This window comes from Hemicordylus capensis, chromosome 2 (assembly GCF_027244095.1).
Source record: "Hemicordylus capensis ecotype Gifberg chromosome 2, rHemCap1.1.pri, whole genome shotgun sequence".
Lineage (NCBI taxonomy): Eukaryota > Metazoa > Chordata > Lepidosauria > Squamata > Cordylidae > Hemicordylus > Hemicordylus capensis.
The window spans coordinates 420682085-420970442 of record NC_069658.1 but is presented as its reverse complement, the minus strand read 5'-3'; the positions used below and the strand labels follow the sequence as shown (position 1 = coordinate 420970442).

General features: G+C 45.4%; 2 long non-coding RNA genes across 2 annotated transcripts; one reads left to right on the top strand and one right to left on the bottom strand.

Moving 5' to 3' along the window:
- Positions 1 to 62291: 62291 nt before the first annotated feature.
- Positions 62292 to 157910, bottom strand: LOC128341533 (uncharacterized). Its single transcript, XR_008314432.1, has 3 exons — positions 157824 to 157910; positions 117107 to 117306; positions 62292 to 64248 (listed from the first exon to the last, which is right to left on the bottom strand). It is a non-coding gene; the product is annotated as an uncharacterized LOC128341533 (long non-coding RNA).
- On the top strand, positions 121483 to 226831 carry LOC128341532 (uncharacterized). The gene is made up of 2 exons (XR_008314431.1): positions 121483 to 122195; positions 226346 to 226831. It is a non-coding gene; the product is annotated as an uncharacterized LOC128341532 (long non-coding RNA).
- Positions 226832 to 288358: the final 61527 nt, after the last annotated feature.

The following is a 288358-nucleotide window of genomic DNA, read 5'->3' as shown; positions in this document are numbered from 1 at the left end:
CTGAGCCCATATCTCACCAGATCTTCATGGCTTTGTTCTCCCTTCCTGGCTCCACACACTTCCGGGCTCCAACACACCCCTTTTCTGAGGACTGCTGATGCTGATGTAGAGACTTTCCATTCAATAGGTGTGCGCCATATGATTATCTCCTTACATATGCAGGCATCCAGAACTTTAGAACTATGGATGGGTTCAGATGACTGCCAGAAAGTAAGTTGCAAGGAACCAGAGGTTCTAGGGGAGGATATGCTCCCAGTCCGAGTTACAAATCCAGTGCATTTTCTGACATGTTAACCTGTCAATGTCAGGTTGCCAATGTTGGGTTCTTTCCACTGCTTTAGAGGTGTGCATAAACTGTGGCTCGAGCACCATTTGGGACCAGGGACTGAGAGCTTTAAGAAAGAGGAGAGTAGGTCCTTACCTGATCTCCACCGCCCCATGCAGCCTCCTGCTGGGGCAGCACACATCTCAAGTACCCCCATGTAGTGCCAGCATGCACATGGCATCTGTGCATGTGCAGGTGCCATTTGCATGGTCAGCATGGTGTTGCTGACCATGTGAATGGCACCCACACATGCACAGATTCCATGTGCGTGCCTGTGCCAAGCGGGGATACTTGGACTGAGCACCAGCATAACAGGAGGCTCCTAGGGGCGTAACTATAATAGGGCAAGGGGAGACAGTTGTCTGGGGGCCCACTGCCTTGGGGGCCCCCCCAGAGGCAAGTCACATGACTGACTCCCCCAGCCGCGCACCCGCCCGGGCTTCCTTCAGTTGTATTCATCCTCCGAAATTGATGTGAGTGTTAAGACCTGGAGCTACTAGAACAGCATGTCTTTCTCTAGTACCATTCAATGACTTGCATCATCCACAATTTACAAAACCTTTAAAAAAATAAGTTAGGATGATGTGTGCGTGTGTGTGAATAAATAAATAAATTTTGCTATCCTTTTTGTTAGCACTATTCAGCCTCATTTAAGATTTCTTTACTTCATGCACTGAGCTTCAGTGAGGGGGGGCCCATTTTAAAATCTTGTCTCTGGGCCCACTCCAACCTTGCTACGCCCCTGACAGGAGGCTTCATGAGGCAGTGGAGAACAGGTAAGGACTTAAAGCTCCCGGTCCCCACTCACAAATGGTACTTGAACCACAGTTCAAACCGCAGTTCATGCACACCCCTACACTGCTTGACATTCGCCTAATATTTGTAACTAAATTTGCAGTTCAGAAAATGTTTGGTGAGTTTGGAGAATGATATTGGTGAGAAAATGAGCGGAGCTAGCTGTTTACATCAGAAGTGCACACTCCCTGAATACCTCCAGTTCCCTCTGGCTTACTTTCCAGCAGCCATCTGGATCTGCCTTATGAGAGACTGGGGACTGAATGTCAATTTGAGAGACTGAATGTCAATTTGAGTGCCCTGCTGGGCAGTGTTGATGAGGGGGTCAGCACTGATGTTGTTTATGTTAATGTGTCCTCTCCATGTGTGAGGCCTGGGAAATGGCTCCCCATTCCCTTTCCGCTAAACAGGGCCTGCAGCCTTGGGGAGCCTCTCCTACATAAACATACTTCTTCACACAATGCATAACTAAATCATAGAATTTGCTGCAGAAGATGTGATGGCCATTAGCTTTGTGAAGTAGGGTAGCCAATGTTGGTTGCTACGCTGAGCAATCATGATTGAACTCTTGCACAAGATCACTTTCTGGTTGTTTTCAGCATGCAGACAACTGGGAATCAGGGACATGTGTGCATAGGAATATAGGAATATAGCAAGCTGCCTTATACCAAATCAAACTATTGATCAATCTAGCTGTTGGTCTATCAAACTATTAATCAGTCTTATACCAAATCAATCTAGCTCAGTATTGTCTACACAGACTGGTGGCAACTTCTTCAAGGTTGCAAGCAGGGGTCTCTCTCAGCCCTATCTTGGAGATGCCAGGGAGGGAACTTGGAATCTTCTGCGTACAAGCATGCAGGTGCTCTTCTCAGAGTGGCTCCATCCCCTAATGGGGATATCTTACAGAGCTGAGACATGTAGTATCCCATTCAATTCAAAGCAAGGCAGACCCTGCTTAGCAAAGGAGACAATTCATGCTTGCTACCACAAGACCAGCCTCCTCCTCCTCCCTCTGCCACCTGACTTTTATGGCATAACTACCCTGCATCATGAGTACCAGCCCACTATGACAAAGAAAGCTGCTCATCAACATCACATCCTTCAACCATAAGTGCAAGGGCACTTGAAGTAATGGCTCTAAGCCCCATGTTCTACTGTTTACAGTTATGATATCCCTATGCAGCCTTACCCACTTTTCGATAGGTCCCAATATAAGATACATTTCCCATCAGCTTTTCATCCCTAGAAAGAATAGGACTGTTTGACATTTCTGAAGGAGTTTGGCACCATAGACCCAAAAGAGAATCCAAATGAGATTGTGAGGAGCTCCAAAAGGATCTCTTCAAACTGAGTGAGTGGGCAACAAAATGACAAATGCAGTTCAATGTTAGCAAGTGTAAAGTGATGCATATTGGGGCAAAAAACCCCAAATCACATATACGCTGATGGGGTCTGAGATATCAGTGACTGACCACGTGAGGGATCTTGCGGTCATAGTGGAAAGCTTGTTAAAAGTGTTGACTCAATGAGGCTATTCACATGATGAGAGAAAATCAGGCTAGCGGTGGCTAGCCCAATTTTCTCCCATCATGAGAACCACCGGGCTCAGCTGAGAGCCCGGTGGTTCCTAAGCGGGTCACCCGCTTAAGTAGCCCGGTGCTAAAACCAGGTTTGTGGAGTGAGAGCTCCGCAAACCCATTTTTTCTGATCGTGAGTTGCTGTGGTGCAGCTCCGCACAACAGCAACTCACAAGGAGACCCCCGGAGGGGAGGGGGAAAGCCACCTCTCAATAGGCCCCTGCTCCCCCCAGTACCTGCTGGCTCCTTAATGGAGCAGGCAGTCATGTGGATGGCTGGTTCGGCCTCCCAGAGCAGACTGCTGGGTTGTCTGCAGGGAGAGCGGGCTAAGCCCACTCTCCCCGCTAACCCACTCCAGGCGGCGCCCACTGATCGTGGGAACTCCTTCAATGTGTGGCAGCTGTGAAAAGGGCCAATTCCATGCTTGGAATCACTAGGAAGGGGTTTGAAAATAAAACTGCTAATATTATGATGCCCTTATACAAAATGACGGTGTGGCCACATTTGGAGTACTGCGTACAGTTCTGGTCACCATATCTCAAGAAGGACATTGTAGAACTGGAAAAGGTGCAGAAGAGGGCAAACAAGATGATCAGGGGCCTGGAACACCTTCCTTACAAGGCAAGGCTACAACACCCAGGGCTTTTTCGTTTAGAAAAAAGATGGCTGCGGGGAGACATGATAGAGATCTATAAAACCATGCATGCTGTGGATAGAGCACTCTACCTCTCGCACAACACCAGAACCAGGGGTCATCCCGTGAAACTGATCACCAAGAAATTTAGGACCGACAAAAAGAAGTACTTTTTCACACAACACGTAATCAGTCCATTGAATTCTCTGCCACAGGATGTGGTGACAGCCAGTGGCCTGGATGGTTTTTAAAGGGGTTTAAATAAATTCGTGGAGGATGGTCTATCAATGGCTACTAGTCTGAGGGCTATAGACCACCTCCAGCCTCAGAGGCAAGATGCCTCTAAATATCATTTGCAGGGGAGTAACAGCAGGAGAGAGGGCATGTCCTGGGCTTCCCAGAGGCATCTGGTGGACCACTGTGTGAAACAAGATGCTGGACTAGAAAGGCCTTTGGCCTGATCCAGCAGGTCTTTTCTTATGTTCTTATGACCCACATATTAAAGAATGGGGGCACTGCAGGGTAATGAGGGACACTATACAATGTAGCCTCAAACCAGGAATGCACCTGGGAACTGGGGGCCCTTCAGAGGTATGGCAGGAGTAGTTGGCTGGAAGAGGAGGGCCAGTTCAAGAAAAGTGTTGCCATCAGACCAGGAAATGTGTTGAGTCAGGGGTGTTTCTACACCCCTAAAGGATCTGGGACTAGGTCCAGACTTTTTTTTTTAACCTTTAAGTTTCTGGGGCAGTCTTAATTGCGGCTGCCACTGCCACTTGCTGCCGCTGCCTCAGTGGTAGCAGTGAAACTAAACAGCATGCTGCTGCACAGGCAGAGATCTTTCCCAGCCCTGCTCCCTGAACTCCCTTAACTAGGGATTCTGGGGCTTGAACCTGAGATGGCCTGCAGGTGAAGCATCTCCTCTACTACTGAGGTATGACTGGTTGGGCTCTGTGCTGCTGTGCCACTTTAGCAGCCAAGCTCTGAAAATCTGCTGCTGCTGCTATCTGGATGTTGAAACAAACAGATTGTGAACAGACTCTGATTGAAAGATACATAGATCTTTGGTTTTTTTTTTGAGGGTTGGGGACCTGGTGGGTTTGCTTGTATACAAATAAATGAGTGCAGAGTAATGCCATAACCAAAGCACACCTACCTCTTAATTCTGCTATTTACATTTGATTCATATGTTTTAAAAAAATGTGCCTAGCATCACACAACAAAGAAGCTACAGAGGGTGCCAACATCAACCGTCCCCCAAGACTATTTCGGAGCATGGCTAAATAAATAAGTAAATCCTGCTACCCACAACTGTTTTTCGACGTCTTGCTTCTTTACCTATGTTCTTTCATCTTCAATGTGCTAATCCTAATGCTCCTCCACCTTTCGCTCCCCTGCAGTCCAGGGAATACTCATTGTTCATTCTTCTGAGGATTAAAGTGTGCTAGGAATCTGTAATGGGTTATATTCTTTGAATGGAACATGATCCCCTGCTTCTCAAGCTTGCATTGTCTTTCGGAAATGCTTATTTCCTCTTTGTGTCTCTCTGTATTATGAGAGCTAATGCAGTCCTGAGAACAGAATACGCTGTGCTTGGACCTCTGCTGCAATTCTTCCTCATTCATATTTCTCAGTGGGTGGCTTTGGATAAATCAGTTATCTCTCGATCTCTTTTTCCTAATCTATAAAATGAGAACATTGGAGCCAGTTCATATTGGTGCAATGTGGTTGCCACAAGGTCATGCCCCTATGGCTTTCTACCATGCTGCACTAGTAACCAAGAAATGTTGACATCTTGTGGGTAGGCGAGTTCACATGTGTTACCCTCACCACCAGTGATAGCATGGGAAGTACCCATATTATTAAATCTGTCCTGTTCTAACGAGGCTATGAGCTTGCAGAGTGCTGAGCCTGAAATAGTTGGGTCCTGGATACTCAGACCAGCTTCTCCCTTATATGCGCACCCACACATTAGGATCCTTGCTAGAGGCTTTGTTCCATGTGCCTGGTCCATTTGAAGTATAGTGGCTGCTTCAGGATGGGATCTTCTCAGCAGTGGTGCCAATACTGTGTAACTCTCTTTCTAGAGATCTGTACCTCACTTCTCTGCTGTCTTCAAGCAGCCGACTAAGGCAGCATTATTCCAGAAAGCTTTTAGAATGGTATTATGGCATCTGGTATGGATGGTATGGGATTTGTTGCTATAAATGGTTTTCTTGTTATGGAGCATTGCTGTTGAAAATGATTTTGCTGTTGTGCTTCTGTTATATTTGGTATTAGATGTTAATGACTGAAGAAATTAAAATGAAACAGAGGGATGGAGGTGTCTCAGTAAGCCAGAATTGGCAAGCACCTTCAGCTGGAAGCCACCAACCTGAAACAACACATTGCATGTGACATGAGTTGCCAACCCAAACCTCTTTATGAACTCCACATTTCATTAAATTTAAATCCCCACTTCATGACTGAAAAAGCCTTAGGGTGCAGACAATAATTAAAAATAGCAATAGAACCTCAGCAGTACAATAATATTCAACCTACCTTCCCCCAGATGAACATGTAAGTTGTGCGCCCACATGACCTGCACTGCCAAGAGCAGCACAGAGCAATGGAGACCATGACTCATTTTCCCAGCCTCCACATATCCCACATATCTCCACACATCCCGACAAACACAGTGCCTTGGGCGATTCCCCCATCAGACGAGCGCTCTAGGCGCCCATCTCTGTGTCTTCTCAGCTCTGTTGAGTTAAGCTTACATACTAGCCTGGCAGCCAGGTAAAGGAAGTGCTTGCTCCCTTAACCTCAGCTAAGAGCAATTAGCTTAGGAGTGAGGTTAGGCTGGGTAGGAGTGCCAGGATCTGTGCACATCCCAGCACTCCAAATGAGCAGCCTAGCCCAGGTGATGCTTCCCTAGCCTGGGCTAGGTGGCTCATGATAACAGCCTCATGATCTACAGGACATTGGAAAGCTCCCAGCAAGAATTGCCAGTGAAATCACTAACAGAGGCCTGGTTCAGACGTAATACAGAACTGAGGGTCCAGTGGGCCCATGGTTCTGCTCCCTGCACCCACATGCTTACCTGTCCAAATTCAGAGACTGCAGAGAGGAAGGGAACTGGCTGCTGGGCTTCCTCCTTTGATTGATGGACAGCCACGGCAGCCAATTAGAATGGAGACAGGGAGGAGCTTCCTTCCCTCAACTCTGGTCTTGGGGAAGGCTGCCTCCATTTCGGAATCTGGACATAATGTAGGCAGCCACAAACCGAAGGCTCGAGCAGCGAACCTTACTACATACAAAGCAAGGGTTCAAATTGGAGTTCGGTGAGTGAACCCTCAGGTTGAGTTAGGGTCCAAACTGCAGTTTCCCACATTTGGACATTCAGGTTTAGGGATCTCTGGCTGCTCTACCTCCAGTTTCCCATTACATCTGAACCTGGCAAGAGGGTTCTGGAGCCCAGGTACCATAGCAAGCTCCATTTACATGGCAGGATGTACATACTTCTTTGTTACCTCTGTAATAAGGAATCCAGTCATGGGGAGTGTCTATGTGGCAGCAACCATATTGAATAAATAATGAAATTAGCCCCTACAAATGCACCTTGCAAGAGAATTGTGAGGGGAAATGAATAACACAGAGTTTGTAACGTCATTTATTTGTTTGTTTGTTTGTTTGTTTTTGTTTGTTTGTTTGTTTATAAATTTGTACTGCCATTCATTTTAAAAAATCCCAACCTTGTAAACCCAAGGTGGTTTACAAACATTTAAAATAAAACCAGACTATCAAAATTACACAAGAAAAATATTAAAATGGAATAGAAAATGCAAATCTAATTAAAGTTTTAAAAACGTACACAATATAACCATAAAATACAAAGCAGCAGCAACAAAAAAGCCTGGGTAAAAAGCTAAATTTTCACTTGCTTTCTAAAAATTGTGATGAGACTGAGGAGTGGATGCCCACCAGGAAGCATTCCAAAGTCTGAGAGGGCCCTGTCCCGTGAGCATGACAACCAAGCTTCATAAGAACATAAGAACAGCCCTGCTGGATCAGGCCCAAGGCCCATCTAGTTCAGCATCCTATTTCACACAGTGGCCCACCAGATGCTGCCGGAAGCCTACAGGCAGGAGTTGAGGGCATGCCCTCTCTCCTGCTGTTACTCCCCCACAACTGGTACTCAGAGGCATCCTGCCTTTGAGGCTGGAGGTGGCCTGTAGCCCTCTGCCTAGTAGCTGATGATAGACCTCTCCTCCATGAAGTTATCCAAACCCTTCTTAAAGCCATCCAGGTTGTTGGCTGTCACCACATCTTGTGGCAGAGAATTCCACAAGTTGGTTACGCGTTGTGTGAAAAAGTAGTTCCATATTTTGGTCCTAGATTTCCTGGCAATCAATTTCATGGGATGACCCCTGGTTCTAGTATTAGGGGAGAAGAATTTATCTCTATCCACTTTCTCCACACCATGCATTATTTTATAGACCTCTATCATGTCTCCCCGCAGTCATCTTTTTTCTAAACTAAATAGCCCCAGGTTTTGTAGGCTTGCCTCATAAGGCGCTGTTCCATGCACCTCCCTCATTGTCGGCACACAGAACAGAGCCCCCTCCAATGACCTCATCAGGTGGGCAGGTGGTAGGGCCTAAACTGTTAAGGGCTTTAAAAGTCAAAAACAGCACCTTGAATTGGACCTGGAAACAAATTGGCAGCTCATGTAGCTTTTTCCAAATGGTTGTAATATTATCCCAGCAGGCAGCTCTGGATAAAATCCTAGCTGTCAAATTTTACACTAGCTGCAGTTCCTGAATATTCTTCAAGGGCAGCCCCACGTAGATCTTGTTACAGTTATCCAGCGATTACATGACTAAGGCATGGGTAATAGTGGCCAGATCTACCTTCTCAAGAAAGAGATGCAGCTGGAACAGTAGCCGAAGCCGTGCAAAGGCACCCCTAGCCTCTGCCCCCACTTGAGCTTCTAAAAGCAGAGCTGGGTCCAGTGATACCCCCATGCTGCACACCTGCTCTTTCAAGGGGAGTGCAACCCCATTCAGAACCAGTTGCATCCTCTCATTCTGATTGGCTCTCCTACTGACTAACAGCACCTCTGTCTTGCCCGGATTCAGTCTCAGTTTATTAGCCCACTTCCAACCCATCAGCCCCCGATTCAGAACACCCACTGGCTCCCTAGGATCAGGTGACAAGGAGAGATAGAGCTGAGTGTCATCTGTATATTGCTGATAACTCATTCCAAGTCCCTAGATGACCTCTCCCAGCGGCTTCATGTAGATGTTAAACAGCATGGGGTACAAAACCGAACACTGCGGGACCCCACAGGCCAAGGAGCCAAGCACCATCTTCTGGACCCCCCAAGGAGAGGAACAAAGTCACTCAAAAGAAGTGCCTCCAATCCCCAATTCTCCATTCTCGAGAGGCAGTCCAGAAGGATACCATGGTCGATATCAAACTTATATATGAAATGTGTCATAGACATTCAGAATAATTGGTGTAGTTCTGGGATTGTTATGGTCTTCTTTCCTTTTTCTGTTAACAACTCATTCTTCTTTAGCAGACTATTTCTGTTGAAATGGGAGGGAGAGAGAACTGAATTCTGGTTTTCCCTTCTGCCACTGTGGATAGTCACTTCTGCATATGCAGACATCATGTTTCTGTGCAACTTGCTTTCACAATTCATTGCATTGTGCTTTCGCATTGCATTATTGCTGAACATGAAGATGAATGGACACGTTTCTGAAAGCATGGAACAAGAGTACAGAGCCAGCCTCACCCACCCAATGCACAGAGCTGAATGACTAAGACTAGTGCTGTACTTGCCCATTAAAAAGGAAAATAATCTGGTTCACCGGAATTCTTGTGGACTAGATTGAAGAAAGTTCTGTATAAATGGCCACAGGGAAGAGAATGCGGATCCATTTTGACCATATCCTCTAACTACAAGAGCTCTTTGTTAACTATCTTCCAAACTGTATTGTTGATGAAGTTATGAGCTCTGTCCTTGAAGTCAAACAGGAGACAATCTGATTGCTTTTCAAGTTGCACACCTCGCCTGCTGTTTATAAATGTGTTCTCCTTTCATTTACTCGGTTGCAGAACAAACAGCCATTGATTTCCCTGCATTGTTTCCTTAAAGCAGCAAAATCCAAAGAACGTAGGATGCAAACAGGGGCCTGTTCCAGGTAGCAGAGGTTCTATCTTTCTTTATACTGCACCCCCCACCCCACACACAGACATGGAATGTAGAACTGTGTAGTTTATCCCTGTAATAGTTATTGATTTCTGACAATGAAGAAAAATCAACTTGATTGAAGAGATTGCACGGCTTTGACTATGGATCTGTTGGTATATAGCTGTAATGGAAAATCAGTTATTTAAGGATTATGATTGTCTTACATGGAGCCTGAATGCTGGGACATGATTTAAAAAACAAAACAAAAGACAAAACAAAAGCAAAAGCGAGAAGAAGTGCATTTGCTTGGGAAAACAAGAAAGATACATTTTCAGCTTGCATGATATACAGCTGCAGGTAGAATGAGGACTTCTCTTTGTTTGATTATCTATTTAAAACATTTTACACCACTCCTTTGTTCAACAAAAATATCGTAATGGCTTTATTATCATTATTTGTTTACACAGTCAGACAGGTGTTATTGACTGGTTTGTTTTATCCAGACATGGAGTCCTTCCCAAGGACCTGGGATGGCTGAATTTTATTGTCAGTTGTTATAGATATCGTCGCAGAATATAGGCTGTTCCCAGTAAAGCTGCTTTTTGTAATTGGCTGATAGTGATTTCTGTGGCCCCTATGGTGTTGAGGTGCTCTTCAAGGTCTTTTGGAACTGCACCCAGGGCGCCAATGACCACTGGGATTATTTGGGTCTTTTTCTGCCACAGCCTTTCAATTTCAATTTGTAGATCTTTGTATTTGGTGATTTTTTCTATTTCTTTTTCTTCTATTCTGCTATCCCCTGGTATGGCTATGTTGATTATTTTCACTTGTTTTTCTTTCTTCTCGACTACAGTTATATCTGGTGTATTGTGTGGCAGATGTTTGTCTGTTTGTAGTCGGAAGTCCCATAATATTTTTACATCTTCATTTTCTTCAACTTTTTCAATTTTATGGTCCCACCAATGTTTGGCTACAGGTAGCTTGCATTTTTTGCAGATGTTCCAGTGTATCATCCCTGCTACCTTGTCATGCCTTTGTTTGTAGTCAGTCTGTGCGATCTCTTTACAACAGCTGATTAGGTGGTCCACGGTTTCATCTACTTCTTTACAAAGGCGGCACTTGCTGTTTGTTGTGGATTTTTTGACTTTTGCTCTTATTGCATTAGTTCTTAGCGCCTGTTCTTGTGCAGCCAGTATTAAACCCTCTGTCTCTTTCTTCAAGTTGCCATTCTTAAGCCATTGCCAGGTCTTGGTGATGTCTGATTTTCCACTTATATTGTGCAAATATTGACCATGCAGTGGCTTATTTCTCCATTTTTCTGCTCAGTTCTTGACTTGTTCTTTCTTGTAGGCGTGCTTTGTTTCCTTGGTGTTGAATAGTTTTGCGTTATTGACCATTTTAAGTGCATCTTCTTCACTGTCCTTTATATATTCTTCAAGGCCTCTTTTCTCCTCCTCTAAGGTTTGATGGACTTGCAGCATTCCTCTTCCACCTGAGTTGTGAGGGATGTATAGCCTATCTAGATCGCTGCGGGGGTGCAGATCATGATTGATGGTCATTATTTTCCTGGTCTTCCGATCTAGCGTCTCTAGCTCTGCCTGGGTCCAGTCTATTATTCCTGCAGTGTATCTGATAACAGGTATAGCCCAGGTGTTTACGGCTTGTATGGTGTTCCCACCATTGAGTTTGGACTTGAGGATTTTTCTAACTCTCCTGATGTATTCACTTCCCATTTTTCTTCTAACTTCAGTGTGTGCGATGTTATCAGCCTGGAGAATGCCCAAGTATTTGTAATGTTCTTTCTCTTCCAGGTTCTTGATCTTGCTTCCATTGGGCAGTTCTATTCCTTCTGTTTTTCTTATTTTTCCTCTGTTCATTATTAATGCAGCACACTTGTCTAGTCCAAACTCCATTGCTATATCGCTACTGAATATACAGACAGTGTTTAGCAGTGATTCAATTTCTGACTGGGACTTTCCATACAACTTCAGATCGTCCATGTACAGCAGATGGTTTATTTTACTTTATATTTTAGATGTTTGGTATCCGAGGCCTGTTTTCTTTAGTATTTGTGAAAGTGGAGTCATGGCAATTACAAACAATAGAGGGGATAGTGAGTCCCCTTGGAAAATACCACTCCTAATGCTAACCTGTCCAATTGCCTCACCATTGATTCTTAACTGTGTACTCCACATGTTCATTGCTTTTTAAATAAATATCTGAATGTTTTTGCTGACACCAGTTGTTTCTAAACATTTTAGTATCCATGTGTGAGGCAGTGAGTCGAAGGCTTTCTCGTAAACAATCCATGCAACACTTAAAATTGTTTTTCTTCTCTTGCAATTTTCTAAAATCATCTTGTCAATCAGCAGCTGGTCTTTTGTGCCTCTGGTGTTTGGGCAATTTCCTTTCTGTTCAACTGGAAGCTTTTTGTTAGTTAATAAGTGTCGCATTACTTCATCTGCTATTATTCCAGTTAATACTTTGAACTAGGGGTGTGCATTTTGGAATTTTCTCATTATGATTTTCATCTTAATCAAAACACCCCCATTTTGTTTTGTACCCGAATTTTCTGAATCCGAATCACCCGTTTCATTTTGTAGCCGAATTTTCAGAATCCAAATCTGAATCGATTTTTTAAAAGGGTTCCAGGGCAAAAAGAGTGGGTGGTGGTGGTAGTGTCCAATGGGTGGAAGCTACCACCCAAATTTCAAAAGAATTGGGCAAAGGGCTGGTTTTTTTGTAAATTTTTTAAGTTTACGCATCTTTAAGAATTTTCCCATAGGGAATAATGGGGATTGCAGCAAATGTATCACTTCACATTGAGGGGAAAGGGGTGGCCCAGAGCAGAGTGTGGTGGGTGGTAGTGCCCAATGAGGGCAAGGAAACTACCAGAATTATTTCAAAAAGTTGGGACAATGGCTGATTTTTTGTGTGATTTGTTGAAGTTTACGTGTCATTAAGATTTCTCCCATAAGGAATAATGGAGATTACAACAGCCCCATGATTCCACTTGGGGGGCACTGGGGTTGCCCAGAGCAAGGGGTTGTGTAGTCCACACAGGGTACCAACCACCTCCATACCCACAAGCCTGTGGGGTACTGGGTTTTGTTGTTTCTGAGGTGTTCAGTGTAGATTCTCTGGTAGCATATGAGATTTTCAGTGAAAAACAAGAATCCACTCTCATATGCTTCCAGACAATCTACACTCAGAACACCACAGAAACAAAAGAACCCAGCACCTCATGGGTTAGCAACCCTTCCCCTGGCCAACGTGGGGTCAGTAAAGAGTGGCAAGAAGCAAAAGAGCCAATGGGAAACAAGGAGGGAATTGTCAGCAGGTCAGCCCATGCCTTAGGTCACCGATCGGAAGGCTGGAAGGGCAAGAAATTCAAAGAGATGTCAAACACAATGGAGACTGACTCAGAGATCACGACAAAATGGAGGTCCAAAACAACAAAACGTTTTGTAGCCGAAACAGGGATGTTTTGTTTTGTATACAAAACTTTTGTATCTGGGAAATGGGTGTCCCCGCCCCCCCCCAACACCTGAAATGGGCTGTTTTGGGTACAAAATGTTTTGTATCCGAAACGTTTCACACATCCCTAATTTGAACATGGTTGGTAGGCAGGTTATTGGTCTATAATTACTTGGAACTGCACCTTTTGCTGTCTTTCATTATGAGATGAGTTTTCCCAGTTGTTAGCCATTGTTCAATATCACCTCCTTGCAAAATATGATTGAACTGTTTTGATAGTTGTTTATGAAGGCTTGTTAGGTGTTCAAGCCAAAAGCTATGCATTTCATTGTCACCTAGTGCAGTCCAATTTTTAATTTTCTTTGCTCTTTCACTTATTAATTCTGGTGTTATTAGATCTTGCATTTGTTGGTTACATTTTTTGACCTCTTTCACCCAGCCTGCTTTTTTATTATAATCTATTAGATTGTCCCATAATTTTCCCCAGAATTTCACTGTTTCTTCTTTATTTGGTGTTTCTACGTTTCTTGCAGTTTCTCCTTCTATGCTTTGGTAGAAACGTCTCTGATTTGACTGGAATTGGAAATTCTGCCTGTGTTGTGTAATTCTGGCTTCGTATCTGTTAACCTTCTTTGTCACTGCTGTTATTTGCTGGAGTTCTCTAATAATAATTAATTCTCTGATGATGATGATGATGATGATGATGATAATAAAAATAATAATTATTATTATTATTTCCAGGAGTTCTCTAGTTTTCCTTGAATCTAGATGGTATTTTTGGATCAGATACTGTTTGGTGTTTTCATTCTTCAGCTTCTTGTCTTTCATATCTTTCAATTTACTAGCATCTGATCTAAGCCTGGAGATTTTATTTTCTAATCTAATCTTCCATTTAGGTGATGTACTGCTTTCTTTTTTTTACAGGTCCACTGATCTTATATCTGAGCTCTTGTGTTGTTATTGTTGCTGCACTGTACATTAGTTGGTTTGTTTCTTGCAAATTATTGGTTGTTATTTCTGCAAGTGCAGCACTGACATCTTTTAATGCCTGAGCAAGTTGTTTTTGGCAACTGTTTTTAGAGCTGGAAATTGAACCCTGGTGGTTGTTTGGTTCATGTGCTCAGTTATTTTTTGCTTCAGTTCTTGTTGCTTTTCTGTTAAATGGCCTTTGGGTTTTTGAGGTGAAGGCAACGGGGAGGTTGCCTGGTTTTTATTTTGAAACAGTTCAGCAACAGTGGCATCCTCTATTTCCAACACCTCCTCCATCTGAGCCTGAGCAACTTCTTCAGTTGGTGGTAATTCTTCTTCCATATCTTGAGCCTGTGTTGCTCTTTGCAGTTCTTCCAGCTCAACATCTGTGAATACTTTATTTCTTATTATGAATCTTTTCTGGTCTGCTAGCCTTTGTTCTGTTATTTCTGTATCTGGATGCTTCTCTTTCCAAATTTGGTACATTCTTTTTAAATAACCTCTTCTAGTTGGACTAGACTTGTAATAACAGATCATTATTTCCTTGTTGGCATTTTTCGTATATTTTTTTCCAGTTAAGCGACGTTTCTTCCAGTAACCCTGCAGTCTCCAGCCCTGGTTGCTCAACTGAAGATCCTGAGTCCTGTAGCCCACTTGCTACCAGATGTCCAGGGACTCCAGCACCTGGCACAGTCCTTGTTGACGGGTGATTAATGATCCGGTATAGATTTATTAAAGTTACATCTCACCATATTGTTGATGGGAGAGGCACTCTTCTTCTGGCTCCTCTGGTGAGACCTGTCCAGTATGGTTGGACCTCTGGCATAGCTCTCACCTTCCTCAGAGCACACAAGCCCCACAACCACGCCAAGGCAGTGCCTCACTGGGGGATGATGATGATGAATTCAATTTCTATATCGCCCTTCCAAAAATGGCTCAGGGTGGTTTAAACAGAGAAATAACAAATAAATAAGATGGATCCCTGTCCCCAAAGTGCTCACAATCTAAAAAGAAACACAAGATAGATATCAGCAACAGTCACTGGAGGTACTGTGCTGGGGGTGGATAGGGCCAGTTCCTTGCCCCCTGCTAAATAAAGAGAATCACCACATTAAAAGGTGCCTCTTTGCCAAGTTAGCAGGGACAATCATAAAATAAAATAAAATATTTTATATCATATAATATCATTATCCTATCTATCTATCTATCTATCTATCTATCTGCTTGGGCCTCACTGATTGACTAACTGACTCATTCACTGACATGGAACTCCCAGATGAAACCACAAAAGAGTGAAACATGCTGTTTTCACAGGTAGGTTTCAAACCTTGCCCAGACCAACAAAAAAAACCCCAAACCCTGAAAAAAAATGCATTAATGCCCTAGAAAATGCAGGAAAACTGAACTGAACCATGAAAATTGATTCTGCTCACCCCCCTATATTGGTGATATTCAATCAGCTATTTGGGATAAGGAGGGCTGTATTTGCATTCACTATCCCCTTCCTGCTGAACAGATGATGGGTGGTGGTAATCAGCAGAGGCATATCTAGGGAAAATAGCGCCTAAGGCAAGCACTGAAATTGCGCCCCCTGTCCAAACATCTGACACCCATATCTCAGATAACTTTACCATAATATCAGCTGAAAAATACAAGTCAGGCTTGTTAATCTTTTAATATTTCAAAAACTATTTAGCAGTGGATGTAGCCAGAACAAAAATGATGTAATACTATAAATTTCAGTATGCTGGGGCTCATGAAATACTCAAATACTATATGGAGGTGTACTTGGAAAACTAAACAGAAGTGCCTGTCTAATTCTCTACTATGCATTGTAGCATCACTATTACATAAGTTTTAAACATAAATGGAGAATTTGACTTTTCCCAGATACTCTGAAAATAATTAAAGGATATGCAGAGTAAACTGTGTCACTGCTTGGAATATATTCTAGTATTTCAGAAAGACAGTTAAAATGAGAGAAAGAGAGCAAGAAACTCCCAGTGGGCCTTAATACTAAGGATTTCACACTGATTCAAAGACAAACACCATTAATAGCCATATTATTAATACATCACATTTAACTCACTTATCACAAGAAGCAAAGTAAGAGCACATGAATACAATCCTAGCTCATAAGCTTCAGCTCAGTATTCACAAGCCCTGATTCTCTGTACATAGTGCCAAACTGAATATGTGTACAGTGACTTATATTATATTATTATTTTTTACCTGTAGCCCCTTTGGGCAGCTTCCGAAAGGCCATGGGGGGGGGGTCTGCAAAGGTTCCACCTCCCCCCGCTGGCCTCTAGGGCCTCACTGGGACCATTTGAGCATGTGCAGTGGCAATTTTTAAAATAGATATATTTTAAAAATAGCCACTGAAAACAAAATGGCCACCACACAAGCTCAAATGGCTCTGCAAGGCCTGGCATGGCCTAGTGCCTCACAGAGGCAATTTGAGCATGCATGGTGGCCAGTTTGTTTTTGGTGGCCATTAAAAAAATTTTTTTTAAATGGCGCCTCCCCCTTCGAGTGGCACCCGGGGCACATGCCCTGCCTGCTCTACCCTAGATATGCCCCAGGTAATCAGTGTATCTAATCCACATTACATGTGTTCATTTCTGCCTGGCCACTGGAGTAGGAAGAGGAATCCACCTGTAAGCAGCCATTTGAGCATGTGTCCCCATCCAGCTAGGAATATATGTGTAGAAGCCTGCTTCCTTGTGCTTTTGGTCCCTAGCAGGATTGGCGGATGCACATCTCCATCAGAGGCCAGGCAGAAGCCTGGAAGAGGATCTGAAGTGCTTAATGAGGATTAAGCACTTCAGAGTCCTGAGACTATGCATCTTGTAATTGTATAATATATGGAATATCTTTAAATAAAAGAAGTTATGGAAAAAAACAAACTTTTTAATATATATATTTAAAAAACATCATTACATCCAGGAAGCAAATATCTTACCCACAATAAATAAAGAGTGAAAACACGCCACAACAAATGCTTATTTGAGAGATGTCTGTACACGAAAGCAATTGTAGCCTTCTGTTTCCAAAGTTCTGCTGCTCTTCACAGGAATAATTTATTTCCATGTCTTTTTAGGAGTGTAGTAACCTTCTAGATGTGCCTCGAGAGATCCTTACATTAGCTTCATTCTGCGTCTTAAAGAATAAAGAATATTATAGCATTTTCAATTACTTGCCTGAGGCTGTAAGCCAAATTCATTTCTTTACAATAGAGCTACAGAGTGCAGCTGATGAAATAATGCATAATGAAGACTTATGGAGCTACAAGTTGTTTTACCAAAAAGGATACAGAATAGCATTGTGTAATTTTAGTTGAAGATTAATTGAATTTTCCCTCAGACAAATAACACAGCGAGACTAGCTGATTAATCAACTGAAGCTCAGAGTAAGACTCAGCACACATATTTGGTTCGGTCTGCTGATAGTAAGGGCCATATTACAGATTACACGGGAGAGCAGATCCCTGGACATTCCCCTTCCCTCCCACTTCAGAACAGCCACATGGAGGCTAGAGTTGGATGCTTTTAAAAAACTATTTTCCTCTGGGCTGTTTTCCCAGTCTAAATCATGTCCCCTATCTGAAGAAACTATTTACCCTGCTGAGGAAAACAAAGAGATGGCTAAGATGCACACAGGTCGGAACATGCTATGAAGATGGCGACATGCCCCAAAGGTGCCCATCCTGATGTCACAGCCAGATTTCCCAATGTGCTGTCAGGGCATCCTTTAATCTCATGAGTGGGGTGTTCATCTGAATCACCCCTCTACACATGCTCCAGTAGGGTCATTTATAGAGCCCTTGGGATCATATTTTTGAGTGGCACCGAGGGCTTCCTGGGGAAGGGGAGGGCGTACAAAATTGCTATAACAATACACTTGGTTGGGAAGTTCTGTTAGGCTGCTCTCTCGCTGCCCCAGTGCATCCTCACTCTGTCAGCCCCTAACAACAATTCAAGGTGGTAGACAGCATGTCAGGAGGTCATCCATTCAGGTACTGGCCAGAGTTAGACCTGCTTAGTTTCAGCAACATGGCTATATCATGTGCCTGGGCTTACATGGCTTGGTGGATCACACACCAAGCAGGTTTCTTCTGTCTAATACACCATATTGGCTAGAGATCCAGAGTGGAGTTTTGCGATATCCCATTGCAGATGTCTTGGTTCTTCTTACTTTTGGCCTTTCTTCTACTTCTGTTCATTACTGCTAATACGCATGTTAGTAGTGACACTCCCTCTGGTCCATGGAATTCAATAGAGTGGCTCAGGGAAAGGATGGGCCTGCTGATGAGACCTCTTGATGATGCATGCCTCTGGCCTCTCGAGCCACTCATTTAATTGAATCCAAAATCAATTTTCAATTAGTGGTGGTTGGGCAACTCATATTAGCCTATAAAGCTGTGGAGAAAGGTAAAAGAGGGGAAAAAAGAAGCATGCAAATCTGTAATTGCTTTCACCTAAATCAAATGAACAATAGCAACTCAACAGCAGAGGGATGTGCTGAGTTATCGAAAACGGGTAGCTGGAGGAACAACCTTCTGAATGGATATTAGGCAGCAAGGGGATGTTGATGCATTTTTAGGCACTTCAAAATTATTCTTGTATCAAAAGATATAGGCAGTTTGCTTTAAACTTTGCTGGCTTCTACCTAGAAATCTATATACTTACTTTCTATCAACCAGTAGTGTGACCCTACAATGTAATAGTTATGGGATAAAGTATTTTGCACTCCCAGCCCCAATGAAGACAGGACATGCTTAGCTGGAGTAAAATAGGGCCACTTTATTAATGTACAGCAGAATAAGACCGGCAACGAGGTACCTAACTAACCAGAGTGCAGGTACTCCTCCTGTGTGGGGCCATCTCCTAGGGGCCATCTCCACACCAGGGCGGAGGGCCGGGTACTGATTTGGTCAGGTGCCAGATCTTGACTTCCTCTCACCGCGACCCACCCCCAACTCAAGTCACAAAAGCTCTGATCTGGTGAGTTGAGCCACCCCTGAGCTGGGGCCATTCCCAACTCTCCAGGCCACATAGACCCTGATGGGCTGTTCCTTGGCACCCTCTCGCCCCAATGGCCCTCCAGCTGAACACCATTAATCCAACTACTTACCCAACACCTGTACTCTCCTGCCACAAAAGTGGGGCAAACCTCTGTGAGGAAGAGAGCTGGTCTTGTAGTAGCAGGCATGACTTGTCCCCTTAAGCTAAGCAGGAACCGCCCTGGTTGCATACAAAAGGGAGACTAGAAGTGTGAGCACTGTAAGATATTCCCCTTAGGGGATGGAGCTGCTCTGGGAAGGGCATCTAGGCTCCAAGTTCCTTCCCTGGCATCTCCAAGATAGGGCTGAGAGAGATTCCTGCCTGCAACCTTGGAGAAGCCGCTGCCAGTCTGTGTAGACTGAGCTAGATAGACCAATGGTCTGACTTGGTATATGGCAGCTTCCTATGATCCTATGAGTCCCACTTACCCCACTCCACTAGTGCTTCTTAAATACCTCGCTGCAGGTCATGGGGGAACAGCTCATTCCCCCGAACAGTAAAAGGCACTCTCCCCCCACACATACCATACAGCAAAGCGTCCTGAACCCAAATGCCAGGATGTAGGATCACCCATCTGCCCAAGGGGGTGCCCGCTCTATGAGTGTCCCTGTTCACTTACATGGGTCCTTCCAGGCCCTGCCCAACAGCAAGCCGATGTACTTACTTTCTATCATCGACCAGTAGTGATCCTACAGTATTCTAGTTATGGGATAAAGTATTTAAGAGTTTATTTTAGTTGTTGAACAGCAAGTAAAATGTATTTATTTATTACCTAGGAGGGAGGTGGACTCTGGGGTTGCAGTACAAAACAGACTTGTTGCTGCAAGCCTACAGTCCACTGGAAGTGGAGAAAATATTTGAGAACATTCTCCACCAAAGGCACTCTTACCCCTGGACTTCAGGGCTGAAGTCCAGGGACTCCACACTCCCTGAGGGCCCCCAGATGGTCTTTAGTCTGACCTGGGTGGGGTGGTTTGTGCCCTCAAGAACCTACATGATAGAAAATGATGCTTAACTTGCTGCGAGGGGGTGGTGGTGCTGGCTGCAAAGGTCTTTAGGTCCAGGCTCCAAAATTACCTCGGCGCACCTCTGTTCTCCAGTGTTTCTTTGTGGTATGAACTCGGCAATTCCTCTTCAAAATTTAGTTTCTCCTTGCCATTCATTGGCAGCAGAGATTGCAGAGACGGAAAATAGAACTCAGATCAGTCCATCTTACTCACCTATGGTAGTGAACCTGACTGATCAGGGGGAAAAGTGACATTCACAGGCTAGCCATGCAACCCAAACCATAAAATTACTTTCATGGAATGTCGGCGGTTGGCTACAAAAGAATCAGGACCCCGAGCTATTTGCCTTTATTGCTAAACACGAGGTGTTCCTCCTACAAGAGACCTGGAGGACTGACAACTTCGATGTTCCCAATTATAAAGTGTTTTTGGCTCCTGCTTCCCGGAGCACCAAAGGAGGCAGAAACATGGGGGGGCTTGCAATAGGTATCTCCTATGGGCTAAGAGCAGAAACCTTGGCTCTCCCTTGTTGCTCTAATATCGCGATGGCAGTCCTGCTTCGCACACATGAAACACAAATTATTATTGTCAATCTGTATATGCCTATTTCACGTCTCAGAATACATAGTAAGTCCCACTGGGGTGACTTGGAAAGATACCTCATGCAGCTGATGAAGGACTATCCGAGGGCAGCAATAATGATAGGGGGCGACTGTAATGCCAGAATCAATGCGCTTGAAGACTCAGGTATTGGGGATATGCCCCACTTGACACCAGAAGATTCACCTCTTGCATCAACGCGTATCCTGCTAGACCAGGGCAGTAACTTTACTGGCAGGCTGCTGATACAGCTGGCTAACAAACTAGATCTCCATATTCTTAATGGAGCTGTCAATGGAGACTGCCCTGGCCAATTTACCTTTTTTCTCAGTACAAAACGCTCGATAATAGATTATGTAATGGTATCTAGAGGGCTGATAGACAAAATAATAGAGCTGAAGGTTATCCCAAGACCAGAGAGTGACCATTTCCCTCTGAGGGTCACTTGCCGGCTAACCAATGAGGGGGTCATAGAACCCTCACTCAACCGCAGGGATGACCCAGAGACGAAACCCCCTGTTTTGGCCCAGAGAATTAAGTGGTCCCCAGAGTTGGAGGCTAGACTCACGAGCTGGTGTTATTCAGAAGTGGGGATGGAGGAGCACAAAAAAATAACCCTAGTTTGCACTAAACGGTGTGAAGAACCTGCCCCTGAAGGGGCGTTGGTGTCTCAGACTGAAGTGATTGTCAATTACGAAGCCTTGATTTCCCTACTTATCCCTTTTCTGGTCAGAGGCACTCAAGCCAGGGTCAGGGCCGCCTCACACATATCTTATAACAAACCCTGGTTTGACCAGGACTGTAAAAAGGCAAAAAAAGTACTGTTACAACTCTTGGCTGACCGCAAAATAAATAATACCTTATCTCTAGACACGAAATTCAAACAATATAAGGGAAGTTACAAGTCTCTGATTAAAGCCAAAAAGGAGGCCCTGGAAGAAAGACAATGGTCAGAACTTGTAACGGCCCTTAGTAAAAAGGATGAAGCCAGTTTTTGGCGCTTAGTATCCGGGGTTAATTCGTTCCCCAGACAAATTCCAGTGCCAGAGGAAAGATGGGTAAATCATTTCACCAAAATCTATGCTGCCCCACAAGCACACTTAACCTTTCCATCTCGGCCCAGCATGCCCCCAGAGGAATTGCCTGTATGGCCTCCAGTTACCACTGAAGAAGTGGAGAATCTGATTGGACAGCTAAAGAGAGGCAAATCTCCAGGTAAAGACTACATTCCCCCCGATTTCTTAAGGGCCAATGTTAGCTGGTGGGCTCCGCTCTTAGCCTCCATATTCACTCATATAGACCGAACAACAAATATGCCCAATGGCTGGGGACAGGCAATTGTCGTTCCAATTCACAAAAAAGGCCCGTCTGATGACCCGTCGAATTATAGACCCATAAGTCTATTGAGCGTAATTGGTAAGCTATACGCTAAACATCTAAACTCAAAATTGTTGGACTGGATGGAGAAAGAAAACATTCTAGAACAAGAACAAGCGGGGTTCAGAAAAGGAAGATCTGTGATGGATCACTGTTTGGCCCTCCAGAGTTTAATAGAGAAATACGTTGAGGGCAGAAAGGCGCCGTTATATGTCGCCTTTATAGACTTTAAGAGTGCCTTTGACTCAATATCCAGGGATGCTCTGTGGAGAAATTTGCAAACTCTTCTATCGACAAGAGATTGCTATCTCTAATATATAAACTCTACGAGAACACGAGTCTGAGAGTAAAATGTGACCACAATGGCCAATTATCCAGAGAGATCCCTGTAGAAAGGGGGGTCCGGCAGGGATGCATACTAGCCCCAGCTCTTTTCAATTTCTATGTAAACGGTCTAATCACCCGTCTACGGCAAGTTGAAACTCACGCGCCAAAGATAGGGGACAGGTGTTTACCTATCCTGATGTATGCAGATGACACAGCCTTATTGTCACAGACCAGAGTTGGTCTAAAAAGAGCGTTAGAATGCTTGAGTTTGTTCTGCAATGAGGAATTTCTGGAAATTAACTACACCAAAACTAAAATCGTGAGATTTGCAAAGAAGCAACGGGTTTTTAGATGGTCCATAGCTGGTGCCAGAGTGGAGCAGGTGAAGTCTTACAGATACCTGGGGGTGGTGTTTCAGTTTAATGGTGGTACCTCTACGCACACCAGTGCCGCTAAATTGAATGCCACTCGATCTTCCATGGCAATCAGGAAATTTTTCTGGGCACAAGGTGGTGGCTATATTCCGGCAGCTAATAAAGCCTTTCAGGCTAAAGTGATACCTCAGCTGCTATATGGGATTCAGGTTAGACCACCAAAAGACTTACAAGCTTTAGAAAAAGTACAATCGGGCTTTCTGAGATCACTATTGGGGGTACCAAAATGTGTCCCGAACTCCTTAATACGGCTGGAGATTGGGCTATGGAAATTGGAGACCAGGGCCTGGCTGCTCATAATCCTGTATTGGATTAAGACTCATCTTTACCCGGCAGGACTTATACCTCATCTCCTTGCCGCTACCCCACAACCCCGTTGGTGTATGATGGTTGAGGAAAGACTCCGGAAGATGGGCTTCTGCCCAGTACAATTGTTAGAACAGGGCGAGTCAACAGCAAGATCCCTAGTCAAACAAAGGCTTAGGGACATAAATTTCCAGGAGGAAAGGGCCTCCGTAAATAGGCCGCTACAATTCCTAAGCACTAAGAAAGACTGGGTCACAGCCTCTTATTTCTATACAATCTATTCACCAAAGCTGCGCTGGGCGTTTACAAGAGCTCGCTTGAATGCTTTACCCTCAGCGATGCTAGTAGGGAAATTTGAGAGAAAACCCTATGAGGAGAGACTATGCCTTTGCGGAGCTGCTCCCGAAACACTGACGCATTCACTGTTACATTGCCCACTTTATACAGATGAAAGAGATTTATTCTTATCTCAGTATCTGAAAGATCTCCAAAGCCACTCAGTGGAGACAATTCGTATATGCTTATTAGAAGACAGGGACCCAACAATATCCCTGGCGGTTGCTAAATTTTGTTATACATTGACCAAACTAAGAGAAGCTAGAGCACAGCAATCAGTTACTGTCAAAGATTCCTGATTTTATATATTTGATGACATTTTAGACTTTGTTTCCATTATTTTCTTTTTACTGTGTATATTCTGCGTATATTGATGTTTGATCTAAGATCGTAAATAAACAACAACAGCCATTCCTGCTATAGATTAGAAGAATACTGCCATCGGCATCAACCCCTAGCAAGTGGTGGTGCTGACTGTTCACTAGCAGTAGGCCTATATGATGCTGGGTGGGGGGGGGGAGCCACACGTTACCTCTGCTACCAACAGATACCTGTTGTTGGGCATGGCCCCTCCTCCTCCCTCTCCGTCATTGCTTAGTGGCAGTGGCTGTTTGCTGCTTTCCACCCAACCTCACTGCCTGCTGCTTGGCATTTGAATATTTGTTTTTACCCAATCTCTCTTATCTATCGACCTGCGCTGTGCTAGCATTAGGGGGGAAACTCAAGGTTGGAGACTTTCTTTCTCTCGCCATTCCTCTTTGTTTCTCAGTGCCTTCTTGTTCCAGAATAATGCCTGGAGCATGATATCCACACTTCACTGTAAAGCAGCCTCTCAGTTTGAAGAGGTACATTTTGACATTCAAAGCCCTGATGCACGGCATGAATCCAAGGGGGTTTCTTTCTTCCCCTGAAGCCTAGAGCATAGCCTGTCCACTAGATCTTACAGCTTGCCATCCACACACGTTAGGAAGCTTTTGTATGGGCTGTGTTAGCTGCTGTGGAATTGTGCATCTTCTCCAAGGTCTCTGCAGGCCAGTGATCTCTATGATCTATAGCTGTATCTAGCCTTGGTCTGATTTGTGCAGTCCTTTGAGACAGATGGCTATCATGAAAATGCCAGTGATTGATGCTTCCCAAAGCCATATCCCTTGGCCTTTTTGTTCGGAGTCATGCTTAAAGGTTTGCATCAAGATTTTCATTTTCTATAATGAAAATAAATCTATTTTTAATGGGTGTTACATTCAAATCAGAGTAAGCGGGGGTGGGGGGAATCTCCCTGTATTCTACAGGGACAGAATTTTAGGGCATTAAATTCAATGGCTGAGATCCTGACTAAATTTATTCGAGGAAGTTCCATTGTTTAAAGGACAAGTTAGGAATGTTAAAAGACAAGTTAGGAATGCCTAATGTGTCCTTTTAATTTCAATGGAATTTTCTCAAGGAAATTTAGACAGGATCTGTGTGCATATACATATTGCTTTAAAAAGGAGAAACAAAACACCCACATCATATGTAAAGCTTTAGTTAACCTATATTGATTTTTCACATGTTCTAGGTATAAGTTAGCATGCATTTTGAAAGCAAGGGAGGTATGAGATTGCATTAGGCTATGGAATCTAAAAGAAGAGTGTTTGTCCCATTATTCTAATTAAACTCTGCAGTTACATATTAAGCTCCTTGCCCCCTAATGTTACAGTTAGTGGAACTGCAAACATTCATACATGTTTTAAAAAGAGGAGTGCTAAACAGTGATTGGTATGCACTCAGCTTCAAATGTGGCCACTTAGATCTCTGGTCCAAAGCCTTGTGCGAGGCCCTGCCCTGCCCGGCCCCTGCTCAGGACAAACCCTCTTCACCTTACCTCCACTGCCAGACAGGGAAGGCAAGGAGGCAATGGGGACCCAATCGGTGGCAGGAGCTCTTGGCCCGATTGCCGAAAAGGCATCTCGGTTGGAAGGAACAAGTATGGCCAGTGGGCCTTGTTCATTCTCGTGAGAGTCGGAAGTCTCATGAGATGAGACTTTGGGCTCTCACAAGAACTGTGGTGAATGCTGAGGCTGATTTAATCCTCCAACTGAGGATGAGATGGGGCCTGAGGAGGAAGGAGGATGCTCTCCTGGACAAATGACCGGGCAGCCCAAGGTAGAGATGGCTATAGGGTGAGACGGGGATTGCAGTGTTGCACAACTGTGCTGCTTCCACCAGAGAGCCTCCTTCCTCCTGATGAGGCCACAAGGATTAAGTCCCCACCACCAGCCAGACAAGAAGGGAAGGATTCACACCTTGAAATGACAGGAGTTCAGAACATAGTTACCTTCCTTTCATATTTGGAAGCAGAACATAGGACCTTGTTTTATTTCAGATATCACAAACTGTAAGATTGGAGGCACATTCCTGTCATAAGCCAGTTATGTATTCCACACGGTTATCCTTGCACTATATCTGAACAACTTATAATACACATTGTATAACACTGTGTCTGGAACATTATGCAATTTTCATAATGTCATTTGTCATTATGTCAATTTGTCAATGGCAACCTACAGTGCATTCCCACAAGTTATAGTCCACAAGTATGAAACTTTAGCTATGAATTAATAAAAACATGCCACTTCACAAGGAGCTGTCAATCAGTGGTGGAATTCCACATGTTCACTCAAGACTCTTCTAAAAATAAGACAAGTTGACAATGTATCAACAGGAATCTAGATTCAGGACACACAAAGGATTGACGTCTCTGCTACCGCCTGCAGCCAAAGGTAAGGACTAAAGCTGTAATCTCACACAGGTAGATACAGGGTCCAAAACTCATCCCACAGAACTCCCCTGGCAAGTCACCACTGTCTGTCACTGCCATCCTGAACATGGCTCTAACACAGTCAGGCAATTCAAATCAAGAGAGGCCCTTCCATAACCCCCTAAGGAGTATCTGGCAGCTCATTCTTCTCTAGACTCTTGTACATAGTTTTGCTCCTCCATTTTTTGATAGTAGCCTCCAGAAGTTGCACAATTAATCATACCAAAGTGACAATCAGAAATTCATCTTGCATTAAGCAGGCCTAGCCTGCAGGATTGTGGCCCACTGAACACAAGATGAATGTCTGATGTGGAAGCTGCTTTTGTATCACTGATGATGTGCATCCTGCATATAATTTGTCACATATGATGGATACCTATTGTTTCTATGTGTGGTATTTCTTTTGTGTGAAATGGTCCCAACTCTGCATAATGTGATATTCAGAAACTTGGTGTTGCATTTCTTTATGGCCCTGTTGCAAAATATTGGTTAGGCACATGAATATCAACCTAGTGATACAATGCATTCCTCCCCCTTTTCACTTTTTTCTGGACACCTAAGCCTAAGAAAGAAGTCTATATGACTCCAAGATTTCAAGATGGGTCATCCAGCAGAATGTGTCATCTCAGTTGCGCTGTGTTCTCTCTGTTGACAGATTATTCTTTCTTCAAAGCTTGGCGAGGAGCTCACACAAGTGGTTCAAGTGCTTGCAGACCAGGTGTACATTTTAAAACCCCTCACCTTGCTCCCTTGTATAAGGTGGTTCACTGAGGTGATACAGAATCATCTGCGATAGATCAACTCTGAGATCAAGTTCACATGTTTGAGAATCCATGTGTCAGAAGCAGCATTCATGGGATAAACATAGAACACGTGCTCAAAGCTGGGATGGGCGTGGTGGCTCACTGCGCTAAGTTGCCTGCACGAGAGAGAGCTGCAGCTAACTCAAGTGAGCGGAGCCACATGTTAAAGCGAGAGGCAGCAATTCCAACTCCCACTCCCCTAAAAAAATTTGACTGGGGGAAAATTTACATCCTAAATCCAAACAAGGAGATCAGTTTTCCCTGAGCATGAAGAGAAAGCCATTCAGTGACTCTTCTTAAGGGTATAGTACCAGTCCTATGAACAACATCCTGGTTTATTGTTCCTGTTTTCTTCTTTCACACATTCTCCTTTCCATCTTCTACTAATCTACAATTCCCCCCTTTCCCATCAGCACAACCCTCTTCCCCCTAACTGCATGTCCAGATATCTCCTCAGTGGCTTTCATGGTCATCCACTATCCAGTGGAAGCTGAGACCATCGACCATGATTCTTCCCAGATGTATACTTCCCCTTGTAATTGCAGGATGGTGACTTGTGAGCTTGGACAATATATTATACCACAATTTTACACTGATTTCCCTCAAGCAACCAAGTCTTCTGTTATATATTGATTAGTGTCAGGGAGGGTTTCACTGTCTTATAGATTTCCCTCCCATAGCATTAAAAAAAATATGACAAGTTTAAGTAATAAGTTCTAGTTTAGTTTTTTATAATGTCATTTGGTGAACAAACTCTAAGAGTAGAGTCCAGCACCAATTAGGCTGCTTTCCGTATCTGGAGTCATGCTTTTTTAACACACAAATAGGACAGCCTAACCCTGTTGCGGGTTTGAATCCCCACTGGTATGTTTCCCAGACTATGGGAAACACCTATATTGGGCAGCAGCTATATAGGAAGATGCTGAAAAGCATCATCTCACACTTTGTGAGAGACTGCATTGGTAAAACCCTCCTGTATTCTACCAAAGACAACCACAGGGCTCTGTGGTTGCCAAGAGTCAACACCGACTCAATGACATTCTTTACTTTACTCCCAAGTAAGGATTCCCCCCAGCTTTTTCAGGCCACAGAAACCACAGTAATTTAATGTTTCACTCCAGAGGAGTGCAATGGTGACCCCCACATTCTAAGCATTGTGTCCTGTGCCATGCACAACTTGCTGAGAATGTGTCATTAGCATAGAAAAATAAACATCTCAAACCCCGCACTAAAGAGGATCCATACTTCAGTAGCTCAGTTCTCAGCCTTTCAGTTGGAAGGACACACTGTGACTGACCTAAAGGCATTTCTGGGAGCTGGTCAAGTGCATTCTGCAGGTCAGTCACCCACAATCAACACAACATTTACTTGAGGATTTTTTTGTCAGCTGTCCTGGGCACAGACTTCTTGGGTACACACAATACAATGTCCTTTGTCCACAGATGGCAGTGCTTCCCTTTGTGAATGTGGTTGCATATCTGGGGGTATGTCTGGCTTGTTGTGTCTCATAGTGCCTACGCAAGTCAACCCCTTGTTCAGGAAAGCCTCTGACAGTTATAAACTGGGGAAAACATTTCCACTCAACCACAATTCTCTGAGGGCAGTTTCAGATGAGCATTGCTCTGAACACACAAGAAGATAAGGTCTGTGGCAAAAACACACCTGTCCTGATGCCATTGGTGGATGTGCCAATGCGCTCTTGGCACATCCTTTAAGAGGGATGAGTGGATTTAAGAGGAATGATGGATTTAAGAGGGATGAGTGGATGAGAGGGATGCTCTTCTGAATCACCCCTCTACATGTGCTTCAACAAGGATTTAGAGTGCACATAGAGGGTCAATTCACCTGAAGAAGCCCCCAAGAGTTGTTCCATGGCTGCATACATTGCTGCACAACTTGCAGGCCTACTTGTTTTTGTTGCAGTCCTCCAGCTTGCTTCCCAAGGTCAACAACTCCTGAAAGTGGGTAGGAGAGTGGGTAGGTCTTTGCATCATAGCACCATCATATTTTCAATTCGTGCTTCTTTGGCTTGCTTGGCATGTGTTGCCAAAAGGGAGTGTGCCTTGGAAAACTAAAAGCTGCTCATCAACTACTGGTCAGACCTGGGAATTAAGCTGTGCTGCAGCTCCTGCACAAACAAGATTAGTCTAATGATTGCCAGCTTGGCAACCACTTTTCTCTCCTGTCATGTGGCTTTGTCATCGAACCTTAAATTACTTGTGATGTCCTCAAATAATCTCAGCTGCATCGTGGCACAGAAATAGGAGGGACCCAAATGTACTGCCCACAGTCCCTGCTGCACTTCATGATCGGCGTGAAACACACTAGCCAGGACTATCAGACTTTCAGTTCTCTTTCAGTTCTCTTAGGTCAAGGTGAAAGTTACATTTTCAGTTCTCTTATGTCAAGGTGCTTCCATCAGAACATAGGAAGCTGCTGCCTACTGAGTCAGACCATTGGCCCATCTAAAGCAGCATTGTCTACTCTGGCAGTGGCTCTCTGGGACTAGAGGCAGTATTTGAATTCCTCCCTCACGGTTTGTGGTGGTGCTCTCTCGCTCTCTCTCATTGCAGAGGCGGCCGTTGACTGCCTCCTCCTGCTGGACTAAACTTCTCTTGGCCGGACCTCTCACCACAGCACAACCCCACCTCACCACTGTGCAGTGGGCAAGTAATAGGCTGTCTGTAGACCACCTTTTGTCGTTTCTGCTTCTCATGTAACCCATTATCTCAGTATTTTCACTGGCAAGTGAGTGAGGTTCAGCAGACTGTTCGGTGCCACACATCCCACCTCTACATCTTCTTGCTTTCTCCACCTAGAACCAGGCTCTAACCCTGCCTGCCCCACCTTCCACTTCTGGGCTGTTTCCCAGTAGGAGAAATGGGAAAAGACCAGATACGGACTGTGGATAGTTGTTCCACTGATGCCAGACTTATTGAAGCTGACATGTTGTGGTGGTTGCTGCTGTTGTGATCCTTTTGGCTTTATTCTAGTGGCTAAAATCCCTGCTTCTGTGAGGTCAGATGCTTCCAAATGTTTTACTTGTTCCAAACACTGCTGTTTGTGCCATTGTGAGAGGGATTGGTTTCATCTGGCCTAACCTAAGAGCACAGAATTATACAGTGCCTCAGACTGGTTTTGAGAAATTATCATAATCAAGGAAAACAAAACTGAAGTTTCCAAAGAGAAACAGGTCCTTACGCCATGTTAATGGCTTTACGTGGGCATGGGATAGATATTTCTCCATCACAGAAAGCCCAACCATTTCTGGGGCAGTTTTCCTCCCAACTGACTTATTTATTATTTATTTATTATTAGATTTAGTAATGGGAACAGGATAGAAACTACCCCACCCTAGAAAGCCCATTCATTTTGTGGTAGCTTTTTGCCCTGCATTTTTATTAGCCTGCTTTCCAGTAGGTTTGTGAGATCACCCAGCATTTGTGTGTGTGTGTGTGTGTGTGTGTGTCCCCATCAACTTCACAATGCCTGGACCAATATGAACCAATATGAACCAAAATGGGTACAGTTATAGGGACACCTCAATGGCATACTTTGTGATGAAGTCATCCACCCAATTCAAGATGGCAGATGCAAAAACTTTTGAGGCAAAAGTGGGCTAACTTGTGAACTGCCTAACCAATTTGAACCAAATTTGCTACAGCTGTAGGGACACATAGGAATGTCCAAATAGCATGGTGTGTGATGATGTCATCCACCCTGATTCAAGATGGTGGACATGTGAACATTTGAGGTGCGTGGAACCAATTCGGGCCTAATTTGGTACAGTTGTAGAGACACATAGGGACACATCAAATGCAGTTTGTGATGATATCATCCACCCCAATTCAAAATGGCAGATGCATGAATGTTTGAGGCACAAGTGGACATACTTGTGAACTGCCTAACTGACTTGGAGAAAATTTAGTCCAGTTCTAGAGGTAGTGAAAGGAAAGTAGGCAGATTAGTTCTTACTAGAATAACTTGTTAATAACATAAATATAACTGGTGAGGGGTCATACTTGTGGATATATCATGTACCAGAGTGCGGGTAATCTTTTAACAACAAGAACATAGCTCGGAGAACAGTGGTTTGTTTGTTTGTTAATGCACCTTTACGCAACTGGGGGTGGAAATCCACCCCAATATCCAGATGAGGTTTAAATCTCATTGACTTCAATGGAATTTAAGCAACCTAACTCTGAACAGAATGGCAGCCCAAGGCACCATATTTCTGAGAAGAGGCAGTTCCAGCTAGGATAGCATTTGTGATATTTCCCTTGTGGTAGTTCATCATGTTAGGACAATGTGGTGATTAAATGTTGATTTAGTAAACCCTTGCTGTGCTCCTAAGACCATTTCTTACTCGATGGAACTAAAAATTGAACTCTACTGAGTTACATTAGGAGAGGGGGGGGGTATTTTTGGCTTTTCTCCCAAAAGGTTCTGTGAAACTGATGTATCTGTGGGTTACCCTGAGTCTGCCAGTACCTCCCTCTTGCTCAGAGGTGTCCCAGATATGCTTCCATAAGGATCATAACATTTTCCAGCTTTTTTGGAAATAGATATAAGATGTTGCCCACTGGCCCCAGGCATGCAAGCTGGGTATCATCTAGATTGGCCATAAGATGTGGACTATTCAGAACCTGGTTCAAACATTACCTCAGCAATAAACTCTCACTAGGTGGCCTTGAGCATGCCACTTCAGCAACCCATCTTCAATATGAGGATGGCAATGTGTACCTCACATACAGGGTGGTTGTAAGGAATTCTGGGACAATGTATATGAAGCACTTTAACAGCCATTTTCTTGCTTTTCACCAGGAGAATGCAGAGATCTCTGGGTATATTTTTGTGCTTTGAACTGGACACTAGGGGTGTACACAAAAGCTGTTTGCCTAGTTGAGTCCAAACAGAAATGGGCATGTTTGGTTTTGTGCCACTGAACAGCCCCCGCCCCCAGCTTGGCTTGAATTCAAGCCTGTTCGCAGGTTCTACCAGTTAGAAAGATAGATAGATGCACCAGAGGGTCCGGAACCCTCCGAGGGTGCTGGTGCAGCTGCAGGAGGGTATCCACAGCCTCCCCCCCACCTCCACAGCCTCTCCCCCCGCTGGCCAAGCTGGCTCCTAGCCAGCCTGAGGACAAGCCCTCAAGCTGGACCAGTTCAGTGGGGAATCAGCTCGACCTTGCGCTGGTTTGCACATCCCTATTGGACACCTGTGCTGTCAGAAATATTGCCTCATTTGGTGAACATGTCCTCTGATCCAGACTGTAGATGGTTCAGGTTATATAACAGACACCAGAAGAAGGGCTGACTTTTGATATTTTGATGCTTGTTTCACATTCTTTGGAAGATTATTATTCTAGCACATATAAGTTGTTAATTGTGAATGTCCAAGCTGCAGCAAAAATAGTATTAGCCAGATGTTGGAAGTCTGCATTTCTCTACCCATGGTGATGCTGTGACTATTGAAGGCATTTGAAACTGCACAAATTGACATCTGTGGCTGACCAAAGACATGGATAAACAACACTGATCGCTTTTCTTCAAGAATGGTGCTACTTCATAATGAATAGGAATCAATATCATGATACAGAAAGGCTGAATCTTTTTGTATATAATTAGTTGTCATATACAGGTATATGTCATATCTATATCTATATCTATATCTATATCTATATCTATATCTATATCTATATCTATATCTATATCTATATATCACAAATTAGTTGTGTAATTAGTTGTCATATATATGCAATACCTCACATATTACAACCACTTTAGTGAGGTGCTGCTTCTAACTCACCAGGCACACAGTGAGAAGTGACAAAACCTCAGCCTTATTCACAAGTTATGTTCAACACTTGAGGACCATCCACATGTTATATTCAACACTCGTACGATGAGTGTACCACGTACATAGGTACAGATCTTTACACAGGTACAGTCATTCACATGTTATGCTGAACACAGGTACAAAAGTACACTTCTTATCTGTACCATGCATTTAAAGGGTCTGTATCCAGGTTCAAAAAATGTACACTCATACAGCATAATGTCTGAAGCAGGCTTTGTATGTTGCACCCAGACCCAATGAAGCCACGAGACAAGTACTTGGAGTTAAAATGGGCCACAACTTTATTGTAACTGTGCAAGGCTGAATCAATAAGGAGGATTGGCTCTCCATCCTCTCCACCCCCTATAGTGCAGTAGCTAGGGACTTGCTGCCATCAGTGCAAGTCCAATCTAAATACATAGGGTGACACACCTTGGCTCCAGATAGCATCAACCCTAAGGCAGATGCTCTCCCTCTTTGCAGACCTAATGTCAAGGCACCTGCTTAATGAATCACCTCCCTCAAGCCCTGAATTAATGAATCACCTCCCTTAAGCCCTAGAGCCCTTAAGGCTGGTCACCCCACAGCAGGTTAGAGGAAGTCCAAGCCAGCACTCCCTGAGCTGTAGAGCATCTAGGGACTGACAAGGGTCCCTCATCACATCAGCTGCATGCTTTAATGTGCTCACCGACCCTACACTACCCACGTATGCCACACTGTACCTGCCACAGGGAAGGGCTAGCCTAGCTTGGCTTCTTGCACTTCCCACCACCACCTAGAACTGCAGCCAATCCTCTCTTTAAGTCAGCCAAAAAAATATCAGAGCCCAATGGGGTCAAATGAACCCCATCACCCCTGAATGATTCCGAATATGAAAAATGAAGGTCTGGATGAGGACTCAATCTCTGCCTAAGGCTGAAACAAATCTGCCAAGATTATGATTAATCTCAACATGGGCTCTATCCACCCTCCCCGGCTTACAAGCGCCATGCCAAATGCTGGAGCAAAACGGACCAGAAAAGCATCACACTCAGGATCCAGCCCCTCAAGACATCAAAATCCCTACATGCCTGGCAGGATATGGCCATCCCTGACTTATTACACAAGCCATTTTCACCCAAATGAACTAAGAGAATTTCTGGAGGCTGATTACACTCCAAAAATTCCCTTACAATTGGCAAGAGCTGATCGAAGAGCATACTCCTCCTTCCGATCCATGAGACCACAGCAAGATGGCCCAAGCCAAGCTGCATTCCACAGTTGGATTCCCATGCCCACTTGCTGGCCCAAAACACAATTGCGTGTCCCAGAATCAGCACCCTGGTTTGCTGAACTGGCAAAAAATAAAAGCACAAGTCATGCACCAAGAATTATTTACGCACATAATGCTTGTAACCCTTAGAACACCAATGCCCAATTTGCTTAATGCTTTCCTCAGAACACTCAAGCCTTTTGGCTGTAGATGCAGCCCCAATCTGAAAGGAATAGAGTGAAAAGGCAATTACAGGCAAACCCATCCCTTCAGTGACAATCCCAGAATGACCCAAAATTGATATTGGATAAGGGGGGACCCATCAAGCTGACAGAAGCTGCACCCCTGCGATGACCCTCCCAAAGACCCATAGTGCTCCAGCACCCTAACGGCACAAGGCAAAGCCTGGAGCTTTGCACAGAGTAACGAGCTGCCCCATACCCCATTGGTCATATTTAGAGAACCATAAGAATATGGTTATATGCTGTGCATAGAGTGACAAATCTTCCCTTTGCACAACCCTGGATTGAGGCCCATTACCTCCCTCTAGGGAAAAGCTCAGATGTCTGCAATGCACCAAAAAAAAAAAGGGGGGGGACCACTGTGGCCACATGAAAAAGTGACACCTCAAAGGGAGAGTGGCACAACAAAGGAAAGAGTCTGAGCAAGGACTCCACAATATCGGGCGTAAATGGATGTCACAAGTCCACCTGGGCTGGGCACTCACAGGACCAACCCTCCCACATCCCCAAATCTTGAGTAGTGTCAGTGAAACCCAACACCTTGCAATAAAAGTCAAGGGCTGCCAGGTGACCGGCCAACGTGGTGGGTAGGGATATGCAAACAGGATTGACAGTTCAGGGTCAAACCAAACCACCCGCTGTTCGGTCCAACCCCGGACCAAAACCACCACCCCTCCGGGCTGTTCAGGGGGTTCACGGGTCAATTTTTGGAAAAAAAAAATTTAGTCCCCTCTGGAGGGCTTTTAAAAATCCCCTCTGGAGGTCTTCTCTGAGGCTGGTGGGGGGGGGGAGCTGAGGTTCTTCCTCCTCTACCAACTTTCCTCGTGCCAAAAATCACCCATTCCATGCGTTTTTCAACCCTTTCTGGGCCTTTCCCCCATCACAGTGGCCATTTTGGAAGCTGCCACACATGCACAATGGGGCCTTATGTGGATGGGTCATTTTTTAAAAAAATGACTCCAACCCCCACACCAAACTAAACCTTGGGGGTTTGATGGGGGGCAAAACCGAACTGGCCCAGTCCAGTTTTGGTCCAGTTTGGACTTGGACCAAACTGGGCCAGCTGGTTTTGTGCACACCCTTAGTGGTGGGTGGCTGAAAGTCCCATGGGCTGCAGCTGCACCAAATACTGCATCAAGTGATCGGGAGTTGCTGGCCACACAGCCAAACCTATCTGAGCTCTGCAGGACCACAACACCATGACCTTCCTAACATAAGCCACTCTGCTACTTGGGACCAGCGACATTCACATTGCCCTGTGCTCCTCTACGTGCCAAGGTTCCAAAGCCAAAGGACCACCCTGTCAGTCAGGCTCCAGTCTTGCGCCTGGGGGCAGCTGATGAAAATGCTCCTCCTGTAAATAAGAGAGCACATCTGCAATACCATTCTACAACCCCAGAACATACCTGGCAAAAAACAAGATATTATTCCACAAACATTGCAACACAAATACACGGACAAGAACCACGACCCTCTGTGATTTAGAAGTCTGTGTGTTGATAACATGAACCATAGCCTGGTTATCACATCAAAAGTGAACCATGGAATCTGCAAAAAATTCCACCCAAATGCATATTGCTACTACAACAGGAAAAAAATCCAAAGAGATGAGGTCCCTAGTCAGAGCCCACTTCACCCAACCAACAAGCCAAGCCGCTGCACACCAGTGACCCTTAAAGTTAAACCCCAAAGTCAACTCCCCCAGCTGCATCTGAGTACACCTGAAGCTCAGCTTTGAGCAAGTGCATGGCACGCCAAAAGGATACCCCACTGAAGACCTCCCAACGGATGCCCAGATCATCAGAAAGATCCACCTTCATTTGCAGAGATCTGGAGCCTATGATGAGGTTCCTTCAGACCAAGCATTGTGTCACAAAAGATGCCGTAAAAGTGCCCTGCCTGGGGCAACAACCTTGCAAGTGACGTTCAGATACCTGAGCTGGACCTGTAACTACCAGAGGGTGACCTTCTTGGCAACAAGGCACCCCTGCAGCCTATCCTCAAGAGCCACCAGTTTATCCACCAGCAGCCTGGAACAGCCTGCCATAGTACTGAGCTCTATGCCCAGAAATGTGAGCTTAGCAACCGGGCCCTCCATCTTGTCCTGTGTAAGGAGCCCTCCTGACCCAAATCCATGAATGTGTGCAGCAGATGTGGACACTAGCCAGAATTGCTAGGGCATACAAAAAGAACGTCATCCAGCAACTGGGCAGTAGGGCAACCCCCAGCCCAATGCAGAACTGCTCACTCCAACATGGGACTGAATGTTTCAAAGGCAACACATGATATAGAGCAGATATAAACCCTTGCCAGAGCCCTGTCAATGTGGTATAAGCACGCAAAAGCAAAACCCAAGAGACAAAAGTCCAGGGAATGCACAGGTAAGAGCAAAAAGCCAGACTCTATATCACATTTTGCCATGGGTGGCATGCCCACAATTGCACCCGATGCACACCACCTGATCAAATGATATATACCTAATGGAGCAAAGCTCCGATGGTATGCCATCATTAACCAAAGAGCCCCTTGGGAAAGACAGGTGATTAATCCATCTATACTCCCCCACCCCTGGGCATGACGCCCAAAGGTGAAACACAAAGACTGGGCAACGGTAAGGCCTCATAAGGCCCCAGCATCTGGCCTAATGACACTTACTTCTGAATTTTTCAGAAGACATCTTCCAACCCCTGCACCAACTGCACGTTACCAGCCTCACCTTGAACCCAAGTGAATCCACACAGAATTCGAAAACCATAACTAAAACCTTGTAGGAGATACTCTGCCAAAGCCCTGGAAGGATAATCCAAGAGCAATTCATGCAGCATCTGCACTTTAATGAGGCTAAGTCCCTTTTCCAGAGGGGGTGGGTTAACCCTACCTCCACCCTTCTTTTCCTGACTGGGGTCCCTGTTACATCCACAAAATCCACACACCCTGGCACATGTGAAAACATTAGTCATAGCACTGCCATGAATTTCCCACAAAACTCATGCAGCCACCATAATTAATGTTGAAATGTCAACATATTTTACCAAAGCAACGCTAAACATGGGCTGGACCTGCATCACCACTCCCATGTATATGGTGAATGCAGAGTATAATTTGCCCAATTGCACTCAATGGGTTTCTGCTTGGTCTTCTCCTGATCCCTAGCTTGCTCACCTTCCTTAGGAACTGGCTATGCTTCCCTGAACAGAAACTGGAAGACATAAACATACCGACCCTCCATATGTGTTCCTTGGTAGCAGGAAGGAGATGATCACCAAAGGCAGGGAAGCTGCCATATACTGAGTCAGACCATTGGTCTGTCTAGCTCAGTATTGTCATCACAGACTGGCAGCAGCTTCTCCAAGGTTGTAGGCAGGAATCTCTCTCAGCCCTATCTTGGAGATGCCAGGGAGGGAACTTGGAATGTTCAGCTCTTCCCAGAGAGGCTCCATCCCCTAAGGGGAATATCTTTCAGTGCTTACACATCAAGTCTCCCATTCGTATGCAACCAGGGCAGACCCTGCTTAGCTTAAGGGGATCAGTCATGCTTGCTACCACAAGACCAGCTCTCCTCATCATAAGGGTAGTTCTCAGGAGAAGGGGCACTCGACAAGGCCTCAGTATTGGTGCCCACTGATCCTGCCCAGTTGCCCTGGCTAGGGGAGACCCTGCCCTGCCAAACCTGATTACAAGCCCCCCAACGGACAGACTGTTGCCCTGACAAGCCTGCAGGCCAGCCTTGAAACCTGGGGTAGGAACCAGACATTCTGATAAACGGTTGCTATTAGTAATTATTTGGGACCATGGGCCAAGGCAATACCCCCAAGGGTGCCTCATCTGGACCAGGATCCATAGGCACTCCTCCTGATGAAGGAGCAGGTGCTGGCACCATCGGGACCTCATTTGGAGTAAGGTCTACAGGAGAAGGAGCAGGAACTGTGACCTCAGCTGCCAACCTGGCAAGGCGATCCAACAAGGATTGCATTATTTTAGCCTGCTTAGCTGCCTTGGTGTCTGTTTGGGTCAAGAAGGACCCCCGATATCAGGATTCATGGGTGGATTTTTCTTGGCCTTCTCCAAAGCCTCCAGCCAGGCTATAAGGGCACTCACTGTGCAAAGGTCGTCTTCCTCATTTGAGGGAGAAGCTGCGGGAAGGGGCCTAGCAGGGCTGCCACCTTTTTTACTTGTTGCCATGACCACACCGATTGTCCGGCACCAACGGCACCCCCACAGAGAACAGACCAGCCCCCCACCAGATAAACCAGTGCTAGAGCGGTGCACTGGAAGCTTCTTAAGTGATTGGGCCTGGGGCCTTCTACATGCAAAACGAATACCCTATCACTTAGCTATGGACCCACAGCAACAGCACAGCAAAGCCACCAACTGCCCTGGAGAAACTGCAATAGGTGAAAAGTGTGTGGGGCGGGGGGCGTGAAGGCCACCCCAACAATTGCTGCAAATGTTGGGTTGGGCCAAGTGGCACTGCCTAGCAGGGACCCTCCTGTACTATAGGCCAACTGCAATCCTCGAAAGATGCTGCCAGGGAGAGAGCCCTGGTGACTTTTAGGAAAGCAGGGGCTCTTCCTCTAAGTTATGGGCCTTTCAACAACAGCCACTGGGGGATAGCTGCACACCCACTGGCCTATCTCCCATATGGAGGGGAGGGCAGAAACCCACTACCACCCTGATCCCTGAAGACACTCCCACACCTGACTCCAAAAGCAAAATAATGCCAGGCCCACAGGCCAACTTCACCCATCCATGGAGGTGAAAACACTGAAGCTCAGTGCCTGCAGACAGTGAGTCCAGGAGCCCAGAGCCTACCAGCCTGAAGAAGGAATGCCAGGAGTACAGCACATGCCAAATGCTCCCCAGATCCACAGAGAAGTGACAGGATGTGCCTGCCATGTTTGCTTCCAAAACGGGTCTGAGGGCTCTAGGAGGCAGGTGCCAAAATGGCTGAGCAATCCCCACCCTGAAACCTCCCAGAGCCAATCACAGCAGCACCAATGCCTCATGCTCCATTTGAGCGAGGCTGGGGCAAAGAAGCTTCTCCCCAGACAGGGCTGGGAGTGAGTGGCAGCAATCTGTGTACAACGTACACAGGTACTGATCTGCATGGTACAGGTATGTTATGTTGAATGCAGATACAAAAGTACAGTTCCTAGCTGTACAGCAAGAGGGACCCATATCCAGATTCACTTTTTTAAATAGTCTCAGGTACAGTCATTCACACAAAAACATATGCAAGTCTACAGACATCTGAATGCAAATCTATATATATAATTCTCTAAGGCATACCTACCTATGGTTAACCCCATGAGTGGCAGCTCTTGCGAGATTTGCTGACAGGACAGAACAGAGCAGAGCACAGCAGAGAAGCCTTTCCCCAAGCCAGCCTGCCTAGGAGGGAGGGCGGTTGAGGAGGAGGCACCACTGTGAGCCTCCCCACAAGGAGGATGGCCGAGCAGGTGGCAGCACGGGCAACAAAACCGGGGCTGAAGGGATGGGGGCGAGAACGAACTGGCTGAAGGGATAGGCGTGAGAATGAACTGGCTGAAGGAATGGGGACAAAATGAAGATGGGGCAGGGAGCCGGATCGGTTGCGGGGGGGGGGTAGAATTAGGGGCCCAGAGGCTCTGCGCCAGGTCAGCTAGTACATGTAAGTTCTTCACTCTGTAGGGCTGGATTCTCTCTGGCTGTGACAAGCAGGCTTGACTGTTAACCAGGAAGGAATTTCGCCCACCTCAGTTGAACTAGTTTGCCATCTCTGATCCAGATAATCTGGTTGTTAGGAAGCTACAGATTATCACCAATTGCTTGTGGTTTGACAAAGTTGTGTGGACTTCCAATTTTACTTCAGTCATGGTCTAGAAGGTTTGCTATTCTATTCTGTGGATAGTCAATTAGCAAGTAGATACTTCTTTCCTCCTTTCCCTTTTAAAATGGTGTTGCCAATTACAAAGAAGCAGGAGAAGCCAGATTCATATGATAGAGATTCAAAAGAAATTGTAGTTACATCTTTTTAAGTCTAAGAATGAAAAATATTATGTTATAGTCTTTTTTTAGCCTACTTTCCAGTAGGCTTATGAGATCACCCAACATTCTGTGTGTGTGTCCACTGTCTGTGTCCCCGCCCATTTGTGTGTCCCCCCCATCAACTACGCAATGCCTGGACCAATATGAACCAAATTGGGTACAGTTATAGGGATACATAGGGACACCTCAATGACACATTTTGTGATGAAGTCATCCATCACAATTCAAGATGGCAGACGCAAAAACTTTTGAGGCAAAAGTGGGTTCACTTGTGAACTGCCTAACTGATTTGAACCAAATTTGCTAGAGCTGTAGGAACACATAGGGCTGCCTCAATAGCATAGTCTGTGATGATGACATCCACCCTGATTCAAGATGGTGGATGCATAAACATTTGAGACACAAGTGGGCTAACTCGTGGACTGCCTAACCAATTTGAATCAAATTAGGTGCAGTTGCAGTGAGTGACACATAGGGACACCTCAACAGCATAGTTTGGGATGATGTCATCCACACCAATTCAAGATGGTGGACGTATAAACTTTTGAGGCGGAAGTGGGCTAACTTGTGACCTGCTTAACTGAGTTAAATCAAATTTGCTACAGCGGCAGGGACACATAGGGATGCCCAAATGGCATGGTGTGTGATGATGTCATCCCTACAATTCAAAATGGCAGCTGCATGAACATCTGAGGTGCAAGTGGGCTAATTTGTGGACTGCCTAACCCATTTGAACCAAATTGGGTTCAGTTGCAGTAAGTGACACACAGGGACACCTCAATGACATAGTTTGTGATCATGTCATCCAATTCAAGATGGCAGTCATGTAAACTTTTGACGCACAAGTGGGCTAACTTATAAACCACTTAACCGATTTGAACCAAAATTGCTGCAGTTGTAGGGACACACAGGGACACCTCAGTAGTGTAGTTTGTGATGATATCATCCACCCCAGTCCAAGATGGTGGATGTGTGAACTTCTGAGGTGAAAGCTGGCTAATTTGTTGACTGTCTAACTGATTTGAACCAAATTTGCTACAGTTGTAGTGAGTGACACACAGGGACACCTCAATGATGTAGTTTGTAATGATGTCATCTGCCCCGATCCAAGATGGTGGACACATGAACATTTGAGGTGCAAAAGATCTAACTTGTGGACCTTGATTTAAACCAAATTTAGTCCCATTGTAGAGACAGTGAAAGGAAAGTAGGCTGATTAATTCTTACTAGAACAACTTGTTTTAAAGCCAAAAATCAACAAAAAACATACTTGAAAGTACTTATTTCAAAGAGAAACTGTATACGTCGTCCCCCCGCCCCAAGGTGCATTATCTTTTCTACTTTTGCTTTGAGGATGTTGAACCCGTTTGTGTTGATGCTGTAAATCTTCAATAGTAGGAAGGAATACTAGTCAATAAATACTTAACAACAGTATAAATTATGTACACTAGAAAAAGTAAGTGTTACAGGGGAAAATGCAGAGACTAATGGGCTTTCGGCAAAGAATGCCATAAACCCCCCAAATACTCTGAATCTTTACAAGTGAAACAGCATTAGTGGTGATAAAATGGATGTTTGCGATTGTTCTTACAAATTTCTGGATGTTTATTGAAATGTTAAATAGCCTTATGTGTGAACAGCCACCAGCAACTGTAATTAAAATTTCCCTAAACATATATAATTTATGGGACACTTATTCTCTTTAATAAGTAAGAATTTAAAGGCTTAAGGAGCTTTAGATGAATTGCACCAGAAGCCTTAATGAGCTTCTACATCTTACTCAGTACTTGAACTCTCTTTAATGACTTTTTACTGTTGAGATGTCCTTAAAGTTTATTTACCAGCCGGTTAATGCTTAGAGTAAAGGCTGTGCAGAATACTTACTGCTTTCTCTTCTCTTTTCTCCACTCTGTCCCCTGTGTTTGGTTTCATGCCGTTCTTATAAAAGCAAAAACTCATGTGCAGCAGCAGATCAGAGAAGGAATTCATGGATGCTACTCTAATCTCCCCTAACAATATTTGTCAATATTTGTGATGTGTCAGAGAGAGAGAGAGAGATAGTCTGTATAATCAAATCCGAAAAAAACAAGTAACGAGATGAAGTGTCAAAATGGTAATCTGCACAGTGGCCCCTACTTGAAAAATAGTGAAGATCACCGATGCAGAGATCCTTTGGTATTTTATAACTGGTAATTTGCTTGATATACATCAATTCCACTTTCCAAAATTTCTTTATTTTATTGCACTTCCACTAGATATGCAAAAAAACCCCAAGTGTTTCTCCCTGATGCTAGTATCGAATGGTGATAATTTATATATTAATTTCAGGCATAGGAGGTAAAGTACTACTGATAATGGGCATTTCTTATGGACATTTTATTTCAATTTCTTAAAGCACATCCTCTTAGTAGGGACCCACTCTCACAATCTGTTGTCATTTCTGTTCCTAAATCCCTCCCACATTTGTGTCCAGCAAGAAATCTTTTCTCTGATCAGGAACACTGGCTGCTCAGCATTCTTAATAAGAATCTCTACCCATGTACAGCATTTCTCTCTGCAGGCAAAAGCTGTATCTGTGGAGAACAGGGGTCGGGGCGCACATTAGGTTGACACAGGGACACGGCTCACTGGCACACTTCTGTGGCCATTGTAACTGTGTATAGCAAACACTGTTACATAGCACCTGAAGAAGACAAGTAAAGAACTTGTAACAGCCTCAGTTTTAAAATAATGAGAAACTAGCTGGGACGGGCACAGAGCATCTATCTGCGCATCCGGCAGGCCAAAGCCACCGCCGCTGTTTCCCACCACCACCACCCATGCCGGCATGCCTGGCTTTCTGGCTGGCCACTCCCCCACCCGGTGCTTTCTGAGAGGCTGGCTGGCCAGCCCACTTCTTCTCCCCTCCACCCCATGCTTTTTGGCTTGCAGGCCAGCCAGAAACCCGGCCAGAAACCCAGCCCACCACCTGCTCCTGCCACCTCCTCCCGGGGGAGGGGGGCAGGCCAGGTCGGCCCGCTGCCACTGCCTCCGGCCTCCTCCTCCTCCTCCTCCTCCTCCTCCTCCTCCTCCTCCTCCTCCCGGCGGCCAGGCCAGGCACCCCCCCCCCGGCGCCTCCTCCAGCCAACTGGCTGGGCCAGGGCTAGGTCAGCCCACCACCGTAGCCGCCATTGTCTCCTGTCCCTGTCACTGTCTCTCAGGCTGCTGCTCTCACGAGAGCTGCCACGCATAAGATTAGCAAAGGGAACGTTTAGGAGAATTAAATATATAGAAGGCAGATGATCCCTGACAGCTTAGTAAGATTGACCGTTACTCCTTCCCTTGTGTACCTGGCTAAATTGAAAGCTTCCTATACGTCAAATCACAGCTTTCCATGACATCCAAATGAAGAAACTATTTACATGCTCCCCTGTCTGTTATCTGCCCCCCCAGGATTGGCTACTGTGCTGAGGTGAGGCCTCACAGGACTGGGGCCCGGGGAAGAGGGTGACTTGGCAGTTTCCTGGATTCCATCTGCCTAGAGCTGCCTGCTCAGGGCTATACAGGGTTCTTCCAGTGGCGGTGGGTCCGCCACCGGCGGGGGATCGCTTTGGGGGATCCACTTCAGGGGACAGTGAGGGCGAGGGCCAAGTCTCCTGGTCCAGGTATTTGTATGTGGGGGGGCATTTAATAGTGGGGCTTCTTTTTTAATTTGTCCTGGGTGAGATAGTCCTAGGATGTGTCTGGGCTTACCTGGAAATGAGGAGACAGGGGGCGTGTCCACTGACTGTGGGGCAGCCATTCCGGTGGTGGTGGGGAACAGAAGAAGTAACGTTGGCAGGTCAGTGGGCCATTACAGGGGAAGGGGACTTGGAAATCTAATAGCTGTTTCCCCTTCTGGCTGTCCTGCCAGCTCTTTGACCTTGGGGAGCAGTGCCGACCATGCTTGGAACCTGACCTTGCTCCTCTTAATGCCAGGTCGGTCCAGAACAAATCAGAAACCATCCATGATTTGATTCTGGATGAAGGTGCCGACCTGGTATGTATTACAGAGACATGGCTGGGGGAGGCTGGGGGCCCAATGTGGTCCCCGGTTCTCCCTCCAGGGTACTCTGTTGAGGAGCGGGTGAGGGACTGTGGGCGGGGAGCTAGAGTGGCTGTGGTCTAACCTTTCCCTTACCAGGATCCCTGTTAGAGTGGGACATAGGAACATAGGAAGCTGCCATATATTGAGTCAGACCATAGGTCCATCTAGCTCAGTATTGTTTACACAGACTGGCAGTGGCTTCTCCAAGGTTGCAGGCAGGAATCTCTCTCAGCCCTATCTTGGAGATGCCAGGGAGGGAACTTGGAACCTAGATGCTCTTCCCAGAGCGGCCCCATCCCCTAAGGAGAATATCTTACAGTGCTCACTCTTCTAGTCTCCCTTTCATATGCAACCAGGGCAGACCCTGCTTAGCTAAGGGGACAAGTCATGCTTGCTTAAGACTAGCTCTCCTCCCAGTGTCGGACCATATTGCATGTGTGTACTTAAGTCTGGGTACCAGGGATAGACTGGGGACTTCTGTTGGTATACTGATTGCCCCACTGCTCAACAGAGTCCCTAACTGAGCTGACAGACTTGGTCTCGGACTTGGTGTTGGAGTCCCCCAGGCTTGTGTTGCTGGGGGACTTCAGTGTTCACTTTGGGACTGATTTGTCCAGGGCAGCTCAGGAGTTCATAGTGGCTATGATGACTATGGGCCTATCCCAAGTGGTCTCAGGGCCAACACACATTGCTGGTCACACACTTGATTTGGTCTTTCACTATGATCACGGTGGTGTTCCGTGGGTGGGGAATCCTGTGATTTCCCCATTATCATGGACGGACCACCATCTGGTTAAGGCTGGACTCACAATCACTTCCCACCTTTGCAGGCCTGAAGTACCAATTAGGATGGTCCGCCTGAGAAGGTTATTGGATCCAATAGGATTTCAAGTAGCCTTAGAGAGATTGGCTCTGCTGGTGATCCTGTTGATGCCCTGGTGGAGAATTGGAACAGCAAACTCACTGGGGCAGTAGACATGATTGCTCCTAAGCGTCCTCTCCGACCTGCTTCAAAACTGGCCCCTTGGTATACGGAAGAACTACAGGGACTGAAGCAGCAAGGTAGATGATTGGAGCGCAAGTAGAGAAAGACTCGGCTTGAATTCGACAGATTGCAACATAGAGTTCATTTGAAGATCTATGCTCTGGCAATATGGGCGGCAAAGAAGCGATTCTTTTCTGCCCGTATTGCATCTGCAAGTTCACATCTGGCGGAGTTGTCCAGGGTAGTGAGAGGGCTAGTGAGTGCCCCTCCTCCCTTGAATCGGAATCATGAACCATTGATTACCCGCTGTGATGTATTTAATGAAATCTTTGTGGAAAAAATCTCTCGTATTCGGGCTGACTTAGACTCAGTCTCCACAATTACTTCAGTGTCTGATGTGGAGGTGTCCAGTGACTCCTCTTGTGTGGTTAGGTTGGATCAGTTCCAGTTTGTGACTTCTGAGGATGTGGACAAGCTGATTGGAACAGTGCAGCCTACCACCTGTTCTCTTGACCCTTGCCTGACGTGGCTTATACTGTCTGACAGGGCGGTTGTTGTAGAAGGCCTGGTAGAGATTATAAATGCGTCTCTGAGGGAAGGTAGGATGTCTCCTAGTCTTAAGGAGGCAATTATTAGACTGCTTCTGAAGAAGTCCACCTTGGATCCCTCAGAGCTGAGTAACTACAGGCCTGTGTCCAACCTTACGTGGCTGGGCAAGGTAATTGAGAGGGTGGTGGCCTCCCAGATCCAGACAGTCTTGGAGGAAACCGATTATCTAGACCCATTTCAAACTGGCTTCCGGGCTGGCTATGGGGTGGAGACTGCCTTGGTCGGCCTGATGGATGATCTCCAACTGGGAATTGACAGAAGAAGTGTGACTCTGTTGGTCATTTTGGACCTCTCGGCGGCTTTCGATACTATCAACCATAGTATCCTTCTGGAGCATCTGAGAGGGTTGGGAGTGAGAGGCACTGCTCTACAGTGGTTTTGCTCCTACCTCTTGGGCAGGTTCCAGATGGTGTCCCTTGGAGACCATAATCTGAACTTTGGTATGGTGTATCTCAGGGCTCCGTATTGTCTCTGATGTTGTTTAACATCTACATGAAACCGCTGGGAGAGATCATCAGGAGATTTGGCGCAGGGTGTTATCAGTATGCTGATTACACCTAAATCTATTTCTCCATGTCAACCTCATCGCGAAAAGGCATAACCTCCCTAAATGCCTGTTTGGAGTCAGTAATGGGCTGGATGAGGGATAACAAACTGAGACTGAATCCAGATAAGACAGAGGTATTCATTGTGCGGGGTCGAAACTCAGGAGACGATTTTGATCTGCCTGTTCTGGATGGGGTCACACTTCCCCAGAAGGAACAGGTACGCAGTCTGGGGGTGCTTCTGGGTCCGAGCCTCTCCCTGGTGTCCCAGGTTGAGGCAGTGGCCAGAGGTGCCTTCTATCAGCTTTGGCTGATACACCAGCTGCTTCCGTTTCTTGAGATAGATGACTTCAAAACAGTGGTACATCTGCTGGTAACCTCCAGACTGGATTACTGTAATGCGCTCTATGGGGGGCTGCCCTTGTATGTAGTCCGGGAACTACAGTTAGTTCAGAATGCGGCAGCCAGGCTGGTCTCTGGGTCATCTAGGAGAGGCCACATTACTGTATTGAAGGAGTTACACTGGCTGCCGATATGCTTCCAGGCAAAATACAAGGTGTTAGTTATAACCTACAAAGCCCTAAACATCTTGGGCCCTGGTATTTAAGAGAACACCTTCTTCGTTATGAACCCCACTGCCCATTGAGATCATCAAGAGAGGTCTGTCTGCATTTGCTACCAGCTCGTCTGGTGGCTACTCAGGAACTGGCCTTCTCCATTGCTGCCCCGAGGCTTTGTAACATGCTCCCTAGTGAAATAAGAGCCTCCTCACCTCTGACAATTTTAAAAAAGTCTTTAAAGACCCATCTGTTCACCCAGGCTTTTAACTGATACTGTTTTGATTGTTTTTAATGTTGTTTTAGAATATGATTTTAAAAATTTTAAATTGTTGTGTTTTAAATTTCTTGTTTTTGTTTTTAACTAATGCTTTAATGTTGTTTTAATCTTCTTGTAAACCGCCCAGAGACGTAAGTTTTGGGTGGTATAAAAATATGTAAAATAAATAAATAAATAAAGCCACCGAATGGTGCAGCGGGGAAGTAACTTGCCTAGGGAGCAAGAGGTTACTGGTTCGAATCCCTGCTGGTATATTTCCCAGACCATGGGAAACACCTATATCAGGCAGCAGTGATATAGGAAGATGCTGAAAGGCATCATCTCATTCTGTGTGAGCAATGATAAACCCCTCCTGTATTCTACCAAAGTAAGCCACATGGCTCCGTGGTCGCCAGGAGTTGACACCGATTCACAGCACAACTTTAACAAACCAAGATATTAGATCCAACCAGGCTAGCAGATCAGGTCATCAGAAATTCCGATCAAACCATGGTGCTTTCTGGTGCTTGAAAAAATAGCCATATGTGTTCTCTGCCCAGTACTGTCTATTCTAACTTGCAGTGGCTCTTCAATAGTCTGAGACCAAAACATCTGCTGTAACTATTAGTTGTCAAATCACCTGTACTGTACTATTGACTCCACAGAGTCAATGTCTGACAATCTAGCTATCAATCCTTGCAAGCTGGTCAATCATACACACGTTTGCAGAAATCAAAAGCATGCCAGTACATAGCTTGCATCCGTATGAATCCCACGAATGAGGCATAATGTATATACTTTTATTTGGGGGTGCATGTGGAGTCCCTTGGTGCTCTGTAGGACTGCGGGCGTCAGTTCGAATCCCACTGCAACCCCTGTGAAGAGGGCTGTACCTCAATAATGGTTTGGGCCCTGGATATCTGAGGGACTGCCTGCTCCCAAGGGTTGTTGCTTACTTGACGAGGTTGTTTGGGAGGGGGCTCTGCTCCGTGTGCTGACACTGAGGGAGGCTTAGCTGTCATGCATGCAGGACAGGGCCTTCTCAGTTGTTGCCCCCAGATTCTGGAATGTTCTCCCGGTGGGCATCAGTCTCCATTACCATTTTTAGAAAGTGAGTGAAATCCTGGTTTTTTTACCCAGGCTTTTATTTGATTGTTCCAATTGCTGCTGCTATGTATTTTTTATGGTTATATTGTGCTTGCTTTCAATCTTTTAATCAGATTTGTATTTTTATATTCTAGCTTAATATTTTAGTTGTGTAATTTTTATGGTCTTGTTTTAACTTTTGTTATGGACTGCCTTGAGATTGTTTTAATGGAATGTGGTATAGAAATTTAGCAATAAATAAATATAAATACAATAGTTCTGTGGCAGAGCATATGATTTGCAGATCCCAGCTTCAGTTCCTGGTATATTCAGTTAAAAGGAGCTCAGGTAACAGGTTGAGAAAGACTTCTTCTTGAGAACCTGGAGAGCTGCTGCCAGTCAGAGTAGAAAATGCTGGGCTAATTAGGAAACCTGTAGCCAGCAGGGTTAGTGAAGCTCTGCCCTGGCACATTTTCCTCTGCCCTTTACAATTTTTTTTTTAAACAAACAAATAATTTTTAAATAATGGAATGTTGCTTGTACTACGTTCCTATGCTCCTATGACTGATGGGGGCCAGATAATAAGCACTCCCCCCCACACACACACCCCTTTGTTCCCTCTAACAGGGATTCCCAGATAATGTTGACTACAACTCCCAGAATCCCCAAGCAAAAGCCATTGTAGCTAGGGATTCTGGGGGTTGTAGTCAACAACATCTGGGAATCCCAGTTAGAGGGAACACTGCCTCCCACTGTTTTTGGTGCCCCATCTAAACATTTAGACTGGCTAGGGCCTGCTAGTTAGAACAATACCTGATCCTTAGTATAAGGCTTCTTCCTTTCCCCATGATTTTCTTTGCAAATGTTTATTATTGCAAATGCCCTCAAGAAATCCATTCTGAATCATTAATTCAAAAGTTTTGAGTAGCATTAATACCTGTGCCATATTTTGAAGCTCCATTTGGTTTGCTTTTGTTCTTAATGGGGGAAAAATGGGCTGCAGCTGCTCACAAGGATGAGAATTCACAAAATCAAGAAAGCCACATTCTCCCCACTTCTCTTCTGTATTCTTCAAGTTCAGCCAACATGGCTATAGATATATTTCTGCAGCAGTCATTCAACACCACCACACACATACACAATGCAGTTAATAATGAGTAACGACAGTGGAGGAATTCTCATTACTTTCCCTGAAATTTTCCATGTTTGAAATTGTACATTCACCAGGGAACAGATTGATCTAGCATTGTCTAATTCTACATTTGAACCTGTCATTCCTTTTTCTAGCAGGTACTGCTCAGTAGTGAATATTAAATGGCAAAAAAATATGGGAGGGTTCTTTCAAAGGGCAGAATACATTGATAATGTCATATGTTAGAACCTATAAACTGTGCCAGAATAAATACTTGAAAGGCTGTCAGCATCTGTGGATCATATTTGATGTCTCCAGTCAATACATCTCTCTAAAAAGTTGACCCTCCTGGTTTGAAAGAAGCATTTTGATGGTTCAGCATCTTCCATCAAGCTGCTTTTTTTCAGCCCAAGTGGATGTTTTGCCAAAGTTGGAGCATTTTCTTAAAAAGCTAGACCTGTGAAAATGCATTGCTACTTCCAGCTGGACCCCAGTGATACATCCAACTTGGAAATACTTTTTGGTTATGGACAGTGACCTTCTCTCAGTGTTTCTGTATATTGTGTTAGCTAAAGATGCTTGCTTGATGCCTATGATGATCGCTGGCTACTGAATCTACCCCCATCTTGGGTCGGGGCTGGAGATAACAGTTCTGCAAGTTTCTTCTAAAAGGTAGCCTGCAAACAGTTAGAAGTCAAAGGCTGGGAAGGAGAAACCTGAACTGATGGGGAGCTCCAAAGACATGATGGTGGCTGACATCGTAACAGAGCACGTGCAATGTTCTTCATCATAAGACCCAGGACCAATAGTAGCCAGAGCGTGGGAGGAGCTCCCTCCCTCAACTCTGGTTGCCAGACAGCAAGACTACACAAATGGACGGTTCAAATTGGAGTCTGGGGGGCAGGGGACTGAGGATCCATTTTGGGGTGGAACTGAGGTTGCACACATTTGGACATACAAAAATTGAAACCGGAGGACTCTTTAACTCTGTTTTTGTGTTACGTCTGAATGTGGCCATTGTCTGTTGGGCCTATGTGAAGCTTCAGGCAGAGCTAAATACTCTGCACTGTCTCCCTGGCACCATGTGGAGATGACTATTCTCACCATGCAGTGCTGCACTTTGCCCAGTGCTTGTGAAGTTCCTTTAAGGGAAACAGAGCTCTCTTAAGATCCTGCATCATCTTGGAAAGTGCTGGGAAGTGTAGCCCTTCCCAGTGCATTCCTCCTAGAGCTCTTAAGGGAGGACTGTCTCTCAAAAAGGGCCATCCTAGCACTGAGAAAAGCACAGCGAGAAATGGCTCTCACATTAAAGGGTTTTTTGAGGGGTTTTTTTTTTTGGCCTAAGTCTTGCCTCCCCGCATGAAAACAGTGATCTAGCTGCTTGCACTAAATCTAGAGCTTGCACCCCAGACTAGTGTGGCACTACTGCAGGCATGTGGTGCAGCAGTGCACAACTGCAGCATGTCTCATTTGTTTTAAATGGAACTTTTATGCAGTTGTTCAATAACACAAATCCCTGGGGTGTGTTTTTTAAAAGTGTAACTATGCTATCCATTTAGCGCAACTTTACTTGATATGCAAGTGCTAACTTAGGATTGTCAGCCATTGTTTGCTTTTGGGGACTGCTGTTGCTTTTAAGACTGTATCCATGTAGCCGCCTAATTGTAATTCAACAGATGTTCCAAAAGTGCCATAAACTTTCAGTGCTCCTAACTGCTGCCCCTGGAAAGAAACACTTTTAAATTTTAAAGTTCTGCAGGTGCTGGCTGCAGCAGGGAATTGTAGTCTCAAAATAAATACACTTCCTAACGCTCAGGGGAGTAGGGAGCTGAAAAACAATACATTGATCTGAAAGGACGTACTTCAGACTTGGTTGATGTAACACTGAGATCTGGTGGGAAGGAACTATTAGCAATACTTTTCCAGAGCTGCAGCTTCAGAACAAAATGCTCCAACTTTGATTCACACATGCAAACTTTGCTTATTTTCCCCATGTGATTGTATAAGGTGGTGCATAATCACATGCTGAAAATACTGCTGTGAATAAACAATTAAATGAAGACAATTAGCAATCATTTCTCAGTTGTACGGGGATCCTATGGCTGCCTAACAACAACTGCTTCATCAACCCTTGCAGTGGTGAAAGTCGGTTACATGGAAATATGTGCCTGAGTCCGCAGACCCAGAGTATTGTCTGAAGCATATAAGAACATAAGAACAGCCCAGCTGGATCAGGCCCAACGCCCATCTAGTCCATCATCCTGTTGCACACAGTGGCCCACCAGATGCCGCTGGAAGCCTACAGGCAGGAGTTGAGGGCATGCCCTCTCTCCTGCTGTTACTCCCCTGCAACCTGGTACTCAGAGGCATCCTGCCTTGAGGCTGGAGGTGGCCTATAGCCCTCAGACTAGTAGCCGTTGATAGACCTCTCCTCCATGAAGTTATCCAAACCTCTCTTAAAGCCATCCAGGTTGTTGGCTGTCACCACATCTTGTGGCAAAGAATTCCACAAGTTGATTAATAATAATAATAATAATAATAATAATAATAATAATAATAATAATAATTTGATTTCTATACCGCCCTTCCAAAAATGGTTCAGGGCGGTTTACAAAGAGAAATAACAAACAAATGAAATGGCTCCCTGTCCCCAAAGGGCTCACATTCTAAAAAGAAACATAGAACACACACCAGCAACAGTCACTGGAAGTACTGTGCTGGGGGTGGATAGGGCCAGTTACTCTCCCCCTGCTAAATAAAAAGAATCACCAGGGTAAAAGGTGCCTCTTTGCCCAGTTAGCAGGGGAAATGCATTATGCGTTGTGTGAAAAAGTACTTCCATTTGTTGGTCCTAGATTTCATGGCAATCAATTTCATGGGATGACCCCTGGTTCTAGTGTTATGTGAGAGGGAGAAAAATTTCTCTCTGTCCACTTTCTCCATACCATGCATGATTTATAGACTTCTATCATGTCTCCCCGCAGTCATCTTTTTCTAAACTAAAAAGCCCCAGGTGTTGTAGCCTTGCCTCATAAGGAAGGTGTTCTAGGTTCCTGATCATCTTGGTCACCCTCTTCTGCATCTTTTCGAGTTCCACAAAGTTCTTTTTTAGATGTGGTGTCCAGAATTGTATGCAGTACGCCAGGTGTGGCCGTGCCATCATTTTATATAAGGGTATTATAATATTAGCCATTTTATTTTCAATCCCCTTCCTAATGATCCCTGGCATGGAATTGACCTTTTTCTCAGCTGCCGCACATTGAGTCGACACTTTCAATGAGCTATCCACCACGACCCCAAGATTCCTCTCCTGGTCCATCACCGACAGCGCAGATCCCATCAGCGTATACTTGAAGTTGAGGTTTTTCGTCCCAATGTGCATCTCTTTACACTTGCCAACACTGAACCACATTTGCCATTTTGTCGCCCACTCACCCAATGATGCTCTCACATTTATTTATTTATTTATTTATTACATTTATATCCTGCTCTTCCTCCAAGGTGCTCAGAGTGGTGTACATGCTTATTTTTATCCTCACAACAACCCTGCAAGGTAGGTTAGGCTGAGAAATATATGACTGGCCCAGAGTCACTCAGTGAATTTCATGGTTGAATGGGGATTCGAACCTGGACTTAGAGTCCAACATTTTAACCACTATGCTATGCTGGCTCTCACTGTTAATGCAAAGCAAGCTCAGTCTGGTCAGAGTCCCATGTCAGACCCATGTAAACCCTTCTGAAATCCCCCAAGGAAGGGTTTTGTAACTACTATATATTTCGACAAGTTTGTTTGTGCAAAATAAAGTCATACTTTCCGATGACCTACAGATACCAAATTAGGCATGCACAATCCTGCCACTGAAATTAGCTGAATGCACTACTTTTCTTTACAGCAGAATATGGTTGGGAACACTTTAGAATTTTTTTTGGTATTTTAAAGCAGAAATTCTGAATTAATCATATTTTAACTGTTATTGTTCTCCACAGGTTTTTAATACTCAATAATCAGATCAATAATTCCAAAACAACATAATTTATTTATTATTTATTTAGTTAGTTAGATATATATATGTCACCCTACTCCCATAGGACTCAGGGCGGCTTACAAGCAATAATATACACAGTAACACAATTTCATAAAAATATATCTTACATAACCGCATAAACCACAACCCCATACAATACTCATTCCACATGACATCATAACCATGGATTACAAGATCACTCTACGACCAGCTATCTCAGCGACCGAACACTCGGCGACCAGCTATCTCAGCAACAGAATGCCCAAGAAAATGCTCAGATTCAAATTTGCTATGATTCAAACTTATCACATTTGACCATTATTCAATAAAATGATGTTGAGGGTCTGCCACCCAGGTCAGGTGAGGACGAGGACGGTGACGGACTTGCCCTACCTGACTGGGTGAAGCCACCTCTCCTGGGCCCAGGGTGTGGCTTCCCTGCCTGCTGCTGCCGGGAACTGGAGCTGACCTTCCAGCTGCAGTGAGACTGCACCGTCTGGGGATGGCGCAGTCTTGTGAGAATGGGATTTGCTCTTGTGAGATTTGGGGCCGAGATCTCATGAGACATGATGATCTCATGCGAGCTGTCCCACATGTCAGGAGCTATATAAGGCTGGGCTGGCCAGTGATGAGGAGCCAGTCAAGGAGGAGGGCTGCCAGGCAAAGGAGCCCAGTGACTCCTGAAGAGACCGGCAGTAGTAGATGGCCACAGGTCTGCCTGTGAAGTAAGAGGCACGCCCAAGTGGCTCGCAAGTGCCGCCTGTCGAGGCCAAGCACCCTGAGGCCACCAAAGAAGTGCAGAGACGGCCACGGCCCACACAGAGCTCCACAAATGAATAATGTTTGAACTTATCCTGCAAATTTAAAACTGTTCCTTTAGTTCCCTTTTGTAAGAACATTATTAAAAAAATTATATTGCATCTATTTAATGCATTCAACTGTGCTAGAAATGTAATCTACACAAAATGACTTTGCCTGTCAACAAGGGGCCTCACCTACTAGTAAGTATAATGAATTAAGCAGCTGTTATCTGGGGAGAGGCTAGAGGGAAAGGAGGGAAAGGGAGGTCATGAGGAGACAGGAAAAGAGAGAATGTTAAATTAATTCGGCAGAAGCCAGCAGCAATGACTGAGCAGCAAAGACAAACAGGCACTCTTCTCTCCATCCTCCTTGCTAGGTTTCTTTCTCCTTTCCTCTCCATCCTGAAGCCCTTTCCCCTTCATCTGTGTATTACACGCCGAGAAACTATGCTTTGCCACACCACTCAAATAACATGACTCCTCCGCTCAAGGGCTTGAGCAAGGCATAGGGTTAGGTTGTAAACGCGATCAAGACTGCAGGCACAGCTGAAGAGACAATCGTAATAATTTAGAGGGAAAGAGCCCCTGGTGGCGCAGTGTTAAAACTGCCGCCCTGTAACCAGAAGGTTACAAGTTCGATCCTGACCAGGGGCTCAAGGTTGACTCAGCCTTCCATCCTTCCGAGGTCGGTAAATGAGTACCCAGAATGTTGGGGGGCAATATGCTAAATCATTGTAAACCGCTTAGAGAGCTTCCAGCTATAGAGCGGTATATAAATGTAAGTGCTATTGCTATTGTAAGTGCTATAAAGTAATAATTGAGATAAATGCTACCTATATCGGTAATCAGTGGTAGAAGTACAGCACCAAGCACCCTACTGGGGCATCATAAAAGAGTAATACTGGCAGTAGCTTTTCATTCCCAGGCGTTTGTGACACACAGGCGTCAGTTCCAAAATATGCTTATTTATTAAAGGGAAGGGTGGGGGAAGACGAGAGGCTGAGGAATGAAAACTAATCAGTTCCATTTCAAGATGACTCTCTTAAGCTGCCTGAGCAGATACATGTTGCAATTTTTGGCACTGAAAATTCAACAATGCAGATGATATCATTCAAAGCAAAATGTAGAACTAACTATAGCCAAACACTCACTTTGACTAGTATTAAATGGCAGGAGTTCTATTTTGCAGCTGCGTAGCGAACGCTTGAGGCAGGTGAAAACATTTGCTGTTTGCTTTCTCCAGGGTTGATTTTGTAACACCTGGGAAGTTCAGGGTTCTTGACCATTTGTGATGCAGAGCAGAATGCTTCCCAATGACTGGGCCTCTTGATTGTTCACAGCACTAATATGAAGGGACAGACTCCCTGGTTTGCTCCCATTGGCAGTGTTTTAAATGCAAAGAGAGCAGAAATTGCCTATTTGGCCTGCCTAAGAGAGTCCAAAGAGTAGGGCTGCCAGGTTTAGTGGAGGAGAGGCCTTTTAATAGTTGAGTAGAATAATACAGCTGCATGCTATGGATGCACTTACAGTAGCTGCAGGGGGTGAGGTCTGTTAATCCTGATCCAACACACACCCTGCCACCACCACCCTTTGTATGGTTCTCTGCTGCTCCCCATACCATGTGAGGGGTTTGCCAGTGGCATTGCTGCTGGGTTGTGAGGTGACCTGTTCTGAGATAATGTTATAGAATCTACAATAAGGCTACTGCTTCACGAACATCCATTGTAAAGCAAAAGAAAGATTGTACTTCCAAGGACAATCACTTTTATAGGGATGTGTGGATTGTTTCAACGATGAAACATTTCAACTTGGAACGGGCTGTGTTTCGAGCTTGAAACAAAACACCTTCTAAGTAAAGGGACTGTTTCAAGCTTGGAACGAAATAACCCTGTTTTGATCGAAATATTTTGACATTTCAAGTGCCATTTTGGAGGCCTGTTTTCCCCTTGCTGATTGGTTTTCTGGCACTGGCGTCCAATCGGGTTGCGATCTCCTTGCTTCTTGGTTGCGGGAGTTTCAAATTCAAAATGTATCCAAAGGGACTGAGCGGCAAAGAGAGCCCTTATAGTGTGCCTCTTTAGAAGAGGATACATCATGAGGAGAGGAGGAAGGAATCAAGGAAGGGTTCTGTGAGGGCAGGTTTTTCCAGCCATAGGGAACAATATGGAAACTCAAAACACCCCATTGCTCCCCATGGGTAGCTCCTAGAGACACCAAAGTTGGTGGTGTGGTAGGGCATGATGGGTGCAACCTACCACCCAACCCACAAATGAGATGAACAAGTGGGCAAATTTTAACAATATTTTAACCTTTCCCCAAACCATCATAGGATTTTATGGTGGGGGGAGGTTAAAGATGTGCTAAAAATTTCCCACTTGTCCTTTTCTTTTGTGGGTTGGGTGGCAGGGAGCACCTATCATGCCCTACCACAAACCTCACTTTGGTGTATCTAGGAGACAGTGGGGAACAATGGGGTGTTTCAAGTTTCCCCATTGTTCTCTATGGACGAAACACAAAACATTTTTAGTTGTTTCAGTGAAACTGCCGGCTTGACTGCTGTTTTCAATGTAATGTTTCAGCTGTTTGCATTTTGTTTCGAGCTCAAAACCAAACCCAAAATCTGTTTTATGCACATCCCTACACTTTTATCCTTGTACCATTGGTGCTGTCAAGGGAGGAGGGAAACACCATCAAGCCTCTTTCCATAAGGACTGACTGTACAGCGAGTCTTCATCCTTTACTATAACTAAGCTTCAATATATGAACAGGAAATAACAATGGGGAACAATTATTATTATTATTATTATTATTATTATTATTATTATTATTATTTTGATTTCTATACCGCCCTTCCAAAAATGGCTCAGGGCGGTTTACACAGAGAAATAATAAATAAATAAGATATATGCAGAAGGTCCCAGAGTCAATCCCTGCTATTTCTGGGCAGGGCTGGGAAAAACTACCACCTGAAATCTTAGAGGGTTGCTGCCAGTATTGATTGTAGACAATATTAAGCTAATTGGTCTGATTTGCTAGAAGGCAGCTTCCTATGTTTCTGTGTTCACTACAATAACATCAGGAAGGCTCTCTACACAAGCAGTGTGGAAAGCTGGAAGGGGAAAAGAGGGCTTAACCCACTCTACCCACACATGAGCATCCAGCCCTCCCTGGGTAGCCAGGTTGGCCGCCCACATCACAGAGCCAGTTGGGGTGGCAGGGATCGGGGTGCACCTGGCTCCCAGAAGTCCCAGAATGCTCCCAGAATCCCAGAATGAGTGTGTGTGGCATTCTGGGGAGCCCTCCAATGCTGGAAGGCTTGTTGCAGCCGCCCGGTTGGGGGGTCTCCTCATGAGTCACTGTGGTGCAGAGCTGTGCCGTGGTGACTCACAATCACAAAAACAGGGTTAGCAGAACGCTTGCTCCACGAACCTCATTTAAGTGGAGGAGAAATTAAGCGGGCTTACCGACGGAAGCCGCATGGCTCCTGGCAGTTCACATGTGTGCAGGAAACTGGGCTGGGCTCCCTTAGCTTGCTTTCCTGTGCGCATGGGAATAGCATCTGGGTGGTGTTTTCTGAGAAGGGACAAAAGCTTGTTTCATTGCTTTCCCCAGAAACAACCAGGTGATGCAAACATACTGTAGGAAGAGGTTTAAATTTGCCATCTTTCAGGTTTCACAAGAATAATCCTTTTCATTATACAGCCATGGTGGTATTTAAATATGCAGGTCTGGTGTCCTCTGATGAAAGAGTGCTCTCTTCTGATGAAAGAGTGCTCTCTTCTTTTTTGCATTTCAAACACTTTTCTTTTTTGTGCTTGTTTCCTAAGCAAAGCAAATGCCCAATCAGACACCTCCTGAAATTATTGATTTCCCCCCCCCCCTTCTTCTTCTCTTTGATGTCTGTCTCGCTAGGATATCATGCTTGGCAAAAGAATGCCGTGAAATTATTATTAAGTGGAAGCATGGCATTCTTATTTTACAAGCCTAGCAATATCTTGTAAAATTCTGGTTTCATTTATTTGACAATAAATCAGTGATGAGGCCAGTTTTATATGATTCCCGACAATCTCCCCACTAAGCAAGAGAGATTTTATAATTTTTTTGAGGGGGAGGTAATAATCTAATGACACCTGTAATAACTAGCTGCTATACACAGAGATTTTAAGAATTCTAGCAGCACCTGTTTGAGAAGCTGCTCTTTGGCATTCACAATAGAGAGTGTATGATATATATATATATAGTATAGACAGAGACCAATGTCTACCAGCTACCCTTATATCATTATAATTAGGTGTCATGCAGAACTACTGGAATTTGGTAACTTGATCTTCACACACTGATTCCAAGGTTATTGCTAATGGGAAAGTCTATTCTAAATAAAGTAATATGCTTTTTTTGCTCAGACCAAAGAAATACCAACTCCCTTTTTGGGGGGGTTAATTTATAGACAGGCAGAACATCAGGAACAAGCTTTTTACATGAGCATTTACCACAGGCTGTTAGCAAGAACTGAACTTCAGCACACCTCCAGAATTAAATGACACAGTAGATTAGCTGGAGTAGCAGAGTACTCCATGCTTATACTGTACACGTTTGCCATGGACAAATGCTTACATGGAAGAAAGACAGGTTACCCTTTCCAATAGATCAAAGGGACTTAAGGTGATTACTTATGCTGTCCTACTCCTTTCTCTGATAGAATGGCTTTGTTTTAATGTAATAAATACAAGCCAGGTTCTCTGTTCCATCTATGGAGTGGTCCCAGGCACTCCTGTGAATGAATACTATTGAATTCTCTTTAGGGACAAGAAGATTTTACCCATTCCATTCCTCTATTGTTCTTCTGCTTCACTCTCTCCTGCCTTCCATGCCTCCTGAAAGCTGATTTAACTAGGAGAAGTTGTAGAATTTATTATTGATTTAGTGCATGCTCAGTTTGTCACAGTGTTCAGACCACTTGTATCTTTCCCTCTCTTTCAGTTTTGGTACCAGGTTGTGGGGGACCTTGGGGCAAAGCTCTGCGCTTGTCCTCCCAATGGCACACTAGGCCCACACCTTCACATGGACACACATTTCTAAATGGTGTGGGGAGAGCAAATGGAGAGAAATTATTTTCCCTCTCTCAAAAGTTAGTTATAAGTTTATTCGGTCATTGACCAGCAAATCCCTCTCTCAAAACGTTAGAATCAGGGTCATCCCACGGTAGCTTCTGGGCCAGGAAACTTAGGGCCAGGAAACTTTTTCACACAACACATTATTAATTTATGTAATTCTCTAACAGGGGATATGGTGATAGCCACCAGTTTGGATGGCTTTAAGCCAGGGCTGCTCAACTTCAGCCCTCCTGCAAATTTTGGCCTACCACTCCCATAAACCCTGGCTATTGGCCACTGTGGCTGAGGATTATGGGAGTTGTAGTCCAAAAAAATATTTGGAGGGCATAAGTTGAGCAGGCCTGCTTTAAGCAGACCTTAGACAAATTCATGAAGGACAAATCTAACAATAGCTCCTAGTCCTGATGGCTATAGGCTACGTCCAGGTTCAGAGGCAGGATTCCTTTGAATAGCAATTGCAGGGGAGCAACAGCAAGAGAAGGGGTGTGCTTTCATCTTTTTCTTATGGGCGTCTCAGAAGGACTTCCTCCTCTAGATCCTGGCTCTGCTGCTCGTGTGCTGCATGAGCAGCAGAGCTTTGAGGGGAAGGGTGATCATGTGTAGGGAAGCAAGTAGGAGCATGCCTCCCCACCAATCCTCCCCAGCGCAGTTGTGTGAATGACTTTAAGGCCTGGTTTCTGGGAATCCTTTCTCACATCTGTTTGCTAAACTCTTGCTTCACTTATATTTAGGCATCAGGAGAAAATTGTTCATTTTGGCTGGTGGTGTTAGATCAATCTGAATGATATTTCTAGTGTATTATAATGGTTTTTCTTTTGAGCAAATGATTGTTTTCTTTTTTAAAAATGTGAATATTGTTTAATTTCCTGCATAAACTACATTGGGAACCAAATCTGAAAGGCAGCCCAGAAAAAGTTTCAAGCAAGCAAGCAAGCAAGCAAATAATACAAAGTCTTCATGGTTCTTCCCCCAACTCCACCCCCCCCCGCCTCTCTCAACATCTGCATCAACCCAGTGGTTTTTATTTTTGCATTCATCCTTTGCAAGGCTCCTTTCCTGGCCTGTCAGATAATTAAAGACTTTTATTTATTTGAAAGGGGGAAAGCAAGCAGAATTCCCCTGTAATATTTATCTTCACACAAGAAGGCTGGTCATGATTTGTGGTAAGTCCTTTCGTCTGGACAGATGATTAATACATTTGTTTTTCTTTCTGTGTGGAAAGGCCAGGGTGTCTCTAATACTTTAAAGTGAAACTAATTATTAGTAAACTGCATTTAATCTCTCTTATTTGACGGGGCCATGTCATTCACAAATTAAGGGTTTGCTAAATTGATTACCCATTTAGTCTTTGGGAGAGCTGATCTGATATCTTTTATTGCCTAAGACAATCCTTGAGACCTCTGTCTCAGAAGCAGGTTATGTAGCACTGGTATGCAAGAATATTGTTGCTGTCATTTATATAGTACTTAGATATGCCATTGATTTTTTAAAAAAGTTCTTAGTTCTTGATGTGCTCAGTGTTAATACATCCTCAGGCTTCATGTTGCTTAACTCCATGCTTGCTGCACCAAGACATTTAGCTCTCCCTGTTGTGTTGAGATAGTTCTGCAAAAACATTTTTTTTTAGGTGTCTTCTTATATCTTTGGATATATCATTTTCCTCCATAAGAAGAATGATTATCACATAGGAACATCCCTTGTAAATAAGCTTGAATCAGCCTGCATTCCTGACTGCCACTGGAAAATCTGGAAATATTCTAGAATATTATGTGAAGGAGGAAATGCCAACTATGTGCAGCTTGTCCCATTTTCAAACTTGTGATCCTGGCTGCCACTGCAGATCCCATTCCTCCAGTCTAAAACTGATTTAGTATTCCTGCATCCCCAAATTCTATCTCATTTGTGGGCCAGTTTGTATTACACTTTCTGATTGCCCCTGCTCCCCTGAGATTAAGTCATGAAGATGCCGTGGTGGTGGTGGATATCCCTTCATGCACCATTCCTTAATTGTGTGTATCTAGGGATGGTTTATCTGGGCTATCTTTCTACAAGCTTTTCAAACAGTCAGTAGTATTCCTACATCCTACCAGTAGCCCTGGTCCGGGCGGGGAGATCTTCTAGGAGCGGGGTAGGTAAGGGATGGAAGGGAAGCTGCACCACCTTACCTTCTGCCTCCAGCTGCCAGGGGAGTGAGCTGGAGATGCAGGGAGTGGAGGAGCGAATTGCAGAGCAAGGAGAGAAGGAAGAGATTATGCGGCTGCTAAAAACAGCTGCATGGAGGATTGCAGTTTTGTGTGTGCACAGGTGCACCTTAGAGATAACATAGCTGGCCATGTGAAGTGCTGTTTTTAAAGACTCTAATATAGCACCTGTGAAGGTGGAAGCAGCAGAGTGATAAGTGAGGCTCGGAGCTTGCTCTCTCCTGCACTGTGCATGTGCCTCATTGTCTCCTTTCTGGAAGAGGTCATGGAGGAGGGAGATGGCTCATGAGATTTGGGGCTCTGAGCAATTCATTGGGGGACCGTTCTCCATGGGCCACCCCCTAATGACACCCCTCGATGCATGTAGGATTGATTCACTTGTTATGCTAAATGTGTGGAGGCCAGAATGAGGTGCAGCATGCATGATCTTGCTCCCTCCTCCATGTGTTCAATGTAATGTTTGAAAAGTGCTTAGAAGACACAAAATGCTGAATTGCATTGAGCTTGCAGAGAGAGAGGCTGGGGTGGAGGGAGATGTTTTATTTTCTTGTTGATCTGCTACAGTTTATGCATCTGGAGAACACAATTGCTCTGAAATAGTCCATTTTCTTCAGCTCATCCTCATAATGCAAGCACTGAACAAGCCATTGAAATCGTGGTGGGTTTTTTAAAAAAAAGAAGTAGTGTTTAGCAACCAAATTGACAACAGGGGAAGAAGCCAAACGTGAACTATCTACGGTCGGGAATTCCTGCCAGCAAGAAAACACGAATTCTCTCTTGTAAACAGAGTTACCACTTAAATGGGCTACAGTAGTCATGCTGCTTGTCCATTAATTAGGAGCTCTGTATTGTGCTGATGCTTTTACTGGGCAATTGTTCCAAATCAGCAGGGGTGGAATTCACTAAGCTACTCATTAAAGGTTATTCCGCTGTGTTTGCAAGGGAAGAAGTTTCATGGGGATATTTGAGTTGCTTCATGCTTTATTTCCAATGAGAACAAATAGGAAGGGTGGAAACAGAGTGGCTAAAGAATTGTACTCACTAGACTGGCTGTTAAAATTCAAGCACAAAGGGATCCAGGTCAAATGTTGTGATTCTAGCTAGGGATGTGCGAACAGGTTTGACGTTCGATAAGTTCAATGTCAAACCTGTTCGGTTCGGTGGTCTGGGGTCAAACCAAACCATCCCGTTTAGTCTGACACCGGACCGAATACCCTCCGACTCTTTGAGGGGTTGTGAATGTTTTCGGTTAAAAAAAAAAAATTATTCCCTGATTTTCGCCTCCCCTCTGGGGTTTACTCGTGAGTAGCTGCAGTGTGGAGCCATCCTGCGGCTACTCACGATTGGGAAGCCCAAGTTTGCAGAGCGCTCACTCCGCAAACCCAGGCTTAGGGGATGGCTACAAAAATCGGGCTAGCCTCTTGTAAGCTCACGAGCTTAAGCCTGCGAGCCTGGTGGTTTACACGAGCAGCAAAAATCGGGCTAGTCTCTCCTAGTTCAATTTTTGCTGCTCGTGATAATAGCCCCTAAGAATTTTATTTGGATTTCTCACATTTGTAGGTCAAATGAAGAAGCAACATTGATCAGAATCTACTTTCAGGTTTAAAATGGCTTTCCTCTGCTTTCTATATAATGTAATCAATGTGCAGAAATGATGGGCTGGTTATTTTAAGGCATTCCATGCCCTTCAATCTATGAACATTGACAAGTTTTTTTAACCTGTAACCCCTTCGGGGGGCTTCCTAAAGGCCATGCGGGGGTCTGCAAAGGTCCCCCCCCTGCTGGCCTCTAGGGCCTCGTAGGGACCATTTTAGCATGTGCAGTGGCCATTTTTTAAAATAAATTTTGTTTTTAAAAAATGGTCACTGAAAACAAAATGGCCACTGCGCATGCTCAAATGGCCTCTGCGAGGCCTGGCATGGCCTAGGACCTCACAGAGGCCATTTGAGCATGCACGGTGGCCATTTTGTTTTCAGTGGCCATTTTAAAAAAATGATTTTAAAAAATGGCGCCCTCCCACTTCAAGTGGCGCCTGGGGCTTAGCCCACTCTCCCCGCAAAAGCGGCAAAAGTGGGTCTCACTGTTCATGAGACCTGCCTCATTAACTGCAAGTGATTAAAAGATAGGTACACCACAGGCACTTGGTGCCTTTTATCCCCTTGGAAAAAAGTCCCCTAGGGGCTAATAACAGTTTCTGGGAGAGTGATTTAAATTGAGGAAATGGCACTGGAGAAAGTGGTTGACATAGAGCCATTGTAAATGAGGTTTGGTTGAGGTAGGATCAATGGGTTTGCACACTTAATTTTATCCAAAGTGACTGCAGACTGTGTAAACACTCAAGTTTTTCCCAGCGGGAGTGCTTCCAAAGGCTTTTGAATTGTGAGCTGAAGAGCTTCAAAGTTCAACTGACATAATTGAGAAATGATTAGCTGGCTGCTGTGGTGGGAGACAGGACTGTGGTTGAATGCTGAGGTCCGGCAAGAGAAGCGGTGAAGCACTCTGCAAAGAAAAGAGGGGGAAAGACAAAAAAAGACAGATGGAGCACATTGCTGGTGACCAGAAAAGCTGGCAATCCAAGAGGAAGGAAAGATGCACACAAGAGTGAGAGGTGGAAATAGCTCCCCTATCCCTTCTCAGAAGGGGTATCATCCCACCTGTGCTCCCCACTGAAACCTGTCAAAACTGTATACACAGTACAATGTAATGCAAACAAAGCAGTCCTCACACATTCAACCCTGACAAAAAGTGGTGTTTCCCCCCTCCAGTTTTAACATGGGTTTGGGGGCCATTTGTGGCACAAAAATACAGACACATGCATTACTTATATGGGCAGCAACATCCTCTGTTGAAATCAGCAATGAAGCTGATTCAAATTGCCATTTAGAAAATCTTACACTGTACAACGTTGCATGTGCCCTGCAACATAATGTTCACACATTTGTGCAAGAGCACTGTTGCATGAAATGTAAGAATTGTGCAAACATGATTGCACAATTGGCAGCCATTTAAAATAATGGCTGTCAATTGTGCAACTGTGTTGGTGCAATTCTTGCATTTAATGCAACAGCACACTTGCACAACTGAGTGATTATTACATTGCCCGGCACACACAATATTGTGCAGTATATCAACCACTGTTAACCCTGATATCCTGAGCACTGTGGCCTCAATCCAAATCGGGGCTCGCTTACAGTTGTTTTTAACAACAAGGATTTCAAGAGAGCCAATAATGGGACTCCCATGTTATATCTGGTTTGGCCATCGGTCTGATTGAAATCTTGGGAAGGGGATTTCTTCATGACTATCTTAAGTCCCATCAATTTCACTAGAGTCTGTGACAGCTAACATTTGGTGGATTGTGCCCAGGGTTGTCAAAGGGAAGAGGCAACCATACCTAAGTAGGGCCCAAACTGGAAAGGATGTTAAATGAATAGTCATTGGGGGGAAAGGCTCTGTAACATTGTGCATTATATCAGCTAATGACCTTAGTCTGACCCTAATTGCGTGCAACTGATATAGAAGAAACAAGCCTTTTTCTCCATAAGCCTAGGTTTTTGGTTGGTATAAGTCTTGTTTAGGCTAAAAGGCAGAGTGTAGACCATTTCCTTTCTCTGCTCTTCCCTTCCTCCAAGATGTGATCTATGAAGCAGGCCAGGGGTGAAGATCCCACCCCCCACCAAGGATCTGAGGAGTTCCCCATTCATTATACTGAACTCCCCCCACCAAATCTAATAACTCTTATCTCTCCCCTCCATTTAAGTGAGGAGTCCTCAAACGTTCCCTCTGCATGCCTGAAGCTGACTGTATGTGTGCCTTTCCTCTTATATGATGTTGCGGATCGTATGGTGACTCCTATTTGAAGGATGGCAGTGCTTCACTTGCTTGGTTTATCATCCATTGGGTATCTTAAAACATGATATGGGCCCAAATGACCTCCTTCTACTACCCTTTTGCAGCCATTTGCCTCTCTCTTCTTAGAACAGAAATGAAATCAGATACGTAGCTTAGCTTGGCTTTTTGCTGATACCTGATGATTGTCCTTAGACAGCCCATAATCAAGATTTTTCAAAGCTGCAACTACTGAAATACCCTTTTGTTTGAAACTAATACAAGTGCAAGAGCTTTGACTTCTTTTGTGTCCAGTTATTTACATAATCAAGTGCAGTCACAGTTCCTCCATGCATGTGAACAACAGGGTTTGAAAGTGCATCATCAGATATATGTCTGAACTCTTTGGGAACCCTGTGCAAATGTGCATAAAGCCATATTTCAAGGGCTTTATGTTTCTTTATTTGCTCCTTGACTTGCAGTGAGAAGTACACAAGGGCAAAGCTTAAGAACCCTCTGCTTTACACAATGGAGCAACTACACAATGAAGCAAAATTGTAGGTGGTGGCAAAAAAATAATAATCAAGTGTACTTGTAGAACTCTTTTGCATTGCGGAATTTTCCTGCTGGCACATTTATAACCAAACCCTCTATGGTTCTCCTAAATAATTGAGTTAGAGGGATTGTTTTGAGTGTAAAAGGGTAATAGGATATCAGAGAGGTCAGCAGCAGATATAAACAAATCCTAGAGGCAGTGGCACCTTTATATTAGTGTTGACCAATATTGGTGGAAGAGAGATTTGTGGGGGTCAAGAACTCCATTATGAGGAGCATAAAATCCTCTTGCTCCCTAATGTTTGCCCTATGAAATATGGAAGGAAACATGAGTCATTGATTGATTGCTTAGGAAAATGGGAGGCACCTTGGTGTGCTTTCCAACAAAAGGAATAATTCATGATTATCTTGGCTGGAGACGGTGCAGGAACTAAAAATTTAGTAGGGGGGCTACTCAAGATGATCTGAAGAATGAAAGAAAATGAAGGCATGGTAGAACATGATGGTAATTGCTGTATCGGTCCTTTTCTCATTTCCCCTTGGCATTTCCCTTGGGATCTAAGATCTTCAGGAGAATAAAAGGTCATGTGCAAGGGAGTGGGTAATCTATCTATCTATCTATCTATCTATCTATCTATCTATCTATCTATCTATCTATCTATCTATCTAATTTGTAAACCTCCCCAAACTTCCATCTTTGGGCAGTCTTTGACTACAGAACATCAGAGCTGGATCTACACATGTATCAGGTAGGAATAAGATGGCAGAATGCTGCGATGGTAACATGGACTGCACCACTTTGGGCTACCGGTGGGGCAAGCCACTTCAGACCTCCGCCCATGTAAGAAAACCCTTATTAAAAAACCAACAGTGTGATTCCCTGTCTGCAGTCTGACATGAAATAGTCCATCTTCCTACCTCTGCATTTGATCCCCTCATTCTCTCTGCATGGGTATAAACCAAGCCTCAGTTTTACTTTGTCCTCTGGTGCTGTTCTCTGGATTCTTTAGTCAATGAACATCCAGACTAACTCTGCGCTGATGTGCCATGATTTTCCTTTGTGTGAGAGCGGCATGATTTTTGGTGATGCCCCTTCCCTCTGCAGCCCCCCGTGCCCCCCCCCAACTATGTCCCCGGGGGTTGGGGGATCCTTTGGAACATACACAGGCTGCAACTGAAAACTTTGGTGCATCAGTGCAGGGGTTGCTGTGACCATAGCATTTTAGGGTTACCAAGGTGCCCCTTAACTTGCCCACTTCACCATTTAACTCTTAACAACTGTGGGTGAAATATCAACCCCTGAAGCACATTACATTTAGTAGGGATGTGCAAACTGATTCAAGTACAAATCAATTTGTACCCAAATCTAGATGATTCAGGTGATTTGGAGACAAAACAAATCATCCCTGTGGTCCATTGGCTAGATTTGGGTACAAATTGAATCGTGCCTGATTCAATTTGAATCAATTCGAGATTCAGAACCCTCCTATTAATTCCCCCAGATTCCCAGCTTTCTTTAAAACCAAAAACCAAAACCTAAGCTCTAGCCCTTGTAGAAGTGGAGTTACAGAGCAAAATGCGTGGTCACTACTTTTCAAGTGTTTGGATTCTTTGTTGTATAATAACCTTTCCTCAATGAATCCCTATGAGGATTCATTACACACTCTAATTTCTTCTATTCATTTTGACTGTCTTTTTGACAGTGCCAAGTGTCAAATGCCATGTGCCAACTACACTCCACTTCCACCTGCAAAGCAGTGGGATACTACTCAGTTTATGTTCTAGGATTTTTTTTTCTCAAGTGTTTAGGCTCTTTGGTGTCTAATAACCTTTCCTCATAATGAATCCCTATGAGGATTCATTACACACCAAAGAGTCTACACACCTCAAAAATTCCTAAAATATAAACCTAGTACCCAGTGGTTGTGGGGTAGGGGGTGTCACTAATCCCCCACTATCATGGGATGGCACTAATTCCCCACCCCCACCTGCAAAGCAGTGGAGTCAAAATGAACAGAAGAAATGAAAGTGCGTAATGAAGACACCAAAGAATCTAAGCACTTCAAAAATACCTAGAAAAATAAACTGAGTACCCCAGTGTGTGTGTGTGTGTGTGTGTGTGTGTGTGTGTGTAGTTGACACATGGCAGTTGACAGTTGGTACTATCCAATGATAGTCAAAATGAAAAGAAAATAGGAACATAGGAAGCTGCCATATACTGAGTCAGACCATTGGTCCATCTAGCTCAGTATTGTCTTCACAGACTGGCAGCGGCTGCTCCAAGGTTGCAGGCAGGAATCTCTCTCAGCCCTATCTTGGAGAAGCCAGGGAGGGAACTTGAAACCTTTGAAATGAAGGCATATAATGAATCCTCATAGGGATTCATTATGAGGAAAAGTAAGTAGACACCAAAGAATTGAAACATTTCAATATTCCTAAAAATTAAAATGAGTACCCCACTGCCTTGCAGGTGTGTGTGGGGTTGGGTTGGGGTGGGGTGTAGTCGGCACATTGCAGCTGACAGTTGGCACAGCCCAGTGACAGTCAAAATGTACAGAAGAAATGAAGGTGTGCAATGAATCCTCATAGGGATTCATTATGAGGAAAGGTTATTATACACCAAAGAATTCAAACACTTGAAAAATAATGACTGCATATTTTACTCCATAATTCCACTTATACAAGGGCTAGAGCTTAGCTTTTTTTTTAAAAAATGAAAACCGCAGATCTGTTTTAGGGTTAGAATATGGCAACTTCGAATCCCCATTAATTCCTATGGCGGAAATGATCAAAATCAGAAAAAACTAAAAAAGTCATTAAATATAAACCAAGTGCTCCACTGCCTTGAAATCTGGGTGGTAGGTGGCATTCATGGGGACCTACCCACCACTAAATTTGGTGCCCCTAGGACCTTGTTAAGTGGCCCGAATCAGTCCAAATACAAATCAAATCAAAGCAAATACAAATCGAATCTGGGTGATTTGGAGGGGGTAGATTTGGATACAAAACAAATCAGGAGTGATTTGTTTCAGGCACAAATCGAATTTTAAAAATTGATTTGTGCACATCCCTAACATTTAGTATATTTTTACATAGCCTCTTAAATGTACATTGATGGTCCCTTTCCCTATAAGATTATAAGCTAGATTTCAACTGTGATTGGCACTCTCAACATATGGTGGAGTGTTTTGTGTTTTTGCTGTTCTGTGTTTTGCTTTTCCTCATAGAACATGTTTTTACTTGATTGTGGTGTTTGCTTGACTGATGCTGCCCCCTCCCCACCCTAGATCTGAGACCGTAAAAAGAAAGCAAAATCACCCAAATCTGAAGGAAAGGCAGGAATGTGCGCCAAAAATATAGTAATCTAACAGAGTAATGGAAGCCTCAACACATTTTGAACTATACTGTCCTTCCTCAGGAGAATATTTGTTGTTAAATGTTAGGGATGTGCAAAACATTTTTGAAGTTGAAACATTTTGACTCAGAACAGGCTGTTTCAAGTGTTTTGAGCTCAAAACAAAACACCCTTTAAATAAAGGGCCTGTTTCAAGCTTGGAACAAAATAACCCTGTTTTGATTCGAAGTGTTATGATGTTTCAAGCACCATTTTGGAGGCCTGTTCTTCCCTTGCAAACTGGTTTTCTGGCACTGACTTCTGATCCTATGGGGGTCTGTGGAAAAGGTTAAAAATTGTTTAAAATTGCCCTCTTCCCCATTTCTTTGGGTGGGTGGTAGGTAGCACCCATCATGCTCTACCACCCAAACAAATTTGGTGTCAATAGGACAACCGGGTCGATTGCTGTTTTGACAAAACGTTTCAGCTGTCTGCATCTTGTTTCAAGCTCCAAACAAAACACAAAATCCATTTTGTGCACATCCCTGGCTACATGAAAAAGGAGTTCAAATAGACGGGCTATTCTCACGTTTAACAAAAATTGGGCTAGGAGAGCCTAGCCCGATTTTTGTTAATCGTAAGAACCACCGGGCTCGCAAGCAAGCCCGGTGGTTCTCAAGTGGCTAACCCGCTCAAGTAGCCTGCCCCCTTAGCCCAGGTTTGTGGAGCGAGTGCTCCGCAAACCCAGGCTATCTGCTCATGAGTAGCTGTGGCGCAGCTCCGTGCCGTGGCTACTCACGAGTAGACCCCCAACCGGGAGGCAAAAAGGCGCCTCCTGGCTCTGGGGGTCTCCCCAGTATGCCCTGTGCGCTCGCGCAGGGCATACAGAGGCTTCCGGGGTGCGCACAGCCCCCGCTTCCCCCAGCCCCCGCCGGCTCCGTCTCAGAGCTGGCAACCGTGTGGGCAGCCAATCCGGCCGCCCAGGGCTCCCTGCTCGGTCGTCTGTGGGGAGAGCGGGCTTAGCCCACTCTCCCCGCAGTTTTGCAGAAAGCAGGTCTCACGCATCGTGAGACCCGCCTCAGACACTACTGTCTGCAAACCTATATGGCTCACTGTGACTCAGCTTCTGAGATTTCCCTGGCAATGCACCAGGATATCAATTATCCTTTCTATACATCACTTTGGGTTGTTGTGTTTAATTTTAAAAACAAACAAACCAAAAACACCTACTCTTTGGTTGTGGCACATTCTGCTCTGCATTGTAAATCTCCAAGAGGCTGGTGTCCGGAAGGCTCCACTTTAAGGGAGAAAGTTGCAGCAGTAGCACAGAGCTGGTGTAGAGGGACATTTGTTCCCTTTTGGTAGCCACGCAATCCTATGCACACTAGTTTCAGAGTTTACTTTGTTGAATTCAATGGAGTTTACTAGCGGGTAAACCTACAGATAGTTGTATGATAGGGATGTGCGAAACGTTCCGGATACAAAACGTTTTGTACCCAAAACAGCCCGTTTTGGGTGTTTTGTAGACAAAACGTCCCTGTTTCGGCAACAAAACGTTTTGTTGTTTCGGACCTCCATTTTGTCGTGATCTCTGAGTCAGTCTCCATTTTGTGTTTGACATCTCTTTGAATTTCCCGCCCTTCCTGCCTTCTGATCAGTGACCTAAAGCATGGGGTGACCTGCTGACAATTCCCTCCTTGTTCCCCATTGGCTCTTTTGCTTCTTGCCACTCTTTACTGACTCCACATTGGCTAGGGGAAGGGTTGCTAACCCATGGAGTGCTGGGTTCTGTTGTTTCTGTGGTGTTCTGAGTGTAGATTCTCTGGTAGCATATGAGAGTGGATTCTTGTTTTTCACTGAAAAGCGCATATGCTACCAGAGAATTTACACTGAACACCTCAGAAACAACAAAACCCAGTACCCCACGGGCTTTTGGGTATGGGGGTGGTTGGCACCCTATATGCACTACACAACCCCTCACTCTGGGCAACCCCAGTGCCCCCCAAGTGGAATTATGGGGCTGTTGAAATCTCCATTATTCCCCATGGGAGAAATATTAAAGACACATGAACTTCAGCAACACAAAAAATCAGCCCTTTGCCCAATTCCTTTGAAACTATTCTGGTAGTTTCCTTGCCTTCACTGGGCACTACTACCCACAACACTCCCCTCTGGGCCACCCCTTTCCCCTTGATGAGAAGTGATACATTTGCTGGAATTCCCATTATTCCCCATAGGAAAATTCTTAAAGATGCGTGAACTTAAAAAATTCACAAAAATATCAGCCCTTTGCCCAATTCCTTTGAAATTTGGGTGGTAGCTTCCACCCATTGGACACTACCACCACCCACTCTTTTTGCCCTGGGACCCATTTAAAAAATCCAAATTGATTAGGATTCTGAAAATTCGGCTACAAAACAAAACAGGGGTGATTCGGATTCTGAAAATTCAGGTACAAAACAAAATGGGGGTGTTTTGATTCGGATACAAATCAAAATTAGAAAATTCCAAAATGGACACCCCTATTGTATGATTCTAGTTTAACCAAATCCATGAAAGGAGCTTTTTTGCCAACTGGAGGATCTGCAGCAATTGCAACCATAGCAAACGAGTGATATATCATTTCTTGTATTAATTGCATTTGGATTTAACGGCTAGGGACCTGGGGAGGAAAAGACACAGTTTCTAGTCTGAATGTTTTTGCTCTGCAGACTGGGACGGTGTAATTAATTTTGTTTCTCAGAAGTTAGCAGATAACTTCCAAATTTGAAATTATTCCACTTCTGCAGAAATGAAAAAGGACAAAAGTTCTGCCTCAGCAGTTTCAATTGGGAGAGAGCCCAGCCTATCTTTCTGTGTGGCATTTTAGTGTCATCATATTTTGGCCTTTCTTTAAAGGAAACAGGTACGCAATCCTCAACTAGTATAAACTTCTTGGCCCTCCATCTGCTGTGTTCCATCTGCTGGTTCAGAATCTTGGTTTTTTTATTAGTTTGCTCAGACTGCTCAGAACTGCTTTTTGATACTAATAACCATGTGCGATTGTGACTTGCTTTTTGCTGTTTTGCTGCTTTTTGCTGTTTGGACCTAGTTGCTGAAGCTATTCAGACGAGCAGAAAATAGGGTTACCTCCTGAAAGCAGATAGAACCCTATTTTTACCTCATAGCAAACAGACGGGCACATGCCGCAAACCCGGCAGGGAGTGTGAGCGACAGACGGTTAACTTTCTAAGGTTCTCCAGCCACAGCTAGCATTGTTGGTCCTCCAGCTCCGCCCATGGCAACAGCAGCCCCGTGAGTGGACAGAGCAAGCAAATGATCCAAGGAGACCACTCAGAGGGCTCCAAGCTGCAGCCCCGCTTTGCTGCTCCCTGATTGGCAGCCTCAGTTAACCCTTTCCTGGCAACTGCAGCACTGTCAAAGGCACTGAACTCCGTCCCCATGCCCAAAACTCCCTGCTCACAACAAGGCAGGAGAGAGAAGAGAGCAGCTGCAGCTGCCACTGCCAGCAGAGGAAAAGCCAACATGAACACACACAAACCCCAACACACACCCCAGATCCAGGAGGGACACAGCAGATGCCCACTGGAGCAGTTGACAGATGCCCCACAACTAGCCCAGGCACTAAGCTGGTGGCAAGGGCAATGAGATGTGTCTCCTACCACCCCTGTCCAGTTGCCCCCCTGATCACAGTGGACGGGAAGACAATCAGGCAATGGGGAGTGTGCACCTGCCCTCCTTGCCACATGTGCCACCACCCCCTTCACTCTTGCTGTGGCAGCCCCCATCACCCCATCCCACCATACAACAGCATGGTTTGGGAAGGCAGAAGGGGGAACCTGCCCCACCCCCTCACCCTCCCCACAGCTGCGGCCTCCGTAGCACCTTGCCCCCCCACTGCCGCCGTAGTCAAGTGGCGACTCTGCCCTCTCATCAATCTGCCACTGCCACTCCCTGCCAGCCTCCCAAATGACAGGGAAGTCAATCTGCAACCCATTTTGGTCCTCTGTGCATGCACAGAGGCCACTCACGTTACCAGGCGAGTGGGCGTAGGAGCTCCTCTGCCCGCTGCTGATCTCCCTGCTGCCACCGCAAGCACCCCACCACCATTGCCATTGCTGCCATGAGGCTGAAACACTGTGCAAGTACCCCAGTGACCATATGTGCACCGCTCCCCTCCCCCACCGCAGGGGCAGTGGTGGGCAAAGCGGGAGCGGCTGCTGGGTTGACCCTCCGCATCTGTGACCCATGCGTTGACAGTCTGTCAGTCCAGCGGTCACTCCTGTTCCACCCTCGCCACCACAGGAGCCTGCACACATGCTCTACACACAGACCAATGGTCTGACTCAGTGGAAGGCAGCTTCCTATGTTCCTATTTTCCCTTGGGCTCATTTGCAAGGTGCCTGCCACTTTAAGGAAGCTCAGTGCTGTTTGCTGGACAGGCTTTCCCCAAACAAACTTCTGCTGTGCTTTGCAGCCCACTCTGTTCTCCAGGCTCTATGGCAGCTCCAAATAGGCAGCGTTCCGTGGCTTCACAGGAGTACTGGGAGAGGGTAGGCAACTTCCCCTGCTTGCTAAACCTGGTTTTAGAGGAGGGGCTGGGAACTGGGTGACCCTCTTTTGACAGAGCCCTGTTTGAGAGCTTGCCGAGGTTTCGCACGGGAGTGCTAACCCCGCCTTCAGAGCTCAAGCCCTGTTTTTGCTGGTTGTGAGAATAGCTTCGCTGTCTTTTGCCTTCATGTCCTCCAAACAGGATGCCTGTGGTACTTTTTATATGGGGCTACCCTTAGATCTGTTTTGGAAGCTGGTGCAGTATGCAGCTCATTGGCCCTATGGCAGGAATACCAACCTTTCCTCAGATTTCTCCTAAAGCAATTAGAGCAGTGATTTTTCTGTGCAATAGGCTCCTCAGAAATGTAACAGGGGTTCTCCTAGGAAAGTCATACTGGCAGAAAAAACATCTCAAAAAGATAGCTTCTTTACCATTAACCTGCATCTTGCCATGTGTAATCTCAGAGGACTGCCAGTTATGTCCCATGAAGCATTCTTAATTCATGAAGAACAATGAAAAGGCCCTATAAGCCTGGCTGCAACCCTCCAAGATGCTGGACACATTGCCCTGTGTCACCCCACCCCCCGGAGCTCCCATAATGCACCTCATGAGTGCATGGTGCATTATGAGGATCCCCCTCCCCTCCCCAAAGTGACCAGGAGTCCCGCAGTCAGCCAGCCACAGCTGGCAGACAATCGCCACGGCTGGCAGATGATCATAGAAACAGGGTTAGGAGAGCATTCGCTCTCCTAACCTCATTTTCGATGGTGGCTCTGTAGGTGGGTTTGCTGTTGAGGCACTGCAGGAATCAGGCCCAATCCCAGCAGTGTTCACACACACACACACACACGCAAAACCAGGCTGGGTTTCCGTAGCCTGGTTTTGCATGCACGTGTGAATAGTTCCACTGTTTTATTCTTCTTTTTACTGTTGTGGTTGTCTTGCAAAAATTCCATTTGTGTGAGATGCCAGAGTTCAGTGGCAGCCCAAGCCTCATTGGTGCCTGTGGTGGTGTAGTGGGTGGTCCCCTGCTGCCTTCCACCTGGGCACAGAAAGTGCACCAAGCAGCATTTTCTGCTGCTCTTTACCAGCCCACATTTCCCTACTCCAGATTTCCCAATCTATGAGAGGCTGAAACACAACTTGTAGTTGTTTGTCACCCTGCAAACCCAGAGTGTCCCCTACCCTGCTCTTCCCTGTCATCTCTATCTGGTGGGGGCCTATCTTTATTTATTTATTTAACATATTTGTATACCAAACAAAAATCACGTTTCCGGCCTTCTCAGGGAGTAGTACCAGTTGCTAACCTCCTCTTCCTATGCGCTCTCTCTCTAGCTTTGAAAAGGAGCAGAAGAGAGTACTTGAGGTCAGTAGAGCACTCGCCTAGAGCCTGGACCAATATAAACTGAATTTGGTACAGTTGTAGGGACACATAGGGACACCTCAACAGCATAGTTTGTGATGATGTCATCCACTCCAATTCAAGATAGCGGACACGTGGAGGCACAAGTGGGCTAACTTGTGAACTGCCTAACTGATTTAAACCAAATTTGCTACAGCTGTAGGGACACCTCAATAGTGCAGTTTGTAATGATATTATCCACCCCAATTAAGGATGGCAAACGCATGAACGTTTGTGGCAGAGGTGGGCTAACTTGTGGACAGTCTAACTGATTTGATCCAAATTTGGTACAGTTGTAGTGAACGACACATAGGTTCAACAGCACAGTCCTGGCATTGCTAAGTTGCGGCGGGGAGGGTGGACACATGGACAGAATGCTGGGTGATCTCATAAGCCCATTGGAAAGTAGGCTAAAAAATTAATACATACAAATATAAATACAGCAAATATTTATATACCGCTTTTCAACAAAAATTCCCAAAGCAGTTTACAAAGAGAAATTAAAAAAAGATGGCTCCCTGTCCCCAAAGGGCTCATCACCTAAAAAAGATACATAAGATAGACACCACCAACAGCTACTGGAGGGATGCTGTGCTGGAGCTGGATAGGGCCAGTTGCTCTCCCCCTGCTAAAGAAAGAGAATCACTAATTTTAAAACGTGCCTCTTTGCTCAGTTAGCAGGGGCTATACATAATTTAATAATAACAGCAACAACAACCAGAAGAGGTATACCTACTTTGGCAGTAGTACATGTGAAAAAGATCTTGGGACTGTAGTTGATCACAAGCAAAACATGAGTCAAAAGTGAAATACAGTTGCAAAAAAAAAGAAAAAAAGGGAGAATGAAATTTTAGTATACATTAATAGAACCATCTTGGGACTGTAGTTGATCACAAGCAAAACATGAGTCAAAACTGAAATGCAGTTGCAAAAAAAAGGAGAATGAAATTTTAGTATATATTAATAGAACCATAGTTTCCAAATCATAAGAGGTAATAGTTCCATGTTATTCACCACTAATCAGGCTTCATCTGTACTACTGTGTTCAGTTCCAGAAGTCACACTTTGAGAAAGATGCATTCAGATTGATTTAGAAGAGGGCAATGAAGATTATCAGGGATCTGGAAAACAAGCCCTATGAGAAAAGGCTGGATATGTTTAGAGTGGAGCAGAGAAGACTGCGGGGAGGCAGGGAATGATAGCCACTCTTCATAAACCTGAAGGATGGTCACACAGAAGAAGGCAGAGACTTCGTCCACTTTATTCACCACTAATCAGGCCTTACCTGTACTACTGGGTCCAGTTCTGCAAGTCACACTTTGAGAAGCCACACTTTGAGAAAGAAGTTAAACAGGAGCGAGGCAAGAATGTAGCCACTGTCGCATTGCCCTTACCATTAAGAAGTTTCTCCTAATTTTCAACCAATTTAATCTAATTTAAGACCTATCCTCTGGACTAAGATTTTGGTTGAACATTAGGAGAATCTTTTTAATGGTATAAGGGCTATGCAACAATGGTGTAGGGATGTGCTCCGGACCAGCCTCGAACCCAACTGGGCCAGTACCCCCTCGAACCCCCCCAGTTCAGTTCCGTTGGGCGGGGGTTCATGATCTTTAAATTCTTTTTTTTTTAAATTGGGCCACACAGAGGCCATGTGTGCAGGCGCCCAGCCCCCAACGTGGCCACTGGGCTGCAGGGTGAAGGCCCAAAACCAGCTGAAGAGCACCTGAACCGGGCAATTTAGAAGGCTGGCAGGGGGAGAGGGAACCTCCGCCCCCCCCCCGCTGTCTCCAGCAACTCCCCGAAGAGGAGCAAAAGGTTAATTTTTTTTAAAAAAGAATTTCAAGATCACAAACCCCCTGAACTTCGGGGGTGGGGGTTGGATTTGATCCCAAACCATTGATCCCTTGAACCAACCCCCCCAACTGGTTCACACATCCCTACAATGGAGCCAGTTGCTTACACGAGTCTATAAGCAGAGGCCGGACAGCGATTTGTTGGGGGTACTCTAGCTTGGGGTTCCCTGCATTGAGCAGAAGCTTGGACAAGATGGCCTACAGGAGGCTTTCTAGCTCTGTGATTCTATGAAATGAGGAAAAGAACCATCAGCCATCTATAACTGTGTGAGGGTGAGATGAAGCTGGCTTGTGAGTCTAGGAATGGGTTGTTTGCAAGCGTGTCCTCGTAGTTTTTAATGGTAAATTTTTATTTAAGTAAAAACAAACATACCCAAATATGAAAACCAAAACTATCAGCTTTTAATTATAGGAGAAGTTGTAGCTAGAGCCAGTTATATCATCTTGTGACAGAAATATTGGCAGTATAGAATTAAGGGGAGAAGAAATCATGATCACATCCATCCAGTTGTGACTTTCCAAAATGCACACCTACACTGAGGCGAAGCCTAATGCAAACAGCCTTACATTTTAGTTTTGCAATGGCTCCCAAATAGGAATTGATAGCCTACTGCATCTCTTGATGTAGGCAACAGAAAGGCTCACTCACAGTTGCCAGATCAGGCTCCCACTGAGGCAGTAAAACATAAATTTCCAGAAAACAAGCTTGACCCTCACCACTAGAGTACTTCTTAAATGTACTTGTGTAACTTATTTACTATCAGCTCTAAGTTACTTCTTTCTCATCATAAAAGGATCACTTGCAGAAACTTACCGGTGTTTTCAAAAGCACCCTGCTGTTCTTTTAGAGAACAAACATGTAAGACTGTGGAAAAAAATGTAAAGGGGAAAAAATAAGATGCTGTTAGGTTGCTGATCCAGTGGTGCCTAGAAGCTGTGGAAGGTACTCGCAAGAGAATGGTGGGTAGAGTTGAGGAATCATTTGTTTTCTTTCTGGTGACCGATTTTCTTAGATTAATTTCACATGCTTCCCTCCCTGAATCAAATGCCACCACCTTCTCCTATGGTCATGTCTGTTATATACTTTTATAAGGAGGTTTTTGGCTCTCTTTGGTCATAGAGCTTGTACCTCATTTGTCTGCTTCTTTGTGCTACCATATTAGGAAGCACATCCTGTGATCACTCTCCAGAGTTAAAACCATCAACAACAACAACAACAAATATTTATATACTGCTTTTCAACAAAAGTTTCCAAGGTGGTTTACATAGAGAAATAACAAATAAATAAATAAGATGGATCCCCGTCCCCAAAGGGCTTACAATCTAAAGAGAAATGTAAGATAGACCCCAGCAACAGTCACTGGAGGTACTGTGCTGGGGATGGATAGCGCCAGTTACTCTCCCCCTGCCAGATAAAGAGAATCACCATGTTGAAAGGGTGCCGCTTTGCCCAGTTACCAGCAGGGGTAACTGTGTTTTAAACGTGTTTTTTAAAGAGACTCTTCTCACGAAGAGCCATGAGGGGGTTCGCGAGGAGAGCGAGCTTAGCCCACTCACCCCGCAGACGAGCAGGGCGGTAAAATTCTGGCTCACCCTAAGCTACAAAAAATCAAGAAAATAAAGACTGGGGGTAAACATGTCCCTGTGACAATAACATGTGGATCCTATTCACATAGGTGGGCAGGGGGGAAGGCAGGGTTCCACCTACCTTCCACGCTCTTGATCCTTTCGGCATGCAATCTGCATGCCCACATGACCTGAACTACCAGGAGTAGCATGGATGGATATCCATGCTGCTCCCAGCAGTGTGGAGCAACAGAGGCTAGGACTCATTTTCCCAGCCTCCGCACATCCCACAAGGCACTGCACAAAGAGTGCAGTGCCTTGGCGGGATCAAACAGATACTCTAGGCACCCGTCTCTGTGTCTCTTCAGCTTGCTCCCTTAACCTCGGCTAAGAAACCGAGCTTAGGAGTGGGGTTAGGCTGAGCAGGAGTGCCAGGATTTGTGCAGATCCTGGAGCTCCACATGAGCAGCCTAGCCAAGGCTGGGCTGTTTGTGAGCACCACTTCGTTGTGTATCCCTGCTCTCACCAGTAGAAAGAAACTAATTAGGTCAGATGTGGTGCAGGGGTGGGGAAAGGGACTTTGTACTGACATCTGAGTAAAGGATAAGTTGAACCAGATGTGCTGAAGGGGTGGGATAGAGATATTTTAAATACATCAATTAAATTGGGAGGTGACTTGACATGGACATTTTTCTACCATCAAGCCCATGTTGTATGACTCTGCCCAAAGCTACCATAACAGTCCAATGTTCTCTTTAGAGGACATTTTGTCTCCAGTGAGTGCCTTGAATTTTCTCCTGCTTTGGGAAGGAAACAAAAATACAAAGTGAATGCACCTTATAATCAGAACCAAGAAGATCCATTCCAGACTGTTCAAAAATTGTGCAAGTTGGTTAATTAAAGCACTTGCAGGAAACAAAATAACATTTTATCCCTTTAAAATTAGCAATTTGAATTAAAAGAACACTTGAGCAGAGCATAAAAAGAAGAGTGTCTCCCTTCAGCTCTGTTAAGATGCAGTGTTTATAGTATGTGGTTATCCATATCAGCAGGCAGTTCATAATGAATGACCTATTAAGCAATTGTAATACATCAGCAACCAATATAATTGCATTTACTTTATTTGTAAACTGTCCTCCTTTAATTAGAAGTAGCTTCCTGAACATGCCCAGAAACTTATATCTCTTGTCCCTTTGCTATTAACAGTTTCTCAAACAGTAACAGCATAAGATTAGCAATCACCAGAAAACATTATGCATATTTTATGTGGCGTCTATAGTCGCCCATTTATAATTTATAATATGTTGCTAAAACATTTATTAAACATTGATAGCTGGCTTTATTCTGCTACTAGGGTGTATTAGAAATACAATACACTAACATTCTTCAGATGTGTCACCACTTTCTATCCAGATCCAGACATGTTTATTGTTAATATTTTTTCTTCAACAGTTGCAGTATAACAATGTCCATCATATACTATCCAAGATTGATGAGAGCATCTTTGTTTACCCCATTCATCATGTGTGGCGTGTGTCAGAAAAAATGGCAAAACATTTATCGGAAATGTTTCAGGCAGTATGATGCTCAGTTGCACATAAGACAACATTATTGGCGGTTTGGGTTGGTTTGTTTTTTTATCCAAAACCACTTGTTCAAAGTAAAGAGACTGCATTTGATATATGAGATAACTCCTAGAAGGATTCCCCTAGCTGAGCACAACTGAAAACATGTCATGCAGTAGATCCATACAACTTGCTTACAGAAGGCCATGTGATCCGTGGCTGGATTTGGGAACTGTGGTGGCTTATGGGATTGTTTGAGATCCAATTGCATGGATAGGTCCCATAGCAGGGACATTTCTCAGATATATGCAGATGTTTTTGGAAATCATACCTGGAATAATTTTGTCGCTGCAACACATTGAGGCGATTCTCATGAGCAACCGAAACCGGGATAAGCGAGCCCAGCCCAATTTCTGCTGCTCGTGTGCAGCAACAGTGGCTCCCAGCAGCGGCTTGGCAGCAAGCCCACTTATGAAGCCCACTGCTTAAACCAGATTTTGGGCATGAGTGGGTTTACGGATTGTGTGTCAGCCGCTGCATCAAGCAGCCATGGCGGGCACACTTGGGAAGGGGGAGAGAGAGGAGGGGGGACCCCAGGAAGTCCCAGAATGCCCCTGGGGAGCCCCGATGCCAGAAGGCTTGTTGCAGCCTCCCGGTTGGGGGACTACTCATGAGTTGCCATGCTGCAGAGCCGCAGCGCTGCAACACATGATCCAATAAATGGGGTTAGTGGAGCTCCGCTAACCTCGGTTAAGGGGAAGGGCATTTAGGGAGGCTTGCTGCCGGGAGCTGTGCGGCTCCCATTGCAGCACACGACCAGGAGAAACCGGGCTAGGCTCCCTTAGCCCGGTTTCTCCTGGTTGTGAGAATAGCCTCGTTATATTACACATACTTGAGTATTCGTCTCAGCTAGGTGAATAACCCAAAGGTTTCACAGAGAAGGTGGACTTTGAGGAGGGGTTTGAATGGAGAAAGAGATGGCTCCACATAGCTGCTGTTCTGGGAGAGAACTGGGAATAAGGGGCAGTAAAGGGAAATGAACAGAGTTGAGTAAGAAAGCAGGAGACTGGAAAGGCTGGAAGCAGTGTTGTTGGTGGAACAAAGGTTACGGCCAGGGGCACAATGATGGCAGTTTTCCTGCATTTTAAAAATCGGTCATCCCTCTCCTAACGAATGTTATATCCATTTTTGGAAGGGCAGTATAGAAATCGAATAAATTAATTAAATAAATAAATATACATAATGATTTATGAGTGGCTATTTGGAAATGGTGGCCGAGATCCTGACTAACGAAGTGCAAGGATAATGATGGATGGAGGGGGTGCGAGTGGGGCTTGCGTGCAGCTCCCTCAGCCCCTCCACGTGTGTGCTGTGGCGTAAGCGGGGGAAACGTCCCTCCTCTGCGTGTGCTCCGGAAGTGATGTGGAAGAGAGGAAACGCATTGCAGATGACTGAAGAGGAAGTTTTTCTTGTTCATTTCGATGTAAATGGTATAACCTATACTTATGTTGTTTATGTGTTTGGTTTTGGACCACAGTACATTGACTGGATTAAATTGCAGACCCTCAGAGACATGTTTCCTCTCTTCCAGAGTGCATCTGGAGTGTGGGCAAAGGGGGGACATTTCACCTACTTGCCCAACATCATGAATGTGTAGATTTACTGGGGAAGCTGCATGCTAGTCGCAGCCTTGTCCCCACAGTCCCTCATTAGCTGTGCGCTTCATTAGTCAGGAAGTCAGTCAGTATGAATTATGAAAAATATGTGAATGCCTTATGGATACCCCACCACATGTAATTAAGTCAAGGGATTAGGCCTATACACTGTATGCCAATGATGTCCTGGCACTGATAGACCAGGATAGACCATGGACAGGACCAAGGTGACATTTGGGCCTCTTCTGACAATGACCTATGTGTCCTTTGGGAAATCTACCTCATAGTAGTTTAGAGCACTGAAGTTCCACATGCCTTATGCCTCTTAAACATTTTATTATAGGATGCTCCCTGCAGAGAAGAGACAAGCCCTGGGTAAACACCAGAGAAGTCAAGTAGCAATCAATGGAATTAAAATGGAGTAAGCAATAGAACAACAGGATCAATTCTCATTAACTCTTTACTCAGTAATAATGCTAGCATGGCAAGAGGAGTTCCCAAAACAAGTTAATTTTTAATATGGTGCTGTTGCAGAGAAGTTTGAAAGTCTCTTAAAGTGAAATCTCAGAGTGTACATCTTAATTTTGCTTGGCACATTCCAAAAAGAAAAAGTATTAATATGGTCTACCATCCTGCAGACTGCTCGCTGACCACAAACCCCTGGTGACCCTAATCAAGGAGAAAGATTTGGATCAAACACTACTAAGATGCCAATGACTTTTGATAAGTTTTGAAAGTATGCCTGGCAAAGGATAGTGGCTAACGTACAGTGCAGTGCTCCACAATGGAAGATGGATGTACATGCCTTCTGCCTCTGTGGAGAACACGTCCTCACAGCAAACAGTGGTGGGGGCTGCTGTGTGCAAACTAAGATGTGTGTAATTGCTGTGTCATTACCACCATTATTCCCGATGGTGGTAGCAGTGCAACAGTGATTACACACAGCATAGTGTGTACACAACAGCCCCCACCCCCACTCGCTGTGAGGACAGGCTCTGGGCTGGGGCGGAAAGTGCATGTATGTATTTTCCAAGGGCAGGATGCTGCATTATATGTTAGCCAAGATCCAAAATGGGTTGGGCCTAACAAAGATACCAGTGAGGGTTCCTTCCCTCTTTTTTGTTACCTCCCCTGTGTATGTAAGAAATACATTCTCAAATGTCTGATGCTGTCTCAACAGTGGTAGAAACAACCTCGGCATATTGAATGCAATTCTGGGCAGTTCTTGAGATTTTTCCAACCTTTAAGGACTGTATCTTTTCATAGACAGAGAAGGGAATATTCTCCTCCCACTCCGGTCTTCACCACATAGATGAATGTGATTGGGATGAAGAGCTCCCCCCACCACACCTCAACTTCATCATCCCACTAATGGGATTCAGAAACCTACACAACTCGCTCACCAGGCACATGCAAGATTAACGATGTGTCGTATTTTTCATATTGCTCCAAATTTCTCTCTCTCCTTTTTTTAGATAGTGCAGTCTAGATTGATTTGTGGCCTTTGCCCGTTTCCATACATCTTGACTTTGACAGCCTTTTTTTTTTAATGAGCTTGGCTTTTATGGTGCCTCTGCCAGTTTAAGTTCTGTTGCTGTTAACTTTTGCCTCTGTGCCTATGGGCGACGGAAAGTGGTTTGACGGTTTGAGTATATAATTGGAACAGCTTGTAGAATGAGGATGGCTGAACTGTGATTCGAGAGCTGCAGGTCATTCCCAAGGAGTTCAAGGGTGGTTTCCAGGACACCTTAAGAAAAACTAGAATAGAAACTAATCAAAGAAACCCTGGTGCTTATAGTGGCTAGGAGTTTAATAGAGATTTGCCAGAATATCTTTCTTCCCTCAGCCACACATTGGGTCTGAGGAAGGCCAGGAGAAGGAAGAGTCAGAAGTAAGATCTGCTTAGTTCCAGAGGCACGAGTATGTGGGTGGCTTCGAGATGTCCCTGTTGAGAGGACAGAACATGCCCAGAATTTGGTCCACTGTGAGGTCCCATTGTGGGTTGGGTTCCTCTCTTTAATGGAAATATCCCTGACATGTTCAAAACCAAAATGGAGATGTCCTCCTAATAGAGTTTTTGGATGAATCACCCCCTGCCCCTTCCTAATACACATCCCACCCCACCCTGCTTATTTATTAGGGATGTGGATAAAACCGGTTCGCCCGGTTCGGTTCGGGTTCGAACCGGGTCCGAACCGGGAGGGGGTGGTTCAGTTTTGGTTTTGTCCGAACCACCCCCTGGTTCGGTTCGGATACGAACCAGTTCGGATCTGAACTGAACTGGTTTGGATCTCAAAAAGTAGCTAGGATGGTAGCTGGCACCCAGGGGTACCTGTCACCCAAACCCCAAAGCAATTGGACACTCGTACGATTTTTTATGAATTTTTGGAAATTATTTTTATTTTTTCTCATAGGATATAATGGTATTTGAACCAGACCATTATTCCTTATTGTGGAGCACCCATGGGTGCCAACAACCATGCAAACCCTGAAGCAATCAGACACCCCTATGATTTTTTATGAATATTTGAAATATTTTTAATTATTTTTCTCATAGAGTATAATGGGACCCGAACCAGTCCATATCCCCTATTGTGGAGCACCTAGGGGCACAAAAGCGGGGTGGGTGGTAGACAGGCAGGGGTGCCTACCACCTAAAAAATCCCAAGGCAATTGGACACTCCTCTGATTATTGGTGAATTGTTAAAGTATTTTTGAATTCCTCATCGAGAATAATGAGGATTGCAGCAAATGTATAGCTTCACGTCGGGGGGGAAAGGGGTGTCGTAGAGTGCAGTGTAGTGGCTGGTAGTTCCTAGGGTGGGCAAGGAAGCTACCTGAATTATTTGAAAGGAATTGGGCAAAAGGGTGATTTTTGGTTAATTGTTGAAGTTTACGTGTCTTTAAGGTTTCCCCCCATTAGATATAATGAAGGGTGTATCGCTTCACGTCGGGGGGAAAGGGGTGGCCTAGAGCGGTGTGGGGTTGGTGGTAGTGCCGGTTATGAGCAGGGAAGCTACCTGAATTTTTTCAAAGGATTTGGGCAGAGGGCTGATTTTTGGTTAATTGTTGAAGTTCACGCATCTTTAAGGTTTTTCCCCATAGAGAAGCATTGAGGTGTCAGCAGCCCCATAAGTGCACTTGGGGGGTGCTGGGGTGGCCCAGAGCGAGTGGTGGTGTAGTGCACATAGGGTGCCAACCACCCCCATGGGTTTCTAACCCATGGGGTACAGGGTTCTCTTGTTTCTGAGGTATTGAGTGTGGATTCTATGATAGCATATTAGAGTGGATTCATGGTGTCTCATTGAAAATCTCATTTGCTCTCATAGAATCCACACTCAGAATGGGAGCTCCTCTGAGGTAGCCCCGTGGAGAAAGCTAGGCAATTGAGGTGTTCAAGTGAAATTCTCCCCGCCCCCGGTAGTCCCAGTTGGCTATTCAGGACCTTAAAAAATGGCAGTGGAGGGTAAGCTCCATCTCTAATCAAGTCACTGACAGTCAGGAAATCCAAATGTGGGCTAGAATTGTTAGCATCTGGTCCAAGGCCAGCCTAGTTAATTTGCTTTTTTTTTAAAACAGCAGCTGTTTCTGTGATTAGCATGAGTCTGCCCAGTATTCAGTCCAAAACTTTCCAGTATTCAGTTTTCAGACATTGGGGTTTGGAGCTGCAGACTTCTCAGATTGGTCTATTGAGTTGGAGACTACATACCTCATCGTCCACTGTCATTCTAAGCTAGATGCACACACACTGCTCCATTCTACTCAGAACCATGTGGGTGTTGGTTGCAGAGGTTAGGGATGTGGGGTAGAATCAGAAAGGGAAAGGGAGGGGAAAAGGAAAGGGAAAGGGAAATGGGTAGTTGCTGAATAAATCTTTAGTTAAATCTACTTATGTTTTCTGTGTTTGTATGAGGGAGGCAGCTATAAAACACTTACCCTAATTGAAACTCTAAAAGACACATATGTTGCATTATCCTGTTTGTCACACTTGTTTGTAACATTTGAGGTAGAATCTACTTCTCTCCCTGCAATGAGATACATGGGCCCAGTGCACACAAGGGATGTGAGAAATGATTTTGGGTACAAAATGATTTGTACCAAAATCTGGTCAATTCGGGTAATTTGTAGACAAAACAAACCACCCCTGTCCTCAATTGCCCAGATTCGAGTACAAATCACAAATCACCCCCAATTCCAATCCAAAAAATCCAGGATTTCAGACTTCCGTTTTGTGGCCAAAGTGAGTTGGGGGTAGTGCCCAATGGGTGGAAGCTACCACCCAAATTTCAAAGAAATTGGGCAAAGGGGTGCCATTTAATTTTTTTTTTAAAGTTTATGTGTCTTTAAGCTTTTTCCCATAGGGAATAATGGAGATTTCAGCAACCTTATAGCTCCACGTGGGGTTACCAGAGTGGGTTGTGGTGGGTGGTAGTGCCCAATGGGTGCAAGGAAGCTGCCACCCAGATTTCAAAGAAATTGGGCAAAGGAGTGACTTTTAAATGATTTTTAAAATGTTTATGTCTTTAAGCTTTTCCCCATAGGTAATAATGGGGATTTCAGCAGCCTTAGTTATAGCTCCATGGGGGGTGGCACCAGGGTGGCCCAGAGTGGTTTGTTGTGGGTGATAATGCCCCAATGGGTACAAGGAAGCTAACACCCAGATTTCAAAGAAATTGAACAAAGGGGTGGTTTTTAAAGAATTTTTGAAGTTTGCATGTCTTTGGGGCATATTAGGGGCAGAAAAGGGGTTTGGGGGGCAGAAGAGTGGGTCAGGTGATAGTGCACCAATGGGTGCCTGCTACAAACCAGATCTCAAATAAATTGGTGAAAGGGGTGGTTTTTAAAGAATTTCTGAAGTTTGCGCGTCTTTAAGCTCCCCCCCCCCCAGGGAATAATGGGATTTCAGCAGTCCCATAACTCCAGCTAGGGGGAAACAGGGTGGCCCAGAGCGAGTGGTGGTGTAGTGCACATAGGCTGCCAAACACCCCAAAACCCACAAGTCCATGGGGCACTGAGTTTTGCTGTGTAGTGGTTAGAGTGCTGTACTAGGACCGGGGAGATCAGAGTTCAAATCCCCAATCAGCCATGATACTAGCTGGGTGACTCTGGGCCGGTCACTTCTCTCTCAGCCTAACCAAATTCACAGGGTTGTTATGAGGAGAAACTCAAGTATGTAGTACACCGCTCTGGGCTCCTTGGAGGAAGAGCAGGATATAAATGTTAATAATAATAATAATAATAATAATAATAATAAGAAGAAGAAGAAGAAGAAGAAGAAGAAGAAGAAGAAGAAGAAGAAGAAGAAGAAGAAGAAGAAGAAGAAGAAGAAGGTGGTTACTGGAAGAAACGTCACTTAACTGGAAAAAAATACAAAAAATTCCAACAAGGAAATAATGATCTGCTATTACAAGTCTAGTCCAATTAGAAGAGGTTATTTAAAAAGAATGTACCAAATTTGGAAAGAGAAGCATCCAGATACAGAAATAACAGAACAAAGGCTAGCAGACCAGAGAAGATTCATAAAAAGAAATAAAGTATTCACAGGAGTTGAGTTGGAAGAACTGCAAAGAGCAACACAGGCTCAAGATATGGAAGAAGAATTACCACCAGCTGAAGCAGTTGCTCAGGCTCAGATGGAGGAGGTGTTGGAAATAGAGGATGCCACTGTTGCTGAACTGTTTCAAAATCAAAACCAGGCAACCTCCCCGTTGCCTTCACCTCAAAAAACCAAATGCCATTTAAAAGAAAAGCAACAAGAACTAAAGCAAAAAATAACTGAGCACATGAACCAAACAACTGCCAGGGTTTGACTTCCAGCTCTAAAAACAGTTGCCAAAAAACAACTTGCTCAGGCATTAAAAGATGTCAGTGCTGCACTTGCAGAAATAAGAACCAATAATTTGCAAGAAACAAACCAGCTAATGTACAGTGCAGCAACAATAACGACACAAGAGCTGAGATATAAGATCAGTGGACCTGTAAAAAAAGAAAGTAGTACATCACCTAAATGGAAGATTAGATTAGAAAATAAAATCTCCAGGCTTAGATCAGATGCTAGTAAATTGAAAGATATGAAAGACAAGAAGCTGAAGAATGAAAACACCAAACAGTATCTGATCCAAAAATACCACCTAGATTCAAGGAAAACTAGAGAACTCCTGGAAATAATAAAGCAGCAAATAACATCAGTGTCAAAGAAGATTAGCAGATACGAAGCCAGAATTACACAACACAGGCAGAATTTCCAATTCCAGTCGAATCAGAGACGTTTCTACCAAAGCATAGAAGGAGAAACTGCAAGAAACATAGAAACACCAAATAAAGAAGAAACAGTGCAATTCTGGGGGAAATTATGGGACAATCCAATAGATTATAATAAAAAAGCAGGCTGGGTGAAAGAGGTCAAAAAATGTAACCAACAAATGCAAGATCTAATAATAACACCAGAATTAATAAGTGAAAGAGTAAAGAAAATTAAAAATTGGACTGTGCCAGGCGACAATGAATTGCATGGCTTTTGGCTTAAACACCTAACAAGCCTTCTTAAACAACTATCAGAACAGTTCAATCACATTTTGCAAGGAGGCGATATTGAACAATGGCTAACAACTGGGATAACTCATCTCATAATGAAAGACCCAGCAAAAGGTGCAGTTCCAAGTAATTATAGACCGATAACCTGGCTGTCAACCATGTTCAAATTATTAACTGGAATAATAGCAGATGAAGTGATGCAACACTTATTAACTAACAAACAGCTTCCAGTTGAACAGAAAGGAAATTGTTCAAACACCAGAGGCACAAAAGACCAGCGGCTGATTGACAAAATGATTTTGGAAAATAGCAAGAGAAGAAAAACAAATCTAAGTGTTGCATGGATTGACTACAAGAAAGCCTTCGACTCATTGCCTCACACATCCTATATAATAAAAGGCTAAGTGAGTTTCCGTGGCTTTGGAACGTTGGGGATCTGCGTCCCTGCCTCCCTGGGCTGTTCTGGGCCTGCGCGAAGCGCAGGCCCAGAAGAGCCCAAGGGACACAGGACCGCAGACACCAGTGTCCCACAGCCACGGGCGGCCATTAGCCGGTGTGTGGCGGCGAGGGAAAGTGGCCGAGGCGGCGGCAGAGCCGCCACCTCGGCCATGAGCTGCGGCACGGCGAGAGGAGGCCGAGGCAACCAGAAGCGGCCGCCCTGAAAAAGGTGAGGGCAATGGCGGCGGGGGAAGACCGAGACGGGGGACAGGGAAGCTGGGCGAGGTGGCGGCGAAGCCGCCAACGAGGCCCCCGCCCGCTCACAGCCGTCGCCCCCGCCTGCTCACCCGCCCTCCCAGCTGCCCAAAATGAAGCTGGGCGAGGTGGCGGCAAAACCGCCAACGAGGCCCCCACCCGCTCACAGCCACCCCCGCCTGCTCACCCGCCCTCCCAGCTGCCCAAAATCACCTTCCCCGCTCCCCCCCCAAAAAGATTAAGGGCCAAAATGGCCCATGAGAAGGTTGCCACCCCCGCCTATCGCCCTCCCGCCCACCCAGCTGCCGAAGACCACCTTACCCGCTCCAGCCCGAGGGAAAAGAGAGGAGCTCACGAGCAGAGCTCCTCTCTGTGCTAAGTCACTGCTCAAACTGCCGCTATGGATGCAAAGGACGCCTATTGCGTCCATTGCGACAGTATGGGCAGCAGCTTAACACAGAGAGTAGCTCTGTTCCCGAGTTCCTCTCTTCTCCTTCGGGCTGGAGCGGGTAAGGTGGGCTCCGGCAGCTAGGTGCGTGGGAGGGCGATAGGCGGGGCGGCCACCTTCTCATGGGCCATTTTGGCCGTTATTCATCCACACACACACACCCCAAAAAAGTAAAAGCAAAATAAGGAAGAACAAAAACAGAGACAACAACAAAAACAAAAAAAACAAAAAGAGAGAGGGGACAAGGGGGGAAAAAAAGACAGAAAGAGAGAGAGAGAGACAGAAAAGACGGGATAGAAAGCTAGCACCCGTTATCATAACGGGCTTAAAAATACTAGTGGATAATAAAATGTTTAGAAACAACTGGCGTCAGCAAAAACATTCAGATATTTATTTAAAAAGCAATGAGCACGTGGAGTACACAGTTAAGAATCAATGGTGAGGCAATTGGACAGGTTAGCATTAGGAGTGGTATTTTCCAAGGGGACTCACTATCCCCTCTGTTGTTTTTAATCACCATGACTCCACTTTCACAAATACTAAAGAAAACAGGCCTCGGATACCAAACATCTAAAACATCAAGTAAAATCAACCATCTGCTGTACATGGACGATCTGAAGTTGTATGGGAAGTCCCAGTCAGATATCGAATCACTGCTAAAACTGTCCATATATTCAGTAGCGATATAGCAATGGAGTTTGGACTAGACAAGTGTGCTGCATTAATAATGAACAGAGGAAAAATAAGAAAAACAGAAGGAATAGAACTGCCCAATGGAAGCAAGATCAAGAACCTGGAAGAGAAAGAACATTACAAATACTTGGGCATTCTCCAGGCTGATAACATTGCACACGCCGAAGTTAAAAGAAAAATGGGAAGTGAATACATCAGGAGAGTTAGAAAAATCCTCAAGTCCAAACTCAATGACGGGAACACCATACCAGCCATAAACACCTGGGCTATACCTGTTATCAGATACACTGCAGGAATAATAGTCTGGACCCAGGCAGAGCTAGAGACTCTAGATTGTAAGACCAGGAAAATCATGACCATCAATCATGCTCTGCACCCCCGCAGTGATGTAGATATTCTATACCTCCCTCACAGCTCAGGTGGAAGAGGAATGCTGCAAGTCTATCAAACAGTAGAGGAGGAGAAAAGAGGCCTTGAAGAATATATCAAGGACAGTAAAGAAGATGCACTTCAAATGGTCAATAATGAGAAACTATTCAACACCAATGAAAGAAAGCAGGCCTACAAGAAAGAACAAGTCAAGAACCGAGCAGAAAAATGGAAAAATAAGCCACTGCATGGTCAATATTTGCACAATATAAGGGGAAAATCAGACATCACCAAGACCTGGCAATGGCTTAAGAATGGCAACTTGAAGAAAGAAACAGAGGGTTTAATACTGGCTGCACAAGAACAGGCACTAAGAACAAATGCAATAAGAGCAAAAGTCAAAAAATCCACAACAAACAGCAAGTGCCGCCTTTGTAAAGAAGCAGATGAAACCGTGGACCACCTAATCAGCTGTTGTAAAAAGATCACACAGACTGACTACAAACAAAGGCATGACAAGGTAGCAGGGATGGTACACTGGAACATCTGCAAAAAATACAAGCTACCTGTAGCCAAGAATTGGTGGGAGCATAAAATTGAAAAAGTTGTCGAAAATGAAGATGCAAAAATATTATGGGACTTCCGACTACAAACAGACAAACATCTGCCACACAATACACCAGATATAACTGTAGTCAAGAAGATATTAAAACAAGTTAAAATAATCGACATAGCAATACCAGGGGATAGCAGAATAGAAGAAAAAGAAATAGAAACAAATCACAAAATACAATGATCTACAAAGATCTGAAATTGAAAGCTTGTGGCAGAAGTAGACTAAAATAATCCCAGTGGTAATTGGCGCCCTATTTGCAATTTCAAAACAACTTGAAGAGCACCTCAACACCATAGGGGCCACAGAAATCACCATCAGCCAATTACAAAATGCAACTTTACTGGGAACAGCCTATATTTTGCTACAATATCTATAATAACCAACAGTACTGATGATAAAATTCAGCCATTGCAGGTCTTTGGGAAGGGCTTGATGTCTGGATAAAAACAAACCAGTCAATAACACCTGTCTGACTGTCTAAACAAGAAATAATAATAGATTTTCTGGTAGCAAATGAAAGTGGATTCAATGTGGATTCCGTAGTGCACACCCAAGCTTGTTTGCTGGTGGGGGGCAGGGTGCTGCAGGGCAGAGAAGATGTCTGGATTCTGTTTGGACAATCAAGTATGGAGAACAGGAAGCACGGGTTATTTGCATTATCCTGCAAAGTGTAACATCCAAAGCCTCTCTCAGTGTCTGTTATACACACATATCATTCGGTGGGTGGATTAGGAAGATGTCTGGATTCTATTTGAACGCTACCAAAAAAAAAAAAAAAAAAAAGGTAGAGTATAAGAAATATGGGTTACTTTCATTTCCTGTTTTTCCCACAAGATGTAACATCCAAAGCCACTCCCAGGTCCTGTAACTTTTAGTAGTTGTATTAATGCAGAAGCAGAAGCGTTAATGATCCCTAAGGCAGAGGCCCAATGAAGCTGCAAAGCACATAAACAATTTTAGGTGTAAATGGAAAATAAACAACCTCAAGGCTACCTACATCTCCATTAAAGCCATATTGATATATGCTAGGAAAGCAAAGAAACAGAATCTGTATTTTTCCCAAGGATTTATTTGCTACAACAAATCACCCACAATATGCCAACATGCAGCTTCATTAAGTTCAGGTGCTTGAGCTTTGGCTGAATTAAATTCTACAGCACATTTAATAAATATAAGGCACAGAGACATTTGTGTGTTCACTAAATCCATGTTCGGGAATGAGGATAGTGGGATTGCCAAAAATATTTCAAATATAAGTGACACTTTGGATTTGTATGTTCTTTAAAAACTTTATTTAAACGTCAGTGAAATTTTATTTATCCACTCTGATAGTCCTTCTCATGAGTTGTGAGGGGGTGTCCCCATGGCCTGGGATTCTCGTTAGCAAGTGTTTTGTTTGCTCGGAATCAGCATCTGTCACTGATCCTGGCCCTTCTCATGAGTAAGCCTAGAGAGTGCAAACCCCCAAAGGGGAAGGGGCTGGGGCCCCCTTCCCCAACCTTTCTGTTAAAAATCAGAACGTTCCCCCCCCCTCCATACCCTCAGCTATGAGCACATGGGGATCCATGGGCCCACATACATCCACATTGAGCAAGAGCAAGCCTGCCCCCCATGCACCATCCATCCCCAGTGCAGCCTGTGCCATTCAGGCAGAGTCCTGGCTTGGAGTTGGGGATCCATCTCCCTTGCAGCCCTATTGAACTGCCAAAGCCTCCCGTTGCCCTCCCCTCCAATACCAATGGGGATCACATTGCATTCCCTGCCCCATCCAAATCATCAAATTGCTTGTCGCCCTCCCCACCACTCGCAAGGGGGGATCCCATGTCCTTACCTTCCCCATCCAACCACAAAACTGCTTGTTGCCCTATCCACCACTGGCCAAGTATAAGGGGGGAGTTCCACACTTGTATTTGGTCTCATAAAGAATGCTTTAACTTTATTATGCTTTAGTACACTGGAAGCCCTTTCATTAGTAAGACTGAGGCAGGTGGTGTTTGCAGTCCCCGATCCCCCCTGCTGCCACAGGTGTGGGCAATGGCCCTGTGCTACCACAAGTGGCTTAAAGGGTGGTGCGCCCTTCCAACACCACACACCTGCCTGCATTGGTGGAGGGCCAGAGAGAGATGCTCCCAGTTGTGTCTTGCAAAGACTGCTCTCACCACCTGCAGCTCCCTAATGCTGCAAGTGACCCTCAGGGGCTGCACCATTGGGCCTGCAGGCACAGCATCTCCATCTCCTCTGGATGTCCAGCTGGGTCCACAAGCTCCTCCAGAAGAATGTCTCCCCTGGTCTCGTATATGTTGTGGAGGATGCAGCAGGCTACAATCACATTGGGCACAAGATGCTCCTCCACATCCAGCAAGGTGTAGAGGGCATGCCACTGTGCCTTCAGCCTCCCGATTGCCTGCTCAACCACCATCCTGATGCTGCTGTGCCTATTGTTGAAGTTCTTCTCCAGGGCATCTCTGGGTCCACGATAGTGGGGTGACCACCCACTCCTACAGGCTGTATCCCTGGTCCCCAAATATCACCGGCTTCACCCTTCACCCACCCACCTCCATGGGTGCAACATTGCGGAGTTGGAGGCAAGAGGGAAGGTCCAGAATATGACTGCATCATGGCTTCTGTCCGACACCCCAGTGTAGATGACCATGAAGTGGCCTGTGGAGTCCACCGCACCTTGCAGTCATGGAGTAGTACTGCTTTGGCTCAAAGTACTCATCGTGCCATCTGGGCATCCCTAAAATTTCAACAGGCATCCCATATGTAAAGTCTAGGATGCCTGGGAACCCCTTCTCCTCAGACCCCAACATCCGCTCCTGCTGGTCACCCATGCGGATCACGTCCTCCATGAACATTTCCACCAGAGACTTCCCTGACTATCTTGCAAACAGGTTGCTGAGGGTAAGGTAGGCGAGTTGGAGACAAACTTGTGAATGGTTATGGCTACCCGTTTTTGTGCTGATATTGTGCAGCTCATCACAGAGTCCTGCCGGCAGAGCACAGACTCCATCTTGCTTGCTAGGTAATTGAAGGTGGCCTGGGACATCCTGAAGCTGCTCCAAAAGCACGCGTCATCCCACTTGACAACGTCCTACATTGACTTCCAGGTGCTGTCATACCTAGGCAGCTCCTACCGCCTTTCCTCCTTCAACATCTGTCCTTGAGCGTGCAATCAGCCCCTCAAATTTCCTGGAGACTGCAAAGAACCTTGCAGCCTCCACATGCACAGCTGGGGCCCCAAGTCTCCCAGAACCCACAGAAAGCATCTCTTGTGCTGAGTTCTATGTACTGCTTCCTCCTCCATGGTACTGAGAGTCACCTGAATGGCATTGTGGACCACGACGCTGGGTGTTAGGCCCGCCATAGCAAGTCTTTTCCTCTCTTGCTGTGGGGGAGGACGTGTGATGATGCACATCCTTGTGTGAGCTTGAATGGTGAACACCAGCTGCTCAGGGCATCTGAGGTAGTGGTGGTGGACAAAAGTGCCCACCCACTTAGCTCGCACATCAGTGGGAGCAAAGGGGCAGTGTTCCAGGGAGGGAGGGAGGGAGGGGGCAAACATTCTCTGTCCCCTGCCAGAGGTCTCATTCCAGAAAGCTGATTCCTGGCCCGGCACATCCTCCCTCCATCTTCATGCCCATTGGGGCACCTGGGAATGGCCAGTTTCTGGCCCCCTTCAAGAACACCCTCCTTGTTTGTTTGAGGACTGAAAGCCTATTGTTCCTGCCTGTGTGTGGGCCCTTGTTTCCCCCCATGAAAAAAGCACTATGCACTTTACTTTGCCTCCTTGCAAGTGGAGCCTTTTAGACAATTCTAGGTGGAAGGGGCAAGCCTGCCCCCAGCTGATTTGTTCCCCTTTAAATGCTTAAGGAAACTGTGGGCAGGTCCCTCCACACCCTCCCACTTCCTGGATACCTTCAGGGGCACCCTTAAGGACCTTGTATGCAGCTAGGGGGAGTGGGCCCCCTTGCTGCAGTGCTGCCCCCCTCCCAGCGCCCTTTCCTATTGGAACATAGGGGCTGAATTTGTTAGTTTGTTTAAAATATTTATACCCCACCCCTCCAGGACACTACTGCTCGGGGTGGCGCACAACAATAAAATAGATACAATGTAAAATAAAAGTAATAAAATTAACCAAATTAAGTAAACAAGTTAAAAGTCAGGCTAAAACCACAATCTGAATTTTCAAATTAAAAGTCATTTTAAAAGCTAAAAATTGAAAATTCTAAAAACTAAATACTAAAGAACCTACCAGATATAACCACAGATGGAATATTAAAAAGCCTTTTTAAATAGTTGTTTTTAGTTGTTTTTTAGAAACACTGAGGAAGGGAGCATGGTGAAGCTATTCAGGGAGGGCGTTCCAAAGATGAGGGGCGACAACCAAAAAGGCTGTGTTGAAGAGAATCAACAGCAGTTTTATGAACAAAGAAACCAGATTTATTCAAAGAAGCATGAAGACAACATCCTCTTTGCAAACCTTTTGGAGGAGGAAAGCAAACTTTCACGGGGGTTTCAAATGTGTGTGTGTGTTCATAGCAATGTGAGCTCAGTGCTGGCGTGTAAGCTTATGGTTTCTGGGTGTGCAAACTTGTGCAGGTGTGTATGGTGTGGGGTGAGGGATTCTAGAACTATTGCTCAACAAACAAGACAACAAAATGTAGGGTACAGCAATGCGCACCGTGGCTTGGAGCACTGACAAGCCTAGCTGGTGGGTGAGGATGGGGTGGTGGTTTGCTCTTAAGCTCCCCTCACCTGTCCTAGGGGAACAGCAGGGCTGGTGCTAGCGGTTCTGGTGCCCCCTCCTGCAACCTATAAATTGCCCCCCCCCATTTTTAAAAAAATACTGTGAGTAGAATGAGTTTTGTTCTAGGTGGCAGAATCAAGGCAGTGTGTGTGCATCTGCATTAGTGTGTGCCACTATAGATAATAGTGGGGTGCACGGAGGGAGCAGCGCCTCTAAGGGGGAAAGTACCTTTTCTAGGCAGGTGTGAGCTCTGGAATCTTTCTTCTTCCAGATTAATCCCTGACTGTGTTATCCAAATATTGGACTTGACCAACAACTAACAAGGAAATAAGGAACAAGAAAATCCCATTCATGTTTACTCGGAAGTAAGTTCTGCAACAGTGCGTGCTCTCCTGCGTATCTTTAGAGGCTATTCACACGATTGCAGAAAATCGGGCTAGCATCCGCTAGCCCGATTTTCTGCAATCGTGTGAACTACCGGGCTCAGCTGCGAGCTAGGTAGTTCTAGAGTGGGTAACCCGCTCAAGTACCCCTCCCCTAAAACCGGGTTAGCGGAGTGAGTGTTCCACAACCCCTTTTTAAAATCATGTGTAGCCACAGCGTGGCTCCACGCCATGGTTACTCACGAGGAGACCCCCGGAAGGGGTCTCACCAGCATTCCCTGCTTGCTCACGCAGGGCATGCTGTGGCTTCCGGGGGCCAATTGGCCCTTGCTCCCCACAGCCACCGCCGGCTCTGTCATGCCAGCAATCGTGTGGGTGGCCGAGGTCAAGCAGTTCTCTCTCCCCCACATACAGGGCATGACTACCACCATGCTCCACCTGCTTCTCTACCTGCAACTCCCCTGCCATCCACCCAGGATAGGAACATGCTCTGGTGGGAGGCAGATGGCGGAGCCTGCACACACACCCCTTTGCCCCACTCTGGTTCTGCCACTCACCGCTCCCCCCCCCAAGACTGGACAAGCATACCCACCCCACCACCATCTATGGGCACAGCAACACAGTGCATTGCCCACCCTGACACAGAATGCCCACCACCACTTCACCCCCCCCCAATGTACTGTCCACAGGATCCACACAACCTTACCCATCCGCCACCACCACAGACCACTGTAGCACCCACTGTAGGAAACAATTCTAGTCACCTGGGTGATCTGGCATGGTGTAACCTTGCTCCATGGCAGTGTGCTCATGGGGACCCGCACCTTCAGCCGGTACCCCACAGCCTGTTGGTACAGAGGCTGTAGTGTTGACTACCATCCCAGATGCAAAATCAGATGGTGTGTGGTGGAACATCTACCCCGAGAGGCCTACAAATTAGCCTTGGTCCCAGGGGTTTCCAAACCCAAGTACTGCCCCTTGAGGATCCCACGCCTGACCAAGGATGCCTGGCTGTCCTCCTTGAAGAGGTGGGCTGAGGACAGTTGTTGCAGATCACCTATCTTGGCCTCCTCCTCCTCCTCCTCCTCCTTCTCTCTCGATTCAATGGTGTATTGGCCAGTAGGGATGTGCCCATATCCATTTTTTCAATTCGATTTGTATCCAAATCGAATCACCCCCGATTTGTTTTGGGTCCAAATCTGGCCAGCTAGCACATGGGCGATTTGTTTTGTCCACAAATCTCCTCAAACAGGTAGATTTGGGTACAAATCATTTTGTACCCAAATCAGTTTTCACATACAGCAGGGATAGGCAGTTATTCTCTCAGCAGCAGGAAGGGGATAAAAAAAACCTCTTATCTTTTCTTCAATCAGGTAAGCAGGAACAAAAAAAACCAGAGAATCCACTCCAGGCAGCAGGCAGGCAAGGCAAAGCAAAGCTCCTCAAGCTCTCTCTCTTCTCCCACAAGGCAGAAAGGCAGAATGGTGGCTGGCTTCCTCCTTAAGTATATTTGAAAATCCCTCCTTCAAACTCCCCCTTTTGTCCCTCCTTTGACCCTTCCCCTAGCTAATGTGGGGTCAGTCACCCCCAGAGGCACACTTATCACTGAACTTCGGGTCTGAAGTCTGGTCCTCTGCAGCAGGGGGGGCCTCCAAACGACCCCTGGGGGGCTGTCCTCGATGGCAGCAGCATGCCATGTGTGCCACCGCTGCCACTCACCAAGACTCACTGGAGGGCCTCCAGAGGCCACATGCTTGAGTGGGAAACTGTGCAGCATTGCTTACTCTGGCACAGTGTATCAGTATAATGTATATTAACTGTGAGGTGGTGTGTACAGCTTTAATTACAAAGTGCAAGTCACCGTGTTACAGCAGGTGGTGTAACTGGCAACATGTGAAGCCTGTTAACAAGTGATAAGGCCCTGAGTAATGGCCTGTGGTGATTGGTCACTACTAGTATTAGGGTAAAGCTCAAACCAGAGCAACTTGTCCACAGTGGTAAATGCTGCACCACTGTGGTCCACCAGGCTGATGCTGTATCTATGTGCCTTCTCTGTGTACCTTATGTATGTGAACGTGTAACCGGACCTTACTGAGACAATACATCATGTGAGTGTCCTCAACGTCAATATATTCCTTTGTTGAACTTTTACCTGTGCGTGGAGTGTTCTTACTCAAGCAAGTGGGACACAGGTGAATTACTCTGCTATAGGGCGCAGCACCCAACACAGTGTGACTCAAGTTGAACAACCATGTGCTCATGGGGGCCCTCCAGCTGCCCAACAACTGGAGTAGAGCTGGCGGGTGGCCTCCTGCGGCAGCAACTCAGCGGAGGTTTCTGGTGGCAGCCATGTGCTCTGGGGGGTTTCCTCCAGAGCAGCATTCAACCATGTGCTTGAGCGGGGGGCCTCACGGCATGGTGGCCATGTGCTTGCAGGAGCCTCTGGCAGTGGCAGGGCCTCCGGTAGCGGCAACTTAAGCAGGCTCCAGCTGGAGCCTCCGGTGGCAGCCATGTGCTTGGGGGTGGGGGTCAGCAGGGTGCTCTAAAGGCCTTTACGTCCAGGATCCAAAATCACCTAGGTGCACCCTTGGTTACCCCTGGCAACATAAGATTTGAATGGAAATGAGCCAATCTGGAACCAGGTGGGAATCACCAGCCAATCATTGCACACTGCAAGTCACTAATCTGAAGCTTGAGAGGGCAGGATTTTTTTTTTTAAAAATCCCTGACACAAAATGGAGACAGTAAGAGAGATTGCCACAAAATGGAGGTCTGAAACTACAAATTTTTCAGGTCTGAAATCTGAGTGATTTGTTTTGGACCCACATTTGGCCAGCTAGCACAGGGGTGCTTTGTTTTGTCCACAAATCACCCCAAACAGGTAGATTTGGGTACAAATTGTTTTGTATCCAAATCGATTTGCCCATCCCTATTGGCCAGTTTGGATGCGCTGTCCATTGGGGTCCATGAACTGGACAAGCATGGGTTCTCCATGGCCCTCGGCATCCCTGGAGGTTTCCCCTGCACTTTGCACTCTTGCTAGTTGTTGGACGGCTGCAGGTAAATGTCAGAGAAAGAGTCAGAGAAAATGAGCTCATGGACTCTTCCACAGCCCTGAAGAATGCGGACAACCTGTGGGGCAGGCTGGTCATTGTGGTTGTTGCCACTAGACCACAAGGCTGGCCAGAGGTAGTTGGAGCCCCTACAGAAGGGGCAGCGTGCTGCTGCCCCATCCCCCAAGTGCAAGCAAGTACTTCCCTTGCAAGAACTTGCAGAGTGGGCACAGGCACATGGAGAAGAATGGATGTGGCCTCTGTTGTTGCTGGGGTGGCAGGAGCCAGTAGTGCTTCCCCACTGGCTGTGGTGGCAGATGGTACAGTGGGCCTGCTTACCCCCGGCATGGCTGTAAGGGTGGGCATCTGGCTTGCCCTTGGCTTCCTCCTGGCATCGGATGCTCAGTCCCCACTGTGGCCACCAGGGTGACATCTCTCCTTTCCAGCAGGACCGAGGCCATCATGTCATTGTGGGCCATTGTCCTGGGCTCCACTCTGGACATCTTACTGTGCGTGGTGATCTGTTTGATTTTTTTTTTCTTGAGGTCCTGCAGCCTCTCTTTGCACTGGCTGGCAGTGTAGCTAGACCTACAGTAGGCCATCTGGTCAGAGAGCCAACCAGTAAGTGGCCTCATTTTTAGGGTCAGTTTCTGAGCAGGCGTGCCAGAGCTTCCTCGCCATTCTCAAGGGCCACTGGGCTGAATGGTTGAGCCCAGAGGCTGCTCCTGCTCCGCCGATGCTGCCACCTCCACCATGGGGGTGCTCAGCTCACCCCCACGCACCCCACACTCCAGCTGCGCACATGATGTGGCTAGAATTCTTGGAGTTCTCAGCACTGTGATTTTGTGGGGCATGGTCGCAGTGGGGTGGGGTGGTGGCAGGAGCCCCCTCTGGGATTTGGAGGCCCCTCTGGACCTTGGAGGTGCCGCAGTTAAAAAAAAAAGTTTTAACTTATTTTTTACTTTTGAACTTTAACTTGCTGCGGGGCGGGGAGGGGGTGCTCCGAAGCTCTTCAGGTCCAGGCATCAACATTACTTAGGTGTGTCCCTGTCCCAGGGTGTTAGCTACTATGAACTAAGCATGCTAACAGTGTGGTCTTTAACATCTGTATTCATTTATACATTCCTTTAAGAAAGTGACCCTCAGAGTTCAGTGGAATTTTATCTCTAGGTGTCGAAATTGACTTGATGGCACATTTTACCTTTAAGGATGCTTAGGGTTATAGCCTTAGTTTTCAGAATGGTTTGCTTTTAATTTTCTAAAGCCATATCCTTTAGATATTTTTAATTTAGTGGCAGATTTTACTTTACTTAATTATCCTGTGTATTAAATCTCCTCTTTAACTGTCAGTAGCCACGGCTGAGGTTCTTAACAATCTAGGTCTCTCCTAGTGAGATACGTGCCTGTCATTTTATGTTGTACAATCTATTTCATCTAACCTTTTTTACATTACACTTAATCACCATGGTTTGTGAACATCAGTGTAAGGTACCCTCTGGGGGGGATGAAATAAGTGCTGTCTTCGTATGACCTTGACAAAGGCTTAAAATGAAGCGCCTGTGTTCAACCAATTTTTCTAATGTTCCACTAAGCTCCTTGCTGCCTTATTCTGTAGGTGTTTTAAGGCCATAATCCAACTCGTGCTTAGCTTTACACAAAGGGCTTGATCTCAGGATGGGGAGTTGCCAGTTGCTGGTGAAAAATACCGTGCAGAGAACTCACAACAGCACCCTGATACCTGCCTAGCCATGATGGAGAAAAGGTCCAGTCCACATCCCGTTAAAGATCCAGTCCACACATCCCATTACCATCAATTGTACACCTTACATTGATTTTAAGTTCTAGAGCACACCCATATCCAGTTGTTTCTTAGCTTTTCAAGAAGTAATAAATTCAGCAAAGGTCAGCATGTGCAGTAGCACATGTTCATGTCAAACATGTTTGGGGATTAGGATCGAGCCAGGGCTTTTATAGTGTTTGCAATCTCAGTAGTTCACGAGGCGCTTAGCACGATTAGTGTGAAGTGCCAGGAGGGTTAGTGCAGGGAGAGCAGGCTTAGCCCGCTCTCCCCGCACACGAGCAGAGCACTTGCCCTGGGCAACCCGCTCAGTCATGGTGCCAGTAGGGGCGGCAGGGATCAGGGGCTGCCCAGCCCATGGAAGGCTCAACCACCCCTCCCCAGGTGGGCAGATCACCTGCCCAGATGAGTGGTGGCTTCCTCCTACACTCGGCTGTGGCTCATCCAGTAGCTCCAGGGGTCGCGCAAAGGGAAGCACTGCCACGTGGTGCCCTGCTCCGCCCTGCCCCACCCCACCCCACCCCAGAGCCCCAGTAATGCACCGCACATGTGTGCGGTGCATTCCTGGGGTCCCCCCTCCTTAGTGTGTCCACCGCGGCTGAAAGCAGCTGCGGCAGACACACAACCCCCCCAAATGGGGTTAATGGAGTGCTTGCTCTGCTGACCTTGTCTAAGAGGGAGGTCATTTAGGTGGGCTTGCTGCCGGGAGCCACATGGCTCCCATTGCTGCACACAAGCAGCAGAAACCTGGCTGGGCTCCCTTAGCCTGGTTTCTGCTGCTTGTGAGAATCGCCTCCTTATGTATGACCACATGGAATTTAGCCAATGTGTTGCTGCCTGTATGGCAGCTCCTCTGTACTATAATTCTCAAGTGGCACTGTAAAGAGCTGGTCTTGTGGTAGCAAGCATGAATTGTTCCCTTTGCTAAGCGGAGTTTGCATTTGTATCCATGTGGGTGCTATGAGAGATTTCCCTTAGATGATGGGGCCATCGCTCAGTGGAAACGCTTTAGAGATCCCAGGTTCACTCCTTGGCATCTCCAGGTAAGCTGAGAAAGACTCCTGCCTGAAACCTTGGAGAGCCACTGCCCGTCAGCGTAAACAATACTGACCAAGATGGATAAGGCAACTTCCTATGTTCCAACACACCACCTAGAGATGTATATATCAGGTGGTATAACAATATGATAGACAGATAGATGTAAGCACCAAAACATTACGAGCCAACTCTTGAGGAAAAGAAATTATTGGTTTACGTTATTCATGAAGGTTGCTCATAAATTAGTGCCCAAACATAGTGTGTGTCTGTGTGTGCGTGCGTGTATAGACACTTGATCAACAGTTCCTAGGTCCAGTATTAGACTTGCCACCAAATCAGGCATATACAAATTGAGGTTCCTGCAAGGGGCCAATTTCAGAGGAATTTTGATGGAAGCAGTCAAAATACCTAAGAGTAATAACATCTCTCAGAGGAGCTTCTTGCATTTCTCGGCTTCTATTTCTCGGCTTCTTCTTGCATTTCTCGGCTTCCACCTAAAGCAAAATCTGAAGCGAATTTGGAGGTTTCTGCTTGGGCAAAACATTCAAAGGATTTCGAGGGAAGCAGAAAGGGTCTCAATAATATAGCAAGAGTTCTCTGGCTGATTGGCAGTGTACACATCTGAACTGGAATCTCTGCGGCTTTGAGCTGAGTGGGTTGTTAAGATTGAATTAGAATTGCCACAATTTCTGCTTGGGTGAAACAGCCACAGAATTTCAAGGAGAGTAAAATAATTGTTTGATAAGATAATTTTTTGATAAGGTAAGACTTTCTTGGGGGTGGAGGAGGGAATGGGCTTCACACATCTCTAAGGCCCTATTTGGACATTGTGTTGTACATGTGTACAGGTGTTTGCACACATATTCAGGTGTTTGAATGCATATTCACATTTTTGTGTGTGAATTGCTATATATGCATTAATTTTAGAAGTGAACTCATGTATAACAATTCATACAAGGCTTCTCAAATGCTGGATATGGATAGGATGTGTACTGCTCTGTGTGTGTGTTGAACATAATAAGGTCATTCACACAACCGTACTAGGGTAGGATGGGGCAGGGCGAGGAAGGCTCCTATCTGCCTCCTCCCAGATGACCAGAGGCTCTCTTTGCTCTACCGATGACCGGTGTGGCGGCAATTGGCAGAGCTGGGATCTGGAGGAGGGAGTTCTCCAGTATGCCACAATTCTCCTTCTGCCTGGCTCCTTCTGCTTGGCAGCCTGAGCTTCCACACAACCAGGCGGTGAGAGAGGCAGGTGTGCAGGCACCATCCTCCCTTACTTTTAGCCTGGGTACAAAGTCCAGGCTATCTGGCAGAGGAGGCTATCGGGGATCAGGGGTATCCCAGCAGTTCCCACAACCAGCCCTACCTGGGTTAGTGCTGCCCTAATGGCGCAGCGGGGAAATGACTTGACTATCAAGACAGAGGTTGCCAGTTTGAATCCCCGCTGGTATGTTTCCCAGACTATAGGAAACACCTATATCAGGCAGCAGTGTTATAGGAAGATGCTGAAAGGCACCATCTCATACTGCGCGGGAGATTGCAATGTATTGCCATCCTGTATTCTATCCCTCCTGTATTCTACCAAAGACAACCACAGGGCTCTGTGGTCACCAGGAGACGACACCGACTCAATGGCACAGTTTACTTTACTTTACCCAGGTAGAGCTGGTCATGGGAACGGCCTCAATGCATGAGCATACAAATCTGTATGTGCATATACTGTACACAGATCATGTGTGTGCCAAACATTATGTGTGAATAGGGCTTTAATTTCCACCTTAAGTAAAATCCTGAGCCCAATTTGTGGATGTTCTGCTTGGGCTAAAGTACTGAGTGTATCAAAAGTTTTGATAAAACTAGTACAAATTTAATCCCTGGGGATATTCTACACATATTTTTATTGGATATGTGAGCAAAGCTCACAGCAGGGTAGGCTGGTAGGGAGCAAAGTCCTGCAGAATTCTGGAATCCTAGTTTTAGTGAACTTGCTTCATTGCACTGAAGCTGTATAGAAACAAGGTATTTGCAAATCAGAAATGTTGCAATATAGAACTGTTTAGATCTAAACCGAAACAGAAGATAAATGGTAAGCTAAATGTGTATTCCAAATGTGTAGTTCAGATGTGCACTATATATATATATATATATATATATATATATGTGTGTGTGTGTGTGTGTGTGTGTGTGTGTGTGTGTGTGTGTGTGTGTATATATATATATATGCATTTTCATGGCAATTATTCAAATTCAAGATTTTTTATTTTACATAATTCCATAAGAGTCTGAGAATTTTCTCTCAGCGGTAATGTGTAGAAAATATATATTTCCCCCTTTGTCCTCACACCAGCTAAAAACGCAAATAATTGCATTTGAACAGAAGGCCTACAGGGTGTTTGGATACATTATGTGGATTTTTCTGGCATGTAAGTACAGTAATAAAAAAAATGAATCCATATGCAATGTAGCATTTCTTTAGCAATATTTGGCACTCATGTCATCCAAAGAGTAAACTTGGCATTTATCACTTTTGCTGCTGCTGTAGTGGAAAGCACTTTCAGTGTAAACCGACTACTTTAATGGTGCAGTAGCCAATTAAACCTTCCTGCATGGCCCTGTCTAGGCATAGGTAGTCATCTCTAACTTCTAAACAGCACTTCCCTCACTTCCTCTATTTCTGTCTCACCTGAGTAGCACAGGACAAAGCTACAGATAAACACTACAGATGAGCCTGGTGGCGCAGTGGTAAAACTGCCACCCTGTAACCAGAAGGTTACAAGTTCGATCCTGACCAAGGGGCTCAAGGTTGACTCAGCCTTCCATCCTTCCGAGGTCGGTAAAATGAGTACCCAGAATGTTGGGGGGCAATATGAGCAGCTATAGAGCAGTATATAAATGTAAGTGCTATTGCTATTGCTACAGAGACACATTAGCAATCATGATGTGAGCCTGGATCACAAATCCAACCTGTTCTGACATAAGAAAGGTTGTGGTCTAGCAACCAGAATGAGGCCCAGGTGCGGCCTATCATCTATGACAAGCCTTATGTGGATGCCCTGGCAAAAGAGCCAGTGGCTCGAGGGACAGAAGCTGAAAGATAGGTATGATAGGCAGATGGATCTAGTGAAGTGGGAACCAGAAGGAGGTAGAGAGGAAGGCTGAGGCATCTAGGTGGAAGTTTTTAGCCGTCTCTGGGGACTGGGCCACTGGTCCTGCCTCAAGAGCCTGGATAAACACATATCAATTTACACTAGGTGCCTTCGAGGAAGAAGACTGGAAAGAGAGATACCATAGAAATGCATTGACTTCTCCTTCCCAACATAATCACCACCAGGGTCCTGATCCAACCCTTGCAGACCTTAAAAGTGGGCCAAGAAGCAGCCTTTCCCCCCCCAATCCACTCCCCATCAAACTTTGCAGGAAGTGGGGCTGACCCTAATGGGAGGGGCAAGACGAGGCAGCATTTTGCTCCTCCCCTCAGGTGCTCCAATACCTTGGGCACAGAAATGTTTGCAAACATGTGTTTCATACTGATACAGTAACGAGGGAGCTGGGATCAGTTGCATCTCCCTATCACATTCACACCTGGCTCCTTTCAACGCCTGGGCATCAAACCCTCAAAGTTAAGTTCTTTGAAATTTCACTTATTTCAATGGAAAAGTTGAAGCACATGTTTAAATTTATCCCATTGAAATTAACGTCAAAAGTCCTTACCTTACTCTTGTTCTTGCCCAGTTGTAAAGACTGGGGAAGGGGTGATCGTTAAAGCAGAAAGTTTTGAGGTCCTAGCAACTGTACACTGTCATGCTTATTTACATCAAATATATTGGTTCCCTTCAACTGACATAAACCATCAAGAGAATTACACAAATTGCAGTATCGCACCCAACTCACCTCACCAAGATAAAGATGAGTGGGAGAAGCCTTTCTTCCTATAAATACATTTCAAGGCTCGGGGAGCTGCTGTTTCTAAGGCTACATGCCATCTTTTATAATAGCAGTGCAGCTGTCAATTTGCATCCACACTTTAACTAACAAATTCTAATGCTCATTGGCATTCATATATTGTTATTTCACCCATAATGTGAATGAATCCAATAGCAGAGACCTTCTGCAGTCTTTCATAGAAATGTACGTGTTCTTCATTTGTAAAGGGAAAATTAACACTTGTTACAAGCACTTATATTGAATTCAATGGAGCTGAAACGATTTCATATCACACACACACACAGAGCTGAAAAATGTACGTTTGTGAGAATCTTCGGGATGTCTTTGTACATCTGTATCTATTTCCAGGCTAAATTTTGGTACTTAGCTTTTTTAGCCAATGGTTCCTTCCTGTGTGAAGCCTATATGTGCACCTGTGGTGAGTGTACCTCTTTAGGGAGTGCCACATATGTACTGGAGTCCACCCCACTCACCAGGAATTCCTAGATAGGGGTCTGTGTTGAAATATTGTTAGTTACTTCCTAACAAACAGCGGTGGGGGGTGTTGTTGAAAGACATGTTTGAGCATGGTTTAATAGTTACCCCTGCTAACTCAGCAAAGAGACACCTTTTAAAGTGGCAATTCTCTTATATTTAGTAGGGAGGGAACAACTGGCCTTATCCAACCCCAGCACAGCACCCATCCAGTGGCTATTGCTGGTATCTGCCTTATGTTTCTTTTTAGATTATGCGCCCTTTGGGAACAGGAGACCATCTTATTTATGTATTATTTATTTTTCTATGTAAACCACTTTGAGAAATTTAGTTGAAGAGCGGAATATGAATATTTGTAGTAGTAGTAGTAACAAAAGAAACAAAAGAAGAGAGAACCACTGAAAACTTCAAATGAACAAAAGGTATATGTGTCTAAAACCCTGTCCCAGTGTTATATTATTGGGGATATTATTGTACCAATTATGATGCCCACAGGAGTGAGCCAGCAAGTAGGGGTGTGCACGGTCCACAGTCTGAGCTGCGGTCCAAATTCAGAAGAGTTTGCAGTCTGGCATACCAATCCGTTCCAGTTCTGCTGAACCATGGACTGGCCTGGTGGGTTCAAGATGGTTTACTTTTAAAGGTGCCATTTGCTACCACCCCCTACATGCTGCCTTAAATGGCCAGACCTTTTCTAGATTTGGTTGAACCAGTTCGAATTGGTTTGCAGGACCATATGGTCTGTGCACACCCCAACCAGCAAGCCTCTTTCTTGTGAATTCTTAAACCACAAGCCCCACCCTCCAAGGATACAGCACTGCATCTGAGGAGAGTAGAAAGGCATGGTTTAATAGAGCATTGATGCAGGTTGGGGCTTGTCAGAATATTCCAAAGGGCACTGTACCTGGGTATAACATCCCAAGTTTTAAGTATACTTGAATAGAGTTTTTATCTATTTACATGTCTATCCATCCATCTTCAACCTTCTAGTGTGACCAAGAAAGTAAAACATAATCCATAGTGCAGGTAAAAGCAAGCTTGATTCTTAATGGTCAAAGTCTAGAGATGCTGGTTAACCTCTTCAAGCTTGGACTTGGAGAAGAACTTCAGGAGTTCGAAAAAGCCGTGATTAGGGAGAACAAAGCTCTTAAAATGTTTAAGGTTCTTCTGCACAGAGAGAAGTTCCGTTTGTACTCTCCATCCTTGCATTCAGATTGTCAATTTGAATTTGATGCACAACCTAGGCACCATAGTAACTCAGAGGACAAATGGGCTTTTAAATCTATAGGAATCTTGGACAAGCCAAGATATTATTTTTGGACCGTAGGGAAGCAAAGCCTGTACAATTCCAGAACTTGTCTGTTTATTCCCTGGAAAGCCTCTCCTAGCCCCAATTCAGCATTCCAACTCAGTAACCTTGTAGGTCATGGTCAGATTTTCTGAGCTAATACTTTTTCTAAGATCCCTTGGCAGTTTAATGTGCATTCCTTACTCTCCCGGAGATCTTTGGAAGAAGCATTAGTGGCCAGTGAGGGCAGCACTGGGGGCGGGGGGGGGGGGTGAGAGGCACCTTTAAAAATAAATACAGGTGTCTACCAACATTAGGGCAGCACCTGAAAGCTGCCTCAAGCAGCAGCACTCCACCTGGAATCCTGTGTGGGGCGGCGGCACCCTGTCCGACATCTCTGAGGGGCAGCGGCATGGCCTTGGCCTCTGCATGTGCACAGAGGCTCCACACACATACACACACAGAGCTGAGCGCCCCACTGCCACCCCGCATGGGATCTCAGGCAGAGCACCACTGCTTGAGGCAGCTTGTAGATGCTGCTCTAATGCTAGTAAGTGCCTGTTAATTGATTCTTAAGGTTGGCTTTCTCCTCGCCGCCCCCACCTCCAGTACTACCCTCACCGGTTGCTACTGGGAAGAAGGTGTTCTTTGTCTCAAAAACACTTCCTCCCAGATCCCTTTGCAAGTTCAATTTGCAATGATTGCCAATGCAAAGCACATGCTTTTCATGTTCAAGGTTCAGTCTCTGGAATCTCCAGGTAAAGATACCAGATATCAGGATTGGGAAAGACCTCTTCCCAAGACTCTAGCTAAGTTCAATCATTCCCTTCTGTGTGTACAAAAAACATGGGCGGAGGGGAAGTGGAACTGTGCTTTCAGGTAGTGTCCCTGACATGGGCATATCCCCTGGCAATGCCCCTCAGCCTTGCACATTCAGTTGAACATGTGAAAACAGCCTCTTTGCACAGAGAAGCACTTTTCACATGTACAAGTGCAAAGATCAAAGACATGGCCAGTAGGCAGGGTTCCACTTCCCTCTCCACATTTATATGTATAATATAAAACTCCCCCCTCAAAAAAACCCTCACCCCTTCAAAAGCATCCTGAGGTGGTTTGCTTGCTCTAAAGTTCTCTTACGTAGAGTAATTTACGTTTTTCCGGAGCACTTTGGTGATGTATCTTTGTTGTCTTTTGCCAACTTGATAGCTTTTTGGCTGTTGAAAGTGCAATCTTTCCAGGAGGTTAAATTGTTAGAAATCTACCAACAACCTTTTCTTCTTCACTTATAAACTTCCTAATTCTGACTTGGAAAATGTAGAGCATAAATTTCTCAAATGACACAAACACACACACAACGCACGGGGGGGGGCACTATACATGAACCATCACTCAGAATAATCTAGTAATTTAGCCTGGCCCTAAAAGCGATGGGGAGGGGGGAGGGGGAAGCAGTTATAGAAAAAGTAGTTGAAACAACTTTGTAAGAAGCTGCAATTACTTTTAATAAAATATTGTTAACAAGTAGTTAAAAGCAGGGATGCAGAGGGAAAGCTTAAGAAGCAACTCCTCACTTAATTTTTTTTTTATTTTTTATTTTGGTGTGGGGAGGCAGAACATTTTTTAAAGGGGAAATATGGGTTACTAGGTTTGATAGGGGCAGTCGTCACTGGTACAACTGGAATGAAGGGGCGGTAAATGAGCCGAGCGTATGGCTCGTTCCCGCTCTCCCCTCCCCCACCCTGGCTGCCACACTCCGCCTTGTCTCACCCACTGCAATGTTAACCACCGCCACACAAGTTGATTTCCCCCCCCCAGTTGGGGAACTGGGTGAATAGTCAGTCCGTGTGCCAAGGGAGAGGAGAGTGGGAACATGTCACATCTGCATTTCGTTCACCGCTTTGCCTGTCCCGCCCCTACCAGCTACTACAGGTGGGAAGAGTTCAGTAAACTGAGAGTTTACTGAGAGTGGAGACTCCTCAAATGCTTAGGGGTGGATCTGCACTCGTGGTTAAAAGTACTGCTTACGTAACATTTAAACTACTTTTAGGCTTCAATCCTAAATGTACTTATTCATAAGCCCCACTGAAAAAACATGTATAGGATTGTGCTGTTAAAAGTATGTATTGCCCACCAATACAAAAGAGTCATCCTGGAATTGCTTTCCTAGGCTTTCACAAAAGATGCATTAGTGAGACTGTTAGCTTATAACTGTCAACATCTAAGGAAAAAACGACATGATTGACAATATGGACAATGAAAACTCACCAATTCTCCCATTTTGAGTTATAATCTTTTAAAAGCCATCCCAAATACTAATGTTTTACATGTGTTTCAAAAGATATTTAGAGGCAGACTTGATGGACCTCTAGGGAAGGAAATCTACCATTGTGGGTTAGTCAGAGCAAACACATGTATATGTACAATCAAGAAAGTGTTGGAGATTCAGTTCCTGATGGCATTGACTCTTAGCACCAGCAACCTAATTGACCACTAGGGGCCCTAGAAGTAGGGGTAGTGAGCAAGGGAATTCCCTATCTGACTATGCTTTCTCTACTCTACTTTAGGGGTGTGCGAACAGGTTCAGAACCGAACTGGTTCAACTTCAACCACTTCAACCACTTCAACAACTTCAACCACTTCAACCAGAGGGGAAGTTGGAAGGCTACTCTGGGAAGAGCAGACACAGCTGAGAAGGGAGGAAGCCTTTCCAAACATCTAGCCTTTTCCCCTTCAAACAAACTAACAAGGAGTTTTGCAGGGGCTGTTTCTCTTTAAGGGGTAGGTCTTAGTCTCTCTCTCTCTCTCTCTCTCTCTCTCTCTCTGTGTGTGTGTTTACATGTTAGGGTTACTTGTTAGGGTTAAGATATCACAGGGCTAGGAGTTCTTAGGGTTACCTAACTGCCGTGTTTACTTAATGGCTGTTTGGAGGGGGTGGAGTCAGCTAGGGCTGGGAGAGGCCCCACATTCCTTTCCTTTGACTCACATCCTGTGTGACAGTTGGAAGTCTACTCTACATATGAGGTGAAGGCCCGAGAGCATAGCAAACAGAGCACAGTGAACAGGGATAGCAAACAGGACATAGGAGTTTTGCAGGAGTTTAGTGGGAAGTGTGTGGGGGAGCCTGTAACAAGCCCCTGCGATCACAAGGATCACAAGGAGCCTGGTGGAGAAGAGAACGTAAGTACATATCCCTCCCTCGTATCCCTCATATTCTTGGGAAAGACTGTTTGGACAGTTAAATAGTTGACCATTACAGCTGAGACCTATCCTAATAAACTATCTAATAAACGGACAATAAGCTCCCTAAGTACTGTAAACAGCCAACTAAAACAGTATGAAGATAGAAGGTCAGCAGGGAAGGGGCACTTCCCAGTGTATTGCACAGAGTGCCACATGTATGACTATTTGCCCCATGCACAGAAGTCATGGGTGTGTTCTCGGTGCAAGGAGCTCCTGGCTCTTAGGGAACAAATCCGTTCCCGCGAGACCAAGGTGGCGGATCTGGAGAAGCTCAGGGAGACAGAGAGGCATGTGGACGAGACCTTCAGGGATGTGATAGAGGCATCCCACTCCAGGGCTGGTAGCTCCTCTGCTGTCAGGGAGAATGAAGGTCTTGGGCAAGGAGAACATTGGTCTGAGGAAGAGGGAAATGCTCCTTTAGAAGGGACCCCTTCCGTGGATGATGAGCCTATATCCTCTCGCAGAGGGGATACTCCTCTGGGGGGTGGGGGCCTCCTTGTAGTTGGTGATTCAATCATTAGAGGGATAGAGAGATGGGTTTGTGACCCGCATGTTGACCGCACGGTGACTTGCCTGCCTGGTGTGAAGGTTGCGGACATTACGCAGCATCTAGACAAGCTCCTAGGCAGTGTTGGGGAGGAGACAGCTGTCGTGGTGCACGTCGGTACCAACGATGTGGGGAAATGCAGTCGGGAGGTCCTGGAAGCCAAATTTAGGCTGATAGGTAGCATTTTGAAGTCCAGGACGCCCAAGGTAGCATTCTCAGAAATGCTACCTGTTCCATGCACAAGTACAGTGAGACAGGCAGAGCTGAGGGGTCTCAATGTGTGGATGAGACGTTGGTGCCGGGAGGAGGGGTTTAGATTTGTTAGGCACTGGGACACATTTTGGGACAAGCAAGGCCTGTACAAAAGGGATGGGCTGCACTTGAACCAAGATGGAACCAGACTGCTGGCGCTTAAAATCAAAAAGGTTGCAGAGCAGCTTTTAAAATGATACCTGGGGAACAGCCGATGGGAGCTGGGCAGTATCCCGTTTGGCAAAAGCCATCCTTTAAAGTGTGAGGGTGCAAAGAATTCAGATAAAACAGAAGGGGACAGAGCAGAACTGCATAAAGAGCAGACGGGAGCCTGTGCCAGCAGGTCAAAGAGTCAAAGGAATAGCATACATCAGGGGAGAGATTCAGTGTATAGGTGCTTATATGCCAATGCCAGAAGCCTCCGAGCCAAGATGGGTGAGCTGGAGTGCTTGGTTGCTAACGCAGAAATAGATATAGTGGGCATAACAGAAACATGGTGGAACAGTGAGAACCGGTGGGACACTTTTATCCCTGGGTATAAACTCTATAGGAAGGACAGGGAGGGGCGCCTTGGAGGAGGGGTAGCACTGTATGTTAAAGAAGGGATAGAATCTAACAAGGTAGAAAACCTAGGTGGACTGGAGTCCTCCACAGAAACCCTGTGGGTGACTATACAAGGACAGAAAGGGAACATGCTACTGGGGACGTGCTATCACCCACTCTGGATCAAAATGCCGACAGTGACTGGGAGTTGCAGGAGGAAATCAGGGAGGCATCAAGGAGAGGCAGGGCTATAATTATGGGTGATTTCAACTACCCACACATAGACTGGGTAAATTCACATTCAAGTCAGGACAAAGAGGTCAAATTTCTAGATACGCTAAATGACTGTGCCCTAGAACAGTTGGTCATGGAACTGACCAGAGAGAAGGTGAGCTTGGATCTAATTCTGAGTGACACCCAGGACCTGGTGTGTGATGTCAGTGTCATCGACCCGTTAGGGAACAGTGACCACAGTGCCATCAAATTCAGCATACATGCGGGCAGAGAATCACCAAGGATGTCTAACACAGACATTTTGAATTTCAGAAGAGGAAACTTCTCCAAAATGAGAAGTATGGTGAAAAGAAAGCTGAGGGGGGAAATCAGGAGAGTCACTTCACTCCAGAGTGCATGGAGTTTACTCAAAACCACAATACTAGAAGCCCCGTTAGATTGTATACACAAAAGGAGGAAAGGTACCACTAAGTCCAGGAGGATGCCAGCATGGCTAACGGGTACCGTCAAGGAAGCCATAAAAGGGAAGAAGACTTCCTTCCGAAATTACTAGGGCTGTCCAAATGAAGAGGACAGAAAGGAACACAAACTTTGGCAAAAGAAATGCAAGGTGACAATAAGGGAGGCAAAAAGAGAGTTTGAGGAACATTTAGCCAAAAGTATCAAGGGGAATAACAAAAACTTCTTTAAGTACATCAGAAGCAGGAAACCTGCCAGGGAGGCAGTTGGACCATTAGACAATGAGGGAGTGAAAGGGATTATTAAGGAGGATATGGAGGTTGCAGAGAAGCTGAATGAGTTCTTTGCATCTGTCTTCACGGCAGAGGATACTGAGCATATACCTGTTCCTGAACCAGGCTTTTTAGGGATGGAGGCTAGAGAGTGGAGTCAGATAGAAGTGACAAGGGATGATGTTCTAAACTGTCTGGAAAAACTGAAAGCTAACAAATCACCAGGGCCGGATGGCATCCATCCAAGAGTCCTCAAAGAACTCCAATGTGAAATTGCCGACCTCCTTGCTAAAATATTTAACTTATCCCTGAAATCGGGCTCTGTACCAGAGGACTGAAGAGTAGCAAATGTAACACCGATTTTCAAAAAGGGATCCAGGGGCGATCCAGGAAATTACAGGCCAGTTAGCCTAACGTCCATTCCAGGCAAATTGATGGAAAGCATCCTCAAGGATAAAATTGTAAAGCACCTAGAAGAACAGGCCCTGCTGGGAGTGAGCCAGCATGGCTTCCGCAAAGGTAAATCTTGCCTCACCAACCTTTTGGAGTTCTTTGAGAGTGTCAACAAGTGTGTGGATCAAGGTGATCCAGTTGACATAGTCTACCTGGACTTCCAAAAAGCTTTTGACAAAGTTCCTCATCAACGACTCCTGAGCAAACTTAGCTGTCATGGGATAAAGGGACAAGTACATGTGTGGATTGCTAACTGGTTGAAAGACAGGAAACAGAGGGTAGGTATAAATGGAGAGTTTTCACAATGGAGGGAAGTAAGAAGTGGATCTGTACTGGGACTGGTGCTTTTTAATTTATTCATAAATGATCTAGAAGCAAGGGTAAGCAGCGAGGTGGCCAAATTTGCAGATGATACCAAACTCTTCCGGGTAGTGAAATCCAAAACGGATTGTGAGGAGCTCCAAAAGGATCTCTCCAAACTGGGGGAGTGGGCGACAAAATGGCAAATGAGGTTCAATGTTAGCAAGTGTAAAGTAATGCACATTGGGACAAAAAACCCCAACTTCAAGTATATGCTGATGGGATCCGAGCTGTCGGTGACGGACCAGGAGAGGGATCTTGGTGTTGTGGTGGACAGCTCGTTGAAAGTGTCGACTCAATGTGCGGCAGCTGTGAAAAAGGCAAATTCCATGCTAGGGATCATTAGAAAGGGGATTGAAAATAAAATGGCTAACATTATAATGCCCTTATACAAAACTATGGTGCGACCACACTTGGAGTACTGCGTACAATTCTGGTCTTAAAACCACATCTTAAAAAGGACATTGTAGAACTGGAAAAGGTACAGAAGAAGGCAACCAAGATGATCGGGGCCTAGAGCATCTTTCTTATGAGGCAAGACTACAACACCTGGGGCTTTTTAGCTTAGAAAAAAGATGACTGTGGGGAGACATGAGGTCTATAAAATCATGCATGGTTTGGAGAAAGTGGAGAGAGAGAGATTCTTTTCCCTCTCACACAACACTAGAACCAGGGGTCACTCCATGAAATTGATTACCAGGAGGTCTAGGACCAACAAACAGAAGTACTTTTTCACACAATGCGTGATCCACTTGTGGAACTCTCAGCCACAGGATGTGGTGACAGCCAACAACCTGGATGGCTTTAAGAGGGGTTTGGATGACTTCATGGAGGATAGGTCTATCAATGGCTACTAGTCGGAGGGCTGTGGGCCACCTCCAGCCTCAAAGGCAGGATGCCTCTGAGTACCAGTTGCAGGGGAGTAATGGTAGGAGAGAGGGCACACCCTCAACTCCTGTCTGTGGCTTCCAGCAGCATCTGGTGGGCCACTGTGCGAAATATGATGCTGGACTAGATGGGCCTTGGGCATGATCCAGCAGGGCTGTTCTTATGTTATGTTCTTATGTTATGTTCAAGCTGGTTTGGTTTGACAGTTCAGGGTCGAGCCAAACCACCCACGGTTCGGCTCGAACCTGGACCACGCAAGAGTCATGACCTGGCCATGCAAGGGCCATTTGCGCAAGTGTGGTGGCCTCCAAAATGGCCACGCCAGGGAAAAGGCCCAGAAAGGACTGAAAACCACCCAAACTGCATGATGGGTGCATAACATAGGCCAGTAGGGGAAAGGGGAACCACCGCAGCCTCTCGTTGCCTTGGAGAAGCCCCCAGAGGGGGTAAGCTGAAATAATAATATTCCACCACCCCCAAGTTTTCGGTACACACATGCACAACGTGCGCATGCACACCGGCCTCTTCCAGTCACTTCTGGTCTGAGGAGGCATTGGGGCAGCAAGGAAGTATGCTGCCATCCCACTGGTCTGTTTTAAAAGACAGTGCATCGGGGGAAACACTGCGGGAGGGGTAGGAGCACCGTCCCCTGTCCTTAAATATATCCCCTCCACCTTTGAACCGGCAGAATCGCTGGACATTCAAACCAGTTCGGAGGCCCGTAAAAGGGCCTTTGAACTGGTTTGTGTATATTCCTATTCCCTGATGGATTTCCTCAATAAACTACTTTATTTAGAACTTTAACACCATGTCTCCAGAAGAAATTGCTTCTTACCTGTGTATACTTCTGCTGGAGCTGGGGTAGATAAAGAAATCTCCCCTCCAAGCTCTTTAACGGAGTTATGGGCTGAGTGAACCCAGAAAAAGCACTCACAGGCAAACAAAGCCAAGGGAAAGCAGACAAAGAGGCACAGTAAGTAAGTGGGAAAGCCTGCTTGACTGGAAAGGCAGAGGAAAAAGTCAGGGAAATTGTTTGCCATAGAGATAGCAGCAGACAGACAGCAATCCGAAGGCTAGATAGATTTAGTTATGAAATGCTGCGATTCAGAGATGGAGTCTTTTCTTATGGTTCAGGGACTGGAAAGTGTCTTGCAAGAGGACTCACCAGAAGCAGCCGGAGAACAAGCAGCATGGGTTGCTAAAAAATAGGAAAGTCTATGAACTCATCTGCTCACATGTGTGTGTCCCAATCATTGTGCATTTGAGAAAGAGCAGGATAGCTAAGGAAGCTTGGGAGACTTAAACACCTGTATGCTAGAAATACAACTCATACTGGCATTGATCTGATTGTCAGGCTCTGTAACCTGAAAGTCGGAGAAGGACAGAATTTAACTGAGCATGTTATTCAAATCCTAGACATTGCAAGAAGATGTGCACAAGAAAATGTACAACTCCCAGATGAAGCAGTTGTTGGATTTTTTTTTTAAGTTTGAGAGATTTCAAGTGATTGGAATCAAAAGAGGAGATTGATTTGGAATTTGTGATTTCTAGACTTCAGGATTTTGATATGTGATTAGATGCAGCCTCTATTAAAGTTTCTGACCAAAAGAATCAGGTTACAGCATTTCAAACAAACAAAAGAGCAAGGTCTGTTGGTTGTGGAGAAAGCTAGGCCATCTGCAGTGCTATTAATTAGCAGTGCTGTCCTTACCTGTGCACTTCTCCTGCAGCTGGGGTAGGGTTGCCATGTCCCCCAGAATTTAGGGTAGCCCCTGGATTTTGGCTCCTTCACCCGGCTGCTGAGTTCTACCCAGATTTACATGGATTTCAAATGCTCTGCCCGGATTACCTGGATTTTACTCTGGATCTGATCACATGGGAGGGCAGAGAAGGAGGAGGAAGTATACAAATCTGCCAAATAAATAAATTAAAGAATGCAAATTAGTTGCCACATATTTGGGAAGCTTGGATATGGCAACCATAAGGTGGAGTGCATAAAGAAATATCCCCTCCAAGCTCTCAACTAAAGGACAAATCGGAGTTGGAATTTCTGAAACTGGAACTCCTGACATAATTCCCTTTAAACACACACACACACACACACACACACACACCCCACCCTCACCCTACACACACAGATATAGGGGGTTTTGGATTGAGGCCACTGGGAATGCGGCAGCCAGATTGGTCTCTGGGTCATCTCGGAAAGACCATATCACTCCCATCTCAAAAGATCTAAACTGCTTGCCGATATGTTTCCAGGTGAAGTACAAGGTTTTGGTTATAACCTATAAAGCCCTAAACAGCTTGGGCCCTGGGTATTAAAGAGAACGCCTTCTTCGCTATGAACCACACTGCCCATTGAGATCATCTGGAGAGATCCATCTGCAGTTGCCACCGACTCGTCTGGTGGCTACTTAGGGACAGGCCTTCTCCGTTGCTGCCCCAAGGCTTTTGAATGCACTTCCTGCTGAAATAAGAGCCTCCCCATCTCTTACAACTTTTAAAAGCACAGTCAAGACACATCTGTTCACCCAGGCTTTTAATTAGACATTGTTTTAATTGTGTTTTAATAGTTTTAACTTTTTAAATTTTAATGTGTTAATCTTTTTATTGGTTTTTATTGTCTTGTAAACAGCCCAGAGAACTCGCATTTTTGATGGTACAACAATGTGATAAATAAATTAACAACAACAACAACACAAAATACAAAGATCTACAAATTGAAATTGAAAGGCTGTGACAGAAAAAGACCCAAATCATCCCAGTGGTAATTGGCGCCCTGGGTGCAGTTCCAAAAGACCCTGAAGAGCACCTCAACACCATAGGGGCCACAGACATCACCACCAGCCAATTACAAAAAGCAGCTTTACTGGGAACAGCCTATAGTCTGTGACGATATCTATAATAACAGCAACAACATTGATAATAAAATTCAGCCATCCCAGGTCCTTGGGAAGGACTCGATGTCTGGATAAAACAAACCAGTCAATAACACCTGTCTGACTGTGTAAATAAATTAATAAATAATAAATAAATAAACTCTTTTCTGTGTTACAGTCCTGATTGAAATTGACCCTGCTCTCAAAGATGCTAATAGCAGGGGAGAGGGACACTTAAATTTTCGATCCCATTGTTGTTTGATCAGTATTATTCATATTTGTGCTACAAGTAAGTCATGGTATTTGCCTGTGTTTCATTAGGGGATGTTGACGTGCTGCAGTGTAGCTCTACCAAACCGGAGAGAAAGAAACCAATTGCTATTAGGAATGCTGCTTTTCAGGCTAGAAAAAAGATCCACTATTGCAGTTCTAACAACACCCGCCAATTGCAGACTATCTGTCAATTCTGGTTCAGCCAAAATGATAGTTTCAGATGTACATCTCCAGTCATAACTCCATACCCTTGGATATTGCTTTCTTTTTGATGGAGGCTAGTTAAAGACGCCCCCCCCACCTCCATTTGCTCCCCCACCCCAAGATTTTTCTGTAAGCAGGACTCCCACCCTTGCAACTTGCCTGCCTTTTTTCTGAGGCAATAGTGATGATTCTTTTTCATCTGAGGTTGCATGACAGATGTGTGTGTTCATGAGTGCCAGTTCATAAACAAAGCCAGTAGCAATCACTTTGGGGAAGTAGCAGGGAGAAGCGGGTACATGAAAAGTGGCAATACTTCTTCAAAATCTATCTTTCATTGGGATTGGAGAAAATAATACAAAAGGGGAAAATCAGAAATTACAATCTGTGCCCCAAAACAAAAACAAAACAAAACCCAGTCATCGAGAATTTGGGACTTTACTTTTTGGGAAGGATACAAACTTGGAGAGGCAGCATCGCTTCAGAGCCAGTCCAGTAATGTAGTCCTTCTGTAACTCTTCAGGGTTGGTCCCTGGAGGAAACAGTCTATCTCTGACAGAGTTTCTCAGGCAGTGTTCAGGAGACCTGACAGGCATTCAGACTTGTAAGCTATGGACTTGGAAGAAGGGGCAGAGAAGAATCAGTGAGAGAGGAGAGAGCAGAAACTGAAAATTGCCAGATGCATTTTGTCTGCTCTTCCTGCTCTCAATGGAAAGTCAGGTTTCAAAAGAGATACTAAACTCCCTGCATAGCAGCCTCCTAAACTCTTAATATGGTAAATAAAACAAATCTCTTGTAGGCACCATTGATCTTGGTCTTGAAGTCTCACATTTCATTATTTAACCAGGTAAATTTAGAACCACTACCACCCATCTTTTATTGTATGCCCTCTTTAAACTCCAGTGTATTATTATTATACAACTACAGCAGCAGTATAGTCAAGGTCACTGCCTCTTTTCTTTTTGCTTTTTAGCCTACTTTCCTTAAGGAAAAAGTCAACTTTGCAATGCCTGGACCAATATGAACCAAATTGCATACAGTTTTAGGGATACATAGCAACACTTCAACAGCATAGTTTGTGATAATGTCAACCACCCTGATTCAAGAGGATGGTTGTGTAAATATTTGAGGTGCAAGTGGGCTAACTTGTGGACCGTCTAATCGATTTGTTACAGTTGTAGTGAGTGACACATAGGGACACCTCAATAGCACAGTTTGTGATGATGTCTTCCACCCTAATTAAAGATGGTGGATGTGTAGGAAGGCTAAGGCCTTTAGGGACATGATATATAATGAGTTAAAGAAAATTTTCAAAATGACATTTCCTAAGAAGCCAGAATCCTTCCTGCTGGGAATAATGCAAGGAGTGTTTGCTACAACCAACTTAACATTCTTTATGTACACTACCACGGCGGCCAGAATAGTATATGTGCAGAAATGGAAGAGTAATGAACTGCCCTCAAAAGAAGATTGGCTGATAAAATTTTTGGAATATGCGGAGATGGCAAAACTTACAGTACTGATAAGAGACCAAAATTTGGAATGCTTTAAAGAAGATTGGAAACCATTCTTATTATACTTAAAGAACTATTTTCCTAATATTGATTTTACAACAGGGTTTGAAATTTAGTAATATAGCAGGTTGGGTAGATCAAAATCAAGTTTGTAAGGTTTAAGATATATGTTTTGAATTATTATAGCAAGGGTTAATTCTATAGTTGGTGATTCACGAGGAGGTGTGAGCGGGAATTCATTATTTGTCTAATGTGATGTAAATGTTAAGATATTGTTAAAATAAATAAAAAATTTAAATGAAAAAAAAGGGGGGGAAAGATGGTGGATGTGTGAATATTTAAGACTGAAATGGGCTAACTTGTGAGGATAGTAAGTATTAATTAAGAAAGTACGCAGATTAGTTCTTACCAGAACAACTTCTTATTTTTTTTAACATTCCAGCATTATAAAACCTAAAATATTCACTAGGGGTGTGCGGGCTGGCACGGAATCAAGCTGGCTTGAGGTTGAGCTGGCTCGGCTTGAAAGCTCAACCTTGAACCGATCTGGTCCCATAAAGAATTTTTATTTTTATTTATTTGTATTTGTCAATATTGTACACCTCCCGAAACTTTAGTCTCTGGGTGGTTAACAATAACATAAAACAAGTTAAAACATGCACAAAAAATCTTAAATCAATTTAGACCATCTAAAAATCAAAAACAGATTAAAACAAAAATTTAACAAGCTGACAAAGCTTGGGTGGTGGGTTTTCAAATGCTTTTATAAAATTGTAAGAGATGGGGAGGGTCGTATTTCAATAGGGAGCACATTCCACAATCCTGGGGCAGCAACTGAGAAGGCCCGTCCCTGTGTGGCCACCAGTCAAGCTGGCAGCAAATGGAGATGGACCGCTCCTGATGACCTCAATGCATGGTGGCCAGAATGAGGCTGGTCTGGGTTTGGGCTGTGTGCAGTTCGAACTGAGCCAATTCCTAGGTGGCTTGATGGTTCTAGCTACTATTTTGTGCCAGGTGAGTGGCAGTGGCTATTGATTTGATGACACAATGTGTCACTTTCACAGATTGGCTGTCCTGCAACTGCCCTGATTGACCAGCTGTGTCTGCTGCGGTGGTTGGCTTGCCAATCATGCCACTCAGATTGTAATTGTGGCAACTGTGACCCCATTGGCCAGTGGAGAGGGACAAGGGAGTGGAGTGCAACAAAGGAGGGGGATTCCAGTTCTTTATAAGGCCACCCCACAGGCTAGGAAAATCACTCCTTTCCAAGCTGCCTAGATCCGAGAGAGCTGCTGCTGGCTGAGACAGTGTGTGATGTCTCTGGTCTTCAGCAAGGTTTGCCTTATTGGATTTTTAAAAACTGCTTGTTGGGTTTTTGTCTTCCCTGGCTGGCTGTTACAATTTTTTAAAAGCAGTGTGCCTTACTCCTGCCCTGTTGCTGCCCAGTCAGCCTGCCAGGCCCTGTGCCTGCCCTGCTGGGCCTAGTCTTAGGCCTTTGGCTATTTTTTAAAATTTCAATATAATTTTTCCCTAGTTGGCTGCTGCTTTTAATTTTTATTTTAAAAATGCAGCTGTGCCTGGCCCCTGCCTCCTGCTGCCAGTTCCCAGCTCCAGCAAGCCAGGCTCTCTGGGTCCTGCTGGGCCCACGCTTGGGCATTGGCCCTGCTGCTGCAGTTTATATTTTTTAATTTTTAACTGCAGCACTGGGTCTGAAAGTGAGAGAGAGGCTTTATTTTTTCTCTCTGATTTAAATTATCTTGCTTTTTTGCCTTTTGTTTTGTTTTATACTTTGGTTATTTTCTGTTTGGGTGGATGGCCCTGCTGGACCCCATCTGCCCTCCCTCTGGCTATGATCATGTGCCAGGAGCTACTCTGTTGGGCCTGCAGTCCCTGGCCTCCCATCCAGCCAAAGACTTATGGACAACGAAGGGTAAGTAGAATTAAAAAAATAAATAAATTCCCCTCCCCTCCTCAGATCTGGGATTTAAACAGGGCCTTCCTGATTTGGGAGGAGGGTTGCTGTTGCTTTTGCCTTTAAAAAAACCAGGTGTGTGTGGTATACTGTCGTTTGTGTAGTTGTTGTACTGTAGATGTAGAGCCGGGTCTCATGATCAGTGAGACCTGGTTTGGGGAGCCAAGTGGGGAGAGCGGGCTAAGCCTGCTCTCCCTGCAGATGATCAGGGCGGGACCCCTGGGCAGCCGGATCCGTCGCCCACACGATTGCCGGCTCTGTGACGGAGCTGGTGGGGGCTGGGGGGGGGATCGGGGGCCGATCAGCCCACGGAAGCTCCAACATGCCCTGTGCAATTGTGCAGGGCATGCTGGCGAGACCCCCAGAGACGGGAAGCAGGGGGTCTTCTCATGAGTAGCCGCAGCGCGGAGCCATGCCGCTGCTAAAAAATGGGTTTGCAGAGCACTTGCTCTGCAAACCTGGTTTTAGGGGTGGGCTACTTCAGCGGATTAGCCGCACAAGAACCACCGGGCTTGCAGCCGAGCCCGGTGGTTCTCATGGTTGCAGAAAATTGGGCTTGCAGAGGCTAGCCTGATTTTCTGCAGTCGTGTGAATAGCCTCGTAGTGTGTTAGGTGAGCAGTTGTAGTGGTATGTGTGAGTGGGTGCTAGTTTTCTTAATTATTATTTCAAAAGCAACAAGGGGAGGTCAGGGTGATGGCTGACATGTGCTATGTCCCAAGCAAGGCTCGGAGCCACAGTCAGAGGGAGGGGTGGACTTGATGCTGGTAGGGGTAGGGACCGGAGGCCGGGCGAGGAAGACTGGAGGGGTGGCTGCCCACTCCCCAGTTCTTCACACCACAGTGAGCAGGTTGCATGCAGGCTCTCCTACCCGGAGGAGCCTGCTGGCCCTGCTGTACCACCTCTGCAGGCGCTGCTGCTTGCGGCACCTGCTGGCAGTGCTGGGGGGGGGGGGAATGCTCCCCTGCCAGGGAAGCTGATGTTTCTGTTGTGGGGGTGGAGGGAGAGGCCTCAGCAGTGCTAGCTCAGTCAGACAGCCTCTCTCTGTAGTTGCCTCCCCCCCGATCTCATCAGTCAATGAGACCCCTGCTGCCAATGTAGAGACTGGGACTGGGTCCTCTGAGAGTGAGTCTGAGGGGGAGCCTGCTCAGGAGCCTCAGCCTCGCCCTTTTCCTATCCAGACAGAAGGCAGAGTGGGGGGGGGTGTTGGTGGTGAGCAGCCAGCAGCCCCAGTAGAGCTGCCAGCACACAAACGGTCCAAGACCATCGTTGAAAGTGCAAGCAATGTGTGGAAGTACTTTGAGGTCATTCAAAGTGCCCCCACACATGCTTCTTGTGACCACTGCAAGGCACAACTTGTCAGACGGGTGAAGAATGTCAAGCCTCTTGGCATGCTCTCAATGTGTTGACACATCTCGTGTTGTCACCCTGGCATCCTTACCACTGCTGACAGTGCTAGCATGCCTAGTTGTGTGCCTTTGAGTAGTGCTGGCCAGGGGCATGCACCAGCTTTTCTGAAGCAGGGGATGCTCCCTGTCAAGCAGTGGGCCAAGGCATCGGGGCGCAAGCATCCTGGCTGTCCAGACCCACATCTCGTAAGCCAGGCCATAGGTGAGATGATGGCTCTGCATGACCAGCCATTTCAGATGGTGGAGAATGCCAGCTTGCACCCGCACCCCAAGAAGACACGAGACACAGAAAGGTATGGTGAAAAGGGCCACAACATGTTAATTTTAACATAACTGAAACAGAAACGGGGATTGGCTCTCCACCCCGACAGTGTGTAACCTAATGGCATGCCACCTCCATGGCAGCTTTGACTAATTCACAAGGGTGAAAACACCTTAGTTCTAGGCAGCCTCATAGCTCTGAAGCAGAGGCTGCCCAACTTAGCCAACCTAGTCAGGTCTCTACCCTTGATGGCACCCCCCTCCCCTGAAGCCACCAAGATTTCCGTAGAATATCACCTGACAGAGTAGAATGGATTAGGTCAGAGTTCCCTGAGCCATCAAGCCTCTAGGGAGGTGACCTGCCACTCAAGCCAAATGCTTACCTAAAGGTGCTCACCAAAGCTTAGATGTTACGTCCCACTGCACTGTACCTGCAAAATTGTGACCAGGAAGGGAACTGATCTAACTCACTAGAAAGTACAGTCAGGGGCAGGTAAAAAAGGATGCGCACCAATGGCCAATCAGGTGAATGCCCAAAAAATTCTTGCCTGGCCCCGAACAGCAACCAGAAAGCCCAGACTATACCTAAGGGAAGGGCAGGAGGGTGCCTGTTGAGAACGGAGTGAGTGGGAGAGAACGCCAATGGTCGTTGAGGGCCGGAAGTCCCACCCCCTAGCAACTTGGATCCAATGGGCTCAAACCCCTTCCTCATAGCAATAGCAGCAATAGCACTTACATTTATATACCGCTCTATAGCCGGAGCTCTCTAAGCGGTTTACAATGATTTAGCATATTGCCCCCAACATTCTGGGTACTCATTTTACCAACCTCGGAAGGATGGAAGGCTGAGTCAACCTTGAGCCCCTGGTCAGGATTGAACTTGTAACCTTCTGGTTACAGGGCGGCAGTTTTACCACTGCGCCACCAGGGGCTCTTTGCAAGGGGCTGGGGCAAACAAGTCATGCCACCCATTTGGGCAGCGAGTGGCTAGATTTTGATGGCTACTACAGGTGCTCACCTCCGATTATAGGATCCCCTCAAGGACCACCTTCAGTCAGACAGTGGTCCCCTCCCTGTACGGGCAGTGCAAGGAGCTCATGTCAGACATGCTGGAGGCAGCAGGGCCTGACACCAGCATGCATTTCACAACTGACATGTGGAACAGTGTCAGTGGAATGCACTGCTTTCCTATCTCTCATTGCTCACTGGTGGGGGCCGGAGAGCGAACCCTAACCCTAACCCACTGTTGCTGCTGCCATGGCCACCCCCTCCTACCGTATGCAATATGGCACAGGTGGGCCGTGCTGCATGTGGAGGCAATGGATGTGGTGCACACAGTGGATGAACTGGTGAATGTGATTGGTTGCCAGACTGAGGAATGGCTAACCGGGAAGCCAAACCTCAGGTGAAGCTTCATTGTCACTGACAATGGAGCCAACATGACTAAGGTGGTAGAGCAGTTGAAGTGTGTGTCCATATTCTGTTTGGCTCATCTACTGCACCTGGCTGTGTCAAATGCCCTTGCACTCAAGGAGACTAGGGTGTCCAGAGCAGGGCTGTCTGCCAACAGGTGCTGCTGCTTCCATGGCTGCACTGGTGGAGAAGTGCTTCAAGATTGCAGCCTATTTCCATCGGAGCAAGAAGAGCAGGCACATGCTCCATAGGGATTCCATGTGAAGAACTGCTAACACCTTAGAATCTATGATATATAAAAATTCCTTTACAAAATCACCTGAGTGCCCTACTGCTTTGTGGGTTGGGTGGTAGTTGGCACCCATGGGACCCTGCCACCCAACCCATATTGGTGCAACAGGGTGCTACCCATGGTGAATAATGGGGCTGTTTTGAATCCCCATTATTCCCTATGATCACACCTTTTGGAACTGGCTTGAGCATGGTTCGAGCCAAACCATAGGTTGGCTTGACTGAACCAATGCTCGAGCTGAGGCACTTGGTTTGAGCCTGGTTTGAACTCAAACTGAATAGCTCAAACCAGTTTTGTGCATCTCTGACTTTCACCTCCTTGAGTAAATAGTACAAACAGTATCGACAAATAATTGTAGCAGAGCAGACTTTCCTGGCCCAAACTACACAAAATGGAATGAAGAAATTCACTGAGGCAATTTACACAACCCAAGTGGTGGGGGCTAGAGGGAAGGCAGGATCCTACCTGCCTTTCGCAAGATGACTGAAGCCTCCTCTGAGCTATGCTGCTTGTGTGTCCAGCATGGCAGCAGACTCCTGAAGTGGGATCGGGAGGAGGAAATCCTCCCATATCCCACAATGCAGTGTGTGAGCACTGGAGAGGCAGCCTGCAGAACTGCAGCAGCATTCCTCTCCCTGGCCTCGCTTTCCCCAGCAATCCATGGCAGCCATTTTTACCACTGTAGTGCTCCAAACAACCATGAAGTGAGGTAGGATGAGCTCTGTTTTCTTCCTACCTCATTTATAACCCAGATCGCTGATCTGGGCTGCTCAGGTTTGGAGCAGGTGGGTGGAAGGCCTCCCAATGGTTCAGACAACATGAGCTGCCTGGGTTAATTTTCTCCTACCCAGGTAGCTCATGTCATGAGAATGGGCTCACTATGTTATACCACCGGATCACCACTGGTATACCACCGGATCACCACAAGGTGGCTCACAATCAAATTAAAATCTAATTAGAGCAGCATAATAAAGCAACATAACTACAGGAACAATAAAAATGAGGCAAGAGATCACATGGAGGGTACTGCTATAAAACTGGGAGAGTTAGGCCAGCTTGTACCTCCCAGGCAAAGTAACATGAGACTGATTGTTAGGCTGCCATTCAAAGGGTTTACGGGATTGTCTCTACCAAGGATAGTCAGGCTTGCAATTTCTGCTTTGTTTTCTATTAGGGAACCCTGAGATCCATTTTGCATAGCCAGGTACAAAATAGTAGTTCAGGAGGGTGGGCATGGAATTAAGTAACAGAGTGCCTCTGGCCACATGCTCAGCCAAGGAATGTGTTTCTAGTAGTGGAACTGAACTCACTGACCTTCCCCCCGCAGTCTATGTCATTTGGGAGTTGTCATGGCTCAGACGTTGGACTCAGAAGAGTCAGAGCAGGAGGATTCACTTGCTAGTGAGAGCTCAGAGGCACAGCAACAGGATTTGGCAGGAAGACCAGACTCTGGAGCTGAGAATTCACAACAGCTGCCAGACATGATTTCTGATGGGGAGGAGCCTGGGATTTCACCTGGCTTGAGAAGGCGTCTCAAGAGGCAAGCTCAGTGGCAGTCACACAGGTGAAGGAGATCACAAGAGAGGAAGCCAAAGTGCTGACTCAGGGAAGCCTGATTGGCTGCTGGTTCTCTTGAGCCATATATATTTAGCAGTCTCACTTGCTCAGATGCTGTTTGCAACTTTTCACTGGCTGCAGACAGTGTGCTATTTGAATTCCAAAACTTTGTCCGAGTTCCAGTTTGCCTTGTTTATGCTTTCCTGCTTTGTTTTGTTAATTCCTTGCTTCTGTCGTCCTTCGCTATTTTCATTCCTTGCTCTGTGTTTTCTTTTCACTTATTACTCAGTTATTGTTAGAGGGGGGTACCTAGTTCAGTTCAGGGGACTTAATTCATTTACTGTTTTTCTTTGTGATCCTTTTATTTTTCATTCATGCAGTTACACTGCCACTTTCTGTTAACTCACCGGGGAGTGCTGAAGGGGGTTGTAAATCCTGTTGGGTTAGCCGAGCTAACAGATTTACGACAGGAGTCCAGGAGGTCTCCCAGACCTGCAGCTTCAGCCTCAGGTAGCCCAGATCCACTACCCGGGCAAAAAGTGTCCAGGAGTCTATCCTACCTCACGTTTTGGTTGTGTGTACCATGAGGGCTCTGAAAATGGCTTCCAGGAGTAGTGGCCATAGAGCCCTGACTGCAGTGTGGCCAGAAAGAGGAGGCTGCCTCTCCGCAGCCTATGTGGTGCATTGCAATATGCAGGAGAACTTCCTCCTCACAATCCCATGTCGGGCAACTGCTGTCATGCCAGTTGTGTGGGCACGCAGGTGGCGGCACCCCAAAGAGGAGCAGATTGTGTGGGGGAAGGTAGGAAGGATCCTCCCTTCCCCCCAGGTGGTGTGAATGACCTTATTGACTGGCCTAAGGTCATCCAAAAAACTTCATGGCTTATAGGGGACTTGAACCTAGGTCTCCATGCTCATAGTCCATCACTCTAACCACTAATGCCACACTGATTGCCAAGCAAGCAGACATAAGATGAATTCCAGCCATGACACTGCCTGTCCTATTCCTGGTTCCCGCTTGACAGGAGGACTTTAACCAAGAGATAAGATTGTATAGGTATGACCCCTGGAGCTACACAGCTATGTCCTCTATAGATGTGCAAATTCATGTTAAGGGAGAAAGAAAACATACTTGCCATTGTGGTATTTTGAAAGCATCTTAATGCAATCAAGAGTTTTGTTTTTTTGTTTCCATATACCTCTGCATATACAAGAAAATACTTGCTAGCTGACAGGGTAGAAGCATTTGCATATATGAAGGAATGCACATTATTACTTGTGCATTACTTTTTATATACTGATGGCAGAGCTGTTGATGGTTGATAATGTGCAGCCCTATAGCTTTGTGATGCAGCAGGCTAGTTCATGGCTTGAAATTTGATGAGCTGAAACCAGATGGATCTTGTAGCTTTGGGGACCTTCTAAAATAAGGCACTGCAGTATGTGTTCTCCAGAGATCTGAATCCCTGCTGTGTTGCTCCAGTTTCTTCTGCTGGCATTAACTCCCATCAAAGGGAGGAATCCCACTAGTGTAACCCAGAAAAATATTACAGAGGTGATGGGTGGGTGTGAGACAAGTTGGAGAAACAGAGATCCTTCCTCTTTGTCCCTGCAGTCCTGGCTAGAGAAGTGGAATGGTGAAGTAAGCAATCCACATATAATTAACCCACTGGCTCCTCATCTTCAGGGAACTTGAGTTGACAGCAACAAGAAGATGTGCAATTGTAAGCTTATTTACTATATTTGTCAACCATCTGGGATGCCAGGCCCCTAAAGTAGAGGAGCTGTCAGATTTAATTCTAGTTAACCCTGTGGTAGCAGTAGAGTTTATTTTAATTGCTTTGATCAGGCATGCAATTGAGTAACATCCATCTTGGACCAACTACATGGACTAATGCATTGTTTTTCTTGTACAGTCAGGCTGTTGTAGCATCTGGTTATTGACAGATACATTCAATAACCAATTGGATTCCTACTGGAGCCCAGGGGAAGATTCACCTTGAGTTAAAGGATTGCCCTCTAAAGTCAGCAAGCTAGGCGGACTTCAGTCTGGTGTACTCTACTTTAAAAAGAGAGAGAGAGAGAGAATTGTTGAGGTCCATTGCTGTCTGTTAAGTATACAAAGTCAGAGTGCATGCTTGGGGTCTCTTAAAGCATAGCTAACCTTTTCAGTGATGAATAAATGAATGAATGAATTTATTATTGCAGTCAGTGACCAGCAATCAAAAAATAAAATGGAAAATAAAATTAAAGTATAATAAAATAAAAAACAGGACTGGGTAATAGAGTATCAAAACATATGCATACAGAGGTCTCAATTACAATTAATCAAATGCTCTCATCTCAGTTTGTGTGCTGCGGTACAGAATCTTGCTACCCCAGCCGTAATTGCTGTATATTGGTCTGCCAGAAGAAAGGAAGTATAATCCTCTTCTGATTGTCCTGGCATGTTTTTTATAAGTGGTTTAATCCACGGAATGTGAATGTCCTTATAATATAAACAGTATAAGAGCACATGTGAGATGGACTTGATATTGCCTGAACCAGCTGGACATAGATGGTTCCTGGGTGGTATTCTTTTAAATCTGCCATCCAAAATGGCAGGAGGCAGAGCATTAAACCATGCCAGCAAGAACACTCTCCTCTGGTTTAGAGTGGTCAAATTTGTATGGTACGCCGCTGACTGAGGATATAATGAGAAGCCAACTAGACTATTCAGTGAAGAAGAAGAAGAAGCAGCAGCCAAGAAATGCCCCATTGGATCAGGCCAAGATCTACCTAGTCCAACATCTTCAGAAGACTCCCAGCAAGCAGCAGGGTCTTCAACTGGAAACTGCAAGTGCCCCATCATGGGTCTAGCTGTCCACCCGCAGTCTTATCTTTTCACCACTTCTATTCTAAAGGAATTAAATGAAGGCTTGGTCCACTCATGTAGCGGAATGAAAAAGGAATGAGGTGGTAGGGTTTTGAGGTAGTAGAATGGCTGGACCACTTTAAGCTGTAGATGGGAATGACATTTGTGGATGCACTGATACATCAAAACAAACAATTTTCAACCAGGAAATTAACACTGTAGAGAACAGGTTGAACATCTCTGTGTTCTGGTTTTCTCCATGTACAAAGGTTTTTCTTCATGAGGGAGCATTAAAAATAGCATATCCCCCATCGACTCTCTGATGTGGTACAGCTCACTCGGTCACCATAGGATTGTTTCTTTAATGGCTGAAAAATGGGGCATGTGGAGAAACCATCTGAGAATTCTCCATTGTTTCTCCTTGGAAGGGACCTTAACGTTTCTCTTTGAATTTCAGTTTCTCCTTGTAGGAACACTGACATTCTCCTTCAAATATCACTTAAGAGAAATTTCAGTCCTAATCCTAGTCAAACTTCGGCATGGGAGTTGTAGTCCAAATACAGCTTGGCGGGGGGGGGGGGGAGGCTATGTTGAGCAGGCCTCGGTTAAATCATGCATGAGTATTTATGCTTCCATCTTTTTTAAATTAAAAAAAGTTGCAAGGAGATCTGAACCGGATTCTATAGGCACCAACTGCCACTTCTCTCCTTGGGCTATTAACAGTTTTGAAGCGGCATTTTGGTTGCAACACTTAGGGAAGGGTTAAATGCCCTCTCCCCACATGCCACAATCCCAATCCTGATCCCCCTTTAAAAACCACAAAGACAGAAGTACAAACGATGCATTTAGTGCCAATGTGATTTGACCCTAAGGAAGGTCTTTCTCCAAGCTTCTCACTGCAGTGGGGGTATGGTTGTTTCTTAGGTGCTTTCCATTAAGGGGTCATTCTTTCCTTTCGTAGATGGTTGTTCACATAGAACTATCTGTGTGGTGGAGGTGCTGCTGCTGGGAGTTGGAGTCGTAACTTCTCACCAAACCTCTATGTGCTTGGAGATTACACCTGCATAAGGGTTTATGTGCATGGTAGGTTCTGTTCTTATATCTACTCTTAAGAAGTATGTATCTGGAGCTTACATGCATCATCTCCCCCCCGCCACCCCCACCATGTAGATAACATCTCCAGTGCATAGGCATGGCGAGGGGGCAGAAGCCATAGTCCTCGCAGCTCTCAGTCAAATGTCAGTCTGCCTAGGGCTCGTGGCATAGTGGTTAGAGTGTAGAACTAGGACCGGAAAGACCCAAGTTCAAATTTCCATTCAGCTATGAAGTTCACTGTGTGACTCTGGGCCAGTCATGTATCACTCAGCCTAAGGTACCTTCACAGGGTTGTTGTGAGGATAAACATAACCATGTAGTGAAGGAGGTGGTGGTTAGACCACTTCTTAATAAACCCATGCTGGATTTCCTGCTGATGGATAATTATAGGCCAGTCTCCAACTTTCCATGGTTGGGTAAGATGATTGAGAGGGTGGTGGCTGACCAGCTCCAAGTGGTTTTGGAGGAAACTGATTGAGGCAATTCTCAGAATCAGTGGAAAGCGGGCTAAGGGAGCTTAGCCCGCTTTCCACGGACTGTGGGAACCACTGGGCTCGCAAGCAAGCCCAGTTTCCCCAAAGCAGGTAGCCCGCTTAAATACCCCTCCCCTTAGCCCAGGTTAGCAAAGCAAGCGCTCTACTAACCCAGGTTTTCCGATCGTGTATTGCCACAGCGTGGCTCCGTGCCTTGGCAACACATGAGGTGACCCCTGTCGGGAGGCTGCAAGCAGCACTTTTTACCAGCCTCATGTTGAGGCTGTGGCCAGGAGTGCTTTTTACCAGCTGCCACTGATTCAACAACTCTGCCCATTTTTTGAGGAGAAAGACCTGAAAACAGTGGTGCACCAGCTGGTAACTTCCAAGTTGGACTACTGCAATACGCTCTGTGTAGGGCTACCTTTGTATGTAGTTCGGAGACATCAGTTAGTTCAAAATGTGGCAGCCAGATTGGTTTCTGGAGTCTCCTGGAGAGACCTGTTCTCAAACAGTTGCATTGGCTGCTCATTGAGATAATCAGGAGAGGTCCATCTTAAGGTGCCACCGGTTCATCTGGTGACCTGGGATAGGGCCTTCTCTGTTGTTGCTCCTAGATTGTGGAACACACTCTGCATGGATATAAGAGGAATGTCTTCATTGGAGGCCTTCAGGACAGCCTTGAAGACCCATCTTTTTAGCCTGGTTTTAAATGATATTTAGTTTTAATGTTATCTCATTTTAATTGTAATTTTAAGCTGTTTTTAATTGGTTTTTATTTTAATTGTTGTTTATTATTTATTTTAGTGTAACCCCACCCCCCCCAAGTCAATTTAGGAAGGGTGGTATATAAATCAAATAAATAAATAAATGTATACCACTCTGGGCTCCTTAGAGGAAGAGCGGGATATAAATGTAAAAACAGAATAAATAAAATTTAGGCCTGCTAGTGTGCACACAGTATGAAGATAAGAGGCAACTGATGACAGCAGATTGCAGACAACAATAATGTATAACGTTTTCATCTACTCTGTCAGATCATCCTAATAAGTATAGTCTACACCAGGGGTTCCCAACCAGTGGTACTCCAGATCTTGCTGAACTACACTCCCATTATGTGATGGGGTGATGGGAGTTGAAGTTTAGCAATGTCTGGAGTACCACAGGTTGGGAACCCCTGGTCTACCCTGACTGGTGGCAGTTTCCCAGTCTTTCAGATGGAGGTCTTTTTCAGCCCTACACAGAGATGCCAGGGGCTGAACCTGGGACGTTGTGCGTGCAAAGCATGTGCTCTCCTGCTGAGTTACTGTAATACGTTTGATGGAGTATATCACTATAAAAGTATGACTATAAATGGATATTGTTTGTTAATATAAGAACAGGACAAGTGTATATGTGTGGGATAGCTGGATAACTTCAAATGCAGTTAATGGAATTGCTCTAAGATTAGCAATTTGTTCTGTATTATACAATGTGGTGATTTTCAGATAAAATAAAAATGTAGTAAAAGTGGTTAATGTGAAAAATACAGTAACATACCAAATTCATTAGAAGAACATTTATCCCATCTAGAAAATGTCCATCCCAATAAACGAGGGTTGCATCATTCCAATAAAACAATCCAGGCTGGGCTTAGACAGGCTTCAGAAGCAAGAGAGTTCCAAAACTGGGGAGCAGCCACTAAGAATTCCTCTTTCCAAACCTTTGCATTTGGATGTGACACACAGAGGTCATTCTCACAACTGGGTGGGTGGGGGAGAGGCTTATTTTACTCACCTCCCCCCCCCCACCGATGACAGAGTTGTGTTGTTGGGATTGCAAACCACACTTCCAGGTGAGCAGTGCTGCATTCCTCCAGTGCTGAGCTCTAGAGGCCAAGACAATGTGTCCTGGTCCCTAGAGATCACACAATGCACCCTGCAAGTGCCTGGTGCATTGTGGGGATCTCCCCGGTGACAGCCGGGAGTCTGCTCCTGTGCCACCACTGCCTGGGAGTAGCCAGCGCTCGCACATGAGCAGTTGGCCCTCTTTAAGGGTGTGCTCATGTCAAGTGGAGCAGCGGGAAAATGCTTGACTAACAAGCAGAAGGTTGCCGGTTCAAATCTCCACTGGTATGTTTCCCAGACTATGGGAAACACCTATACAGGGCAGCAGCAATATAGGAAGATGCTGAAAGGCATCATCTCATACTGCGTGGGAGATGGCAATAGCCCCTCCTGTATTCTAGTAAAGAAAATCACAGGGCTCTGTGAGCACCAGGAGCTGAAATCTACTTGATGGCACACTTTACTTTACCATGTCCTTAACCTCAGCTATCTGGCAGGCTCTGTAGTTGGGTTTGCTGTGGCAGCACTGCCGGGATCTACGTGGATCCTAGCGGTTCTCATGGGCAGCCAAGCCTGGGCTTGGCTGCTTGTTAGAACAGCCTCACAGAGTGAATTACTAAGAGTTTGCTTTGTTGTACAGAGCACAAAGTGGCAGTTCCTATAGGTCATAGTTAAACACGGACAAAGGCAAATATACTGTTTAAAGAGAAGTCACAGTGGATTCTTCACTTGCAGTTGTGAGGCTGGCTTTCCCCTAGCGCCACAATCTGCATTCTATGGAAGCATCGGTAATGATCTGGCTTCCAAAGAAGCCTAGTTAGAGAGTTAGTGTTGCCATTGTCAGGGAATTTATTTACCAGGAGAGTAACTACACTTGTACAGAAACCTACACAAGCTATGCATCTCTTATCTTCTGTGAATGCAGATGAGCATCATATCTGCAGATATTTGAATATGGATCCCTCAGGGCATCCTGTCTGTAGCAAACTACACTTCCTGCATTCCTTGGAATTTTGAATATGAAAGAGAGGTTGTGCAGAGGTATGTGTTTTTCATAGAACAAAGACCTCTGGAGTTAATTCTGTCCCAAAATGAAAGGCACAAAGGAGTCAGGGTAAGCCCACTGACTGAGACTCTTGTGTTGGACGCAGCATGACGCTTGTGTGATACGCCCTGTAGAAATATAAAAGGAAATGGACTGACAGCACAGGAATGAATAACAAGAATGTTATATGAAATTATTGCACTTTCAATGCTCTGTTCAGTCTAAAGTTGTTCAGAGACTGTATGGCATTATGACTCATGTGGCCTTTCTTTCTTCTAATCATTCTTTCTTCTAAGTCATTATGGCCCTTCTTTCTTCTAATCAGCTTCTGTTTATTATATGGCTTTACATGCAGTATGCAGAAAGTTCTACAACAAACATTGACATCCGCACCCAGAGTCTCTCACCTATCCTCACCCAACCATGGGGCAAGACAAATACACAACACATGGAGGAAATACCCTAGCAGCACCAGAGCTAAGCAGCTGATAGCCACAGCCCAAAGTGATGTGAAGGCCAGCTGAGTACCCAGGAAGGAATGGTGAGAAGGCATAACGATGGGGACAGAAAGCAGGCAGGGAGGCAATTAGGTAGTATGGCAGCAACTTTGTCAGTGAAATTAGTTGCTCCAATAAAAAATAAACAAGTTTCTTCTGGTAAGAACTATTCTGCCTACTTTCCTTTCACTATAATCTTAATTGATAATTACTATCTTCACATTAGCCCACTTCAGCCTTAAGCATTCACATGTTTGCCATCTTGAATTGGGTGGATGACATCATCAGACAACACCATTGAGTAGTTTGTCCCTTTGTGTAACTTGCTACAACTGTACCAAATTTGGTCCAAATAGGTTAGGTAGTCCACATGTTAGCCCACTTGCCCCTCAGATGTTCACATGTCTGCCATCTAGAACTGAGATGGATGACATCATTACAAACCATTGAGGTGCCCCTATGTGTCACTCACTACAACTGTAGCAAATTTGTTTCAAATCAATTAGACAGTTCACAAGTTAGCCCTTAAACATTTGTGCATTTGCCATCTTGAATCAGGGTAGATGACATCATAACAAACTATGCTGTTGAGGTGTCCCTATGTGTCCGTACAACTGTACCCAATTTGGTTCATATTGGTCCATTGCAAAGTTGATGGGGGTGGGGGACACACAGAGACACACAGAGACACACACACAAACATAAGGACACTAGGGATGTGCATGGAACCGTTCTGAGCTGTTCGATCCAAATTCAACTGCATTTTAACCCAACTGGCCAGTGGTCTGGTTCATGCCCTCAAACCGGGTTGAACCAGTTTGACCCAGTTCAGGATGCTTTTAAAGGGGCATCCCAAGGAACTAAAAGGGATTAAGAAGGGTGGGTGGGAGGTCATCTTAGACATGGCAGTGTGGCTCCTCGGAGGCAGATGGGTGGCTCCTTGAGGCCCCCCATCAGTGCTCCCCCCATCAGCACGGGCCAGTGGGGGTCCTGTTTGGACCTCCGCGCATGGGCGGAGGCCATTTGCATCATCACACTGATGGGGGAGTGCCAGCGGGGCCTAAAGGAGCCATCACCGGACTGCCACTGCCGAGGAGCTGCAGCAGTGCCTAAGGTGACCTCCTGCCCATCCACCCACCCTTCTTAACCCCTTTTAGTTCCTAGTGACCCCCCTTTGCTTATAAAGGGGAATCCTTACTGTATTCCCCTTTACAAGCATCTTGAATTGGCCAAACTGGGCCAAACTGGTTCAAGCTCAAAATGGTCAAACGAGGCTGGTTTGAATTGAACTAGGTTTGAATCAAACCAGGTTTGAATTGAACCAGTTTTGCACATCCCTAACACACACACACACACACACACACACACACACACACACACAGAATGCCGGGTCATCTCATGCTTACTTTCCTTAAGGAAAGTAGGCTACAAACCACTCCAAACACATTTAATATACTTAACATTTACAACAGTGTTTATAGTCAACAATTGTAGGTGCTACTAGGGAGGGAAAATTTAATTTTGACCTACACCTGAAGCTGCTTTACATTGAGTCAGATTATTGGCCCATCTAGCTCTTTACTGTCTACATGGTCTGGTAACAACTCTTCTGCATCTCAGGCAGAAACATCTTTCTTAGCCCTGTTACTTAGTAGAGATATTTTGAACAGGAGATGCACTGAACCTTTTGCATGTAAAGCACATTGCTCAAGCTCTGCCCCTGAGTTACAGTCCTCCCCTCAAATCCATAGACCTTTGGGAACTTACAGGAGATCTGAGATCCTGTTTGGATCATAATAATTTCTTCTGTGCTCATAAAGAGGTGACCAGTGTGGTTGCCTGCAGCACACATGTACACAGGACCCTCCCACTGCTTCTGGTTTCTCCCCAGAAGCATGTTCCTTGAACAGCTGCCTGACCTTGTTGTTCACTTAGAAAGCCTGCAGAGTTAAATAAAGCACATTGTTCTCCTTCGGTCCTTCCTTCCTTATCTAGGGGTGATGAGAACCATTGTTCCACCTCCCACCACAGCAGACCCCACCCTACCTGCCTTCTGCCTCTCCTCTCTCTACCCCCGCACCTCACTTGGGTTTGCATCTTCTCTCTCTTGCTCCACCTGCTCATCTCTACTCTCCCCTTCCCCCATCCCCCTCTTCCCCCATGCACTTCCTTACCTAGCAGGACACCGGCCACCACTGCTACTGCCTCTTTCTTCTACTAGTTAAGGGAGCAGGAAGTGGTATGGGCCCCCACTGGCCAGAGCTGATGGGTGTGTGTGCTGGTGGAGCCTAGGGGAGCCACCACTACCCCACCCCCAAGGAGCCGAGCTGCCGCCATGGCGCATGAGGTAACCTCCCGCCTGCCGCTGCCCGCCCTCTTTCAACCCCTTACAGTTCCTCTAGTACTTGTAAAGGGGAATACTTACCAGATTACCTTTTACAGGAACTAGAACTGGTCAAACTGGGCCAAACCGGTTCAATCCGAGCCAAGCCCATTTTGGCTCAAGCTTGGACCAGCTCCCGTTTTTGGAAGGCTGGTCCAATTCAAGCTCAAACTGGTCAAGCCGGGCCAGTTCAACTCAAACCCAGTCCGAGCTTGAACCGGTTTGCACACCCCTGATGGAGGTGACACCTTTCTGAGTTGCCTCAGGAATGTGGGTGGGTGGGGGGTCTTCAGCTAGTCCTAGGAGAGTAACAAAGCTTAGTTTAGTTAATTACTTGTAGATTAACCCAAAGGTGTTGGCCGGCCTGGGCTCTATTAAAGAGAGGTCTCATTTGTCTGGGGGGAAATCTGCAAGCCATTTAAAACACACACACACACACACACACACACACACACACACACACACACTCCAAGGATGTCCTTGTGCAGGGAAAGAGAAGGGGAAAAACTAAAGTCCCATGAATATATGAGCCCTTTCTCACAAGCAGTGAGAAAGTGTTACCAGGTTTGAAGGGAGGGAGCCCTAAAGTGCTTACCTCCTCGTAGGCAAGCATTCTGCCATCCCTGGGCAGACGGATCGCCCACCCATGCTAAGGATATGCGAACAGATTCAAATCTGAACCAGTTCAACTTTGAACTGGTTCAGTTTGATGGCTTGATGTTGAGCCAAACACCTGGTTCGGCTCAACATCGGATGGAACCCTCCAGGCCATTTGCGGGGGGGTGGGGTTCACAGATAATTTTAAAAAATATTCACAACCCCCCGAGCTGAACCGAAGTGGAGGGTTGAGGGGGGCAAACCTGAACTGGCCTGGGTCAGCCAGTTTCCTGCACACCTCTAACCCACATGAGCACCAGCTGCTGCCAGCAGCTCCAAGAGTTGGGGTTCTGGGACCAGGACGCACTGTCCCGCCCCGCCCCACCCCCAGGAGCTCCAATAATGCACCACGCGAGTGCACTTGCTCCCTCAACCTCGTTTTGAAGAGTGGCTCTGTAGGCGGTTTGGGCACCATGGTGCCACCAGGATCAGGCCCGATCCTGGTGGTTCACAGGCACGTGCAAAACCAGGCTGGGCTTCCTTTGCCCGGTTTTGCACACACATGTGAATAGCCTCTAGATGTTTTTCCCTGTACCATTTAATCGTTTGTTTAAATATCTCCAAAAAAAAAAAAAAAAGCACTTGCTGCATTTATGAACTACAAAAACAGAAAAGGAGGAAAGCTGTAATACAGCCACTCCTGTTTGGAGATAAAATCCTTTTAGTAGGCAGGATGCAAAAGCTGGTCCCATAACCCATCAGGGTCTCCTCAGAAATCCCAGCAAGGCTAATCAATTTTCTTCCTAACTGCTGAGCTATCACAGACTTTCCCACAGTCACTAAATGCCTGTGACCTTCAGCAGTTATCCTGTCCTTGGTGCAAAAGGGTACACCTATGAGTCTTCACAGACACAGTCTGCCTTGATTACTGTTTCACAACACTTCTTGCCCATTGGTGGGGGGAGGTTTGTGTGACAGAGAAGTAATCTCTTCTTCCTCTTTGTATTCATGGTGGCTGATGCTGCTTTGAAATTTCTACCAATATCAGGAGTTAAATAGCAACAGAGGGGAAGGAAAAAACCCTCACTTATTACCATGCAAATTGCATATATTTGGAAACCAAATATATTTTTGCACTTGCAAAATGGATATTGGGGATTAACTTTCCACATATCCATTTAAAATTGGAGTGGGATTTTCCCAAACCATTTTGGGGCTCTAGGGCATCATGGGAGAGGTGCCATTTAGAGAGGCAGGATGGACATGCCCACCTCTACAGTTCCAGTTATAGGTGATCATTCCAGACCCTCCAATATTTCACAGGTGAAAATAGACATACACCTGTTAACATTTCTATTCTCAAACCAAGAATCACTGCCAATGCCTCCTTCTACCATCGCCACACCTTGCTCTGCTCTGCCTGCTGTGTTTATTAATTGTTCTTGGTGGTGGTGGTGGTGGTGGTGCTGCTGCTGCTGGAATTTCAATAGGAGCCTGCAGCAGCGCAGGTGAATTGTCACTGCCCAAGTGGGCAGCATGTGGGCCATTTTGTTTGGTGTTTAATCTTTAATATATCAAGGATATATGAACTTTGAACTTTGCTGTGAACGTTGCCCACCATGCAGAAATAATGTTTCCCCTCCCTTTCCACTGAAACCAAAAATAGTCACAGTGCCCAATGGCAGCCACCTCACTAACTTGGAGAAACCCCTAAGTGGTACACATGTGCCAAAGATGTGCATCTCCCTTCCCTCTTTTGTTCGAAGCTGATGGCTGCTGCTTTTTGTTAAAGGAAAGGGGTCTATTTTGTTATTGTGAGCCTCAAGCCTGATTTTATGAATAAGGCATCTAGTCAAGCATTTGAGTTTAGGGTCAAGCTCTTAAAGAACTAGCCAGAAGCATCAATACTGAGGCGAGTCTCATGATCAGTGAGACCCGCTTTAAGAGGGTTTGTGGGGAGAGTGGGCTTAGCCCACTCTCCCCACAGATGATCCCCAGACAGCCCTGGGCGGCCAGATCGGCCGCGCACACAGCTGCCGGCTCCATCACGGAGTCAGCGGGGGCTAAAGGGATCAGGGGCCGCATGGCCACTGGAAGTTCCAGGATGCCCCGTGTGGAGTGCGCGGGGCATTCTGGAGAGACCCCCAAGCCCAGTTGGGGGTCTCCTCGTGTGTTTCCGTGACACGGAGTCATGCCGTGGCAATACATGATCAAAACGCCGAGGTTAACAGAGCGCTTGCTCTGTTAACTTTGGCTAAGGGGAGGGGGAATGACCGAGGTTTGCTGCCAGGTGCCGCATGGCTCCCGTGGCAGCATACGACCGGCAAAGAGTGGGCTAGGCTCCCTTAGCCCGCTGTTTGCCGATTGTGAGAATCACCTCACTGCTTTGCTTCCATATTCGTGTTCTCCACTGTAATATCTTGCTTGCCGTCCACAAGGTGATTATTACAGGCTGTTAAATTATCACTCTGTGTCCCTATATGAGGTCTTTATGGCAAAACAGCTGATTCTCAAGCCTGGAAAGCCACAGCTCCAGGAAACCATATTCATTATTTTGGACATAGATGTTAAAGCATTTGTTATTTTTTAATGATAATTGGTGTGTGTGTGTGTGTGTGTTTAAGAAAAGAATAAAATACAGATTTGAACACAAATTACCTGCTTTTTGTTGTGCCCTCGTTCATTGCTGAATAATCAAGAGGTGGGATCACACTGCCACTATTACTGAATCCACTAATTTCATTTCAATGAGGCTGTTCTCACGACCAGGAGAAACTGGGCTAAGGGAGCCTAGCCCATTTTTTTCCTGGTTGTGTGCTGCATCGGGAGCCCCGCAGCTCCCAGGACCAAACCTCCCTAAGTGCCCCTCCCCTTAAAGGTGGCTAGCCTGCCTACAACACCCTCCCCTTAAATGAGGTTAACAAAGTGGGCGCTCCGTTAACCTCATTTTGTTGCATGTGTATTGCCGTGGTGCACGGCGACCCACAAGTAGACCCTCGGGCTCACAGCCTCCTGGGCTCTGGGGTCTCTCCAGGATGCCCCGCAATGGAGCCGGCAGTCGTGTGGGCGGCCGATCCAGCAGGCTAAGCCCACTGTCCCCATAGACCCGACTGAAGCTCTTCTCACGGAACATGAGAAGAGCGTCACTATCTCTTTCTTGCTGTATTCTCTACAAAGTAGGAGAGGAGGGATTACTGGCATTTTGTTTTAAATATACTAACAGATCTTATGCCTTGTGGGATGCTTTGGCAAATGTCAGATTCTTTGAGAACAATCTGTGCGCTGAGTGGGGTGCTGATGGGTTTACCCTCACAGGAGTTTTACATTGATTTCTACCCACATTTTGAAAAGGACCTTTCCATTATTCTCCCCTCCCCCAAGACCATTTTTCAGGGATTGTTTAACTGTTCCTTCATTATATGGAAGCAAGTCCCATGGACTTTAATGGAGTTTATTTCCTTCTAGGTGTGGAAATAGAATTTCAGGTTCAGTTATCAAAATATTGCTGGGAAAGACATATATATTCCAGCCCAGCATTCTCATTCTCACAGTCCTAAGCTACATGCTTCCAGAAAGCTCCAAAGAAGTGCAGCAAGGAAATCCCAGAAACCATTTCGACCCAGTGCCGCCAAACTATTATTGTGGTTTAGACTGCCCTTGAACATGGAGGTTTTACATGAGAGCCAAACCGCCTGTGAATATGGAGGCTTCATTTCTTAAGTACAGCCAAGTGAAGCTTCCATATACACTGGCAGTTTGGCTTTGATGTAGAACCTCCATGTTCAAGAGTAGTCTAAACCATGTTCAAGAGCAGTCGAAACCAAGAGCAGGTTTCTTGCTACTGGTTTTTAGGATTTCCTTGAAGTTCCTCCTTTGGAACTCCCCAGCATGGGGTCCTTGGTTCAAATCCTATATATTTTTACTTAGAAGTAAGCTCCAGAGAAATAAATGCCCCACCAGAGGATTTCCCTCTTCTATGCTTAGCTGAGAGGCTGGGAGGAAGGGGAAAAAAGAGAACCCGCATTCTTGCCTAGGATCTCCGCTGGTCCTGATTCCAATGTGTGTTTACTCAGATGTTAACTCCAATAAAATCAACTGACTTTCTTTTTAGTAATTTATTCCAAGTTTTGCTGAGGACCTCCTCCTTTGGTGGGGGTGAGAGAAATTGGGCAGAGGAGAAAACAAATGCCTATGAAAGGAAAGGGAGGGGGAGGAATGGTTTGGCACTATACAAGTGCCAAGTGCTCATAGACTGTCCTTATCAAGCACCTATGTTCAGAACCAGGAAGTCACTCCATAGATATTGCCAGGACTTGCCTCTCCCAACTTTGGCTTCAGAATTTTCAGTGGGCAGACTCAGTTATGCTCTTAGCTACCTTTCCCTTAGTTATTTCCCCCCTTTTTGTGGGGATTTTGAACAGTGATTTCTCAAAAATCACTAGATGGATATTTTTCAAACCAGCAAAAGTCACTAGTCCCGTATGGACCTGAATCTGGGGGGAATTCTAAAAAGACATCAAACATGTAAAAATATGCAATGTCCATCTAGGCAGCCACCCACTGGAGTGGCTCAACGAGCTTAAGAGAACAAGTGCTCCCTTAGTCCCGTTTTAAAAATCAGCTGACACTGTGACACTGATGGGCAGTCGCCCATCGCTGGGGGAATCCCCATAATGCACTGCATACTTGTGCAGTGCATCATGGGAATTCTGGGGATTGGGGCAACGTGTACTGGCCTGTGACCCTCTGCACTGCCAGAGGAGGCAGCTGCAAGTCTGGGAGTGCCATCTCTGTGCCCAGACCCAGGACAAGCATAGTCTACAGGGAAGTAAGCTTTTCAAGCCTTCTTTCCCACACACTGAGAAAGGGCTCAGTGTGTGAAAGCAGCAGATCCATGTCTTGTCAACCCATATTTGCTATATTAACACAGAAAACAGCGAAATACATACTTATTCTATGAATGTACAGTATGTATTTCAAAAATTGATATCCTGTCATTTGCCCTCCCAAAAGAGACTCAAAGGGGTTCACAATATTTTTAAAACACAATAAAAATACAGAAAACACATCAAAGCAGCTATCAAACCATCATTAAAGTGCAGCAATTATAACTAGCAGTTATAAAGGCATCCCACGCAGCAAAAGAACATTTACTTTGCTGCAGCAGAAGCCAATCAAGCATCATGGAAGGCCTCCTAGTAAAGAAAAGGCTTAATCTTCCACTTCAACCCCAGCAGAGGAATCAGGAGGCAGAGAGTTCCATAGGGCTAGATCCAACATAGAAAAAGCTCATTCATGTGTCAATGCCAAATGGTGGCAGGATGCTCAAGAGAGCACCTCTTGGAGATCTTATGGGCCAGGTAGGATTATGTGGGAGTAGGCAGACCCCCAGTGATCTTGGTCCTAAGCTGCTAAAGGAGGAAGAAGGGGTGAGAAGGTGAATACTCCTCCCTGCCTGCAGCCTCTTCCCAAGTGCTTTTCTATCCTTTGGACTCATTTCTGTAGCAGAGTCCCAGCTCGGAGAAAAGTGCTTTGGGAAAGGGATTGCAGGGAAGGTAGTTGTGTGTATGGGGTCTGCACTCCCCATTTGACTCCTCTTTTGTTCTTTGAATCAAATACTAGCCTCCCAGCTTTTTGAGCATCTGTGGCAAAATCTGAATTTCAGTATATGGGTCTGCAATTGTTACATCTAGTCTGACCCTTAGTTCAAGCATCACATTCTTAAAATTCTACCGAGGTGAGGTGGGGATCAGATTTGAGCAAATCCATTCCCCTCTCCAGTCAATTTCATCTACTATGGTTTTTTTTTTGGGGGGGGGGCGGGGAGATGTCTGAATCATAGATGCATCAATTAGGGATGCCAACTTTTTAACCAGCCCCTACTCTAGTGCCATTAATAGCAGTTTAATTTGCAGAAACTGACTAGCAGGTGAGAATGGTTAGTCGGTTACCTCATTCTGTCAAAGCTTCTTTTGCTGATTCTTTTATATCAAAAAGCTATTAAACACATAAGAACAGACCAGAACTCCCCCCCCCCCCGGTCATTTGGCAACAGTAACAGTATAAAGACTCCCCACACACACACACACTTTCCAGAAAATTCTTCTGCTCTCAGGAGACATTACTGACTGTCAACTACCTTGAGAAACTATTCAGATGACAGATTTAAAAAGTGACCCTTCATCTACTACCAATGAAATTCTCAAGCTGCCTTATACTGAGTCAAACCATTGGACCATTTAACTTTGTATTGTCTACACCAGGGGTCCCCAATAGGGGGTAGTAGTGCCCGTAGGGGTACTTGAAGGGCTCCCAGGGGGTACTTAGGGCTCTCCTGCCTCCCCAGACTGCAGCTGTGTGATTATTCCCAGTCTGTGGAATGCTGGCACATCCTCAGCAATGTGCACATTGAAGAAGGGGAGGGGGGAGGATAAAGACTCTGCTCCTGACTTGCTGGCTGAAACGCAGCATACCCCTTCCCTTGGCCTGACTGACAGGCTTCAGAAAATTAGCACTGAGTTCTCCCACTGAAATTGACATGTAAAATGTGTCTATTATGTGTCTATTGTGTCTATAGGCTATAAATCATGACTATTGTGTCACATGATGTCAGCATGTCATGTACGGACTACTGGGAGCAGCACCACAGCCACGTGGCACGGCATTGTGCAATTGACAGCACCACTGTAAAGGGGGAGGAAGCTTGCCCCCTCCCACAAAAAAAATTAGGCTGTGGCAGCAGGAATAGTTTCAGCACCTCTATAATGAGGCACCAAAATTATTATTACAGTCACCCAGCTAGTGTTATGGCTGAATGGGTCTCCCCGGTCCTAGTCCAGCACTCTAACCACTACACCACACTGGTTCAGGCACATCCCTACAGACCGTCCCTATAGATTGGTTTCAATGCGTGACATTGGTGACAGATTTTAGAAGCTTTTAAAGAGGTTATTTTCAAGCAGTCCCTGCACTGTAGTTTCCACAAGTACAAGTATCAATAAGGCTAGCCCTACCATCGGGTATGGTGAAGTGGCCTGCCTCATGAAGCAGATTGTAGGGTACTGTACCATCAAAGAGCAGCAAAAAGTCGACAATTTAGTTTGTTGTTTTATTTTTACCACTATGTGGTAAAAATATGAGACGTGAGTTTTGGGTGGTATAAAAATATGTTAAATAAATTTAGTTAGTTAGTTGTTTATTTACGATCTTAGATCAAACATAATGTTAAATAAATAAAATAAATGTGGAGGTTGCTATCAGGCCTCCGAATGACTTGGGCTTTCTCTGAGATAGCAATATTCTCATAGAACACTGAAGCTGACATATATAGGTCGAAATGTCTGCTCTTTCTTGCAATTCCCTCTTTTTATGTTTTGATTTACGCAATAAAAAAGGTCGGGAGAGAAGTATTGCAATATTCTTTTCATTATACGATTATATCATTTTACTGAAGATCTCTCTCTCTCTCTCTCTCTCTCTCTCTCTCTCTCTCTCTCTCTCTCTCTCCTATTAGCATTAAGTGTTTGGCTTTAAGTTCAGAGAACAGCAGGAACAGGAATAATTTCTTAGGGCTAATTTCCTTCAGAAGGGGACCATGGATTTAAATCCTCTCTCCCCTGGGAGTGGGGAGCAGGGCCCTGTGCCTTTAACATATTTGTAGAGATGTGGGATGGTACATGCCATGAACCCCTCAGACCCATACCTCCATGACTCCATGAGTAAAGGTAAAGTGTGCTGTTGAGTCGGTGTCTACTCCTGGCACCCACAGAGCCCTGTGGTTGTCTTTGGTAGAATACAGGAGGGGTTTACCATTTCCATCTCCCGTGCAGTATGAGACGATGCCTTTCAGCATCTTCCTATATCGCTGCTGCCCAATATAGGTGTCTGTCTGGGAAACATACCAGCGGGGATTCGAACTGGCAACCTCTGGCTTGCTAGTCAAGCCATCTCACCACTGCACCATTAATACCCACTTTCATTATTCAGAAGGCTTGAATCCTTAGAATTTTCAGGACTGGAGAAGTTAGTGTGTTCATTCATTCATTCGATTTCTATACCGCCCTTCCAAAAATGGCTCAGGGAAATTTACACAGAGAAATAATAAATAAATAAGATGGATCCCTGTCCCCAAAGGGCTCACAATCAAGTTGCTGCCAGTCAAGGTAAGCCAAGAGGACCTTATTCGTATTCATGTGACGCTATCTTATCCTGAGTCAGACCACTGGTCCATCTGGCTCAGTATTGCCAGATGGACGAGCGGTCCATTTTATGCCCTCTTTCTTACTTACTGACTGACTGACTGACTGATATCTATGTAAACCACTTTGGGAACTTTTATAAAAGTGTCGTATCCATATTGGTCCTCCCTACCTTGGTTGGAAGCAGCTCTCCAGAGTGATAGATAGGGATCTTTTTCAGCCCTACTTGGAAATACCAGAGATGGAACCTGGGACCTACTACTGCATGCAAAGCATGTGCTCTTTCACTCAGCCCCACCAGCTGCCTTCAGTATACAGCAGCTTCTCAATTTTATGCAATCTGCTTTTCTAGCTGGGTTCTCAGTGCTGGTAAAATGTGATATAAAGCAGAAAAACACATCACATAAAGCATTAACATATTATGGGATTACTAATATCGTGTCACAGAATAATGATTTATACAGTGCATGATTAGCAATGAAGTTCTTTGCTAACATTGATCTAAAAATCCTAATATGCATGAAGACAAATATAATCACCCACTTTCTGTTTCGCCCCCATGCAAATTGCTGTTGCATCGTGACTGCCTTCAGAATAGTACCAATAGGTGTCAGCCCAGTGCTGTTGAAGTGTGCTGTCAGGAGCAAAATCATATTCCCATCTCCTTGGAGAACCAGAGAGGAATTGTTTTGGGTAGCACAGAAAATGCCAGATGCTTGAATTCAGAATGTGGTTAGGTCACAAGGCTTAAAAAGAAGGGTTTAAACGGGGGGACAATCTGAAGAGAGGCGGTAAATGATATTAGGGGAGATGGCTGAGTTGGCAATGCTGAGATTAGAAGCCTGGATGATTTATATTGTTAAAATATTATTTTAACCACATTAAAATTGAATATAACTGGAAGCTTGTATTTTATCTTTTTAAATTAGACCCGTAAGGTGACTTTTGGAGTGATGAAACAGAATTTCCTTTTTTCTTTATCATTCCTGAAAGCAACACCCTTGATGGGGTGTTCCAGATGAGGGTGCCAATTCACTGTGCTAGCAAGGCCGTATTCCAAAGTAATTTGTGCTGGTATCAATCTCGAACTACTCAAGATCTTTTCCGTTCAGTGGAGTAAGAAAGGAAAACAACACAAGCTCATTTGTCTTCAATATTTTAGAATGTTTCTATCCTGTCACAGCAGAGACCAGCTCACTGAAAATCTGGTGCATGTCTCGGCATGAAAATTTGAGCAGCCACACCGTGGTCCTTAGAGAAAATGGCATTTGTTCTGTTAACTGCTTCTTCTGCAATTATTTTTCTGCTGTGTTCAATAAGGAGAGTTGACCGTACACAACAAAATTACCCATTCCTCTCTCTTTCCCCTGAATAGGAATTTTGCTAGCTTTAATGTTGTCATACTCCACAATCTTAAGATCTGACCTGGAGAGACTCACTTCAAGCTTCATCTTAAGTAAAATCCACTACCAACCTGAGCATTGGCAGTGCATTCCTTGAGAAAGTTTGTTACCCCTTTGAGAACTCTTTGTTTCCCTTGGAATTCAGTAGCGTTTAATCCAAATAGCGACCAGTCCCTCTTTTCTCTTTACATTACGTTTCATTGGCAACTCTATCCTTGAAACTTCACAAACAGTAGTTCTTTCAGGAGATAACAAGTTTGAAGCGGTCTGAGAAAAGAAGTGAAGATGAGCCCCTGAGCAGAGGCGTAACTATAGGGGGGGCAGGGGGGGCACGTGCCCCGGGCGCCATCTTTTCTGGTCACGTGGGGGGCGCCGCCATGACAAAAAAAAAATTAATTTTTTTAAAAATTTTTGTTAATACAAATGTTTCCTGCTCAGTGCAGTAGCACTGCAGCAGTCAAGGGAGCGCGTCGGCGCCCCCTCCCCCACGAGCGGTCCCTTCCACCCCCGCCCCCCCATTGCTTTGCTGGCGCCTGGCGGCCTGTCAGTGGCCTGGCTTCGCGGCGGCGGCGGGCGCTTGTGAGGAAAAACCTAAGTATAATATAGTATGGGGGGGGGGGGCGCCATTTCAGTGCTTGCCCCGGGCACCGTTTTCCCTAGTTACGCCTCTGCCCCTGAGCCCTCTGTGTTCTTCTTCTCCCCACTCTCCTGCCCCTGGTGTCTTTGCTGAAGAACTATACGGACATGGTGAAAAACAAAACATTCTCAGTATGCCCTTCTTTGTCCTATGCAAATAATATACACTCCACAGATCCCAATCAGGAACCAGCGACTTGACAGTGAGTCAGCGAGGCAGCTGTTAGAGAGTTCAGGAGGGGAGATTTCTTTATCTGCCCCCCACTACACCGGAAGTGCACAGGTAAGGGAGCACTGCTAATTTATATTACCTGGAGACATGGAGTTAAAGTTCCAAATAAAGTAGTTTGTTTAGAAAATCCTACATACAGGCAGAGGTGCACCTAGGTAGTTTTGGAGCCTGGACTTAAAGGCCTTTTGGGCCCCACCCCACCCCTACTGCAAGTTAACCTGCAATGCACTTTTTTTTTTTTTTTAACACCAGAACATGCTCTGGGGAAGCTGGAAACTTCTTCTTCTTCTTCTTCTTCTTCTTCTTCTTTTTTTGGGTATTTTTAGAAGCAGTTATGAATAAGATACTTCCCACTGACCTGCAGATACCACATTTTGCCTGGACATTCCTGCCATTTAAATTAGTTGAATACACTACTTTTTACAGTAGACCCTGCTCAGGGAAAGGGGGACACTTCCCCCCCACTGCGTTTTAGAAGAAATTCTGAATAATATGCTTCCCACTGACCTGCACATTTTTCATGGAAACAATCTTCTGTTGCTACTGCCACCCATGCCACAGAGCCTCTGAGTGGGAAGGCCAGGAGACAGATAGTCAAAGTGTCAGTGACTTCCTCATTGGCTGCTTTGCTGTGGCTGCCTGCCTGCCTCTGTCTCACCTCCCAGCTAGTGCTCCATCAGAGAGTTGCTGCACTCGCAGCACCACTGGTTCTCTCCCTCTGTTTCCTCTCATGTGCTACCACCATCTCCTGCCTCATGCAACACAGCCAGAGTCACTTCTCTGCACCTGTGTAGTGCAACTGATGAGCATTGCAAGTACTTGTCATATCAGGTGAGGAGCCAGACCCCCAGTAGCCTGTGTCCAGCCGTGGTAGCAGCCATGGTCACCCCACCCCCTGTTTCTGACTTCAGACACAGGGCTAGCCACACCCCCACATCTGATGTCAGACACAGGGGGCATGATCTGGCTCCCAAAGGGAGCCACACTGCTCCGTTCAGGAGTTTGAGTCCGGCCGGTGCTGCGTTCGCAGCATGGCCAGGAGCTGCTCCTGGCCATACCGCAAACACAGCGGCGATTTAACTCCCCAACAGGGGCCATGTGGCCCCTGCTCGGGAGCTAAACCAGCACTTCTGTGTCTGACGTCAGATGCTGGGGGCGTGTTGGGGCTGTGAGGCGTGGCTCCTGATTGGCGGCGGCCTGGGTTCTTTGAACCCATTCGCCCGATGGTGGCTCCGCCCCGTGTCACATGCTTGCAATGCTTGCAAGTCACACTGTGCAGGTGCAGGAAAGCAACTCAGGTGGCACACCTGCTCCAGGCTGCTCACCAGGCTCAGTCCGGGCCCACAACTTTAGCTGCTGCAGAGGCAGGCAGCCATGGGCTGACCACAGGCCAGTCCACTCAGCCCTCAGCCCCACCGGCTGTGCATGAGAGCAGATCAGTGGTTGGGTGGGCTGCGAGTGGGGCCGCAGCCATCCTCAGCTTTGTATGCTCAGCCTCCTGGTGCAGGTCAGTGGTGTGGCCACCCCAGCCCCCCGTGCCACATTAGGTCCCCCCTCCCAGTGTGGAGAACCAGACTTCTGCCTGGAAATCGAGTCCAAATGATGCCTCTACATACAGGAAGAGGTCTGATTTCAGGCAAGAGAATGAAACCTGAGAACAACAGTTTAACAGAGGGGAAGTAGAGTAGAGAAAGAATGGTCAGAGAGGAAATGCCCATACTAGCTGTCTCTACCCCAATGCCTCTAGTGATCAATAGGGTTGCTGGTGCTAAGAACGGATGAGCTCAAGAGCTGCATCTTCAACAGCCGGAGAGCCCCACCTTGTTCAACTATAGCAACACCTCTGTATTTTGCAATGGAGAGGATCCCAGGGGTGGAGCCACCATTGCGCGAACAGGTTCAAAGGACCCAGGCTGCCACCCCTCAGGGGCCACCCCTTGTGCCCCAGCAATGCTCCCTACAACTGATGCCAGATGTGGAGACCATGGCACTCTTGGGCAATTGGCTCTTCAAGTGGCGGAGGGAGGGCAGTGGCGGCCTGGGTTCAGCCTGCCGCCATGGCCCCCAAGCCCCACCCCCTGCTTCAGACATCAGCGTCTGATGTCAGACACAGGGGGGAAAGGTTAGCCAAGCCCCCTGGGTCTGACATCAGATTCAGGGTGCGTACTTTAGCTCACAAAGGGGGCCACAGGGCCCCATTTGTAGAAAAAATCGGCCAACGCTGCAATCACAGCATAGCCAGGAGTGGCTCTCCCTGACTTTTAAAGGCAGGGAGAGTGACTCCAGCCGTGCTGCGAACATGGTGCTGGCCGATTTTTCTCGCAAATGGGGCTGTGTGGCCCCGTTTGTGAGCTAAACTACACCGCCTGTGTCTGACGTCAGACCCAGGTGCTTGGCTAACCTTTGCCCCTGTGTCTGACATCAGACCCTGACGACTGATGCAGTAGGTGCGGTTTGGGGGCCATGGCGGCAGGCTGAACCCAGGCCGCCATTGGCCTCCCTCCGCCACTAGAAGAGCCAATTGCCCAAGAGTGCTAGATAGATACTTTGGATGATCTGTGAGCTCCAGACCACTAGATCGCATGTGGAATGAAAGAAGCTTAGTGATGATTTGTAGGAGGAAGGTGTCAAAAATCAGAACTGGCTCAATTTGGGAGACAGGAAGAAGTGTGGATTTGAGTCACATTGTAGAAGGGGATAAGTATTCTTGGATAAAAACCAAAGAAGTGGGTAAGAGGGAAGAATGGCATTTTAATCTGTACAATTAAGGATTGTGTTGCAAATGAAGAACATTCAAATGAGGATTCTTCCTTGAGTGAATCTAAAGAGCAGCTTCCTATGTGCTCTAACCAGCATTGAGAAGGAGGAGAAAGTGTATTACATAGACTGCACAGCTCCTGCTGGTCCTATAATTGGTGCCGATGTACAGAGAAGTGAGGAAAGGCAGGGCAGCAGAGCAGGATGAAATTATAGCCTTCTTCAGATGTTACAAGATCCCCGGGAGCTCATGGTTACAGGGGGCAAACGTGGGAAGGAAGCCCCTCCGCCCAGCTGTCCATCACCCCCTTGCGCAGGTGATCCAGGTCACAGATTTGCCACAATCACACTTATGGTGCCACCCCCTTAAGATAAATGGCAGCATAACTGATCATCGAGCAAGTGATTGACAGCGGGATGGCAGGACTTCCTTTCCATTTTTGCAACTGTGAGTGCCTGGGGAGCTCATAATGTTTGAAGAAGACTCATGAGTGTGTATGTGGATTGTTGTGACTGGATACACATCTGTGGAACATGGAGAAACCATTTAAGAAAATTCTCTGACATCCCTCCTTGGGAGGGATAGTGAAATTCTCTTTTGAATTTTGCTTTGGAAAATTTTCAGTTCCGACTCATCCCACTTCAGAACCTCACTGTATATAAAGCCTTTTTGAGAATCACAGGCATGGGTGGGAATAAGATTACATAGTTTAGAGTGAGCCAAAATTACAAGCAAGATTACAAGCAAGAGAGGACTGCTTCAGTCCTCTATTCATTTTCAGCCATTTTGAAGGGCGTGGCATTGCACCTGTGCTCAGTGATATCACCACTTCTGCGGTTGCTACATATTGGCATGATATCAAGTTGGCTGTGTTGACTCACATGAGTTACTGAAGTTCAGTAATGTCACTATGTCAACATTATCTCATTTGCAACAAGGTATCTGACTATATATCTAGAGCTACATAACCCAGGAATGGGGTTGTAGCTCAGTGATAGAGCATCTGCTTTGCATGTAGAAGGTTCTAGGTTCAACTCCCAGTATCTCCAGGAAGGGCTGAGAAATTCTCCGGTCTGAAAATTTGGAGAGCTGATTCCAGTCAGTGTGTAGATAATGAGGCTGTTCACACAACCAAAGTGGGGGAAGGCAGGATCCTAACTGCCATCCCCCAGGTGAGTGGAGCCTCTTCTGGGTTCTGCCACTCATGCACCCACACAACTGGCACAGCAGTAGACTCCTGATCTGAGATCGGGAGGAGAAAGTCCTTCCATATCCTACAATGGACCGTTTTGGCAGAGGAAAGGTAGCCCTCAGCAGTGCAGCCATGTGCCTCTCCCTGGCTCCACTTTCCTCTGGACTCTCTTATAAACATGGCTGCCAGCTCCTGGGAGCTGCAGAAGTGGTTCCAATCATCCACATGATCGGAAACTGAAGTAGAACAATGGTGCTTTCTGTCCTACCTTGGTTAAAGTGTGGTCCAAAGGTAGGCTACCCACTTAGGCTGCTGTTGGGTAGGGATGTGCGTTTCATTTCGGATACAAAATGTTTTGTGAACAAAACAGGCCATTTCGGCTGTTTTGTAGCCAAAACAAAACACCCAATGCTCAAAACAGAAAATTATGTAGCCAAAACAAAACATCCCTGTTTCGGATACAAAATGTTTTGTTGTTTCGGCTGTTTTGGAACTCCATTTTGCAATTGCAACAAGTCTTTCTCCTTCAGTCTCCATTTTGAGTTTTGACATCTGTTTGAATTTCCAGCCCTTCCAGCCCGCAGATTGGCCAGCGAAAGAATGGGCTGATCTGCTGGCAAGTGGCTCCTTATTCCTTTTAAGGAAATTTAAGGGTAAATTTTACCCTCATTGGCCAGTGGGGCAGTGTGCATTTACCCTCATTGGTCAGTGGGGCATTGTGCATTTCATTGTTGTTGTTTCACACTGTTGTGTGTAGATCAATTGCATTTCGGGTGGGGGGGGATGTGGATGTGCATGACCTTTGGAAATCTGCCTGATTTTTCCCCAAAGCTCTGTTGTTGTTGATGTGTGATGTTGATGTTATTTGGGGTGGATTGGGGGCAGAAAGGGGGCTTTAGGGGCAGAAGAGTGGTTCAGGTGGTAGTGCCCCACTGGGTGCCTGCTGCCACCCAGATTCCAAAGGAATTGGGAAAAGGGCTGATTTTTAAAGAATTTAAAGAAGTTGAAATGACTTTGGGGCAGATTTGGGGCAGAAAGGAGGCCTGAGGGGCAAAACAGCAGGTTGGGAGTCAGTGCCCCAAGGGGTGCCTGCCACAACCCAGATTCCAAAGGAATAGGACAAAGGGCTGATTTCTTAAGAATTGTTGAAAGTTTCCGCTTCTTTAAGGCCCCCCCCCCCAGGGAATAATGGAGGTTTCAGCAGACCCATAACTCCACCTGGGGGCACTGGGGTGGCCAGGAGTGAGTGGTGGTGTAGTGCACATAGGGTGCCAACCGCCCCCATGGGTTGCTAACCCATAGGGTGCTGAGTTCTGTTGTTTCTGAGGTGTTCTGAGTGTAGATTCTCTGGTAGCATATGAGATTTTCAATGACAAACCATGAATCCACTCTCATATGCTTCCAGAGAATCTGAATCTACACTCAAAACATCTCAGAAACAACAGAACCCAGTACCCCATGGGGTTAGCAACCCATGGAGGTGGTTGGCACCCTATGTGGTCTACACCACCACTCGCTCTGGGCCACCTGGTTCCCCCCAAGTGCAGTTATGGGGCAGGAATTATGGAAGTCCATCATTCCCTATGGGGAAGGACTTTACAGACACACAAACTCTATTACATCTTTAAAAATCAGCCTTCTGCCCAATTCCTTTGAAATAATTCTGGCAGCTTCTTTTGCCCCCACTGGGCACTACCACCCATCCTACTCTGCTCTGGGCCACCCCTTTCCCCTCAACATGAAGCTATACTTTTGCTAAAACCTCAATTCTTCCCTAAGGGAAAAATCCTATACTTCAAAAATTCACCAAAACCCAGCCCTTTGCCCAATTCCTCTGAAATTTGGGTGGAAACCAATGGTTTCCACCCATTGGGTACTACCGCCCCCACCCACTAGTTTTTCCCTGGGGCCATTTTTTAAAATCCAAAATGTTTCGGATTCGGATTTTGCAATTTCAAACAAAGAACAAAATTGAGGTGTTTCGGATTGGCTGGTTTCGAACAAAGAACAAAACGGGGGTGTTTCGGATTCAAGCCAAAAACCAAACAGAAAAAAAAACACGCACAACCCTACTGCTGGGTAGGAGAGGTTCTGATGGCTCCAGATGAGCCTCTATACCAGGCTTAACCCTTTCCTACTCATACAAGTCTGGTTATGAGAATGACCTCATTATTGAGTTTGATGGATTAATTGTCTGATTAGCGGGGCGTAACGATACGGGGGGCAGGCAGGGCACGTGCCCTGGGCACCACTCTGGTGGGTCACGTGGGGGGGTGCCAAAAAGTGGCATGCCCCCCTGACCCCCCCGGATAGCGTGTCGCGGTGGTGGGTGGCGGCGGGAGTGAGCACAGCGGTGGCGGGCGGTGGCGGATCACCGAGTGCGGCGGTGGTGGGCGGTAGCGGATTGCCGAGTGCGGCAGTGGCGGGCGGTGGCAGATTGCCCAGTGCAGCAGAGCGACGCCGAGGCCTGCCGCCTGGCCCGGCGTCCCTTTCGCAGTTCATAGAATGAACTGCGCAGGCGCACCTCGCAGTTGGGAAGCGATGCCGGGCCAGGCGGCAGGCCTCGGCGCCGCTCTGCTGCACTGGGCGATCTGCCATTGCCCGCCACCGCCACACTCGGCGATCCGCCGCTGTCCGCCACCGCTGCACTCACTCCCTCCGCCGCCCGCCACCGCCGTGCTATCTGCCGCCGCCCGCCACCGCCGCGCTCACTCCGGCCAGCCCAGGGGGGTGCAGGTATGTGGGGGGGGGCGCAATTTCAGGGGCAGAGCTTGCCCTGGGCACTGTTTCCCCCCATTATGTCTCTGCTGATTAGTCTGATAAAGTATCTTCCTATGTTCCAGATTTTGTCTTCTTATTATAGAAGACAAAAACTGCAGGTGGGGGGAAGGTGTAAAAGTTTAAAATGGTTTTCCTTTCCTTGACTACAGATTTGACATCGCAAAACTTCCACTCTGTTCAAAATACAAAACCATGGGCTGGTTCTCATGATTATGAAAGTAGGGTTTAAAGGCACTATACCCAGGCATTTCCGGTTGTGAAAACCCATGGGAATCCCACAAGCCCAGCCAGCTCGCTGACAGCAAGGTAGCCCAGAACCAAAACCCTGCTCTTAACCCAGGTTTGTTAAAAAGTGGAGCACTCCTACATGCTACTCATGTGTCGAATTTTTTGTTTAGGCAGCACCTAGCAGCTGCCAGCCCCCTGACCTCACCATGTTTGTGACAGAGCACTGCGGCTACGAGAGCTGCCATTTCTGAATTTGTCACTTTGCACAGCAAACTCTATGCTCCTTTGATCAAAATGGCTTGAATAAGGCTTGGCCTACCTCCTGCCCCTCATGGCCAATCAGAGGGCAGCTGATAATGTCAGGAGGTTTTTCTTTCTCCTGGCAGTGCAGAGCACAATTGGGAGGCTTCCCCAGTGCTTGGAGGCCCTTTCCTTCCTAGCTCCTGGCTTCAGCAATGGAGAACACGGTTGCAACGCTTGTCTGGGAGCGGGGCTTTCAGAGCCAAATGGAGGCTTTGCTCGTCTGTCTTAAATAGGGTAAGAGCCCTTCCCGGCCCTAAATCACACCTTCTGATCATGTGAAAGAGCCCCACAAATATTTAGCACAGCCCTAGTAATAATTAAATTATTCCAGCAAGCAAACTCATAGAAAAATGATCAGGAAGTGCATGTATGAAAACAACTTTACACATTCATTGCAACTTCTCTTGAAACCTTTTAAAGGCAAAAATCTAATTTTTACAAAAAGCAGACTAGCACATTAAATCCAGCTGTTGTCATGGTCGCTAGCTGATGCAGTAATATATGTGTTTATTGTTGATTCAGCCGCAACCTCCCTAGTTTTCTTCTCCTTAAATATTGCCCTATTTGACATGCTGCTAGAGGCAAATGCTCTGATGATAGGCTTATAGGTGCCCTGTAATGTTACTGTTCATGTAGTAAAGGAACTCTATTCTAGCACATTTTCTTCAAGTTATACCATAGTAACCCCCTGGTGCGTTAATAATATATGGGCATGTCGCTAGGGGTGTGTCTTTTCTGTGTGGGAGGGATGCCTTGTTTTTGTTTGAAAAGACCAGGCTGCATTACAGGGTTAGTTTCCTGAGCAGAATGAGAAGAACTCAGAACACAAACTGGACTACTTCAACCTGCATATACTAAGCAAGTTTGCTTACAAAGGGTTTCAGTGTATTTATTTATCTTTGCTGTGGAGGAATTCTTTGCCACATTGAGCCTTACAAATGTCTTGTGAAATTCACAGGACTAGCAAGATTTGACTCGTGCAAGTGCTTTGTTGGCAAAAACTATGTTGCGTGAGTCCACATTCATGGGTCTGATGCTTTTTAAAAACCATCCAAATGGCTGTTACTGTATATTGTAGCCACAATATAATCTTAAACTTGTAGAAATCCTCTCTCTCTCTCTCTCTCTCTCTCTCGTATTTATATAATGCCTGACGTGTATCTCTAGGTGATGCATACAATTTAAACAGAACAAATATAAAACAGAGTATAAACAATTAAAACCATTTCGCAAAATAAAATGTTAAAACAATTCATGGGATAAAAACAATTAAACAATTTAAAATTAATTTCACTTAAAAGCCTGAGGGAACAGGTCAGGGGCGTAGCAAGGTTGGAGTGGGCCCAGAGACAAGATTTTAAAATGGGCCCCCCCCACTCAAAGTCCAGGGCCTCCGCACACCCCAGGCCCCCAAGGATTTAAGTCTGATATTCCAAAATAAGTATGCTGCCTGGAAATACATTTCACTGAATACACACACGCACACGTCACAATATATAGTGATATACATTGAGTACTATACATTTGTTTTACTTTTAATGCCTAGAACACACTAGAAAGATGAATGATTAAAATGGGCCCCTCGCTGCAGATTAGCCAAGGAGACTTTCAACCATGCAGGGTGAGCCTATGTTTGTTTTCTCAGAATTCTGAACAAATTCAGTCAAGTTTGATTCCAGGAGGTTTTTCACAGGAGGCTTTTAAAGCCCTTTTACACACCTCTCCTCTGGAATGGTGGTGCTGCATTCACATGTTGGCCAGATTTACCCTGAAGTCCCTGCAAGTTATTGGGGAGCAGTTCACACACAAGAAAAATAAAATAAAATAAAAGCACAAGACATGCTTCACAGTTCTCACTCAGACCTTCTGGGTTGCAAAACAACTTGAACATAAGTGCATTTATAAATGAACGAATAAAATAAATATAATACTGTTTCTTCCAGAAGTTTTTGTAATTTTCTGCCATGAAACAAGCCACTTACAGGACTTTTTAGATAGTTTTTTTTAAGCCAGCAAATTTTCCAAGCTGTTTAAAAATAAATATTCAGAGACTTCTCAGTCCCCCCCATTTCAAAGCCCTATGGCAAGCAGATCCCTATATATCTGGGGGTGGGGGGGTGGGGAAGGTAACCACAAAAAGGAGTTCACACTCTACCTGGCAGCAAGGGGTCTTCTGCTGCAGAGAACAGTGGAGGCCTCTCTGGCTGCCTCCTCCTTCCTGGCTGGCTTGGGCCCTACTGGAGTTCAGGCTTCACTGCGGCCTACACGGAGGCCTCCGTGGAAGCCCCGCCCACCCGCCGATCAGCTGAGAGGCGGGAGAAAAGGAGCTCTTGGCAGCTGGCCTGCTGCTTCGATTGCGGCCAGCAGAACAAGCAGGAGAGCCGGCGAAGAGGGCAAGTGGCTGAGGGGCCTTGGGGCTGGGCAGGGGGCAATGGGGAGTCACGTGAGGTGCCCCTGGGGTGCCCCTCCAGGCAGTGGGGCCCCCAGACAACCGTCTCCCCTTGCCCGATCGTTGTTACGCGCCTGGAACAGGTGTGTCTTGAGGGTCTTCCTAAAAGTAAACAGAGATGGAGATGCTCTTATTTTGACAGGGAGCATATTCTAAAGCCCCAGGGCAGCCAAAGAAAAGGCCCAGTGCTGAGTTGCCACTAAACTCGCCGGTGGCAACCTTAACCAGAGTTCTCCAGATGAGGTCCGGTTACAAATATGAATGAAATATGAATGAAATACTTGGTCTTCCTCTATCCATGTCCCAACTCTCCATATTCTTCTCCCTTCAATTTGCATATACTTACTGTATTAAAAAATAACATATATAGCACAAATCAATGATCAGGCTTTAACCATTCAATGTGCCAACTGAAACCCATAGAAACAATAATCAAAACACTTTAAAAGTCATGTGCACGCATAGACACACCCCAAACAGCAAGACAGCAGCTAAAAACAATGCTAAAGGAGTATAAGATTAACTTCAAAATGCCTACTTAAGAACTGATCTTACAGGTCTTTTGAAAAGATTAATTATATCCTTTCCAGTCCAGCTTCTGGTTTGGGTGCAAGATGAAACTGTCTTGACTGCTCTGGTGAATGACGTATGCCAGGAGATAGATGTGGAGTATGACCCTGTTGATTCTCCTGGACTTCTTAGTAGCATTCAGTCCCATCAAATAGGGTATTGATCATTCTGTATTATAGCTCCAGATTGGGATATGGTGGCTATGATCCTGCCTGGAAGGTCACACCTAGAAGGTGGTACTGGTGGATACTTATTCTACCCCTTGGCCTTTGGAATACTATAGAATACTGCAGGGAACTATTCTGCCTCCCATTCTGTTTAATATATATGCTATACATAAAACTATTGTATACATGAAACCATTGGGAGAGGTAATCTGTGGACTGCGGTATCAACAGTATTCTGATGACACCCAGCTACACCTATCATTGGAGTCAACAGATTCCAGGGAGGAGTTGAGTGTCCGGAACAAGCTTTTGGAGGCTATTTTGCGTTGCATGGAGGCATACAAGCGGAAACTTAATCCAGAAAAGACAGAGGTGTTCTGAGTCAGCAAAACTGATTATTAGCAAATCAGGTCCTGGATGGGGTCATATTCCAAAGTTTGCAGCCTGGAGCTTCTCCTGGACCTGATGCTGTCTCTGGAAATACAGGAGGGCCTTTTACTGGCTAAGACTGCTACACATGCTGCAAACGTACTTGGAGAAATCCAACCTGACCTCAGTCACTCAAACATTGGTTATATTCAGATTGGATTATTGCAATGCCCTCTTCTTGGGGCTGCCCTTGAAGACAGTGTGGACCTTCAGCTGGTTCAGAATGCTGTCAAGGATCCTTATGGACACTAGTTGCTTCTTGAGTATTATACCCATCTCATGGCAGCTTCACTGGTTGCCAGTTTGCTTCAGCTAGATTCAAAGTGCTGATTTTGGTCCATAATGCCCACATGGTTTGCGATTTGGGTTTCTGTCAGATTACATTCGTCCATACGAATCTGCTTGAGCTCGCTGTTCTACACCACAGACTGTGCTCTTGGCCCAACCACTGACTCATATTTGGTTGACAGGGAGTAGGAATAGGGCCTTTTCAGTTGTGACCTGTTGACATTGAAATGCCCTCTTGGAGGAGCTTCACCAGGCTCCCTCTTGTAGAGTTTAAAATGTATTGAAAGCTTGTCTCTTTAGACAAGCTTTTAAGTATTTTTGTCTGTTGGTTTTCACATGTGGTTTTAATTAGGGCTCTAGGTTTTTTAGCAAGATTTTAGCCCATTTTTATACTGCCCTGTTGCCAGTTTACTTTTATTTTAATGTTTTTAATTGTGATCTATTCTTGTGAGCTGCTCTGAGCAGCATTGTGCTGGAGGGGCCGAATATACATATTTTAAATTAATAAAGGCAATTAATATAAAAGGCAATAAGGAGGTACAATGACAAATTGCAGCTTAATCCTGAGCACTGGTGGAGGAAGCCAGCCAGCAGCCTGTATTCATCCCGCCAGTGCCCCCACGCCTTGCCCCCGCATCTGACATCAGAGGCAGGGGGTATAGCTGGGGTGCCAAGTGTGGCCCCTGATTGGCTGTGACCTGGGTTCTTTGAACCCATCCACTCAATGGTGGGCCCGCTCCTGATCCTTTGGATTTGGACTATAAAATCATGCATGGTGTGGAGAAAGAGGGTAGAGAGAAATTCTTCTCCCTCTCACATAACACTAGAACCAGGGGTCATCCCATGAAATTGATTGCCGGGAAATCTAGGACCAACAAACGGAGGTACTTTTTCACACACGCATAATCAACTTTTGGAATTCTCTGCCACAAGATGTGGTGACAGCCAACAACCTGGATGGCTTTAAGAGGGGTTTGGATAACTTCATGGAGGAGAGGTCTATAAATGGCTACTAGTCGGAGGGCTATAGGCGGGCGCGGTTCGTGAATGTGCCTCCGGCGGGGTGGCGGGCAGCTTCTTTAAGGTAAACGGAGCCGGTGCTCCGTGCTGCCCAGCAGCCCCCGCGGTGGGGAATCGCCTCCGCCACTCACCTGGCTCCTGCGGAGGTGAGCCCCCGCCAGTGGCCAGGTGAGTGGTGGAGGCAATTCCCTGTCGTGGGGGCTGCTGAGCAGCACAGAGCACCAGCTCCGTTTACCTTAAAGAAGCCACCTGCCGCCCCCCACCCCCATAGGAGAGTTTACAAGCTGCGCCTGGCTATAGGCCATCTCCAGCCTCAAGGCAGGATGCTTCTGAATACTAGTTGCAGGGGAGTAACAGCAGTAGAGAGGATATGCCCTCAACTCCTGCCTGTAGGCTTCCAGCAGCATCTGGTGGGCCACTGTGTGAAACAGGATGCTGGACTAGATGGGCCTTGGGCCTGATCCAGCAGGGCTGTTCTTATGTTCTTAACAAGCAGAAGGTTGCCGGTTTGAATCCCCACTGCTACTATATCGGGCAGCAGCAATATAGGAAGATGTGAAAGGCATGATCTCATACTGTGCTGGAGGAGGAAATGGTAAACTCCTCCTGTATTCTACCAAAGAAAAACCCCAGGGCTCTGTGGGTGCCAGTAGTCAAAATCGACTTGACAGCACACTTTAAATTTAAATTTTAAACACAAAGATTACTTTGTGTTTTTAAGGGAAGCAGTTATAAAACCAGGTAGAATTATATATAATGGTTGAAACATCACTCAAATGCATTTGTGCAGTTTTTGTGCTGCGCATCAGCACTTTTACGCAACTGTGAAACATTGTGCAGTATGTCAGCCAGAGAGAAGAAAGTGGCTGAAATGAACATCCCGCCCCTTGGCCTCTCAGAGTCTTAAAAAGGCCCTGTATGGAAAGTGCTTTTTCTGCCCATTCTTCCTGTCCTGGACCAATCCTGCTTTTTCTCTTCAACCACATTCATATTCTATTGCTCCTAACATTGTCTGCCACTTCCCTGGGCTTCCTTAGGCCAATTGTGTCAAACTAAAGCTCTCCAGAGCTGACAACTCCCACCATCTCCAGTCACAATGGCCAGTAGCCAGGGATGATGGGAGCTGTAGGGCAACATTGGCAGGAGGGCCACGGTTTGATATCTTTGCCTTAAGCCTTGAGCTTTATAGCTGCTTCCCTCATACACACAGGGAAATCTTGGAGCTCCTCTCATGATTGATGAGAAGAGCTCCAGGCGGTCTGCGAGGAAGGCAGGTTTAACTTACCTTCCCCTCAGACAATCTCCTTTCCTCTCCTGCCCAGATGACTGGCAGCTTGCCTGGCAGCTCCAGGGGTTGGGGTCCCAGGATGTGCCACCATGCATTGCCCTGCCCCCCAGAACTCCAATAATGCTCCACATGAGTGTGTGGTGCATTATTGGGTTCCCCCCTCCGCCCCCGAGTGTGCCAGCTGCAGCTGCAAACAGCCACGGCTGACGCACGATAAAAAAAAGCTAAGAGAGTGCTCGCTCCCTTCACCTCAAATTAGAGGGAGGCTACTTAGGCAGGTTTGCTGCCATGTAGCCGCCGGGATCAGGCCCAATCCCAGCAGTTCACACGAATGGGCAAAACCGGGCTGGATTCCCTTAGCCCAGTTTTGCATGTGTGTGTGAATAGCCTCCTTATATGGATTTAAGTAAAGATTTATTCAGCAACAACTCCATTTTCTCCTTCTCCTTTCTCTCCCTTTTCCTTTCTGATTCCTTCCCTACACTCTCTACAGGATCCCCCTTAGGACAAATGCCCAAACAATAAAATACAAAGATTACTGGATAGAATACAACACCATCCCCTTTATGAGAACCAAAAATTGAATTGATTTAATTATCTAGTGATAAAGTCTTGAAGACATTTAGGTGGTCTCCTGTCATGAACACTCTGCCCAGTTCTAGGGTTGTCTGACAGAGGAGCTGTTAGTTTTGTCCTTTCTGGTAAAGAGGACTGTCCATCATGTTCATCAGCCCCATCTACAAGACCAAAACTGGAGGCAAGATCAAAGACTATTAACCATAACCTTCTTTTATGGTTAAGCTATGGAGAATCATCATAGGTAGAAATGCTTCCCTGAAAGCTTATCTAGGTGAAAAACCATTGTCTGTGGTGTTTTTCTACAATGGATAATGGAGGTTAGAGGTCTTAGTTGGTGACCTCTTCCTTGAATAGAACTACTTCTCTGGTATGTATCTTGTTTAAACAAATTGTGGTCATCTTTATTGACATTTTCATATATTAACCTTTAATGCATCAAGAATAAACAATATATCATTACTTGACCTTCTCCTTTTGCTACCATTTGTTTTACTCTACTGGGACTTCTTCAAATTGCTTTAACAGAGGCCCGAAATAACACATCCACCCCCATCCCCCACCCCTAGTGTGTTTTAGTGCCTTGGACTGTAGCAAGGTTGATTTGCTTTTGTTGTGTACACTTTATTTTTCCAGAAGAACTTACATGCACAAAATTCTTTAAAAGCAGCAGGGGATTTTTCTAAAGTTAATTGTGTGGTGAGTACAAGAAGGGTAGTGTGGAAGTTCCACAGCAATTATTTCCATTTGTAATCCTGACTTCTGAATTATGGATGCCTATGTACTTTTCATACCTTCCTCTGTACCTTTTAATAGGTTTGTTCATTCACAGTTAATTCTGTACATGGGGGAAAGAGAGAGAGAGAGAGAGATTGCAACTGTGTATTAAATCTGAAAGCATTTTGAAAAGAGGACGTGGTGTTCAGATCTGCAAATTGAAAGAGTGACCTTGGGCCATGAATGAAGTTGCTTTTGAAAATATGATCCTATTACATTTAACACTTTTACCCTAAAAAGTTTATCATCATACAATCAGATGAATGAACATCATTCTCAGAGGAACTAAAATGACAGTCTGCATTTCTCTCATCTACATTTGAAATGAGTGTTTGCTTCAATGGTATTTGTGATGGAAGAATGTTCTGAGGACTGCACCACTGTGGCATGGCATGGGAAGGAAGTTATTTATCACATTTTTATCCCAGACTTCTTCCAGGGTGTCATACATGGCATTTTAACCTCACAATAACCCTGTGAAGTGGGTTAGGGTGTGTGTGTGTGTGTGTGTGTGTGTGTGTGTGTGCAAAGGGGGGGGGAGACAGAGAGAGAGCGCGCAACTTGTCCAAAATTGCCCTGTGGGTTAATTAACCATGATGGATGTGGTCTTTATCCTTCCTCTAGACCTGGACAAAAGGCAGTGAGCCGGGTCTCGCAATAAGTGAGACCTGGTTTAGAAGGGTGAGTGGGGAGAGCGGGCTAAGCCCGCTCTCCCCGCACATGAGCAGGGAGGGAGCCCTGGGCAGCCAGATCGGCTGCTCACATGATTGCCAGCTCCGGGATGGAGCCAGTGGGGGCTGGGGAGCTCGGGGGGCACGCAGGGAATACTGGGGAGACCCTTGGAGCTGGGAAGCGGCATTTGCCTCCCCTCCGGGGGGTCTACACATGAGTAACTGTGGCACAGAGTCGTGCCGCGGCTACTCTCAATCTTTAAAACCCGGTATGCGGAGCGCTCGCTCTGCAAACCTGGTTTTAGGGCAGAGGTACTTAGGCGGGTTACCCGCCTAGGAACCACCAGGCTCGCAGCCAAGCCCGGTGGTTCACACAATGAGGCGAAATTGGGCTAGCCTCCGCTACCCCAATTTCACCCCATCGTGTGAATAGCCTCAGTGTATCATTTCTCTGAACCCCTTTTTTCAAACAGTAAAATCTGGTATGAATATCTAGCTGTAAAAGTTGGGGAATTCAAAAGACTATAGTCTGGGCTCTACTTTATGTGGGTACATTTTGACTTCATGTGAAATTAACAAAGGACTAAATCCTGGGTTATTCTTAGTAGGGTATGCAACACATCAACCCACTAATCGGGTCTGAGACAACAAAAGCTCTATTGGAGGATTTTTCACTGGAAATGATTCCAATGAATAATTCCTCTGCTATTAGTAAACCATTCAGTACAATACTGATCAACTCCTGGCAGTTTTGGAGGATACTGATTATCCAGATCCACTTCTGGATCCAAGTTTTTTCTGAGGTGTGAATTCTCATTCTATCATAGCAAATGAGATTTTTTTCAATTAAACAACTCTCATGACCCCACTTTCACTTTTTCACACTTTCCTTTACTATGAATAATATGAGGAAGTAATCAATTTAGCACACTTCACCTTATGAAGACAAACCTCATAAAAATAAATTCACCAAAATTCACCCCCTGCCCAATCACTCTTAAATTGGGCATGGGTGGTAGCCTCCACCCATTAGACACTATCTACCAGCCCACCCCACTCCTTTGGGGCAGATCCACTTTCTGCCCCCAATCTGCCCCAAAGACACCCAAAATTCAAAAATTCTCAAAAAATCAGCCCTCTGCCCAATCCCCCTGAAATGGGGGTGGTAGCCTCCACCCATGAGGCACTACCACCCCACCCCACTATTTTGGGGCAGATCCACTTTCTGCCCCCAAACTGCCCCCAAGTCACTAAAACTTCAAAAATTCTCAAAAAATCAGCCCTTTGTCCAAACACCCTGAAATTGGGGTGGTAGCCTCCACCCATGAGGCACTACCACCCCACCCCACTATTCTGCCCCAGGCCCCACTTTCTGCCCCAATATGCCCCAATCTGCCCCAAAGACATGAAAATTTCAGAAATTTACCAAAAATCAGCCCTTTACCCAATCCCCCTGAAATTGGGGTGGTAGCCTGCACCCATTAGGCACTACCACCCCACCCCACTCCTTTTGCCCAGATCCCATGCTATGCCCCCGAACTGCCCCAAAGTCACTAAAACTTTAAAAATTTACCAAAAATCAGGACTTTGCCCAATCCCCCTGAAATTGGGGTGGTAGACTCTACCCATTGGGCAATACCACCCCACCACAAAATTTTGCCCCTGGGCCCCTTTTTACCCCCCAAATCGATTCAGATTCGGATTCAGATTAAATCCAAATCCGAACCGAATCAAGGGTGATTCGGGTGACCCAGATTTGGGCACAAAACAGAACAGGGGTGATTCGGCTCGGGTCCGAGCCGAATCACCCGAAAATCCGAATTGCACACCCCTACCATGCACATCCCTAGTTTCTGTTCCAAAGCTGGGCCTGAAGCCTGATAAAATGGATCTAGATAGTCCATTTCCTCCAAGACTGTCTGGAGCTGGTCAGCCATGACACACTCAAGCACCTTGCCCAGGAAGGGAATATTGGCTACAGGCTTATAGTTGTTTACATCCTTTGGGTCTAGACTGGGTTTCTTTAGGAGTGGTTGAATAATAGCTTCCTTTAATAATGCTGGGACCACTCCCTCTCTCAATGAGGTGTTTAGAACCTGCTGGACCCAGGTAAAAACTCAGGCAGTGCTTGCTGCCTGGAAGCATCTATTCTTCCTCTCTCCCTCTCTGGAGGGAGAGAAATTGGAATAGATGCTTTCAGGCAGCAAAGGCTGGCTGAAATAAACGGCAAGTGCTTATAGCATTTGCAACTTATAGCATTCATCAGACTCCATGATAAGAGGGCCAGAAGGCTGTTTATAATAATAAACAAGAGATCCTTGATTACTGCTATGCAACAGGCAAATGATAATTCCATTATTTCCTTCGGGTTCTAGGGAAATGGGACTTAACTTTGTATGCAAAAGATATTCCGTACAAATGCTGCAAACCACAATTTCCAACAGAGGAATCCTTTCAGTTGCCAGACTTAAATGCTTAAATACCACAGAGTTCAAAGTCCTTTTGCACTGGAGACTGTCATTGTCATTGTGTTTTAATCAGGGTTGAGAAAAATGGATTTTAAAAATTTAAATCTGATTTTTAAAACATTGAATTGATTTTTTGATTTAAATTTTTTTTTAATTCATAAAAAAAGAACCTAGGTCAAAGATATCATCTTGCATAATAATCATAACCTCATTATATTATATGAACATGTTAAGAGCAGTATATGAGGATAAGAGTCAATAGTCCTGATCAATCCTATTCTGCAGGTGGTGTAGATGCAGCACACATACACAGTCAAGCCCTTCCCTGCTGCCTCCAAAGTGCAGCGACAAAGATGGTCAACAAATTAATTGAGGATTTGGGATGATGAAGCAGACCTGAGTGAGAAGAAGTTATAGATTATTATAAATGCAAGAGACTGGGGTGGGGAATAGAAAGGGCAAACAAAAGTGAACAAATTAGTCATACAATCCCGAGGAAATGATTATGGAGTGTATCCTCCACTGTAGAAGGGAAACACCTAACATGGCAGCAGGCTGTGAAAGAGACCCCATTTGGGAACCTTTTAATGACGTTTTTATGGGTAAGACGGGCATGTGCATGAAATGCAAACAGTGCAACAAAGAAATGCAAGGCCCAGTTGCCCGAATGAAACAGCATTATGAGAAGTGTGTACCTACTACAGTGTGTACCTATTTTCTATAAAGAAACCCACATCTATCTCTGAATATGCATTAAGGTTATATTAGACAACAAGAATATACTTTTACTAGAAAATGATGATTTTCCTGACTAGTGATTTAAATCATTAAAATCGAGCCTTTCTGTGAAGTGATTTAAATCATGAATTAAATAGTGATTTAAATCCATTTGGTTTAAATCAAATCAACCCTGGCTTTAATGGTACGCTAAAAAGAATCTTATTCATAATGGTATGACCTTTGATATATGGCCCTTTAAGGAGGAGAAGAGGAGAACAGGTCTTGCAGTAGTGAATATGAACTGTCCCCTTTGCTAAGCAGGGTCTGCCCTGGTTAGTATTTAAATGGGTCACTGCATGTAAGATATTCCCCTTATAAGATGGGGCCACCGCTCAGTGACAGAGCATCTGCTTGCATGTAGAAGGTCCCAGATTCGCTCCCTAGCATCTCCAGGTAGGACCAGGAAAGACTATGGAGGGAGTGAAAGGGGAATAGATGCTTTCAGGCAGCAAAGGCTGGCTGAAATAAACGGCAAGTGCTCGCTGGGGGTGGGGGGAAGCACAAGGGGTTGACTGTATGTCTTAACTGTTAAGGCATGCTGAGTATGTGTGCGCTCTTGCTTTGTTTAAAGCCTGTTAGTGGACCAAAGGGATTTAGGGATGTGCGAACCAGTTCGAATTTGAACCAGTTCAAATTCAAACCAGGGTGGTTCGAAGGTTCGAATTCGAACCGAACCAGCCATCAGGTTCGAGCTGCAGGTTCAAATTCGAACCAAACCAGGGGGTGGTTCGATTCAAACCGGTTCAAACTGGTTCAAACCTGTTTGGACATGCAAAAATTGGTAGGATGGTAGCTGGCACCCAGGGGTACCTGTCGCCCCAACCCCAAAGCAATCGGACACTCGTACGATTTTTTTATGAATTTTTGAAAATTATTTATATTTTTTTCTCATAGGGTATAATGGGACTCGAACCAGGCCATTATACCTTATTGTGGAGGATCCATGGGTGCCAACAATCATGCAAACCCTGAAGCAATAAGACACCCCTATGATTTTTTATGAATATTTGAAATATTTTTAATTATTTTTCTCATAGAGTATATGGGACCCGAACCAGTCCATATCCCCTATTGTGGAGCACCTAGGGGCACAAAAGCGGGGTGGGTGGGTGGTAGACAGACAGGGGTGCCTACCACCCACAAAACCCCAAGGCAATTGGACACTCCTCTGAATATTGATGAATTGTTAAAGTATTTTTGAATTCCTCATAGAGAATAATGAGGATTGCCGCAAATGTATAGCTTCACGTCGGGGGGAAAGGGGTGTCATAGAGTGGAGTGTGGTGGGTGGTAGTTCCTAGGGTGGGCAAGGAAGCTATCAGAATCATTTAAAAGGAATTGGGCAAAGGGCTGATTTTTAAGTGATTTTTGAAGTTTACGCGTCTTTAAAGTTTTCCCCCATTAGGTATAATGGAGGGTGTATCACTTCACGTCAGGGGGAAAGGGGTGGCCTAGAGCAGTGTGGGGTTGGTGGTACTGCCAGGTAGGGGCAAGGAAGCTACCTGAATTTTTTCAAAGGATTTGGGCAGAGGGCTGATTTTTGGTGAATTGTTGAAGTTTACGCGTCTTTAAGGTTTTTCCTCATAATAAGTTATAATGGAGCTTCCAGCAGCCCCATAAGTGCACTTGGGGGGTGCTGGGGTGGCCCAGAGCGAGTGGTGGTGTAGTGCACATAGCGTGCCAACCACCCCCATGGGTTTCTAACCTATGGGGTACAGGGTTCTGTTGTTTCTGAGGTATTCTGAGTGTGGATTCTATGATAGCAAATTAGAATGGATTCATGGTGTCTCATTGAAAATCTCATTGAAATCTTGCTCAGTCCCACCTCTTATTCTAGGAGCAAAGAGTTCAAAATACAGCATGTGAGCTTTTGAGTTACACAGAGCTCTTCTTCAGGCTACATGGGGAAGAACATTTATTCCAAAAAGGGACAGTATAGATATTTCTGTTTATCATGTCCACACTCAGAAATACCTTGTTTTCTTTTAAATTTGTTGACCATTCAATCTGAAAAAGAGTTCTGTGTCACTCGAAAACTCACATACCTCATTTGGTATGTGACGGGTGGTTCACTGGCTGGCTGCATGCTATTTTTCTGACTGACTTTGTTCTCCTGGACCAACAGGGGTAATCTGATTTTAAAATGCAACGTATTATTCTTGCACCATAAACAATTATACAGTCTGCTTCCCACACAAAAACAAACACTCAAAGTACCCTGCTTACAGACAGACATCCATGTTCTATAATTAACAGATACAACTGGATAAACAGACACAAGGCTTTAGATAAATTTTTGTGACTAGAGCCTGGTTTACTTAATTTTTCTAATTTAGGTTTCATGTGCATTACCAACATTATTATGATTGTGTGAATCCATGCCAAGGTGGTTGATGGCTCAAGATGAATCTGAGAATCCTTGATGTGTGTTTGCATATTCATGCTAATTATTATTTATTTATTATTTTTATTTTTCACAGTTATATCCCGCTCTTCCTCCACGGAGCTCAGAGGAACATAACAAGGTTATTTTTATCCTCACAACAACTCTGTGAGGTAGGTTAGGCTGAGAGATACATGACTGGCCCAGAATCACCCAGTGAGTTTCATGGTTGAATGAGGATTTGAACTCAGGTCTTCCCGGTTTCATGTAGTGCCATAATTTGTTAATTAAAAGATTAACAAGCTTGACTTGTATTTTTGAGCTGATATTATGGTAAAGTTATCTGAAAGATGGGCATCAGATGTTTAGACAGGGGCGCAATTTCAGTGCTTGCCCTAGGCGCTGTTTTCCCTAGATAGACCTCTGGGCTTGACTACTGCAATGCGCTCTACATGGGGCTGCCTTTATATATAGTTTGAAAACTTCAGTTGGTTCAGAATGCAGCAGCTAGAGTGGTCTTCAGGGCATCTCAGAGAGACCATATTATGCCTGTTTTAAAGCAATTGCACTGGCTATCCATATGTTTCTGGGCAAAATACAAAGTGCTGGTGATCACCTTTAAAGCCCTAAATGGCTTAGGACTGGGTTACCCGGGAGAGCGCCTTCTTCTGCATGATTCCCACCGCACACTGAGATCACCGAGAGCCGTCTGTCTGCGTTTGCCGCCAGCTCATCTGGCGGTGACTCATGAGAAGGCCTTCTCTGGAGTCACTCCTGGGCTGTGGAATGCGCTCCCTATAGACGTTCGTGGTTTAACATCTTTGCCAGCCTTTAAAAGAGCCCTTTAGACACATTTTAACTGTTTTAACAGTGTTGTTTTTCTTGTGTTTATTTTTGTGAACTGCCTAGAGTTTTTGGAGTTTAAATAAATACATTTTAATATATATATAAAAATGCGTCATATTAATATTGAATCAAATGGTATTGGGCTGAGGTGTGTGTGTGTGTGTGGGCGGGGGTTTACTATTACTGAAGATCCAGCTTCTATGAAAAAATCAGTGGCCTGAAGAAATTTTAAATCATCACCTTTACTTTCCTGGTCTTGTCCAATAATGCACCAGAAAAGGAAACAATGTAATGATATGGTCTCCTTTTCCTGGTCTATTACTGGGGGCAAGAAATCGATGCATCCTGGAACTATAGATACAGACATTCCTTTCCCTAGTACTGCACCAGGAAATGGATATAACATCATAACATTGCTTCCTTTCCTGGTGCATTGTAGGGTGGTACCAGAAAAGGAAATGCAGCGATTTTAAACCTGTTGCTATAGGCTGACAAATTTGTCACTGAAGCTGGATCATCATTTAAGTTAAGCCTGCTACCCGCACCCCAATGTATTGACACTGATTATTGGCTCAATGCGATCCAGGCCACTCCCTGCATTGTAAGCATAATGCAAGAATGGCCTGAATCAGGACTGGCTCAATAATCCAGGCCATGCACAGACCTAGTGCTTAGGAGCTGTGGCTGATTGTAATAGGTCTGTGTGGCTATAGAGCAGGGGTTCTCAACCTTGGGTCCCCAGATGTTGATGGACTTCAATTCCCATAATCCCCAGCCAAAGGCCATTGGGGCTGGGGATTATGGGAGTTGAAGTCCATCAACATCTGGGGACCCAAGGTTGAGAACCCCTGCTGTAGAGGGAGCAGGTTCTAGCTTAAGCATAAGGGCTTCTGCCCTGTCCTCTTCCAGCTAGGTTTTAATCTGTTGCAACATGTGTTGCCAGACACTCAAGCCCTAATAATGGATCTTTTCAGCAAGGGCTAAACCTATGTGTAGATATGGGAATGACACAAATGGAGAAGGCAAGCTTCAAATGCAAAACTTTCAATGTTCATTGAAAAGCAATAAAAATATACTAATATCATTCACACAACTGAAATCCCTGGTGACTAGTGAGGGCTGGAGGGAAGGCAGGAGTATACTTACCTTCCCCTAAATGATCCTCTTATTCCTGCAAGCCTGGCCTCCAGGAATCCCGCAACGCAACATACGAGGAGCGCGGTACATTGGGGGGATTCCCCTGTGAGTCAGGCACTCTAGGCACCTGGCTCTGTGTCTGCTTGGACTGCATGCAGTCTGAGCATTCGCATGGCCATTTACCTGGGTAGAAAGGCATGCGTTCACCCTTCTACCCAGATAAACGGTCAGGTAAAAATCCCGGGCTACCCAGGAGGTAGGGATGTGCATGCAACCCATTTGGCTTGTTCGGTTTGAACCTGAACCAGATTTGAACTGACCCAGCCTGGTCTGGGTCCAGGTGCAGCCAAACTGGGTCCAGTCTGGTTGAACTGGACTGAACCGGTTCTGGGGATATACTTGTAAATACCAGTGAGGATTCCCCTTTACAAGTACAGGGGTGGAGGACTGTGTAAGGGGCAGCCACGTGAGGGTGGCAAGACAGGGAAAAAGCTGCTTATCTGGCTCGCCCTGGCTACCACCACTCGATGCACACTCCCCACTCTTTTACCAAGCCGCTGGCTCAGTGGCAGCTCGGTTCTGGCCTGTGCGAATGCATCAGCAACAGCCCCATTCACATCTGCATCATAGAATCATTGTCCAAAATGGTATAGAATTGGCTCAAGCAGGGATGAAGTTGGGGATGCATCCAGCCTTATGGCCATCACAGGGTCAGTCATGCTGGTGTAGCCTTATGCCCCAAAATTAGAAGTGTAAGAAAATAATTATTATTATTTCTTGTTTACCCAGTAAGACAGGTGTTATCGACTGGTTTGTTTTATCCAGACATTGAGTCCTTCCCAAGGACCTGGGATGGCTGAATTTTATTGTCAGTTGTTATAGATATCGTCGCAGAATATAGGCTGTTCCCAGTAAAGCTGCTTTTTGTAATTGGCTGATGGTGATTTCTGTGGCCCCTATGGTGTTGAGGTGCTCTTCAAGGTCTTTTGGGACTGCACCCAGGGCGCCAATGACCACTGGGATGATTTGGGTCTTTTTCTGCCACAGCCTTTCAATTTCAATTTGTAGATCTTTGTATTTGGTGATTTTTTCTATTTCTTTTTCTTCTATTCTGCTATCCCCTGGTATTGCTATGTCGATTATTTTGACTTGTTTTTCTTTCTTCTCGACTACAGTTATATCTGGTGTATTGTGTGGCAGATGTTTGTCTGTTTGTAGTCGGAAGTCCCATAATATTTTCACATCTTCATTTTCTTCAACTTTTTCAATTTATTGTCCCACCAATTCTTGGCTACAGGTAGCTTGTATTTTTTGCAGATGTTCCAGTGTATCATCCCTGCTACCTTGTCATGCCTTTGTTTGTAGTCAGTCTGTGCGATCTTCTTACAACAGCTGATCAGGTGGTCCACGGTTTCATCTGCTTCTTTACAAAGGCGGCACTTGCTGTTTGTTGTGGATTTTTCGACTTTTGCTCTTATTGCATTTGTTCTTAGTGCCTGTTCTTGTGCAGCCAGTATTAAACCCTCTGTTCCTTATTTATAATAATAATAATAATAATAATAATAATAATAATAATAATAATTATTATTATTATTATTATTATTATTATTAAGCACTGAAATTCCTCTACTGGAATTCTACTGGGGCATGACAGATCTCCGCAGCAGAAAAGCAGTGGAATTATAACTGGGTTCTCCAGAAATAATTGTCTTATTGACCCACAGAAAAATGTCCAGTCACAATTATTCCATTAATGAGATAAAAGTACTTATGCTTACCACCGGTCAAGATCAATACAGTACTTTTCAGCTAGCTGAGGTGACCAGTCCTTGCAGGGCTGCTCAACTTTGGCCGTCTTGCAGATGTTGGCCTACAACTCCCACAGTCCCTGGCTACTGGCCACTGTGACTGGGGATTATGGGAGTTGTAGTCCAAAAACAGCTGGAGGGCCTAAATTGAGCAGGCCTGCAGGCTTAGAAAAGAGTCAGTGCGGAGCCGTCTCGGAAGAAGTGGGAACACCTCCCCTTCCTACTGAGCAATGCTTATATCCATTTTCCCACAACGAAACTTAGTGGAACATGTTTCTCTTGATCTTTTCATGTTTGTTGAAACATTAATTGGTTATTCCTTAACCTTTCACATCACCTGACATTGTATGCCAGCCAAGGAGCTATGTCAATGTGTGTGTTTGTTTTCTGTACCTGAGTAGAGAACATCTTCTGCTGTAAATGAATATAGCTTTTGTGGTGGGCTACATGCTTCCTGAACACACTTATCATGATTAGGGATGTGCAAAAAATTTCGGGCACAGAACGATCTGTGCCTGAAACGAACAATTTTGGGTGATTCGGGGCTGAAACGAATCACCCCCGATGTCCCCCGATATTTTTCAGGCACGAGCCGAATCACCCGAATTTCGGGCATGAAAAATTCGGGTGATTCGGTTTACGGTTGATTTTTGGTGAATTTTTAAAGTTTTAGTGACTTTGGGGCAGTTCGGGGGCAAAGCATGGGATCTGGGCAAAAGGAGTGGGGTGGGGTGGTAGTGCCTAATGGGTGCAGGCTACCACCCCAATTTCAGGGGGATTGGGCCAAGGGCTGATTTTTGGTAAATTTCTGAAAATTTCATGTCTTTGGGGCAGATTGGGGCATATTGGGGCAGAAAGTGGGGCCTGGGGCAGAATAGTGGGGTGGGGTGGTAGTGCCTGATGGGTGGAGGCTACCACCCCAATTTCAGGGGGTTTGGACAAAGGGGTGATTTTTTGAGAATTTTTGAAGTTTTAGTGACTTTGGGGCAGTTTGGGGGCAGAAAGTGGATCTGCCCCAAAATAGTGGGGTGGGATGGTAGTGCCTAATGGGTGGAGGCTACCACCCCCATTTCAGGGGGATTGGGCAGAGGGCTGATTTTTTGAGAATTTTTGAAGTTTGGGTGTCTTTGGGGCAGATTGGGGGCAGAAAGTGGATCTGCCCCAAAGGAGTGGGGTGGGCTGGTAGATAGTGTCTAATGGCTGGAGGCTACCACCCATCCCCAATTTAAGAGTGATTGGGCAGAGGGGGGAATTTTGGTGAATTTATTTTTATGAGGTTTGTCTTCATAAGGTGAAGTGTGCTAAATTGATTACTTCCTCATATTATTCATAGTAAAGGAAAGTGTGAAAAAGTGAAAGTGGGGTCATGAGAGTTGTTTAATTGAAAAATATCTCATTTGCTATGATAGAATGAGAATTCACACCTCAGAAGTTTTTTCTGCTACTACTGCTACTACTACTACTATTACTTATATACTGCTCTTCAATGAAAAGGGTATCAAAGCAGTTGAGAACACAAAGCTATGGTATGCTTAGCTAAATCATAGTTTTGTGTTATGTCTAAAATGGAGCCTGCCAATGAGCTGTTTCTTTGGCCAGGATCAGTTGTAGCACAGAACTGCAGATCCAATGGACCCATGGTTCCACGTCCCCTCCCCCCCACTCTCCCATCCACATTTGGATGTTGGAGAGAGGGGCCTCTCTGTAGTCAGTAAGATTCTAGAGAGATGGGGGAGCTGGATGTGCGGGCTTCCTTCTCAACAGAAGGGCAGCCCACACAGCCAATTGGGCCAGAGTGAGGGAGGAGCTTGCTCCCTCGATCCCATTAGGCCCAAACTATTGTGCCAGTGTTCAAACATAGCACTGGCACTGCAGAAATTGAGTTTGCGGTGGCAAAACTCCACTCTCTGACCAAAGGTTCTGATCATTCTGATTTGTCACACATTTAGGCCGAGTTCAGACGAAATAGGAAACTGGTCCCTTCATCCCCATTTTCCTAACCCAAATGTCCAGTAGGGGAAATGGTGAGGGAAACTGTGGGTTGCTTTCCCCCACAAACTCCATTTCCTCATTGGACATTTGGGTTAGGAAAATGGAGGTGAAGGGACCAGTTTCCTATTTCGTCTGAACTCGGTCTAAATGTGTGACAAATCAGAATCTAAAATCACAGTTTGCTTACAAACCACTGTTTCTACCAACTGTGGTTTCCTGTTATGTCTGAATTCAGAAATGATTGGTAAATCACAGCTAGGGCCATTTCTCCAACACAAGAGGCTGCTGCACCATGAAGTGAACTCATAAAGCTGAGTCCTGAGTAAATGAAAAGCAAAAGCAGACAAGCACCTTTAAACTGTGGTTTGCCTGTCATAAATCTAGAAGCTCAACCATACTGCAAGCTCTTAGCTACGTAGGGATGTCTGAGCCAGTTTGAAATTGAGCCAGCTTGCCTTTGAAACACTTCACTTCAAAGGCTCAACCTTGAACTGGACCAGACCCAGTTCGGTTCGGGGTCAAGCAGAACTGGGCTGGGCGGTTTGGCACTTGAAGCCCTACCAACAAAGGGGAATACAGCAAAGATTCCCCTTTAATGGTAAAAGGTCAGGGAGGATTTCTCTAGTTGTGATGGCTGTAGCAGCCATGGGCGGGGTGAAATCCTCCCCCACTGGCCTCCCCCAGAGTCTCCAGACCCAGTTCAGTTTTTATTGTTTTTATTGCATGTTTTAATCCTCTGCTGTGAGATACCCAGAGAAAAATTTGTTATGGTGCGGCTAACAAACAGGGGCATATCTAGGGTGGGGCAGGCAGGGCACGTGCCCCGGGCACCACTTGAAGGGAGGCGCCATTTTTCTAAAATCAAAAAATTAAAAAAATGGCTGCTGAAAACAAAATGGTCACTGTGCATGCTCAAATGGCCTCTGTGAGGCCCTAGGCCATGCCAAGCCATGCAGAGGACATTTGAGCATGCACAGTAGCCATTTTGTTTTCAGCGGCCATTTTTTTAAAAAAAAAATTTGAAAAATGGCCATCGCACATGCTCAAATGGTCCCTGTGAGGCCCTAGAGGCCAACAGGGGGAGTGGGAACCTTTGCATGCCCCCACAGCCTTTAGGAAGCCCCCAGAAGGGGCTACAAGTAATTTTTTTAAAAAAATTAATATAATATGTCATTGTACACGTATTCAGTTTGGCACTATGTACAGAGAGTCAGGGCTTGTTAATAATGAGCTGAAGCTTATGTGCTAGAATTGTATTCATTTGCTCTTACTTTGCTTCTTGTGAGAAGTGAGTTAAATGTGATGTCTTAATAATATGGCTATTAATGGTTAGTTTGTCTTTGAATTGGTGTGAAATCCTTAGTATTAAGGCCCACTGGAAGTTTCTGGCTCTCTTTCTCTCATTTTAACTGTATTTCTGAAATACAGTACTAGAATATATTTCAAGCAGAGACACAGTTTACTCTGCATATCCTTTAATTATTTCCAGAGTATCTGGGGAGAGTCAAAATCTCCATTTATTTTTAAAACTTATGTAATTGTGATGCTACAATGCATAGTAGAGAATTAGACAGGCACTTCTGTTTAGTTTTCCAAGTACACCTCCACATAGTATTTCGGTATTTCATGAGCTCCAGCATACTGACATTTGTAGTTTCCCAGCATTTTTTTGGTTTGGCTACATCCACTGCTAAATAGTTTTTGAAATATTAAAAGATTAGCGAGCTTGACTTGTATTTTTCAGCTGATATTATGGTAAAGTTATCTGAAAGATGAGTGTCAGATGTTTGGACAGGGGGGCGCAATTTCAGTGCTTGCCCTAGGCGCTATTTTCCCTAGATACGCCTCTGCTAACAAATAAAGTTTTATTATTGTTGTCGTGGTGGTGGTGGTTGCTGTTGCTGTTATTTATTATCATTATCATTATCATTATCATTATTTTATTTGTTGGACCTCTGCACAGGCATGGAGGCCATTTTTTAACCTTTGTGCATGCTCATGAATCATTTGCATCACCACCACGGCAATGTGCATGCTTGGAGGTAAAAGAAAATGGCCTCCACTCCTGTGCAGAAGCCCAGCTAATAATAATTATTATCATCAGCAACAACAATAATAGACTCAGGGGGGCAGGGAGACTAATAATAATAATAATACTAGACCCGGGGGGCAGCAGGCATTGTGGGAGCCTCCGCCATCCCCACCCACCGCTGTCACCACAGTTGCCACTAGCATGACTTGTGAGTACTTATTTTTACTGCCATAAAAAAGGAAGCCCCCTTAGGGAAGCACCCCCCCCCCCATTTACTGGTAAAGGGGAATCTTCACCAGATCCCCCCTTTCCAGGATGTCTTCTAGCCAGTTTCAAACCAGTTCAAGCTTGAACCGATCTTGGGGCCAGTCTGGAGGGACCAAAACTGAGGCTTCCCAAATTCTGATTTGAATCTAGCCCAGATTTGAACCGAGCCTCGAAACTCGGTTTATTGCACATCCCTATTGCTATGGTTAGCAAACAAATCCTGGTTTCTCATTACGTCACAATGCAGCTTGGTCTGACGTTTTTTAAAGAGAGCCAGTGTGGTGCAGTGGTTAGAGTGTTGGATTTGAACAGAAGTGACCTGGATTCATGTCCTGGCTCAGCCATGAAGCTCACTGGGTAACTTTGGGCTGGTCATTGTCTCTCAGCCTAACCTATCTCATGAAGTTGCTGGGAGAATTAAAAACAACACATCTTGTCTGTTGCCTTGAGCTCCAAGTCCTTGCAGGAAGGGTGGGATGCAAGTGCAATGAACAAATACACCAAAAGGAACACATGGGTGAAGGGAGTTAAGCCCACCTCCCCACCCTTTGTGTCAGACACTTCTACCCGGCTGTGTCCTTTCCAGTCTTGCAGCTGAGGTTGAAGAGAAAAAATACCTGCTGGGGAGGAAGGTAAAGTGAGGACGAATATGACTTCCCCCACCTAAGTATCCCTTTTGGTGTATAGAGTAGAGCTTTCATTTAATGGGGCTGTTCACATCATTATTATCAAGGTAGGAGAAGCCTCCTACCCTATTTGGGGAGCTGAGCTCATTCCTGATCATTGACTGTGTGTTAAAGAAACATTGGAGGCAGGGAGGTTGCTCATCTGTCAAGCCTCAGCTGGGTAGGAGATATTTTTCTCCTCCTACCTTGTTCTGAAGCTGGGCATGGAATTTCGGTAGGGCACAGTGGGGAAGTAACCTGCCTAGAGATCAGGAAGCTGTTGGTTCGAATCCCCGCTGGTGTGTTTCCCAGAATGTGGGAAACTTCTATATCGAGCAGCAGTGATATAGGAAGGTGCTGAGGCATCATCTGCAAGGGAGGAGGCAATGGTAAACCCCTCCTGTATTCTGCCAAGAAAACCACATGGCTCTGTGGTCGCTAGGAGTCAACACTGACTCAGTGGCACAACCTGTCCTTTCCTTATGCTTGTCCTATTCAATTAGGGTTTGATAAATGAGCAAGCTTTCCACCTCCAATCTTGCTTTCATCTAACACACAATAAAATATCAGGAGTGTGCTCAGCTCCCGAACTAGGATAGGAGCTTGCGATCCTAATAATAATCATGAGAACGTTGGAATAGGGCAGACCTATGAACGAGGGGACAAAAAAAGGAGCTGCCTTGTCACATCTGATTTGACTCCGATAACAAAAATATAGCAACAATCTTGGCTAATGTTTTGAATGCTCTCAACACTTTCATACTCTGCACTGTCATCTTTTCCCTTTCAAACTGCATCCAACCACTTCAAGCAGTGATCACTCACATCAGCCTTTACAACACACAACTTTGTGCCTTGAGCTTCTATTTACTATTTAACACCCTCAAACACATTGGTTGCATTTATCCATTACATATTCAGTTTTTGAATACAGTCCAGCTCCATTAAAATCAATGGGAGTTCTGCCGTAGACTTCAGTTGAAGGTGAATTGCAATCAAGGTCTTAAAAAAAAAAAGGTTTAAAAAGATCTCTGGGGATCCAATCAAAGATCTGTTCAGTCTAGCACTGATTTATTCTTCTGTGTGGTTAGCTTATAGTACTTTAAATTCTTTTAAGGTTATGCCACACATTCTGGCTTGATATTTTATCTGTTCATTCCATTTTCCTGTCTGCTTATATCCTACTGTGATTCATAGCACTGCGTGATATTTTGGCATTTTGTGCTCTTGGTTAATTTTTCCAAGAGCACTCGGTCTCCTCTTGACTTTTCTTTTGATTTCCTTAAGAGTCATTTCTACTGTATGAAATTCTCTCATTTCCTTTTTCAAACTTTTTTTCACATCATGGCCCCAAATTTGCATTAATGTGCATATGTCCTCATGGGCATAGATATGACATCAATATTATATTGATAGATGAGTCTTATAGCTGCCTCCTCCTCACCCTTGGTTTGCTGGCCGGAACAACTCAGACCAGCACAGTCCTGCTGGCTGACTGGAAAGGAACCTCCAAGTGCCTGAACTCCAAGTGCCTGAACTTTACCACCTGCAGGCTTAGGCCCTGGGTATTTAAGAGAACATCTTCTTCATTATGAGTCCCACCTCCCATTGAGGTCGTCTGGAGAGGTCCAGCTCCAGCTCCCGCCAGCTCGGCTGGTGGCCACATGGGGACAGGCCTTTTCGGTTGCTGCCCCGAGATTGTGGAATGCGCTTCCTACTGAGATACGATCCTCCCCATCTCTGACAATTTTTTAAAAGCATTTGAAAACCCACCTCTTCTCCCAAGCTTTTTCAGCTTTTTAAAATTTTTAGGTTTTAATCTGCAGTTGATTTTTAAATTGTTAAATTGTTTTAAGTTTTTGTATATGTTTTAAACTTGTTTTATGCTATTGTTAACTGCCCAGAGATGAAAGTTTGGGGCAGTGTACAAATTTGATAAACAAACAAACAAACAAACAAATAATGGATGGCATGACATTCATGATTTCATGCACAAAAGTCTTCCTGTTCTTGGAAGTAATGGCAGAATGAACAAGTGGGAACATATATTTGCCCTACCCTCATTTCCCTTTCCTTCTTCTGTGGTCCCCTGTAAGGTGCCAGGGGGCTTGAGTCAGAGAACATGGAGGCAGGGCCCATGCATCTTCTTTCTTTGCTACAGGAACAGTTCTTGGCCAGAAAGAGCTATTGGCCTGACCCTTGCTGTGTTGCAGCGCCACCCAGATAATGATCAGAGAGAGTACTGCAGATCACCTGTTCAGCTTGACCAGGTGATCTGGAGAGTCAGTAGGAGAATGATTTGCCTTGTATCAGTATTGCTTCAGGCTTGCTTCCTCAGTACAAGCAACTTGTTTGAAGAAGTGGGTGCTCTAGAGACTGCCTTTTGGAAACTAGTTCTCCCACCTATTTTCACCAAATTGTGTCTCTTACCTGTTGCCTTTTGTACTTGTGGCCTTCGGGACTTCTGCCCCCAGGACCATTTTTTTTTTGTTAGAAGTGAGAATTCTAAAGCATTGCTCTTAGCACCGGAGTAACCTCTTCTGGCCACTAGAGGCATGATGAGATGTTAATAGGTCTCTCTTGGTCAGTAAAGAGTCAGTTAGAATAGTTCAGTTGTTGGAGGTTAGTGCCTGTTTGGCCATGTTGTTCAATTACTCTATCAGTATGTAATGTTTTAGTTTCTTAATAAATCTTTATTTGTTTTTTGAACTCAACCTAATATTTCCAGATAATCTCTCCTAGCTTGCTATCTGTACTCCCAATGCCCCTAGTGGGATTGCAGGTGCAGAGACTGGATGCTTTCTGGAGCTTGCATCTTCAACATGATTTAGAGCTGCCCCTTAAATATTCTCATCAACCTTGTAATCTGTATAAAAATTCACTGTTTCAAAATGTTGGTGCCATTCCTAACTGAAACCAAGCTAGTCAAGCAAATTACAACAGCTAATGTGGATTGCACAAGTACACCAGCAGCAATGCGATTCCTGTTAATGATGCTTTGTGCAACTTGGTGTCTCTTCACAATCCACCAAACACATTAGCACAGGCATCAGGTGTGTCAGTTGCCTCTTTCTGGCTTGGCATCATATCTCTCCACTGCAGTAAATGCAATGAAGAGGTACAATGTGCAGAGCAAACACTGTAAATGAAGGCAGGCAAATGTTTGTTCTTTCCCATTTCTCTAGTCAAAAAGTCTTAACTGGAATGGAGATGCAATTTGGTTTAATATTGCACAGCTTGCAGACTTTGGTGTCCCTAGGAGCTATCCATGGGGAACAATGGGGTGTTTTGAGTTTCCCCATTGTTTCCTATGGCCAAAACACTCGAAAATGTTTGAGTTTTGTTCTGTCGAAACAGCCGTCTGACCGCTCTTTCAATGAAACATTTTGGCCATCTGCATTTTGTTATGAGCTTGAAACAAAATGCAAAATCCATTATGTACACATGCCTATTAAAAAAAGTTAAAACAATTTCATAGGATAAAAACAATTAAACAATTTAAAATTAAGTTCAGTTAAAAGCCTGAGAAAACAGGTGTGTCTTAAGGGTCTTCCTAAATGCAATTAGATGGAGATGCTCTTATTTTGACAGGGAGCATATTCCAAAGCCCCAGGGCAGCCATAGAGAAGGCCCAGTCCTGAGTCGCCACCAAACGAGCCAGTGGCAACCATAACTGGACCTCCACAGACGATCATAATAGGCGGCAGGGTCAGAGGTGCTCTTATCCCTAGACTTCAGGGCTGAAGTCCAGGGCCTCCACACACCCCGCGTTGGGGATAATGTAGTCATATAGGTAATAATCAGCACTTTGTATTTCGTTCGGAAACATATTGGCAGCCAGTGCAGTTTTTTAGAATCAGTGTTATATGGTCCCTTCAGGTAAACCCAGAGACCAATCTGGCTGCTGCATTCTATACCAATTGTAGTTTCTTCTGAACTATGTATAAAGGCAGCCCCACGTAGACTGCATTACAGTAGTCAAACCTAGAGGTTACCAGCATATGTACCACTGTTTTAAGGTCATTTGTTTCCAGAAATGGATGTATCTGGCATATCAGTCAAAGCTGATAAAAAGCACTCCTGACCAAAGCCTCAAAGAAAACCAGGGAGAGTTGGGGATCCAAGAGCACTCCCAGACTATGAACCTGATCTTTTAGGGGGAGTGTAACCCCATTCACAACAGGGAGATCTTAACCATCTCTCAGATCCTGACCTCCTTCAGATAGTACCTCTGTCTTGTTAGGATTCAACTTTAGCTTGTTATCTCTCATCCAGCCCAATATCACCTCCAGGCAGGCACTTAGGGGCGTCATGCCATTTCCTGATGAAGTATGGTATGGAGAAATAGATCTGGGTGTCATCAGTATATTGATAACATCCCAGACCAAACCTCTTGACAATCTTTCCCAGCAGTTTCATGTAGATGTTAAAAAGCATTGGAGACAGTATGGAGGAACGACCAGAATGCAGCAAGGCCTTGTGGCTAAGAAACAAAATTTTGCTAGTTGATGTGTAACATTGGGATATTTATCAGCTAAAAGATGCATGACATAAAATTCATCTGGATGGCCTGGGAAATTTTTTAATAAGGGTTGAATCAATCTTAACTGTAAGTCAGAATAAAATATGCACTGTAAAAGGACACGGACAATTGTCTCAACATCACTGGAGCCACATGGACATAAGCACTAGGGATGTGTGAAATGTTTGGGGTACAAAATGATTTGTACCCAAAACGGGCCATTTTGGGTGATTTGTCAACAAAACAAATCACCCCTTTGCAGTTTCTGAAAGTTCAGTTGACACACACACACACAAATCATCCCTGTTTTGGCTCTGGAAGATTTGTTGTTTCGGACCTCCATTTTGTGGCGATCTCTGAGTCAGTCTCCATTTTGTGTTTGAAAGCTATTTGTATTTCCCGCCCTTCCAGCCTTCATATTGGTATAGCAAAGCATGAGCTGATCTGCTGAGAATTGTCTCTTCATTCCTGATTGGCTGTTTTGGCTCTGCAAAGTGTAAAATGACCCCATATTGGCCGGGGGGGGCGTGTAAAAAAGGGGCAGTGGTGAGGGCCAGTTCACGGAGCGGTTTTAGGGTATTATTTAAAGGGGCAGCAGGCAGCCATTCTTTCTTTCTGCCTCGTGGGAGAAGAGAAAGAGTGAGCGCTCTGCTTTTTGCTTTGCATTGCTGCCTATTGTTCTGCCTTTCTGCCATTGTTCAGCCTTGCTGCCAGCCTGACTTGTGCCACCCAGACTGTCTGCCCTGTGCCATCTTGGGGTGGATTCTCTCCTGCATTAATTCCTTTGGGGGGGGGGGAAAGAGAATTGGAAGAAAAGAGATTTTTATTTTTATTTTTTCTGATTTCCCCCCACCCTTCTTCCTGCTGCTGAGAGAATCACTGCCTGCCTGTGCCCAGCAGCAGCCACCACCAGCCCCAGAGTGCCTGTAGCCACTGGCCACCTGGCCAGCCAGCAGCCACCCCCCCCCCGAGATTTTCCAGATTTTTGAGGCTTTTGTCCAATCTAAAGACTGAAGAAGAAAGACTCTCAGAAACCAGACCACAGAAATGAAATACTAAACCCAGTGTTGGCGAAGACCTAGACTGAGTGAGTACGCATTTATTTTAACACACCACACCAAATGCACACACATCTCTTGAATTGTGTACTCTTGGGGTTTTTTTTCCTGTTTGGGGGGAGGTTTTGGTTTGCAACTGAATTTAAAAAGTTGTGTGCTATTTAGAATAAGTTTAAATAGGAGTTCTGTTTAGCTTTAGAGTTTAAATAGGGATCTCCATTAGCTCGCTAGGTGGTTAGAGGGTAGCGTAGCCTTGTGGTTTTTTTTTTTTTTTTTAAAATCTCTTTTTTCCCCTTCCAAATTTTTTTTTTTGCATTTTTTTTTTAAAAGAAGCCTGTCCTGATTCTGGTTACAAATAAATTCCCTGAATCCCTAGCCTGTATATCTATCTCTGTTCTACTGCCCAGCAGCCCCTACAGGCAGGCACCACTGACTGTGAATGGGCATTCCAGCGCTACCCACCTCAACTGCAGCTTTAAAGAAAGCAGCAGCAGCACCATCACCACCACCTATTGGCACTGTGTTTGTGTGTGTGTGTGGGGGGGGGGGCACACTCTGCTGAAGTCAGCCCAGCCCTTCTCCCAACTGAGTGTCCCCTGCCCTGAGACACTCACCCCACCCAACTACACTAACACCACTTCTGCCCCTTGCCACCAATCCTTTCCAAAAAAAGTTTTATTTAAAGTCAGGGTTTTTAAAAGAGGCCCCAAAAGAGATGGCTGGGAGGGGTGGAAGAGTGCCAGGTAGAGGGATGCCAGGTAGGGGGTAACTTTTTCTTGCTGGTTATGGTAGGGGGCAGCGATAGGGGCCTATTCCCCAAGTCATCCAACCCCTGCTTCGGCACACAGGCTGGACTTCTCTAGTCTGCCTGGTCCTTCTCCATGGCCTGCGAATGGGTAGCAGTTAGTGGGGAGGGCCTCCCCTGCCAGGGAAGAAGAAGTTCTTCACGTGGCAGATGTGGAGGTGGTGCAGATGCAGCTGGCTGCCAGTCCAGCCATATCCACCCTGCCGCCCTCCCCACTGGTCCCTGTGGGGAGGGGTGGAGGCCCCAAGGATGCATCTGAGGAGGCCCAGGAGGAAGCCCCTGTGTTTCCTATCCCTGGGACTTCCCAGGCCAGCTCTGAGGGCAGTGGTGGTGGCATGCCTCAGAAAGAACCAGCACAAGCGCCACCAGCCAAGTGACCATGTGTCGCAGGAGAGTCCAACAGTGTGGTCTGGGATCACTTCAAGCTTTGCCCTTGTGATCCCAGCCATGATGCCTGCACCCACTGCAAGGCACTTACCTGAAGCACTTCAGAACATCGGGTCTGCTGCTGCACCTGCGGTGGCGGCACCCAGGTGTACAGACCTCTGCAGGCAGTGGCGCTAGGCCAAGTGCCTCCTCTAGCGGCAAGCAGCCATCGGCTCCTGCTGCTCCTAGGCAGGAAAAGCTGACTGAGCGGTGGGTGCAGCCTCTGGGGAAGCGGTCTGATCACCCCAAACCATATCTCATAACCCGGGTCATTGGGGAGATGATGGATTTGGACGATCAGCCTTTTAATATCATGGAGAATGTTGGCTTCCGCTGTCTGCTCCAGCTGCTCGCCTCAGAGTACAAAATCCCCTCACTCACCACGTTCAGTACAAGGGTGGTGCCTTCCCTGTACCGTGCATTCAAGGAGGTTCTGTTGGCCAGGTTGCATACACCCAGGCCCAACACCAGTGTGCACTTCACTGCAGATCTCCGGATGAGCCACAGTGGGCTACACACCACCTTCATGTCCCTGACAGCCCACTGGTGGGGGCATGAAGGTAAGGGGACATCTGGCTCCGCTGGCACTGTATCCATCTCCTCCCATCCATGCACACCTTCTTGGGCAGTGTTGCATGTGGAGGCAATGGACACAGTCCACAGGTTCAATGAGTTGGTGGCGGTCATGGACCGATGGGTGGAGAGTTGCCTGGCTGGGGAGCCAAATCTCTGCCTAGGCTTCATGATCACTGACAATGCAGCCAACATTAGTAAGGCGGCTAGGCAGGTTCACAGTGTGCACATCTCTGAGTATATGAGATTTTCAATGACAAACCATGAATCCACTCTCATTTGCAACCAGAGAAACTACACTCAGAACACCTCAGAAATAACAAAAGCCAGCAACCCATCAGGGTGGTTGGCACCCTATGTGCACTACACTACCACTCACTCTGGGCCACGTCAGTTCCCCCCAAGTGGAGTTATGAGGCTGCTGAAACCTCCATTATTCCCTTTGGGGAAAATCTTAAAGATGCGTCAACTTCAAAAATAATTTAAAAATCAATCCTTTGCCCAATTCCTTTGAAATATGGGTGGTAGCTTCCTTGCACCCACTGGGCACTACCACTCACCACACTCCACTCTAGGCCACCCCGTGCCCCTGACATGAAGCTATACATTTGCTGGAATCCCCATTATTCCCTATGGGAAAAATCTTAAGGACGCATAAACTTCAAAAATGAATAAAAAAGCAGCCCTTTGCCCAATTTCTTTGAAATTTGAGTGGTATCTCCCACTCATTGGGCACTACCACCTCCCCACTTTTTTTTTTTTTTTGGTCCTGGGATCCTTTTTTAAAAAATCCAAATCGATTCAGATTCAAATAAATTTGGATACAAATCGAATCAGGGGTGATGCGGGGGGGGGGGGTCAGATTTGGACCCAAAACAAATAGGGGGTGTTTCAATTTGGGTACAAATCAAAATGGAATAATAAATTTGTGCACATCTCTAATAAGCACTGAGTAGCTGGAATTTTGCAGGACCTGCCCTCTAAAAATGCCAAGGGGAGAGTATTAAAACAGACTCTAGAGAAGGCCTATTGATACTTAGAACATTCATTCATTCATTCATTCAATCGCTTTTTATACTGCCCTTCCAAAAATGGCTCAGGTGGTTTACACAGAGAAATAACAAACAAATAAGATGGAACCCTGTCCCCAAAGGGCTCACAATCTGAAAAGAAACATAAGATAGACACCAGCAACAGTCACTGGAGGGGTACTGTGCTGGGGTTGGATAGGGCCAGTTACTCCCCCCTGCTAAATAAACAGAATCACCACATTAAAAAGTGCCTCTTTGCCAAGTTAGCAGGGGTGAGAATACGTAAGCTGCTGAGAGAGATCTTAAGGACTCGCTATTTGTGAATGATTGTACATGCATTCACTTTAAAAAGAACTTGGGTACAGGTTCCTCTAATATAGGAAGTGCACTGTGTTCAACATAACATATGAAGAACTGAACTTGCATACAGATCTGTACCTGAGTGCACAGAATGTGTGTGTGTTGAACATAATGTGTTAATAGGACACATGTGATGTAATAATGAGGGCTAGATCCTGTTACTTCCGGTGGCAATGATAGTGAAGCCGAGCACAATGGGAAGAAACCACGACAAATTCCTTAGGGTCAACATTCACTGGAGTTCAATAGTGTGATATTAGCTGAGAACAGGGGACATGTTCCTTTTGCAAGGAGAGCACATAATTCCACAAAAGTGTTCATGTGCATTAAACTTTATTTCCACTCTCATTCTGAGCCAGTTGTTCCTTCATTTCATATCAGTGATGTTAGAGTAAGAAGCAGTTGTGTACTTGGAAGTGAACCAAGTGGTAAATATGAAATACTTTTCAAAGAGCATTTGAAGGGGATGAGATCAGGAGAATATTAATGGCTAAACTGGTTCATACGCTAGGCAAGCCCTTCAGAAGTAACTTGTATTGAAAGCAAAGATGTAGGTAAACCTTAAATTGGTCTCGGGAGACAAATGCATAAGACCATCCTATCAAACAGAGCATTCAAATGAAAGTAGCCTGGGTTTTAAATAAAATTATTTAAATTGACTGTGACTGGGGAAGTTGAACTCTTTGTGCTGAATGCTGGAGTGAGAATCTTCAAAAACTGTTTTTTCATAAGCAGAAATGCTGAATATCCAACTTCAGTGCCTCACAATGTGCACTCATTACTCATTGATAGCAAAAGTGGCTGGATATCAGATGATACCTCATCCCAATCTGTCCTATGTGTTTAGAGGGGTGTGAGAACTTGCCTGCCCCCTTTCGCTACCCAGTGTGCTGGCTCTGCCTTTGATGTCCTCAAACATCCACGCAGTGCTGTAACATTCAAAAATACCCTATGCATGTAAAATCCAATGCATGTCAGACAAAATCACATGGCCAGTTTGGGAATTTTATTAGGAACATAGGAACACAGGAAGCTGCCATATACTGAAAGACCATAGGTCCATCTAGCTCTGTATGGTCTACACGGACTGGCAGTGGCTCCTCCAAGGATGCAGGCAGGAGTCTCTCTCAGCCCTATCTTGCAGATGCTCTTTCCAGAGCTACCCCATCCCCTAAGGGGAATATTTTACATTACTTACACATGTAGTCACCCATCATTCAAATGCAAACCAGGGCAGACTCTACTTAGCAAAGGGGACAATTCATGCTTGCTACCAGAGGACCAGCTCTTAGTTATGAGATTAAGTGCCTTGCTACTTCCATTTGTGTTCTCCGTGTTGGCTTGTCAAACTGAACTTAAGACCCTTTGTTTACTTGACAGCTATCTGCTCTGACTCATTGCATTCTAGACTGGGTGTTTTAAATGTGGAACATACTGATTTTGATAGACCTTTCAAGAAATTGTAAGCTTTAAAAAGCCAGTGTTGAAGGGAATATAAATTATTCTCACAACAGAAACATATGACTAGAATCGAAGAGGACTGCGGAATGCAGCCGCTCACTCCCGACAACTCTGGAGTGCGGCTCGCTTGCCCCGCCTCCTTTCAAAAAGGCACAAGGCTTCCTCCATCATCCATTGACTGAAGAGCTTTAGGGGAGGGGCTTAGGCTGGGCAAATTTGTCAGGGGCATGGAACAGGTCATTCTCAGAAAAATCCAGAAGGAAGGACAAGGCAGGATAGTGGGCCCCTTCCAGGCCCTCCCTCTCCCGAATCTGCACATTTTGTCTTTGGGTGTGGTGCCGAAGAAGTGTCCTGGGGAATTCAGGTTCATTCATCATCTCTCCTTCCCCAGGGGCTCTTTGGTCAACGATGGCATCCCGACCACAGTGCCCTTATGGCCATATGCGACATTGAATCGACGTTTAGGCTCCTTCCAGTTCACCCTGAAGACTTTAGCCTCCTGGGATTCTCCTTTCAAGATCTTTTTAATGTTGATAGGCCCCTCCCCATGGGGTGTTCAGTTTCGTGTGCTGTCTTTGAGGCATTTAGTTCCTTTTTAGAATGGTGTTTGCGGAAGCAGACCGGCGCCTGGTCTACCGCACATTCCTAGATGACTTTCTTTTTTTTGGCCCGCCTGAGTCCAGCCAGTGTGCACACTTACTGCAGACATTTTCTGACATGTGAGCAGAACTGAGAATTCCATTGGCTGGGGACAAAACTGAGGGCCCTGCCTGTAGATTTGTGTTCCTGGGGATTGAGTTAGATACTGTGGCCAGCTGCTCCCGGCTGCCGGGTGCAAAACTGGCCATTTTGAAAGGGTTGCTTGACCAGGGTATCAGAGCCAGGAAACTTACCCTTCACCAGCAGAAGGTCCTCTTGGGACATTTGAATTTCGCTTGCAAGGTGGTAGCACCAGGCAGGGCCTTCCTGAGGCACCTGTGTGATGTGTTATAAGGCATTCGTGAGCCTCATCACAGGGTGCGAGTCACCGCAGCCATGAGAGCAGACTTGCAAGTTTGGGCGTCCTTCCTTGACTCCTTCAATGGTGTCTCCTTTTGGAGGACAGAACAGCTCTTGGAGGCGGAGTTGCAAGTGCACTCTGATGCAGCCAGGAGACATGGTTTGGGGGTCTATTTCAGGGGGCGGTGGTGTGCAGCCCCCTGGCCTACTGACTGGGAAGCCCAGGGAATTACCAAAGACCTTACCTTTTTGGAGTTTTTTTCTGATCCTAGTAGCTATTCACATATGGGCACATGAGTTTGCAAACTCAGCAGTGCATTTTTGGTGCGACAATATGGCCGTGGTACATGTCATTAACTCCCAAACATCCAGGTCGCCGCATGTGATGCACCTGGTTAGGCCTTTCATGCTGCAGTGTCTCTGCCAGAATATTATGTTTATGGCTTGCCACGTCCCGGGTTTGGAAAATGGCATAGCAGATTTGTTCTCTCTTTTGCAGGGGGAGTGTTTCCGTCAGTTAGCACCAAGGGTGAATCAGGATCCCATGCCACCAGGGCTCTGGAGCCTTGGTGGGTCAAGGCTGACAAAGCCATCTGATCCTCCTTAGCTCTCAGCACCAGGGTGGCATACGATAGGAAGGTCAGGTTTTTCCTGTGCTTCAGGTCCCAGGTAGGGCTGGATGATTGTTGGCCTGCCCCACCGGAGCACATTATGCAATGCTTGGTTCACCTTAGAGCCTCTGGTTTGTCTGCTACCACCATGGCTGGTTATTTGGCAGTTCTTGCTTTCTTTTCAAAGGCCCAAGGTCTGGCTGATTTTCGAGTATGCTGCATGCTCGAAGGGTGGTTGTGGGCCTGCCCGCCCTTGCCTGATGCTTGGCAACCTTTCACACCTGACACCATGGAGGCCCTGGTAAGCCTTCTTCCATCAGTATGAGGATCAGATTTTGAATTCTCCCATTTCCACATTGCCATTGCAGTGGCCTTTTGTGGGGCTTCCTGGGCTTCTGAGCTTTTCATCAGGGGCAGGTGGTTCAGCAGTGCTATTTGAACATTTGCACACAGGATGTGACCTTAAAGCTGCATTATTTCAAAACCGATCAGAAGGGCAGGGGGCAGCTGATCACTCTGCTCCAGGCTGTGGGCTCTGCAATTTGCCTGGTGGCAGCCTTGGAATGTTATGTCTCGTTGGCCAGGTCTGCACCAGGAAGTCTGTTCTGGCACAAGGATGGCTTGCCTTTGACTCAGTTTCAGCTTTGGACGATATTACAGCACATCCTGAAGAAAGGGGCTGGCCCGTACGGGTTTTTTTCTTTACACTCACTTTGTATAGGTGCGGCATCCACTGCGGCCAGGTTGGAGTTCACTGAGCCTATGGTAGAGAGGATTGGGCGGTGGCGTTCCAATGCCTACCAGCGTTATGTACACCAGATTGATGTTTGAAGTTTATCTGTTTTTTCTCTTGGCAGGTCCTGCTACGGCTCGGCGGACTGCCAAAGTGCTGATAGTAGGACACTGTATTGTATTTTGGGCCCACAAGCAGGTCCAGGAATCCAGATGGGGCACACAGCTGCGCCTGGGCAGCTGAATGTCGATCTCGTGGATTGGTAGGAGGGGCATGGTTTTTTCTCAGCTCTTGCCTATCATCCAGGAGTTCCTTGTGACTTCTTCATCTCTTGACATTATCCTGCTGCACCTCGGGGAGAATGATTTGGTAGACAGGTCAGGGAAGGCCATGTCCCAGCAGGCTGTTAGTGACATGATTACTATTAGGTCCTGGATCCCAGGGGTTTGGGTGCTATGGTCTGATTTTGTTGGTGTTGCGTCCTACTCGCAGAGTCACGTTCCAGTACCCCAGTGGAAATGTAAGAAGGCTCCAACACACAGGCAAGGGTTTAAACTGAAGAATATATTGTAGAAAAGGCACTCACATGATATTGCAGCTCAGTAAGTCCATTACACGTAAATAGGTATATACATCAGGCACATGGATAAAGCGTTCACATAGTTCAGCCGGGTGGACCACAGTGTAGCAGCATCTGCCACTGTGGACACTTTGCTCTTCTCTGAGCCTCCTTCTTATACTGGCCTTGGCCAATCACTGCAGATCATTACTCAGCAGCTTGTAATTGGCCTCACATGTTGCTAGTCACTAATCACAGTAAATACAGTGACTTGCGGTTTTCACCTGAAGGCATGTTACTACAACACCTAACAGAGATATATCCTGACAGATTTGTTACAGTGTAGGGTCTGGTGTGGGGCTTTTCAGCCCGACAAGGTGGACAAGGCTCATAAGAAGTTTGTTCAAGCTTTGGGTGGTTTTGTTTCTTTGATAGGGGGTACACCTTGGTATTATTTCCCCCCGTCCCAAATTGTTCCATGGGAATGGAGTGCATCTGTCACCCATCGGGTTTGATATGTTCTTGGAGGACGTACAGGGAGGATTGGCCGAGTTTCTGGATGGTTGGTAGGCAGCAGAGGTGCCAAGCTAGGCTGGTCCTCTCAGTGGCAGGCACAGTCTGGTAAATGGGGGCGGTGCAATTTCCGGTGAACCCCTAAAGCAAAGCGTTTGGTATCCGGAGGAGTCCTTGGCAGTCCTTAGAGGCTTCACGGCTGAAGGAGCGCTGGCCCTGGGGTTACTCCTGCCTACCAGGGTTTCACCCTCATTAAAGGACCTCACAGCTTGAGGGGGGTGAGCTCTTGACAGGCTGCTTTGACATAGGTTGGGTAAGATGGCAGCATTAACCTTCAGAGATGATGCTGGCCGGAGCCAAGGTGTATTGCCCGTTCTCTGTAGGTGAATTCACTGGGAGCATCAGTGAATAGTTAGCTTCCACACTGGAGGTGGTGGTGGAGTGCCAATCCTCCCATTCTTCCATTGTGATTTGATAATAATGTTGTGGCCCATGTTTAATTCCATTCAGGTGTCTCGTGTCTTTATTGGTCTGGGTGCAATACTTTCCAGGCTTTTACAGGAACCTCAGTGGAATGTCAAACACTTCTTCTTGGACTAAGGTCATGTGATCACCGCTGAGCTCAGATTAGCCCTGTAAAATCCGTAGGAATATAATGAAGATTTGTGTTGCCTCAATCTAATGATAAAAAATGGTTCTTTGATATAAGTGAAGTTGCCTTCTCCTCACTGGATAAAGAATCATAACTGCACCTCTCATATGCTGCCAACATGCACACATGGAGCAGAACTGCATACACAGCTGGAGATGTCTTTATGGGTTCCAGTGCAGGATCTTGAAGAGCTGAAGAGGTAGGCTGTATCTTAAAACAGTGTGTGCCTTGCCTCTTCAGCAGTAATTCGTGAAACCCAGAGGTGCCCGAAGTTTGTTTTCCTGAGCTAGAATGGAGGTTTCTATAGGAAATTATCTGGCTTTTGATTCTCTCTCTCTCTCTCTCTCTCTCTCTCTCTCTCTCTCTCTCTCTCATATTGCTCAGTATTAGCAGTACTCAGTACTGCTAATTAGCAATTGCTCACAAATTATAGCACTGCATCTTTCAAATCAAGGAACAATTAGGGAATATTGTATATTACATTGAATGAGTGTTTTTTTTTTTTTAAATTAACGCTACAATATACATTTATATTTCAGAATTGTAAATAAATTGAAGCAGCCAGTAAGTTGCCTCTCCTCACCCCAAAGCCTTCCAGATTTATTTTGGTCCCTGAGACTGGTTCTGCATACACCAGCTAAGAAAATGAAGATAGGGGCTTTAAAGACTAAACACATGGACAAAAATATCATGGGTTGAAGGAAAGGTAGAAGTCTTCCCTCTCAACTAATACGATGTGAACAAACCAAGGTTTCAGCACCGCAGGGAACGGAGCGGCAAGCAGGATCTTTAAAAAATGAGATCAGGTCCTTACCTGCTCTCTACCACGGCATGCACCTTCCTCCTGTGATGGTGTTGCCCCCAAGAACCTGTGCATGGTGCCGGCACACACGGTGTTTGTTCCACCGCAGGTGCCATTTACGTGGTCAGCATGGTGTTGCTTAGGGATGTGCAAAATGTTTCGGGCACAGATCGATCTGTGCCCGAAACGAGCAATTTTGGGTGATTTGGGGCCGAACTGAATCACCTCCGATGCCCCCTGATATTTTTCAGGCACGAGCCGAATCACCCCTGATTCGTGCCCGAAAAATTCGGGTGATTCGGGATGACGTCTCTTTGAATTTCCCGCCTTTTTGCCTCCATTGATTTCAGTGCAAAAAGGTCTGGTGTGACGTCTGCTCGAATTTTGGGTCCCAGGGGCAAAATAGTGGGGTGGGGTGGTAGTGCCTAATGGGTGGAGGCTACCACCCAAATTTCAGGGGAATTGGGCAAAGGGCTGATTTTGGGGGAATTTTTGAAGTTTTAGTGTCTTTGGGGCAGATAGGGGGCATAGCGTGGGATCTGGGCAAAAAGAGTCAGGTGGGGTGGTAGTGCCTAATGGGTGGAGGCTACCACCCCAATTTCAGAGTGATTGGGCAGAGGGCTGATTTTTGGGGAATTGTTGAAGTTTACACGTCTTTAAGGTTTTTCTCCATAAAGAAGCATTGAGGTGTCAGCAAATGTATAGCTTCACGTGGGGGGCAAAGGGGTGGCCTAGAGCAGTGTGGGGTTGGTGGTTGTGCCAGGTAGGAGTGAGCACTCCATTAATCTCATCCTTTTGATCATGTGTCAGCCGCGGCTGCCTGCAGCAGGGCTGACACACTCAGGGCAGGGGGAGAGTGGAGGGAGGACCCCAGAAAAGCACCACGCACTAACGCGGTGCTTTCCTGGGGTTCGGGGGTCCAGGGCACTGTGTGGCAGCGCTCCCCTTCCCCCAACCTACAGAGCTCCCCAATGGAGCCGCGGCCAGGCGCAGCAGTGCCTGACAAGAGCAGCCGCTCGTCTGGGCGGCCAATCCGGCCACCCAGCAACGAGTGACGGCTCGTGTTTGAGGAGAGTGGGCTAAGCCTGCTCTCTCCCCACCAAACCCCGTCCGGCACTTCACATAGGTTGTGTGAAGTGCCTCACTGTTTTAATCGTTTGATGATTTTTAGTAGTTTTAACATTTTAAGTTTTAAATTGTTGTAATGTTTTAACCTTTTTATTTGGTTTTAAAAAATAGTTTTGTTGTAAACTGCCCTGGGGCTTGAGTTTTGGGTGGTATACAAATATGTTAAATAAATAAATAAATAAACATACTTCCCCTACAGTAACAATGATGTTAAACCTGCCTTCTGGCTCCTCCCCACCCACCCCCAACAATTCTGAGCTTCTAGGCTTCTCTTCTGAGGGCTTGTTTTATAGGGATAGGGCCCTTCCCATGGGCTGCTCAGCTTCTTGCATGGCCTTTCAGTTCTATATAGGCCATTAGGGGCTGTTCTGGTTGTGAATCATCCATTACCTGCCAAGTCTTTTAAGTGGGGGAAAAGGAGGGTCTTCCTTCCAACCCTCCTTGGCTATACAGCCCCTATTTCCCCTCCAGTTGCTAAAAAGTATAATTTTAATACATGGTTTTCCTCCTCTTTGAAGTTTCATTGTCCCATCAGGGTGGAACTGTAAAGGTTCACAGGGGTGTAATGGGTTCAAAAACCCCATGTGCAGCTGCGTTGGGGCTGCTGTGCTTGCCGCAATGGGCGCCTACCAGAGGCCCTCCAGTGCCCTTTTCTTCTCACACCACATGTGGTGGCAGTAGCTACCTCACTGAGGGAGTAGCCCGCTACTCAGCTACCAGCACTGCTGCCGGGCAGCAGGGAGAGAAATGGTGCCCCACACGCATGGTGGAAAGAAAAGGGGTGCCGCTGGGATGTGTGTGCTGTGACTGGGTTCCACCAGGTTGGGAGTGCAGGCAGCCCGAAGATGGGCCACCTGTGCTCTCCCCATGCTACTATGTCCCATGCTAGGTCTCTCTTTGTCTTCTTCTGAGCATTTAGAATAAGCCTCTAGTGATTACAGTCTCTAGTCTCTCCATGCAAGGACCTCTCCAGCTGTACCTTAGAACAGGGATTCTCAATGTTGGGTCCCCAGATGTTATTGGACTTCAGCTCCCATAATCCCCAGTCTCAGTGGCCTTTGGTTGGGGATTATGGGAGTTGAAGTCCAGCAACATCTGGGGACCCAACATTGAGAATCCCTGCCTTAGAATGTCACAAAGTCCCCTTTCTATGGGGTGGCGTCTGCATTCATCTTTGCTGATCCAAGACTGACCTGAGGCCTTCATATTTGTATTTCCTTGTCCTTCCATTTCTCTTTGTCTGGTCTCAGCTCTGTTGAGGTATTTGCAAGTTAATGATTGTGCCCCCTTTCTTCCATCATGTTGATGCCATCCCTTTAACTAGGTTCCAGCTTTGATCTATAATTATGTCTATCATCCGCCAGGAGGGTTTGTCTCTAGACTTCTTTAAAACTCATTCTTTCAGTAAAGGTGCTTCCTTGACTGTGCTGTGTTCCTGGGGGTTTTTGACCTCATATTCAACAGATCAGGAGACGGCACTCCACTGCTTTTCGCAGTTACATGCAGCATCTGTCTTCTTATATTGGCCCTTGTTAATCCTTCCCTTTCATCCGCCATTTCCTTTTAACCAGCTTTTCTTTTCAGGCTGTCCTCAGTGACAGCCTCTTCTTCAGGTCCTCATTTGTGGTCACAACTTTATTTTCTGGGCCAGTCATTGTGCTCATTTATTTCATTCCAGTTCCCAGCTGTGTTGTAGGGAGTTTGCTGTTGCTGAATGTCTCGGCAGGTGAGAAATGACATGGAGCTGCCTTCTGCCTTTGCTGTATGAGCATTGTCATGACTGCCAGCCACCTCATGTTTTGGTTGTGCACTTGGGCAGGTGTGTGTGTGTGTGTGTGTGTGTGTGTGTGTGTGTGTAACCTGGCTTTTGTTGGAGCAATGTTTTGGTTTTACAAACTCTAGCTGACTTAGGGGAACAACATGCCCTTTGGCCTGAGATGCTGATTCTTTGGTCTGAGCTTATTCCAAGACTATCTCAGAAGCGTGTGGGTGATCCCAGGCAATTGGATCAAGTTCAAAGAAAGGGCAGTCATGAAATCCATATTAGATTGTCCATCTTGCAAGAAGACCTATTCCACACCCAAGTATTATATTTCCCCCACCTCCATAAAATGATTTTTTTTTTTTTTTTTTTTTTGGCTTTTCAGGATACTGTACCTGATCAGCTCCTTGATAAATTAGACTATCAGGTTTATTCTTCAACCAGCCATTTTACAGAGAGCTGTTGACAGGCAAAAACATGAAAAGACTGCGTGCACTCTCTCTTTCTCTCTCTCTCTCTCCATCTCCCTCACACACACACACACACTTGGAGGGAGCAAAGTTGGATAGAAATGGAGACTGTAATATTATTATTATTTCTTGTTTACACAGTTAGACGGGTGTTATTGACTGGTTTGTTTTATCCAGACATCGAGTCCTTCTCAAGGACCTGGGATGGCTGGATTTTATTTTCAATGTTGTTGCTGTTATTATAGATATTGTTGCAGAATATAGGCTGTTCCCAGTAAAGTTGCTTTTTGTAATTGGCCGATAGTGATTTCTGTGGCCCCTATGGTGTTGAGGTGCTCTTCAAGTTGTTTTGGAATTGCACCTAGGGCACCAATTACCACTGGGATTATTTTGGTCTTCTTCTGCCACAGCCTTTCAATTTCAATTTGTGGATCTTTGTATTTTGTGATTTTTTTCTATTTCTTTTCCTTCTATTCTGCTATCCCCTGGTATTGCTATGTCGATTATTTTAACTTGTTTTTCTTTCTTTGTGACTACATTGCTTCTCGGCCTTTTGGCTAAGATCAAGTATGTGTAGCGTTTGTAGTCAGAAGTCCCATAATATTTTTGCATCTTCATTTTCTACAACTTTTTCAGTTGTATGGTCCCACCCATTTTTGGCTACAGCTAGCTTGTATTTTTTGCAGATGTTCCAGTGTATCATCCCTGCTACCTTGTCATGCCTTTGTTTGTAGTCAGTCTGTGCGATCTTTTTACAACAGCTGATCAGGTGGTCCACTGTTTCATCTGCTTCTTTGCAAAGGTGGCACTTGCTGTTTGTTGTTGATTTTTCTACTTTTGCTCTTATTGCATTTGTTCTTAGTGCCTGTTCTTTTGCAGCCAGTATTAAACCCTCTGTTTCTTTCTTCAAGTTGCCATTCTTAAGCCATTGCCAGGTCTTGGTGATGTCTGATTTCCCACTTATATTGTGCAAATATTGACCATGCAGTGGCTTATTTTTCCATTTTTCTGCTCGGTTCTTGACTTGTTCTTTCTTGTAGGCCTGCTTTGTTTCATTGGTGTTGAATAGTTTCTCATTATTGACCATTTCAAGTGCATCTTCTTCACTGTCCTTTATATATTCTTCAAGGCCTCTTTTCTCCTCCTCTACTGTTTGATGGACTTGCAGCATTCCTCTTCCACCTGAGCTGCGTGGGAGGTATAGCCTATCTACATCACTGCGGGAGTGCAGAGCATGATTGATGGTTGTTGTTGTTGTTGTTATTTAACATATTGTATACTGCCCAAAACGTACGTCTCTGGGAGGATTACAAGAAGATAAAACATTAAAACATTAGTTAAAAACCATAACAAGAAATTTAAAACACAATTTAATTTTTTTTAAAAACAATATTCTAAAACAACATTAAAAATAATCAAAACAGTATCAGTTAAAAGCCTGGGTGAACAGATGCATCTTGAAAGACTTTTTAAAAATTGTCAGAGATGAGGAGGCTCTTATTTCACTAGGGAGAGGATTCCAAAGCCTCGGGGCAGCAACAGAGAAGGCCCGTCCCTGAGTAGCCACCAGACGAGCCGGTGGCAAATGCAGACAGACCTCTCCTGATGATCTCAATGGGCAGACCTCTCCTGATGATCTCAATATATATGTATGAATCTATGCTGCTGCTTTACATGAAGCCAGACCATTTACCAGTCTAGCGTAATGCTGTCTCTGTGGTCTCAGGCAGGAGTTCCCCCACCCCACCCCCATCCTTAATGCCTGAGATCCTTTCCATAAATGGCGATGCCATGGCTTTGGAGATGCTATGGCCATCTGCCTGCAGAACATGTGCTTTAACACTTTATCCATGAGCCCCACCCCACCCCAAATGATGAATTATAACCATCTGCAATGAGCAATTCACAGAGTGAATTTTGCCAAGATGTATTGTCTCAGGAGAGTTTAACAAGGTGCTAGAACAACTGCATTGCATCACTCATGTGGTTTAGTGCATAAACGAATGGAATAATAATTCCTTTTACATGTATTTCAGTGGAGACCTTCCTCATCTTCTGGTGCCTCTAACTGTAGTGTTTTCCAACCAAATTGCATGAAATTATCAGGCCTTGTCTTACTACTCAAAAGCATAATATCTGCCAAATGTTAGAGAGATTGGTTGCTTTAAAAGAAACCCATTTTATAGGCAATTTTAAAAGGAGCCCGACAATATAAGGTTTCTATTGATTTCAATTAGATACCCAGCAGTTTTTCTGCTGCGTGTAACTTTTGTGTTTTACATCTTGTTGACATGAAATTTCCAGGTATTCTACTACTACTATAAGGCATAGGATTTTTATTTTTTTATTTTTTTAAAAAAAAAATCAGGTACATGGGGTGAAAGCTTTTTGATTTTTAAATTTTATTAATGTTTATTGTTCTACATTGAATCTATTTTATTAATGTTATAAGCTGCCCCAAGCAGTAGTGTACTGGAGGAGTGGGGTATAGATAATTTTAAATAAATAAGTAATAAAATAAATTTATAAAGCTTCTCATTTTATAGGTAATTCAGGTTGCATGTTAGTATGAAAACTGCATTGATTTCAGTGAAAGAAAGCCAGCAGTTTTCCTGCTGCTTGTAATTTCTGCATTTTCCACATTGGGACATTTTTAAAGTATTCTGCTACTCCATTACAGTATCATATCTGGGGGGAAATGCAGCTATATGGTAGATTTCCCCATTTTATAGGCAATTAAAAAGGTATAAAACTAGAACAAACTCTACATTGATTTCAGTGGGAAAAACCCAACAGCTTTTTTGCCTCTTCTAACTTATTGCATGCAATTTCTAGGCATTCTCTAATTCCTCTAGTACCCCAGTGTGTGCCTAGTGCTGTCCTTCGTTTGGAAGCAGGATTGCTTAATGTGAAGATCAGAGAATGGATTAACATCGTTGAATTCTCTCTAAAGCTGGTTTTCCATCTCGTAGGTTTAGTTCCATCTGTGCAATTAGAAACCTACCCCTCGAAACTGTTATGGTTTCTCTCCTCCTGTATTGAGATCTATGGGGTATGAAAATGCCAGAACAAACCTCAGACAATGAATAAATGATATGGAGTGACAAACTGATCAGAGCTCCATTCCTGCTGGTAAGGATGTGCACAAAACTGGTTTTCCAGTTCAGTTTGAATCCAAACCAGATTCGAACCGGACCAGACTGGTTCAATTTTGCCCCCCAGCTCAGCTTGAAGTCAAGCAGGTTCAGACCTGGTTAAAGGAGGGGGGGGCTTCCCAAAATGAGATATCAATAAGAAAAATTGAAATAATTGCTGCTAGTGGCGGCTGCTGGGACCATAGCAGGGAGGGGTGCTATGGCAGCTCCCCCTAACCCTGTTTGCCTCCCCCCAGTCTCTCGGGCCCAGTTTAGCACATTCTGGCCCTCTGCACATGCATGGTGGTCATGTTTTTTTGCCTCCATGCATGCACATGGGCCATCTGCATGATAACCAGGAGTAAGTACTTCAATCTTTCTGACCAATATATCACTTTGGGAACCCCCTCAAGCAGCTTGGCTCAACCTTGGATTGAACCAGACTTGATCTGGTCCAAGGTTAAGCCTCCAAACCAAACCAGTTTGAGTGGTTTTGAGCCGGCATGCACATCCCTAGGGTGTCTATTTGGGTAACCAAGTTTTGAGTTTTAACGCTCCTAGATATCTTAACTTGATTATGGTGCCAAAATACCACAGAGCTTTGACACACAGAGCTTTGGCAGTTGCAATATTTTACAAACAGCAGTTCTGGAAGGGAGGTATTTTTAAAATCCCCTATAAATAACGTTTTTAGCATTGTAATTTGGGAGATATCGAAATTAGAGGGCTCATGTGCTCCTCTATTGTCAATTTTATTGAGATCTATGGCACACATATATAATTCCAGGTCCAAGTTGTCATCCAGGTCATATGGACTCTTCATATCTTGATTATCTTCTAGTGGACAAGAACGATTTAATACCTTATAATGTGGCTAGGTTTTCTTTGGCAGCCAGCAAGATTTGCCAGGAGCTCATTATGAATTCAATTTAGCTGTACTGTTTTGAGGTTTAACTTGTCAGTAGTACCATTATGGTTTACTCTGTTGTAAGCAGTATAGGAACACTGACGAAATGAATGGGGGTTATGGTTAGACTTGTGATTACTTGCTCACTTACTTTTCTACCATTATGCCAGTCTGCTGCCTCTGATATCTTAGGTCTGCCCCTTCTTTTCACTCATTCATCCACTTCATTATCAATCTGCGGCAGCTGCTGGCAGATTGTCACCCCATACTCTGTTAGTGACAACTGATCTGCTGCTTTGTATGTGTCATGGTTCTGTTGAGGTTCAATTGGCTAGGTGTTGCCTGTGTGCATCCTTCAGTCACCTCCAAAATAGTGGACTACTTCTTTGAAAGCAAGTAGCACTATAGGAACATAAGAAGCTGCCATTTACTGAGTCAGACCAATGGTCTATCTAGCTCAGTATTGTCTACACAGACTGGCAGCAGCTTCTCCAAGGTTGCAAGCAGAAATCTCTCTCAGCCCTATCTTGGAGAAGCCAGCAAGGGAACTTGAAACCTTCTGCTCTTCCCAGAGTAGCTCCATCCCCTGAGAGGAATATCAGAATTCCCCTGAGTGCTCACATGTGGTCTCCCATTCAAATGCAACCAGGGTGGACCCTGCTTAGCTAGGGGGACAACAGGGGCATATCTAGGGTAGGGCAGGCAGGGAACGTGCCCCGGGCACCACTTGAAGGGGGCGCAATTTTGTAAAAAAAAATAAAAAATAAAAATGGCTGCCGAAAACAAAATGGACACCGTGCATGCTCAAATGGCCTCTGTGAGGCCCTAGGTCATGCCAGGCATTGCAGAGGCCATTTGAGCATGCGCAGTGGCCATTTTGTGTTCAGTGGCCATATTTTTAAAAAAAGAAGATTATTTTTAAAAATGGCCACTGCACATGCTCTAATAATAATAATAATAATAATAATTATTATTATTATTCAATTTCTATACCGCCCTTCCAAAAATGGCCCAGGGTGGTTCACAAAGAGAAATAACAAATAAGATGGCTTCCTGTCCCCAAAGGGCTCACATTCTAAAAAGAAACATAAGACACACACCAGCATCAGTCACTGGAAGTACTGTGCTGGGGTTGAATAGGGCCAGTTACTCTCCCCCTGCTAAATAAAGAGAATCACCACGGTAAAAGGTGCCTCTTTGCCCAGTTAGCAGGGGAAATGGGAAATGGTACTTGTGAGGCCCTTGAGGCCAGTGGTGGGAGGGGGAACCTTTGCAACTGCCCTCCACAGCCTTTAGGAAGTCCCCCAAAGGGGCTACAGGTTAAAAAAAATAAAAAAATAATATAATATAAGACACTGTACACATATTCAGATTGGCACTAGGGCTTGTGAATACTGAGCTGACGCTTAAGAGCTAGGATTGTATTCATTTGCTCTTACTTTGCTTCTTGTGATAAGTGAGTTAAATGTGATGTCTTGCTAATATTTATTTATTTATTTATTTATTTATTTATTTATTTATTTATTTTTGCATTTTTATACCGCCTTTCATTAAAAAATAACCCCAAGGCGGTTTACAAAAGTTAAAAACATACAATAAAAACACAATAAAAATATCATGCTAAAAGTATAAAAACAGGCATAAAACAAGACAACAGATAAAAGCACCCACAGCAGCAGTAAAAACGATTATGTAAAAGCCTGGGTAAAAAGCCAAGTCTTTACAAGCTTTCTAAAAGCTGTGATGGAGTCTGAGGAACGAATGGCCACTGGGAGAGCATTCCAGAGTCTGGGGGCAGCAACAGAGAAGGCCCTGTCCTGAGTACACGACAGCCGGGCCTCTCTCATTGTCGGCACCCAGAGCAGGGCCCCCTCAGATGTCCTTGGTTATTAATGGTGAGTTTGTCTTTGAATCAGTGTGAAATCCTTAATATTAAGGCCCACTGGGAGTTTCTTGCTCTCTTTCTCTCATTTTAACTCTCTTTCTGAAGTACTAGAATATATTCCAAGCAGTGACACAGTTTACTCTGCATATCCTTTAATTATTTACAGAGTAAATAGGGAAAAGTCAAATTCTCCATTTATTTTTAAAACTTATGTAATGGTGATGCTACAATGCATAGCAGAGAATTAGACAGGCACTTCTGTTTAGTTTTCCAAGTACACCTCCACATAGTATTTGGGTATTTCATGAGCCCCAGCATACTGAAACTTGTAGTTTTCCATCATTTTTTGGTCTGGCTAAGTCCACTGCTAAATAGTTTTTGAAATATTAAAAGATTAACGAGCCTGACTTGTATTTTTCAGCTGATATTATGGCAAAGTTATCTGAAAGATGGGTGTCAGATGCTTGGACAGGGGGGCGCAATTTCAGTGCTTGCCCTAGGCGCTATTTTCCCTAGATATGCCTCTGGGGGACAAGTCATGCTTGCATGCTACCACAAGACCAGCTCTCCTCTCCTCTCACTATCTGTTTTACTACCTTCCTAGCTTATTGAAAGCAGGCAGTCTGACTCCTGCTTTGGTCCACCCCTCTGAAACGGGAGACTCTTCCCCTTTCCTATCTGAAAGTGGGCGTGTTTGTTCTATGCCACTGCTGTGCTTACTACTCTGTTGCTTTTGGCACAACACTCTCCAGCAACTGGCTGGAATCTCCAGCTTCACAGCCCTGGCACAAGCACCCTTCCTCCTCTTCCTCCTCCTCTAGATAAACTACTGATGTGATGTGTAGCATTACAGAACCGTAACACTGTGCCCCGGGCTGACTGCAGATTCTTAAGGCAGACCGGTGCTGTTAAGAATGGGTAGTAGCAGAAGCAGCCCTATTGTATTTTCCCCCATTCACAACAATTGGGGATATTGTGGTAGCACTCCTCAAGCTACTGCCTGTTCTTAGCAGCACTGGGTGGCCTTAGGAGTCTGTAGCAGCCCCAGGGTACAGCACTATGGTTACACAATGCTGCATGTCGTGTCAGCCACTCTGCCTAGTGGCTACTGTTGTTTAAGGTCAATGCAAAGCTTGCGCTAGTTCTGTGCCTTTTTGAATTCAGTGGTAAAATGAAACCCCTCTGTCCCCTGTGTTTAAAATCTGGAAGTCTGCCTTGGGATTTTGCCACGGACATTGTTTCAGTTCTTTATACTGGACATGACTGTATATATTTTAATGTGTCTGTGTGCTGGCTTGCGGGTGGAGTCATTGTTTTTGTTTGTTTCCTCTTTACTTGTTGTCCTGGATTCAAACTGAATGGTTTTCCCTCTCACTGCCTAAGAGATTGTTAGCCTGTTTATTGTTTTCTCAGCCAGTGAGCCCTTTCTCATGAGCAAGAGGGTTAGCGGGGACGAAGCCTTTTTTTTTTTTTTTAAACATTTATATCCCGCTCTTCCTCCAAGGCGCCCAGAGTGGTGTACTACATACTTGAGTTTCTCCTCACAACAACCCTGTGAAGTAGGTTAGGCGGAGAGAGAAGTGACTGGCCCAGAGTCACCCAGCTAGTATCATGGCTGAATGGGGATTGGAACTCGGGTCTCCCCGGTCCTAGTCCAGCACTCTAACCACTACACCCCGCTGGCTCCCATAAAAAGTCTTAAAAAGTTTACCTCCCTGTAGATGATCCAGGACTTCCACTCTGGTGGGCGGAGTACCCGCCCAGACGATTACCAGTTGTTGCTGGCAGTTTGGGGTGTTGGGGTGCGGGGACGCATCATCCCGCCCCATCTTGCCCCACCCCTTGGAGCACCCATAATGCACTGCACGAGTGCGAGTGCTGGCAGACAGTGCAGGATCCCCACTGTCTGCCAGCCGTGGCTGCAAGCAGCCGCAGCTGGCAGATGATCTCAGAAAAGGGGTTAGGAGAGAGCTCCAGAGGTGGGTTTGTCGCCAAGGCGCCACTGGGATTGGGCCCAATCCCGGCAGTGTACACACGCAGGCAAATCTGGGCTGGGCTTCCTTAGTGCAGTTTTGCCTCTGTGTGTTTCACGCTTCTATGTTTCAGTTAGGAACAAATATCAAACCCTTGTTTCTCAGTTAAAGTTGCTTCCTGTACAAATACTTATAGAGGATAAGTAATTTCTCTGCAACAGTCTGATCATTTAGAAAGGTTGTTTATCCTTCTTCAGTTAAATATCTGATAATTTTAAGGACATCCAAAAGAGACTCTGATAACACCAATAATGACTGGTGTGGTTTTTTTTACAAATAAAAATGAGAGTGTATTTGGAGGTTTCTCCTCAGGGGAAACATCCAAGGAATTTCGAGAGAAACGAAAAGAAGTCTGAGAAGACTTTAGAAATTTATTGGGTTTTACACATCCGTCCAATAGACATACTGTGAGGTCATTCTCACAATCAACAGAACTTGGGATAAGGGAGCTTAGCCTGCTTTCTGTTGATTGTGGGAACCGCCGGGCTCGCAAGTGAGCCTGGTGCTCCTAAGGCGGCTAGCCCGCCTAAAACACCCTCCCCTTAAATGAGGTTAATGGAGCGAGTGCTCCGTTAACCTCATTTTGTTGCTCGTGTGTCGCTGCAGTGTGCGGCGACACATGAGTAGACCCCTGACAGGAAGGCTGCAAGCAGCCTCCCAGCCTCAGGGGTCTCTCCAGGATGCCCCACACGCATCCTGGAACTTCTGGGGGCCAGCCGGCCCCCAAACCCCACCACCCCTGCCAGATCCATGACGGAGCCGGTAGTCATGTGGGGGGCCGATTTGGCCGCCCAGGACTCTGGGCAGGATTGTATGCGGGGAGAGCAGCCTAAGCCCGCTCTCCTTGCAGACCCAACAGAAGCTCTTCTCGCAGACCGTGAGAAGAGCTCCTGCATCTACAACAAGGCCCATTTGTATCAGATCAGCCTTTGTCCTGAAGGCAGCATTTTTTTTATTGTCGCTATTTTGGAGTGTATTCAGTATGCATACTATAGGATCCATGTTAAATATAAAATATTTACTCTCTCAGCCCCACAATCTCTCACTGCTTAAAGGCACCCAATTGATTTTTCTTTTAATTAGACCACATTTTGAGTCTGCAGAAGGTCATTACATTTGTCAGAAGCAGAAGGCTCTGGGATGGATGGAAAGTGTGAGGCCAACTCCATTTGTCAGCTTGAAGAAAGCAGAGAGAGCCAAATGCTGCCGTCAACTGTTACACGTTTAGAAATCCAGATTAGTTCTATTAAGCAGAAAAGCAGCTGATTCATACAAAGAAATGTGACCCTCAGTTTGCACTTGCCATGGGAGCAGTGAATGTGTGCATTACATAATGGTCAGTTGATTGCCTCTTTACATACCCAGATCCCTGAAGTGAGGAAATACTTTGACTTATTGTGCATAGAACTGTGACCTGGGGCACATGATAGAGGGAGACCACTTCACTGTGCAAGCAGCTGTAATGCACATTCACATCCATCAAGGTCACTGCATGATGAGGGTGATGTTTTATAATGGTCCATCCTTATAATGGTGATTGCTGTTATCTTCACAGTGGCCGGTATGATGCACAGCTTAATGCCTGCATTTTCCTTTCACCAGGGCTGATGTGCATGCCACATCTAGCCCTAGATGAGTTGCGCAAGAGTGCAGTTGTACAATGACTTGGAAAGTCACACTTGCATTTGTGCAATAGCAGCTCCTGGGTAAGGGGACCACCGAGGTGAGGTGTATATACACCTCTAAATTTACCTCTAAATAAATGGCAAGTATATTTAGAACTCCCTGGAACAATTTTTTTTTTTCTGAGCATGGTCCAATGTGATCTGCTGTTAACAGTTCAATTTGTTTTATTTGTCCCAATCAAAACTTAGCCCAGGGGAGGTATGCTCATCACTAATCTTTAGCAGTCAGTTGCAATATGAAGATCTGCCAATATGAAGATCTGCCAATAAGCATACCCAAAGCAGTGGGGCTTCTCTGGAACAAATCCTGGGGATCTGGGATACTTAGTTATCCTGATTTTTCGAAGCTGTGACAACAGTATGTGTGCAAAAGCTTCACAATTTAGGGTTGGCATTGCTATTCCTTCCAATCAATAACTGAGCAGATGAGTTCAAAGAACCCATGCCCCCCAAGCTCCTGAGTGCCCCCCCAAGCTCCACCCCTCCCTATTTTCTTCATCATATCCTTCAATCTGAGGGGCCACCAGGGATAGGGGTGAACATGAGTCACCTCTCCCCTAGCTATGTCCCTGCTTCCAATGGCCATTTCTTGAATACTTGGGCCTTATCCAGGCATTATATTGTATTATTCAGGCATCTGAATAATACATGTACATGTTTTTGTGTGAATGACTGTAGCCCCATTCAGATGTTGTAAAAAAAGGAGGTTGTACTTGGGTACAGCCTCTGAAAGCATACCGGAAGTCCCTGGCATGTCAGTCATTAAACTCTCCTGATGTACCCCTCACACTAATAGCATTCATCTGAATTGCTGAATAGTCTAAAGTGTAATGGTGTTTGCTTCCATGATCAGGAGGCTCCAGTGCTGGAGCCTCAGCAGAGCTGAATGATTGATGTGTCAGGTGGGACTTAGGTAACTCAAGTACAGCCTTCTTTTTTTAGAAAGTCTGAATGGGACATGTACATGCCTTCATTTTAAAGGAGAACTTGGGTACAGCCCCTCTCAAATGCATGGTACAGATAGGAAGTGTAATACTGTATGTGTGTTCAACTTACCATGTGAATAACTGTATATGTATACAGATCTATATGTGCATATACTGTACAGAGATAGTACTTGGTGTTGAAAGTAACCTGAAAAGGCCTCAAGTTATCCTTCATTATACACTCACAACAACACTGTGAGGTAGGTTAAGCTGAAAGGTACCGGCTTGTCCAAGGCTACTATGTTATAAGAGAGGAACAATGGCTCATTTTTCTAACAGTCTGTCTCTTAGAACAAAAGTTACTTTAAGTACCATGAAGTATTTTCTACTATGCGTTCTCTACTCTGAGTATTTAATTATTATGAAGTATACTTTGCTGCTGCTTTCTACTACCAACAACAACAACAACTAGGGAGGTACGAATTGATTGGGGTACAAAACGATTTGTACCCAAATCTACCTGTTTTGGGCAATTTGTGGACAAAACAAATTGCCCCTGTGTTAGCTGGCCAGATACAGGTCCAAAACAGATCACCCAGATTTCGGACCTGAAAAATTCCTAAATTCAGACTTCCGTTTTGTGTCAATTTCTCTTACAGTCTCCATTTTGTGTCAGGATTTTAAAAAAACAACAAAAACCCACCCTCTCAAGCTTTAGACTGATGACTTACCGTGTGCAATGATTGGCTGATGATTCCCCCCAGTTCTAGATTGGCTCATTTAAATTCAAATCTTGTGTTGCCAGGGGTGACTCACCCTGCATTGGCTGGGGGAAGGGTCAAAGAAGGGACAAGAGTGGGGGGGGAGTTCAAAGGAGGGATTTTCAAATGTACTTGAGGAGGCAGCCAGCCACCATTCTTCCCTGTGCTAGCTGGCCAGATTCAGACCCAAAACAAATGGGGGGTGATTCAATTTGGGTACAGATCGAATTGAAAAAAATCTATTTGTGCACATCCAGCCCTCACACTTCTGCTTATGGCTTTGCAATGCAATGAGCTAATTGCCAAATGCAGGCTCTCATACATTTTACATTGCCAGTGATTTGGACAAATCCCAATGGGCTGGCAATATATTCATGAATTCATTCAAAGGCACATACCTAACAGCCAGCGTACATATTATTTTGAACTATTCAACCAGTTATTTTTAACAAAGCTGAGTAGCAGGCTTCATATTAATGTAAGATTAGAATTAGAAAAACAAAATGCAGGCATTGCAATATTTATGCATGGAGACAGAAAGCTTAGTATTAAAGAATTAATGTGAGGATTTGTTCATGGGGATTCCCTCCCTCTATCGGAAAAGACTAGTCTTGCTAGTAGATATATGATAAAGTACATAGAAATGTATACAGAAATATTGGCATGGCATCTATAAAACACAATGACAACAGCACCCTCCTAAAACCAGCTGTTTTCTGAGGAAAACTGGGTATTATTTGCTGGATCAAAAAATAAGCACAACATAAAGCTACATAAAATGGTTGTTACTCTCTCCTGAGAGCTGAAATAATGAGAATGACTTCCCCCGCACAGATTCTTAGCAATTCGGTCTGGAAGGGAATAAATACCACCATTTTCTGTTTGAAACGGAAACTGCCAAAATAATGTCTCATTGACCTGATCACATACAGTATGGATGTGTATGTGTTTGTGTATTTAAAAAATGGAGTATAGTGTGAGTATTTTGGGAGGCTTGTAGGCTATGTGAACCATTGCTGCTTGGACAGTTGTGAAGTCTGCTTTCAGTTTTAAGAGTCTTTGCCAGAGTGTATGCAGCATAGCTAGCTCAGAGGGCTGAGAGATAAATCTGAGCAGGAACAGAACCATGAACCAATGGAACATGGGCAGGGAGCAGGCCTGGGCATCTTTGAGGGCAGATGAGGCTTTAAAGAACAAGCCACCAAATTAGTCCTGAATTGGCTTTGACAAGAGTAGGGGTTGACAATTTTTAAAAATATATTGATTTATAAAGTGTTTTTCCAGAAACAATATACCAGTCCATATCAGAAAACATATCCACAAATGATACACTTGAAATTTTAAAGAGTGCTGGTACCTGAGCAGAACCCTTATGTGGGGTCAGGGATGGGGCCCAGTGCAAACACATACCTATTAGAGCTTCTTACTTATCCTGTGTCATCAAACAGTAAGGTCATCTATATGACCAAAATGACTGGGGAGGGTTGGGGGGAAGACAGGAGCCTACCTTCATTCCCCTACATTATCCAAGCACACACCGACAAGCAGCCTGGTGAGTGGGGGGAAGGAAGCCAGGCTGCCATATATCCCACAATGCACTGCACAAGCAGCACGGTGCATTGGGAAATCTGCCTGATGCCACGACACTCCTCCATTTGGCCTCTATGGTTAAGGTGACTTCCAGCAGCTCAGAAGTAGTTGCCAGCAGCCCGAGAACCCACACAACCAGGGAGTGAGGTAGGACGTGTGCTCATCCTTCAACCTCAGTTGTAGCCTGGGTTTCAAAGTAGGGCTACCTGGGGGAGGAGCAGTGGGATTGGGAGTGATCCTGGCATTGCACACTACCAGCCCTACCTGGGGTCACCCTGTCCTACCCGCATAGGACTAGTTATGTGAATGATCTTAACATCATCTACACATAATGCCAGATCTAACACATATGACAACACAAGATAGAAACCCTTTCACATGATCATCTGGGGGTGGGAAGAGTCCACATCCAGATCCTCACACATGAGCAGAGGCTCTGTGTATCTCTGCAGACTCACCCCACAGACAAGTGAGGGTGCCTGTCCTCCAGGAAGGGAAGACAAAGCTGGTCTACTGGTGGCCATCTTTATCATAGAGTTCCGAGACTAGAGGGATCAGGCTGAGAAGATTGCTGCTGTACCTCAGTACAGAAGCAAGTCTCCTCTGACAGGCCCCTCTAGACCTGAAATGCCATGCATATAATTGACAAACCCAGGTGCAGGTATTATTTTTTAAAAATTAATCAATGCAAATTAAGTGTAAAGTGATGGATATTGGGACAAAAATCCCCAACTTCAAGTATACGCTGATGGGATCTGAGCTGTCGGTGACTGACCAGGAGAGGGATCTTGGGGTCGTGGTGGACAGCTAATTGAAAGTGTCGACTCAATGTGCAGAAGCTGTGAAAAAGTCCAATTACATGCTAAGGATAATTAGGAAGGGGATTGAAAATAAAATGGCTAATATTATAATGCCCTTACACAAAACTATGGTGCGACCACACTTGAGTACTGTGTACAATTCTGGTCACCACATCTAAAAAAGAACTTTGTGGAACTGGAAAAGGTGCAGAGGAGGGCAACCAAGATGATCAGGGGCCAGGAGCACCTTTCTTATGAGGCAGAACTACAACACCTGGGGCTTTTTAGTTTAGAAAAAAGATGACTGCAGGGAGACATGATAGTGGTCTATAAAATCATGCATGGCGTGGAGAAAGTGGATAGAAAGAAATTCTTCTCCCTCTCCCATAACACTAGAACCAGGGGTCATCCCACGAAATTGATTGCCAGGAAATCTAGGACCAACAAATGGAAGTACTTTTTCACACAACATACAATCTGCTTGTGGAATTCTCTGCCACAAGATGTGGTGACGGCCAACAACCTGGATGGCTTTAAGAAGGGTTTGGATAACTTCATGGAGGAGAGGTCTATCAACGGCTACTAGTCGGAGGGCTGTGGGCCACCCAGCCTCAAAGGCAGGATACCTCTGAGTATCAGTTGCAGGAGAGTAACAGCAGGAGAGAGGGCATGCCCTCAACTCTTGCCTGTGGCTTCCAGCGGCATCTGGTGGGCCACTGTGTGAAACAGGATGCTGGACTAGATGGGCTTTGGGCCTGGTCCAGAAGGGCTGTTCTTAGGTTCTTATGTTCTTATAAGACCTGGGGAGAAAAGTGTGTGCACACTGTTGTGAGCAAGCTAGGTTAGGAACATAGGAAGCTGCCATATACTGAGTCAGACCATTGGTCGGTCTAGTTCAGTATTGTCTTCAGAGACTGGCAGTGGCTTCTCCAAGGTTGCAGACAGGAATCTCTCTCAGCCCTATCTTGGAGATGCCAAGGAGGGAACTTGAAAACTTTCTGCTCTTCCCAGAGTGGATCCATCTCCTGAGGGGAATATCTTACAGTGCTTACACTTCTAGTCTCCATTCATATGCATCCAGGGCAGACCCTGCTTAGCTAAGGGGACAAATCATGCTTGCTACCACAAGACCAGCTCTCCTCTCAAAGAGACTGGTTTGCAGTCTCTCCTCTTCAATGACTGGTTTGCAGGCATTGCAAGGGTTCACATGAGCCTGCAAGCCTGGGCTACATGCCTGTTAGTCCCTTGTTGCTTCTAGTGTGTATGACCTTATAATATACTACAGTTGTGCCACAATTAGGAAGCAGGAAATAACCTACATGTAAACAGAAATAACCCAGGGTCTCCATGGGTGCCACCAACCTCCCAAATTTCAAAGCAGTGGGACACATGGTTGATTTTTAATGAGGGGTTTTTTTTTTAGTTTTTACTGATTTTGTATATTTCTGCCATAGGAAATAATGGGGATCCAAAATCACCCTATCCTAATCCTAACATAGATCCCCAGCTTCAATTTTAAGAAATCGAAGCTCTAGCCCTTGTAGAAGTGGAGTTAGGGAGCAAAATGTGCAGTCACTATTTTTCAACTGTTTGAATTCTTTGGTGTAAATTAACTTTTCCTCATAATGAATCTATGTGAGGATTCATTGCACACTTTCATTTCTTTTGTTCATTTTGACTGTCATTGGACAGTGGCAACTGTCAACTGTCATGTGCCATCTACACACACACACACACACACACACACACACACACACACCCCTACCTGCAAGGCAGTGGGGTACTCAGATTATTTTTAGGAATATTGAAGTCTTTAGATTCTTTGTTGTCTAATAACCTCTCCTCATAATGAATCCCAATGAGGATTCATTATATGCCTTCATTTCTTCTGTTCATTTTGACTGTCATTGGACAGTGCCAACTGTCAACTGCCATGAGTCACCTGCACCACCAACACACACACACACACACACACACACACACACACACACACACACACACGTACTCAGTTTATTTTTGAAGTGTTTAGCTTCATTACACACCTTCATTTCTTCTGTTTATTTTGACCCAACTGCTTTGCGGTTGGGGGTGAAGAATTAGTGCATTCCATGTGCCAAGTACCCCCCAACCCACAAGCCACTGCCAACTACTCCACCAACCTGCAAGGGTACTCAGTTTATATTTTAGGAATTTTTGATGTGTTTAGACTCTTTGGTGTGTAATGAATCCTCATAGGGATTCATTATGAGGAAAGGTTATTAGACACCAAAGAGTCTAAACACTTGAAAAATTCTTAGAACATAAACTGAGAAGTACCCCACTGCCTTGCGGGTGAGATAGGGGTGTAGTTGAAACATGGCAGTTGACAGTTGACACTGTCCAAAGATAGTCAAAATGAATAGAAGACATGAAGGTGTGTAATGAATTCTCATAGGGATTCAGTGAGGAAAGTTTATTATACATCAAAGAATCCAAACACTTGAAAAATAGTGACCACACATTTTGCTCCATAACTCAACTTCTACAAGGGCTAGAGCTTAGCCTCTTCTTCTTCTTTTTTTAATGAAAGCTGGGAATCTGAGGGGATTAATAGGAGGACTCCAAATCCCAAATTGATTCAAATTGAATCTGTTGCAATTCGATTTGGATCTGAATCTAGCCAATGGACCACAGGGGTGATTTGTTCTGTCTCCAAATTGCTCGAATCAGCTAGATTTGGGTACAAATCAATTTGTACCCCGATCGATTCGCACATTCCTAATAATAAGCCCACTGAGAAGCAAGGAGATTGCAAGCCAATCGGAAACCAGTGCTAAAAACAGTCAGCAAGGGAAAAACAGGCCTCCCAGATTGTGTTCAGAACACTTAAAACATTCTAAGCTCATTCCATTGGAACATTCTGAGCATTTGCGTTCGGTTCCAAGCTCGGAATGGAACATAAATCCCATTCCATGCACATCCCTAATAGATATACATTTTTGTATGTGCTTTCATTTTGTGTCTGGGTCTGCCTCCTCAAGCCCCTATTTTGTGTTGATCATTCTCAAGGCTCTTGCAAACCAAAACCAGAAGCCTTAAGTCTGTACACCACTGCTCTAACCAACCAGTGCATACTGAGACAGCTCCTGGATGTATCTGTTCTAAACAGATTCCACTCTAATTATAAGGAAATGTTATTCTTGGGACTAGGGCACAGGCAGGCTGTATGCAGTCTCTATTCTACAATTATCTGACAAGATGCCAGATTTTGAATGAGCGGTAACAATTGCATAGGGATTTTTCATGCTACTCTTACTTTTCCACATCCAACAATCACATGCACATGTATGTGTGAGCACACACACACACACACACACACACACACACACACACACACACACTGCAGTGATAGCTCTGGTTGGCTGACTAGTTAGGACCAATCACATTTGAGGAACACATGAAGAGTCAAGACCCTGCAGAATCAGGTCTGAAATACCTGCCTCTTGGTCCGGTTGAGAAGTCATGCCATTTGGATACAAGTAGGGCATGGATCCCCTTTAGATATCACCACCTACATCTCTGCTCAGTGCTTGAAAAAGACTGGAGGGTAATGCGACCTACTGCATTAGCAAACCATTACAACCTAGATTCATTATACAGAGCACATTTTCCTTTGCAGGAGTAGGCGTTTGCCTTATTATTCAATCAAGCTTATTTTTAAACAGAGGGAAACTATGTTATGAATTGGTATTTGCAGGCTGTTAACATTTGCATGTAATTGACAGGCAAATGTGAGGCTGTCGAAAGCAAAATAATCATTTAGTCAAGCTGTATTCTTAAAACATTCCCCACCATTACCATTTAATGTAAAAGCAACTATTTGAATACACTGCCTGACACATCCCTTTCAGCAGCTTGTTCAGCATCACCATAGACAAAACACAGGCAACGCCAAGCCACTCTTTTGCCATTTTTCATCATTGACAATGTCGCTATACCTTCCACGAAGGCTTTCTCTCTGGAAGAGCAGGTGCCTGACAGAGAAATCTGCTCCTAACTGAAATGAGCAGAATTGCTTTCTCCAATATGCAGGCTTTTGATTTGGACAAAAATTCAATTTCCAATCGTTTGCCCAGGCGAGCATCTTTCATAGGCTTTCTGCTGCTCACTGGCCATAAAGGAACATACAGTAGACAAGTAAAACAATGCTTATTATTTAGAATCCACAAGGATGCTATACAGATGCTGACAGCTGGCTTTTTAGGGTCTTACATGTGGCTTTAATTTGCAAGAAATAGATCTCCGTCTTGTAATGCCTTATATCCTCAGAGTGGCAAAGAAAAGCAACATGACTATGTCTAATCCAACTTTTGCTTCATTGGATGCCTGTAGGGCTTGCTCCTTGCCCTTCTATATGCTTTGCTTTCTCCTTTTATGGCCCCAGGGTAGGTTAAAGGGGAATGGGGAGATACCATTCCCTGTGCATCAGTTGTTATATGGGGGAGACCCAAACAATGTGTGGGTATGGCTGAGCACAGCTGCCTGCTGAGGCAGAGCCACTTGATCCTCAACTATTACCTATTGTATTATTTGTTATGGTGGCTACACAATGGGGCTTCTAAGCGCCCTTGGTCCAGCCCAAAGGTCCTGAGGAAGTCCTATTGTATCCACCCTATTAGTGCTGAAACTGAAATTTCTCCAAATTTAGAAAAATAATTTCAGGGTTCTCCAAGGGGAAAAAGAAATTCAAAGAGAATTTCAGGGCTCCTCCCAAGGAGAAATATCAGAGAATCTTCTTAGATTATTTATCTGCATCACAAGATTTAATATACCTCTAGTCCTCATTGTCTTGTGCTGTTTCTTCTTTTCCAAAACAAGGACAAATCAGGATGAATTTCCTAGGGGTTCCCATGCCATGAGATACAGAACTGCTCATTCAAAACAAATAAAACAAACATTGAAACCATCACTCCACACTTCTGATGCTCAGATGCTCTGCTCCTTGACCTCTCAGCCCTCAGCAATGGCTTCTTCTCTCCCTGACGTGATACTCATATCTATCCCCTGATCTTAATGCTGAGGGCTGCTATGGTGGACATACAACATTGTGTGTCTTTGCTGGGCCATTATTTTTTCAAGCAGAGACTTCCGCATTGGCACATACTTATGTGCCTATGATGGCAATCTGTTGCAACAATATTGAAGCAGACGCACCGCATAGCAAGCAGGATGTTTCACTAAATTGGCTTTCTAGAAGCCCTACAAGCCAGCATCTCATACCTATATATCATCTCATTCTCCACTTTGGAGGGGAAAGAAAATGATGTATCATTGGCTTGTGCTATGCTTATGAGTAAGCAGAAATTGCTGAAAGCCTATATCTCACACCTGGAGCACACCTGTCTCTCTGGGCCAGGTGTAAGAAAATAGCATAGCTTCAAGCTCTATGTGCCAGCAAGCCTGTTCTGCATGTATCATCTAGTTCTCCATGTCAGAGAAAGGGAAATGATGTACCAACTGTTTGTGCCAATCTTATGGGACACTAGAAATTGCAGGGAGCTCAGATTTCATAACAGGAACACTATCAGCCTCTTCAGGCCAGGTACAGAAAATAGGATTTTAAAAAAAATCCCTACATGCCACTATCCCAAACCCATATATCATCTTCTTCCCCACATTAGGATTAAAAAAAACCAATTTGCAATTTCCTAGGAAGGTTATTTCTAGTTTCCTAGGAACGTTATACAAACGGATACTGTGGCTGGCATCCTGACTAACAAGGTACTACTGGAAGGATGTCACACTAGAACAAAGCTGTTGCCCTAGCTAATTGAATGAAGTCTGGAGAGTGCCTTCCAGACTTGGGTTGTACAAAGTTGTGTGGAACTGCGGCACATCTCTTTCATTTAAAATACTCATATCAGTTGCACAAATCCCTGAGTTTTTTTAGTACCACTACTGTCTGATGTAGGAAGATGCCAAAAGATATCATCTCATATTGCATGGGAGGAAGCAGTGGTAAAACCCCTCCTGTATTCTACCAAAGACAACCACAGTGCTCTGTGGTTGCCAGGAGTCGAAACCGACTTGAGGGGACACTTTACTTTACTTTATGCAATCTTGTATTGATACAACTTTGCTCACTATGCAGAGGTGCAGCTAAGTAATTTTGGAGCCTGTGCCCTATTTGTTTGTTTGTTTGATTTATATACCCCCCTTCCAAAAATGGCTCAATGAGCTCCCCACACACAAAATAAGCATCCTTTCTGTCGATATACATTTCACCACAAACCCACAGGGCTAGGCCAGAGTGAATTTGCCCCCCCCCCAAAAAAAAAAGGCGAGGGGGGAGGCCTATGCAAGTCCCAATGGATTCACACAGCATCTTGACCATTCATAAACTAATTGGGCCAAAACATGTTTGCCTTGCTCCACAGTTCAAACACAAAATCAAGTTGGACATTAGGAATGTGTGAAATGTTTCCGGTACAGAACGATCTGTACCCGAATGTGCATGTTTCGGGCATTTTGTGCACAAAACCAATCGCCCATCTTCAAGTCCTGAAAGATTCAGCTCCAAAACAAATCGCCCGAATTTTGTAGCCGAAGGTTTTGTTGTTTCGGATCTCCATTTTGTGGCTATCTCCGTGTAGTCTCCATTTTGTGTTAGATGTCTATTTGAATTTCCCGCCCTTCCAAGCTTCAGATCAGTGAATGAAAGCGTGGGCTGATCTGCTGATGATTCCCTCCTGGTTCCAGATTGGCTCTTTTGGCTCTTGCCACCCCTGACTGACCCCACATTGGGCAGGGAAGGGGTTGAAGAAGGGGCAAGGGTGGGGGGGAGTTCAAGGAGGGATTTTCAATTAGATTTATTATTAGATTTATTGTTATTTATTGTTAAATTTATATACCGCCTTTCATTAAAAACAATCACAAGGCGGTTCACATAGAAAAAATTAAAACAGGACTATAAAAATTACACAATTAAAATATGATGCTAAAATATAAAAACAGAACTAATTAAAAAATAATATATATACATAAAAATCATGGGAGAAGAGAGGGAGAGAGAGAGAGCGCTTTGCTTTGCTACTCCTTTCCATGTCATGCCTATTGCCTTCTGCCTTGCCAGCCTGAGCCCAGTCTCCCTGCCCTTGCTGTTGCATGCCAGCCTGGGAATGGATTATATCTGCTGCATTGCTTATTTTTTCTTCATGAGAAGGAGAGAATTATTTTTTCACCTCTTTCCTGCTGCTGAGAGAATCACTGCCTGCCTGTGCCTGCTGTGTCTGTGCCAGACACCAGCCCCAGCCCCTGTGGCCACTGGCCACATGGCCAATCACCACATTTCCCACAAGATTTTCCAGGGTTTTGCCCCAGCGCGCCCCACCCCCCAAATCTGAAGACTGAAGAAGGAGAAGAAGATTGGAGTAGACTAGACCACAGAAGTCGATAACTGGACACAATGTGGGTGAAGCTGCAGACTGAGTGAGTGCCCATTTTAACACACACACACACACACACACACACACACACATCTCTGGAATTGTGTATTCTTGGGGTTTTTTCCTGTTTGGAGGGAGGTTTGGGGTTGCAATTGAATTTAAAAAGTTGAGTGTTGTTTAGTTTAGAAGAATTTTAAACAGGGGCTCTGTGTGGGAAGCATACCCGTTAACTAGTACTAGTAGGTGGTTAGAAGGGTAGCATAGCCTCGTGGTTTTAAAAAAACAATTCTGTCTTTTTTCACATTCCAATGGTTTTTTTGGCATTTTAAAAAAACCAGAAGCCTGTCCTCCAGCCCTCTGTTCCCATAATATATCAGGATTAATATTCTCTGCCCAGCAGCCTACAGGCTTTGAGTGGGCAGGAAGGCACAGACTCTAGCCTCCCTCAACCCTCAATCCCCACCTCCAACTGCAGCATTCTGAGGCCATGGAAAAATTAACCCCAAACCCACTAATTCTTTCGCAGAGCACACACACACAGGAAAACTATGCTTCCCCCCTACGTGTGTGTGTGTGTGAAATAATAATAGTAATATTATTATTATTATTAATTTAATTTCTATACCGCCCTTCCAAAAATGGCTCAGAGCAGTTTACAAAGAGAAATAACAAACAAATAAGATGGAATCCTGTCCCCAAAGGGCTCACAATCTAAAAAGAAATGTAAGATAGACACCAGCAACCATCACTGGAGGTACTGTGCTGGGGGTGGATAGGGCCAGTTACTCTCCCCCTGCTAAATATTGAAGCTATTCAGATGAGCAGAAAACAAGGTTATCTCCTGAAAGCAGATAGAACTCTATTTTTACCTCATAGCAAACAGACGGGCACATGCGGCAAACCCAGTAGGGAGTGTGAGTGACAGACAAGTAACTTTTTAAGGTTCTCCAGCCCTTGCTAGCATTGTTGGTCCTCCAGCCCCACCCAGGGCAACGGCACTCTGTGAGTGGACAGAGCAAGCACGTGACTCAAGGACACCAGAGGGCTCCAAGCTGCAGCCCCGCTTTGCTGCTCCCTGATTAGTAGCCTCAGTTAACCCTTTCCTGGCAGCTGCAGCACTGTCAAAGGCACTGAACTCCGTCCCCATGCCCAAAACTCCCTGCTCACAACAAGGCAGGAGAGAGAAGAGAGCAGCTGCAGCTGCCACTGCCAGCAGAGGAAAAGCCAACATGAACACACACAAACCCCAACACACACCCCAGATCCAGGAGGGACACAGCAGATGCCCCCCTGGAGCAGTTGCCAGATGCCGGTGAGAGCAGCTGCCAGATGCCCCACAACTAGACCAGGCACTAAGCTGGTGGCAAGGGCGATGAGATGTGTCTCCTGCCACCCCTGTCCAGTTGCCCCCCTGATCACAGTGGACGGGAAGACAAGCAGGCAATGGGGAGTGTGCACCTGCCCTCCTTGCCACATGTGCCACCACCCCCTTCACTCTTGCTGTGGCAGCCCCCATCGCCCCATCCCACAGTACAACAGCATGGCTTGGGAAGGCAGAAGGGGGAACTTGCCCCGCTCCCTCCCCCTCCCCGCAGCTGTGGCCTCCGTGCCACCCCACCATCCCACTGTATAGTGTGTGTAGACGGTAAGAACCCCCCTCCCCCCCCCCCGCCGTAGCCAAGTGGCGACTCTGCCTCCTCATCAATCTGCCACTGCCACTCCCTGGCAGCCTCCCAGCCTGGAAGCGAGCGCGACAGCGGGCCGAACCTCTGGGAGTCTCTGGAGGTGAGATGTGCGGCTGACCCGTCGTGCTTCAAGAAGGGGCTCCCCTGCCTGCAGGAAGGTCAGCCGGCCGGCCATCCCACCCGCTCCCTGCCTGTTGGAGACATTGTCGGACCCACCCAGAGCAGCTGCCGTCTGCTTGGGAAGGAGGAGAGTGTTGGCAAGACTGCTGCTGCTCCCTACCCTGCCTTTCCCTGGATTCTGAGCGGGGCAGGGACTTGATTCTTGGGCTGCTCCCTCAGCACCTCTGCTGAGCATATCTCTAGCCTGATTCCCTTTGAATTGGCTCCCAGCAGCAGCAGCTACAGCAGCAACACTCTCCCCCCCCCAGGCACCAGGAAGGGGAGAGCAGCAGCCCCATCACCTGTGCAGTTTCCGCCTGGGTAGAGCAAGGGTACTGGGGATCTGAACTTGGGTCTCCCCAGTCTTAGTCCAGCATTCTAACCACTACACCACGCTGCAGGCAAGGGCAGCTGCAGGCAAGGGCAGGGACACTCCTGCTCTTGTCCAGTGACTTTCAGGGGACAGGAAGGAGCACAAAAATCCCCATTCAGCCATGATACTTGCTGGGTGACTCTGGGCCAGTCACTTCATTCCCAGCCTGACCTACTTCACAGGGTTGTTGTGAGGAGGAACTTGAGTATGTAGTACACTGCTCTGGGCTTCTTGGAGGAAGAGTGGGATATTCTATATTATTAATTCTTCTAGATGGGCCATGCACCCTGCGGGGCGGCTGGAAAGCAGTTTCACATTTGGATTGGGCGGGGGGGGGGGGGGCTGTGAAGCAGCAGGGAGCTCAGAGGCTGTCAGGCGAGCAGGCGACAATCCCTGGCAGTGGCAGGGGGAAGCAAGGACTGCGAGACAGAGATAGAAAGACAGAGGACAGAGAGCACGAGCATGAGACTTGTGCGGGAGGTGAGCGGGGGTGGCGAGAGCGAGCGAGAGCATTGCGGAAGTGGTGAGAGACTTGCGGGGGATGAGCGGGAGTGGCGCGAGTGAGCGAGAGCATTGCGGGAGTGGCGAGAGACTTGCGGGAGGAGAGCGGGGTGGCAAGAGCGAGCGAGAGCATTGCGGGAGTGGCGAGAGACTTGCGGGGGGGAGAGCGGGGGTGGCGAGAGTGAACGAGAGCGTTGTGGGGGTGCAATGCCACATGCTCAGTGCAAGACCACACAGATGCTCTGTGCAGGGTCAGCTAGTAAAATGTAAAATGAATGAATTGTATGACATGTGTCTGTGCAACTATTCCCCTTAGGGGATAGGGCTGCTATAGGAAGAAGGATTTGAGCTCCCTGCCTGGCATCTCCAGGTCGGGCTGAGCGGGAATCCCGCCTGAGAGCCTCGGGAAGCCACTGCCAGTCTGTGTCGACAGTACTAAGACAGTATTAAGGTGGATGGACTAATGGTCTGACTCAGTGGAAGGCAGCTTCCTATGTTCCTATTTTCCCTTGGGCTCATTTGCAAGGTGCCTGCCACTTTAAGGAAGCTCAGTGCTGTTTTCTGGACAGGCTTTCCCCAAACAAACTTCTGCTGTGCTTTGCAGCCCACTCTGTTCTCCAGGCTCTATGGTATCCTGGGGGAGGGAGCCTCAAGCAGCGTTCCACAGCGTTCTGTGGCTCCACACGGGCACTGGGAGGGGGTAGGCAACCTCCCCTGCTTGCTGAACCTGGTTTTAGAGGAGGGGCTGGGAGCTGGGTGACCCTCTTTTGACAGAGCCCTGTTTGGGAGTTTGCCAAGGCTCCACACAGTAGTGCTAACCCCGCCTTCAGACCTCAAGCCCTGTTTTTGCTGGTCCTGAGAATAGCTTCAAAGAGAATCACCATGTTAAAAGGTGCCTCTTTGCCAAGTTGGCAGGGGTTATGCAGTTCAAATGCCTTGGATGGTTTGTTGTGCTTGTATTTTGGGGACCTAATGGTTGGGCACAGGACAGGTTCTCTCTCTCTCTGTGGATTTCTTTGCAATAAAGATTGGGTCATATTGTGACTTCTATCATCATCATCATTTTTATTCAAACTAGATTGCTTGCATCTACAATAGGTTGTGCTGGTGCCACAGGCTCCAATCCATTGCAGAAATGTCAAACAAATGTGCAAAAAAATTATGTGCCATTGTTATCATCATCTCTCTTCTACTTGTGTAGGGGCGGGGGCAAACCTCACTGTTCCACTGGCAGAATCTTGATTTGCACCCTTCCTTAACCCGCTTTTCGGGCCGGGTGCCACAGATGTAGCTGTGTCTGTTGCTTGATGATGAAATGCTTGGGGGAGGGAAGGCAGGACACATTTGAGGCTGTTGTTGGCCCTAGTCTGCTGCATCTGTGATATCACACTTGCCTGTTTGTTTGCTTGCTTGCTTGCTTGTTTCTGGCTGCTGCTGTTACGCTGCATTGGGAGGGGGTGCATGAGGTAGTGCATTTCATTGTTGCTGTTTCACACTGTTGTGTGTGATCAATTTCTGTTGGGGGGTTGACACAGTGGATGTGCATGACCTTTGGAAACCTTCGGAACATAGGAACATAGGAATCTTCCATATACTGAGTCAGACCATAGGTCCATCTTGCTCAGTATCATCTACACAGACTGGCAGCGGCTTCTCCAAGGTTGCAGGCAGGAATCTCTCTCAGTCCTATCTTGGAGAAGCCAGGGAGGGATCTTGGAACCTTCTGCTCTTCCCAGAGTGGCTCCATCCCCCGAGGGGAATATCTTGCAGTGCTCACACATGTAGTCTCCCATTCATATGCAACCAGGACAGACCTGGCTTAGCTAAGTGGACAAGTCATGCTTGCTACCACAAGACCTTTTCAAAGACATGCAAACTTCAGAAATTCTTTAAAAATCACCCCTTTGCCCAATTCCTTTGAAATCTGGATGATAGCAGCCTCCCATTGGGGCACTACCTCCTGACCCACTCTTCTGCCCCCCAAACCCTCTTTCTGCCCTGAATCTGCCCCAAAGACATGCCAACTTAGGAAACATAGGAAACTGCCATATACTGAGTCAGACCAATGGTCTATCTAGCTCAGTATTGTCTTCACAGACTGGCAGCAGCTTCTCCAAGGTTGCAGGCAGGAATCTCTTTCAGCCCTATCTTGGAGAAGCCAGGGAGGGAACTTGAAACCTTCTGCTCTTCCCAGAGCAGCTTCACCCCTGAGGGGAATATCTTGCAGTGCTCACACATCAAGTCTCCCATTCAGCTGCAACCAGGGCAGACCCTGCTTAGCTATGGGGACAAGTCATGCTTGCTACCACAAGACCAGCTCTCCTCTCCTGAACTTCAGAACTTCTTTAAAAATCAGCCCTTTGCCCAATTTCTTTGAAATCTGGGTGGTAGCTTCTTTGCACCTATTGGGAACTACCACCCACCACAACCCACTCTTGGCCATCCTGGTGACACCCCCCCAGTAATTTATAACTAGGGCTGCTGAAATCCCCATTATTCCCTATGGGGAAAAGCTTAAAGACACGTAAACTTCAAAAATTCTTTAAAAAATCACCCCTTTGCCCAATTCCTTTGAAATATGGGTGGTAGCTTCCTTGCACCCATTGGGCACTACAACCCACCACATCCCACTCTGGGCCACCCCGGTGCCCCCCACGTGGAGCTATAAGGTTGCTGGAACTCCCATTATTCCCTATGAGAAAAATCTTAAAGGCATGTAAACTTCAAAAATTCTTTAAAAATCACCCCTTTGCCCAATTTCTTTGAAATTTGGGTGGCATCTTCCACTCATTGCGCACTACCCCCCACTTTGGCCCTGGGACCCTTTTTAAAAATCAGAATCAATTCTGATTCAGATTTTGAAAATTGGAGTACAAATCGAATCTGGGGTGATTCGGGGGAGGGGTGGTCAGAATCGGACCCAAAACCAATCAGGGGTGTTTCAATTTGAGTACAAATCAAAACAAAAAAAAATCGATTTGTGTACATCCCTATTGGACATATAGTGCATTCATAAGGAAAATGAATTAAAACCACAACACATACCCCTTGCTAAACGGTTCTCAAACAGACCTTTTGGGTCGCAAACTAAGTTGAGCATAGAGCATTTGTCAAAAAACGTTGTTTGTTTATTCGGATAACAGTTAGTTTCACTTTCACTAGATGTGAAGTACTCTATGGATAGAGATGATTCTTTCTGGCAGCTCTACTGCTGTAGGGAAAAATTCATTAAAAATCATAGGATTGACCAATTGCCTTGAAATAAAATAAAATATATAGAGTCCTGCCACCTTGGACTACATGTTTGCCCAACTACAGAAGTCTAAGCCCAGCCATTCTGCAAATGTAAAGGTCTGGGCAAAGTGTGGGGGCATGTTTCACTTTTTATGAAGACAAAGGGCAGATTCCTTCACATGGGAGTGGTATGATGCTTTGGTGGTGTGTGTGTGTTCAGTTTCAGCAGTTTTTGTAATTTTCTGCCATGAAAAAAGCTGCTTATAGGATATTGACTTTTTAAAGGTGTTTAAAAAAATTTTTAATCATTAAAATAAATAGATTGACCAATCCACTTCAAGAATCAATACACAGAGTCCTGCTAACCTGCCCTACATCTGAGCCAATTTTCAGAGCTCTAGGCAAATCCATTCCAGAAATCTAAAAGGGGTGAAAAGGTGGTGATGCATGCCCTTTTTTATGAAGGCAATGGGTAGATTCTAGAGATGTGCTGAAACACGATTCATCTGTCTGAATCATGGACACCTCCCTTTAAATATGAGGGCTTACACAGCCCCTTTAAAGCAGAGAAGAGCAGGTCTGTACCTGTTCCTCTTCCATTCCCCCCAGCTATGCCCTCACCCTGGCAGGGTGTCTCCCAGCAACCCCTGTGGGGCACCGACATGCACATGGTCAGCATGTCTGGTGACCATACAAATGGCCTCTGCACATGCACTCCCCTGCTAACGGAGCAAAGAGGCACCTTTTAAAAGTGATGATTCTCTTTATTTATCAGGGGGAGAACAACTGGTTGTATCCATCCCCAGCACAGCATCCCTCCAGTGGCTGTTGCTGGTGTCTATCTTATGTTTCTTTTTTAGATTGTGAGCCCTTTGGGGACAAGGTGCCATTTTATTTATTTATTTATTTATTTATTTATTTATTTATTTATATCTATGTAAACTGCTTTGGGAACTTCTGTTGAAAAGTGGTATATAACTATTCATCGTCATCATCATATGTGCGTGCCAGCACTGCGCAAGGGCAGCTGGGAGATGCCCCACTGGCATGTGGGCATAGCTGGGGGGAGCTCCAAGATGGCGGCAATGGCACTGAGTGGAGGAGGAGCAGGTACGGACCTGCTGTCCTCCACTATAAAGGGGCTGTGTAGACCATTTTTGAAAGTTCTTGCTTTAAATTCAATAAATCATTAAGAATCAAAGGATTGACTGATCTGTTTCAAAATCAAAACACAGAGTCCTATGACCTGTCCTATATCTGTGCCAAACTTCAGAACTCTGGGCTAATCCATTCCAGATATATTAAAAGGGACCCTCTTTTCCTTTGGGGAAAATCATGGGGCCCTATAGGAGAGTAGGCACATGGACCTAAAGGTGCCCCTGTGGTGCGATGCAAACACTTGATTAGGATGTCAGCGAGTTTGAGGCTCCCCTCAACATTCCTTGGATATTTTGACTGAGGAGGAATCTTCACATTCTCTGGCAGTTTCATCACTGGGCGTGTCTTTCAGCCTTAGCTGTCTTGTGTGGATCAAGAGGACAAATGGGATAAAACCATGAATGGTACCTTGAGGTGCTTGGTGGAGGAAGGATGATTCAAAACTGATATATGAAATACAAAATCCACCATGTAACTTCTTCCAGTCCAGATCTATACATTAATGGCAAGCTTTGGGTATCTTCACTGGAAATGTGTGTAATCCCCACCTATAAATGATATGTGAATGATGAGTGAGCTTTTCATGTTTCCCTCATTTTGCCTAATTTATTCTGGTCTTGCAAATCATAGGGGGGAAAGAGTTATACAGGTGCTAGTCCATCCCCAACTACTAGAAATCTTGTACATCCATACCTCTGGTTTCTGTGGCCGACACCTATTTAAAACTCTTGTGCGTGCAGCAATAATATCCCTGCTTTTGAAGTTCAGGGGCTCATACAGGAAGGGGGGATTTTTTGCCAATCTTCCCTTCCCCTGTATGTGCTCTGTGAAGTGTTAAAATATGTCCCTGAGAGTTGTACAACACTCAGAAACATAATTTCGTGCTGCTCAGGATGCTTCCAGGGGAAAGGGAGATGGGCAACTCACTGAGGTTAGGATACTGGCCAGTGATTTCAGCAGGTTTTGTTCTCATGCTTCCAGGCAGAACTTTACAACCATAAAGGCAAGAAACAAAAACAGAGATTTATAGGAAGGTGACTCTTGTGCTTAGAAAGTGATTCTGCACTTCTATAGAATCATGCCATATACACAACCCTGAATGTATCATACCTAGCATAAGTAGTAGTTCCTTATAGGCTTACAATTAATGTTCACTTCTTTAATAACTTCTTTGATAACTACATTTACTTTTCAAATTTTAGGATTGACTTCCCCTCCGCCCTGAACATTATTAATGTTCACCTATTTTGGGGTCTGTTAGTGTCTGTTCACTACAATTGTTTCTTTTCTTTGGTGCTGTTTTGACACCTTTTTTTACTGCCTCTTCCTTCTCTCCCTTCCTAGAGTGATCCCAGCCAATCAGGGATCATGTGATGAACCTTATGCCATCGTTGCACTTCCCTAAAGACAAATGGGAGAAAGGGCAGTGTTTCCTACATCAGTCACATGGAAGATCCTTCACAATCAGATCAGTGATTGTTCATCAATCAGCATGGATGAGTGGTGGTGCCCATTTATGAAACAATCCTGAAAAATATCGTGGAAAGGGAGTGGCTGTTCTGTGATACCAAAAACATCCATAAAAAGCACCATCTATATTCAGCTCAGCCCTGGTTTCATCCACTACCCTTTATATGACCCTTGCTTGGAGTTCTTAATGGGATTGGTGCTGAACTTGATAGGAGCTGAACTCCTGATATGCTAAAACACTGCTGAAAAATGTGCAGCTGGCTTGTATAATTCCCTGAATTACATTTCTGTTCTTGTGCGGTGTATGTGATTTGAAGCGCTGCATATCTGTTATTAAAAATACTCCCATTGTTGCCTGTTGCTATGTTTTTCTTTGTCTTATTATTCCTCACCTTCTACCCAAGCCTAACACTTCCAGTGAGTGATAAACACTTGCATTCACCACTCAGGGTTTTAATTTGAATAATATGGTGGCCTTTGGTACTTTGATAAACATTTAATTGTATGCATGTAACTGGGAGCTACAAACATGCTGACCTCTTAAGATTACATACTGGGAAGTCTGTGCCTTTTCCCTAGCTCTGTGCATTATCGGCTGATTGCTGAAAGATTGTAACACAAAGAGAAAGGAGGGGCAAGTGCTGGATTTTGCTAGCGAGAACCCCCCCCCCTTTCTTTTTTGGCATGTTTTTTCCATCTGAAGTTCAGTAATTTGGCCATTTGTTTCCTGTTGTGTTCAGAAACCCATCTAGACTTGTAATTCCCAAACTGTTTGTGCTGTGAGAGAACAGTGCTGCAGGAAGTCCAAAATATCCACCCCAGAGGAGGAGGTGGCAGCTACCTACTATGTGTGCTCTTTCAGGCTTCCAGACACACTCTACCAGGGATAGACAATTATGCCATGTCTCTACATTGCTGGGGATACAACTATTCAATGCACAGAACTGCCTACAGCTTCAGAGAAGAGTGCAGTCTCTCTCCACCCTCTCTATGATTAGGGTTACAGAAACAGCACAAAACTGTTTGGTGGCATCTGCGTTCGGATGCCACACTACCTCCAAAAAACCACAGGTTGTGGTGGTGAAACTCACTACAAACTGAAGGTTCCAATTGGAGATTGTTAAGGCAAACCGCAGGTCACTTTTGCTGTGAAATTGCAGTTCCACACGTTCGGATGTTCACAAATTCCAACTTCTGCCCCATTTAACTGCGGTTTTGCATTACATGTGAATGCAGCCAGAGTAGCAAGCAAAGGTGGTGGCTGCAGTTGCTGAAACCAGCCACCACTGCCTGCCAATCATGTGTGCTCTCTCTCCCTCTCTCCCTCCCCCCCCCACCATGGCCCTGCTGGGTCCAATCCTCCCCGGTGCTCAAAGAGAGGGCAAGTGTATAAGAATATGTATTTCTACTGGAATTTGACTGGAATTTGACAGAAATTAACAGCATGTCAGTGGATGAAGAAGAACAGCTCACTTGGAACAGAAAGCCTCCTGAACATTCACCCTTCTAAGGGGCTAGGATTTTGTAGAGGTGGTCCAGAGAGAAACCTCCTTCCTTCCAGTCTATCATGAGCCTATTTAAGATGGTTGAGAGACCTCTGCCTATTGCCTACATTTCTCACAGGTAGCAGTGATCTGAAATGGTCCTTTCCCTTTGTTTTGTTTTGTTTTATTTATTACATTTTCATACCTCCCATTCTACATATCTCTAGGCAGTTTACCTTTTCACCCCTCTTTCCGCAGGTGTTTTTTTTGTGTGGGTGAGTGTAGGGAGGAAATTCTTCAATTGCGGCAGGGGGGAAATGAGACAAAGTAAAGCAAACTGCTTACTGAGTTTTACAGGTGGTAGCAACAGGTCTCCTGTATGTTTTCTTTATATTTTATATCACAGCCATGGTAGCAGGAGAAGCACTTGATGAGGTGAACATTCTTCCAATGGCCTGGTGCTATTTTGCTCCCTAGAATGCACCAGGGAACAACGCTACATTGTGACACAGGGTATTTTCCATGCATTTCAGTTTTTAAAAATCACTGAATGACGACACAGTTGGTTGACATTCTAAACTAAATTCTGCACATCACCTGAATTTGCTTGAAATGATATATTTCATATAATCCTGAAAGGGGACATACGCCATCATTTTTTCAAAAGGTCACTTCTTGCACTCAATAATTTAGTCACTGAAATAATTTAATTAATTTCAACTAAACAAACAGAGGATTCGCTTCTCTTTGAGAAACATAAACTCCATGCAATTGATGTTCATGAAATTGAGCAATTTCCGATGTACTGTTTTGTGGCTAAAAGCTCATTGAAGTGAGTGGCTGTGATATCACCCACTTTCCACAGATGTGTCCTTTGGGTTTATGTCCTTTGGGTTTCTTCAGAAACTGTTTTATCAACATAGAGTGCTCTCCAGCTCCCTTAAAATCAATAGCATTTTTGCCATAGATTTAAATAAAAAGAGGACTGCACTCATAATCTTTAAGATCTATGTTAATATCAGTTGAATGGGCCTGCCATTGTTCAGCGGTTCTACTCTTTTACCTTGATCTAGTCAATGACATATGATACAAAAAACCGCTGCTAAATAAGCCACTTTTTAAAAAGTAAAAAATGATAATGCAATCTTCCTGCTATAGAAGTTTCTTTTTATATAGTACAATATCCTTATTTTAATGTGTATATGCTTTAAATCTTTGGATTTGTATCATGGGTCATGATATATGATAACACATATCTACATTAATATGGATTAATTCACTTTTTTCTCCCCCAAACAATGAAGTTGCTTTCAAGTGTTCAACCACAGTATTCAGACACAATGTTGGACTCATCTTGGATGGCAGGGCAGCCCTTCTACCAAACTGGTCACGTTTTAGGGCATTATTAAGGGACATACAGTGGTCAATTATTTAGTTTATTATTATACATTTACTACCACAGGAGTACTATTTACACTTTCAGCCCAAGGTGCTAAAATGTGGTGAGGGTTTCTATTACCTAGTAGTATGGCAAAGAGTTAATATTTCTCATCCAATGTAAGGGGTTCTTTATACCATACATAGAACCCTTTCTCACTATCCCATGAGAGGGCTTGAGGGCAGGCAGTAGGGAAGGCTGCAGGGGCTTACCTTCCCCATAGATAATCCTGCTGCTGCTCCTGGGCATGCAGATTGTGCCCAGATGTTCCTCTGCCACCTCTGGCAGTACGGAGGTGTGGGGGGTCAGGATGCATCCCAGCCACCAGAAATCCTACAATGCATCACACGAGTACTTGCAATATACACACTGCATGAGTGGGGATCTCTCTATTGTTTGTTTGTTTGTTTGTTTGTTTAGTCAATTTCTATACCGCCCTTCCAAAAATGGCTCAGGGCAGTTTACACAGAGAAATAATAAATGGATCCCTGTCCTCAAAGGGCTCATAATATAAAAGGAACCTCAGACAGACACCAGCAACAGTCTGGAGGTACTGTGCTGGGGGTGGATAGGGCCAGTTACTCTCCCCTTGCTAAATAAAGAGAATCACCACATCAAAAGGTGCCTCTTTGCCAAGTTAGCAGGGGTTGGCTGGGAGCCCCACGGTGTCTCAGTGCCAGCTGTGAGCAGCCAGTGCCAATACACAGGCAGTTGGGCACAGTGAAGGGCACTAGTGTACATTTAACTAGGGGTGTGCAATTCGGGATTTCGGGTGATTCGGCTCGGACCCGAACCGAATCACCCCTGTTCTGTTTTGTGCCCGAATCTGGGTCACCTGAATCACCCTTGATTCGGTTCGGATTCGGATTTAATCCAAATCCGAATCGATTCGGGGGGTAAAAAGGGGCCCAGGGGCAAAATTTTGGGGTGGGGTGGTAGTGCCCAATGGGTAGAGTCTACCACCCCAATTCAGGGGGATTGGGCAAAATCCTGATTTTTGGTGAATTTTTAAAGTTTTAGTGACTTTGGGGCAGTTCGGGGGCATAGCATGGGATATGGGCAAAAGGAGTGGGGTGGGGTGGTAGTACCTAATGGGTGCAGGCTACCACCCCAATTTCAGGGGGATTGGGCAAAGGGCTGATTTTTGGTAAATTTCTGAAAATTTCATGTCTTTGGGGCAGATTGTGGCATATTGGGGCAGAAAGTGGGGCCTGGGGCAGAATAGTGGGGTGGAGTGGTAGTGCCTAATGGGTGGAGGCTACCACCCCAATTTCAGGGGGTTTGGACAAAGGGCTGATTTTTTGAGAATTTTTGAAGTTTTAGTAACTTTGGGGCAGTTTGGGGTCAGAAAGTGGATCTGCCCCAAAATAGTGGGGTGGGGTGGTAGTGCCTAATGGATGGAGGCTACCACCCCAATTTCAGGGGGATTGGGCAGAGGGCTGATTTTTTGAGAATTTTTGAAGTTTGGGTGTCTTTGGGGCAGATTGGGGGCAGAAAGTGGATCTGCCCCAAAGGAGTGGGGTGGGCTGGTAGATAGTGCCTGATGGGTGGAGGCTACCACCCATCCTCAATTTAAGAGTGATTGGGCAGAGGGGTGAATTATGGTGAATTTATTTGTATGAGGTTTGTCTTCATAAGGTGAAGTGTGCTAAATTGATTACTTCCTCATATTATTCATAGTAAAGGAAAGTGTGAAAAAGTGAAAGTGGGGTCATGAGAGTTGTTTAATTGAAAAATAGCTCATTTGCTATGATAGAATGAGAATTCACACCTCAGAAAAAACTTCTAAGGTGTGAATTCTCATTCTATCATAGCAAATGAGATTTTTTTCAATTAAACAGCTCTCATGACCCCACTTTCACTTTTTCACACTTTCCTTTACTATGAATAATATGAGGAAGTAATCAATTTAGCACACTTCACCTTATGAAGACAAACCTCATACAAATAAATTCACCATAATTCACCCCTCTGCCCAATCACTCTTAAATTGGGGATGGGTGGTAGCCTCCAGCCATTAGGCACTATCTACCAGCCCACCCCACTCCTTTGGGGCAGATCCACTTTCTGCCCCCAATCTGCCCCAAAGACACCCAAACTTCAAAAATTCTCAAAAAATCAGCCCTCTGCCCAATCCCCCTGAAATTGGGGTGGTAGCCTCCACCCATTAAGCACTACCACCCCACCCCACTCCACTATTTTGGTGCAGATCCACTTTCTGCCCCCAAACTGCCCCAAAGTCACTAAAACTTCAAAAATTCTCAAAAAATCACCCCTTTGTCCAAACCCCCTGAAATTGGGGTGGTAGCCTCCACCCATTAGGCACTACCACCCCACCCCACTATTCTGCCCCAGGCCCCACTTTCTGCCCCAATAGGCCCCAATCTGCCTCAAAGACATGAAATTTTCAGAAATTTACCAAAAATCAGCCCTTTGCCCAATCCCCCTGAAATTGGGGTGGTAGCCTGCACCCATTAGGCACTACCACCCCACCCCACTCCTTTTGCCCAGATCCCATGCTATGCCCCCGAACTGCCCCAAAGTCACTAAAACTTTAAAAAATCGCCAAAAATCAACCGTGAACCGAATCACCCGAATTTTTCATGCCCGAAATTCGGGTGATTCGGCTCGTGCCTGAAAAATATCGGGGGACATCGGGGGTGATTCGGTTCGGCCCCGAATCACCCGAAATTGTTCATTTCGGGCACAGATCGTTCTGTGCCCGAAATTTTTTGCACATCCCTACATTTAACCCCAGCTAACTGGTTAGCTGCTTTGGCGGGTTTGCCACCAAGGTGCCGTTGGGGTCCATGCTGATCCCAGTGGTTCCTATACTCTGCCTAACCTGGGCTGGGCATCCCTAGCTTGGGTTAGGCTGTGCATGAGAACAGCTTCATAGTTTAAATGGCAATGCATCTTAGGACAAATAAAGATGGACTCCCCCCGCCCAATAGCTGTTTTTGAATATTTGCTTGCATGATTATGGCAATGGAATCTCTTTCTGGGTGGTGATGACTTTTATCTAATTTTATTAGGCAAAACAGACACACAGGCTCAATGCAGAGTTATCAACAAGGAGGTGGTTTCCCCTAACTCTCCTAAAATACAGCCCCATCCCAAATTCTGTACCTTTATAGGCTTTTTGTACTCTCCAGCTCCAGAACCTTGTGTAACATGTTTATTCTCCCTCCTCCCATCGCCCAAAGCATAGTAGGACCTCTAGAGAAAATATATGAGAAACTAATGAATGAAAGTTCACTTTCACAAAAGGGTTTACAGTATGCAAGCCAGGAAGGACAGGAAGTGAGGAGAGGCAATTAGTGTGTAAAGAAGGATAAAGGCAAAACATAGATCTTGTCCCTGTTTTAGTTACTGAATGAACAGCTACAGCTGACTCACTTGCACATAGCATAGGGCGAAGAGACCGAACTGTGAATCAGGAAGCTCCTAGTTTAAATGTCACCTCCTTCTTGAACTCTCTAGAAAGTCTTGGGCAAACTGTGCTCTTTCAGACTCATCCCCATTTGCAACATGTAATTGTAAGTCACTTTGGGGCTGTGGAATGAAAGGTGGCTCATAAATCAAAAAATAAATATGGACCTGCCTTACAGGGTTTTAGTAAGGATAATGGAGATAGTGGCTGACATGATCCTCAGCCTTCTGGCAATGCCCTCAGCAGTCTTGTGCCGAGGCTTTTTCCCACAGCAGGGAGTGATTTTTGTGTCTCTCCCCTCCCTCCAAAAGCCCTTTCTACATACATACGTCTGTTCTGGAGGGTCACACCCCGCCCCCTCTGTGCCTGGTCCACTGCATAAAGAAGGCTTCCTGCAGACACACAGCCCTCCTGTCATCATCATTGGCTACAGATCATGTCAGCTACTGTAAATGAAATGCTTTGAACACCAAGCCTCAAGACATGTTCTGCTAATGTAGAACCACTCCCATTCTTAATGTCCATTCTCTCTGGTCACAACACTAGAGTAATATCCTCACAATGCAAGCATGTCAATAGCCCTACTCACATCTTATCTAAAAGAAATGGTGTACTCACATATGCCACCCAAAGTGGGAATGCAAGCCCCATCCCTGACATGTCAGTCATTCCCCTCGCTCCCCATCCTGCACCATTCGCACTTACAGCCTTCACGAACCTGCTCATCACAGAAGCACTGGCCATCATGCTCACAGCCTTTATCGCTTCACACAAAGGCTGTTTGCCTGAGCAGTGCAGGAAGTGAAGGGAAGAGAATGATCAATGGATTGGGGAAGGGACTTCTGTTCCTGCTTTGGATACTGGACATGAATACACCTTTTTAGATAATGTGTGATTAGGGCTTCCAATGTGATATTGGCAGGGGAGTTCACGGCGATTCTAAGCACCTATTTTTGCAAGTACAGCTACCCTTAGAATCAGGCTGCTCCTAACTTCTCAGGTGTAGATAAAGGTAAAGTGTGCTGTTGAGTCGGTGTCGACTTCTAGTGACCACAGAGCCCCGTGGTTGTCTTTGGTAGAATACAGGAGGGATTTACCATTGCCACCTCCCATGCAGTATGAGATGATGCCTGTCAGCATCTTCCTATATCACTGCTGCCCGATATAGGTATTTCCCATAGTCTGGGAAACATACCAGCGAGGATTTGAACCGGCAACATCCGGCTTGCTGGTCGAGTCATTTCCCACTGTGCCATTAGGTGGCTCAGGTGTAGATACATAACCATTTATTTTAGCCACATAGTGGATGCCTTTTTCTCTCCCTAGGAAAGAAAATGTGTCCTCTGTGTGAAATAGAGAGCTCTTCATCTGATATGAAATGGGATCATTTAAGATATAATTAATTTGCAGAGTGTCTGTTGGCACCCTAAATGAATTTGCTTTAAAAATGTGGCCATTCTAAATCATGGCCCCATTTACCCCTGCTAACTTGGCAAAGAGATACCTTTTAATGTGGTGATTCTCTCTGTTTAGCAGGGGGAGAGTAACTGGCTCTATTCACCCCCAGCACAGTACTTCCAGTGACTCTTGCTGGTATCTATCTTATGTTTCTTTTTAGATTGTGAGCCATTTGGGGACAGGGGGCCATCTTATTTATTTGTTATTTCTCTGTATAATACACCCTGAGCCATTTTTTGAAGGGCAGTATAGAAATCGAATAAATAATAAAATAATAATAATAAACCAAATAACCCTTGATGTGATTATATACAATACAACATCCCCATCCCTTTGTGCACAGTCAATATGCATCATCATCAATGTGCAGCAACATTACACGTATTGATGACTGGGGGGGGGGGTGATACATGAACAGTTGAATGGAACAAAAAGTTGCTGCATTCTGTGCATGCACAGGAGTTTGTAAAAAATCCAGAAATTTAAGACAAAATAAGATAAAGTCCAAATGCTAAGGACTATTAATGAAGCTTTGCAAAGAAGAACAGGAAATCTGGACCCTCCAAAACCAGGTAGAAATACAGATGAGCTGATTTTTGGAAGCATCCTTAGCCCAGCTTAGGATAGGACACTGACCAGCTTGCATTGATACAACAGCAGCCCCTTGGATACATCATTCGAGATGGGTTTCAGAAAGTCGGAAAAGTCATTCATCATCAGAAACTGCAGACTGTACATTGACAAGCTTAGGGTAAAAGAATAATATGTTTACCTTTATATAATACTATTACTTGCCCTTGGACTTGGTGATTGACTGGGTCGCTCACATAAATAAATAAAAGGTGATCTCCTGGCACATTTTTGGAGAGAGAATGAATTTTCATAGACCATTAGCTTCTGGTTATTCATAGCAATTCTCAAGCTGTTTGCAGATATTGGGCTGTAATGGGGGTATCTTCTAGGGATGTGCGAACCGGTTCGGATCCGAACCGGTTCGGGTCCGAACCGGTTCCGGTTCGGAGGTTCGGATCGAACCGAACCACCCCTGGTTCGGTTCGAATCCGAACCGAACTGGGGGTGGTTCGTTTCGAACCGGTTCGGACCGGTTCGGATCGGTTCGGAAAGCTGAAAATTGGTCAGATGGTAGCTGGCACCCAGGGGTACCTGTCACCCAAACCCCAAAGCAATTGGACACTCGTACGATTTTTTATGAATTTTTGAAAAATATTTTTATTTTTCTCTCATAGGATATAATGGGACCCGAACCAGGCCATTATTTCTTATTGTGGAGCACTCATGGGTGCCAACAACCATGCAAACCCTGAAGCAATCAGACACCCCTATGATTTTTTATGAATATTTGAAATATTTTTAATTATTTTTCTCATTGAGTATAATGGGACCCGAACCAGTCCATATCCCCTGTTGTGGAGGACCTAGGAGCACAAAAGCAGGGTGGGTGGTAGACAGGCATGGGTGCCTACCACCCAAAAAATCTCAAGGCAATTGGACACTCCTCTGATTATTGGTGAATTGTTAAGTGTTTTTGAATTCCTCATAGAGAATAATTAGGATTGCAGCAAATGTATAGCTTCACGTCGGGGGGAAAGGGGTGTCGTAGAGTGCAGTGTGGTGGGTGGTAGTTCCTAGGGTGGGCAAGGAAGCTATCAGAATTATTTGAAAGGAATTGGGCAAAGAGGTGATTTTTAAGTGATTTTTGAAGTTTACGCGTCTTTAAGGTTTTTCCTCATAATAAGTTATAATGGAGCTTTCAGCAGCCCTATAAGTGTACATGGGGGTGCTGGGGTGGCCCAGAGCAAGTGGTGGTGTAGTGCACATAGGGTCCCAACCACCCCCATGGGTTTCTAACCCATGGGGTACAGGGATCTCTGGTAGGGGCACCCCCATGGGTACAGGGTTCTCTTGTTTCTGAGGTATTGAGTGTGGATTCTATGATAGCAAATGAGATTTTCAATGAGACACCATCAATCCACTCTAATATGCTATCATAGAATCCACACTCCGCCTCCTGCTTCTTCTCTGTGTGTGTGCTTAGTAGGGGTGTGCGATTTGGGATTTCAGGTGATTTGGCTCGGACCTGAACCGAATCACCCCTGTTCTGTTTTGTGCCCGAATCTGGGTCACCCGAATCACCCTTGATTTGGTTTGGATTCGGATTTAATCCAAATCTGAATCCGAATCGATTCGGGGGGGTAAAAAGGGGCCCAGGGGCAAAATTTGGGGTGGGGTGGTAGTGCCCAATGGTTAGAGTCTACCACCCCAATTTCAGGGGGATTGGGCAAAGGGCTGATTTTTGGTGAATTTTTAAAGTTTTAGTGACTTTGGGGCAGTTTGGGGGCATAGCATGGGATCTGGGCAAAAGGAGTGGGGTGGGGTGGTAGTGCCTAATGGGTGCAGGCTACCACCCCAATTTCAGGGGGATTGGGCAAAGGGCTGATTTTTGGTAAATTTCTGAAAATTTCATATCTTTGGGGCATATTGGGGCAGAAAGTGGGGCCTGGGGCAGAATAGTGGGGTGTGATGGTAGTGCCTAATGGGTGGAGGCTACCACCCCAATTTCAGGGGGTTTGGACAAAGGGGTGATTTTTTGAGAATTTTTGAAGTTTTAGTGACTTTGGGGCAGTTTGGGGGCAGAAAGTGGATCTGCCCCAAAAGAGTGGGGTGGGGTGGTAGTGCCTAATGGGTGGAGGCTACCACCCCAATTTCAGGGGGATTGGGCAGAGGGCTGATTTTTTGAGAATTTTTGAAGTTTGGGTGTCTTTGGGGCAGATTGGGGGCAGAAAGTGGATCTGCCCCAAAGGAGTGGGGTGGGCTGGTAGATAGTGCCTAATGGGTGGAGGCTACCACCCATCCCCAATTTAAGAGTGATTGGGCAGAGGGGTGAATTATGGTGAATTTATTTGTATGAGGTTTGTCTTCATAAGGTGAAGTGTGCTAAATTGATTACTTCCTCATATTATTCATAGTAAAGGAAAGTGTGAAAAAGTGAAAGTGGGGTCATGAGAGTTGTTTAATTGAAAAATATCTCATTTGCTATGATAGAATGAGAATTCACACCTTTTCTATTCACCATAATTCACCCCTCTGCCCAATCACTCTTAAATTGGGGATGGGTGGTAGCCTCCACCCATTAGGCACTATCTACCAGCCCACCCCACTCCTTTGGGGCAGATCCACTTTCTGCCCCCAATCTGCCCCAAAGACACCCAAACTTCAAAAATTCTCAAAAAATCAGCCCTCTGCCCAATCCCCCTGAAATTGGGGTGGTAGCCTCCATCCATTAGGCACTACCACCCCACCCCACTATTTTGGGGCAGATCCACTTTCTGCCCCCAAACTGCCCCAAAGTCACTAAAACTTCAAAAATTCTCAAAAAATCACCCCTTTGTCCAAACCCCCTGAAATTGGGGTGGTAGCCTCCACCCATGAGGCACTACCACCACACCCCACTATTCTGCCCCAGCCCCCACTTTCTGCCCCAATATGCCCCAATCTGCCCCAAAGACATGAAATTTTCAGAAATTTACCAAAAATCAGCCCTTTGCCCAATCCCCCTGAAATTGGGGTGGTAGCCTGCACCCATTAGGCACTACCAACCCACCCCACTCCTTTTGCCCAGATCCCATGCTATGCCCCCGAACTGCCCCAAAGTCACTAAAACTTTAAAAAATCGCCAAAAATCAGAGGAAGGTCCAATCGACTTGAAATTTGGGTGGCAGGTAGAACACAAGGTCCCCTTTCAAACCAGCTATTTTTTGAGATCCGAACCGGTTCGGTTCGGATCCGAACCGAACCGGGGGGGGTGGTTCGGCAAAACCAAAACCGAACCACCCTGGTCCGGTTCGGACCCGGTTCGGATCCGAACCGAACCGGGAGAACCGGTTTTATGCACATCCCTAGTATCTTCCATCTAAGCATTATTATCCTGGGTCTTCCTAGAAATATGACTTCCCATTAGCCTCTATCAACAAAGGGAAGAATTATCTCTGCAAAGATTAAATGCTTGACATTTCTGTGAAAACGTCAGCAAGGAAGAACCAGGCTTCAGCATCTTAGTTCTTTAGAGTGCTTTTTGTTGTTGTTGTTGTTGTTGTTGTTCTGCTGTGGTGGCCTCCTAAGATATAACACAAATATTACTCCATTCTCTCTTTCTATACATCATTCATCCAGAACATTTCCCTTTGGCTAAGTACATGCAATCACTATGCCCAAATATGAAATGAAGTTTGTTTGTTGGCTTGTTTTAAAAAGTGGCTCTTCAAGTGGGATTACCAGTTAGGGAAAGAGCGTTTGGCACAGCCCTGGAAGTGGCTCATCATTGTCCCTGTTCTCCAATCCTTTCTCTGCAGGAGGTGATCTTGCCAGTGATACAGAACTATGGCTTCCTTGATCCAGACTGAAATTACATTAAAAGTCTAACTGCAAAATCAATATATTTCAGTCTCTGACATTTTAAGCTTGCCTTGATAGCAAATGTTCTTCCTGTAATAAACTGGGTTATCTTTTTCAAGATTTGATGGAGCTGAAGCTTGGGAAGAAGATAAGCAATATTAATGTAGTGAGCCGTTTAAACAAATCAATGTAGCCGTCAGCTCCAAAGCCAGGAGAGTAAACAGTTGATTCTCACTTGACACAGAGCAGGCCTGCCATTTGCACAATATGTTTTCGTTTATGTTGAATCAGTAAAGTCCTTTTGCTGCCATTAGGACTTTGGCAGCATTAAGAGAAGGCAGGCAAGATGGATTCAAATCTATTGAAGCACAGAAGCAAACTAATCTCCTTTGTAGTCCAAAGTGAAGCCAGACACACTTGGAATCCTTCAAAGTCCCCTCCCCCACCAACACATTCATTGTGAGAAATCATCAAAGCTCTGGCAGGAGGTCTTTCTCTCTCTTGCTTTATAGAAGTCTGCAAAGAGAAACTTTATCTTTCTGACAAAGACACATACTTTACATTCCTTATTTTATATTCCAAAATATAAAATAAAAATTTGCCCCCATATGCAAAACGGAGAGAAGCGCAACTCATTCCTCATTACTCCATATGGGGACAAATATTTAAACACTGACAAAATAATACAAACATTGGCCATGGGCCACGGCCAACCCAAGACCCAAAGCAAACAAGTCTTTTCTGATGTCAGCAGGATGCAACTCTCAAATTGCACGCAAGAGTTGTGAACCAGCATCAGCTTTTACCAATTCAGTGTCTGAAGATGCAAGCTCCAGAAGGCATCCCTGCTTTGCACCTTCAGCCCTACTGACCACTCGGGGCATTAGGGAAAAGAGCTAGGATGTAAGGGGATCCTCTTCTGTCCACTCTCTGTCTCTGTTCGAATTCCCCTTTGTTAGACTGATAGGCACAGGTTTCAGTCTCTCACCTGAGAGATAGACTGCCATGCTCTCCCTTCTCTCCCCACCCCCTCCATCTTACCTTATGTAGTTAGTATGCATCTATCAAGTATGCATTTTATGAATAAATCTTTTTACAGGTCACCAGATACTCTTGATTAGCTGTGCTCCTCTCACCTGTGCACAACTCACTGCAGTCAGAGTACACTAAATAAGCTCTCCCTACGACATGCAGCAGCCACCTAATGGCACAGCAGGGAAATGACTTGATTAGCAAGCCAGAGGTTGCCGGTTCGAATCCCCACTGGTATGTTTCAGACCTATATAGGGCAGCAGTGATTTAGGAAGATGCTGAAAGGCATCATCTCATTCTGCGTGGCAAATGGCAATGGTCAACCCCTCCTGTATTCTACCAAAGACAACCACAGGGCTCTGTGGGCGCCAGGAGTCAACACTGACTCGACGGCACACTTTAACTTTACAACATTTAGCAGATCAATGGTCTTCCCCGAGACAATGCCCAGTTCTGCACCTTTCCCCCTGGAAGCTGGCACCAGGATGAACTATGAATGGCTGTGGATCTTTAGAGGAATTGGTACTGAAACTGGCAGTTCAAACTACTTTTGTCCATTATTTATGTATTTATTGTTATTGTTTTTGTTATTGTTATTATATTACAACACAATTAATATGCTTGCCACTTAAAGGGTAAAAGAAGACAAGACCATGCCCTGTTGTGCTTAGAGTCTAAAATTAAACACAGAGAGACAAAAGAGGGAGGGAAGGGAGATAGAGGTAGCAGTAAACAAGGGAAACTAGGTGTCCCGTTACAGATATGTAGCTATTGTCCAACAGTCTGAAGCTGTTCAGTTTCCCTTGCCTCTGATCGATATTCCCCTGTGCCACCAGCAGTCTTCAATGGCTGAATGTGCTTTGTTATGTTAGGGGACCTGCAAATGGCCAAGGAGAAGCAGCACCAACAGAATGCCTGTGCCTGGCCTACGAAGAGGCTCACACTAAGGCTGCAGTTCAATTCCACCTAGATATCAGTGGAACTTACTTTTGAGTAAACATGGATAGAAGAAAGACTTTCAAGAAAGACAGGCTTACATAGTTCAATGTTAATTCCCCACATTCCATTCCATTCCATTTATTCAATTCTATACCGCCCTTCCAAAAATGGCTCAGGGCAGTTTACACAGAGAAATAATAAATACATAAGATGGCTCTCTGTCTCCAAAGGGCTCACAATCTAAAAAGAAACATCAGATAGACACCAGCAACAGTCACTGCCGGTACTGTGCTGGAAGTGGATAGGGCCAGTTACTCTCCCCCTGTTAAATAAAGAGAATCACCACATTGCAGGATAGTTGATGCCCTTTCTGCAGTTTTGCCTAGGACTGGTGCCCCTATCGCCAAATCCTAGGTACATTATTGACTGTGTCGTGGTAAAGGGGACAAGAATGTGTCTTTCAGATTGTATGCTGCTTCAATGCCGCCGTTCAGAATAAATATGTATTTCCCCATCCATTCTCCTGCACATTTTATCCTCACAGCAACCCTGTGGGGCAGGCAAAGCTGAGTGTGAGAGAATTAATGCCCCACAGTCACCCAGTGAATTTCATGGCTAAGGTGGGGATTTGAACACAGGTCTCTCTATATCTAGTCCAAGACTCCACTTGCAGGCTGCAAGGCTGCTTATGATGCTGGACTGACCCTGTTTGCTGGGACAATACATGGGCAAACAGAAGAGAACAAAGAAAACAATGGTTTTTCAATTCTCTGGGATAAATCAGTTAAATGTGGTTCCTTTTAAAAAGATAAGTGTTTTCCAAGTGGGGGAAAAATAAACAGCTGAGTTCTCAATATTCTCTATTTTACTTTCAGTCTGTGTTGTCAGGCTTGGTAAATTTTTAAGCAGCTGTCAGAGTGAATTTATTACAGAAGAGCCCTACATGCTTGCGTAATCCAGAAGGGAAAAGCCCCACTGACTGATTTTACTTCATCCTTTGTCTTTACAACACTTTAAAAGCCTCACCTACTTAAGATTCAAGAACAGCATTAGTCAAAAATTTCAGCTCTGGAAATTATATATAGATATAGGAAAAAATGGTCCTGACAGCTTAACTTCTGGGTTACCTTAAGTGACTTTCTGAAATGATAGAGGCTTTCTCACTATGGCTATATGAGACAGGATGAAATGCATTGGTTTAGGAGAAACTTATTTGGCTCATGTCTAAGTATGTGGCAAAGGGTACGAACTTGCATATTTTTGGAAGGCAGACTTGCTGTCAGATTCTGCACATAGTGATTCAAAGGTGGATTTGAGGTTCTGGTTGTGCAGATTTGAGGATGGTATGTGGAAGGGGTCCCAATGTCATGTTCCCTTTGAGTTCTGCCCTGGTAAAATAGCTTGAGCGAGCTCACAATTTGCCTCTATATGGGATGTGCCATCTTAAACGCTGCCTGTACAGAGGATATTCTGGGGGTGTAACTTCATAAACTAAGTCTCTCTTCCTTCTGTCATCATTATTGCTGCCATCATTGCTGCTATGTCCGGAGGCTGGTTTTTAATGGCAGATTTCTGAGAGAAAAATATGCCTGTGGAGGGAGCTCTCATGACAGAGTGGTAAGGAGTGTCCAAGCTTTTCTGCAATGTCCAGCTTATGAAGGACATGTTCTGGGATACTCCTACATGTCCTAGATGATGCTACCCATACACAGATGATTAGTTCCAGTTTCATCTTGATGCTCCAGATGTGGGACATGGACTCCCACAGGAGCATAGATTCTCACAGTGGGATTCTTTCAGAAGGTTCTTCATATCCTCAATGATCTATAAGGAACAACCTCAGACTCACCTAAGCTCAAGTTGTCCTTATTAGGAGATAGTCCCTTCTTGCAAATGCTATCTTATTCTTAGTAAATCCCCTTATGCACATTCTGTGCAGACGTTCCAGCACTGCCCGCACTGCTGCATGTGTCTCAAATGCTGCCTGTGCTGTTGTGGATCAGGGCTGTTCCGCTGCCACTTAAAGCTGTGCAGTCACAGCTGCATGACGCGACATCTGTTGGAAACAATGCACATAGCATTGCGCGACTTTGATCACACAGTTTAAAGTGGCAGTGAAACAGCCCTGTTCTGTAACAGCTTTGGCGATGTTTGAGATGCATGCAGCAGTGTGGGCGGTGTGAGGATACAGGCGGCGCTCAACCATCCGTGTTTCACTGTGCAGAATGTGAGCCATGGTTTCTATTTCATCTTTGGGGGAGACTTTGTAAATGGCTTTAAACATTGCTTTTAGCATGATCATATGCAGTAGAGTCCAATCACTTCTACAAGGGAAATTCCAATAAGATTTTTTTCCTCCTTCTCCCTCTCTCTCTCCTCCTCCATCATCATCATCATCATCATCATCAATGTTGCCGCCACCGCCACCATGCTTTTAAAAGTTTCAAAGTAGTTTAGGAATGAGAAAGTTGGTTCCCTGTCCCAGAGGGGTTCACAGTCTAAAACGAAACACAATGAAAATATCACCAAGAGCCACTGGAAAGGATGCTATGTTAACCTCAATAGGGACAAGTGTTATCCCCAACTAAATATAAACCACCACTTTAAAACATGCCTCTTTGTACAGCTAGTAAGGATGACAGTAGTACACACATGTATCCAGGCACTGGTTCTTGGTGGGAGAATTAAGGGTTTTTTAAACCAGTCAGAGTGTCTCTGTTTTCATCTGTGGAGAGCATGCACTCAGTCAGATCATCAGGCATAGCACTATCTGCTGTGCTTGGTCAGTGGTTTTCCAAGGTTGCCGGACTGGTCGCCTGCCCACAGTCAGCCTAGTGGGCCATACCAGTCTGGAAACAAACTGAGATCCTTGGCCATTTTACTACTCAAAGGTCAACAGTGGGTACTTGGCTGGACTCTGAGGTGAGTATCTTTTCTGGAATTGAGAGAGAGCCAGGCTGCCTATGGCTGAGCTTTTGTTTACTCCACTACTAGTGCGGAGATGGAGGCTGATTTGATAGGTTCTCTCAGAGGCCCAGTGAAATGTGCAACACCACCAAACTATTTTATTTGATAAATGGAAGAGCAGCATGTTACTCTGTCCCAAGCGCTCTATTCTGCCTAACTTCCAACTGTGCAAGGGAAAAACAAAACAAAACAAAACAAAACAAAACAACAACAACAACAACAACACACGGAGAAATTAGCTGATTTCAGCAGTTTTGTTCTGGCCTTTCAATTTGGAGAAATCTCTAACTTTCTGCCATCAGAAACGAGATGAAATGCTCTCTGCAGACAGGGAGGAATTGGAGATCAATGACTGAGACTTTCTCTGTGTGCCAAAAATGTGGCAAAAAACATCTCCTGTGGGATTTGTGTGTCCATGGATTCTAAAGGCAACCTATGGATTGATAAGTGGGCAGCTACATGAGCAAAACATGATACCATCTAATGCACTGTGGTCCTTTTTAGAAAGCATAAAATAATGGTCGTGGTCTTAATATTTTAATCTTAAGGAGTAACCTGTGATATTCTTGGATAAACCTTTTTTAAGGCTCATGTAAATGCCTGCACGCAATAATGTTAGATGGATCCATGAATAGCATCCTGGATTCCTGCTACTTACTGACTGAACTCCCAATATGGAGGACTATCCATATATAATGTCAAAACGTTAGCCTTTAGGTAATCTGATATGTCAGTGTGAAATGTTATATCAGAAGTGACTTAAGGATATAGATAGCAACAGATAGGTTTCTGTATTCTGTTGTGTGACACAAAGATATCAGCTAAAATACAATATCCTAAATCTATAAACCTCAGAAGAAAGCCCCAGTTCTCTCTCTCTCTCTCTCTCTCTCTCTCTCTCTCTCTCTCTCTTAAAAGATGGCATCATTGTTTTTAATGATGACTTTCCCCATCCTCTTTCCCTATTTCCTGAGCACAATTTTCCTTTCAGCCTCCAGAGATCTGTCACTTATAGCCCCTGCTATTCTAGATTTGTTTCCTGCTCATAACAAACTCTACAGAAACACTAACTTTACCAGGCCGCCCAGGAGACCTACAAAATGTTTTTTTCCCCATTCAGAAGTTCATTCCATGTAGAAAATTGTTCAAAGTCAGTAGGTATTCCCAAATGGACGGTGCACTTGTGTACACATTACAATTGGTCAGAAATGGAGGAAGCAACTCGAATGAATACACACCTGGTGAAATCAGATTTACAGGATTTCCTACAGGGAAGTGAGTGTGAGAAATATTCCTGTTAGTTCTGCAGAAACTTAGGCACAGCCAAATGTTTGGACAGCTAAACCAGTAGCAAATATACCCACACATCCCTCCCTTTTATCTGCCAGGCTCTGGGCGTGTTAGAAGTTAAAAATTTTTTACTGGATCAGCAATATGGCCTTGAATTTTCATTTCCATATTTCCATATAGTGGACCTAGCCGGAAGAGAAGAACCAAGTACCATGGAAGTTGCTTCAGTGGGTTGCCAAGGCTTATTTAGGCACTGAATTTCTTGACCTTCTACTGGCAAACATTATTTAAATTTTTGATCAAGTTCATCTCAGATGTGGGAATAATCTCTGCCATTCACGTTTGGCTCCCCATCTATCTGGGTTCATCATAGGCTGGCAGCTTGAAATTTGCTGGTTTATTTGAGCACAAGTTGAATCTCAATAAAATCAGGTCAGTACAATCTACCTCCAACTGCATTTTTCTTTTTAATTCAGCAGGTGGTATAAATAAACAGGCAAAAGAAGACTGATTTATCACAGAAGGGAGCATAATTTGATATGTAGCTCTGCTAATGACTGTACAAAAACGCCTTATGCTGAGTCAGTCCATTGGGCCACATGTTCCAAAGTTGTCTGTCCCTGGCTGGCAGCAGCTCTCCAAGGTCATTCCCAGCACTGCAGTCTGATATCCTTTAACTGGAGATGCCAGAAATTGAATCTGGGATAGGAGTGGCCAGTGAGGGCAGCACCAGGGGGCAGGGGTAGCAAGAGGCACCTTTAAGGAGATAATAAGCATGGCATGGCCCTGATCTCTGCACATGTGTGGAGGTTCCATGTACTGGGTACTGGGCAACAAAATGGCAAATGCGGTTCAATGTAAGCAAGTGTAAAGTGATGCACACTGGGGCAAAAAACACCAGCTTCACATATATGCAGATGGGATCTGAGCTGTCAGTGACTGACCAGGAGAGAGATCTTGGACTCATGGTGAACAACTCATTGAAAGTGTCGTCTCAGTGCATGGCAGCTGTGAAAAAAGCTAATCTCATGCTAGGAATCATTAGGAAGGGGACTGAAAATAAAAATGCTAATATTAGAATGCCTTTATACAAATCTATGGTGTGGCCACATCTGGAGTACTGTGTACAGCTCTGGCCACCGTATCTTAAGAAGGTTATTGTAGAACTGGAAAGGTGCAGAAGAGGGCAACCAAAATGATCAGGGGCCTAGAGCACCTCCCTTATGAGGCTAGGCTACAGCATCTGGGGCTCTTTACCTTGGAAATGATGAGACTAAGGAGACACATGATCAAAGTGTATAACAGTATGCATGGATTGGAGAGGGTAGACAGAGAGAAATCTTTCTCCCTCTCTCACAACACTAGAACTAGGGGTCACCCCATGAAACTGAAGGTTGGGAAATTTAGGACCGACAAGTGGAAGTATTTTTTCACACAGTGCATAATTAATCTATGGAATTCCTTGCCATGGGATGTGGTGATGGCCACGAGTTTGGATGGCTTTAAAAGGGGCTTAGACAGATTCATGGTGGACATGTCTATCAATGGCTACTAGTCTGGTGGCTGTGGACCATCTCCAGGCTCAGAAGCACAATGCTTCTCAATACCAGTTGCAGGGGAGCAACAGCAGGAGAGAGGGCATGCATATACTTCTTGCCTGTGGGCTTCCCTGAGGCATCTGGTGGGCCACTGTGTGAAACAGGATGCTGGACTAGATGAGCCTTGTGCCTGATCCAGCAGGGCTGTTGTTAAGTTCTTATGTTCATGTGCAGAGGCTAGGACTATGCTACAACCCTGCTGGATAAGAACATAAGAACAGCCCTGCTGGATCAGGCCCAAGGCCCATCTAGTCCAGCATCCTGTTTCACACAGTAGCCCACCAGATGCCGCTGGAAGCCTACAGGCAGGAGTTGAGGGCATGCCCTCTCTTCTGCTGTTACACCCCTGCAACTGGTACTCAGAGGCATCCTGACTTTGAGGCTGGAGGTGGCCTACAGCCCTCTGACTAGTAGCCATTGATAGACCTCTCCTCCATGAAGTTATCCAAACCCCTCTTAAAGCCATCCAGGTTGTTGGCTGTCACCACATCTTGTGGCAGAGAATTCCACAAGTTGATTATGCATTGTGTGAAAAAGTAGGATGCCGGGTGGAGCGTCACCACTCCATGTGGGATTGTCCCTCCCCACCGCCCACCCACCGGTGCTGACCTCACCGGCTGCTCCTAACATGGGATCGCCCGCAAAACACAAACCCAGTATGTGTTCTGCTACTGAGCAGTGAGACTATTTTGTCAATATACTTTTTTATTTGGCTGTTTACCACTGTAGCAGAATGAAACCCCCATGAAAACTGGACTCTTGTTTCTTGAGAATTCCAACATTTCTTTATGCTGGTTGGCCAAACCTTAGGTTGCAAAACTATCCACTATTTGTATGATCCTGCTGCATTGTTCAAGGCATTTCCTTTTATAATCCTCTGTTAGTGAATTATCACTGAGGATTATCACTGAGTTTCTCTTGTTCTTCTAACTCCATCCATATAGGGTTGCTTGCTTCAGACATTTCAGCAACTGAACCATGACATCTAAAAAGAACCTTCCATATGCCATAATATTAGGGCTGCCAACTCTGGCTGAAGCTATTCCTGGAGTTTCCCCTCAATATTTTTTGACAGTATCAAGCCATTCAAAACTCCAAGATTGCTTCCAGTAGTCACCTGGAGACTGGTGCCAGTTCCTGAAGGCTCCAGACCGATCCTGGGGAATTGGAAACCCAACATAAGATATGTCAGGGGCTTAATGTGTTGTTTGGCACTATCATGTGGAGAGCTGGTGTGAAACTCATCATTTCCAGATGAGAGTGAGGATCCCCATGAGTGACTATGTTGTGTCTCTTGAGCCACTGGTCATTATTATGGCTGGGACCCAGAGACCCACGGAGATAATTTCATGGGCCCAACAAGTGGCATTCGTTCTTGTGGTTCTCAGGAAGCAGCAGTCACCCATGCTGCCTGGCAAAATGCTTTGGAGACTAGGGAGCTTTTAAAAGCACTTTGTGGCATGACATGAGGGTATATGGGTGGGCAAAAAGAGAGCGACAACCATCTAACTTACTGGGCCCCTCCAAGCCCAAATGCCTAAAGCACTTCTTGGGATCCTGGTCTATATTTTAATGCAGTTCCTGAATGTGCTGCAATGGATGAGGCTTTAGTCTGCCATCTAGTGGACGAGCGAATGCTTGCTGAGCCTCAGGAAAAAGAAGCCCAGTAAGGCTGATGGGAACTAACCTGCATATCTTGGATGAAGTGTCCTTGTTCTGAAAAGGCACACATGGAACTGTATTATGTGAATGGTTTGAATTTTAAACCATAAATCGCATTGCAGATGTTCACCCAACTGTGGTCCGGCAACCTCCAGTTTCAGGAGAGGGGAGCCCTTCCCTCTTCCTGGTTTGCTGAGGCTGATCCCAGTAAGCTCCATAGCACTTAGGTCACCAGACTGTGGGCAAAGTGTCAGCATGTCACTAGAGCAGCTGCAATTGGCCACGATCTTGAAGGGGGAATGCCGAGTTCAATCATCATCATCATCATCATCATCATCATCATCATCATCATCATCATCATTATTTTACACAGTCAGACAGGTGTTATAGACTGGTTTGTTTTATCCAGACATTGAGTCCTTCCCAAGGACCTGGGATGCCAGAATTTTATTGTCAATTGTTATAGATATCGTCGCAGAATATAGGCTGTTCCCAGTAAAGCTGCTTTTTGTAATTGGCTGATGGTGATTTCTGTGGCCCCTATGGTGTTGAGGTGCTCTTCAAGGTCTTTTGGAACTGCACCCAGGGCGCCAATTACCACTGGGATTATTCGGGTCTTTTTCTGCCACAGCCTTTCAATTTCAATTTGTAGGTCTTTGTATTTGGTGATTTTTTCTATTTCTTTTTCTTCTATTCTGCTATCCCCTGGTATTGCTATGTCGATTATTTTGACTTGTTTTTCTTTCTTCTCAACTACAGTGATATCTGGTGTATTGTGTGGCAGATGTTTGTCTGTTTGTAGTCGGAAGTCCCATAATATTTTTACATCTTCATTTTCTTCAACTTTTTCAATTTTATGGTCCCATCAATTTTTGGCTACAGGTAGCTTGTATTTTTTGCAGATGTTCCAGTGTATCATCCCTGCTACTTTGTCATGCCTTTGTTTGTCATTATTATTATTATTAATTTCTTGTTTACACAGTCAGGCAGGTGTTATTGACTGGTTTGTTTTGTCCAGACATCGAGTCCTTCCCAAGGACCTGGGATGGCTGGATTTTATTATCAGTATCGTTGTTGTTATTATTATAGATATCGTCGCAGAATATAGGCTGTTCCCAGTAAAGTTGCTTTTTGTAATTGGCTGATGGTGATTTCTGTGGCCCCTATGGTGTTGAGGTGCTCTTCAAGGTCTTTTGGAACTGCACCTAGGGTGCCAGTTACCACTGGGATTATTTTGGTCTTCTTCTGCCATAGCCTTTCAATTTCAATTTGTAGATCTTTGTATTTTGTTATGTTTTCTATTTCTTTTTCTTCTATTCTGCTATCCCCTGGTATTGCCATGTCGATTATTTTAACTTGTTTTTCTTTCTTCTCGACTATAGTTAGCTACAGTTATATCTGGTGTATTGTCTGGCAGATGTTTGTCTAGTAGTAGTAGTTGTTGTCATTATTAATAATAATAATAATAATAATAATAATAATAGTAGTAGTAGTAATAATTCGATTTCTATATCGCCCTTCCAAAAATAGCTCAGGGCGGTTTACACAGAGAAGTAATAAATAAATAAATAAATAAATAAATAAATAAATAAATAAATAAATAAGATAAACAAAATGGATCCCTGTCCCTAAAGGGCTCACAATCTAAAAAGAAACATAAGATAGAAACCAGCAACAGTCACTGGAGGTACTGTGCTGGAGGTGGATAGGGCCAGTTACTCTCCCCCTGCTAAATAAAGGGAATCACCACTGTAAAAGGTTCCTCTTTGCCCAGTTAGCAGGGGTAATCATGCCTCTTTGGAACGGTCCTCCTGCCTTCAGTAGCGAAAGGGCATTTAAATCCCTTTTAAAAACGCCATGCCATGCCAGTGCTTTCACTCACAGTGATTGCACTGCCTGCCTCCAAAGAGCCTCACAACAAAACTGTTCCACTGAAGCACGATTAATGGGGGGGATGAAGGGGGCAGTATTTTCCTGTTACTCAAGGGAGGGAATAGAACATGATGACTTCCTAGAAGGGGATATGTATATGAGGGAGGGCAAGATCATGGAGGGTCTGTCCCGCTGTGACCTAGGATGCTCTTGTGAGGGCTCATCCCAGCAAAGCAGTCCACGCAGACCAAACCACACTCCTGCTCCCCTGGCAGCTTGCTGCCAGCGGGCTAGCATTCGCGTGAGAGGGCCAGTCTCCTGGGGAGCACCATTGGGTTAAATGGCCTCGGTCTTCTGTCGGACTGTACGCTCATGAGTTGAGCTAACCCAATAAAGGGGCTCCCGCTTGCATGGGCCCCCCACTCTCTCTGGTTAATGACAGAAGTTTTGAACTGCAACTCCCTCTTCCCCTGGGAAGCCTTTCACAGACCCAAAGGATATTGTGATGCTTCATGTGTCAGAGCCTAGCCGTGTGTGCTGGCAGGGGAAACACCGGGTGCAGGATCAGATTTTTACTCCCATTCAAAATTCCTGGGTTCAGGCTGGTGTTGTGCTGGATGCAGATCTGCTGCCAGGGGGAACTGCGGGAGAGGTGGGCCCTGATTTCCAGTGACCCCAGGAAAGCAGTGTTACCATTTGGGGGCAAAGCAAGGGTGCACATGTCCACATGGGTGGATGGGCTGGCAGGGGGCACGCTGTGACGGCTACTTGGTGGCTGTTGCCAAGACAGGGAAAGCAGTTGCCGAGGTGGATAGAGCAATCTGGCTTTCTCTTTCCTGGATAGAGCAATCTGGCTTGATATAGAGCTCCCATGGCCTGACTCGTGAGAGAGCGGTCCGTGGGAGAAGGGTTTGTTTTGTCATCACACATTATTAGCAATTCTGCCTGACACCCCTTTCCTCACAGACAGTTTTTCTCATGAGTTGTGAGGGGGTGTCCTCATGGCTGTACAGTGAGTGATCCGCTCGGGATCAGCATCTGTCGCCTCCATACATGGGGGATCTCCCCTCTCAGAGTTGGCAGTGCTGTTCTTGTTGCCCAGCCCTTCTCATGATTAAGCTTAGGGAATACATAGGTGCCCCAAGGTGCCCCCTTCACCAGATGTGCAAAAAAGTAGACATTGGCTGTTCAAGAATCCATGATTGGAGCTGCCTTTTAAACCCAGTCCTGAGTACCCCCCCTCCCTGCCATGTGTTTCTGTCTCAGTGCTCTAATGGTATGTTCGGCTTATGTTGCCACCTAGTGTGTTTGTGCTTGTGAACATACATCACTGTCACTTTATTTTTGGGGAGCAAAGCACTTGGTGCCTGCCCTTTCACCCCATCCCCTTTCCCTCCAGGAAACTGCATTGCTGCATCAGAGACAGGAGGGGCAAGGTTGGTACTCAGAGAGGCAGCCAGTGAGAAGTGCCACAGGCATGGAGTGGCACAATCCTGGGAAGGTCTGTGCTGCCGTCTCTATGATTGCAGTTTCAGAGCCCACATGGACCTGCGATTATGGTGCCATCTACTTTCAGATGTAACACTTTGGCAACCAAACCTCAGGTCTTGGTGGGGAAACAAACTGCAAACCAAAGGTTCAAACTGCAGTTTGGCGAGGCAAGCCACAGGTCGCTTTCACCGTGAAACCGAGGTTGCACACATGCGGACGTAATGGAGTTCCAACCTCTGCCCCATGTAACTCCGCTTTTGTGTTGCATCTGAATTTAGCCTAAGAGAAACAGCACATCCTTTGAGCTCTGTTCAGATATTATGTTCAACATTCATACAATCTGAGCCTACACAGGTACAAAACTGTATGAAAGAACAGTTATTCACACATTATGTTGAACACATACAGTTAGTGTACAGGCTTGTACCCAGGTTCACTTTTAAAATGAACAAACATACTGTAATGCACACAAAATATGTACATGCATACAGGTACCTGTACACACATACAGCACAATGTCAGAATAGGGCTTTGAAGCTGATAAGATCTGGCTTAGTCATATGCCTGATCCATTTTGGAGGGGCGGTAGACAAATAAAATAAATAAATAAATAAATGGATGAATGAAATATGTAGCGGATCAGACTGTAGACCACTAAGGAACTCTGCCAAGACAGTCAGATAACGAAGATCAGCTACCCAGCCAGGGACTTACTAAGCCTGCCTCTTAAAAATACTTCATTGTATTTTTAAAAAAACAGTTATACATTGTATTCATACACCTATGGTGTATATCAATAAATCTTCTTTTTGTTGACCCAAACTTGTTTAGATGTGTGAGCAGGGAAATTATACCTCAAGTAGGGCCAGATGCTTGGTTATAAGTAGTGAGGCCTGGGTTACATATGCTGAGATTGTATTTGCTCTGTGTCATTATAGTGACTGAACAACATCCTGGTCAACTAACACAGCATATAGTTATTCTTAGTTATTTAGTCAGTCATAGTTATTGGCTGACTAGGATATCTCTAGGTTGTTGAGAGCTTCCCCACTACAGTTGCCCCTGTGTACACAATGCAGGTGTGGAAAAGCAAATTTCAATGACCTGCACTGCCCCTGTAAGTGCCTTGTGTCACTGAAAAAAATGTCTCTGAGGGCTATGCATTGTAACCTTCAGGGACTATTTCCAGGTGGCACAGGGTAATTCTGAAGGCACAGTAGATAACTGAAATCCATCACCACCACCACACACACACACACACACACCGCTTGCTGTATACCCAGTGCTGCACAGTTAGGAAAGCTCTCCACCGCACAGACACAGTTTCCTGGCACATCCATGCTGCATTAATTAGGTCATTAGCCATTATTTTTTCCTGCAGCAGTAGTTTTATAAAAACTTTTCAGTTTTGTTTCAGTTCTTTTCAGTTACAAAATCCAAACCACACAGAAGTTGGGGCAGCATCTCTTCCATCAGGAAATGAGATGTTGCTTCAGAGGCCTCTGGAAAACATCTCAAAGGCCTCTTACCTCAAAAGAAGTGGGAAATAACCAGTAACTTTTCATCTCCCCTGTGAGATGAGGACACAGAACCTGGTATGGCATCTTATACTGAATCAGACCATTGGTCCAACCAGCTCAGTTTTGTCCACATTGATTGGTAGCAGTGTTCTAGGGAACAAATATCTTACTCACCCCAACCTGGAGACACAATTACTCACTTTATCCATAGGTATGCATATGGGGCATGGGAAAGGGAGAATCTACACAACACTCTAAATAGGGGAGGGATGCCATTTAGTGTTTTGCTTCAGGTAGCAGAATGTCTTGGCTGGGCTCTAGACAATTTCAAAGGCCACTGTCAGGAAGAACAGATAGTACTGGGCTAGCTGGGGCATTGATCCAATCTGTTATATAACAGTTCCATTGGCACTTTTGTAGATGGTTGCTGGAAACCAGATAGAATGATGGCAAGCACAAATGGGTCATGCAGGCCACTAAATGATTACCTCTGTCAAACTAGAGTGGCACTAGAATACATCAAATGTTTGACTCATTCCGATAATCTGGATGCTTCACGAAGTGGGTGGGGCCTCTGCAAAGCACAGAATCTGTAGAAGTTTGTGTGGTGTAGGAGCATCCCCCATGGGGAAACTCGATGGATGGATTTTGTTCACTCTCAGGGATGACTCTCACTACCAAATTCCAAATTGAAGTTGTATACACAGGTACAGAAACATCTACAGAAAGGCTATTGTGAATTAAACTGAACATCTGAGGAACGAATGACCACCTTCACAAGAATGGATGTTGGGGGAAAGTGCTACGATTAGTAGAGAAATGGCAGATGGCTCCCCTTATGTGTCATATGTTTCAGTGTGTATTGCAGAATATAGTTGAGTGAGTTGTTTTAGAATAAGACCCTTTGACCCTCAGGAAGTCCTTTGGTTTAACTCTGTTGAGCAATCCTCACATATATCACAATTTTCAAGCACCAGTCTGAGATCTGCCTTGCTGCTGTATTCTATCTAGTAATCTTTTTTTTTTTTTAAAGTTGTTTGGATGTTTGTCCCAGTGGGGATCTTGTAGAGGGTGTGGTAGGGTGGGGGGGGGGAGGAAGGGAAAGGGAGGGAAAGGAGAAGGCAAAAATGGAGTTGCTGAATAAACCTTTCTTTAAATCTGCATAAGATGTCTTTGTGTGAATGAGAGAAGCAGCTATAAAACAGTTTCCCCTTTGCTCCTCTGGTTTTTAAGTGCTTCTGCCCTCATCCATTTACAACTTGGAGCATGCTAGCCTTTCTCTTTGTGTTTCCCAAGGCTGTATTGAGGAATTTAAAAGCAGGAGCCTTCAATGCCTTACTGATAATCATATCTGTAGTTAGAAAAGAATTCCAGTCTTTAAAAAAGTGAACATACTTGGTTAAGGGAAGGGAGAATGGAGAAGCTTGAGGAAAAGACTAAATATGCACAACTAAACAAGAACTAGGGGAAAGAACAAGAAAACAAATGCATCTTGAGACATGTCTTGAAGAGAGGCAGATATTTGATAGAGATTTTTATTTTATTTACTTGCTTATTTGCCTTATTCTGTAGTATACAACTTAGCTTACTTGTTTGAGTCAGACAAAGCTATTTGCTGGGCATGTTAATGCATTTGCTGCAACTGCTTTCTACTTTTGCTTGTGGATTTTGTGAGTTGATCTGGGCTGGTAATGGGATATTGCGGGGAGGGTCTGTTGTGCAGATAGTCCCAGCCATGTAGTGATGTCTGACCACAACACCTTTTTGCTGACATTAAATGAATTGCCTTCCTCTCTTGCAATAATTAAAAGAACTCGCTGGACTTGGATTTCATCCGATGCTATCCTGGCCACATCTCTGCAACCTTGGCACAGTCAGGAAATTATGGGAGGATGAATATTGTCTCTCAGCTAGCTGCAGCGTTCATCCCAGCCTACTGCTGAAAATAGATTCTGTAAGGAATACATACTCACAGAGGCTTGAATAGTCTCAGGCTAGTTTTTAGATAATCAATTTGTGTCATTTAGACCAATACAAAGAAAGAATGAAAAAGAAAATGCTGGAGGGGGGAAACATTTTTAATCAGGCACGCCATTATGAAAGAAATGCCACATCCTTTTTTTATCTTTTTGATTGGCAAATCTGTAAAAGTTATTAATGCTAAGAAAACAAATCAGAAACCTTCATGTCAGAATATCTCACTTGCTCCTGAGAGGATTGCTAGGCAATAAATATTAAATGCATTCACTGTTTTAAAAAAGGATATATTACTTCATCCTTCTGTGGTTCACCGCTCCTGAAGCAAATTCAATAAATCAAGAGATGACAAAAGAACCTGAACTGCACTATGCAGATTAGGAGAATAATATAGTGAAATTCAGAAATTCACTCCCATGTAATAAATATATAGTAATCTTTAAATAGTTACTATTCTCCATGTTGTTATTCATCCCACATCACTTAGCTTTGACACTACAGGTAGTCCTCATTATTCGCGGGAGTTCTTTTCTGGCCTGCAACCTTGGATAAAAAAACTGTGAATAATGAAAGCTTAAGTCAATGGAAATTGTGGGGATTAGGTTCTGGAGCCCAGGAAAATGACCAAAAAAAATCAATGAAAAGACAGGGTAAAAGCAGAAATGATGGAACAGAGCACTGTATCGTGGCTACCTCAGATCTTCTTTAATCCCACCTTCTAAAATTTCCAGCAATGCCCCTCAGCATCTCCAGCAATGTGTAATAATGATGTTTTAATTTGAATTTTTAAATTAAAAAAAATCAGCAAAATTAAAATTAAATCCATAGAAGTGACCATTAGCATCTTAGAAGGGCAGCACAATGCTGCAAGAGGCTCCAGAAAATTCCTCCAAGAAGCTCCATAGGAATGGCTCAAAAAGGGTTCCTAAAGGACCAAAATGGCTCCATAAGGATATCCAGGGCCACCCAAGGCTGTCAAATGCTATCCAAAATAGCTTTAAGCACAAAAACACTTGAAACATGAAGACCAAAGCACTTCACCGTCCTCCTCCAGATACCTCTCACAACCCATGAGCACATGCAACAGCAAGAGCATGGCCACGTAAAGGCAGAACTGTGCAGCCAAAAACCGTGGATATGTGAAACCCAGATAATGTGGTTGGCTATATATCGCCAACCGGGGATATGCAAAACCACGATATTCCCAGTCATGTTGGGAACAAAAACGTGAGTGCCAAAACCATGGATAGTAAGGGCCTCCTCTACTCTTTATTTCAAATATAGAGAACATGCTAGCATGAAAGACTGCACTAGCTCTGAGTTGTGAGTAGGGATATGCATGAACCAAGGTTTGTGCACAGGTTTGGTACCGAACTGGTTAGGTTGTTTACCTCAGCAAACATGAACTTCTTGAGGCAGCATGTTGTTCCACCCCAAGTGCCTAAAAATGTTCTACAAACCAATCCTTTAATTCAGGATTACACTGATTTAGTTCAGGATTAAATCAGTGTAACTAGCCCTAACCATAACCGCTTTGGAAACGTTTGTTGAAAAGCGGTATATAAATATTTGTTGCTGTTGTTGATTGAAGGTTGGCAAGCAATTAACATTTTTACTCTTCCAGTGTAAGACCACCTATTCCCCTGTTTGTTTGTTTATTATATGGATTGATATCTCAACTTTCCTGACACATGTCACCCCAAGGTGGCTAATGAGTCAAACACCACAATAAAATGCAATCTAAAAATCAATGAAAACAACAGGTAAAAACCATTAATCATTTAGCTGATAAAACACATTTATTTTGCCTGGCCTTTTGAAAAGGGATTCCATTTAAAAACAGAGAAGTTGGGAGCCAGGTGAACATCTCTGGGAGGGAGTTCCAAAGCCACTGTCAAAAAGGTGTTGTCCCCCGGTTCCTTCCAACCAGACCAAACCCTCAGGCGGTTTGCTTCCTCAAGAGGAAGCCATCCAAAGTTGAGCCCAAGGCTCTGGAAAGTTCATGTGGGAGCAGGTAATTCTCGAGATAATGTGCTTTCAGAATGTAGGCTTTAACAGTCAAAAACAGCATTTAAAATTGAGCTTGGAAGTGAAGTGACAGCCAATACAGCTGATGCAGGATCCGAGTTAAATGGCATACCCCCATCTGTTTCAGTGGCAGCAGCTAACATTTCCAGACCATCTTTCAGACCAGACCATCCACTCAGAGAGCACTGCAGTAGTTTAGTCTGGATCAGGGGAAGCCCAAGGTCTTTGGACATGTGAGGCAAGAAGCCAAATGCTCCCTCATCCTGGCCTAAATGAAGAGGGGAGCCCCGTAATAATGATGACCCATGCTTCTGTGAGCGGCAGCCTAGAGTGGTCTAGGTTGCTGTTCATGGAAGTGCCAGCCATAATTGTTACTGGGCTTCCCTCTTCACACAAATAGCACCATAACCATGAGTGCTTGGCAGGAGGGGATGAGTGACAGCTCTGGGGTGGGACTTCCTCCCCACTTTTGGAGTTGTAACTGTGAGTGCCACTTCACTCAAGAACATCTGGATGGGGCTAGACTGTTTATGTGTGAATATCTCATAACAGTATTTTCATATGAAATGGTGATAAATATGTACTGGAATTCTAAAAGCTAACTGAGGTCTGTCAAATAATGAGAGTGATGGTGTTTGGGAGGGGCAGAATACATCTCACCCACTGAATGTATGTTTATCCACACCTGCTGTGTAAGAGAGGGTTGAATGTAAATATAAGAAAGAATAAATATTTCACTGGTTGGGGAGAGTTTCTACACAGTCTCACTGATTTATTGCCTTTAAATTCTTACAGCTCCTTCATTCAAAGATACACTTATAAAGAACATGCAAATAGGAAACAAATTCAAATTTATCCAATAAATTATTCAATAGGAATTATTCACTTGGCACTAGTATTTTCATTAAGCCAAACTCAAACCTGTCAAATTGGTGTGTGTTGTTAAAAAGCCTGGGGAAAAACCCCCAAGCATCTGATTAAAAGAAGCTCTTTAGGACAAAATGTTTTAAACAAGAAACAATTCATTTGTCAGGTAACAGGAAAAAATTGACAGGATAGAAAAGGGTCCCCCCCCGCCCCCGCTCCTTTCAAAAAGGGAAGTTTGGTATGCCTAAATTACAACAACGTTATTTGGAGTGATATGTCTGATTAGGATGCTTTCTTTACATTTAGTGCTGCTGAGGATATAGTCTTCTGTGGTGGTTCTTTACCAATGATGCTTTCACATGAATTTATGCCCCAGCCAAGGGAGGACTCCTGGAGCCATTTCTAGGGGCCACCAAATCAGCCCAGAGTGATGAAAAAGTGTGTGGGACACAGAGTAGGTATCAGATAAAGTATATTGCTGTGTCTTTTTAAGACAAAGTAAATCTTGTACTTCAGTTTTGAAGCATGAGGAGAAGTACATCAAAGTGTTTTAAAATTCACAGGTAGCTTTCTGCCTCATATCCCAGAGGCAGGTAACACTGGAATTTCTCACGCATGGAGTTTTTGACCTTTTTTTTTTTTTTGCTATCAGTAAGTGCTTAACTGTTATTGCTGCATGGAGGGAGAAATACTGAAGTAATTTACTAGCATTTCACTTTGCCTGAGGGTTACTTCAGCATGTTCACTCAGTAACCTGTTTTGTTTATTGCTGCTGCCATATTCTGAAGCAGTTCCCCTCCCCACCCTTCCCCTCCTTCCAAATTACTTGCACATCAAATTTTTATGCATATGGAGTATCCATGCAAGTTGCAGTCTGTGAAGACACATGCCTTCCAGTACATCGTGAATAAATTACCAGTGGTGTTCATGCACACTCACAGGAACATTAAACTAAGATGGAAATGTATTCTAAAGAATTGGGCAAATGCACAGGCCATAATGCTAAAGACATAGGTTAGCATAAAATGATGTTTAATTTATTGACTGTGCAGCTGCACATACGTTATAAGGGAACTCTTCAGTCAGAATTGTAATATCACACAGTCTACAGATGTCATTATACAAAGTCAAACATTTATATTTCTAAACTAGACTGTCTGGCATTTAGAACTGTGTTGATGTAGGAGAAGAGCTGGCATCCCATATGTCTGGTTGATGTTCCTTTTCATTTTTTATAAGCTGGCCCAAATTTTCACTGTACCAAGGGCTGATTCAACCACTTTTTACTATGTGCTGTGCAACCTCAGTACAGTGACTTCTGTGGACTAAAAGAATGAGAAGCTATCATGTATCTCTTCCCTTTTAGCTCCATTGGGGCTAAACTGACATCACCTGGTATTGTTCTCACAATAATTAAATAAGACCCATATAAAGGGAGATGATGAAGCAAGCATCTTTGCACTCTGCACTATGTGATTCTGCTTTGGTTATCCCAATAAAATATTCTGCTGATACACATATAAAATTCTCTTACACTTCTACCCAATGAGATAATGATGCCTGTGGAGTACTGTTCATTGCAGTGGGGAGATCCAGGGCCTCAGCATCTTGCAACAAATGTGCATGAAGTTTGACAATCTAATTTATCTAACTTGGCAGGAATTACAATGGCAGCGAGTTAGCTCTTCTTCAGAGTTCTCTACACGCAGCCGCTTACCTCAGTGGACTGCAAGAACTGCTGCCAACAGACGTGAGGATGTAGAATAGTTAAAGGCATGCACAAAAAGTTGGTTAGCCCTGAGGCAAAACAAAATACTTTCCTAGCAACACGCTGGGCTCAACTAATAGCCCACGCTGCTGCCAGGAAGCACTGGCTCCTAGGATCAGAGAGAGGGATCCCTACACTGCCACAAGGAGTCCATGTAAAATCTGGCAAGGGAACCTTTTAAGATGGTGGGCAAAAAGATTGCAGGGTGTCAGAGAGAGGCCGTCAGTGTCAACAAAATGTAAAGGCCTGTTCTGGGATCTATTCAAGACTGCTCAGCAAAAAAGCAACCCAGTATGTTTTATTACTTTTTATACCTCATAATAAGCTACCAAACACAGGTCAAAGTAACTTTTAGAATACGTGAAATAATAATATTTTTAAAAAAATAGCAAAGGGATTTGTACCTTTGGCATACATATCGAGTACAGGGGTTTCCCATCTTTTTTTAACCCCTCCTGTCACAAACTTTCAGCTCAGGTACCCCATAGAGATATGCACACGCACACATGCATGCATGCGCACATGCACACAGAAATGTAAATGTAACACTAAATTTGTGGTTTTATGTATATATGTGTATACATACACAAAACTAAATGCTACAGTTACGCCACTCCAGTCATGGACTTACATCCAGATGAAGTTATTCATGAGTAATCCCACTGAAATCAATAAGACAAGAAAACCTGTCCCATTAATTTCAATGAGACAGCTTACTCAATCTGGATATAAGCCAGTGACTGGAGTGGCCCATCTCCTAACTGTAACATTTACATTTGTGTACGTCTATATATGTATACACATATTTATTTATTGTTCAGTTTTTATACCAGCTTTCATTAAGCATCTCAAGGTGGTTTACAAAAGTTAAAATACAATAAAATTCCATAAAAGATACATTTAAAACCTTTAAAATCACCTTTGCTGGGGTAGAGGGCCTCCCACCGCCGTCACTGGAGGTCTGCCGGTGAGAACACGGGCCGCCCATGCCCTCTTTATGTCACTGCTCCACACATATCTTTCTTTGCTTTTCTTTGAAAATGAATTTGCTGCTTTTAAAGTGATTCACTGGGGCTATTCTGATGATCAGCAAAAATCGGGCTAGCCTCTGCTCGCCCAATTTTTGCTGATCATCAGAACCATTGGGCTTGCAGCCAAGCCCGGTGGTTTTGGAGCGGCTAACCTGCTCTGGAACCCCTGGTAAAAAACAGGTTTGCGGAGTGAGCACTCTGCAAACCTGCTTTTTACAACTGTGAGTAGCCGCGGCACGCTTTCACGGCGCACCTACTCACAAGTAGACCCCGCCTGGGGGGGTCTCCCCAGTATGCCCTGTGCGCTTGTGCAGGGCATACTGGGGCTTGCGGGGGCCATGAGGCCCCCGCTCCCCCACCCCCTGCGGGCTCCGTCACAGAGCCGGCAACCGTGTGGGTGGCCGATCCGGCCACCCAGGGCTCCCTGCCCGCTCGTCTGTGGGGAGAGTGTGCTTAGCCCGCGCTCCCTGCAGTTTCTAAAAAAAGCGGGTCTCACGGATCGTGAGACCCGCCTCACTGACTTCTAGTCTTAAGAAAAACTAAAATGAATAAAGGTACAGATCATGATGTATGGTTTTGTGTTTTGATTTCTCCTAAACAAACTTTAGATTTATGTCTCTAATTTTCAACTGAAGTAAAGTTGTGCCATCGAGTCAGTGTTGACTCCTGGCAATTACAGAGCCCTGTGGTTGTCTTTGGTAGAATTCAGGAGGGGTTGACCATTGCCATCTCCTGCACAGTATCATATGATGCCTTTCAGCATCTTCCTATATCACTACTGCCCAATATAGGTGTTTCCCATAGGTGTTCATTTATTACCTTAATGAAATGAGTGTAAATGCAGGCAATGGATCACCTATAGCATTACTGATTTGAGACAAGGGAAGAACAGTGAGACTATATTCACAATGAAAAATTAGCTATGTGACCTGTTTATTTCCTGCCTCATTGAATGAACAATATATTATGACTCTTGGGATTCCAGTGGCAGTATTAGCCTATAATCCTGAAATTGCTGCAAGATTAGCAAGTGCATACAGCATGTCTTAAAACCTTGGAATGCTGTCACTTTATTCTGTTTCTTTCTCTTGAGGATATAAGCCAGCATGCCATGCTTAAGTACAGAGTTGTCTATCCACTATTTCTTAGCTATTGCTCCGAGGGAAAGTGGTCCTTCAGATATGAACTCGCTTGTCAACAGCGCAAGAAAGGCAAGGCAATCTCTCTTCTTTGCTTTAGGATGATGGTTTGAGTTTTAATGGTGCTTGAATTTTAGCAGGTCAAATGCTGATATTTATACCAAAAGAAGATCAGGTAATACAAACTCTGGATAACCAGACTGGGAAAGACTGATTTGCACAGTGTTCGTTGCTGACTGATCAACTGCTATTCTGAGCAAATGATACCTTAGATAAAAGTCAACCTTGCAGAAGCTGCTGCCAGTCTGTGAAGACAATACTGAGCTAGATAGACCAATGGTCTGACTCAGTATATGGCAGTTTCCTATGTTCCTATGTTCCTAAAAGACAACCACCAACTGAATTCATTCAGTTCTGGTAAGCAATCCTGATGAGCAGGATTTGGAAATTTGAAGTCCCGAAATACATGCCATTGTATCACACTTCTAGTTTTTACATAAAAGGGGGAGATGGATATATCGATAGATCGATATAATAAAATAATTATCCATACCACATGTATATCACCATATCACTAGTTGGACTGAACAACATATTATGTATTTTAGGATTCCAGTGGCAGTATTAGCCTATAATCCTGAAATTGCTGCAAGACTAGCAAGTGCATACAGCATGTCTTAAATCATGTAAGAAATCTTTACCATTCCTAACTAGTGTAGCACAATATTCAAGACTACATTACATGTGTGCGTGCATTTTTTCCCCCTTTGAAAATGGGCAGCGGAGGCCAAGCTGTGGTTCACACTTGAAACACTGAATTGCTATCTAAGCATGCACACCAACTTTCATTCTGATATACCAGTGAATGTGTTATGTTCAACACATATATAACCATACAATTTTTGCACATACTGATCTGTATGCATGTACTCTCATTCACATGTTATGCTGAATGCAGGTACAGAAGTATGCTTCCTATCTGTACCCTGCATTTAAGGGGCCTGTATCCAGGTTCACTTTTAAACTGAACACATGTAGAGTCATTCACACAAAAACATATATGTGTGTCTGTATGCTTAATTTGTATGCCATATACTCAGCTCAATGTCTGAATAAGGCTAGCTTTCAAAGATATATTGAGGTCATTCTCATGACGAGCTCTACCTGGGCTAGAGCAGCCCTACCTAACATAAGAACAGCCCTGCTGGATCAGGTGCAAGGCCTAGCTAGTCCAGCATCTTGTTTCACACAGTGGCCCACCAGATACTGCTGGAAACCTACAGGCAGGAGTCAAGGGCATGCCCTCCCTCCTGCTGTCACTCCCCTGCAAATGGGACTCAGAGGCATCCTGCCTTTGAGGCTGGAGGTGACCTATAGGCTATAGAGCTGGGCATGAGAAGTGCCAGGATTGGTCCTGATCCTGGTGTTCCCCAACTGGGCAGCCTGTGTTTGAACCCAGGCTAAAAGGGAGGGAGGAGGGTGCACTCATGCTCTCCTCCCTCACCCCAAGCCATGTGGACACTTAAGCTGCTGGCAGCCTGAACGTCCATAGTGCCAGGTGGAAGGACTACCCGGCAGTGGGGAAATCCCCCAGTGTACAGTGATCCTAGCACAGAGCATTGTGGGATGCAGGATAGCCCAGCCTGCTTTTCCCGCTCACCCTTGTTGCTCCTGGAGCAGTTGTGGACATGTGGCACTGCAGAGCACGGGAGCAGCTCTGATCATGTGGGTGAAGGCAGGCAGGCTTCTGCCTTCCCCCCAGCCCTCCCTGCCCCCAGTGTTTTTGGTCATGTGAATGACCTTAGTGTGTCTACGATGTTTCTCATATTTTGAACCTATCACACATGTTAAAACCTTCTCCTATTGATTCTCCCATCCAATCACTTTTAAATGTAAATATAGTGTGATTCTTTAATGACACTAGTAAACCAGCTTTCCTCCAACACATTAGCTCTGTTCACAGGCTATAGTTCAGCGTACATACAATCTGTGCACATTGTATGTAAGTTCAGGTCCGTATGCACGTACAGTTAGTCACATGTTAGACTGAATGCACGTACAACAGTACACTTCCTTATCTATACCTTTGTAGCATTTGTGAGGGTCTGTACCCAGATTCGCTTTAAAATGAATGCATGTATAGTCATTTGCACAAAATAATGTATATGTGAAGATACCTGAATGCATGTTCAACATAATGAGGCTGTTCATATGAGCATCCCTAGCTGGGTAGGGCTGCTAGTGTGAAGTGCCAGGATTGAGGTCAATCCCGGTGCTTCCTCTCTGGGTAGCCCAGGAATTTCCCTGTGCTTTTACCTGGATAAAAGGGTGCAAGTACACACTTCCACCCAGATACAGGGTCATGTGTGTGCTTGGGCTGCAGACAGCCTGAGCAGACACTGAGCCAGGCACCTAGAGCACCCATCTTGAGGGGAAATCCCTCATTCACCACACTCCTTGTGCAGTTCATTTAGGGATATCTGGAGGATGTGCTTCATTTTCCTGGCCTCCAGCACGGATGGCATGGGTGTGCGAGCTACATGACACGTAGAAGAGTAGAAACAATGTGTGGGGAAGGTAGATTTGACCCTGCTTCCCCCACCCCCCAGTAATGGTCATGGGAATGACCTTAATGTCTGTATAGGGCAAAAACCTGTCTATGTGTATGGACATGTCCATGCAGGGAGGTTAAGTACAGAAATATGAAACACGCCCATGGTTAAACACAAAAATATGTAACAACCACACACATACTCCTGCTACCTGAGGTGGTACAGTCCACAAAGGACTTCCCCACTTGATTTTTTTGAATGTATAAACTACCCCTTAGTATAGCCCCCCCCCCTTCTCCTGAAATGGAGAACATACAGGATCTTTTACAGTATTTGGAAAAACAGGATTTTTAATTCAGGAACTTTTATAGTACAGATGGCCCTTGTTTTTCATGCGGGTTCTATGCTCACCTAAAGGCATGAATATGGAAACTGAATAATAAAACTTTACTCTTCTGGGAATCAAGGGGTTCCATAAGTTAAGAAAAAGACCAAAAATAAAAAGCAGACATAAAGGGAATAAAGTAGAGTATCTTGCTCTCCTGGCCTCCAGCTATCCAGCAAGCTCCCTCTCAAACCAACAAATCCTCCAAATGTTTGTGAATTTTTCCCAAACATCTTGGGATTTTTTTTAAAGAGCTACAAAATGGCTCCATGCTGCAAAATGGCAGCCGGAAATAGATTCGGAAGTCATTTCCAGCCACCCTGGAACCGCAGATATGTGTAAAAACTGTAAATAAAGAAACTGGGTCTCTTAGACCCAACTGCAGATATGTGAAACCGTGATCCGTGAGACCGTGGATAACGAGGGCCAGCAGTATTTGAAAATTTGCTGAGTAGAAGTTTAGCTGCTTACAAGTAAAAGCCCATCAGTTTGCTTGCTTTAAAGACAAAAGGAAGGTTATCTGCAGCGTGTATAAAAACAGATACATCTGGACCATGCTGTCAGGATGAGGTATTAGGCTTACTTTGACCTGGTATGTCTAGGAGCAGAATGATGAATTACAATCACCAGCAGACCTTTTAAAGGCTAAAATCAACATCCAGACCTCGGTGATATTCACTAGACAGAAAGCAGGAGGACTTTGGAGTGGACAGGAGTAGCAACATGCCTCTCTATGACTCCTTATGCTTTCCCTGTCTTTATCTTCCAGCAAAGAGGCATTCTGACAGAACTGTCATCCAGCCCTCCCTAGGCTAGTAGTTTAATTTTTTGTATCATGGCTCTGGTTTTAATTTGCTTTCTTTTCCCAGTTCTGTTAGGATATTAGACAGTTAGCACTTTCTACTTTGTATATGAAGCAACATTAATAAACCAAAAATGAATACTAGCAACTCATCGGGGCTGTGTGTACATATGCTGTCATTTTGCATGAGTGCAGAAAGAAGCACAGAACATATCAAAACATATCTGAATATATCAGCTAGGGGTGTGCAAGCCGGCTCGAAGTGGAGCCATCTCGAGCTCAAACCAGCTTGGCTTGAAGATTCAAACTCAAGCTGAATCAGGCCGAGTTCAGATGAAGATTGAGCCAAACCGGCTGAGCCAGTTCGGACCCGGTTCAAGGGTGGTGTGGGCATGAAATTGTGGGTTTTTTCCAAAAATGGCAACTTTCCACTGCTGAGAGCTGTGGCAGCCTCAGGGATTATGCAGTAGCCACGAAGGGGTATGTGACTCCGGCAGCTCCCCCTCCCCTTGTATAGTGCACTGAGGGATTTCTGAATCTGGGCTGCGTTCTCCCAGCCTCCAGATGGCTAAGCTCCAGATTTTCAATGACAAACCATGAATCCACTCTCATTTGCTACCAGAGAATCTACACTCAGAACACCACAGAAACAACAAAACCCAGTACCCCATGGGTTAGCAACCCATCGGGGTGGTTGGCACCCTCTGTGCACTACACCACCACTCGCTCTGGGCCATCCCAGCACCCTCCAAGTGCAGTTATGGGGCTGCTGAAACCTCAATTCTTCCTTGTGGAGAAAAACCTTAAAAACTCGTAAACTTAAAAAATCACTTAAAAATCAGCCCTTCGCCTAATTCCTTTGAAATAATTCTGGTAGCTTCCTTGTCTCCCTTGGGAACTACCACCCACCACACTCTGCTCTAGGCCACCCCTTTCCCCCTGACGTGAAGCAATACATTTGCTGGAATCCTCATAATTCCCTATGAGGAATTCAAAAATACTTTTAAAATTCACCAATAATTGGAGTGTCCAGTTGCCATGGAGTTTGGTGGATGGTAGGCACCCCTGGGTGCCTACCACCTACCCCACCTCTGTGCCCCTAGGTGCTCCACAATAGGGTATAATGGGCTGGTTCGTGTCCCATTATACCCTATGAGGAAAAAATATTTCAAAAATTAATTTTAAAAATGTACGAGCGTCTGATTGCTCTGGGGTTGGGTGGTAGGCACCCATGGGTGCCAACTACCACCCCACCCACTTTTGGAAGTTTGAACCAGTTCAAACTGGTTTGAAACGGTTTGAACCAGTTCGAATCGAACCACTATCCCCAGTTTGGTTTGAATTCAAACCTGCAGCTCAAACCTGATTGCTGGTTCAGTTTGAATTTGAACCATCAAACCAAAACGATTCAGATTTGAACTGGTTCGAATTTGAACCAGTTTGCACATCCCTAATCTAGATGGACCAGTGGGCTAACTCAGCATAGGGCAGTTTTTTATGATAACATTGGATAGGGAGGTGACAGTAGGTGCATGATCATTGAGGATGGATGGGAAAGGACTGAATCCTTTGCCTAAGAACTCTTGGAGGTTTACTTCTTGATCTCATCCTTTGACATGAATACCACCTTCAATTGCTTGATATCCCTTATCTGAAGAAATACTGCTTCCATAGGAGGCTCTTTTTAAAGAATATCCTTCCTGTATGACATACATGGAGAATAGATAACCGAGCTCTGAAATGCTCATAACCTCTGAAATTTAGAAGGGAGTGGTTTATGTTAAATTCTGTTTTTGGCCGAAGCCCCCTTGCAAACTCACTAGTGAGTCTTAGCCACCATTAGCAACTCACTTTCCAAAGACACAATCATCCTCCATTCTTGCCCTTTACCCTCCATATCAGTGACACAAAGCAGGAAAGCAAAAAGACTCAATTTCTGACTCCATTTCTTCCTTCAACAAGGAGAAAATAGCAATAGCATCTGAATTAAATAGCTGTCTGAAAGCCTCCATCTAATTTCCTTCAGCCAAAGTAATGAAATGTCCTTTAGCCAGCTGTTCAAGCTGCTGAATAGCTAGTGTATTATGGTCTAAAATGGGGCTTATGGCCCCACAAAACATTAACACCGAAACCACAATCCTTACTTTAACATACTCCAGAGTAGTTCCATTGCATTTAGGAGAAATTTGGATAGAAAGAGGTTTGAGGAGTGCAGCCTTGCAGTGTTCAGGAAGGAAAAATAAAATAAAATAACCGAGTTCAATACATCAGCATCTGCTAATTCTGACTATCTCTTGTAGTAGTGAAGTTTGTTACTGATCATTTAAGGGAGCCATACAAAACAGATAATGAGGTTCTGGAGGTCATTTCTTATGAACGTAGTTTATAAATGGCTGTATATAGGCAAGTGAGATGATAGAAATCTGATTTAGGATGAAACATGGAAAACAAGTCTCCTTTAAAAGGGTCCTGTATCTGCTTCTATGTGCACAAAAGATAAAGTCTGCAGTTTGTTTTATTCATCAGAAACTTTAGGAATTTATGATAGGGAATGCAGAGCTTTGACCATAACAAGACACTTTTCTAAGGATCTTAGGAGTTAATATGGTGTTGGGCTTGGTCCTGTTGGGTCACCTTGGACAACTCATCAGCCTAAGTTCTTCTTATGTTGTGAGGATAAGCAGAATAAGAATTTAAAGGCCTTTGAACATTATAAAGCTGTTCTCACAACCAGCCTAAGCCAGGCTAGGGCAGCCCAGTCTGGGTTAGGTTGGTTGTGTGCAGTGCTGAGATCCACATGGATCCCAGTGCTGCCCGCCTGCCTAACCCTGCTTTCAAGCCCAGCTTTTAGCCAAGGTTAAAGGTGCAAGCAAGCCAGCCCTTAACTCAGCTGCTGGGATCGTGTGTCTCCTCGGGCTGCACGCAGCCTGAGGAGACATAGGGACGGGTGCCTTGATTACCTGTCTCATGGGGGGGGGGATCTCCCAATGCATTGCACTCATTGTGAGGTGCATTGTGGGATACTTGGAGGCCTGGACGAATCCTCGCCTCAAACAATCTGTGCTGCAGGGCAGCATGGATGATCTGGGTGGGGCAAAGACTTCTAAAATGATCATCTGTGGGGAAAGTAAGTGAAGCACAGCCTTCCCTCTGCTTCCCCCCCACCCCAGCCTTATCAAATGATTCATCATACTGACTCACTTCCTATGTTCTGTTAAGTACCAACATTACTTAGCAGAAAAGAAACTGGGCCACCACCTCAGTCCTTTTGGCAGGGAGTCTGTGTCTCTGTTAGGTCTTTGTTAATCCAAGGGTCAGACCTTGCAACAGACCCAGATGTCAATTTTTCCCCTATATCCACTCAGGAAACACTATTATTAGACCTAATTACATCAGCCATGCTGCCAGGAGCACATTCACATGCTTATCACCTGATGTTAATGCCATCACTTGCCAACAGTGATTTTCTGCCGAATGCACAAGATGAACAGATCAGTGCTGTGCAAAAGGATAAGCAGAAATAAATAAGCAGGCATAACCCCCCACCCCCACCCCTAAAGGCCTGCCTGGAGGTGGTGATGGTCTGGATGAGGGAAAACAAACTGAGATTGAATCCAGATAAGACAGAGATACTTATTGTGCGGGGTTGGTACTCGGGAAACAATTTTGATTTGCCAGTTCTGGATGGGGTCACACTTCCCCAGAAGGAACAGGTATGCAGTCTGGGGGTGTCATGCCCTCACCCACAGACAGTGAAGAGGAGGGGGAAGTTGGCAACCCTCCAGCAGAGGAAGAGACACCCAAAGGGGAGAGCTCAACAGTCGGGCTGCAGGAGACGGCTGAGACAGGCCAAGATAAAACTTCAGCTCCAGAGGGGCCATCAGAAGCAGAAGAGATGGTGTGTGTGTGTGTGTGTGTGTGTGTGTGTGTGTGTGTGTGTGTGTGTGTGTGTCTGTGAAAAATCAGATCCTGAGCTGGAACAACCATTTACCCCTCAAGAGCAAAGGTATGCCAAATGCTGGCAGCAGCTGCAGCCATTGAGGCAAAGTCAGCATCTTTTTAACAGATGAGATAAACACTGAAATCTCCAACAGCTGGCTGGAGGAGGAGAGCCTTTAGCCAAGCACTATAAATTAGCCAGCAGTTAACATCCAAGGTGCTGGAAAGCAATGCATCACTTGGGCTTGTTGCAGATCAGCCTTTGGCTGCATGGATTTCCCAGCTCCTTGTTCAGACCTTTGAGACCCTGACTCCTGTTACTTGAGGCCTGATTCCTGATCCAGAATTCAGGCTGCTTCACCTTGCCTTAAGACCTCCCTTGGACATGTCATGGACCTTGGGCGCAGGACTCTTGGAATCTGGTGAGCGACCTAGGTGCAGGGGAGACAGGGTGAACTTGATACTTGCTAGTGAGTTGTTACTCTTGTGCTTTGTTTCAGATGCAGGAGGATCCATGAGCTACCGGCTTCTTCGACGATTACCTTGGACCAAGCCTTGGATGGACGAGCTCAGGACAGGGGGTGTTTCTAGAACCAAACCTCTCCCTGGAGTCCTGGGTTGAGGTGGTGTCCAGAGATGCTTTCTATCAGCTTTGGCTGATATGCTGACTGCATCCATTTCCTGAGATAAACAACCTTAAAACAGTGGTACATATGCTGGTAACCTCTAGACTTGACTAATGCAATGCACTCTACGTGTGGCTGTCCTTTGTACATAGTCTGGAAACTGCAGTTGGTACAGAATGTGACACCAGGTTGGTCTCTGGGTCATCTTGGAGACACCATATTACTCCTATACTAGAAGAGCTACATTGACTGCCAATATGTTTCTGGGCAAAATTGTCCTAAACAGCTTAGGCCCAGGGTATTTAAGAAAACATCGTCGTCACTATGAGCCCCATTGCCCATTGACATCATCTGGAGAGGTTTGTCTGCAGTTGCCACCAGCTCATCTGGTGGCTACGCAGAGACAGGGCTTCTCTGTTGCTAACTTCGGTATGCACTCCCTGCTGAAATAAGAGCCTCCCAATCTCTGGCAACTTCTAAAAATATGCTAAAGACTTTTTTTTTCACCCAACCTTGTTAACTGTACTGTAGTTTAAAACTGTTTTAAGTGGTTTTCATTTTAATTTGTGTTGTGTTGCTGTAAACCACCCAAAGATGGAGGTTTGGGACAGTGTACAAATATGAAAAAAAATGATATATTCAATAAATAAATTTGACATAAAGAATTTCAACATTCAGCTTGAAACTCGATATAACTGTGGAACCAATGGCAGTCTCTATTCCAGTGCAAATAGCAGCCATGGGTGCCACAATCTGGGGTGAGACCCTTGTGGTGGCAAAGCATTAAATTATCCCTATATATGTATGTGTATACATACACACACACACACACTAGATAAAATGCCATGATTATGGATGTGCATAGGGAAGAAGGCCTAAGGTTGCATCTCCCCCGGATTTCCAGGTAGTGCCCAGATTTTAAGCAAGTTGCCAAGATTGCTTAGCCTGCCCGTATTTGCCTGGATTCCCAGGTTTCGTTTTTTCAAGCTAAGCTCTCGCCCTTGTAGAAATGGAGTTATGGAGCAAAATGTGTGGTCACTATTCTCCTCCTGGTTTTCAAGTAAGGCAGGTAAAACACAGGAGGCTGGCTGGGAGAGATTCACAATAAGTAATCAATCCCCTGAGGAATGCTGCCATTTTTTATTTTTTCTCCCCCCCCCAAAAAAAATCAGCAAGGGATCTCTATAGGGCAGCTGAGAGGATAGCTTGGTTTTGATGTAAATCACTGGCTATCTGTGTATTGTAATATTTAAGGTGCTTGGCTTTATAGTGCAATCCATTTTATGCATGCCTACTTAGAAGTAAGTATCATGGGTTTCAATCAGATTTTCTCCTAAGTATATGGGTATAAGATTGCACCTTAACTGAAAAGCTCAGGGTATTTTTGTTGTTGTTGTTGTTGTTCTATTGCTGATATTGAAATATTTCTATACTGCCCAGACACATGAGTTGGGGGTGCTATAGAATTTTTTTTACATAAACAAACAAATAATATCTCAAACTTTGTGTAATCTTCATTTATTTTGTATAGAAATTATTTTGTTCTTGTGTTTTTTTAAATTAGTATGGGAACACTATTGGAAATGAAAATTTTGCCTTAACCTTTCTCTTTGTTCAGACTGCAGTCTGTTAATTTTTGAATATATTGGTAACAGTGTTTCCTGTAGCAGGGATTCCCAGATGTTGTTGACCACAACTCATGTAATCCCCAGACAGAAGCCATTGCAGCTGGGGATGATGGGAGTTGTAGTCAACAACATCTGAGAATCCTTGTTAAAGAGAACACTGGTTGCTGTGTGCTATATTTCAGCACAGTAAATAACCTGTGGCCTTAAGTACAGTCCAGCCTTCAGACCCTGCCGTCCACCTCTTTTCCTCTGCCCTAGGAGAAACCCTGCTGTCAGCCTCTATTAAGAACACTGCCAAGGAGCTGTATATAACTCCGCTAATAAACTAGTTCAGTTACCAGCACCTGTTCAGAGCCTGAATTCCATACTATCCATAGTCAGGTTTCAACAGATAAATCAGTTTGTTTGCATCTTACCATGGGCAGAACTACCACCGGGCAAGGGGGGGCAGTTGTCTGGGGCCCCCACTGCCTCTAGGGGCCCTCCAGAGACATGTCACATGACTCTCCACTGCCCTCTTGCCCAGCCCCAAGGCCTCTCAGCCACTTGCCCTATTCGCCCTCTCTCCTCCATGTCCTCCTGGTCAGCAATCTAAGCAGCCTGAATGGGGCTCCAGCTCCTTCCCTCTTCACCTCTCAGCTGATCGGCGGGTGGGCGGGCTTCCAGAGAGGCCTCCCTGAAGCCTGAACTTGTGTGCCGAAAGAAGGAAGGAGGCAGGCAGAGTGGCCACCACAGTTCTCTGCAGACCCTCTGCCCAGGCCAGCCAGCCCAGCCTTTGCAAGCCCAGCCTTTGCCAGGTAGAATGTGAATTCCTTTTTGTGCCCCGCTCCCGCTGGATATATAGGGATCTGCTTGCCATAGGGCTTTGATATGGTGGAGGGGAGACTGAGAAGTCTCTGAATATGTAATTTAAAACAGATTGGAAAATTTGCTGGCTTAAAAAAAAACTATCTAAAAATTCCTATGAGGCTTGTTTCATGGCAGAAAATTACAAAAACTTCTGGAACAAACAATATTATATTTATATTTATTCATTCATTCATTCATTCAGAAATGCACTTATGTTCAAGTTGTTTTGCAACCCAGAAGGTCTGAGTGAGAACTGTGAAGCATGTGTTGTGCTTTTATATATATATTGTGAAGTGTGTATTCAGTGAAATGTATTTCCAGGCAACATACTTATCTTGAAATATCATACTTAAATCCTTGGGGGCCTGGGGTGTGCGGAGGCCCTGGACTTTGAGGGGGTGCGTTTTAAAATCTCATCTCTGGGCCCAATCCAACCTTGCTACGCCCCTGCATCTTACCCTCACTTCTCTTATGACAAGGAGCTTCCAGAAATCAAACATGAACATTATCCAGATTCTCTCTGAAGGGAAATTATGAAATTGCATAAAAGCCTGTCCTTGCTCGTTTTTCAAGTTGATGGGCACTGAGGATGTAAAGCTATTCAATGGAATCATTTAATGGATGTTCTCATGGTTATGCCTCTCTGTTTACCAAGTTTAATTATGTAGAAATTTGCCCTTGTGTTCTTCCGATTTGAATGGCCTCACGTCAGTGGAAGCAGGTGACAGACAGGAAAGGAAAACTGACACATAAGGTAGCCCCCAGGGTCAATTTACAGCAGCAGGAAGGAATCGCATTGTATTTCACTCAAAATCGGATAGTCAGAGTCCTTGGGCAGCCTGCCCTAAGGAGCACTGAATGAATAAAGATTTGAAGCTGCTGGTGAAGAAACGTCTTATTTATAGATCAGTTATTCTTGTTTTTGAAAATCCTACTAAGCAGTGGGCTGCTGTGTGTTCTGCAAATAATGGTTCATAAAAGAGAAAGCTAACTGAGCAAAAAGTCATCATTTGAGGTGGCGGGGGGATGGTGGGAGGAGGAGAGTCAGTCAGAGATGCAGAATACAAGAGATACAATGGGAGAAAAGTGTGATATCAGGAGAAGCCTGTGGATGAAGAAGGCATACAGCATACTGGCACTGAGCTGTTTTTCTCGCTTTCTCCATAGGTTCTATTTGATGCACTGTATATTCCTCAGCAATAAGTCCAAGCTGCACAGCTGAGTTCACTGGCTGCATTGTTCACTCACAAATAGTACTGGAAAGTGTTCCACTTGTGTCACAAAGCTGTAGGGCTTTTTTAAAAGAAAAAAACCTGGAAGCATTTTATGGAGAGCAATTTAGATCAACGAAGTCAGCACTATCACTATGTCTCACTCCTTTTCTCAAGCTTTGGAAAAGAAGAGATTTGTTTGCAATCAAGGTCATCCAAAATGAGGAAGGTGGCCTCTACTGTTTCCTTTGCCATGTATGGGAAGAAGCTTCAGCTACTGCTGTGCAAACTGGCATCATGACCCGGTAGGCATGCTTGATCTCAGTAGGAAGGGGGTTTCTCCTACCCTTTATTATGAATAGCGGTAGGGATGTGCAGAACCTTTTGAGCTCAAAGGTTCTGACTCAGAATGAAAGGACCCAGTTTCAAGTCAGAATGTTTTGAGTGTTCGAAGCGCCATTTTGGAGGCATGTTTTCCCCTTGCTGACTGGTTTTTGCACTGGCTTCCGATCTCCTTGCGATCTCCTTGCTTCTTGACTGGCTTGTTATTGTACAAATCAACTTGATTTGTATGATAACAATTTAACCGAGAAACAAGGAGATCATAAGCCAGTCTTAAGCCAGTGCAAAAGGCAGTAAGCAAGGGGAAAACATGCCTCCAAACTGGTGCTTGGAATGCTTGGAAGACTCAAAATGTTCCAAAGTCATCCCCTCAGAACAACTCGCTTAACCAGTTCCAATGGAACATTCCAGGAATTCGCATTCCATTCCAAGCTCGGAATGGAACGCAAATCTTGTTCCATGCACATCCTTAAATAGCGGTTCTTTGGCTCCAGAAAATGAATTAGTGTATGGGACTATGTGCCAGGTACAGCAGGAGACATTTTAAATGTTCTGAATTTACATTTTATGCAAATGCATAATTAAAATGGGAACCAAAATCTAAAGCTCATGAACAAGCCTCTATTTTTGAATTATTGGATGACATGATTTCCTCCACCCCACAAATGATTAGAACTGAAGTGATAGGAACATTTTTATCTATGTCTTTGAACCAGCTTTCCCCCTTTCTCATCTCCATTTTTGCCAAGATAACAATCTCATTGACATTCAGGAGGGAAGTTATGACTTGCTGAATTCTAAAAGAGGTTCCTCCTAATGATGTGAATATGGTCAATCTGGCTTCCTCTCAGATATTGGATAATGTCAAGAAATGTCATTAGATTAAAATAATGCAAAGATTTAAACCTTTAAGAGTATTTCTGCATGCGTGCATGCTAAGAGGGCATTGCCCATTTTTACTTTAACTTGATCTGACAACCCGAAGATGGAAAACTATTAGGAAGTTGGGAACTGAAACTTAACCTGGCACAGTAAGTAGCAATAGTTTCTGCTAGGCAGTAAGGAAGTTCTAGAAAGCCAGCCTGTTGATCAGCTGCTGAAGCTCATGGAGCTGACAGATTCTTTGCTTCAAAGAAGCTCAGCTCTCTTGGAGGAGTGATTCGAGCTTTCCAAAATGTAATGCCACAAGCTTACTGAATTAATAGAGTTCATTCCACCACATTTTCCTCTCAAGGTTTCTAAATCATGTTGAAAATGAGAAAAATTCCCTTTGACTGATGTGTTTCCATGTCTCTCACCAACTTTTGAATGGCAGATTTTCCTCCCCCTCGCCGCCCCCACACTCAGTAAGGTTTTGAGGTAGGGGTGTGCACGAACAGTTCGTGCTGAACTGGTTAGCCTCAAACCGGAGCCATTTCAGGGGTTTGGTGTGTGATCAAACTGGACCAGACCCAGTTCTGGCGGACCAGTTTGGCATGATAAGGGGGCGGGAGAGTGAATAAGGTTCTTACCTGGCCACTGGCACCACTGCTCACCCTCCCTGAGGCCTCCCTCAAGCACAGTCCTCCCTTCAATTACCAACCCCCACTGAGTCTGCAGCTTGGTAATGGAGGAGAGGAACGTGCCTGGGTCATAGGGAGGGCAAGCAGCGGAGAGCAGTGGCACTGGCGACTGGGTAAGGACCTTATTTCCTCTCTTGTTGCCTGCACCCAGCTACCCCTTACCCCTGGAATGTACCCCCACCCCCTGTATGTGTAAAGGGGAATCCTCACCAGATTCCCCTTTACAAGTATATCCCCTGAACCAGTTTGGCCTGGTTTGATGGTTGAACTGGGCCAGACACAGTTTGGCCATACACAGAAATGGACCAGGCTGGGTCAGTTCAAATTCGAACCAAACTGGCCAAACTGATGCTTTGCACTCACCTGTTTTGAGGAAGCAGAAAGTGATTGGATAGGCGCTGCTCCTGACAAATGGAAGAGAAACTGTAGGTAGGCCAGCTGCTTTTTCCAAATGGAGGAATGCAGGAATGATGTGTCAAAATGACCATAAGTGCCTCAAAATAGTATCTATATTAGGGGTGTGCATTTTGGAATTTTCTTGATTTGATTTGTATCCGAATCAAAACACCCCCGTTTTGTTTTGTACCCAAATTTTCTGAATCCGAATCAGCCCTGTTTTGTTTTGTAGCCAAATTTTCCGAATCCGAATCGATTTGGATTTTAAAAAAGGGTCCCAGGGCAAAAAGAGTGGGTGGTGGTGGTAGTGTCCAATGGGTGGAATCTACCACCCAAATTTCAAAGGAATTAGGCAAAGGGTTGATTTTTTGTGAATGTTTTAAGTTTACACATCTTTAAGAATTTTGCCATAGGGAATAATGGGGATTCCAGAAAATGTATCACTTCAAATCAAGGGGAAAGGGATGACCCAGAGCGGAGTGTGGTGGATGGTAGTGCCCAATAGGGGCAAGGAAACTTCCAGATTTATCTCAAAAGTATTAGAAACATAGGAAACTGCCATATACTGAGTCAGACCATTGGTCTATCTAGCTCAGTATTGTCTTCACAGACTGGCAGCGGCTTCTCCAAGGTTGCAGGCAGTAATCTCTCTCAGCCCTATCTTGGAGAAGCCAGGGAGGGAACTTGAAACCTTATGCTCTTCCCAGAGCGGCTTCATCCCCTGAGGTGAATATCTTGCAGTGCTCACACATCAAGTCTCCCATTCATATGCAACCAGGGCAGATCCTGCTTAGCTATGGAGACAAGTCATGCTCAACCACAAGACCGGTTCTCTTCTCCATTGGGCAAAGGGCTGATCTTTTGTGAATTGTTGAAGTTTATGTGTCTTTTAAGATTTCTCCCATAGGGAATAATGGAGGTTTCAGCAGCCCCATAATTCCACTTGGGGGGCACTGGGGTTTACCAGAGCGAGGGGTTGTGTAGTGCACATAGGGTGCCAACCACCTCCATACCCCCAAGCCCTTGGGGTACTGGGTTTTGTGTTTCTGAGGTGTTCATTGTAGATTCTCTGGTAGTATATGAGATTGTCAGTGAAAAACAAGAATCCACTCTCATATGCTACCAGAGAATCTAAACTCAGAACACCACAGAAACAGCAGAACCCAGCACCCCATGGGCTAGCAACCCTTCCCCTGGCCAATGTGGGGTCAGTAAAGAGTGGGAAGAAGCAAAAGAGCCAATGGGGAACAAGGAGGGAATTGTCAGCAGGTCAGCCCATGATTTAGGTCACCGATCAGAAGGCTGGAAGGGTGGGAAATTCAAAGAGATGTCAAACACAAAATGGAGGTCTGAAACAACAAAACGTTTTGTAGCCGAAACAGGGACGTTTTGTTTTTATACCAAACTTTTGGATCTGGAGAATGGGTGTTTTGTTTTGTCTACAAAACACCCGAAACAGGCTGTTTGGGGTACAAAACATTTTGTATCCGAAATGTTTCGCACATCCCTAATCTATATACCGTAGGATATACATATAGGAGAGCAGGTTCACTTTATATTAGGGATGTGCATGAATTGATTTTTTTCATTTGGATCTGTACCCGAATCGAAACACCCCTGATTTGTTTTGGGTCTGAACCTGACCCTCCAAATCACCCCAGATTCGATTTGTACCTGAATTTCCCAAATCTGAATTGATTCAGATTTTTTTTTTTAAAGGGTCCTGGGGCCAAAAGGAGGGGGGGTAGTGCCCAGTGGGTGCAAGGAAGCTCGCAGCAGACTGGCAGGCAGAGGTGGGAGGGGTCCCCAAGCTGGTGCAGGACTAGTGTCCCTCAGGTCCCCATTGGTGAATTCTTTGGCCCAGGTGAGGTAGTGACGCAAAGGCTCTCCTATCCGGAGGAACCTGCTGCTGCTGAGCCAGGTCCTGGACCAGTGGCGGGTCCATCAGGAGGTGCGCCACAAGTGTTGCTGCCCCATGTTGAGCCTGGTGGTGGGAGGGGCTCTCCTGCCAGGGAAGCTCCTTCTGGAGGGTGGAGGGCAGGGGCTTGACGGCTGGCAGTGCAGCCAGATTTTCCCTCCCTCTTGTGGCCCCTCCAGTGCTCCTCTCGCCACTCAGTGGGGGGCCCCCTGATGATACCCAGGTCATGGCAGAGTCCAGTGCTGGGTCCTCCCAGTCTGGCTCCGAAGGGGAAGGGTCTGCTCCTGAGGTGGAGGGGATGGCCCCTTCTCCAGTGAAGTCAAGCCCTTCCATGCAGAGTTTAAGGGGGGTGGGTGACGGAGGTGAGCAAAGCACCAGCAGCCCCCCTAGGTCCGCTCTCACCCAAGAGACCCAAGGCAGCGCTCAGGGCATTGGAGGCCACCCAGAGCAGTGATGTTTGGTGGCATTTTGAGGTTCCTCTCAATGCCCCAACTGCTGCTCACTCTGTCCACTACAGGGCACAGGTCAGTCAGGGCAAGGATGCTAAGCATCTGGGGACAACCTCCATGTGGTGACACATGCAATGGCCTGTTAAGATCTCCTTGACTCTGCTGGCAGCACTAGTGTGCCACGTGTGCCTGCTGACAAGGGCAGTGTGCCAGCTTCCATGAAGCAGGACATGCTACCAGTCAAGCGGTGGATGCAGTTGTTGGGCAAGAAGCACCCTAGTCACGTGGACCCACGTCTCCTCATCCACCTCATAGAGGAGCTGATGGCCAGCCTTTTCATGTGGTCGGGAACTCCAGCTTCCTCTGGATACTCCACCTGACTACCCCATCCCTTCAAGTAACATGTTCAACCAGAACGTGGTCCCCTCCCTGTACAGGCGGTGCAGGAAGATCATGTCAGCCATGCTGCATGCAGCACCAGCTGGCACCAGCATGCATTTCACCACTGATCTATGGAACAGTGTGAGTGGGATTCATGCTGCTTTCCTTGCCCTGACTGCCCACTGATGGGGTCCGGAGAGAGAGGGGACCTCCGGTGCTGCCTCTGGCTCCAGCGCATCCCACACCACATTTTGGCAGTGGGCACAGGTGGGCCATCTTGCACGTGGAGACCTTGGATGTCAACCATACCAAGGAGGAGGTAGCAGCCATTCTTGGCCACCGAATTGAGGAGTGGATAGGTGGATTGCCACACCTCTCCCGGGATTTCATTGTGACAGACCGGCCACCGCACCTGCGCAATTGGCCTCTGAGAGGCCTGGCATGACCGAGGCCTCTCAGAGGCCAATTGCGCAGATGCGGCTGCATCCAAAATGGCCACCGCGCCAAGGGGGAAGGCCCAAATGGGCCAAAGAGCCAGCTGAATGGGCCAGTTCAGGCTGCATTGAGGCCAGTGGGGGAAGGGGGAACCTCTGTGGACCCCCACACACTGCCTCAAGGAACTCCCCCGAAGGGAGTAAAGGTACAAAAAATTTTAAAAGAAAAGAAAAGAAAAAAACTAACAAGAAAAAGTCTGCAAACCCCCAAGCAGTCGAGGGCTGTTTGGTCCAGGGTTGGGCCAAACAAGGGGTGGTTCGGTTCGACCCTGGACTGTCGAACCGAACCGGCTCAACGTCAAACTTGTTTGACATCGAGCTGGTTTGCACATCCCTAATGAGGACCCTTGCATCATGGAGACAACGCACAGAAAGGCCTTAGGCCAGGTGGCAGATTTGTGAAGTCTAGTGGGCCAGAGTCACATAGCACATTGCAGAAGTGCTGTGGCAGGCAGAAGGGATGTGACTGTGGGAGGAACCAGCCCACATTGAAAAACAACATTGTGAGTGCATCTCTTCTAATGATGGGAGGACATCATTAGTACGGGGATGTGAATGCTGTGTTGGACGCCCAATGATTTATCCTACAAAGGCCCCATGTCTTTTTTTCCACGAGGCAACACAGTGATGGATCACAGGAGAACCTCCCCTGATGACACAGTCTCCATCTAACATATCTTTCATGGCAGCAATCACCCGAGTCCCAAAACACACAGCGGAAAGCGGGCAGCTGCCAATGTGCTTCTTTCTTTTTAAATGCTGCGACTGGAGGGATGTGGCATCCTGTTGCTAAGCAGTGGTGGGAAGGAGAAGAGGACAGTGGTGCTGGTGGGGAGTGTCAGTTCCAAGAAGTGGCCAGCGAGAGGTGCAGCCACCCTGGAACTGATGCATTTTGAGGCTTCTCTGAGCTCTCCTCTCGATGGTAGTAGTAGGAGCTTTGGCACAAAACCCAGCTTACAGCAGCGGCAGAATTTGAATGACACAATGACACCTTCAAACTTGTTTCAGCAGTGAAACTCACTGCAAAAGAATGTCCAGATCATGGTTTGGGGTCTAATACCATACATGCTGCAGTGGTGCTTGGCCCAAGTACCCCTGCGTGGCACCAGCATGCACATAGCATCCACGCATGTGCAGGTGCCGTTATGCTGACATGCAAATGGCACTCATGCATGCGCAGACACCATGTGTGTGTTGGTGCCATGCGGGGGTACTTCGGCCAAGCACTACCTCCGCAGGAAGCTGCATGTGGCAGTGGAGAGCAAGTAAGTACCTGCTCTCCTTTTAAAAAAAGGATCCTGCTCCCCGCTCCCCTCCCCGCAGTGCCGAACAGGTTCAGACCTCATCTGAAATGGTTTGGCACTGAACCTATGCACAAACCTTGGTTCATGCACATCCCTAAATGCCACTACATGAAGGAAGCCAGCTGCACCTGCTGGGCCCACCTGTCTGTGCCCCTGCATCGCGTGGCTCTGCAACCTGCCACTGAAGCAGAACCTCCACTCTGGCTTCCCCATTGGATGGATGGTCAGTAGGAAGCCAGCAGGGAAAGGTGACAGAGGAAGAGAAGCTGCTCATGAGAACAAAGTGTTCTGAGCCAACAAAATGTTCCAGCTGCTCCTCAGAACTTCAGACACCACAACAGATGCAAAAATGTTGTTTGGTCCCCAAAATAGTCTCTATTCATCCTAACACCAAAAACAAACAAACAAAACAACAACAACAACAAAAACAAAGAAGTCAAACAACAAAGAAGTCAAAATAGTTGCATGTCCTCTGGAAAGGTCCCTAGTTGGCAGCCCTATGTCACTTTCACCTTCACACATTGACCCAATGCCTGGAGGGTTTTTTTTTTTTTTTTTTTTTTTTGGTAGTACAGATTGGGTCCCCCTCTAACAACTGTATGTGCATGGGGCCTGTCCATGCATTTAAGAGCCTTGATTGTGACAGAATTCCCAACTGCATGCATGCCTTAAACCTGTACATCATAGTTCTCTCACCTTGACCCGGAGGTCAAAGGTGGGGCCAGCAGTGGTTGCGGTGGGGCTAACTGATGCAATTCTGCTCCCTCTCCACATGTGTAATCAACGTTTGAAGAGGAAGATGAGAATAGGGCTTGCACGTAACACAAATTCTTTGTGGCAAATATTTTACTAATAAATATACCAAGGCAAAGGAGAAACTGCTTGAGGGGAATGAACACTGATAAAGTTGTTAAGCATATTAATATTATCCATGAACTGAAAATAGCCTATTCAGTGCACATCTAATATAGAGAGGATTCATACCATGCACAGCTGAATTACAGCTACCTATATGGCACTATCTGGTGGAGATTGAACTGAGAGTGGAACCAATACACCTCTGCAGGGGTGGGGAACCAGTTAGCACAGTCTGCCCTCGGAGGCTTATGGATCTTAATAGATTCCTGACAGCTCTGGGGGATTTTCCTGCTGAGAGACTGGATGATCCTGTTGATGCCCTAGCCTTTCTCTGGTATGAGGAGATGGGTTGGGCGATTGATTTAGTTACACCTAGGCATCCTCTCCTGACCCGTTGAATCCAAGCAACTCCCTGGTATTCGGGTGAGTTGTGGACAGTAAAAAAGGCTGGTAGATGGCTTGAGTGTTGTTGGTGGAAAACTCAGAATGAATGTGACCGAACACAGGCTAGAGACCATATTAGGGCCTATTCTATGGTGGTGATAGCGGTGAAGAAATCCTACTTTCCTGCCACTATTCATCCAGTCCTACATTTCCTGCCACTCAATCGGGCTATTCTCACGAATAGCAAAAATCGGGCTGGGAGAGCCTAGCCCGATTTTTGCTAATCGTGAGAACCACCGGGCTCGGCTGTGAGCCCGGTGGTTCTAGAGCGGATAACCTGCTTCTGTAGCCCTCCCCATAGCCCGGGTTTGTGGAGTGAGCATGCTGCAAATCCGGGCTATCTGATTGTGAGTAGCCGCAGCGCAGCTCCACACCACAGCTACTCGTGAGTAGACACCCGGAGGGGAGGCAAAAAGCCGCCTCCTGGCTCCGGGGGTCTCCCCAGTATGCCCTGCGTGCTCACGTAGGGCATACTGGGGCTTCTGGGGGCCGTGCAGCCCCTGCTCCCCCCAGCCCCTGCTGGCTCCGTCACGGAGCCAACAATCGTGTGGGTGGCTGATCCGGCCACCCATGGCTCCCTCTCTGCTTGTGAGTGGGGAGAGCGGGCTTAGCCCACTCTCCCCGCTCACCCTGCAAAACCAGGTCTCACGGATCGTGAGACCCGGCTCAATGTCATCCAGCAAAACCTTTTTGAGTGGTTTGGGGTCTTCTATGTGAGGACCCCAAAGAATATCAAACAGAACCCTTAGCGGCCCTCTGTGATCAATTTGTGTTACACTTTGCAGATAAAATCGCTTGTATCTGTTCTGACTTAGATGCTAAGGTTTTTGCGGCACCAGACCTGGATATTGCCAATGTACCATCTGCTCTTGTAATATTTAATGGTTTTCAGACTGTGTTGCCTGAGGAGGTGGACAGGCTGTTTGGAAGGCTGAGGCCTACAAGATGCATGCTCAATCCTTGCCTTTCATGGTTGGTGAAGGCTGCTAGGGAGGGACTGGGTCAATGGATGGTGGGGGTGGTGAATGCATCTCTGAAGCAGGGGGTGGTGCCCCTTCAGCTGAAGGAGGCAGTCATTAGGACCCTCTTTTAAAAGCCCTCATTGGACCCAGATGATTTAAATAACTTCTGACCAGTTTCTTACCTCCCCTTCTTGGGCAAGATGTTAGAGAACAGGGTGGCATCTCAGCCCCTGGCAGTCCTGGATGAATCTGATTACTTAGATCCTTTCCTGTCTGGCTTACAGCCTGGATATGGGACAGAAACTGCCTTGGTCACCATGGTGGATGACCTATACTGGGAGATAGACAGGGTGTGATTCTGTTGATTCTCCTCCTGAACCTCTCAGCAGCTTTTGATACCATCAACCATGGTATCCTTCTGAGTCATCTTTCCAGGTTGGGACTTGGGGGCACAGCTATATGGTGGCTCCTCTCCTACCTGGAGGGTTGTACTCAGAAGGTGGTGCTGGGGGATGCCTGCTCCACCCCTTGGCCTTTGGCCTATGGGGTGCGACAGGGATCTATTCCATCCCCTATGCCAGTGGTTTCCAAACTGTGACCCTCCAGATGTTGCTGAACTACCACCCCCAGCACCCTCAATTGTAGTTCAGCAACATCTGGAGGTTCGCAGTTTGGGAACCACTGCCTTATGCTCTTTCACATCTACATGAAACCTCTGGGAGAGGTCATCTGTGGGTGTAGGCTGTGGTGCCATCAGTATGCTGATGATACCCAGCTCTACCTATCTTTTGAATCAGCAGACACCAGGGAAGCAATGGATACTCTGAAGCAGGGTTTGGAGGCTGTTCTGGACTGGATGGAGGCAAACAAGCTAAAACTTAATCCAGATAGATGGAAGTGCTCTGGGTTGGTAAAACCGATCATCCGAGTAATGAGGTTAATCTGGTCTTGGACAGGGTCATGCTCCCTCTGAAAGACAAAGTCTGCACCTTGGGGGTGTTTCTGGATCCGACGCTGTCTTTGGAGGCAGAGGTGACAGTGGTGTGCAGAGGTGTCTTTTACCACCTATGGCTGGTATGCTGGCTGTGTCCATACTTGGAGAAGTTGTGTTTATACTTTGGTGTGCAAAATTGTCTTTTTTGACCGTTGTTTTTTCTTTGCTAAAACTAGTATTGATCAAGTTATCAATTGCTGCTCTGGAAGAACCACTAAGATGCAAGATGCTTTGTGTTGGTTTTCTCACTGTACATACCCATATGGCTAACAACAATGTTATGATTTGTTCTATAGCTGTTACCTCAGTGGTGCACGTAAGACAATATAGCACATTTACTTGGAAATATTAGCCATATTAATTAGCCCTGTTCACACATTATCTTCAACACTCATACAATGAGTGTACAGTATACACAGGTACAGATCTGTACAGAGAAACATTATTTACACCTTATGATGAACACAGAGAAAGCATGCATTTGAGGGGCCTGTACCCAGGCTCACTTTTAAAATGAATGCAGGTACAGTAATTCACACAAAATATGTACATGTATACAGACATCTGTACACTCATGCAACACAGTTATTGTCCTGTCCAGCTCTATTCATAATAGCTCTGTTCAGCCACTATTTTGTACAAATGTACTGCCTCAGAACAGGTTTATTATTTATTAGTTTGTTTAGCAAATGTATTGACTGCCTGACTTCCTTAGACTCGAGGTGGTTTACAAAAATTAAAACATCAGCAAAGACAACACACACACACACACACACACACACACACACACACACACACACACACCAAACTAAAAGCATGGCAAAATAGATAAGTTTTCAAAAGCTTCTTAAAGGACAGAAGGGAGGGGGCCTTATGAATCTCAGGAGAGGCAAGGTGCTCGAAGCAGGGAAGGCACTCCCAGCCAGGCCGAAGCGCCTTGCGAATGGGGCCATGCCCCCTGTGTCTGATGTCAGAAGTAGCGGGCATGGCGAGGGTGCCTGGGGCCAGCAATGGTGGCTTTCACCCAAGCCCCCTCCAGCTTCCTATGCACCTGTCTTGAGGCCTCCATGCGGGGCAAACTGCCACTGAAGCAGAACCTCCCCTCTGGCTTCCCCATTGGATGGATGGTCAGTAGGATGGGGAAAGAGACCGAGGAAGCAACGCTGCTCATGACAGCAAAGTCTTCTGAGTGAACAAAATGTTCCAGCTGCTCCCCAGAACTTCAGACACCACAACACATAGGATAACGCCAGGAGGGTACTGCTGAGACTTCAGCTGAACCCTCTGGGGTGGGGTTGGAATCTGTAAATTTTGAAGAAGTTTGTGAGTCCACACAGACTGGCTGAAGGACTTCCTGGTCACTCATGGGCAGAGCAGGAGGGTACATTGTCCAACATGTAATTCCTCCAGCCGTCGGGGTTGTAATTTTGTTGCAATTATTACTCGGTGACCCCCAGATCAAGCAGCCGTAATTCCATGCCTTCAGGGGAAAGGAGGGTTTAATGGGCTTTCCAGGATTCACCTTCCAACCCCTTAAGGTAGCATCATAGACTTCCTCCAGCACACAATCTCAGCCTGTTTCTTGACATAACACTGATGGTGTGATTGGCAAGATGCTCATTTTTGTCATACTGAACACTTGCACAGCATGTTAGCAGTGTGCCCGAACCAGTCCGGCGGCCATTCCAAAGAATGGCCAAACTGCCGGACCGGTCCGGCCCTGCCTGGTTCGGGTCCGGGTGGGGGGTATGCTTTTAAGGGCGGGAGGGCTTGCTTAGCCCTCCCGCCTCCTTGCCCCCGCCAGTGCCCGTATTTTCTAGTATAGGGGCGCTGGAAACCAGCCGCCCCCCGCCGCCGCCGCCGCGGCGAAAGAACTCCCAATGCCAGCCCTCCCTCCCTCCCAGCTAGCTGCCCGCCCGCCCGCCCGCCCGCTCGCTCACCCGCTCACCGCATAGGAAACGAGAGGAGCTCTGGCACAGAGCTCCTCTCGTTTGGAAGGCCTCCGGCATAATGGTGTTTTGCGTGCGCGCGCGCATGCGCGCGCTGCAAAACACGCCGTTCGCCGGAGGCCCGGTCTACCCGCCGGGAAAGGGCCGGGTAGATCGGGCCTCCGATCGCTGGGTAGACCGGGCCTCCGATTGCCGATTGCTTCAAAACGAGAGGAGCTCTGTGCCGGAGGTCCTCTCGTTTCCTATGCAGTGAGCGAGCGGGCGGGCGGGCGGGTGGGCAGCTAGCTGGGAGGGAGGGAGGGCTGGCATTGGGAGTTCTTTCGCCGCCGCCACGGCGGCGGCGGGGGGGCAGCTGGTTTCCAGCGCCCCTATACTAGAAAATACGGACGCTGGTGGGGGCAAGGAGGCGGGAGGGCTAAGCAAGCCCTCCCCGCCCTAAAAACAAGGCCCCCCTTCGGTGCCGGTCCGGACTCCTCCGGACCGTGCACATCACTACAGCATGTGCAGAGACCACGCAAATGGCCTCTGTGCATCCATGGAGTCCGGAACTGTGCCGCCACTGTGCAGACAGCCTATGTTTTAAGAGCAATCCAACAAGCAATTCAGCTGGGGATGGCAAGTGGTGGTGAGCCGGGGAAGAGACTTTCACAACCTTTCTTGCTCCCCCTCCTCCTCCATAAAGAGGAATCCTCATTGGATTTCCCTTTACAAGTTTTGCGCCTGAACCACCAAACCGGCTCAACTGAATGGACTGGATTGGCCAGTCAGTTTGACTGAAGCAGTTCAGTGCAATGTGATCCTGTTCGAGCTGATTCAAATTTGAACCAAACCACATTTTTGGGTTACATGCGCACCCCTACAGCTTATTAAATTTCTGTCTACCAGCTGGTGATAAGAAGATATCTTAAGTACAAGGCAAGTAATAAAGTTGTAACATAGGATTGATGGTCATTTTGAAATCGCCACAAATCCACATGGAGCCATTTTCTTTTCTTTGGTATAGCCCACTCATCCCACTCAACCTTAGTCAATATGCCCATGGTTCTAAGTCTTTCAAGTCTCAGAGAGGAGAGCTGGTCTTGTGGTAGCAAGCATGACTTGTCCCCTTAGCTAAGCAGGGTCTGCCCTGGTTGCATCTGAATGGGAGACTTGATGTGTGAGCACTGCAAGATATTCCCCTCGGGGGATGGAGCCGCTCTGGGAAGAGCAGAAGGTTTCAGATTCCCTCCCTGGCTTCTCCAGGATAAGACAAGATTTTTTTGATTTTTTTATTTATTGGACAAGATTTTTTTATTGAACCAACAAACTACCAAAGCATACAGTACGTTGCCAAAGCACAATTATATACAAAGTGGTTGTTTGTACATGATATATCTACAAAGATTTATACACAATGATTTGGAAACCCACAAGGTTAGGAAGTATATGCAGGTAGTACTGTAACTTGGGGGTGGGGGATTTCAAGGCACATCAGGTAATCGGTGGGGGGGGTGTTACGTCCGACATCCATTTCCACAATTTGTCCCATTGCTGTTTAGAAGAGATACTCTTGTCTTTTTGCACATAACCATACAAACTTTTCCAGAAGAGATTTACTGTCTCATCTGCGTGAACCTCTTGGCTGCGTCTTCCCTCCCTATTCCTATGCAGGAGCATTGCATAAATGACATACAGGTTTACTAGCCTGATTACGAGGAGGGGAACATTCCAATTCCCTAGTATGAGGGCACCCGTTCTGTTTCATTTCCTTGAAGGTTTCTTTCTGGGACCTCAAAAGGAGGTTCTTTCGCTCAAACCCGAGGTTAGTTCTTCCCAAGTCTGTTTTTCCAAATCAGGCCACTCTAACAGCTTGCTTACTCCCTGCCACACTCTTTTGGCTACCACACACTCTTTTAAGAAATGTGAGTGGGTTTCCCTGAATGTTTTGCCAAGATCACTAGCTTTCTGTTTGCAGGCGATTTTAGGGCACTCTTGCTGGTCCTCTGGGAGCCATGGCTTAGCCGCATTAAGTGGTAGTACTTAATGGTATAAGCGCCACCTTGTTTCCCATAAATGGAAAGGGACTTTTTTCTCCTTAAAGAGAGCGATAGGGTGATTGGGTTGCAACAAGTACTGTGAAGTGCAGTGTTTGTAGCGTTTACGTTCTAAATCAGGTTTTAAGAAACCCACTTCTAGAATCTCTCCATAAATTGTTTTCCTTAGCTGCTTAACTGAGGAGGATCCTTTAAATATATCAGGTTCAACCTTCCATTTTTTAAGTGTGAATAACAAATCTCTCAAGTAGTACGGGTGTTCTCTTTTTTAATGCTTTTGTGATATTACCATTGAAAGATCCTTTCCCCCACCATGATATGCCCCATGCTGACTTTCGCCAACGCAGAGCGAAAAGCGAGACCCAGGTTTTTTTCAGGAGGTTGGACATATTATGGACATTC